At 41.5% G+C, this 272,889-nt stretch overlaps 5 protein-coding genes, 1 long non-coding RNA gene and 1 pseudogene across 15 annotated transcripts; 2 read left to right on the top strand and 5 right to left on the bottom strand.

Moving 5' to 3' along the window:
* The first annotated feature begins 4,306 nt into the window (after positions 1-4,306).
* On the top strand, positions 4,307-81,748 carry SMAD9 (SMAD family member 9). Of its 7 annotated transcripts, none has more exons than XM_070578026.1 (9): positions 4,307-4,516; positions 12,858-12,938; positions 14,250-14,449; positions 49,795-49,916; positions 54,234-54,868; positions 60,500-60,757; positions 65,947-66,168; positions 72,981-73,237; positions 77,933-81,748. In XM_070578026.1, exons 5-9 carry the CDS (start codon positions 54,457-54,459, stop codon positions 78,074-78,076), a joined length of 1,293 nt encoding a protein of 430 aa, XP_070434127.1. In that variant the 5' UTR covers positions 4,307-4,516; positions 12,858-12,938; positions 14,250-14,449; positions 49,795-49,916; positions 54,234-54,456; the 3' UTR covers positions 78,077-81,748. The 7 variants fall into 7 exon arrangements, with proteins under 7 accessions (XP_070434127.1, XP_070434126.1, XP_070434129.1 ...); XM_070578031.1 differs by lacking the exon at positions 12,858-12,938 and adding an exon at positions 64,323-64,433 and having other exon boundaries at positions 4,359-4,516; positions 77,933-81,639; XM_070578027.1 differs by having other exon boundaries at positions 4,480-4,612.
* A 9,661-nt stretch (positions 81,749-91,409) lies between these two features.
* RFXAP (regulatory factor X associated protein) lies at positions 91,410-97,558 on the bottom strand. Its single transcript, XM_070578024.1, has 4 exons — positions 96,884-97,558; positions 96,141-96,266; positions 95,176-95,283; positions 91,410-93,080 (listed from the first exon to the last, which is right to left on the bottom strand). The coding sequence occupies exons 1-2, from the start codon at positions 97,364-97,366 to the stop codon at positions 96,258-96,260; spliced, it is 492 nt and encodes a 163-aa protein (XP_070434125.1). The 5' UTR covers positions 97,367-97,558; the 3' UTR covers positions 91,410-93,080; positions 95,176-95,283; positions 96,141-96,257.
* Positions 97,559-97,700: 142 nt separating this feature from the next.
* On the top strand, positions 97,701-196,338 carry LOC139076323 (uncharacterized). Of its 4 annotated transcripts, none has more exons than XR_011527778.1 (5): positions 97,701-97,905; positions 98,332-98,419; positions 151,579-151,685; positions 163,813-163,971; positions 190,040-191,017. It is a non-coding gene; the product is annotated as an uncharacterized lncRNA (long non-coding RNA). The 4 variants fall into 4 exon arrangements; XR_011527779.1 differs by lacking the exon at positions 163,813-163,971 and adding an exon at positions 196,168-196,338 and having other exon boundaries at positions 97,714-97,905; positions 190,040-190,316; XR_011527780.1 differs by lacking the exon at positions 190,040-191,017 and having other exon boundaries at positions 97,714-97,905; positions 151,579-151,815; positions 163,813-164,761.
* LOC103559384 (spermatogenesis-associated protein 31E1-like) lies at positions 109,223-111,853 on the bottom strand. The gene is made up of 3 exons (XM_070578766.1): positions 111,748-111,853; positions 111,222-111,282; positions 109,223-110,489 (listed from the first exon to the last, which is right to left on the bottom strand). The coding sequence occupies exon 3, from the start codon at positions 110,483-110,485 to the stop codon at positions 109,364-109,366; it is 1,122 nt and encodes a 373-aa protein (XP_070434867.1). The 5' UTR covers positions 110,486-110,489; positions 111,222-111,282; positions 111,748-111,853; the 3' UTR covers positions 109,223-109,363.
* Positions 196,339-206,823: 10,485 nt separating the features above from the next.
* On the bottom strand, positions 206,824-207,470 carry LOC139076560 (glyceraldehyde-3-phosphate dehydrogenase pseudogene; annotated as a pseudogene).
* Positions 207,471-248,455: 40,985 nt separating this feature from the next.
* SERTM1 (serine rich and transmembrane domain containing 1) lies at positions 248,456-251,307 on the bottom strand. Its single transcript, XM_008532933.2, has one exon. It carries the CDS (start codon positions 251,167-251,169, stop codon positions 250,846-250,848), a length of 324 nt encoding a protein of 107 aa, XP_008531155.1. The 5' UTR covers positions 251,170-251,307; the 3' UTR covers positions 248,456-250,845.
* Positions 248,456-272,424, bottom strand: LOC139076559 (uncharacterized). Its single transcript, XM_070579457.1, has 3 exons — positions 272,380-272,424; positions 271,194-271,646; positions 248,456-250,654 (listed from the first exon to the last, which is right to left on the bottom strand). The coding sequence occupies exons 1-3, from the start codon at positions 272,422-272,424 to the stop codon at positions 250,535-250,537; spliced, it is 618 nt and encodes a 205-aa protein (XP_070435558.1). The 3' UTR covers positions 248,456-250,534.
* Between the last annotated feature and the right edge of the window lie 465 nt (positions 272,425-272,889).

Here is a 272,889-nt window from a genome sequence, read left to right as displayed (position 1 = left end):
TTTGCACACTGATCTTTTTTTTTGAGGAAGATTAGCCCTGAGCTAACATCTGCTGCCAATCCTCCTCTTTTTGCTAAGGAAGACTGGCCCTGAGCTAACATCCGTGCCCATCTTCCTCTACTTTATATATGTGGGACACCTGCCAGAGCATGGCTTGACAAGCGGTGTGCAGGTCCGCACCCGGTATCCAAACCAGTGAACCCCAGTACCCGAAGCAGAACATGCAAACTTAACCACTGTGCCACCAGGCCGGCCCCTGCACACTGATCTTCATTGCAGCATTATTCATAATAACTAAGAGGTGGAATTTAACTAAAATAATAAAGACATATTTCAAAAAATTGTTTAAAATGGAGATTAAGACAGTTCACTGAATTATTAATTGAAAGGTCACTGGTGGCCTCTAAGAATGTTGGAATAGCACTGAAATCAAACTGTGGGGATGGAAGGCAGAAGCCAGAGTTGGGGAAATTAAGAAGGGACGGGTAGGACGGAGAGACAAATATCAATCATGCATTGTGAAGTTTGACAGTGGAGTAAAGGACAAATACTGGGTGGACTGGGGGAAGAGTTTTGTTCCCAAGAGAAGCTATGACTTGACTGAAGTAATGACCTGAGTTATCCTTTCTCTCTCATAGAAAAAAGAGAGATGCTGAAATGGACTGGAGAGAGGGCAAAATTCAGAGGTTGCAAATTGCTAGTCAAATTTGGCTCAAATATGTTTTCTTTGGCTTGTGTCTTTAAAAAACAAATTGGGTTTGTTATCAAAACTTTTTAATTTATAAGATTTTCCATAAAATTCTGTATGTCTGTTATCCCTTGAAATTATGTCCTCATTCTCACATGGCGCCAACTGGCTGGAGCTGCGTACCAGGAGCTCCCTTCAGAAGGAAATGTGCTCTCCAGTCCCTACTCCTCACTATGCTATCTCACCTGGCCGACTGCATATTGACAGTCCCAGCCTGGTCCAGGCTGGCACTGTTTGCAATCCCAGTTACAGAGTAAGGTGAAACTGTGAGGAACCGTAGGAGTGGCGGAAAGAGGAAAGGTAAGCAACAGAATTGTGAGTTCTCTTTTTACCTCTGGGACCATTCCTTGGTCTTTCTTTAAGGCTCCAATTTTTCCTCCCACTTCCTCAATGAGCGTGTTCTCACTCCTCTGTTCTTTCTCCATAATTTCTTCATCAGGGATCTCATTCCTTCTAGTGGCTTCTGCTGTCACCTCTACAGGTACATTCCAAATCTACATCTCTCCTCTAATCACCTTCCCGATATTTTTAACCACATGCTAAACATTTCATTCATTCAACAAATATTAATCGGGCATCTACATGTGCCGGGCTTTGTTTCAGGCTGTGGGGATACAGTAGTGGGCAAAAAGAGCGTTCTTATAGAGAGACAGTCAAAACACACAAATGAATGGTTTATATGAGTTCATGTAGTGATGATGCTATGAAGAAAAAAACAATAAATAAATGAGATTTGGGGAACAACTGTACATGAAGGTGATTTCTTGTTTTTTTCCTCTCATCTTTTTCCCCTCAACAGTCCCAGGAGGGAGAATCCCACAACAGGAGATAGCCGTCACTCTTCATGACTAAATCAAGATGTTCTGTTAGTCGAGTACCTTGTCACAATCCCAGAGCATTTATTTGGTGATGTCCTACCTCGTAACATTATTTTTCTTATTTATCCAACTAGTTTGACAGTTCTCTTAGGAACAACGAGGTTTTCATGCTCAAAATGTCCAGGAATTCTGCACATAGTAGGCATTCTGGGCTGCCTTTACAGTTGTACAAGTTGTGTCTGCATCAGAGTGCCTGGCCCAGGGGGCTGAAATCCAGGCTGCACTGTGCCTCAAAGCTGGTACTCACAGAGCTGTGTCCACTGAGACTTGGGGGGGGGGGTGGGGGGCTTCTTTAGCTACTGAGGGGGTAGGCATTCATACTCATTTCTCAAGGTGTAGCTAAAATTTCACCTCTGTGGAGACCTCCCTGACACCTCCCCTGTGCCCACACCCCAAAGTGACACACAAAGCTGTATGACAATCGTTGGTGTGTGTGTCTCTCCTAGTGAGCCTGAGTTGACTGAGGGCCAGTGCCGTGTTCATATGCTTAGTCCAGGCACCTGGTACTCAGGACAGTGTTCAATAATGGTTATGGAATGAATGATGGCTCTTGATGGAAAGTTCAAGGGGGAGGCAGAATAACGGAGAGCTAGGACAGAGTTACAGATGAAATGTAGGAAGGAGACTAGAAGCGGGAGGGGTGTGTGAGCAACAATTCCTAGTTGAGGCTCTGAGCGGAACCATTATAATGCTAGATCAAACGTAAGGGACAAGAGATGAACAAAGCAGAACCTGCACATCTATGAGTACTATAGACTTTGTCATCATCTCATCCTATGCTGGGCATAGAACAAGTGAAGAGAACTCAGCCTCTTACGGGAAAGGAAGCTGCCCTTCCTACCGCTGTTTTATAGGCTGTAGGAGCTCATGTTGCGCCAAGTCCTTCTAATTCAGAAAATGGGAAGCTCAGTTTCACTGCGGTTTTCAGATCTTGAACCAAAATTTTACTGGAGGTTCCACCAAATCACAACCTGTGACTGAGTCTCACCGCTCATATGATTCCCATTATGTAGTTTTTTGGTGGAAGTTCTAACAAGCAGTAAACTTGCAGCCAATGAAGAAATCAAGAGGAAAAATAAAGCAGAGAGTCTGGATTTCCTATCACAGGGCTAGTCAGCTCCTGAAAAATGGAGTGTCAACGCTGAGCCTCCTTTCCCAGAGTGGGCAGTTTCTTATAACTCACCAGATCTTACTGCTCTTGGGTGAAATGGATTAACTTTCTATACTAGGCTTGAGGAATAAATGATAAGAATCGTATATGTGACAGGCTAACTTTTAGGTGCCAAAATGTCTTGGTATGTAAATGAGAATGTACAGAAAAAGCAGACTACACACACTCAAAGAATCTGCAAATCCAAGTCCTGCCAAGAGCCAGGAGCCTTCCGTGAACTTACAAAGACTCCACACCAGAAGCATGAGCCAGCACAGCAGTGGTTCTAACTTCTTGCTCTGCATCGCGTCCTCTGCACTGTCTAATGCCATAAGAGAAGGAAACTGAGTGACTGAGCCATTTCTTCTCTTAACAACATTTTTAAAATACGTGAGCCACATGGTATCAATCCTGAGGACCTAATTAGTTTACTTGCAATAAAGTACACAACAGGTGCCATGGGTAGCTTTCAGCAGTCTAAATGTTTCCTGGTGTTTCACACCCAGAGCAATCTCAAACATAACACCTGGCCTGGAGCAGAGGTAAACGGGCCAGGGGTAGAAAAAGGACTTCAATTCGAGTTTTAGGTTCTACTACAAATGCTGTTTTAAATAAGGGCATTGCTCCACTACAACAGTGTGATAATACAGAAACGGCATCTGCCATGGGAAGAAAGCCCAGTGCTTTAAGAACTCGAAAAAGCAGTTAAATTCTCACGTTTACAGTTCAGGGAGAATCCTTTTGGGGGAGTGATTTTCCTATACACAGGAACAAACTGAATACTGTCCTGAGTGGCTTTATTTTACTTTCACCTCTGCAGTAAATGCCTTTTCTTTGAAGAGCTACTGGCTGATGGGGAATCAAAGGCCATCAGTACTGGGTGGCATTTCCTAAGCGTATTCTGAGTGGATTCCAGGAGTCCACGGTGACCTCAAAAGGCAGGCTACCTAGTGGGCAGGCAGGCCATGAACAAGAAGGTTGTACATTAACATTGCTCAGTGCCCACGAGGTTGTACCTTTATTAGATTAGATAATATATATTATACGCTAGGCTGTTCAACAAATACACGTAGGGAAATGACAATCCACATAATTATATAACTAGTTTTAACCCCACTCACCACTCAGGGTGATTAGGTTTCCTTCTGCCTATGCCTGTGCAAACCAGTTACTCTGGCGCTGCGGACGGGTGTAATGATCCCTTTACTCTGAAAGGAGTAAGGAACCATCAGGGCTTAGAAACGTGTCCGAAAGAGCGGCTCGGAGGGGTTTCCAAACCGGTTTGTTGGTCCTGCATCTGTTCTGGTAAGAACCCTCCTTCGGCCTCAGGCTCCAGGTGGAGACGAGAGTGGCGGGGGAGCGAGGGACGCGAGGTGCCCCACGCTGCCGGGAGCGGGGCTGGGGCGCGGACCGAGGCGACCCTGGGCTCGCGCGGCAGGACCGAGGGGCAGCCCTGGCCGGGGTCCCGCGTGGCCGGCGCCCCCGCCGCAGGTTTCCGCGCACGTGGCCGCCCCCTCCCGGCGGGCTCCCGAGCGGCCGGGCGCGCGGCGGCGGCGGGGGCGGGCCGGGGAACAGGGCTGCTGGCCGCTTTCCAGGTCGGCGCACTAATACGGGCGATGAGGCTGCGCGGCTCCAGTCTGACTGACGCCGGCTGGGCCGCCGCCGCCGCAGCCGCTGTCTCGGTCCCCGCCGCCGCCGCCGCCGCCGGGCCCTGCAGCCCCTGGGCGCGCGAGCCAGGCAGTGAGTGCGCGGCGCTCGGAGCGGGCGGCCGGGACCCCCGGGGGCGGGGGGAGCCAGACCTGGGTGGGGGAGGGATGAGTGGCACCGTGGGGACAGGTAAGAGATGCCCTCTGCGGCGCGCGCTGGGCCGGTGCGTGCGTATGTGGCTAAGTTTTTCTTCCGCAAGGGAAGTCTTGGAGGCTCTTGGGCGTGTGGCTTGGTTCTTTGTATTCTCGTCCGCGTATTTCTTGGCAGAGCCTGTTTGGGGTGGGCTGGGTGGGAGAGGAGCCGGAGGGGACAGCCCCGGGGAGTTGGCCGCACCCGCCGGGGCTGCCGGCACCGGGGACCTGCCGGAGGATGCTTGTCCCGCGGCGGGGGCGCGGGCCGCGCGGGGCTGTGGCCCAGGGCGTGGGCAGGGATGCGCGCCCGCTCTCCGCGGGGGAGGCCGGGCACCGCGCACCGAGGACCGGGGCCTTGGAGCCCCAAACTCGGAGCTGAGTAACCATTTGCTGTGCCGGGGGGTGCGGGGTGGGGGGTGGAGGACAGTGGAGAAATCAGGGTGAGGGGTAGTAATTGTGACTCAGCTGGCCTCCCTGGCCTTCGATCACACAGGCTTTTCACTCTCCTTACCTTTGAGGCACGCGAAGTGAGAAAAGGAAAAAAAGTTAGGAATGTTGTTCAAGTGTCTCTGGGCTAGCGCTTGGATTGTCTTGGGAGCTGGGATGTTTGTCTTTTCCTTCGCCTGCCATTCGGTGCCAGCTCTCCGCAGAGGGGAGGGGGGCGAGGTGGGGAACAGATACAGGAGACTAACTGACGCCAGCATTGTGATCGGAAGGAGGAGCGCGGGGGAAACATTTTTATGGATGGCTAATCGCTGACGAGTCTTCCCGTTACTATTCCTTCCTCCTCCCACTCTTGACAGTGGAAATTTGAAATGATAGTTTAGAAATAACTCCGTTGACTTGTTTCTGGGCTGGAACTGGTACTCCTGAGAAATAACCTACAACTGATGTACATCTAGTTTTGGAATAAAATTGCATGTAAATTCTTTACCCAGTAACTCACAGTGGGATACACATCCACAGGACACTGTGGATTGCTTTTAATGGATGCAGTTTACGAGTACCATTTCCGTGGCTTGCCAGCTTTCTCGGATGATCTTCTGAAAGTGTGGCTTAGCAGGAATAATAGAGGATAACTGTAAAGGCATACGGCACTTAGTAGTGCTGCCTCCTTGGCCATAAGTAAGCGGAGGATTTGGGGCATCCTTCTGGGTGTGTGAAATATTCTGTTTCAGACAGATCTTCCGCTTTAGGAGTCCTGTCGGTGTGAGGGAATGCCATTGAGTACTTGCATTTTAAAAATAGTCATATATATTTAAAAAGGAAGTAAAAGTAAAACCCAGCACATTCTCCTAATTTCAAATAGACAATTGAATAAGTGAGTTTCCCTATGCTTGTAGGAAACCATAAACAACAAGATTTTGGACCGATTTCAAGTTTGTGGTTGTCCAAGAAGGACACTGCAGATAAGAAAATGATGTAATAGTTTATAAATAAGGAGCATTTTAGATATAATATGACGGAAGTTTCAAATAATATATCAGAAGAATAACTTTTAGTGATGATAATTGCCTTCATTGATGGCAAGACAACTGTCTTTAGCAGACAGTCTTCAGCCTCTTAATCTATTCTGACACAACCAACTCCCATTTTTATGCTTGACTGGCTATCTTTGTCAGAGTTGTTTTATGCTTCAGCTCTGTGGTTTCAAGCTATGTTTAAGGGAATGTCAACATACTCTTAATCTGAGCTAACTAATTTTTATTAGTATAGTGTTTACTAAAAAATCAAAGATATAAACAAATTTTAGGTTAAACCACTAAATACTTTACAGTTCTTACATCTCTGTCATCAATCTTTTAAAGTCAGCATGAGCTCTTTGACTTTTCTCCTTTTAAAATCTTTTTCTTTTACTTTTATATCCCAAGTTAATGAGTAATCAGAAAATATTCACAGATGTCAACCACTGCGTCTCTGATTGCCCAAGACATGTAATGAGAAAGAAGAGTTTTGTTTTGTTTTTTTAAACGAAGCATTGCCAAGGATATCAATAAGTAATAAGCAACTGGTAAATTTGTTTATCCTTTCTGATTGTGTGGTCAGTTGGAGGAGAAAAAAAATCTGTTAAATTATTTCATAAGGATTAAAATTTCAATTTCAGTTTTACAAATAGTTTAATTGTGATTAATGAGAGTGCAATTTCCCTACCAAATTGGAGTGTTTAATAAGTGGTCACTGTAGCACTTAGACAACTAACTAGTTTATGTCTGACATTCTGCAATAAATAAAACAGCAATTTCATCTTTTTCTGCTTTAATGTGTCAGAAATAATACTCATCCACAGAATGTGTTCTGATTTAAGGAAAGGTACAGGTTAAGGAAAATAAAGAAGTTTTTTCTTTTTAATTTGCAAAACATACTACATTAAATTTTAAAGCTCTAATGAAGCTTAGTGCAGATTTTCTGTTTATTGTTTCTAGCATTTAGAGGGGAATTCGGAAACACGGAAGTGTCCAGAATGAAACAGTAAATACAGCAGTACATTGAAAGCATGAATCTCTTCAAATAGTTGTAATTCTAGGCCTCTGGCTTTATATTTCCTTGGTTACAGTTGCCAGTGAGTTGAAAAGTTATTCTAAAGAAAAAAAAAAGCAAACAGTAAATTCGCACGTAGTTACAACAGTGTGAACACTTTAGTGATGTTTTTTGTTAACCTAGTGAATGTCCATGTCATGACTAGGGGTATAACAAAAAATAAACAAATATCCCTTGGCAGAAAACTAACCTTTTAAAATAAATAGTCTTATAAATTGTGTCTCTTAAGAAATGTGTGCTAACCAAAGTTGTTAAGATTTCAAGATGACTGTTAGCATTAGAAGCTGTCATACCCCTGAAAGCTGAGTGTTAATCTTGCCGGTGGACTGCATCCTGGCACTTCCACCCCAAACCATCCTTAACGCCACATACTGCTCTCCTTTGGTGTCAGCCGCAGGCTGACCCTGGACCTTTTTTCCAGGCTTATCTTCCCACCCCGTCCGTATTTTATGCTGCAATTAAAATAATGAATTATAATTTCCCATGCATAGCTCTCCTGTCCTCTCCTCTGCACCTTTACTCCTGCTAAGGCCTAGAATGCCTTCTCCTGCATCCCCACCCCTCACCAGATCTTCAGATTTATCAACATCGTCCTCATCTTTTATGGCCCTGTCCAGGTGCTGCCTTCACAGAACTTCCTCTGCTGACCCTGGTTGCAGGCATGTCCTCCTTTGAGCTCCTATGGCTCTTTGCATTTTCTGCTCTTGCCACATCTTGTATTAAGTTACTCATATGATAATTTATTTCTTTTCCTCAGTCAATCCTTTCAAGATCTGTGAAGGAACAGACCATGTTTCATCTATCTTTTTCATTCCGTTAATGCTAACCGTGGTGCCCTGCATAGTGCTCAGTCAATAAATATTAATTAAATGACACGTCTTTCACTGAACCCATGATCTCTTCTGAAATAAAATCTGAAAAGGATTTTCCCCCATACAGTAGGTTTTAACGGTCCATTTTTCAAGAAGTCAATGTTGAACTTGAGCTGAGGACTTGTTAAGAGGCTGTGGAGAGCCAGCCCTGAAATCCCTCCAGTCCCCTTGAGCCTCTTTCTCCTGAATATTGTGGCTGAGCATTACAGTCAGGAAAGCTTATGTGATACTCCTATTGCATTAGCAATTTTCCATATCAGATTCACCAAATACACAATGGAAGCCATTTAGCAAAAAACAGATTTTAATGTGATATGGCTACCACAATGAAGCTCTAATGTGATTCCACAGAAAATTGCTAACACGATATGCTGACCCTCCACCCCCCCCACTAAAGCCACGTAAAAATTGATACTGTTTTTAGTGTATATGTTTCAAACTATGCTCACAAAAGGAAAAGCAGACTGCTACTGAGATGAGCTTATGTTTTGGTCACGTTGGATGTAGAAAGGGTCTTGTTATCAGCCTTGTCAACTGAACCCCCCTTTGTTCCTTGCTCATTATATTACCAAGCAATACTAGATCACGTGTTAAAATGCATCATATTTTGTCAAGTGATTCAGAATTAGCAGTTAGTATAATGTAAAAAATGTAATTTGTGTATAAATATCATACCTATATAATGTATTCTATTCAGTTTTAGTTGGGAAGCCTAATCAACTAGAAATCAGTTTTCTAAGAATTAAAGAGACTATGACATAAAAATTAAATTCAAAACTTAAAGTGAAATTCATAAGTATTAAGAAACATTATAAATGTGTATACGCAGCTGTGTCATTTTAAGAAGTCATAAACACTGAAAGGATTTTAGTTCTTTTCCTGCATTTCCTAACCCATATTTAATTCAAAGACAAAAATTTAACCCATAAAATAAATGTAAAGGAGTCCTACAACGTTCTGATTTTTCTCTTGAAGGCAATTTTTATTTTCTTTTTTTGAAGGAAATACTAAATATCAAAATCTTTCTCTCTTTTGGTATTCTGATTAACATCACTGGTCAGGATTATTTTTATATATGAAATTCCCCTTGGGGAAATTAAATATTAATGTCTGATCACTTCCTTTTCCCCCTTTTCAAATTTAACTTTGAGGGACTATAAATTGGAAACGTGTATTGTTCAATCATGAAATGGATCGATTTAGTGCTGCGTTGTGAAACTCAGTCTGGTTTACAAACACTGGGATTACCAGGGATGACCATTCATTCAAGAACTCCAGTTTCCAGTTTTCTACCACTGGACAAATCATCTGGAAAGTGCACATGTGCTCTTGGGGCCACCCAGCTGTGTTGATGACATAGGGGATTGGTTCTGAAACAACTTAGGGTTTGGAAGCAGTGAAAATGTGAACACTGAGGTAGCAGCTGCTTAAACTCGCTGATCCTGAGAGCACATCCCTAGGTAGAGCGGGCTGTGTGCCTTCACAAACCCCGCTTTAACCCAGGGATGTCTTCTTCCATATAGCCTATTATTTTTCACTTTTAATCTGTTAAACTGTTTGGAAGCTGATCAATGTAGATTTGCTTTAGTTAGTGTGTGTGTGTGTGTGTGTGTGTGTGCGCGCACTCGCGCACGCGTGCGCACATGCACATATGTGTGTCTGTATGTTTCAATTTGTTTTTGCAAAATGCAGTAATTGTGAGATGGGTAAGGTAGGAGACAGACCTGGAACCGTAGATTGGGGCAGTTTATCAAAAGCCTTGAAGGATTTTGTTTTAAGTACTTGCGGGCTGTGGAAGGTTTAGAGCAGATTTGCAAATATTTTTACAGGAGAGTTTGATGGATGGTAGAGTTCAGCTGAAGTGCTAGGAGTTACTTTCTGAATTCTTGTATCTAAATTTAACTGACTTGGTGGTAACACTTTTCAGAAAATAACTCGGAAAAGGATTCACAGATTCCATCAGTTTTCCATCCCATGGTAGAATATTTGACTACTTCTGTTATTCACACTTCATTATAAATCCATTCATTCATCTTGCTTTTTACTTTGCTAAGAATCGCACGGGAGAGATTGGAGTTTGGTTGGAGGAGGAAGGAGAAAGAGTAGGCAGTTTAAAAGTTTGTGCATTAAGGGCAGTTGTGAAGATTTGAGGCCCCTAAGCCTGGGCCCTGGGGTGCTGCAGAAAGCAGGTGGGCAGATGGTGGGTAGACATCACCTGTTTGGGCTAGTGTGAGCAGATTAGAGACCACCGGGATTAGGAGCTAAGTGGGCTGGCCAGGGACTATATCAGCACTCAGAACATTGTTTCTATGAGAAATTCCAATTTCCAAACGACCGCACAGAAATGAGCACAATTTGTTCATAAAGCGGGACTACCAGTGATTAATGATATGAGTGATTATCATTAGTAATATGAGTAATTATTAGAAGCCAATGAATGTGGAAGATGAGAAAATGTATTCAACTAAAAAGATTTTAGGTCTCGTGATTTTCTTTCACTTGCTGAGGCATTTATATAATTCTTTCCCTATTTGCTAGTGGTAGCAGAATTTTGTTTTTAGGAGCAGAAGTTGGGTCAGATGTTTGTCAAAGGCAAACCTTTGTGTACAAAAATGCTTCCCTTAGGGCTTATTGGTTGATTGTGTGTTTACACAAAGCTGTCATTAGGTGTTTGCTCTATGTGCAAACAATGGCAAGTTGGTGCCTAGGTGTTGTTTCAAAGGAGTGGCACCTCCTTTCTATTGTTATTGGTCTAGATTTATTGCAAATACCCACTTTTAACTTTTTTCAAAATATTGATTATGTTTTGGGGTTTTAAAATATTGTGACGTTGTGGATGTAGTAATTGCTCTATAAAGTAGGATTTATAAATTTTGGGGGTTTATGTAGGTGTTTTATTCAATCAATATATACTCTGTGCCGGTTGTACCTATGCTGCTTATGAGGCCCCAAACCAGGCCCTTGGGACCACATAACAAAATAAAGTAACAGAACAAAATAAAATCCTGTTCTCCAGGATTTCATAGCCTAATTAGAGAGAGAAAAGTCATGAAAGCAAATATCAAAATGTTTATCCAATAGTAAGATTCCTTATGTAAAAAAATTGACATCTATTTGGATTTCTGTATATTTTTCCTGGTTAGAATTCCATTTTTACTGTGTATGAATTTTGAGTCACCCTTGACAAAAGTACAGTTTTCTCCCATTATCCAAAAGTAGAGTGTTCCTCTGGAAACTTTTGTAAGCAGAAATGGTGTAAAGTGGAAACATTTTTCGCCTTTCTTGATAAAAGCGAAAATCCTCTTCAGATTTCTTTAAGTTAGTGAAAACAGGTGCTAATGTAGGAGTTTCATAAAATTGAAGTGGCATAAAGGGAACTTTCGAAAAGCAGGGATACCTGTAATTAGAATGGTCCCATTTGGGGATTGGGACTCTAAATAGAGGTGAAGTAGAAGGCATAATGGGAATAGAAACTCTTGCAATAAGTCCTTGTGAGAACTTAAGGATGCTGAAGATGTCCTTAGCTATCAGGAGGGAGAGCCGCTGCTTCTCTGATTTTCCCCTTCTCCTCTACTGTTCGAGAGTGAGTTTGCATGGCCCCTCCCACAGGGAACCTCCCCTGACCCCCCCCCCTTTTTTTTCCCTGAGGAAGATTAGCCCTGAGCTAACATATGCTGCCAATCCTCCTCTTTTTGCTGGGGAAGACTGGCCCTGAGCTAACATCCATGCCCATCTTCCTCTGCTTTATATGTGGGACGCCTACCACAGCATGGCTTGCCAAGCGGTGCCATGTCCACACCTAGGATCCGAACCGGTGAATCCCGGGCTGCTGAAGTGGAACGTGTGCACTTAACTGCTACGCCACCAGGCCAGCCCCTCCCCTGACCCTTTTAATAGCGGTTATAATAATGCATCTGTCACCTATCTGATAACGATGTCTTTAGATTTGCGTCTCCCTCTGTGGACTGTAATATGGTAGAGAGAAGAGACCATGTCTTATCTTGAAATACCCAGCACCTAGCAGAGCGCTTCATCATTGATACTTGATCAATTTAGTTTCTTCCTTCAACCACCCCTTTCTCTTCCCTAAGATGGGTGGGTGTTTTCTACGGTAAGGTGGAAGGAAGGACAAGCCATTTGGATTTTAATCTGTAGGCAAAAGAGAACTATTAAATTTTAACCTGCGGTCAAAAGAGGAATATTAAAGAGTTTGAACAGGAGACTCACATAATCGAAGGGGTATTTGAAGGAGAGTGAAGACACATTGAAGTGGTGTAGTACTGCTAAATGCCACATTAACACCTGGCGAAGCTGGGGAGACGGTGCGGAGACAGTGCTTGACACATCAGCTCCACTGCTTTGGGAGTATGTTTGGCAATTAAAAATCTGAGCTTCTCCAAACAGCAGAGCACAACACAGTTTATGACTGATTCTTCTCCACCAGTCTGTAGTCGCCATCCCTCAGGCAGCCTTTGGCCAGGAAACTCAACCTCCCACAACATACACACATCAATAAAACCTTAAAAATTGCCCACACGTCATTTTAAAAAACATTTATAGTGTTGTTTATAGCCATTTAACACTTTGCAGTATTCCAGTACAGGTTTGTGTTCTATATAACATCACCTTAAGTGGGCAGACTATTAAATGCACAGGAAGGAGGGAATGCATTATATGATTCTGCCTTTCAGAGGAATTTGTTGTATCACATGAGCAAAGCTGTGGGCTTTAGGTCAGAAGTTAGACTAATTGCGTAAGGTTTAATAATACAATAGTTAATGTTATTGATAACTGGATTTTACTTTCATTCATGCCACGTTTATTGTGCGCCAGACCTGGTGTGAGGTGGAACAGACCACTCTGTGGCCTGGCCTGTGGCCTTTGGAAGGATCTCAGCATCTCTGTGGAAAACAGGTAACAAACATGAGTCCACTGTGATCCGTGCTATTGTGAAGGTGGGCACTGTGGAAGCCCAGAGGAGCTGAGGAGAGCTGATTAATGCTGCTGCCTGGGGGCCTCAGGGAAGGTTCCAGGAAGCTGGCTTCCAGCTCTGTCCTGAAGGAGGAGCAGGGTGTAACTGCACACGGGCCTTCCGGGCAGAGGGGAGGGAATGAAGGGCAAAGGGAGCGAGAAGTGATTGGGCGGGGAATGTAGTTTGAAGAGGCCGCATTGTGAAGAGCCTGGTTTGAATTGATGTTAAAAGCATCAAATCATACTCACCCATGATATTTACTGGGGCTTTTTCCTGTAGAATATATAAATACATACTCATAGTAGAAATTTGGAGAAAAAATTGTAAAGCACAAAGTGCTTTTAATCCCAAACCCTGAAAGTAGTACTGTCCCACTCGGCTGCAGTGTCACAGCAAGGTGTGTCACTCAGGAGTGTGACAGGATCAGCTCTAGACTTGGAATGACATTGCGTGAGGAGCCCAAGAGGCAGAGTGCTTTCTGGGAGGTGGGCTGGTGAGGGGAGGCACAGTAGCCTACGGCTGCCTGGGGTGGAACAGACTCATTGGGAACGTCTGGGATGGGACATAGCTAAGAAGTGTGTGGCAGGGCCCATCCTCAGGATTTAGTGACCTATTGAATGTGGGATTGAGGAAGAGCAAGGAATAGAATTTTCATGAGATGGTTCTGAGTCAAGGGTGGCCCATGGTTTCTAGCTTAGCCACGTGGTTAGAGTGGTGCTGCCACGAATAGGGAATGCAGGAAGAAAAATGGCGTTTTCAGAAAGCTAGTAGGTTCCCTTTCTTTCTCTTTTTTTAAAAATTAATAAACTTTATTTTTGAGAGCAATTTTAGATTCAAAGCAAAAGTTGAGCTAAAGGTGAGAGTGCCCACATATTGCCTGCCCCGATACGTGCACAGCCTTTGCTACTGTGGACATCCTCACCAGAGTGGTTCATTTGTTACAGTCAATGAACCTGCGTTGACACATCATTATTACCCAAAGTCCAGAGTTCACATTAGGGCTCCCTCTTGGTGTTTTCTGTTCTGTGGGTTTGTACAAATGTATAATGACGTGTGTCTGTCATTGTAGTATCAGATAGAATAGTTTCACTGCTCTGAATGTCCTCTGTGCTCTCGCTCTTCCTCCCGCCCTCTCCCCAGCTTCTGGTGTAGATTCTGCTTCTACATTGGAACGTGTTGCATTTAAGGATCCTGGAGGGTGGAAGTCAGAGGTAGTCAAATTTTAATTAAAAAATTTTTTTTTTTACCCACAGGGCCCTTTCATCAAGGAAGCCACAGTAAGTAAAGCCGAACGAAGAAAGGCTGCCTTGGTGAAAGGTGGCCTTTGCAGAGGGACAGAGCCTCGTGCTTTGCCTTCTGCCTGCTGGCCGCCTCCCCGCTGCTCTCTCGTTGCTGTGTCTGAGGCTCTCTGCCATCTCCAGAGTTCTGAAGGACACGGTTTGCAAGCTGCACGGTAAGCAAGTCTGGAGCTCAGAGGAAGGGCTGGTAGATCCTGGATGCAGTGACCTCAAACTCTTGTGCTTTTTGAGCTCTGGTGTTTGTTTTTTAATAGGTTGTTTTCTCTTGTTTGTTTGTTGTGGTCCCTTTTCTTGGGGTCAGGCTGCCAGCTTTGATTTCCCTTTGCTGTCGCTGCACCTGCTGGTGGCATCTCCTTTTCCCTCTCCCGGTTTGCTTGGAAATCCTAGAAACATACTTGTTTAAACTGAGTTGAAAGTAGTTGCAAATAGGTCCTGTGTGATCTTCTCTGTACAGACTTGGTGACATCTGTTTTGGCAGGTAGAACCCTTTCTTGCTTCTTGCTTGTTCTCAATTACGTTTTGAACAGATGCACTTGCTGGAAAGTCAAATTTTGCACAGTGAGTGCTGCATCTCTGCCAGGGTCTGTTTGTTGTCTCACCTTCTCCCTCTTTCTGTCTGATCCTGGAATTACAGAGAAAGTGTAGATTATGGGCTCCGAAATTTCTGTCCGATAACTCTCCTGGGTGAATAGTGGCAGTTAATGCTGATTAGGAAGAAAATGATGTCATAATTTTAATTCCTAATAAGATGCTAATATGTTGAGATCCTGTTTTTTTTTTTATTGAGTTATTGATAGGTTACAATCTTGTGAAATTTCAGTTGTACATTAATGTTTGTCAGTCATGTTGTGGGTACACCACTTCACCCTTTGTGCCCAGCCCCCACCCCACCTTTCCCCTGGTATCCACTAAACCGTTCTTAGTCCATAATTTTAAATTCCTCATATGAGTGGAGTCATACACAGATTATCCTTCTCTCGCTGGCTTATTTCACTTAACATAATTCTCTCAAGGTCCATCCATGTTATTGCAAATGGAAGGATTTTGTTCTGTTTTGCAGCTGAGTAGTATTCCATTGTATATATGTAGCACATCTTCTTTATCCATTCGTCTGTTGCTGGACCCTTAGGTTGCTTCCACGTCTTGGCTATTGTAAACAGTGCTGCAATAAACATTGGGGTGCATAGGACTTTTGGGATTGCTGACTTCAAGCTCTTTGGATAAATACCCAGTAGTGGGATGGCTGGATCATATGGTAGATCTATTTTTAATTTTTTGAGGAATCTCCATACTGTTTTCCATAGTGGCTGCACCAGTTTGCATTCCCACCAGCAGTGTATGAGGGTTCCTTTTTCTCCGCAGCCTCTCCAACATTTGTTGCTATTAGTTTTAGATATTTTTGCCATTCTAACGGGTGTAAGGTGATATCTTAGTGTAGTTTTGATTTGCATTTCCCTGATGATCAGCGATGGTGAGCATCTTTTCATGTGCCTATTGGCCATCAGTATATCTTCTTTGGAGAAATGTCTGTTCATGTCTCCAGCCCATTTTTTGATTGGGTTGTTTGATGTTTTGTTGTTGAGTTGCGAGAGTTCTTTATATATTATGGATATTAAGCCTTTGTCAGATATATGACTTGCAAATATTTTTTCCCAGTTAGTGGGTTGTTTTTTTGTTTCATTCCTGTTTTCATTTGTCTTGAAGAAGCTCTTCAGTCTGATGAAGTCCCATTTGTTTATTCTTTCTATTGTTTCCCTTCTCTGAGAAGGCATGGTGTCCGAAAAGATCCTTTTAATACTGATGTCAAAGAGTGTACTGCCTACGTTTTCTTCCAGAAGCCTTATGGTTTCAGGTCTCACCTTTAGGTCTTTGATCCATTTTGAGTTTATTTTGGTGAATGGTGAAAAAGAATGGTCAATTTTCATTCTTTTACATGTGGCTTTCCAGTTTTCCCAGCACCATTTGTTGAAAAGACTTTCTTTTCTCCATTGTATGCCCTCAGCTCCTTTGTCAAAGATAAGCTGTCCATAGATGTGTGGTTTATTTCTGGGCTTTCAATTCTGTTCCATTGATCTGTGCACCTGTTTTTGTACCAGTACCATGCTGTTTTGATTACTGTAGCTTTGTAGTATGTTTTGAAGTCAGGGATTGTGATGCCTCCTGTTTTGTTCTTTTTTCTCAGGATTGCTTTAGAAATTCGGGGTCTTTTGTTGCCCCATATGAATTTTAGGATTGTTTGTTCTAATTCTGTAAAGAATGTCATTGGGATTCTGATTGGGATGGCGTTGAATCTGTAGATTGCTTTAGGTAGAACGGACATTTTAACTATGTTTATTCTTCCAATCCACGTACATGGAATGTCTTTCCATCTCCTTATGTCGTCATCCAGTTCTCTCAGAAAGGCCTTGTAATTTTCATTATATAGGTCCTTCACTTCCTTAGTTAAATTTACCCCAAGGTATTTTATTCTTTTTGTTGCAATTGTGAATGGTATTGTATTCTTGAGTTCTTTTTCTGTTGGTTCATTACTGGAGTATAGAAATGCTACTGATTTATGCAAATTGATTTTATACCCTGCAACTTTGCTGTAGTTGTTGATTGCTTCTAACAGTTTTCCAATGGATTCTTTGGGGTTTTCTATATATAAGATCATGTTGTCTGCAAACAGCGAGAGTTTCACTTCTTCCCTCCCTATTTGGATTCCTTTTATTCCTTTTTCTTGCCTGATTGCTCTGGCCAGGACCTCCAGTACTATGTTAAATAAGAATGGTGATAGAGGGCATCCTTGTCTCGTTCCTGTTTTCAGGGGAATGGCGTTCAGTTTTTGCCCATTGAGTATGATGTTGGCTATGGGTTTGTCGTATGTGGCCTTTATTATGTTGAGGTAGTTTCCTTCTATGCCCATTTTGTTCAGAGTTTTTATCATAAATGGCTGTTGGATCTTGTCAAATGCCTTCTCTGCATCTATTGAGATGATCATGTGGTTTTTATTCCTCAGTTTGTTGATATGGTGTTATCACGTTGATTGATTTGCGGATGTTGAACCATCCCTGTGTCCCTGGTATGAATCCCACCTGATCATGATGTATGATTCTTTTGATGAATTGCTGAATTCTGGTTGCCAAAATTTTGTTTAGAATTTTTGCATCCATGTTCATCAGCGATATTGGCCTGTAGTTCTCTTTTTTCATGGTGTCCTTGTCAGGTTTTGGTATCAGCATGATGTTGGCCTCATAGAATGTGTTAGGAAGTGTTCCATCTTCCCTAATTTTTTGGAATAGCTTGAAAAGGATAGGTATTAAATCCTCTCTGAAAGTTTGGTAGAATTCCCCAGGAAAGCCATCTGGTCCTGGGGTTTTATTCTTTGGGATGTTTTTGATTGCTGTTTCAATCTCTTTCCTTGTGATTGGTCTGTTCAGATTGTCTGCCTCTTCTTGAGTGAGCTTTGGGAGATTGTAGGAGTCCAAGAATTTATCCATTTCCTCTAGGTTATCCATTCTGTTGGCATATAGTTTTTTGTAGTATTCTCTTATAATCTGTTGTATTTCTGCAGAGTCTGTTGTTATTTCTCCTCGCTCATTTCTGATTTTGTTTATTTGAGCTTTCTCCCTTTTTTTCTTTGTAAGTCTGGCTAGTGGTTTGTCAATTTTATTTATCTTCTCAAAAAACCAGCTCTTTGTCTCATTGATCCTTTCTACTGCCTTTTTCGTTTCAATAGTATTTATTTCCGCTGTGATTTTTATTATTTCTCTCCTTCTGCTGACTTTGGGCTTCATTTGTTCTTTTTTCTGTAGTTCAGTTAGGTGTGCTTTAAGGTTGCTTATTTGGGATTTTTCTTGTTTGTTAAGATGTGCCTGTATTGGGATGAATTTTCCTCTTAATACAGCTTTTGCTGTATCCCATATGAGTTGGTATGGCATGCTATCATTTTCATTTGTTTCCAGGTATTTTTTAATTTCTTCTTTAATTTCTTCAATGATCCATTGCTTGTTCAGTAATGTGTTATTTAGTCTCCACATCTTTGTGCCTTTCTCAGCTTTTTTCTTGTAATTAATTTCTAGCCTTATAGCACTATGATCTGAGAAGATGCTTGTTATTATTTCAATTTTTTTAAATTTGTAGAGGCTTGCCTTGTTTCCCAACATATGGTCTATCCTAGAGAATGTTCCATGTGCACTTGAGAAGAATGTGTATTCAGCTCCTTCAGGGTGGAGTGATCTATATATGTCTATTAAGTCCAATTGTTTTAGTTTTTCATTTAGCTCCACTATTTCCTTGTTGATTTTCTGTCTGGGTGATCTGTCCATTGATGTGAGTGGCGTGTTGAGGTCCCCTACTATTATTGTGTTGTTTTTAACATCTTCCTTTAGGTCTGTTAATAGTTGCTTTATGAATCTTGGTGCTCCTGTGTTGGGTGCATAGATATTTATAAGCGTTATTTCTTCTTGATGAAGTGTCCCTTTGATCATTATGTATTGTCCCTCTGTGTCTCTCTTTACCTGTCTTATTTTGAAATCCACTTGGTCTGATATGAGAATTGCAACACCTGCCTTTTTTTCCTTGCTATTTGCTTGAAGTATTGTCCTCCACCCCTTCACCGAGTCTGTGTTTGTCCTTGGGGCTGAGGTATTTTTCCTGGAGGCAACAAATTGTTGGATCGTGTTCTTTAATCCATTTTGCCACTCTGTGTCTTCTTATTGGAGAGTTCAATCCATTCACATTGAGAGTGATTATTGATGCATGTGGACTTAATGCTGTTAATCTGTTGCTCATTATCTTGTTTTCCTGTGTTTCTTTTCCTGTTTGCTTTAGACTACCCATTTAATACTGCAGTTTCTTATGCTGGGTTTCTTAGATTTTTCCTTATTTATGATTTGTGACTCTGTTCTGTACTTTATTTTAGTGTCTACCTTGAAGTTTGTATTTAGAATCTCGTGTATAATATAGTCTATTCTCTGGTAGTCTCTTACCTACTTGACCAATACTGATTTAGACCCTTTGCTCTTCCCCTCCTAAATAATTATTTTCATTTTTTATTCCAACTCGTCTTATTAATTTGTAGTTAGAGTGCTAAGATCGTCCTTGTTTTGGTAGTTTCTTACCTTTACCCTAATACTATAATTGAATATTTGCTATCCTGTTCTGGTTCTATCCATCAGTCTCCCTAGTCTGTGGATTGTGTCCCCTTTCTCCCTTTTTTCTTTTTTCAGGTATGAGAGCCTTCTTGAGGATTTCTTGTAATGGAGGGCTTTTAGTTACAAATTCCCTTAACTTTTGTTTGTCTGGAAAAGATTTAATTTCTCCCTCATATCTGAAGGAAATTCTTGCTGGATAGAGTATTCTTGGCTGAAGGTTTTTATCCTTTAAAGCTTTGACTATATCACTCCATTCTCTCCTAGCTTGTAGGGTTTCTGTAGAGAAATCCGTGACAGTCTGATAGGGGCTCCTTCATAGGTTATTCTCTTTTTTTCCCTTACTTCCCTGAGTATTCTCTCCTTATCATTCCTATTTGCCAACTTTACTATTATGTGCCTTGCGGTGGGTCTTTTTACATTGACAAATCTAGGAGATCTAAAACCCTCCTCTACACACATTTCTCCGTTGATCCCTAGATTTGGGAAGTTCTCTTCAATAATTTCGTTAAGCACACTTTCTGCTCCATTTTCCTTTTCCATATTCTCGGGAATTCCTATGATCCTTATGTTCTTACTCCTCATTGAATCCATTATCTCTCGGAGATTTTCCTCATTTTTTTAAATTCTTAGTTCTCTTTCTTCCTCTGTCTGGCGCCATTCAGCCTGTCTATCTTCGATTATGCTAATTTTCTCCTCTATGTTGTCTACACAGGCATTCAGGGAATCCGTATTCTGTTGTATCTGGTCCATTGTGTTTTTCATCTCAAGTAATTCTGTTTGATTCTTCTTTATGATTTCAATCTCTTTTGTGAAGTAACTCCAGAACTCGGCTTGTTTCTTTATCTTTCTCTCTACCTCATTGAGTTTTTTGATTATAGCTGCTCTGAATTCATTATCGCTTAGTTTACCTAATTCAAAGTCCTCAGGACTTAATTCTGTGTTTTATTGTTTTCCTTCTGGTCTGGGGCTTTTATAAATTGTTGGATGGTAGAGGAGCGGTTTTGTCGCATGGTGGGAGAATTCAGTTGCAGTTACAGCCTGTTGACACTAGATGGGGGTTGAGAGCCGCGTGTTATGAGCTCTCCGCCTTGGGGCAAGATGGCTGCGCCCACTGGCTTTGCCTGGGGGGAGGGGCTGTTACTCACACGCGCTGGTCTGGGTTCAGATCAGTTCTGTTCTCTGGTCTCCCAAGGCCCTTGATTTATGGGGTCCCCGCAGACGGAAGCTTTCCCCCAGTCAGCGGGTCTCCACTGAACCAGGGCAGGAGTCCTGGATGATCCCCCGGTGGCGTGGCCCCTTCCCCGCTCCTTCCCGACCCCTGCCCCAGGGATGGCAGACTCTAGCGGAGGGAGCGATGTTCTCTCCTACTGTTCCAGCGCCTCCGAGGGTGTAAGCAAGGTTTATGAGCTCTGCCTTCTTGGTATTGTAGGTCTCTAACGAGCTGGCATTATGTTTATTCTCTGAAATTCAGTTCTTCCAATCTTTTGTTGTATTTTGGAGGGGAGAGAACCCTGGGTCAGCTCACCCCACCATTTTGCTCCGCCCACTTCGAGATCCTGGTTTTTTGATGTGAGATACTGGATTTTTTATCCTTTTTTTCCCCTTCTTTGCCTCTGATCTGTTTCTGAGATGGTTTTTCTTTCTTTATTTCTTGGCACCTTTTACTTCTACAATGAGGCATGCAGGAGGAATAAGCAGAAATACAACTACTTGTTAAGAATAAAAAATAATATCCTCACATTAGTTTACAGTTTTCAGACTGCTTTTGTGCACATCCACTCAGTGTGAAGGGTGGTGGTTATTGTTTGTTTCACAAAGGAGGAAACAGGATCGAGGTGGTTAACTGCTTGAAAGTCACAGATAGTGATGGAGCTGGCCTTCAGACTCAAGTCCTCGTCCTCTACATCCTGTGTTCTAGCCAATACATCAGGTTGCCTCTTATTCATGGAAGCACCAGTTTAATTGTGGGCCCTTCCAAACTTGAATAATAAAATGTCACTGTTGTGGAGTGTTGTACAGTATTTCCAAGCATATGCTGACAACGTAAAGAATATAGGTTGAAATGCTAGAAATTTATGCCATAATCTTTCCAAGATTGATGTCTCTTGAATTGCTTATCTGTAAAATGTTTAATCATGCTTTTAATTTTCGGAATAGTACATGGAAAAGATATCTAGCATTCTAAGTCTACTTTAAAAGTGACTCAAATGGTTAGCCATGTTCTTTAGATTCCCTCTTCGATGCTGTAATGCCTGTTTGACTTCCCTTTTAGTAGATTTGGCATAAATAAAAATATCAAACAGGCAACAGAATAATAGTTCCATCTCCAAAAGAAGTGGTACTGAGCAACAATAAAAAACGTATCTCGTCTTTTTATTTTAAAAAATAATTCTAACTCTCTGCTAAAACTTAAGAAATGATGTCTACTCAACGTCAGCATTCTAGCTGAGAAGACAAACTATCTGAGCGGCCAAGAGAATTGTATCCAGGGATTTAAATGAACATACATCAAGACTTCCCCAATACCTATTACGTGTAAACTCCAGTGACACCAGTTTACCGTAGCACCTCCTATCAGGAGTACAAGGACGCCTGGTATAACCAAGTCTTTCTTTGGACAAAATATACCACTTTGAAGCAGGGCGTTTTGTTTCATGTGAAATTCAGTACTAGTATAAAAAGAAGCCAAGCCGTTGTTGGAGGAGTTCTATTTTGAAGGTGTGTGTGCGCTGTGCACTGTGAGGATTTTGATATATTTGTGGGCTTCTATCAGATGAGACACAAGTCATCGTTATGTTACTTCCTCTGGGCCACAGTGTACCCAAATCCAGGAATGGTGATAACAAGGTGTATTTCAAAATGAACTTCAAATATTCTTGTACTTAGTTGTGTATTATAAGATAGATTTAACACAATAATATTTTCATGCAGTAGATGCTATTATATTACTTTCTAGGAGGGATCATAAGGTTAACTTTATGAAAGATTGAATTTCAAATTGTGTGGACCTTCCAATGGGTTTGAAGTCATAGAGATTCTGGAGTATTAGTAGGTATTAACACAATTGTAAATATCAGATATGTCAGTGCATGATAAGAAATTTATATTTCTGCTTTCTTTTAGAATGCTCAGAGTTGTTGAATCTATGGATATTTGTTGAATTTAATTATTTGCTTTGACTGAAGGCATTTTATAGTTTGCAGTATAAGAATACTTGATTCCAAGAAAATAAAGCTCAAAATATTGATTAATGGTATATAAAATTGCTATTGAGTGATTCTGAGATAGATAATAGATGTCATTTAAAAAAATAATCTTTCTAGAGATTGTTTCATATTTTTTCCTTGTTCTTAGTGTAGAAGCTAATGTTATTTTTAAAACAATAATTCCCTTCTCCCCCCAAACTACCATCATCAGAGAAAATTGATAGGTTATCATGAATCATCATTGAGTGGAAGAAAGGATCTGAAAGGCAGGCAGAATGCCAGGAATTGAACAAAACTATGACTGCCTGTTGAAAGGAGATTAACCTACCTAATTGGGCCTGGAGTGTGTGTGAAGATTTCCCAGCATTTTATATTATCAGGGATTCTAATTTCTTTCAAAGCTTCCACGTACCGATGGTACATTATTTTCCATCTCAAAATTAGAGTTTAGAGAAAACCTCTAATTTTGGCAGAGGGAGATTTTATTTGTAAAATCTTAAAGGTGGTGATGAAGCAAATTATTGTAACATTTGGCATGTGATTTTTCTTTATTGTGATAAAAGATACGTAATATTTACTATTTTAACCATCTTTAAGTGTTCAATTCAGTGGTATTAAGTGCCTTCACATTGTTGTGCAACCACCACCGATATCCATCTCCAGAAGTTTTTCATCCTCCCAACCTGTAACTCTGTACCCATTGACCAAAAACTCCCCATCCCCCCTCCTCCCACTTCCTGGCAACCTCCATTCTATTGTCTGTCCCTATGAATTTGCCTGTTCTAGTTACCTCATGTAAGTGCAATCATACCAAATTTGCTTTTTGTGTCTAGCTCATTTCATTAGTATAACATCTTCAGGTTTCATCCATGTTGTGCATGTGTCAGAATTTCCTTCCTTTTTTAAAGCTGAATAATATTCCATTGTATGTATATACCACATTTTGTTTATCCATTCATCTGTTGATGGACACTTAGATTGTTTCTGCCTTTTGGCTATTGATAAATAATGTTGCTGTGAACATTTCTGTACGTGTGTGTGAGGATCTATTTTCAGTTCCTTTGTGTATTTTTTGAATGCAATTACTAGGAGTGCAATTACTGAGTCGTGTGGTAATTCTGCATTTAATTTTTGAGGAGCTGCCAAACTGTTTTCCATGGCAGCCAAGCCGGTTTACATTCCCACCAACAGTGCGCAAAGGTTCTGATTTTTTCACATCCTTGCCAACATTTGTTAGTTTCTCTTTTATTGTTAATAGCCATCCTAATAGGTGTGAAGTGATATCTCATTGTAGTTTTGACTTGCATTTCCCTAATGACAAATGATGTTGAGCATCTTAGCTTGTGCTTATTGGCTATTTGTATATCTTCTTTGGAGAAATGTCTATTCAACTGCTTTGCCCACTTTAGAATTGGGTTGTTTCTTTTTGTGTTGTTGAGTTGTAGGAGTTCTTTATATATTCTGGATCAGAATTCCTTATCAGATATATGATTTTCATGGAATGTGACTTTTAATGGACCGTTTCTAAAAACTTCATACTTTTATCACCTATTTGTATATATTACTTTTCACATTTAAGAATTAATTCTGTGGAATTTCGTAACATATGGTCATATAAATAAAAGGAATCAAATGTTTAAAAAATTCTTTGTTTCTAAAAACCACCAATCTGAGGTCACATTAATTTCAAGCAAATCATGGTTTGATTAGAGGCTATCTAGCCAGCATAAGAGATAACAGTCCATGGGTGATATAACATTCAATGACACAGCATTTATTCTGCAAATGAAATTAGAAGGCCATTTGGCCTTTGTAGCTCTAGAAATTTGGATCACTGAAGAAGATTAGCTGCCATCCCCTAGAGTCTGTTTTTTTCCCCTCAGTTTCCTCCTTATTTAAAAGCTTTCATTTGAGTTAAGAGAGTTGTAAAGCAGGTAGATTAGAAATAAGAATTTTAAAACTTTGTTCCAGTTCTGCTTTTGAAATACTGATTATTGACAATGTTATTGAAATCCAGTGGCAACTCTTAACTAAAAAACAAAGATATTAAAAAAAAGTTTAAGACCTTTTGAAGGACGACAAAGATTTTTAGTCTCATATGTGGAATCTAATTTGAAAAAACAAAGCTCATAGATACAGAGAATAGATTGGTGGTTGCCAGAGGCAGAGAGGAGGGCGGGGGTAGGCGAAGTGGGTAAAGGGGTCACGGGGTACAAGCTTCCAGTTATAAAATAAATGTCATGGAGGTGTAACCTACAGCATGGTGACTATCGTTGACAGTACTGTATTGTATATTTGAAAGTTACTAAGAGAATAGATATTAAAAGATCTCATCACAAGAAAAAAAATTTGTAACTGTATAAGGTCACAGATGTTAACTAGACTTATTGTGGTGATCATTTTGCAATTTATACAAATATTGAATCATTATGTTGTACACCTGAAACTAATATAGTGTTATATGTCAATTATACTTCAATTGAAAAAAAAGATCTTTACAAAGAAAGATTAGGGGAGAGAAAGAGCAGGAATAGGGTAGAATGACAAGGAGTTAATTTCAAGAAATGAAAGTGTAGGTTGGGATTTCTCAACCTTAACTGTGCTGACATTTGGGACCAGATAATTCTTTGCTGTGAGGTGCTGTCCTCTGTGTTGTAGGGTGTTTGGTACTATCACTGGCCTTTACCCACTAGATTCCTGTGGCACCCACTCCCTCCAGCCTAGTTGTAGCCATCAAAAATGTCTCCAAACATTGCCAAATGACCCGGGGGGGCAAAATCACCCCTTCTTCCCTCATTGAGAACCACTGGTCTAGGCTGATAAGAGCCTGAGCTGAATTCTAACAGCAGAATGGTGATTAAAAAAGGAAAGCAAGTGAAATTTTGAGGAAAGGAAAGGAAAAAAATTCTCATAATTAATATGTATTAAGTATCTACTATTTTCTGGGCACCAGCACTCAGTGACATAGTCATTTAACATAAATAATGACAAATGATTATTAAATGTCTATTTTATGAGAGAGATTAAAGCTACAGAGATGAATAAGACAGTCACTGCCCTTAATGACTTTGTCATTTAATAGAGGAGAGACATATGAACAAATAAATTACAAGCCAAAGTGAAAATAGTAATGTGTGTAAGCGGCTTACTGCGAAGAGAATTCCGTCTGGGGAAGTCACAGGAGGCCTGTGATACCTGAGCTGGATTTGAAGGATGAAGAGCAATGTTGTCTCCTGGAGTGGGTTTTGCAGATGAGGTGGTGAATCATAATTAAACCTGGGATGACTGCCCGGGGCAATTGTATATTTTCCCTGAGGCTTGAGTAGAGCGATTAGCACCTGGCAAATCCCGGAGCTATGCAATTTTAGTGGCAGTTTATATACCTCCCATATTGTTTTAAATCCAAGGGGACGAGGAGATGCAGAGCTAACTCCCATGATACATCAGACGCCCTGACAAGTTATATACACAAAATCTTGTTGATTTTGAGAAAGTTAAATAAGAGGCATATTTGCATCCTCTGGTTAACCGTTTCTTTATTAACCAGTAGGTGTACTGTAATGGAAACTAGAAATAGATGGGACCATATGGCTTAACTTGTGGAGTGGCAATATGTTGCTTAATCTCATAGCATCAGTATTTGCTGTTATCTAAGAAAAATATGGTGATTCAGTGGCAGCTTACATAATATATAATCAGCAGTAGTGGCGCTCTTCATCTTCCTTAATTATTTACATTTTTAGAATTTTATATTGAAAAAGAAAGTAATGAGCATCAAAGAAAGTTGCCACTGCATTTCTCTTAAACCGCGCCACATCTCCCGCTCTGAGCTTTCTTCACTGGCTTCTGTCCCATTAGTAACAATAGTGTTCAGACTTGCCTATGTCACTGCCCAGTTATTTAATTTGACTAAATGTGATAAATGTGTTTATTTAAGATTTTGTTCAGAATTTTTTTAAAAGGTCACTATGGTACTTTTGCATTGCAGGGTATGTTTTCTGATATGATTGTAAAATTACATCAACTTATCAAGGATAATTATTTACATATACTAAAAGCTATGGGGACTCTCAAGATAAGATGCAAAAGCTATTTTCCCTCTCAGTTCAGAGAAAACAATTCATTGTTATTCAATCTATTTCATCTTATCTGATGTTTTATTTTTGAAAAATAGAAAATGTTCAATGTGATAGTAACTAAATGATTTTTAGTTTTAGTACATATGAATTAGTAAAGGCTGACTCACACTCCAGAATGGCTGCTGCCGCTTGTGCCTCCCTGACAATATGGTTTTGAAAAGATCCCTTTGGCACTGGAGCCCAAGGCCTAAACCACCCCTCCTTCCTGCCTTTTCAACTCTTCTCTGACAGGAGTTTCTTAATCCTGGTATTCTCTTCCTCTCCTCTTGCCCTCCCACCCCGACCGTTTTCTCTGGACTGTGCATGACTCTTATCTTCTCAGGAGCCCATTCATTCATTTAGTAAATATTAAGCACCTAGTATATGCTAAGCCCTATTCTAGGTGCTGGGGTACAGCGGTGAGAAAAATGGACAAAAATCCCATTTTGTGGTGGGAAAAGGAGACAGTAAACAATAAAAATTAGCAAAATGTAAAACATTCTTGAAAAGGGAGAACGAAATTGGAAGGCTCACGCTTCCCAGTTTCAAAACTAACTACAAAGCTACAGTAATCAAAACAGTGTGGTATTGGCATAAGGATAGTCATAGAGATCAATGGAATAGAATTGAAAGTCCAGAAATAAACCCAATTGGCTATGCATCTGTGGCCAATTGATTTTTGACAAAGGTGTTAAAACCATTCAATGGGGAAAGAATAGTCTCTTCAACAAATGGTGCTGGGACAACTGGATAGCCACATGCGAAAGAATGAAGTGAGGTCCCTACTTCACATTATATACAAAAATTAACTGAAAATGAACAATGATCTAAATATAAGAGCTAAAACCATAAAACTCTTAGAAGAAAACATAGGGGTAAATCTTTATAATCTTGGATTTGGCAATGAATTCTTAGATATGACACCAAAAGCACGAGTAACAAAAGAAAAAGGAAATAAATTGGATGTCATCAAAATTTAAAACTTTTGGACATCAAAGGGCATTATCATGAAAGTAAAAAGACAGCATACAGAAAAGGGGAAGATATTTGCAAATCATATATCTCAGTGTCTGTATATCCAAAATATGTAAAGAACTCTTAACATGTACTCAAAAAGACTAACAATACAGTTAAAAATGGTCAAAGGACTGGAATAGACATTTTTCCAGAGAAGATAAACAAATGACCAACAAACATATGAAAAGATGCTCAATACCATTAGTCATTGGGGAAATGTAAATCAAAACCACAATGAGATAACTTTATACCTACTAGGGTGACTATAATAAACAAGACGGAAAATAACAAGTGTTAGTAAGGATATGGAGAAATTGGAACTTGTACACATATCTGTTGGGAATGTAAAATGTTTCAGCTGTTGTGGAAAACAGCTTGGCAGTTTCTCAAAATGTTAAACATAAAATTACCGTGTGACCCAACAATTCATTCAAAGGAATTGAAAACAGGAACTCAAACAAGCGCTTATACATAAATGTTCCTAGTAGCACTATCCACTATAGCCTGAAGGTGGAAACAACCCAAAGGTCCGTCAAAGGTTGAACTGATGAACAAATTGTTTTGTGTATGTGTGTGTGTGTGTGTGTATGTGTGTGTATGTATATGATGAAATATTAGTCAGCCATAAAAAGGAATGAAATACCGACACATGCTACAATGGGCATGAACCTCAAAAACATTATGCTAAGTGGAAGAAGCCAGACACAAAAGGTCACATATTATATTCTTCCGTTTATATGCAATATCCAGAATATAAATCCATCCCAATGGAATGCATATTGATGGTTGCCAGGGGCTAAGGAGTGGGGGCAGCAGGAGCAGGGACTAGGGAGAAATTGTTAATGGGTATAGGGTTTTGTTTTGGAGTGGTGGAAATGTTTTGGAACTAGAGGTGATAGTTGTACAACATTGAGAATGTACTAAACGCCACTGAACTGTTCAATTTAAAATGGATGATTTCATGTAATGTGAATTTCATGTTAGTAAAATTTTAAAAAATAAGTAAAATTTATGGTAAGTTAATGATAAGTCCGCTAGGGAAAAATAAAGCAGGAAAGGGTGATAGGAAGATGGGGGTGTGGTGGGTTGCAATTTCAAATAAGATGGTCAGGGAAGGCTTCACTGATAAGACACTTGAGTAGAGTTCTGAAGAGAATGAGGGAGACAGCCATGTGCATACCTGCGAGAAGAGCATTGAAGAAACAGAAATGCCCTGAGGAAGTTGCATGCCTGGCACATTCAAGGGAAAGTAAGGAGGCAATTGTGGTAGGAGTAGAGAGAGCAAGGTAGAGAGGAGAAGGAAAAGAGGTCAGGGAAGTAACAGGGGTGGATGCTCAAGTACGTGTCATTCTGATGTGCCACCAGGGCTAGGAAGTAGTGGTGTGGGGCCTCATAGATCATGGAAATAACTTTGGCTTTTACTTAGAGTGAGTAAAACCATTGCAGGATTTTGAGCAGAGAGGGATCATGAAATTGACTTATGTTTTCATAGAGTCAACCAGGCTTTTGTGTTAAGAAGAGACAGAGAGGAGCAAGTGCAAAAGCAGGGAGACCAGTGAGAAGTCTATTATATTAACTCATGAAAATGTTGTTTTTCTTCTGTTTTTTGCATACTATACAATCTCATCCAAACTATAGTTTCCTTTCCCCCTTAAGTGTTGATAAATTTGGGACTCCCTCCGTTTAGTTCTGCCCTGTCCCCTGAGCTCCAGATCCTGTATCTAACTGCCTACTGAATTTCACTTTAATATCATGCTTCCCCCAACCCTCTACCCACCTCACCACTTCAGACTCAGTATATCCAAAATAGACTTCATTGCTTCTTTCTTGCCCCCAACTTCAATTCCTTCTTCAATTCCTTTGATGAATGACATACCATCACCATTGCCCAAGAAATCTGGATTCTTCCCAGTCTCTTGGTCTTAACAGTTAAGATTTTTTGATATTCTAACTTCCTTACTTTTTCATATAAATTTCAAAATCATCCCGCCAATTTATACAAAACTTACTGCTGGGAATTTAGTCAAAATGGCATGGAATCTATAGATTGATTTGGGGAGAACTGAATTCTTAACCGTATTGAGTCTCCAAATCCATGAATGTGATATAACTCTCCATTAATTTCTTGCTGCAGTGTTTTGCAGTTTTCATCATAGAGTTCTTGTCCATTTGTTGTTGTTGTTAAATATATTCCTAAGAGTTATATGGCTTTTGATAGTATTGTAAATATTTTTATTTATTTTATTTTCAACTTGTTTGCTGCTAGACTATATAATTGTTTTTGTACATTTATCTTGTGTCCTGCAACTTGCTAAATTCACTAATTAGTTTCAGTAGTTTTTTCTTTTTTTTGAAGAATCTTGAGGATTTCCTTTGTTGTTCTTTCTGTTGTCTATGAGTATAATTTTGCATCTTCCTTTCTAAGCTAGCCAGTATAATGATGAATACAAGTGGTGCGAGTGGATTTTCTTGCTTTGTTTCTAATCTTAGTGGAAAGTATTCAGTATTTCATCACTAAGTCTGATGTTAGCTATAGGTTTTTGTAGTTGCCCTTTAAAGATTGTGGAAATTTCCTTCTATTTCTAGTTTGTTGAGAGTTAATAATTTTTAAAAACTCATGAATGGGTGGTGACTTTTGTCAGATGCTTTTCCTGCATCTATTAAGATGATAATATGGCATTCTCCTTTATTCTGTTAATATGGTGAAACGTTGATTTATTTTCGAAAGTAATATGAGTCTTGCATTTCTGTGATAAATGGTACTTGTTCATGAGGTATTAACCCTTTTTATGATGCTGGAAGTGATTTGCCAATATTTGTTAAGGTTATTTACATCTATGTTTCTGAGTAATATTTGTGTTTTCTTATGATATTCTTGTCAGATTTTTGTATCAGGATTATGCTGGCCTCATAAAATGAGTTGGGAAGTTCTCTCTCCTTGATATTCTGAAGAGTTTGTGTATTATTTCTTCTTTAAGTGTTTGATAGAATTTGCCAGTGAAGCCATCTAGTCTTGGTGATCTCTTCCAGGGAAAGTTTTTGATTTTGAATTTAGTTTCCTTAACAGATATAAGGCCATTCAAATTTTCAACTTCTTTCTCTGTAGACCAAAAATCAACTTCTGTGTTGCATACGTCTGTGTAACCCACACCCTTATGAAGCCATAGGACATTTCCATCACCTCAGAATGTTCCCCCTAGTGAACTTTGGATAAAGAACTCTTTGTAAGTTGGAGTTTGTATGAGCAATTATCACTGAAAATGCATATGTAATATATCTCTTTGAACCATTTATTAGTTTTGTTTTGTTGATATTTATCAAAAATAGAAATATCCTGTGTTCTATTTTTATTAAAAGCAGGTTATCAAATTCTGCATTTTCTTTTTTGTTATTTAGGAAAAAGTTTATTTTAGAATTTCCTCTGAAGATATCCCACGTTCCTTAAGTTCATGCCAGTTTTCAAACAGACTTGAATATATTTTAGATTTCCTACATTGTGGTAGACTCTTCGAATGGCAGTTTGAGCTTAAGTAGAAATGGGCTTTATATAATGTGGAATACTACACAGCAGTTAAAAAGAATGAAGTAGATTTATGTAATACTAGCATAGAAAATACCCTCAAGCAAGTTGCAGAATGATTATTTTAAAAAATTCAAACATAATATATATATGTGTATATACGGATATATACACACAAATATATTTTGTGTGGGAGGACCTATCTGTGTATGAATATGCAGAGCAAAATATCTAAAACTAATCCCAAACTTGTAACAGTGCTTATAGCAGGAAGTACATGAGGATTTGGGAATAGTGATTGATGATCACGTTAAATTTAACCTCATTTATAATGTTTTAATTTTTGTAAGAATAATAGCTTAATGTAGAATTTATGTATTTAGAACTGTAAAGTACTCTGACAGATTTATATGTAACGAGAGGCAAAATGCCTCTAGGTTTTTTGTTTTGTTTTTGTTTTAGCAATTACTCTGAAACTATTGAAAACCAACTTATAAAATCTGTACAAGGAGTGCTCTAAATCTGTTTTTTTTCAAATTATAGCACAAGAAAGTATTGCAAGTGAAGTAAAAATGCTACTTAGAATTAAAATTAAAAGTTGCATATTGTTCTGACTACCACAGAACTTTAAGAACATAAAATATTTATTAATGTGAAAATGGTTATACTATATTGTTCATTGAAAGAAGCAGAATATTAGCTGTATCTATATGGATTCCTATTTTAAAATATATGTTTATTTAGAAAAAATTTAAAAATTCACAAAAATGTTAATAGTGATTATTATATCTGTGTGAATCAACAGTGGTTGTTAGAACCTTCTTTTTTAAGGAACTTTTCCATATTTTCCTAGTTTTTCTTCTTCATGAACACGAATTGCTTTTAAAATCAAGGGGAGAAAATCCCCTCCCTATCCCAATTAAAGTAAAAAGGAAGGAAAGGAGGAAAGACTGGGCAGGGCAGGGAAAGGAAGAGAAAATAAACAGTTCTGAGCATTTGTAAACGTGCTGCACGGAGTTCTGGTACATTTTTAAATGAGAATGTTAGATCTGTGTTTTAGAAACCTGGCAATTCGTAGAAGAGATTTGGGAGAAATGGAGGGAGGTGAAGGGGATGGGGAGGAAGAGGTGGTTTTGAAAGATGTTTGAAAAGTAAAAAATCCACAGGAGTGGATCCACAGGGTGGGTAGGAGCGGACTGAGAGAATGAGGGAAAGGGTTTTTTTCCCTCCCATTTATATTTGTCAATTTGAACCCAAGTCATTTCAAGTCTATTTTGTAACTGTGTTACTCTTCAATTTAGGTACCTGATTCTTCTCGTTCTGTGATCATAACTGAAGTCTGAACCCTTTGGCTTTTGCTAAGGTAGTTCAAAATAACACTACATCCCAAAGTTTCAAGCTGCCCAGGAAAATGCTATTGCTTTGAAGTGGATTAATATCTGAGTATAGAAACCACGATCCAGACCCTTCTGTAATCTTCAGCCTAAACAACTGCGCTGGGTAACATTCGCTAGGATAACCTTTTAAAAAAGCACTATATTTTCTATGCCTAGAATTCAAAACTTACTCTCTGTGCAGCCATTAGCAGAGCAAGTTTTCTTCCATTTTCTTTTTTTTTTTTTAAGGATTGGCACCTGGGCTAACAACTGTTGCCAATCTTTTTTTTTTTTTTTTCCCTGCTTTATCTCCCCAAACCGCCCCCCTGTACACAGTTGTATATCTTAGTTGCAGGTCCTTCTAGTTGTGGGATGTGGGACGCCGCCTCAACGTGGCCTGACGAGTGGTGCCATGTCCATGCCCAGGATCTGAACCCTGGGCCGCTGCAGCGGAGCACTCGAACTTAACCACTCGGCCACGGAGCTGGCCCCTCTTCCGTTTTTTAAATCCACATTGAACACACCTTTCTCTGGAATTCTGTTTCATTTTTATTTAACAATAATCTAAATCTTAAATTATCAAGATCTTGTGATTATTGAGCAGAATGATGATTTATGTTAAACCAGTGATTTTTGACAGAGGGCAATTTTTGCCCCACACAGGACATTTGACAATATCTAGAGACATTGTTAGTTGTCACGACTTAGTGAGGGTGTGCTACTGGTATGTAGTGGATAGAGGCCAGGGAGGCTGCTAAACATCCTGGAATGCACAGGACACAGGACAGCCCCTCCCCGCCCCGCTCCCCAAGTATCCGGCTCCAAATGTCAATAGTGCTGAGAGGGAGAAACCTGTATTAGACCCTTTGATCTATTCAGAGATGCATGAGACTTCACATTTCAGTAAAGGATATATATCCAGATAATTACAGTATCGTTTACAGTAGGCGAATAGTTGTTACATATGGGTGTAGAGAGCTGGGAAAATTGAAGACGTAGATTTGAGGGTTTAAGGTTGGTGGAATGGTAGACGATCTAGCTGGTTAATCTGACCTGAGGCTAACGTGTGCTGGCTGTAGGAGATGGGGTGAGTGGCGCTAGGCAGTTTGGAGCCCCTCACTACCAGACCATTCAGAGAAAACTGATAGGCATCATTGCCATGGGAGTGAAAGAGAGAGTGTGACATAAAAGAGCCAATCATACATCATAACGAGTGATTTGGGGTGGTACATGTATCAACGAGGGCTTAGATCCCTGTCATCTTCTTAATGACTTGGCTCAGGATTCCCAGGGAGACTTCACATGAGGGTAAGGGGACCCTTAGAGGAGGTGGGGTTCTCTACCAGGACCCAAATCAGTGTGAGGCCACCTGAGATAGTTGACGTATGAGAAGTATAAAGCATCAGCAGCGAAGATAGAGATAACATTCAAGTAGGGGATCAGGAGGAGTCTATGGAGGGGACTGGACTTGAAGAGGGGAGTTTAGAAGATCAGGAGACGGAAAGGCATGCATGAAAACACGGAGGCAGGAAGGGCTAATAGTTCATAGCAGAGAAGTTAACCCCTGGGGTGCTCTCTAAATGTTTTGTGTGTTAGTTTTGTAACTTTATAACTTGTGTATGGTGCATGCTCAAGAAGTTATTGTTCTTAACCTTCTTAGTCATTGTTCTAAGGCTCTTCTAGTTGTTGCTTAGGATTCTCACTTTTTCTTAATCTTTGATTAAATTTTGATTCTCGAATTTCCATCTGCTGAGAAATATCATTGTTAGTTACAATGGGGACCATGTTATACGTGTCCTCTGAGATTTTGTTTTAAAGTAATTGAAATATTTTATTATGTAGTATTTGATACTTTCAAAAGAATATGTGGCACATGTATAAAAATTATGATGGAACATTATAATAATTAATATATGATAATATAATAAGATGCGGCATTCCTAATGCCACATCTTCCTGTTGTGCTACTCCTCTGCCTCAAGTATTAATATCTGGAATTTTGTGTTTTCCTTGCCTTGATGTTTAAAATGTAATTTAATCACATATGTGTGTATCTCAATGAAATTTAGTTTTTATTTGTTTTTAAACTTTATAAAAGTGATTTCATACTCTGCTTAGTCTTCTAGGCTCTACTTTGTTTCTCATTTAACATTGTCTTTAAGATTAATCCTTGCTTGTGGGTATAGTTAACATATTTTTATTATTATATAACATTCCACTGAGATTATTCCTTCATTTTTTATTCATTCTCCAGTCGATGGGTATTTGGGTTATTTCCAGATTTTCGCTATTTTGGATAATGCTGCTATGAATATTATAGTATGTGCAATAGTGTCATTAGGGCAGTGGCTTTCAGGTAGTTTTGTTTTTAACTATAACCTGACAGGACATATACACAAATCTCTGTCTCTCTTTGTGTAACTATTGATCACTTCAAAAAGTTCAAGATATAAGACTGTTTCCTATTCTGAGCAATGACTGTGATAACATCCAGTCTATTTTTTAAAATGCTGATGGAGACCCAATAAATTTATTACATTAATCATTTCTGCCTGAGGTTTGAATGCCAGTCTAGGATATATACCAGGTTGTGGAATTGCTAGGTCTTGTGATATGCAAATTTCAACTTAACAAGATGATGACAGATTGTTTCCAACGTACATGATATACCCACTCCTGCCAATTCTTGTTAATCACATTCTTCTCAACACTTGGTATTTCAGACAAAATTAGGTTTTCAACAAGAAGTCTATTAACTTAGTAAATAAAATGAGGACAAATTAATTTTACTTATGTGCTGATTTTATAACTAAAAATTTCTAGCCAAATAAAGTGCCAGGGTTTCTAAAAGGGTGAAGAACACTGAGTTCTGTATTCTGTTTGAGATCTTGCTTAGGAACGTCTTCTCATTTTCTTTGCTTAAAAGTCCATCTTGCTCATTATTATTCTGTTTGCTTTGCTGCTCAAGAGTGCAACTATTGATCTATCTCAGTTGCGGCTTTGTGCTTGATTATTTTAAAGTTAAACATCACCAAGAAATTATTTGCTAAGTAAAACTTAAACCTGCAGAGAAAACGGCTATGTTGTCCCTGATGCTGTATGTCACATTTCATTTTAAAAAGACTCGAATTTTTATGGAGAGTGGTGATGTCAATTTTAAAGCTCAGAGGATTGGTTAAGTGTATCAGCAGGCTGTTTGATGGAGAGTTTTGCTTGATTTTGTCAAAATGTGGTCTTTTGTAGACCTAGCCTTACATCCTAGCTTCATAGTGAGAAGTTAGTTTAGCTAGTTTGTGGACCTTGTCATTATTTTTAAGGTTGAGAATGTCTTCCCTGATATTTTCTTTACACTTGCTAGGGTAATGATTCTGGATGCTACTGTATGTCCTCTTGGCATTTGCTGTGTTTCATGACTCCTTAGCATGTAAAAATCTATGTGTTAGTCTAGATTCAGTGACTAAATCTACATAGGAAGAATTTTTGCTCTGCACAATGACCGACTTCATTATTAATGGATATCCTCCTGGTTAACTGGTGATCAACCGTAACCTTTTAAGGCACTTTCCTATGTCCGTCTGACTTGGGTCATTCCAACAGGAGGTGAACTTCTCTCCAGGTTAATCTTTCGAGTCAGTGGGACAATCAAGCCTAGCCACCCAATAATGCCACTTTATATGTATTTCAACAATATTATCATCATCGTTACCAAAATATTTCCAACATGATTTTATACTTTGTCATTCTTCTGGATGTGTGTTTTTCTGGCTTGGGAATGTACATAGCTCATTACAATCGATGAGCTCACTTTTACTCCTATAGAGATTCAGTTTTTGTTTTGTTTTGTTTTGTTTTTTTAGTTTCTGGAATTCCATCTCAACAGTGAGGATTCAAACTGTGGGTCTAAAAAAGCACTTGCTTGCCTTGTGGGAAAGTAGTGGTAAACAGAGGGCAAATGGAGTGGAAGGAATAGATGAATTCACAGCGCTGAAGTAGTCTAATGACATCTAATTGATGTCATTTCTTCAGTTACACCATATCTACATTTTCAGAGTTCCACCTGGAGAAAAATATAACAGGTTGGGGCAGCTCAAGTTCATGCCCCAGAGTCCACCCAGCTCTGGTCTAGGGAACAGGGAGAAGTATGCTGAGTGCCAGTTACAGACCGTGGGGCTCACCGGGCCTGGTACAGCGAAGAAAGTACATTGCGTCTGGGCTGGCCCAGAGTCTCCGACTCTCTGTGATGAAGTCACTCTGTTGTCACCTTTGTTTAAAATAAAAATAAAACAGAGCAATACACACCCCCATAAACTATTTAGTAAAGCCAAAAATAGCCCCCCAAATATCCTTATTACATTTTTAAGTCTCTAAATATTTTGAAGCAGTTTAATGGTATTGCATCCTGACTCAGATTCTTTTGATTCCTTGGGTAATGAAGATTTTGAATCTGGAAAGCTGTTGTACAATTTTAGCACACAGTGCAGCACACAACGCATGGTAGAAACTCAATAAATATTTGTTGACTGAATCAAAGAGTGAATGAAAATGAGAATTACTTCAGGATGGCTTCCCAGAAGATATTTTTTTTTTATTATTATTGAGGTCATAATAGTTTATAACATTGTGAAATTTCGGTTGTACATTCTTATTTGTCAGTCACCATGTAAATGTACCCCTTTACCCCTTTGCTAACCCCCAACCCCTTTCCCCGCTGGTAACCACTAATCTGTTCTTTGTCTGTGTATTTATCTTCCACATATGAGTGAAATCATATGGTGTTTGTCTTCCCCAGAGGATATTTTTAAGGGCTTTTTAGAAATAATCCCTGATCCTTGTAGTGCATCTAAGCACAAGGGAAGATAGTAAAATGCTTTAGGTAATACCAGGTAATGGCCATTCATTCTTCTGTAGATTTGCATTTCTCAGAGGACCAAAGTGGGAAAGAGAAAAAGTGAAAGGTCGTTTGTTGTGTTTACCATAATTACAGGCTGGAAGTTACAGAAATTAATTAAAACAATTTTTTTTTTAGTAAGTCCCATATACGTTACTTGTGTGTTGACATCTGAGAGGTTTGGAATGAAAAATAGGAAAAGTTTTAAAACACATGTTTCTGTCCTCTGTGTGGTGTGGCTGTGATGCACTGTTATTGCTGTGCCACCAGCTAACATGTCCCTGTTTGGGGCTGAAAGGCATTTATTTTGAGGTGGTGACGCGATGATGTATATATTGGAGGGAAGCTCATTTCTGTTGTTCCTGAACACTCACCAGGGTAAAAAAAGACATCCAAACTGACCTGAGGTGACATTACAACAATGAGAAGGTGGAAATAGACCTACTCACCTGTAAAACCAATTTAAAAACATCTGTTTTTTAAAAAGGGAAATATCCCTTTTCCAAATTTGAGCTAAGCTATTCTACACGGGTATTATCTGACATGTAGAATAATACAGCTTATCTGTTTTCTCAAGGACATGCTGGGAACATTTTTAAAAAGTGGCTTATTGACTATATCAGTAAAATAATACTGTATTGCTTACAAAAAAGCTGGAACAGTTGTAAAATTCTTAAAGTTTTAAGGATGTTTGGTGTTTTGATGGGCAAAGAGTTTATAAGATAAAGTGTCCTCAAAGCTAATTTGATTTCTTCTGCAGTTTGCTAACAATGGTATTCTTTAGTGCCCCACGAAAACATTTAGGTGATAACATGGCCTAAATAAAAAAATACATTTTTTAAGTTAGGATTATATTTTAGAAGTAGGAATGGAAAGTGAGATCTCTTCGTTCTACTGACGAGTCTAGATTGTTTCTGACTAAAGAAAGAGATATACCTTTAAAAGCAAAATCTGTCAAGTTTGGCAGTTAACTCTAGGAATTGCAACATAAAGAACCTGGTAAATATTTATTAAATGAAAGGATATTTATTCCTGAAAAAGCTGTACATGAATGTTTTTTGTAAATGAATCTTACTTTTACATTTATTGATTCATTTTGTAAGACAAATAATCTATCCCAAATTTATATTTGTGGTAAGCCCAGATTTTCATAGTTCAGAATTGCTTGGAATAAGGACACCTTTAAAGTGCGTTGTGTTGTGTAACTTCTGGTTTATGCTTTTTGAGGTTGCTAAGGTGCAGAAAGTTTGATATTTTTTTTAAGAGCAACAGTTATTCACCAGTTTATAAACAATTCAGTAAAAATAGATTTCTATCTAAGGATCTTCACTTTGTTATTGATAAATTGTTCATGCTGAAATACTTGGCCTTGATTCTTATTCTCCTTGAGAATGTGGAGTGTTTTATAAACACCTTGAGTTACAAATATAGGAGGAAGAAAGAAAAAATTGCATCATAACATGATGACGTGCAGCTGTGCATACATGAAATGTCAGTCAAAGCACTCTAATGCAAATAAGAGAGATGTTCGATTTGGGTCTAAATTAAGAATAGGCTCTAAGTAACAGGTAGTCTCCTTTGTTGCAATCCTATTTGGGTCCTACTGTGAGTTAAAGACCTATTTTGTCTCTGCTCTCTTGTTTCTTTCCTGAGTTCTGGCGATGGAGTTAAAGTTTTAGGACGAGTAAAAGCTCCCGATGAATGGATTGTGTCTGTAAGGTATTCCCTACCTACTCTCTAACTGGGAATGCAAAGCTTCTCTTGGGGGTGAAAAAAACATGGAGCCACATTTTAGAGTAAACACCCTACTCTTTTCTGAATGGATACTGGAAATCCAGTCTTCTTGTAGTTTTAACAAGAGCTGAACCAAGATCTGTGAACACTTCAGAGAGACTAATCATACATATGGTACTGCTTCAACTTGTGCTGAGGAAAGGTGGGGAAAAATCAATCTTTGTTAAGGAAAAGTTTATCCAGAAAGAAATTCAAGTATGAAGCAGAATCAATGCCGGGAAAAATAATGGGCAAAATATTCCCCACTTCTTTGCAGTTCTTCTCTTCTCAGTTTTCTGTTGTGATTTTTCTGACTTGAGAGGGGTTTTTCAGTTGATACAAAATTCAAAAAGAACAGAAGTAACGTGTCTTCCACCCTTTTCTCTGGCCACCATTTTCTTTCCAAAAGCAGCTAATATTGTCAGTTTCTTGTGCATCCTTTCAGAGTTCTGAAAGTATTTATCTCCAGGCCCTTCCTCTAAGCTATTATATTAAAAGCTTCCAAAGCCAGGTTAATCACTTCTTTCTGTAAGGAATGTAAATACTCTGTATTACCACTTCATAGTTTCTTCTGACTTCCTAACTTCCGAGCACTGAGTGGCATGCTCATCACAAACAATATTTAGAAGTATTAGGTTTTTTTCCTACTTGAGGGCACTGCCTACGTTGGTAGGAATGTGACCCATGTATATTTTGTGAGTTTCTTGTAGTGATGTTTTTGCGACTCTTACAGGCAAGTGCCTGAGTACCTGCTTGGCTGTCCTGCTTCTTTATCCCGCTCTGATCACCTCCTTGTGTCATAAAGGGGAAAAGAGCCCAGTGGTCGAGGACCCAGGTTTTGGTCTGAGCAGCAAGCAATGCTCATTTTCTGAGAGTAGAGCTACTTTTTCTGGAGCTCCTCGGTGGGCCCTCCCAAGGCCTCACTCTCAGCCTTGCTGAGGGGCCCCTGTAGGAGCGTGCCTTTTGTTTTCTGTCCAGCGTTTCAGAACACGCTCCTGCTTTCCCGTTCTCTCCCTACTTCCCGCCTTTGCCTTGCCCCTCAAATCTCTCACCCCTCCTCCTCCTAGTCTTACTTGAATATCATTGAGAATTAGAATCTTTCAGAGGGAGTGCTCTCATTTTCCCGTGACCAGATGGACAAACCTACCTGCATCTGCCCTCATTCTCTCCTCTTCCCTTCTGTGGTCCCGCTTCCTCTCCCTATCTTTTGCAACATGAATCTCTCCTTTGTACTGATTAATTCCTCTTGATAAATAAGGTGCTTTCTGGAAGCCCCCATTTTAAAACAAAACAAAACAAAATAACACTCCACTGATCCCACCTTCCCCAGTAGCTCCCACCCTGTTGGGTGTCTATGGTCTCTCACCTGTACTTTATGATATCCTCCAGTTGGTCTACCTGCTTTCTCTCCCATCTGATTATATTCCACATAGGCAGCCAGTGTGAGCATTTAAAAATACATCATATCATTGAACTTCTTTGCTTTTTAGACCCATTCACAGACTCCCCTTTGCACTTAACATAAATCCATTTTCCATATATTGCCTTCAAGGTCCAGCATGAGCTGCCTCCAGCCCACCCCTCCCGCCTCACCTCCAGCTCCGCACCTCCTTGTCCACTCCTCCTGGGCCACCCAAAGGCACCACATTCTTCCTACCCCTTAGCCACTGTCTTAGAACTTTCGTCTGAAATTCTCATTCCACAGCTTCTGGAGAGACTGGCACTTTCTCCTCCTCTCGGTTTAATTGTTACCCCCTCAGGAGATCTTCCTCAGGAGGTCCCAGGGGATGCTTTGCCCTTGCTTTTCTCTATTCCAGCGCCATGTTTGTTTCCTGCATAGTACTTCATGGTTTGTTAATATTTGCTTGTTTAATATCCAGACAAGACTCTAAGCTCTTTGAGGGCAAGGATCATGTCTGCTTGGTCACCACCAGGCGGCGCCTGACACATAGTAAGTATTCTTGGTAGCTGTATTTGTTGAAATAGATGAGTGAGTGAATGCTGGCTAACAAATGAGGTTTGGCTCTGGTTTATCCTTTTCTTGAGAACAGAGAGCCAACCCTTCAGTTGTGCTACATGCCCTTTTAGAATCACGACATTTTGGAGATGGAAGAAACCCTGGAGGGTTTGTATTTACCTTCCTGCCATGTGTGCCCCTTCCCTCAGCATCGTCCTCCATTTCATACAGCTCAGACCCAGCCTTGGGTTCAGGTGCTCTGTTGCTCTCAGTCTGAGCATGACAGGGGAGACACCCATTGTTGCTTTCCTCTCATCTCCTTTGGGAGGAGGGTTATGGTGCAGTGGCTCAGGGTGTGAGTCTGGAGCCAGACTGCCGGGGTCTGAATCCTATCACTATCACTTACTAGTTGTGTGATCTTGGGCAAGGTATTTAATTTCAATGTGCCTCAGTTACCTCATATATAAAGGGGAGGGAGCTTATAACCACACATAGCTACTGCACTGATTCAGTGAGTAAATGAATGTAGAACACCATGATAATGCTCAGTATGTGTTAGCCATAAGCCTTTTTTACCTGTCCTGTTTTCATTATCTCCATTTACTCTAGTCTTTTAAAAAAATTTATTGTAATAAAAATCACATCATAAAATTTACCTTCTTAACCATTTTTGTGTACAGTTCAGCAGTGTTAAATATATTTGTAATGTGCATCATCGTAATCTTGATAACATTCATAATGTGTACCATCACCACTATCCATCTCCATAAGTCTTTTCTTCTTATAAAACTAAAATTCTACACCCATTAAACAATAACCTGTCATCCCTCTCCCCTCCCAGCCTCTGGCAACCAAATGCTACTTTCTGTCTCTGAATTTGACTACTCTAGGTACCTTAAATAAGTGGAATCATATATTATTTGTTCTTTTTTGTCTGGCTTACTGCACTTTGCATAACGTCTTCAAAGTTCATTGACACTGTAGCACATTTCAGAATTTCATTCCTTTTTAAGGCTGAATAATATTCCATTGCATGTATATACCACATTTGTTTATCCATTCATCCTTGATGGACATTTGGGTTATTTCCACTTTTTGGCTATTATGAATAATGCTGCTCTGAACATTGGTGTACAAGTAACTGTTAAGTCTCTGTTTTCAGTTTTTTTGGGTATATGTCCAGAAGTAGAATTGCTGGATCATATGGTACTTCTATTTTTAATCTTTTGAGGAACCACCATACCATTTCCACATTGGCTCTACCATTTTACGTTCCCACCAACAGTGCACAAGGGTTCCAGATTCTCTACAACTTCACCAACATCTCTTCTTTTCTTTTTTTTTTTTGATAGCCATCCTAATGGGTGTAAGGTGGTATCTCATTGTAGTTATTATTTGCATTTCCCTAATGATTAGTGATGTTGAGCATCTTTTCATGTGCTTATTGGCCATTTATATATCTTCTTTGGAGAAATGTCTATTTAAGTCCTATGCCCATTTTTTGATCAGGTTGTTTAGATTTTTGAGGTTGAGTTTTGAGATGTCTCTGTATATTCTGAATATTAATCCCTTCTCAGACATATGATTTGCAAATATTTTCTCCCATTCTGTGAGTTGCCTTTTTACTCTGTTGATAATGTCTTTTGATGCACAAATTTTAAAAATTTTCATGAAGTCCAATTTGTGTATTTTTTCTTTTGTTGCCTGTGCCTTTGGTGTTCTATCCAATAAATTTTTACCAAATCTAATGTCATGAAGCTTTTGCCCTATGTTTTCTTCTAAAAGTTTTATAGTTTTAGGTCTTACATTTAAGTCTTTGATCCATTTTGAGATGATTTTTGTATATGGTGTTAGATAAAGGTCTAGTTTCATTCTTTTGCATGTATATGTTCTTTTGCATGATATCCAATTTTCCTAGCATCATGGGTTGAAAAGATTATTTTTTCCCCACTGAATGCTTGTGGTACCCTTGTCAAAAATCATTTGGCCATATATGCAAAGGTTTATTCCTAGACTCTCTATTCTATTCCATTGGTCTGTATATCTGTCTTTATTCCAGTACCACACTGTTTTGATTGCTGTAGCTTTGTAGTAAGTTTTGAAATCAGGAAGTGTGAGTCTTTCAGCTTTGTTCTTCGTTTTCAAGATTGTTTTCGCTATTCAGGGTCCCTTGGGATTCCATATGAATTTTAGGAGAAGTTTTTCAATTTCTGCAAAAAACTTCATTGAGATTTTGTTTAAGATTGCACTGAATTTGGAAATAACTTTGGGTAGTATTGATATGTTAACAATATTAGGTCTTCCGCTCTGTGAAGGTGGGGCGTGTTTCCATTTATTTATGTCTTCTTTCATTTCTTTCAGCAGTGGTTTGTAGGTTTCATGGTACAAGTCTTTCTGCAAAAATTATCTGCAAAAAGACATAATTTTACTTCTTCCTTTCCAATTTGGATGCCTTTCATTTCTCTTTCTTGCCTAATTGTTCTGGCTAGAACTTCCTCTTATGTTGAATAGAAGTGACAAAAGTGAACATCCTTACCTTGTTCCTAATCTTAGAGGAAAAGCTTTCAGTCTTTTACCGTGGAGTGTGATGTTTGCTGTAGGTTTTTCATATACGGCTTTTATTATGTTGGAATAGTTTCCTTCTTTTCCTAGTTTGTTGAGTGTTTTTATCATGAAAGCACGTTGAATGTTGTCAAATGCTTTTTCTGTATCAATTGAGATGATCACATGGGTTTTTTCCCTTCATTCTGTTACTGTGGTGTATTACATTGATTTTTTATTGAGTCACCCTTGCATTCTAGGAATAAATCCCACTTGGTCATGGTGTATAATCCTTTTAATATGCTGCTGAATTCAGTTTGTTGGTATTTTGTTGAGAATTTTTGCATCAATGTTCATAAGAGATATTAGTCTATAGTTTTCTTTTCTTGTAGTGCCTTTGTTTGGCTTTGGTTTCAGGGTAATACTGGCTTTATAGAATGCGATAGGAAATGTTCTCTCTTCTTTCGTTTTTCAGAGAAGTTTGAGAAGGATTGGTATTAGTTCTTCTTTAAATGTTTCGTAGAATTCCCCAGTGAAGCCATCAGGTCCTGGGCTTTTCTTCATCAGGAGATTTTTGATTACTAATTCAGTCTCCTTACTAGTTATGGATCTATTCATATTTATAATTTCTTCATTATTTAGTCTTAGTAGCTTTGTGTTTCTAGGAATTTGTCCATTTCATCTAGGTTATCCAATTGGCATACAGTTATTCATAGTACTCTCTTATAACCTTTTTATTTCTGTGGAATCAGCAGTCATGTCTCCACTTTCATTTATGATTTTAGTAATTTGAGTTTCTCTCTTTTTTTCTTTAGTCCATCCAGCTAAAGGTTTGTCGATTTTGTTGATCTTTTCAGAGAACCAACTCTTAGTTTCATTTATTTTTCTAATGATTTTCTGTTCTCTGTTTGATTTATCTCTGCTCTAATCTTTATTATTTCCTTCTTTCTGCTAGTTTTGGGTTTAGTTTGTTGATTTCAGATCTTTCTTATTTTTTAATGTAAGTATTTATGATTTATAGCTATAAGTTTCACACTTAACACTGGTTTTGCTGCATCCGATAAGTTTTGGTATGTTGTTTTTATTTTTGTTTTCATTTATCTCTAAGTATTTTCTAATTTCCCTTGTAATTTCTTCTCTGATCCATGGGTTGTTTGAGTGTGTTGTTTAATTTCTACAAACTTGGGAATTTTCCAGTTTTATTTCTGTTGTTGATTGCTAACTTTATCTTGTTGTGATTGGAGAAGACAGTTTGTGTGAAATCTGTCTTTTTAAATCTCTTGAGACTTAATTTGTGGCCTAATGTATGGTCTGCCCTGGAAAATGTCCCATGTTCTCTTGAGAAGAATAGGTACGCTGTTGTTACTGGGTAGAGTGTTCTGTCTATGTCTGTTAGATCTAGCTGATTTATCGTGTTAAGTTCTCTCTTTCCTTACTTATCTACTGTGTGGTTGTTCTCTCCATTATTGAGAGTGGAATAGTGAAGTCTCCAATTCTTATTGTAGCACTGTCTCATTCTCCCTTCAGTTCTGTCAATTTTTGCTTCACATGTTTTGCTCGTCTGCCATTAGTTGTGTAGAAGTTTATCATTGTTATATCTTCTTGCTGTATTGAGCCTTTTATCAATATATAATATCCTTATTTATCTCTTGTAACCTTCTTTGAATTACCCCTACTCTCTTTTGGTTGCTATTTGCATGGAATATCTTTTTCCATCCTTTCACTTTCAATCTATTTGTGTCTTTGGATCTAAAGTGAGTCTCTTGTAGACAAAAGAGAGTTGGATCATGTGTTTTTATCTATTCTACCAAACTCTGTCTTTTGGTTGGAGAGTTTAATCCACCTACATGTAATGTAATTAATGATAAGTAATTACTTATCATTAATTACTTCTGCCCCTTTGCTATTTGTTTTATATATGCCTGATAGTTGGTTATCCCTCATTTTCTGCCTTACTGTCTTCTTTTGTGTTACATTAATTTTTGTGTTAAGTGAAATGTTTAAATTCCTTTTTCAGTTCCTTTTGTGTACATTCTTTAGCTATTTTCTTTGTGGTTACCATGGGGATTACATTTAACATCTTGAAGTTATAACACTCTAATTTGAATTTATACCAGTTTAACTTCAATAATATACAAAACTCTGATTTTTTACAGCCCCATCCCCATCACTTTGTGTCACAAAATTACATTTTTATACATTGCATGCCTCAAAACGTAAACTAATAATTCTTTTAAATGCATGTCTCTTGAGTTATGTAGAAAACTGCATATGGAATTACAAACCAGAGTTACAATTGCACTACCTTTTAGACTAATAACTTAAAAAATACATTATTCTCTTAAATTATATGGAAAATTAAAGGTGAAGTTACAAACCTTTGTTACAGTAATACTAGCTTTTATAATTGCCCATGTGTTTACCTTTATTGAGATCTTTATTCTTTATATGGCTTTGAGTTACTGCCTGGTGTCCTTTCATTTCACCCTGCAGGGCTCCCTTGAGCATTTCTTCCAGGGCAGTTCTCGTGATAATGAACCCCGTCTTTTGTTTATCTGAGAATGTCTTAATTTCTCCCTCACTCTTGGAGGACAGTTTGCCAGATATTCGATTGATTGACAATTTTTTTTCTTTAGGCACTTTGAATATATTGCTCCACTTTCTTCTGGCCTCCCATGTTTCTGATGAGAAATCTGATAATTTTATTGAGGATCCCTTGTATCTGGTGAGTTGCTTCTTTCTTGCTAATTTCAAGATTCTTTATCTTCAGCTTTTGGAAGTTTGATCATACTATGTCTCAGTGTGTCTCTCTTTGAGTTCTCTTTCTTGGAATTCGCTTAGATTCTTAGATGTTTATATTCATGTTTTTCATCAAATTTGGGAAGTTTGCTTTCTTTTTTTATTTTATTTTATTTTATTTTTTCCAAAGATTTTATTTTTTTCCTTTTTCTCCCCAGAGCCCCCTGGTGCATAGTTGTATATTCTTTGTTGTGGGTCCTTCTACTTGTGGCATGTGGGACGCTGCCTCAGCGTGGTTTGATGAGCAGTGCCATGTCCGTGCCCAGGATTCGAACCAACGAAACACTGGGCCACCTGCAGCGGAGCGTGTGAACTTAACCACTCGGCCACGAAGCCAGCCCCCTCTTTTTTTATTTTTAGAGGAGGATTGGCCCTGAGTTAACATCTGTGCCACTCTTCCTCTATTTTATGTGGAATGCCACCACAGCATGGCTTGATGAGCCGTGCTAGATCCACGCCCAGGATCCGAACCTGTGAACCCTGGGCTGCTGAAGCGGAGAGCATGAACTTAACCACTATGCCACTGGGCTGGCCCCCAAGTTTGGGAAGTTTTAAGTCATTATTTCATTAAATATTCTCTGATCCTTTCTCTCTTTTCCTTGTGAGACTTCCACAGTGTGTATATTGGTCCTCCGTTGATGGTGTACCACATGCTGTGTTCACTTTTCTTCAATCTTTTTTCTTTCTGTTCCTCAACTTGGTAATTTCCATTGTCCTGTATATAAGTTCACTGACTCTTTCTTCTGCCTGCTCACATCTGCCTTTGAATCCCTCTAGTGAATTTTTCATTTCAGTTATTGTACTTTTCAGCTCCAGAATTTCTTTTTGGTTTCTTTTTAGGTTTTCTGTCTCTTTATTGATATTTTCATTTTGTTCATACATCATTTTCTTGAATTTCTCTACATCTTCCTTTAGTTCTTTGACATCTCTAAGATGATTGTTTTGACATCTTTGTCTAGTAGAACTGCCATCAGGTCTTTTTCAGGAACAGTTTCTGTGGATGTAATTTGAATGGGCCATACATTCTTGTTTCTTTGTATGTCTCTGATTTTGTTGTCGTTGTTGAAACCTGAAAATAGGAATCTTATAATTAGTGACTCTGGAAATCAGATTCTCTTCCTTTGCTGGGGTTTGCCGGTTTTTGTTACTGCTTTTGTTTTTTTATTGTAGTAGGCTGTCTCTGCACAAAGGCTCAGCCTGAGGTGTAAATTGAAGGTCTTCTCAGGTCTTTTTTGAGCCTGCACCTTTCCCTAGTGTGCACAGTCACTTTCTAAGTTTCGCCATATATGCAGTTGCTTTTGAATGTCCTAGTCTTGAATGTCTGGCTCCCAAAAGGAGAAAAAGAGAAAAATAAAAGATGTGGGGAGAGGGAAAGAGTGCTGGCCCTTTAAATCCCCTGGAAGTCACTTCAGCCAGAGGGGAAGGAGCTTGCAACAGTAGAGGGGGGTGGAACAACAATGGCCACCCTCCTGTTTGTCTGCACCTCTGTGATTAGAAACAGCAATCCGTGATTAGAGCACAGATCCCTGATGTTTGGAGGACAGGGTCCTTTTTGCCTGCCCTGGCTCTCCCAAACTGTGTGCAAGCTTCTGCAGGAACACTTACTTGCACAGCTACCTGCCAAGGGCTAAAGGATGGGTAACTGCTACTGTGCTAAGAACTGAAATGGACTGAAATTAACCACAATTTACCATCTAAGCCTTCCCCTGGAAGTTCCAAGCCTTCTATTGACTTCAGAGTTCCATAATATTAAATTAGATAGATTCTGCTGGTGTAATTGTTGTCTAGGTAGGGAGACAGATTTCTGGTGCTTCATATTCTGCCATCTTCCCAGAATCCGCTGACTCAAGTCTTTTTTAAGCCTCTTTCCAGCACCCACTTTAGTCAGGTAGAGTAGTCAGCTATTCTCTTCCATCTCTTCAACATATTCCCCTTCTCTCTCTTACCTTCTCCATTTCTTTTTTCTTCTAATTCAGTGAACTTTTTTTTTTTTAACCTTTTGGAGGTCATGGGTTCTTTTAAGAATTTGAAGAAAAATTCCTATGGACTGTCTCCCTAGAAAAATCCATATAGAAAATCCATATAGAAAAATCACTGAAAATAAGCAGACAATTCAGGGGTCTATAGATGCCTTGAAATCCCACCATGGCCCTCTTGAGTAGAGTCCCTACTATACGGATGTGTCTCTGTCATCTTCCATTGGCACTGTGGGCAGAAGATGTTCTACCCTGCAACCAGATGCTTACTAGGAGACTGGTGAATGGGAAGTGCCCTCTCACAGATTTGTAGGAAATCTCTGAATACAGCTAGAAAAGCCTCTCCCCCAGAATATGACATCATGATACCATTTCCATGTTTATCCAACTGACATGTTTATCCAGTGACACTAAACGTATACATGTATGAGGTAGTTATTTGTATCTTACAGTACAAACTTGTGATTGCCACTCATTTGGAGCATATACAGATGACAGGCTAGTTTAAGTGAAGACACATTTGAATTAATCAAACATACATCTGTGTATTTGTGTGTGTTTGTGTGTGTTTTAAACCTGGTTTCTCTTCAAGTGTGTACAGTAGTAAGACATGATGTATATGTGCCACTAGTGATAATAACAGCCAGCTATTTTCTAGATAGACCTTCTTTTGGATCTGTTTTTACACTTTAAAAGCACTTATTATTGCCGTATTAATTACTGGTGTACAGAAGGTGCTGTAAAAGGAGTCAAGAGAACAGTCTGTTCCTTTAAGGTTAAGTGTTCCTTTGGCAAGTGTGTTGAAATTCTAAATCTGGTTAGTAAGCTGTTATATAGAGGAGATACCAAGGTGTACTTAATGCTGACTATGGATTAGAGCATCCAGCTTGATAGGGTTAAAAAGTTTAAAAACAAAGCAAATAATGAAACAGTGTTCTGTCATGGGTAATGTTTCTGGAGTGGCCCTTGCAGAAGGACAAGCACTTCCTGATCCCCTGGACTGACTGTGGTGTACAGCCTGGTAGGTGGTGTAGACTTTTCTTGGCCACATGGACCCAGAAGCAGTGCCTATGAAGGATTGTTCCAGAGGTTCCTTATGTCCAGGGTTTAGGCATGCTCCAGAGCAGACAACCAACAAATCCATCTTAAATGATATTTTTTGAATTTTATTTTCTTTGCAATTAAAATCACCAGTTGAATCTTCCAAGGAGGCCGTGTAGGTGGAAATCATCTTGAGTAACTGCTAACAGGAGTTGGATTTAAACTGACAACTTAAAAATAAAAGGCTCATATCTGCCGAACTTCTCTCCAGCCTGGTAAGTTGGATTTCAGTGTGAAATCACGTATGGTTAAATCATGGTGCGTGCATGTGGTCAGTGCTGCTTTTCTTTTACGTGGTCCTGTTTATTTAAAAACTTGAAAACGAGAAGTTGTTTTGCTCACTCACTTGGGGTTTATTATAAAGCTCAGATGCCAGAAAAAGAAAGGACTGTTTTTGTGCTGCGAGTGCGTGAAGTGGACCACGGGTGAACCGGAGGAGGCATGGTCATGGTGCTTTTTTCCTTCTGCCCAAAGAAGGAAAGCCCTAATGGTCAACAGATGGCGTTTGGAGACGTCTGGGGTTTTGAAGGCCTTGGTGAAGGTGCCACAAATGGTGTCAGATGCAGTAATGCCAAGCATACGTTTTCGCTCTTATTCCTTGGCAGTAATAAAAATAAGGCTAGAGAGAAGGAAAAAGCTGGAGAGAAAGGTGGAAATTGTGTTGTGTTGGTAGATGACCATTTGTTATAAAAAGGGTCAATTTGACAACCGTGGAAAAAAAAGTGTTGCTTTGCCCTGCTCTATGCAGTATGGCTTCGTGAGTGAAGACCTCATTCTCAGACTACCCAGGGAGTAGCAATGTAGCATCGACAGCAGCTGAGCGGGCCACACAGTCACACAGCCAACACCCGTGGAGTCATGGAACCATCGCCCAGACAGACACTTCCAGGGAGGCTGAGTCCCTCTTGATCTGCAGATGAGGAAATGAGGGGGCCCAGAGAGAACACGTGACTTGCCGAAGATCATACAGTTGATCTGTGACAGGGATATGTAATTTTCTTACAAAAGGGAGAATTTAACCACAAAAAAAATTATTACAAAATTGTCCTAATCTGCCAAGTTCATTTATTTTTTAACTGAGACTTAAATCCTTCTAAGTGCAGTTCGGTTATCTCCAGAATCCTCCAGAACTCCCCAGACTGGGCCAAGGGCTCTTCCTCCTACAGTACCCCCTGCATCTCTCTTCCTTAACTCTTGTATTTTGTAGAAATTATCTGGTCATGTTTTTGTTTATAAATCCTTCAGGCATATTCATCTTTATGGTTTATTTCGTTTGATTCTTCTTTGTACTTTATAGGCATGGAGTAACTACAAGCAGTATTAACAACTCCCGCCCCATTGTTGTGACAGCTTTTTAATGACCCTCTGAGAGCACTCTATGTTAATTATTATGGTGGGCCTGGGCGGTGGTATCTGCAAGGAGGTTGTCGCAGGTCAGAGCATATAGTCTGTGGGCATTTCAATGATCTGACAGTGGAGAGCTGTTCTGAGCCAGGTTGACACTATCAAACAAACTTGGGTGGGGTCGGGGGGCCCACACTGTTGATATTAGTGTGATGGCCAGCTGGAGATAAACAAAGGACCCTTTGTTCTACTAGTGGCTAAAACATTATAGGAATGAGAATGGAATAACCTTTATGAACCTTAAATTGCACCGCTGGACAAATAGGAGCTGTTAACATAGACAAGAACCTGAAGCCTTAGTGTTAGTGAGTTTCCAAGTTTGATTCATTGCATTAAATTTACTTTTTCTCTTAAAAAATACATCAAATATACAAACAAGTATAGAGAATGGTATTTTGAACATCTGTGTACCCACCAGTCAGCTTTATTAAACCTTAACTTTTTGATATTTTCTATTCTCTTCCTTTCCTATCCAGAGGCAGCTATTACAAATTTTGTGTTTATTACTCTGAGATTCTAAATTTGGTTCTTTGGGCCCCCCCCTCAATGCGAGGGCTTCTGTGTAATGGGATAGGAGCTGTGTCTTGTAGCAGTAAAATCATAGTTTTGGATCCACTGTGAGACTATGATAAAGATTTGAAATGCACCAATGAGATCAGTCAGCAGAGCCAAGATCCCTCAGACCCTGGATTCTTGACCAGTTGGGATTTCCCCAAGGGACGAGGAGGGATGGTGATCCCTGAAAGTCACTCATCAAGAAACAATTTGAGGAAATGTATGGTTTAGAGGTAGTGCTTTTCAGACATTTTTGATTGTAACCCACAAGAACAAATAAATTTTGCATTGTGACCCTTGACATCTACACATGTACACATACACATAAACCTCTGAATGAAAAGTTTTAATGAAATAATACTTATTCTTTCTCTGTTAGCTGCACTACACTGTAGTTTATTTTATTGTTTTTGCAACCACTGTTTTGTTCTAATAAATTGAATTCACATGCTGTTCATAGATAGGAACCCACAGTTAAAATAACAACAAACCCTGGTTTAGAGAACTGTTATTTGTTTCATGGAGCAAAAGTTTTTTTAAAAAGTATATTTAATTTAACTTTGCTGAATATTTTTATGAAAAGCCTTTTTCTACCACTGACCTAAGCTTAAAGATTTATGCCACAATTTACAAATAGCAGATCCAATGTAAAAGTAAGCAGAATCAAAGCTCTTGGGGGTTCAGATTATTCTGTATGGTGTTGCTTCTCCCAACCCTCTTCAGCCATTGCCTTAAGGTAGCCTGTCTCGATTAAGTAAACAGAACTTGAACACAGTGACTTAACTATACTTTATAAGTTCATGATCGTTAAGCCACAAAATCAACCTTTCCAAATAAAACTGAGTGTAAGTCAAACTGCCAAGTGAAAAAGAACAGCTATCAAGCTCTCAGCTCTCCTTTTCTTCAGAGTTTACCCCTATACAATGCTAAGTAAAGTCTATATGAGGAATAAAGTGATATGTGTTGCTTTATATTTATTAAATGTCGTCAATTTTTGTGTAACCGGGCTGTCCTCCTCCTCACGTGAGGTGCCTGATAATTATCACAATAGCAGGGGTTTATACGGCACTTTCGTTCAAAGAAGTTTATATAATTGGGCTCAGAAAAGTGAAGCTTTCCTGCCAGGGAAGCAAAAGAGAAAATTACATTGAATGCATATGAAACAAGCAGTTGTTGGAGATTATAAGCAAGATGGATTCCAAGATAGTAAATGAGTCAGCTTGCTCCAAAATGTTACCAACAGCCACTTTAAACATTAATAAGGTAGCTGGTTTCTAAAATCTGGAACAAGGAGAGGGTTTTGTTTAAGCCAGCTGCTTCAGAGAAGAGGAAATGCAGTGCTACCTCAGGAAACTTAAATGGGACTGTTGAATAACTGGGAAAGAACCTCTCCTTTGGATGAGTGGGCAAGGAAGAATTCAACTGATTTTCCGGCAGAATAACAAAGGTGACAGCAGTACTTTTTTCGTGTACGCATTTATGTGTGCGACCACGTGTGACTTCTAGAAAAGCAGTTCTCAAGCTTTTTGGTCTCATCACCCATTTCTACTTTTAAGAATTATTGAGAACTCCAGAGAACCCTTTCTTATGTGGCTTACATCTATCAATTTTTACCATTTTAGGAATCAAAACTGGGAAACTTAAAAATATTTGTGGATTCATTAGAAGACAGTAATAAACCCATTATATATTAGCATAAACATTCTTATTTAAAAAACTGTATTTTCCCGAAAAATTAGTGAAAAGAGTGTTATTGTTTTATATCTTTGCAAATCTCTTTAATGCCTCTTTAAATAGATGACTTGGATTCTCATATCCTCTTCTGCATACAGTCTGTCATGATATGTTGTTTGGGTTGAAGTACATGAAGAAAATCTAGTGTACACAGATATGTAGTTGGAAAAGAAAGGACCTTGCAGCTCCCCGTTAGGGACTCTGAGACTTAGAGGGTCCTTGGGTCACACTTTAAGAGCCCCTGTCCTATAAAGTATTGTGGAAGAACATGTGAGTGGTGACAGTATTAGTGATGCTAATTTCTTTCTTTGTCATTTATGTTGTTGTATTATATTATATTACCATGTTTTCTACAATAAAGGTAGATTACTTGTACAAACAATACATGAGAAAGGAGGAAGCATGAGCATGTTGAGGAAAGATTATAGAGGCCCTAAAAACCCAGGCAGAGAAGTTTATACTTGGGAAACCAAGGAGCCACTGTAATTTCTTAAACAGGAAAATGACTTGTTAGAATTCGTATGTGGGAGTGAAAAGATTCCAACTGGAAGAAAGGGGCCGCTTCAGAGGTGGCTGCAGTAATGTAGGGGAGTCATGAGGTGGCCTTGGCCTCAGGCATTGTTGGAAATGGAGAGACACGTTCAAAACCTGAGAGAAATTTTGAAGGCAGAAATACTAAGACTTGGATATGGGGAATAAGGGAGTGGGAGGAATCAAAGATGACTAGGAGTTTTCCAGTCTAAAATATTTGAAGAACATTTTCTCTCTCATATCCAACTTTAACCTTTTCTGAAAATTATCCTGATTAAACTAAGGAAGTCTTGTCTTGTTTTTCACAGTTGGCCAGCCCGTTGCAGGGCTTAGGAGAAAGTCAACACACGTCCCAACCTGAATTGTTCAGTTACTTCCAGAAGAAAAGGAAGACCTATGACACCCCTGAAGAGTTCGTACCTATGACATCCCTGGAGAGTTACTTGCTGCTTCCTTCCCTCAGGCCCCACAGGCAGTGAAGGGCTGTCTGTCCAGTTCCTGTTTGCACTGGACGCCGGTGGTTCACCTCTTATGCACTCCAGCACCCCCATCAGCTCCCTCTTCTCCTTCACCAGCCCGGCAGTGAAGAGACTGCTAGGCTGGAAGCAAGGAGATGAAGAGGAAAAGTGGGCGGAGAAGGCGGTAGACTCCTTAGTGAAGAAATTAAAGAAGAAGAAAGGAGCCATGGACGAGCTGGAAAGGGCCCTCAGCTGTCCGGGGCAGCCCAGCAAATGTGTTACGATTCCCCGGTCCCTGGATGGCCGGCTGCAGGTGTCCCACCGCAAGGGGTTGCCACATGTTATTTATTGTCGAGTGTGGCGCTGGCCCGACCTCCAGTCTCACCACGAGCTGAAGCCGCTGGAGTGCTGTGAGTTCCCGTTTGGCTCCAAGCAGAAAGAGGTGTGCATTAATCCCTATCACTACCGCCGGGTGGAGACTCCAGGTGAGCTTCCTTCATGATGTCATGGTTTATTTTAGAAGTTAAGGAGGTACGTCCCAGTTGATGGAGAGTGATGGGGCACCAGCAAGACAAGGACCGCCCCCCCACCCCCCACCCCTTAGCAAAAAAGAGAGTGAGAGAGAGAAGAAGAGAAGAGAGGGAGGCTCAGTTTTGAGGAACTAATGCAAAATTTTGTAGTCAGAAAAATCTGGAAGGCAGAATTCTCATTTCAGTGTACATGTAAGCTCTGTGTGATTTTGAAAAATGCTGTTTTATGTTGATGTATTTTGGAGTCATCATCATAAGGTTTTTCCAGTTCTTGGGGCCTCTGAAGGTTTTAATATGGCCTTGATATGATTAACTGTAAAAATGAACATCCCCCTGCCTGGCCACTCTTCCTCAGCTTAGCTGAACTGCACTAAACTAAAGAAGGTTTCTTAGCTGCCGTGTTCCCCAAGCTCAGGGAAGTGGAGGTATCTCGTATTTGTGTCTGAAAAGAGCCAATGAAAGAGTTGCCAGAAATCCTTCTAGGACTGAAAACAATGGGGGTTGGGAGAGATTGGCAGTTGTTCTTAAATATGGCTTTAAATATGAGAAAGCGTTGTTCTAAAGCTCTCACACACCCGTATGTGTATGTGTTTATACATATATTTTACCCCCTTTTGAAGAAGTCTAGTGGATGTCCTTGTTCCTTTGCACTGGCTGTGACAGGTTGACTGCATTTCTCTTTGGGTTGTGTTTTCCTGTGGCTGTAGGGATGCAGTTTTATGAGAGCTTCTTCTCCCTGAATGGCCATCTGCCTCTTTCCAGGAGACCAATGGCCCGTGTCCATTAGGAACTGGCTCCGTCTTGTTAGGCGGGCTGTGGTGGGAGTGCAGCCTGCCTCCCGTCTCTAGAGTTCGGTTAACCTTCCAGCAGGACCCGTGAGTGATTCCTGCCCAGCCTGTAGCAGTCTTAGCTAGACAACCTTTCAGGTTTCCAAATCTTGCCATCATGTTGTAAAACTGTTACCAAGGAAGTCACCTGCCTGGATGTGGATGCCTCTCGAAGTCACTTCCTCCCGGGATCGAGTCCCTGCATGAGACTGTGATGAGAAAGTCCCACGGTCCTGGCGAATCTGATGCATTTTCCCTCAGTCAAATGGGTCTTTGCTTTCTTCCCTTCTTTCCCTCTTCTCTCTGGGCTCTCTTTGCATACTTTAAAAAAAAGTCGTTAATGTCTGAGTTTATGACAGAAAGGACTTGATTCCTTTTTTTGTTTCAAAGATTTGAGTTCTATTAAACATTCAAACAAAAACCTAATTTTAAAGGATCATTGATAGTTTGGTTTTTCATATTATTTAAGGTTCTTTTAGGAAGGATAGTGTGAATGTTTTTATATATGGCACATAGATTTCATATCATCATATTTTAGGTTTGAGTTTCCAAAATGAAAGGTAAAAATTTTAAGGTAATATTTAAGCTATACAGGTTTTCTTATTCCTAACTTTGATTTTTTTTAATAGAAAAAGGAGATTTATGGCCCTGTTTAAAGTAAATATTTTGAGAACAATGAAGATGTTAATATCAAGCAAGTTTGCTGGGTCGCTAGTTATCATAAAGCTTACGTTTTGCCTTTGAAATCTCCCATTTTTTGACTGCCCATGGAACATTAGGAACATTGAAGCTGCATTCTGATGTTCTTTTCACTCACACAACCTCTTAAGTAACCTATTTCAGTGCTTCTCAAACTATCTGTAGTGAAAGACCAGTTTTTGTTTTTTAAATCTCCGATTGTTCAAAAACCAGTAAAAACAAATTACTAGGCAACTGAAATTTTAAAAAGACTTGCAAAATACAAGCCCAATTTTCTTTATTATTCATTTCAATAGACATAAAATTACTTTGTCAAACTTCTATTAAAGTTTCCAAACACTGTCAGTTTCCATGTTTTTATCTTCATGGGCTGGTACCCAGCAGCTGGTAAAGTGTCATCTGTCCTCAGACCACAGTTTGGGAGGGTCAGGTCTGGTAGAAGCTGTACAAAAATGTGTTCCTGTCACATAATGATTGTAGTCTATGCGACTAGAGGTTATTTCATGAGTGTAATTTCTGCTTTACATAAAATACCCATACTCCATCAAAGAATGACTGTTGAAAAAGATACAAAAGCTTTTTTCAGCTCTCGTTTGCACCCCCATATACTCAGTAATTCCTTCCCCTATTTTCCCCTGTGTAACACTTAGATGGTAAGATAGTGTAGTATTTAAAAGGCAGCATAACATTGAAACCAGGGTCTTTGAGCTTACCCGATCGTATGTGCATGGAGCAGTTGCAATGCGAAACAGAATTTCATAATTAGGAATAGCTATTGCTATAGATTGAATGTTTGTGTCCCCCCAAAATTCATATGTGAAAACCTACTGCCCAAGGTGATGGTATTAGGAGGTGGGGCCCTTGGGAGGTGATTAGGCCATGAGGACAGACCCTCATGAATGGGATTAGTGCCCTTATAAAAGGGGACCCCAGAGAGATCCCTGGGCCCTTTCCACCTTGTGAGGACATAGTGGCAAGACGGCTGTCTGCACCTGGAAGAGGACTTTCACCCGGACCCAGCCGTGCTGCCCCCTGGTCTCAGACTGCCCAGCCTCCAGCTCTGTGAGAATAAATGTCTGTTGTTTATCAGCTACCCAGTCTATGGTATGTCTGTCATAGCAGCCCAAATGGACTCGGACAGCTATGTTTAGAGTGAAAGTATTTAAAAATATGAACAGTGCAGATCTAGGGTAACTGAGCCAGTCGGGCCGAATAACAGCAGGATGATACCATTGGTTTTCTTTACAAATAGTCGCTGCCTTTGGTTTTACACAGATGGTAAAAATATTTTATCAAGATATTTGTCTCAATAAAGAAAAGCAGACCCTTTCTTTTCTTTTGGTGCCTAAGGTTTCCAGGCCTGAAGAAATAGAAGTCTGTGCATTCAGAAGAGCGCAAGGCCTTATGTGTAACAATTTTAGGAATATACCATAGAGATAATTACATTAAAGCTGAAGTCACAGACATTATTCAAATTCTTCTTCATCTAAAAAAGAAAAATGAGTGTTTATTTGAACAGTGTTAACATTGAGATGAGGAAGCATCATTGAAAAAGAAGCCATATGTTCTTTGCTGTGTTGGTCCTTCACTTTCAGACTATTCATGAGGCAAGCCATCTTTTCTGCTTGCACATTCAGGAAGGGGTACATAAGAGGAAGGGTAAGGGCTTACCATCCAGGTCGTTTTTGCATGGTGATGTTGAGTGCTCTGTAATGTGCTAAGGCAGTGTATACAAATCCTGGCTTTTAAAGGGGGAGGAAGTCATTTGTTTCCCTGCCACCCTCACCTCTCGTGGTTTAGTTTAAAACTTTTCGTTTACCTTTTTGAGTTTATTTTTTTGCCTGTAGAACAGAAAATGATTGCTCGTTAAGAAAGAGATAAATGTGTTATGGTAGATAAATGGTAGACTTTGTGACTGATGTGTTTGTTATTGTATTGCTATCATTATCTGTTTATCTCAAAACGTTTACTTTTTATGGAAGTTTTATCAGTATTTTAGTGTGGCAACAAATCAACAGTGTGACTAAAAATAAGAGCTACCAGGCCAGCCCTCATGGCCTAGTGGTTAAAGTTAGACGTCCTCGACTTTGGGGCAGTCTGGGTTCGGTTCCCAGGCACAGAACCACACCACTCATCTGTCATAGCCATGCTATGGTGGCAGCTCACATAAAAAGAGGAAGATTGGCAACAGATGTTAGCTCAGGGAAAGTCTTTCCCAGCCAAAATAAAAAGAACTCTATGAGATAGAGTTAAAAAAAAAAACAAAAAAACCACAAGTGCTACCACATCCATCTCTGGGAACAACCTCTTTTAATCATTCTTGCTAATTTCTTTTGCTAGTTTCCTCCATTATTACTAAAAATTATGGAGGTAACTCTAGATAATATGCTTAAATATCTGTTTCCAAATTTATCACCATTAGATAACTTCATAAAAGATGAGAATTAGCTAATTTATAATAGCCTCTTCCTTTCTTTCTTTTCTCAATCACTGATATCTGTGTTTTGGTTTATAGTTTATATTATTTTGGGATGTTCTGTTGGTTTTCATTGTGGGATTTGGGACTAAGAATTATTTTCCCTTAGAAGAGCATTGGTGCATTGCCTTCTAGTGTCCAGCGTTGGTGATGAGGAGTTAGATATGAGTTGGATTCTCATTTTTTTCTAGGTGACTTTGAGATGATCCCCTGGGAGCTTTTAGAATACTATTCCGTTTGTCCTTAGATGTTTGAAATTCAAGACGGTTTGACTAGGTTGGGATCTTTTTTCATTAATTGGGCTGTACACCCTGTAGTCTTTTCAGTCTGATGACATGGATCCATTTGTAGCTCTGGAAAATTTCCTTCTGTTATTTCCTTCCTTTCTCTGCTTCTCTGTCTGGATCTATCCTTGGTCACAGGTTGCACCTCAACATTTATGGAGTCCCTTCTTTCTGCCAGCAATTGTGACACTTTACAAGTAAACAGGAGCTAGGAATGCCTGGACAGAGCTTGCCCTTGAGAACTGCATCCATTCCTGAGGTGTTGTATAGAAACAGGGTCAAGAACACTTGTGTTCTTTTTAAAATATGGAACCCAGAAGGAACATACTAAAATGAACGGGCTTTATTTATAAGTTCTCTTATTGCTGTTTATCTTTTACTTGGTCACTTTTATTACTCACTGTTTATCTTTTGCTTAATAACTTTTGTAACCTTCAAATCTTTCTGGTAAAGACAAGTAGAATGTTTTTACTTTAGGAGCACTACTGAGCCTTAAATTTAGGCTGGTCATCTAAATGATTCAGCATGGGCACTGAAGGAAGAATATTCTGGGCACCACTCAGAGTTTCAATGCAAGCAAGAGAAACTGATATCACCTTAAAAAACACCAAAACCCTTTATTGGCAGAATCGAAGGAAGATGTGAACAATTAGGTGTCTAGAAGGCCGGGTAATAGGGCAGCTCTGGTCATTTCCGTGGCAGGAATGAACAGGCTGTCTCTTTAGAGTGCTGACATCAGAATGATTCTCCTCTAAACTTCCTGTTGGGAGAGTCTGCGTGATGTACAGGCTGCAAGGAGAGAAGCCATTGGTTTAGCTTGCTTCACCAGCTCACTTTTGGTAAGAGATGGGACCTCAATTGACATTTCACAATGAGCACAAAGAATGGTGGAGGGATAGTTCCCAAAGGAAAAACTGAGTTTTATCATAAAAAAATGTGGACTGAAAACAGCAAGTGTTGGGGTCGGCCTGGTGGTGTAGAGGTTAAGTTCACGCGCTCTGCTTTGGCGGCCCAGGATTTGCGGCTTCAGTCCTGGACACAGACCTACACACCACTCATCAACCCATATTGTGGCAGCATCCCATATACAAAATAGAGGAAGATTGGCACAGATGTTAGCTCAGGGACAGTCTTCCTCAAGCGGAAAAAAAAAGAGAGAGAGAGAAAGATTGTTCCTGAGCTAACATCTGTTGCCAGTCTTCCTCACCAAAAAAAAACAACAAACAAGCAAGTGTTCACTCTATTTTGTGCCAACAAGCCAATATTCAGTTCTAACCCACTGGTTCCTTTCTTATCCTAGTGCTGCCTCCTGTACTTGTGCCAAGACACAGCGAATATAACCCCCAGCTCAGCCTGCTGGCCAAGTTCCGCAGTGCCTCCCTCCACAGTGAGCCGCTCATGCCACACAACGCCACCTATCCGGACTCTTTCCAGCAGCCTCCGTGCTCTGCATTCCCTCCCTCACCTGGGCACGTGTTCTCTCAGTCCCCGTGCACAGCCAGCTACCCTCACTCCCCGGGAAGCCCTTCCGAGCCGGAGAGTCCCTATCAACACTCAGGTCAGTAAAAGCTGCTGGGGATGTGAAATATGACCTAAGGCAATTATTTATGGTGGGACCATCATCATTCCAATCACTGTAACTAACATTTATCTAGAGCTTTACAGTTCTCACAGGGATCTCCTGTGGGCCGTTGGGCCCTGCCCACCCTCAAAGATGATCCGGGCTATTCCCATTTGGAGCAGTTACCCTGGAGCAACAACATGTCTTTGCTCTGGTTTCTGGTCCTAATCGTCTGGAAGCTCAGAAACTGAATGGATTAGAGCAGCATCCCTGGGAATTTCCAGGGATTTTCTTTAAAAGGCAGTAGAAAGAAGATTATAAAATCCTTCTCTAACGCAAGCAGGAAGACTTGGCCTGAGGGCAGGCAGTGTGAGGGCTCAGCGCTTGGCCTTTCTCTGACTGCCTCTTTCCACAATTAAAGGGAGTCCCTGCCTGCAAAAGATGTCTGTGCAGCTTCAGGGGGCAGAGAGTGAGGCCCCAGCTCTAGCCGGGGGCATTCTCCCTTCTTGCTATGGGAAGCCAGCACAGTGTCTTGAAGACAGAGCTAGTCAGTAAGTATTTGCTGAACTGAAAAAGCATACGGAAGAGAGAGGGAATGTGCATGCCCCCATGTGAAAGGCAGAATGTGGGCTGAATGATGGCCTGGGCTGACAAGTTCCCAGAGGCATGCATTTGGTGCCGGATGTTGTGATCTGCCTCATTCATTTCCTCATACGTTCAGTTATTTAACAGATAGTTACTGAACTCTTACTATATGCAAGCATTGCCTTAGAGTGCTCAAAAGAGAATTAAAAGATTAGTAAAAATTGTCCCTGTCCTCAAAGAACTTATAAAATGTGGGAAAATAAAGGAGTTGCCTCCTCCCTTCCGAGTTATTCAGTTCTTCCCTTTCCCCCTCAGCAGCCCATCTCCTGTTTTACATATACATCTACCATTACATTTATCACACTATATTCTGTGATTCCTTTGGTGTCTACTTCCCACATTCAGCTGGCAGTTGTCTTCCCTTGTGTATGTCTAGTACAGAGCCTGAAAGGCAGTAGTTGCTCATTAGTTGATTACCGACTAAATGAATTACCACGTAGGCGTTTGGAACTAGGACTGGAGCGCAGGGTTGTAGATAGAGATTATATTGAGCCAGTAAGTCATGAGTGAGCACCTGCTAAGTGCCAGGCACTGTACTAGAGGTACAGCGATGATTGATTAGACAATGGTCTCTGACCTTCAGGAGGCAGTGACCATTGAGAACAATCGTGTAATGAGTAACAGAGTGTGGGGCGGGCTGTAGCAGTCCAGGCAAGTAATTCTAAGGACTTGGAGTAGAGAAAGGACGTGGGGATGGAAAGAAGGCAGTGAAGTGGAAGAGGTAGAATCAGTAGGACTTGATGTGGAGGGAAGGCTGAGGTTAGGAAGGAAGGCCAGGAGTCGTTCACACAGAGTGGAGGAGGTGGCTGAAGTCTTGCAAGTGGCTGGATTCCCTGAGAAAGGGACACAACACAAAGAGAAGTCATTTGAGGACAGAACCATGGCTAAAGAACAGGAGGATAATTACGTCACAAAATGTGTGTTTACATAAAACATATCTGTGCTATAAAGATTTCCTGTACTGACTTTGCATTCCTGCCCTGATTAAACTAACAGGTTGATTTTCTTTCCTCTTCCCACCTGGGAAGTAGAGACCCCAACATCTATGCAGAAGCTGGTTAGTTTCTCACAGAGGGAATAGCCTTTTAATTTGAAAGAAAATAATTCTTTTCTGAATGTTTAATGGCAAAATGCTGACCTGAATATCATATCCATAGATAAATAAGACTAAAAGGAACTTTGAGATTAACTGGTTCAGCTCCTTAAATTTTGTTAACAGCTTTATTGAGATATAATTCACGTGCTATACAGTTCACCCATTTAAAGTATGCAGTTCAGTGGTTTTTCATATATCACATAAAATTTGCCATTTTAACCATTTTTAAGTGTACAATCCAGTGGCATTAAATACATTGACAATGTTGTACAACCATCACCATTATCCATTTCCAAAACGTTTTCATCACCCCAAAGAGAAACTTACCTATTAAGCAATAGCTTCCCAATCCCCTTTTCCTCCAGCCCCTGGTAACCTCTAATCTACTTCCTGTCTCCATGAATTTGCCTATTCCAGGCACCTCATATAAATGGAATCCTATAATGTTTCGTCCTTTTGTTTCTGGCTTATTTCGCTTAGCATAGTGTTTTCATACTTCATCCTAGTTGTAGTATGTATCAGTTACTTCCTTTCTGTGACTGAACAATATTCCATTGTATGGATATGTCAAATTTTAAAAAATCCATTCATTGGTTGATGGATATTTGGGTTGTTTCCACCTTTTGGCTATTGTGAATAATGCTGCTATGAGCATTGGCATGCAAGTATCTGTTCAAGACCCTGCTTTTAGTTCCTGTGGGTGTGTACCCAGGAGTGGAACTGCTAGGTCATATGGTGAGTCTACGTTTAGCCCTTAAATTTTATATTTAAATTTACTCAAGGACCTGCAAAAGGATCACCTCACTTTATAACTTCTTCACCAGGGTCATAGTTCATTTTCTCACAAGGAAATCCTTATGCGTGGTTTTGCAGAGTGGTCCACGGACCACCTGCGTTAGAACCGCCAGCAGTGCCTGTTAAAATATACCTGGCTACATCCAACCGCTAAGCTATATCAGAATTTCTCCAGGTGAAGCCAGAAATCTGCATTTGTAACAGGTTCCACTGGCGATTTTTGTGTGTCCCTGTGTGTGAGATCTACTTGAATGGACAGTTCAGTTCAGCAAAGGCAGACTGACCCCACCTTCTATGCCATTGAACTCCACCGCTGATGTCACAGGACCATTCTGAACAGAGACTAGGAATGTATACAGAAGGAATCAGTTGTTCTGAGGTCCTCACTGAAGAGTTTTCCCTCTGCCTTGGGAGTTTGGATTGTTATGAATTAATTTCTAATGAGAAATTATCTACTCAATGCCTACCATTTCCCTCATCACTGTCCAATCACAGAACAGATATTTGGGGAGAAGAGCCCTTCTCAGCATGCCTTGAACACAAGGTTACAGTCAGGTTTCAGCTGTTTTGTGTTTGGGGGCATATTTTGAACTGTCTCAGAGACAGAGCATCCGTGTGGCCATTGTACAATCCATGGCAACAGAGAAACTGAAAATTAAGCTCACTTCAAAGAAGGGTTAGCTTTCTCTGTTTTCAAAGCCAGATAACAGACTATTCTGCTATTAAGAAAAGCTAAGAGAATAGCCCTTAGATTTGAAACTCTTATCCTGAAGTCATTTGAACTCAATGATAACTCGTAAGTCGGAGGGAAAACTAATCAGCCCTTTAGTGAGGAGCTCAGGCCACCCGATTTCTCCTGTAGGACACGCCCAGTGTCAATACAGAATAGCCTTATTACATTACTGGTCTCTCTTTAGCAATAGCACTGTCCACCAAGCCCAGGAGTTTAATGGCAAAAAACGTTGTATCAAGCTGTCTTTGTGTAGCTTACCAGGTTGACATTCCTGTTTTACTGCTTTCTTTTCTTTGACACCCCACCCCCGCCTTATCATGCCGCAGAAGCCCCAGGGACCCAGAATGGCCAACCTGTAGATGCCACAGTTGATAGTCATTTAGTGCTGTCAATGCCTAATGGAGGTAAATTTGCAGATGAACAGCTAAAGGTAGCTATTTTCCGAGAGTATTTCCTATTACCCCCAAACAAAGCAAATCAAAGACCAAAACAAAACAAAATGTGCTGGCCTGCCATTTCCCGCGTGTGTTAAGGGGCAGATGGCGTGGCTTTGCGTTTTAACTTTGACATTCCTCAGTACTGTGGAGTGACTATTTTACTTATCACCCCGGTTACTGGAATAAATTCATTTCTTATTTTAACCTAACGTTTAGAAGTTGGTAGTTCTTGATGTGTTGTATGGAATTGGGTATTTAAGAAGTTAGTGATTTTATCCCACTGTGTCTCTACTACAGGTTGTAGTGGTATCTTTCATTTATCTTAGAGGGATGCATCTAGAAATATATGTAAGTAAGGTTTTACAAAATTTTATTTGTGTCTTATAATAGGCCAGATAGATGTTGCTCAATTTTAGTGTTCATACAAGCCACCTGGCCGTTCTTATAAGCGCAGATTTGATTCTCTAGATGTGAGGTGGGCTCCGAGGCTCGTCATTCCTATCACACTCCCAGGTGATGTAGGTTCTAGGAACCACGCTGAGCAGGGAGAGTCTAAAGGAGTTAACTATTTAAAGTATCCAAGAGTGAATTCTTGTATATTTGAAGGTCTTCTTGTAAGTCAAATAATCACCCCCTAATTTATCTGTTTCATAAGTTTATATTGTAGTGCATATAAGAACACACTCTAGATAAAAGAATTATGAGGATGTTCAAAGAAAAGAAAGATAATATAATGACTAGAAAGGCAGAGAGAGAATGTGAGTGGCAAAGAAAGACAGGACTCTGAGCTTTGGTTGGTTACTGACAACTTACTTAACTTGGAAAAATTTGAGGTAATAGTATACCATTCATGGATTTCCTATTGAAGTATACCGCTCTTGAAATATTTTTATGCTATAAATAATTATGTGTTCCATATGTACACAAAGGAGAATGTGAGTCTATATGGAAGTGTTTTTCCTTTCTTAAAGTCCTATCTGGTGTTTACAGTTTGGTGTTTATCATATCTAAACTATTATTTTTCATCTTTAGTTTGTTAGAAAAGGATGCTCTTGGCCACAGGGATTCAGTTTGGCACAGTAACAGTCGTCTGCTTTCTTTCATATGTAAAGACGAGGTGACCTGCCAACTTCCTTCTAGCTGTGTTTCCTTTGGGGTGATGAAGTTTGCATGGATCTGTTCATATTGTTGTTTGCCTGGCCCCCTCAGTACTAATGAATATGTTTACAAATGCTCTAACCGTGGGAGAGTCACGGGACCCTGGCCTTTGTGCCACAGGTACGTTACCCAGATGAGCTGATCACAAACGGCTTCCGTTAAAGTGATGGGTTTGAAAAGATTGCAAAGATTGCAAAGAGCGTCCTTGGTCTTGCAGCCAACATTCTAGTTAACAGCATCAATTTAAGTTTTCCGGTGGATCAGGAGATGGGAAGCCCAGGTGTGAGGGTAGTGATTCGCTGTCTGATCTATTTTCTTTCAGACTTTCGGCCAGTTTGCTACGAGGAGCCACAGCACTGGTGCTCGGTCGCCTACTATGAACTAAACAACCGAGTTGGGGAGACATTCCAGGCTTCCTCCCGAAGCGTGCTTATAGATGGATTCACAGACCCTTCAAATAACAGGAACAGATTCTGTCTTGGACTTCTTTCTAATGTCAACAGAAACTCAACAATAGAAAATACCAGGAGACACATAGGAAAGGGTAAAAACAAATGTGTAATTCCTTTATATATTCTTCTGAACTGAACGTGGAAGTAGGAACAAGCCGTGTATTGGCCACATAACGCAGTGGATGATCCCAGGGCTGGTGCGCTGGGAGACCGTCCTAGGGTTATCGTTGGAAAAAGTGCATGGGCCTTCAGGATCTTATTTTCTCTGCCTCCAAAGTTGGCATGGCATCTTCCGAGGGGTGGCATAGGGCGGGTATTATGGAGACAAACAAGTTGATGAGTATGAAAAACAGGATGAAATTGTTGAATGGAAGTATTATGAGTTATTTTTGAGTTGCCTAAAGATACTAAGTAGGATAACTTCCAAAGAAGAGGATTCTAGCTGGATGATTACTTAGATCAGGTAAAGTTACCTGTGGAGACTTAGAAGCTAGGTAGTTAAAAAGCATTACTTATTTATGTTTGGAAGCTTTTGGTAGGTAATTGGGGTTCTCCTGTCTGGGCTGTGTTCTTACAGCTGAACGGGCCCAGGCCTCACTGGGATCTGGCTGGCGATGCTTTTGGAGGCTCTCTCATCAGTGTGCTCGATGGTAACAATTCCCAGCAGAGTGGGAGGTGTCATGGAGGATCTTTAAATCATTTTCTTTTATATAGAATCACTGCTAGTGCCTGAGTGATCCCTGGTTGTCCACTGTTATGTCAGATTTCTCTGGAATCACAAGTGTCATTTGATCTTTTCTGTCCCCAGACAGCACTTAGACACCTCGGGAAGGTAGCCACAAGCCTTTTTTTTCCATTTCCTGGGGAGATTCATTATTTCACTTGGTGGTCCATTTTAATATTCTTCCTAACATACCTCCTAAATGTCTCCTGTTGTCATAAACCTACAAGCTATTGATTAGAAGCAGATTGAATCCATTCTTTGGTGTTGACTCTTAGTGGTGACAGTTACTTTATGTTTGTTCACATCCTGTATCTCTGCATCGTGGCTTTGAAGTAGCTTGCAAGAAACCTTTGCAGTGAAATGATAAATGAAAAATAGAAAATCAGAACCTGGAGGTGAGGGGTGGGGGAGAAGACGAATACAACTCTGTCATCCCTTAGGGTCAGCAGTGGGATTGGGATTGTGGTTCAAGTTTTGCTTTGGTTTTCCTGACTGGGAGGCCAGAAAAGGGAAACTCGGTCTGTGATGTAATCTTCATCCCGAAGGAGGAAACATAGCTGTTCCTCAAAGGAAATAATACTTTCACTTTAACTGACTTCTTAAACAAATTTCTCAGGTATGGTTTTACTTTCAGATGATTTTTAAAGAATCTTCAGGTGAAATCTAAAGGCAGAACATTAAAACACAGTGTTGTAGAGCTGTTTGCTGACAGGCTTTACAGACTGGTCTGTGTATTAGACTTCTGCTGTTGCCACTGGATCCAAAGATAGAATTAAAACATTAAGGAGTATTGAATACCTTCTGGGAGCCTTTCTGCAGGTAGTTGTTCGAGGTGCTGCTGATGTGGACATGGAGTTGGTGTTCTGTGTTATTGACTGAGAGCTAATCCACAGGATTAAGAAGCCCTAGGAGCAAGAGCCAGTACTGATGGCCTGTACAAAAACCAGAAAGCGTCAAGTGCTCACCTGGATAGAAGGCACTCCAGCCTCAGGTGGTCCCCAAGCCAAAGTCACAGTTTTCTCGGAAGACTGCTTTGGAACTGCTTTAATGTGAAACGTTTTTGTAAAGCCAGGCCACAAAACATGGCAGAAGAAAAATGTTGGCTTGGAATATTTTTAAAGCAAGAGCTGTGAGTCTTCTCTGAGGTTGGGGACTGTTTCTCAGGTGCTGCCCTGGATCGTCTGGTTCCCAGCAGCGGGGCTTCCTGGCGCTCCAGCCTGACTCAGTTTGCAGCAAAATGCCCTCCTAGATTAGTGAATAAGTTAGCTTGTTCCATGGAGTTAATTAATAGAGACATTTAGATTTTAGAGATGTGCATTCATCTCATAAATATTTATTGAGCACCTACTTTTAGCCAGACTGTTCTGCTCCTAGGGATAGAGCAGCGGGAAACAGTACAAACAAAAAAGCCATCAGGAAAAAAATCCTGCCTTCATGGACTATATTCTATTAAAGACAGACAGACAAGAAATGATATATATTTGTCAAATGATATGTGTCTAGAGAAAAACAAAGGAAGGGAAGAGAGTAGGGTGGTGCCATGTTATAATTTAGAACAGGGGAGCCTGGGAAGGCCTTCCTAAGAGGTGACATTGGAGCAGAGAGCTAACGAGGGAATCAGCTGTGTGGATGTCTGGGAGGAAAGCTTTCTAAGCAAAGGGAACAGTAGGTGCAAAGGCCCTGAAGCCTGCTTGGTATACTGTGAGGAACAGCATGGAAGCCAGTGTGAGTGGAACAGAATGAGCAAAGGGGTAAAGAAGTCTTGCAAGAGGAGGGGACAGGACCAGGTCGCCGGGGGCTTGGAGCCCTTTAGCATGTTTTAGCTTTGACTCTGTGAAATAGTAGGTTGGAGTTAAGATGAGTTTACATGATCTGTTTTCACTTTAAAAGGATCCCCTGGCTGCTATATTCAGATTAGACTGTAGGGGGCAAGGGAGGACGGTAGCTACAAAGAAATAATTCTTTTTATTATAGTCAGTGATGAGCCATTTCTCCCCTCAGCAATTATCAGTTAGCTTTGAGGCCAGTTCTGGTTTGAGTTCCTTGCCACTAAAGCTAACTAAGATGGCTGGTCCTCTTGAGGGCCGTTTGTGCGGCCGCCCTGTGAGCAGTGCAGGTGCTTTGAGTTGTGTTTTCTCCGGTGGGGATGGCTTGTGCTGACTCACCTGTGCTCTCACCCTGCTTTGCATCCAGTGGGACACACTGTGCGGCGCCAGGGTTGGTACAAAGCATCAGTTTGCAGCCTCGCAACAATCAACTGCTGTAAAGGGAATTGAACCTTTTCCTTTGACCTCACTAACTAAACAAAGTACTTTAAATAGCCCTTGGCAAGTTAGCTCTGGCATACCAGGGGCAACAGGTTAAGTATCAGAGGCCATACCTCGAAGAACCTGGAACGCTGCATTCTAATGTAAAGTCTATCCATATCTTCCTTGAAAACTGGGAAACCACTTGAACTCTTTTAAATGACTGACAACTACCCCCATTGATGACCTAATCCGTGTCAGGCACCCTGGCACGCACTTACCCATGTTGATTTTATAGTACCCTACACGCAAGGTTTTCTTAGGCCCATTTTGCAGATGAGACAGCTGCAGCTTAGAGAGTTCAGTAGCTCACCCATGGTCACACAAGGGATGCCAGGCATTTGCGCCCATGACTGTCTCAGGCCGGCTGCTCCCCTCAACTGGAGGGGAGGGACCCCCCTGCCTTTTTATCTTTGACCCTTCTTAGTGCCTTGTTTGTAGAACTGAATCTTTCGATGTGGGATGAAAATACCTATCATACGCTGCAGCTGTGATGTCATCATCAACTTGGAGATGTTGTAATAATTCCCTACTAATACTCAAATGATGGGCCCAAACCTTGCTTGTTCACCATATTATCCAGAGAGACTTAAAGTCTTCAAGTACAGATTTGGGGGACCAACCCTGCTACCAGGCCAGAGGCTGCTTTATGTGAATTAGGAGCCCCTTTCTCAAGAGAAGTTACTACCATCTGCTGGAGAAGTCTTGTAATAATTATGAGGCAACCTGGAGTTGTGCAGTGCACAACTGCAGGCACGGTCCTGTGGAGGGCCCATGTGCATCCTCTGAACCAAAGGCCTGGTGTAGATCTGGAAATCTTTACTTTTATCTTATTATTTTTTGATCATCCATTAAAACATTTTTTATTTTGGAAAGTTTCGAACACACAAAAGTAGAGAGAGTGGTGTAATGAATCTTCATATTAACATGTCCACCTTCAATAATGAGTCACACCCTGTGCCATTCTTTTCCTCCATCCCTCTACAATATTTTTGCAAGAGTATTTTAAAGCAAATCTGACTTCACATCCTTTCTCCCATATATTTGAGTGTATACCAACTATGCAAGGAATTTCTGAAACTGCCGTTACTATACTCAGAAATATGCACTTTCTTAAAGCTCCAGATGATCCTGATAATCAGCCAGCTTTTAAGATAACTGTTCAGAAGAGAGGACAACAGTGGCCAGGAGAAGATCGATTACAAGCTCCAGGGAAGGTGTTGAGCTTGTGCTCAGAAGTTGAGTAAGGCATCAGAGGTCTCTGAGCAGGGCGGTGGGGTAATGAGATCTGCTTTCTGTGGTGGTATCTTCCCTCCCTCCCAGTCGAGAGGGGACCCATGCACATTCCTTCCACTTTGGGACACTGACTTTCTCTTCTGACTATTAGATTCCAGAGCATTGGAACCCTCTCACCAACCTAACTCACCCATCCTCCTCCCAATCTTTCCTCCGTCATTTCTCTGTCACTCAAGACTACAGAAGAGGACTCAAAGGGAGCACACTTACAGTCTGACTCAGCAGACCCAAGTCAAACCCAAAGTGTCTCTGGTCCTAATTAACCGCAACACAGGACTCCAGACTCCCTAATCTCATAAAAGGTGGCTGCAACCACACACAAGTGGAAAGCTCAGATAAAGAAAGACGCCACCGTAGAAGAAATGTAGTCCAAGATGTGGGTTGAACTTGCTGGAGGACCACATTGCCTGGGTTCTCTTTGTCGTTTCAGGAAGCACTTTCTTTGGGCATTTGTCCTTCTTGCTCACTGCTCTCTTTGGCGATTTTGAATCTAGTACATGTGGTTTATAGCCACTATTCTGGCCTATCAAATGGATGCAAATCATTTGCCTACTTGACTCTTCTTTAGGTGCTGCTGTCTCGAGCTAAAACTGAGGCTCCTTCAGCTTGGGGTTGAGCTCCATCCTTGTCCTCTTGTTCAGAGCCGGCTCGGGCCTCCAGGCGCTCTTCCTGTTGGCTCTGCTCCCTCTTCTCACTCAGGATGCTAAACCACTGCCCGCCTGCCCAGGCTCTTCTCTGCTTTCCTTACTCTGCCAACATGTCTGTGGTTGCGGATAAGACTTTAACAGGATTGAAAATCATCCCCTAAATAAAGACCAGAGTCAGATAACAAAAATCTTATCTATTCTACTTAATGGGTTCTGGGAGGATTATATATTTGAAGGTCATTCAATTCAAACACATACTGAACGCTTAGCAGCCCCACTCTCTGCTCTCTTTTTAAACTCTCGTTTAAAAAAAGCCACCCCAGGGCCAGGCCTTCTCCCCGAAAGGTCACAGGGGTCTTTAGAGAAAGGCTGCTCTGATTTGCCCCTGCCTCACCTCCCGCAAGTCAGCCCAGCGAAGTAACTGTGTCCCAGCCGATTAGCACTGTCTTTCTGCCTACTGCTCATCGCCTGCGTCATGGGTGTCAGACCCAAGGCCGTTCAGGGAGAGTGAATAGTGGAGATGAGAAAGAAAGGGAGAGGAAGGCTGAGGAGAGGGGAGCCAGTCTGATCTGGGTGGTGAGAGGGGACCTTGGCCTGAATATCCAGAGCTGTGCTTTATCTTTGTGACTCTGGATCCGTTTCCTCAGAGTGACGTGGTTGGAATACGTCCTACTGAACAACGTTCTTTTCGAAAATTGTATTAAGGGAAAGGAGATTGGAAAAGGAAACAATAATTCTGGCGGGTGGTAGTCCCATTAAGTGCCCAATGGCCTCAAGTGCCCCTTAGAACCTGACGGAGAAGCTGAGCAGCTCTCTCATCATGTCTCCTAAACGCAGTTATGCGAACCGGGCCTGAGAACCCCTGCAGGTCTGTAAGTTCTATTATTTAAAAGTTTTGTATTTTCATTTTGAGGAGATCCAAAATATATCACTGTAAGTATATCAGGCTCATTTCTACAAACACCATGTCACTGCATGGTGACTGTTTCGACCCTATTGACATCTAGTGCTGGCGAATTTTGTTTCTGCTAAAAGGTTGGAGAAAAATTGGTCTGGTGTTTAATATTTGCTAGACTAGAACTTGTTTATTTTATCTAACCCCAGTCCCTTGCTATAAATTTATGCTTAATCTAAAACCCAGACGTTTAGAAGGAAAGACTCAAGTAAAATTTAATTTGGAATAAAAATTAGTGTGAGCAGCAGCGTGCTCAGGATGTTTTCTGCCTTTTGACTGCAAGAATGTGAGCTAAGAGAACGTGAGCCACATTTTGATTGGGAGTCTTTATATCCTAAACTGTGGCAAGAATTTCGTTGTTCATAAGTAAAAAATAGGCATTATTTCTGTGATCTATAATAGCAAGTGATAAGCTTTAAAATGAAATAGGTCTCTTTGAAGGATTTATTAAGAGAAATGGATTTCTAATTGTTGGTAAAATAAAATTTAAACTTCATTTCTTGTTCCCTCTGAAATGGGTGTAGTGGATGCACTTAAGTAACATTTTCCGTGATATTCTTTGTGCCCAATTTTTTTTTTTTTTATTTATCTATGGACCCAAAGGACTCTGTGATGTTCTGCATTATGTATTTATTTTGTATCTGCTGTTATGGGCTCTGCCTTTTAGAACGCATCAGCGTGAGATGGAGAGTGATGGGGGTGGTATGTGAGAGCCTGCTTATTTGGTCTCGGCAATGATTGTAAACATGGGTTGCCGTCTGCTTTTGAATGGGTTTATGGAAAAAACACAGATTATCATTAAAGCCAGTGGGTACTTTGGTCACACATTTTACTAATCTGTAATCGGTGATATCAGAATGAACCTCACAGGAGACAGTCCCATCTCTAGAGGTGACAGAGGTCAGTGAGAAGGGAGCGGTGTTTCACCTGAAGTAAATACGGTGCTGGTGTTTGAAGGCTGTGTTTTTGCCCGTAGGCGTGCATTTGTACTATGTCGGGGGAGAGGTCTACGCCGAGTGCGTGAGTGACAGCAGCATCTTTGTACAGAGCCGGAACTGCAACTATCAGCACGGCTTCCACCCAGCCACTGTCTGCAAGATCCCCAGTGGCTGCAGCCTCAAGATCTTCAACAACCAGCTCTTTGCCCAGTTGCTGGCTCAGTCAGTCCACCATGGCTTTGAAGTCGTCTATGAGCTCACCAAGATGTGCACTATCCGGATGAGTTTTGTTAAGGTAAGGAGTGCTTGCTGCCAGATTACAAGATGGAAAGTGAAAAACAAAACAAAACCAAAAGCGCTCTTTGGTTGATATGGTAGTTATACAGCCAGTTCGAGTAGACAGCCTTTTTTTGGAACTGTATTTAATTGTTTTTAGGAAGAGCTCCTCTATGAGTATGACCTCTCTTTTTAAGCAATTATAAGAAGATTCTTAAGCATATTACTTTTGGAGGAAAAACAAGGTAAGGTAGTTATCTGATTTTTTTAAAGGCAAAAGATAAAGTGACAATAATTTTATAGAACTTAATGCTACAGAGATTTTTCCATCCCTCAAATTGCTGGGTACTATTGTCACTCAGTAAATGATGATGAATGTACCTGAATTAAATAAGACGTTCTCCGTACTCTTAGAAAGCATACAGGCAAACAGAGGAGATAATATTTATAAATAAGCTACAAAATAGACAGTACTGGCTCTAATTCAAGATAGTGTAAATTAAGTGCTGTATAAAGGCATGAACAAATTGGGATAGAAACATTAAGCTGAGTATGATTAATTCTGAGATAGCAGTAGATATTCTATTTATGAATATTTGATGAATTTCTCAAATTAGATTTTATTAAGGTTGATGTGAAGGTTGGAGAACCAACAAGTTATTTAGTGGGAAGGAAAAATAACTGGATTTTCACATTAAAGCTAAAGCCCTCTCTTTCACCATCTGCTGTTTCGGCTCTTGCAAAGCACTTACAAATAATTCTAATATTTCAAAATCTGAGCTTCTTTATCAAACTATTTGGGTACACGTGACACAGTTTCTGCATTGTCACATATCCATCCAAGGAATCAGTATGGCTTGTACTAGGTTTTTTTCAAAGTGAATTTTGTTAATCCTTTAAAGTTATCATAAAAAATAATTGTCCTATGTTCTATACTCAAATTATACTTTATTGTATTTGTAATTCTAGTAATTATTTTAAAAATAAGAATCAAGACTATAGTTTCCAATTTAAAAAATGGCTTCTTGAAACCATTTCTATTTCATGATGACAAAGCAGTTTTATTCAAATTTACTGTTAAGTTTTAAAAGCATTTTTACATTGTAAAGCAATTAACAAATGCTTAGAAATCTTTTCAAACGTTCTGATGCTTTAGAGCCAGCAGAGGGCATTAAATTGCCATTAGTGAACAATCATTTGAATCATATGGTTATTCTTTCCAGGTCTCTGTTTTTAAAATTAGGATGAAATGCCAATACCCCAGAGGTAATTATTTCACTGTAACATAAGCTTACAAAGAAATCTGATTTTCCCAGGATCAACTAGATGTAGTTCTCAGATACGCAACATTTAAATTCATAAAGCTACACAATTCACAGAAAACAAACTGTTACTAATAGTACAGAAACTTTTAAAGAAAATAAATCCTTAGCAGATATAACTATAGATGATCAGTTTAAAAGAGATTTAGAAGTTCTCATCACAAGAAAAAAAACTGTAACCCAGTGAGGTGATGGATGTCAACTGAACTTACTGTGGTGGTGATTTTGCAGTATACACATATATCAAATCATTATGTTGTACAGTACACCTAAAAGCAATGCAATTCATATGTCAATTATATCTCAGTAAAACTGGAAAAAAATACAGTACAAATAAAAAGAATATAAAATATCTCAATAATTTCATATTGATTACATATTGATATAATATTTTGGGTATATTGGGTTAAATAAAACATTATTAGAATTTTAAAAAATTATGGATGACTAAACACTGGTGACTTCTACTGGGGGGTGATAGCCCAGATCATCTTTAAGGTCTCTTTCTGCTCTGATTTTTACTGGTTCCAGGACTCTTTCAGTCAGTCAACAAATAGTTATTGAGTGCCTACCATGTGCCAGGCACCATTCTAGGTGTTGGGACACATCAATGATGACTCAAAGATCTCTGCCCTCACGGCATCAATATTCTAGTAGGGAGAGATGGACAATAAACATCAGCTATGATAAAGAAGTTGAGTGGACAGAGAATGTAGAGCAGGGCGTGGAGAATTGGAGTGCTGGGGTAGAGGGAGGTTGCAAGTTTTAAAAGGTGGTCAGTGTAGGCCTCATTGAAAAGGTGACACATCAGCGAAGACTTGAAGAAGACATCGAGTTAGTCATAAACGTGTCTGGAGAAGAGCAATAGATGCAGATGGAAGGGCAAGCCTCACGGCAAGAGCATGCCTGGGAATTTGGAGGAGTGAGGAGGCCAGTGTGACTGGGGCGTGATGAGTGAGCCGGAGGTGAGGGTGATTGGAGCAGTAGCAGGGAACCAGATCCCAGTGCTCTGTAAGCCACTGCCGGGATTTTGGCTTTTCCTGTAGAGAGATGGGACGCCATTGTGGGGGTTTGAGCAGAGGATTTTCATGAACTGACTTAACGTTTTTAAAGGATCGCTCTGGCTGCTGTGTGGAGAACAGGTATGCTACAGACAGGGGTGGAAGTCGGGAGACCAGTCAGGAAGCTGTGGCAATATTCAGATGAGAGGTGAGGGTTGCTCCCACGAGGAGAGTTCCCGTAGAAGTTGTGAGAAGGAGAAGGATTCTGAATTGTGAAGGTGGATTTGATGCAGGATATGATAAAAAGAGAGGAGTTAGGTGACGTTGCCTTCAGCCGAGATGGAGATGATACAGGTAGATCAGGTTTAGATACAAGATTAAGAGTTCAGTTTGAGGGAAAATAACTTTGAGATGTCTAGTCACACGTCCAAGTGGGGATGCCGAGTAGGCAGTCTGGTCTGGATTTGGGGAGAGAGGGCTGTTGGGGATGTAAATTTAGGAATTGTCACTACAGGGACAGCTTTTAACTCCATGAGCCTGGATGAAATCACCAACAGTTTGAGTTTAAACAGAGAAGATAAGGGGTTCTAGGATGGAGCCCTGGGACATTTCAGCATTAAAAGATGGGGAAGAAGAGAGAACCAGCAAAGAAAACCGAGAAAGAGCAACTAGCGAAGTAGTAGTAAGAGCAAGAGAGGAGGGTGCTTTGTAGGTCATTGAGGAGGAGGGTGAACTGACTCAGATGCTGCCCGAGCGGCACGAAGACTGAGGGCGCTGTTCATTCTAGCGATTTAAAGGGTTTTTTTGATCTTGTTGAAGGCTAGGGTGAAATGCTACTTAGATTGGATTTAAGACAGAATGGAAGGAGAGGAATTGAGACAGCCAGACTGGGCAATTTTTTTTAGGATTTTTGCTAGAAAGGGGATCAAAAACATAGGGCAGTAACTGGTGGAGGTGGCAGGGCCAAGAGAAGTATTTTGAAGATGGGAAATATTTGAGTATGTTTGTATATTGATAAGGACGATCCAGGATAAAGCAAAAGATTGTAGGAGACAGTGGAGAGTTTGCTGGAACAAAGGCCCTGGGAAGGCGAGTGAGTCTTAATGCACAACGGGACGGACTGGCTTATGTGGAAACACAGAGAATTAATCTCTGGAAAGAGGTAGAAAGGCCGAGTCTGTGGGTGCAGGTGCTGTGGAAATTCTCTTCTGATGGCTTCATTTCTCTCACTAAAGTAACAAAGAAGATCATCTGTTGCAAGCAGGCTGTGGAGTAGGTGTTTGAGGTTTTAGGGGAGAGGAGTAGGAGTGAAGTCATTTGCGGCATGCAGCAGGGATCGGGGGTTGGGAGAACGAAGGGACTCGGGGAGTGTGGTACAATTGCCGGGGGGCATCAGAGGTCCTCTTGAGGTTCGTGGTCATCACTGTAAAGTGTGAGGAGGCAACATGGTTGTGTTGAAATCCAATTTTTAAAAAACTCTACAGAGAATCACTGTTGCCAGTAACAAAACTAATTTGCTTGACTGTGAGCCCTCTTTTTTTATTTTCCCCTGAGGAAGATTACCCCTGAGCTAACCACTGCTACTCCTCCTCTTTTTGCTGAGGAAGCGTGGCCCTGAGCTGACATCCGTGCCCATCTTCCTCTACTTTATACGTGGGACGCCTACCACAGTATAGCGTGCCAAGCGGTGCTGTGTCCACACCCGGGGTCCGAACCGGCAAACCCTGGGCCGCTGAGAAGCGGAACATGTGCACTTAACCTCTGCACCATGGGCCGGCCCCTGAGCCCTCTTTTAAAAATAACTTTTCATTGATGTATAACATATAGAGAAAAATACACCAATTAATTAATTAATTAATGTTTATACTCTCTCTCCTGTGAATGGTAATAAATAAGGAAAGGCCAGAGATGAACCAGAGAGAGAGAGAGAGAGAGAGATAGGAGAAACAAGCTTTGTTCGTCAACCCTGAATAATCAAGAGCACCCTCCAGTTCTCTCTTTACCACGTTCAAAGCCAGTCACAGGTCTGTAGAGAGTAATCATTTTGTGCAAAACATTGTCTTCAGCATGAAGGGGGTGAACATAAGGTCAAGTTTCTTCCCTTGTGGAAGGGAAAATGATATGCCAGTGTTTACAGCATGACTAGAGCCCAGGCCATCTCTAGGGCTGTGTATTTGGTTGTGAACCCAGAGGGCAGGGCTTGATTAGGCTGTCTGGTTGGTGTAAAAGCTGGCCTGTGCTTACGGGAAGGTAGAGGCCACACTCTCTCCCCCAGGTCTCTGGAGCTGCGCTGGGGCGTGGGCTCCGAGTCCACTGAGCTCTGTCTCATGCCTCTCGAAGCCGACTGTAAAGTCTGGCACAGTCACTCTTGGCTTCCACTCTTCCTTTCAGGGTTGGGGAGCCGAGTATCATCGCCAGGATGTCACGAGCACCCCCTGCTGGATTGAGATTCATCTTCACGGACCGCTGCAGTGGTTGGACAAAGTTCTGACTCAAATGGGCTCTCCACATAACCCGATTTCTTCAGTGTCGTAACAGTCAGGTCTCAGTCTACATTTCTATAGAATAGATGCTATTGCAGGCAGTGGCTTATATCATTTCAGATTTGCAACTAATTGAAGTTTTAAGTACACGTGTAAATACATATAATATATACTATTCATATTTTTTATCACCATTTGTTTTGTGCTTTCTGGTTAACCTGATGCCAGTGCAATGTGATTAGAAAAGCAGGTTTTTTTGTCCCTAGGCTATAAAAAGCAGCTTCTTTTGTGGGAGGAAACAAACAAAAGGCAACTGTATCAATAGTATTTGAAGGGCGTTGGCAGAATAAAAGGCAGCTTTAGTCAGCCATGTCATTGTATGGCATGTTGTGTGGCCACCAGAAAAATATTAAAACTGTTTATACGGCAAAAGTCAGGTACTAGCAGCACTAGAGCAAGTAACACTTTGAGACAAAACAAAGCAATCAAACCCATGTGATTTAAGTGATCTCACTTTTAGTGCTATTGGCAAGAAAAAAACCCAAGCTTATACAATCAATTATGTAAGATCGGACACATAAACTTTATTTTATTTCTGAAGTTGAAATACCTATAGCTGGACTATTGTGCTGATATTAAGGGTACATTTTAAACAAATTTTAACTGTGATTAGAAAAGAAAAAACTGTGAAGCTGAGAGTCCTGTTGCCTCATAATCTACTACTGTAAAGAAAAAAAATGAATCTAATATGGCAAGAAAAACATGAAAATAGCATGAACTGAGCTATATCCCTAAATTGCAAGGTAAGACCAGAACATAGTCCAAGAATCAACCAGGGAGACTCCTGTTTTCCACATAGGAAATCAGGTTCCTGTTTCCTGGTTATTTGTGTCGGGCAGTCCGTCAGACGTCCACGTCTGCATGGTGAGCTGTGAGGCCATGTGTGGTCCTGTGTGGAGAAGCAGCAGGTAGAATAAGAGAGTTGGACAAAAGCATCCTCTGTGTTTACTTATGCCTTCCCACATTCCCACAGTAAAAGCCTCTAGGTGAGGGCCCTCCTTTTGTCATATTTCCTTGCCTGTTAGAAAATTTTAACTATTTACAGATTACTAAAACAATGGTGAAGACTTTGAGAAAATCCCATTACTGGGGTCAAATTTATAAGTTATTTGACTCAGTGTCTCTGTTGATTAAATTATCTACTGGTCAAATCTAGTAGTCTCTTATAAAGCTAAAGTCTCATACTTGGAAATAACTTCCCAGGTAAAATGATAATAGTTTCATAATTCCTGTAATTTCTGGGGAACAGTGGTACTGAATGACAGGACACTTAAAAAAATACACAATATTAAAAACCTATTCTTATTTACCCTTGGGTGATAAAGAGAGGAAAATTCCCCAAATTTCTAGGTACTTTCATATATATAATTTCCACCCACTAAACACTGCATTGCTTGGAAAAATATTTCACACCCTCTTAAAAATGTATAATTTAAGAAGGTAATTATGCTTGTAACAGACGGTACTTCAGTAATCCAAGAGGTTTCTTCATTTATACATTCTGTCTCAACTCTTTCTAGCATTAGTGCACACGGTAGTTGTTTCTCATTAAATTGTATTCAAGGTAGAAATGATCATGTGACAAAGATATATGAGTGAGCTACTACTGTCACTGCTTGTAATGACTAGTATTATCTAATAGGAACTTTCATATATACAATAGAAAATAAATATTACATTTTACATTAAAACTAGGTGGCCCATTTAGTGTTAAGAAAACCCCGTAGTTTCTTGGTTCATCAACTATGTATTGTGCACCTGTATGTGCAGGTACCATGTTAAGTACTGTGGAATCAAGTATAAACAAGAGACAGTCCCTCTGGGGCTGAGAGTCTAATAGTAAATCTGTTTGTATGGACATCTTCATGTTTCAGAACTTGTAAAACAAAACACAACACACAGTTTTTGTTTTGCTTGAAAGAAAATGTGATTGATATCTTAATTATCTCTATTTCAAAACTCATTTCCCTTCTCTTCTGAGCAATCAGGTAATGGATGAAGATGTCTTTGGATAAATGCCACTTTTCTTCTATGTCTCAAAGTTGGTTTTTTTTCTCCCCTTGCTTCCCTGTTTTCCAATAATTCTCCATCTCCCTTTTTCTTGGGAAAGGCATTAATATGGTGAGTCTTCCTCATATGAGTATCATTCCATGAGAGAGTAGCAAGTACACATGGTTTCTGCTCCAGAGACCAAACCTGGCTTTCTTTTCTTTTCGTTTTTTTTTTTTTGCTGGGAAAGATTCACCCTGAGCTAACATCTGTTGCCAGTCTTCCACTCTCTCTTTTTTTTGTTCTCTTTCCCAAAGCCCCAGTACATGGTTATATATTCTCATTGTAAGTCCTTCTAGTTCTTCTGTGTGAGCTGCTGCCACAGCATGGCTGCTGACAGATGAGTGGTGTGGTTCTGCGTCCAGGAGGCGAACCTGGGCCACTGAAGCAGAGGGCGCCGAACTTTAACTGCTGGGCCATCAGGGATCGCTCCAAACATGGCTTTCTTGATCAAACTCACCCTCTGGTGATCTTATACCTTTACAGAATTAATCAGAACTGGTTGCTTACACATGACATTAAAAAAACCAAATCTTGAATTTTCATGCAGCTTTGGGAAACCAGGACAAAATTATTCCAGTGAACCTGAATTATTTCTTCAAAAATAAATGATTAAAGTGGTACATATGCATCATCACCAGTCATGTCTCACCAAAAGCCGTCATTAGGATATATGTGAAATTCAGAGAATTTAGAATTGATGAGAAATTAACCCTTCAGTCATTGTAACACAGTCACATTTTAATCAGCCTTTTTTTATTTTTGCTGGCAAGAATTGTCCAATGTTGTACTGCAGTATTTGATTTCAGACTTCTAAATGTGCTCATTTAGCATTCATTCCTTGAGGTAGACAATCTGAAAAATGTAATAGCATTTTTTTTACAGCAAAGTGAACATACTAAGCCATTAAATGCATCAGCAATGCCAAACATGTCTAAGGTTGCCATGGACAAGGGTTGTGCAATAGAGAATAATAACATTTTGGCCTGCTCACAAGACCCAGAACACTTATCCTGTTGTTCAAGCCTGTTTTCTGGTTTTTTTCCTGTTAAAAAATGGAGATGTGGAAAGTTTGTTTTACTTAGATGGTATTTTAATATCTGCCAGTGCTTTGGAACTATAAAGATGTCACTGTTCAACACATTCACTTTATGTTGTGTTATGTTTTTTTTTTTTGCACTCAGTGTAAATCAGGAAACGGGCAACAACCTAGCATTTAGAATCCCTTTTCATTGTCTTCCAAGGAACTGAATACCCCCATGACAACAGCAAAAGCATTTTACACAGATCGCTTGCTAGGCTTTAAGCGCCTGCTTAACTTTGAATGTGTCCTGAATATTTGGTATATGTATTCAGTAAATAAAGCAAAATGTAACAAGCATTCCAAATTTTGTCTTTTCCTGTTATGATTTAACAGCTGAACTGTATGACAAGATTAGGTGATGCTAGCATATGTTAAGGATAAGTTCAAATTAATGTCAAACAAACCAACAAAAAAAGAAACCATTTCTTTTTAAGTAATGCTTTTGATTATAATATCTGGGCTTCAGCCATCCTTCAGATGCACACCTATACTGTTATCTGATTGTTTATAATAAAGAATACTGTACCTATATGTCTTTTGGCTTATTTTTCCCTACGCACCTCATAGAAGGATTCACTGCATATGAGTCCTTAAGATGATCTTAAACCATCCTATTTTGAAAATGTGATGTTCTTAAAAACCAACATGATATGCATAGAGGCTTTTTTTCTGAACAGTAGGAAATATTAAGTGATATTGCAGTATATAGGAAAGAACGAACCATTTTATTATTGTAAACATCTGTATGTTGTTGTATATTACCTATCAAAAAGGTGCTAACGAAGGCTGGTGAAGAAAAACTAAGATGAAATCCAGGAGGAATATGAACATCTCTGAAAATGTAAATTCTCAGTTCCCTCCATTAAAGTTTCTTTCCAGTCTTAAAATGGAGGGAGAAAAATATGCAAATATTTCAAGAAAATTTAGCCTTCCTATTACCTTGATCCAGGTTTTCCTTTTTAATGTTTTTTGGAAATGGAAACCTTTATTCAAAAGAAATATTTTGTGGAATTCCAAAATATAAGCAAATGAAAGACAAGCTATTTGAATTATAGGTGGGGATCATGAAACCTCCAGTTTAAGCTGTGAGTTTTTGGCTAGCGGTGATTGTGCTTGTTTGTTCTTGCCCCTCCCATGGTTCGCCACCCTGTTCTTGCATCTAATATCTGGTATTGGCATTTCAAACACTAACTAGTACAGATTTTTTAATATATCACGGTATGGGCATAAAATATTGTCTTTAAACATTAGCCCATATTAGAGAAGGAATATTTTCATCAATCCAGAAACTTCCACATATTCATTTATCAGATGGTTCTCATGCATCAGCTACCTTCAGGCAGTCACTGTAGATCGAATGCCAACACAGTTCCTGCCTTAAAGGGATTACCAGGTTGTAGTGGAAGAGGAACAAGTAAACCAATAAAGATCAGTGGCTATCAGTTATGACAGGCTGCGGGGGACCAAGCAGTGACATCTCCATCAGGCCCTGGGTGGGTTCCTGGGGAGGCTTCTGGGCTGGTCCCACTTGCCTTCCTTCCCGTCAGTTCCCTTAGCAAGTCATCCCAGACATTCCTAAGCCAGGTCAGGTGCCTGTTTTCTGTGCTCCCATCATAATTTGGGGTCATCAATGGTCAGTTTTCAGTTCCTGCATCACATTGTTTATTTGTCTCTACCAGGCTGGGAGCTCTTTAAGGGCAAGGATTGTATCTATTCATGTCCAGCATTTTCCAGCTATTGTTTAAAAAGACATTTGGGGTTTACATCGAAAAGGCAGAAATGCTATTTGTTTCCAATTCTCCTTTTTAAAAATCAGCGAGTATTTAATTTCTCCCCTTCTAAATAAAAATAATGGCAAGCCTCTAAGTGCCTGTCCAGTGACCATGCTGCAGCTGGTGGGGATGAGGGAAGGATGCTCATGGTTTAGTTTGGAAATAGATATTCAGCTGCACAGCAGTAGCAAAGAAAGGTAACTTTGACAGTTAAGCAGTTAAAATTGCTTTTAGTCTAAGCACTTAATTTATTTCCAAAATGTGAATTTGAGTAGAGATAAGAAGCACAAGGAATTCTGGTGTTGCAGCACCAAGTTAACAAGGAGGATGAAAAAGACGCCAATTCTGAAAGTTTCTCTCTGCGTGATCGTTGATGGTTCCGTTATTTGTATGCATCTGATAATGTTAGGTATGGCCTCAGAATTAGTCCATTAGTCTGAAAAATGATGTTAAATAGAGTAAATATAATGAAAATTATACTCAATTTGGCTCTTAAGCCAAAAATTACTCACACCTGCGACATGTTATTTGGTGATAATTCTTGCAAGTGGCAGGCTAACTTCTCTCTAATATCATTATTTAAAAAGAAAAAACTCTGAAAATTCTAAAAATAACCCACTGAGGTTTAATGAAGAGATGTCTGTGGAGAGAGGTACAGTAGCAGGGGTCAGAAGACTTTTTCTATGAAGGGCCGGATAGAAAATATTTTTACCTGTGTAAGCCATGTGGCCTTTGTTGACTGTTGCAAGTGCTCAACTCTCTCATTGCAGAGCACAAGCAGCCATAAGCACTGTGTCAGCGGATGAGCCTGGCCATGTGTCCATAAAAGGTTACAGACACCAAAATTTGAATTTCATGTAATTTGCACGTGTCACAAAAAACTTTTCTTTTGATTTTTTCCCCCAGCCATTTAAAGAGGTAAGAACTATTCCTAGCCTGCAGCAGTAGAGAGCAGACTGTTGGTCAGATTTGGCCTGGGGTTGGGTGTCCTAGTTTGCCAACCCTCTGGAGGATGAGAGGCCATCTCGAACATTCCAGTCATAGCCACGCTCCCATCTGAATGCAGCCTCGTGGGACACCCCAAGCCTGACCACCAGAACCCCTCAGCTAAGTTCAGCCAACCCACAACACTTTGAGCCAAGAAAGTAAAAGGTGGTTATTTGAAGCCACTATACTTTGGGGTGGTGTGATAGACAACTGAAACAGTGGTCCTAACCATCATCCACGCGTTTGGAATGTTGATGAAACTTTGTTCATCAAGAGGCCTCAGCAAATCACTTCTTGTTACAAAGGGCAGGCATGCCTGTGTGAGAGCACCTGCGATGTATCATATGGCTGCCACCCTGGTCCTGATCAGTCTCCTGGCTCGATGTGCTTTGCCAGTATGTCAGCTGTTTAAGACATCTCTGTTCAAAATACTTACTTCCCTCTCCCAGCGTATGTGGGAAGGCTTGCCATTTTGGTTGCTAGAAATAAAACAATCAATTCTCGCCTCCTATTATTAACACCAGAGGTGAGCTATTACATTGCCCAGCAAGTGTACAGTGCAGGCAGTAAGGCAGTACCAGCCTCTGAGGACACTGCTGGTCTGGCCTCTGCAGCACTTGGCACAGTTACTGCACTGAGCCCAGTTCTGGCCTTAGTTTGCAGCTCGAGAAGAGTTCACGGCCCAGTGCTCTCCTGGTCAGAAAGCACTCAGGCTGCCTCTCCAAACAGGGCACTTGAGCGTTGCTCTGTGTGTCTCAGTTTTAAGTTCTTGTTGCCCTTTGGAATGGGTAACGCCTGGCTTGGGCAGGGGCTGCAGTCACTTTCCAGTTGCTAACCAAGCAGGAAGTGTTCAAGAAAGTGAGACATTAGATGGACTGTGTGTCTCATTTAAAGGTAGCAAGTGTCTGGGACCAGTGAGCAGAGGGCAATTTTGATTGTTGCTGGCTCTAAAGGAGAGAATAAGAAATAGAAGAGACACAGGAAACATGGGAACACATTGTTTGGACACAAGGAAGAGAGAAGGGTACCCAGGTGAGAGAGGATGCTTGGCTTTTCTTGCACAGGCATCTCCCTGGCAAGAAGAGTCCACCTACTAGCACAGAAGTCATGGAGGCTTTGCAAGTACCGTAGGAGCCTGCGAACAAGGCTCTCTGGGCACTGTCCTGCTGAAAGCAAACCTGAGCTCCCACACTAGCAGACAACTTTTTGTGATCTTAGAAAAATATTGACCTAAGACTCAGATTCCCTCATTTTTTGAAAGGAAATAATGCTGTCACAATTACCCGCATCATCCCCCCCACAGATGATTCTAATCAACATGATGACTTGCAGGTATATCTGTGTATTTTAACATGATATAATTATATTACCATAACAAATAGTAATAAATTTTTGTGCAAATATTTAATATTAATATAATGCTATTAATATATCTTCCTTCTTATTAGATTTTCAAAGGCAACCGGTATAAAATCTTATTAGTGCTGACAATGGTCTCCAATTTGAGGACAGTAAATGATAAAAAGTGCAATTATAAGAAAGGAAAACAAATAGAAGATCTCACTAATCATAACTTCTTTTCTGGTTGTTTTGCTCAGCTCTGTTTTCATTTTCCTGCTGCATGTACTCCTGGGTCCTCTTAAGCCCAAACTACAAATAGCTCATGAAAATCAGCGTCTGTGCTTGGTGAATATATCTTAAGAGAGGCTGCATGCATTTCTATATTACTAGGCTAAAGCCATGAAGAGGAAAGATTTATTTATTTTGCTGCGGTAGATGATAACAAAAGTTCACCTCCAATGCTTTAGAAGAATACAAATGATTACTTGGAAGGTGAAGTCATATGTGTTGAGGATAGTAGGGAAGGTCACCCATGTCCTGATTAGAAGATGAGATCAAATCACCTAATTATTAATCATGTCACATTTTCACTAAAATGTTTTAAAAACATTGGTTAACTTTAAACTCAATAAAAGCAGTATTTTAATCAGACTTTTTTCTATAGTGAGACAAGTCTGCTACACAAATGACGGTTCAGCTCTTTTTCAAATAAATTGCTAACCAAACACAGGTTCTAATGTCTGTACCATTTAATAGCATCTGTTGTCATGATTGTAATATTCATTATCGTAGCTAGAGGAAGTCAGAAACTGAGGGAGTAATGATAAAACAATACTAAATTTTCCATGTCAATTAGTTACGCAAAAGAAATCAGGGCTAATTGACAATATCTGTATTAGTTATAATTTCTAATTCTAGAAAGAGAAACAGGAAATTATAAATTAACAGTCATTTGAAAGATCCCAAATCGAGGCCTTTTAAACCGAGACTAGAAACCCTGAATCCACAAAAGAAATGTCAGATATGTTGAAATATACAAAAATTAAAAGCTGTATGGCAAAGATACCATTAAAAAAAGTTTATAGAACAATTCTAGATTTGGGGAAAGTGAATAAAAATGGCATAGGGTTAATTTTTATAATATTCACCAGACTTCTGCACATTGAGTAGGAAAAGGAAACCTAATGGAAAAATAGACAAAACATATAACAAGGCAATTCACAAAAGAGCAGATCTAAATAACCAACAGGCTTATGAAAAGGTGCTTGAATTTACCAGTATTCAAAAATGCTAATAAATTTAACAACTAGCAGTATATATCTATCAAAAAGACAGGAGTTAAAAAAGAACAATAATTCCAACTGCTAGCAAAGATGTTGGGAAAAGAAACTCTTGTTGCTGGTGGACGTGTGAAGTGGTATAGCCTTTTTGGGGGAAAGGAATATAACAATATCTATTTAAAGGATACGTGTAGCTATATATCTCCCTCCACCAAGCAATCTCGTTTCTGAGAATCTATCCCAAGGCCACAGAACCATCAGTACATAATGGTACATAAGGACACGTGACAAGGATGTTTGCTGCAGCATTGTTCATAGTGGCAGAAAATTGGACACCAACAGTGGAACGATTGAATGTGACAGTACATTCATGTCATGAGATGCTCTACAGCCATCTAAAAGAATGAACCAGAGCTATGTAAGTGACTCCAGGGGTCTTCTACACAGTCCTGGTGCATAAAAAATCAATATATTGATGTGTGTATAATACACTCACATTTTTATGTAACAATGACAGTTGCCAGTGTGTATATATGTGTGTTTATATAAAGTTGTAAGCATGGAAAAAATAAGGAAGAATACATGCCCAGTTGCTGACATAGGTTACCTGGAAATTGGCAGTGCATGGAAGACAGAAGTTTGGACAACCAACAAAAGGATTGAAGGGGCAACCTAAACAAAAACCCCTCAGTATATACAAATGATTACGTTGAGTTATTTATATAAATTATATGTGTGTGCATACAGAAAGTTAAAAAAATAAGCATTTATCGAAATGCCTACTGTGTTCAAAACCATGCACTTAGAAATGTCAGCTCCTACTTTAGCAACGATATCTACTCTGAAAAGAGCATCATTTTTGGAGACAGAGGATTTAGGTTCAAATCTTGGCTCTGCCTCTAACCAACTGTAAGACCTGTTTTATAAGTCACTTAACTTCCCCGAGTTTCTTTCCTCATCCAAAAACAGGGACAGGAATACTTGCCTTGCCATGTTTTGAGGTTCAGATGAATTAGCACATAGGAAAGTAGTTTCTAAAGTAACATAATTAGGCTTAGTTTAAATAAAATTTGTCTTTTAACACATTCCAAAACCCAAGGCTTAATATACAAAGGCTTTATTCTCATGGCCCAATGATAGTGTATTCATTGTCAAATGCAAAGAACATGTTCCAATTGCACTGGCCTCACCATGATTACTCACACAGGTCACACTGCTTACAGCAGAGTGCGCTAAGTAACTTGGAATCAGAAGTCCTGGGTTTAAGTCCAATAGCTGTGTGATCCTGAGCAAATAAGCTCTGCAAGTCTGCTTCTGCATCGATGAAATCATAACTGTTGTGCATACATTATGGGATTATTGTGAACAGCAAGGATGGAGGCAGGATTGTTTTGAAAATTATAAAGTGCTAGAAAATTGGAATCATTTTGTCATATTGTCCATAGGTGATGCTTTCTTCATGCACTTCCGGTAGAGAAGTTTACATTTTTAGGCCTCAGAATGGATGGTAAGAAACTCTGGGGAGAAAACAGCACTATAAGTAAGTGCTATGTATATGGAAATAAAGATTCATTAGTAAAACCACATTTCTTCCTACAAACTGAGATAGAAAGCCAAGGAAAAAGCATAAATTGCCTACTTTTCTCAATTTGTAACAAGATTTCAGTTTGTAATAAGAAAAACATTTTTGAAAAGCTCATACATCCATAGTAAAAACTCAAGAAGTACAAAGGATTATTTTTATAAGAGATGGTCTCCCAACCACTGAACCCCCATTCTCCTAGCCCACGCCACCAGTGCCCCAATTTTCCTTTATGGAAGCAACTCTCAATTTTGTATACAAGCATGTATGTCTGTGTGAATATATTTTTCTATGTAATTGTTGGTAACATTAGTTACGACCCTTTGTATTTGCCTATTCATAATTAAGTCCTTAAGTATATAGTCCACTTTAATTTTTGGCCAACATTGCCTTTGAAGGACACTTCATTTGGGCCCTCTGGTTAGTTGTCTCCTTTTTCTCCATGGTAGTTTGGATTAATAACTCCTGAAGCAAAACACCTATTTTATAGTTTTCTTTCCTTTTCCTTTTATTATCACTTTTTAGCAAGTTTCTGCAATACTCTAGAGCTGCTGGTTGATGAGCTGAAGCAAATCACGCTGGGCTTCTCACTGAAGTGAGCCCTCCCCGAGTGATTTTCCTGTCATTACATCCTACAGGCTTGTTTATTCAGTCCCTCCAAACCACGCTCTTCAAGTAGAAGCCTGGGAATGGTCTAATAACTGAGGATTTCAAAGAGCTTGAATTATTGATATACACGCTGTTATGGAGTATCAAGATTGGGGCCGTCGCTAATTCATTGTAATGAGTACTCTTAGTTTCCTAGCTTAAATATCTTGTGCTCTCTCATTCTTCCTACACTGGCTCTGCAATATCATAGGAAACTCCACTGTCTGTTGGCCTCACTTCTCTGCTCACCCAGAACTCTATCTTCTTTTACTGAAATTATCAAAAGCATCCTAACTTCCTCACCCTCTTCTTCCATTAAATGAACCCAAGATCAAGCTTGCAATCTATCCTTCCTATTACTATGGCTGGTTGAGCCCTGTGAAATACTGTCACGTAACTGCAGATTTCCATTACAGATTCCTGGTTGCCAGGAGGCCAAATCTGTAATGTCACATCAATCTCTTTATCTATAGTATTATTTAGGATATAAGTTTGGCTAGATGTATCATGATAACCATGGCAGACACAAGATATTCCATCTTTCACATGGTAGTCCAAAAACAGAGGGTCCCAGGCTCGGATGGTGCCTCTGCTCCCCAAGGCCATCCAGAGACACAGGTTCCTTCTATCTTGTTCCACCTTCCCCAGTGAATTACCCTCATTTGGCCTAGGTGATCTGCTGCTCTGTCCACGTTCGAAGCAGCAGGACGGAGGAAGAGGGGAAATGGGCCGCCTTCCTTTTTCAGGGCACCATCTGGAAGTTGCACACATCATTTCCATTCATAGCCCATTGGTCATAACTTAGTCACATGGCCACACCCAGCTGCAAGGGCAGCTGACACATAGTCTTAGAAAAAAACTTTTAAAAATTGAAAAAAAATACTGAAAAGTGCAAAAATGATAAATGTATAGCTTGCTGAACTTTTGTTAACAGAACACACATGCATAACCAGCATCCAGGACAAGAAGAGTATTACCAGACCCCCAGAAGCCTCTTCGTGCCTCCTTCTAGGCTCCACCTTGTCCCATGTGTAACCACTCCTCTGTGTTCTAACGATGGTTTTACTTGCATTTGTACTTTATATAAATGGAATCATCCACACATCATTTGTGTCCAGATCCTTTGGCATGATATCATGTGCTAATCAGCCATATTGTTGTGTGGCTATGTTCCCAAACAAAAATTCCATTACTATGAAAGAAGGGGAAAAAATGTATCGGGGAACTATTAGCAGGCTACTAGCCTGTCATTGACTTCAATGTATCTTCCTAATTTTCCTCTTTTTCCTAAAGCCTCTGATCAACTCCCTCAGTCCATGTAAACAGATGACTTCTCTTCTGACTGCTGGAAAACGGAAGCTGTGAATTCCTTTATGTTCTTATTGCTACAGATATACCACATCTATATACATTATCTCCTTTCCTCTAGCCTCAAACGAACTGCCACAGCATCACTTCTGCCATATTCTGTTAAAGCAGTCACAGGGCCTGCTCAGATTCAAGGGGGTGAAAAAACAAAATCCAGTGCTTAACGGGTTCATGGCATAAGAGCATGTGGGATGGGACATTTTGCTGCAGCCCCCTTTGAAGTCTGCCATGCCTAGCTTGAAAGCACTTGCACAGCTAATTAAAACCATAGTAATCAAACACAGAACTGTGAGAAATAGTAATAAATTGTTGTTTTAAGCTACTAAATTTTCAGGTGATTTGTTACATAGCAATAACTATTCAGTTAGGTGGTGTATCAGTTACCTACTCTCTCAAGAATGCTGCATAACCAACCACCCCAAAACTCTGGCTTACAATCCTAATTATTTATTATTGCTCACAGTCTACTGGTCAGCTGGGTAGTTCTGCCAGTCTGGGCCAGGCTTGGCCGACATGTTGGGATCCAGTGTATGTGAAGTCGGCTGGCAGGCTGGCAGGGGATAGCTAGTCTAGCATAGCCTCACTCACGTCTGGCTGTTTACCAGCTATTGGCAGCTCTTGGCTGGTACACCACAGGTGACTGGGCCACGTGTCTCATTATCTAGCAGGCTGGGCTGGGCTGGACTCGTTACCATGATAGCTGGGTAGGGTTGTAAAAGAATAAGTGGAAGTATTACAAATCTTTGGAAGTCTACTCAGGACTGGGATAATGCTATTTCCTCTGCATTCTATTGGCCAAAACAAGTTACGAGGCCAATCCTTCAGATTTAAAGGGTAGGTAAACAAACTCAATCTCTTGGTGGGAGGAACAGCAAAGTTACATTGTAAAAGTCATGAATACATGAAGGGATAAAAAATTGGGGACACACTGCAACAAATCTATATCAAATAAGTAAAAACCTTATGATTTTATTGATATATATCCCTTTTCCTTTCATTCAGCCCTCACGGGCCTATTACTTTCCCATTCCTCCTATTCCACTTGAAGAAGGATAAGCTGATCTTTTCGCCATCAAAGTTAACTTACATTCCAGGGCTTCAATAAAGCTTCCAACACCATAAGAGAACAAACTAACAGTTAATAACAAATGTGAATCAATTCCTCTGCATCCAGTGTGAGGCAACTAAAGAACAGAATAAGTGAATCAGACAACTCAAAGGTCAGCAACTGGACTTTAATGAATAATTTCAGTAAAAGCGTTTTTGCACAGATATGCAGGTATAAAACACACATTAAAAAATGAGTAAGATTTTTTCCCTCCTTAAATACTTCTTAGAACAGCTGTGACTAAATTTAATATGACATATTTCAGAGCTTAAAACCCAAGAAACTAACAAATTTTTGCATTATTAAACTTCAGACACGTGCATTTATTGTCCTAACATTGGAAATACTCTCTTGACATTTGATTTGTTACTGTTTTTGGTAAGTTTGCCTTTTAAAAGTTTTCCTAGGGGAAAAATACAAGAAAGTACCTATCCAGATTACCAGTCATTCTTTGAACATTACTTAGGAATAATACGGTCTGAAAATAGCTCACTTTTGAGAAACACTGACAAAATGCTGAGGTGTTCTTATTTTCAGGATCTCTTTTTGAAAAAGAAATAGTAAGGCTGGCCTGGTGGTGTAGTGGTTAAGTTTGCATGCTCCGCTTCAGAGGCCCGGGGTCATGGGTTCAGATCCCGGGTGTGGACCTATACACCACTCATCAAGCCATGCTGTGGCAGCATCCCACATAAAATAGAGGAAAACTGGCACAGCTGTTAGCTCAGGGCCTATCATCCTCACGAAAAAAAGAAAAACAAAAAAATGAAAAAAGAAATGAGCATAAAAAGAGTAATTTTGACCTGGCATTTGTGGGATGAGATATATCTATACTGTTCACAAATTCAAAACACAAGATTGTCCTCTTTAACAGAGATCAACACTAACAGGTAACAAGAAGTAGGGAAGCCAACTTCAGGAGATGCCTTCATTGCAGTGTACTTAGTCCCTCTCTTAGGTTTTACCAGCATATCTCTGAAAAGAGATACACATCCTAATTTCAGATATTTAACAATGATCCCTTTTCTTATACATATAAAATATGCTTCCTCTTTGACAGCTCTAGTCTTAACTGCAAAGAAAAGGTTATCATGAGAACCTAACTCTGGGTGCCCAGCTACATTTTATCATTACAAGTAGCTATCAGTGTTTCTTAAGTGGAGTATTATTGGCATTGTAAGACAATTCTTAGTTGTGTGGACCATTCCAGACACTGCAGAACATTTAGCATTCCTGACCCATTCACTAAAAAGCAGCAGTTTTCAAGGTCACTGTGACAATCAAAAAACATACCACAGAGTTCCAACTGCCCCTGGATGAGAACCACTGAGCTAGATGACCCAAGATTAATATCTATTAACTTCATGACTTCCACAGAAAGTAACTGCTTCATTACCTTCAGTAACAATGACTGAAGAGGAACACTTTGTTTAAAAAACCTTGTAATTAAATGTTATTTTTGGAAGATAAGCTGATCTCTTCAAATTCATGGTGATCTGAGAGGATTATATGCACAAAGTGCAATACGTATTTATCCCCAAATGCACGCGTACATTTACAGGAAAATGATTATGTTGTACCAGCATGTCTTCCCCCACTTATCTTTAGTATAAAAATATGTTCATCTATTACAATAAGATAAAAAACATGTAGATCTTCATAAATTCCCTCACAGCGACGTTCCTGAAAATTGCTGCTGTCTTTGCTCCAAAACTTGCTGATTTAATAGTTGTTGCTGTTTCTGTAAAAACTGCACCACTTCTGGACTTCTTAGTAATGACTTAAAAAGAAAAAATATATTTATTAATATCATTATTCTTATGAGATTAGATTGCATTTATGCAATGAACTTATTCTGATATGTCCCCACACAAGATACAATGTGCTTACAAAACAAAACACTCCTGAACTGAATTCACATTTGCATCTGATGCACTGCGATTAAACTGCAAACTAATAGTAATAAAACTTGATGTCACACGTCAAAATACTAAAACCTAAAAATAATGGGTGAAGCGTGATCTTACTGGCAACTTTGCACATCAAGGAAATGCTTTCTATGACATGCCAGCATATATACTCTCTATGAAACATAGGAGCAAACAGCTAGAGCACTGGCCCAGGATTCCAGCAAGAAAAAATGGAAAATGAAAAGGGGCCACATGTGAAAACGGCAGTTAAATATCAGTTTGGAAATACATTTAAGGCTAGTACTGGAACTCAAGTTTCTCCCACTAGCCTACTAAGTCTTTCTAAAGAAATTAAAAATTGTGTGTGTATGTCTGCATAGGTACAGGTGTATAAACTGTATATAGGTATACATATATTAATAAAAGTAGTATTAGCACATTACCAAAATTTCAGAAAAGAATACCACTGCTGTAAAACAACCAATACAGTTTTGCACACTTAACATTTTTAAGTATAGTTATAATCATATAACAAATGTAATAGACTAGGGTTAATATGTTTTTATTATAATACAATACTTATTTAAATCGATGAAGAAGAATACTTTGGCCTCAGTAAAATGAAAAAGATAAACTAAATAAAGTGGAAATACTACTGTTAAATACTGATTCTAAAATTTAACATTATAAGCGTAGGACATTTTCTATTTATTAAATAGTTTTCTTTAAAAGTTAATCTGTAAAGACTGCTCAACCCTCTATTAAGGAAATGTACAACAATCTACTTAGCTGCTATAAGACTGTTCAACACAGGCTTCTTAAACCACTATATTACTCTCTGTGACAAATACATTTCTCGCAACATCCTTATGTTTAATTTTATCCATATTTAGGATGTACTTCCTGTGAATGTCTTCACAGTAAGTATGACTTCTGAGTCAAAGGGATGACCTTTGTAAAGACTCCTGATACATACAGTCCAGCTGCTTTCCACAAAGTGTTGCAACCGATATATGACGCTGTCAACAGAATGAGAGTGCTCATTTCATGGAACCCTCAGCATCCTTGTGTGTTATCATTTTAACGCTTCTCATTTATTGTGTAGTTTATCGTATGATTTTTACTGATATTGAATACCTTTCCATATCACTTAATGGTAGTATTTCTGTTTTCTTCTTTTTTCTGTTTTTACTTTTTGTATAGACAGAATGTATTGAGGCCAAAATTTTCCATCAATTTATATGAATATTTTATACAATACAAATAGCAACCATATTAACCATAGTCTTTTATATTTGTTGCAAACGTTTTTCCTATGTTATTGTGAAGTTTTTGTTTTTACCACCATTTTGACTACAGTATTCATTTGTATGTAGTCAAATTTATAATCTTGTCTTTGTAATTTTGTCTATTTCTTTGAAGCTAGAAAATTCTCATTCCAGATTTTTGAGATCAAGTCCCAATTCTATTTTTTTTAATTTAGAAAATTTTTAATTTATCAGGAATTAATTTGATGTACCGTGATGTGACGAGCTAAATTCTATTTTGTCCTCAAATTATTATCTAATTACTTCAGTATTTATTGAATAATCTCTCCTGACTGAATTCTGATGCCTTCTACCAAATTTATAATAGAGATCCTTATTCAATATTGGTCTAATTATACCTCAATACTACTAAAGCATTATTCCATAAACCCCAAAATTCAGTACAAGGAAAGTCCACTTTAAAATCTCATCTTGCTCAGATATCAAGGTTTAGTCAATGAAGACAGAGGATTAAAAGTGTTCCTGCTCAGATAGTCCTGGGAGAGCATTATGAGATTCCAGGGTGTACTGGCAGAGGCACAATTCAATCCTGATGACCAGTTTAACAAGTTTTAAAATCTCAAAAATCTAAATAGTTTCATTTATAACAAACAACTTAGTTAATAGATTTGTAACTACTATACAAACAGATATTTACCAGTCTTTTTTGATTTAACACTTGTTCTAAAAGAGTAGGTCTTGCAGGACGATCCCCAAAGGATCCCGTTCTTTGTTTAACAACGGAGAGTATGTTGTCTGCATTTTCCTGGGGTAAATGACAAAAATGCAAATAGGATTAACAGTTAACATAATAACCCATGATTACAGGCATTTCAATGATGTAACGAACAGGTCTTTGCTTCTCTTCCTTCTTGCTCAGTCCCTGTGGGACTTGGGGAAAGTCCCTCATTAAGTCATAGGCAAAGTGTTGGCAGTTAATTTTATACAACTCTCCTCAATCCCTCTCCCTCCAGGATTTCCAACCTGGGCTCTTCAGTCTCCTGAAGGTCTCAAAATCAACAGTGGGGCAAAGGTGGGGGAGGGGAGCAAAGAGTTACTTGTAAGCTATTTTCAATACTACAAAAAATGCCAAGTGGAAACTGAACGTTCTCTTTAGATAAAGCTGTCCAGCCCAAAACAAAGTTTGCCTGCCTTTGGATGGGATATATGAACTCAAAAGCAATTTATATATTGCTAATGAAACACTGATAGTTTTTTGCCCAATTAACAACAAAAAATGGAGGGGGGGCAAAAAAATATTACTTAGGGAAGCAACTGATAGATAATACTTTCAAAATTTGGAAGTCCTTAGGAGAAAAACGACAAACTGGCTTTGAAAAGACTGGAAAGTAGTGATATAAATAATCTCCTGCCACTGGTATGGACAAAATAGGTAAGCCCTAAAACACACAAGATGAATTATCTGCTTACCTGTAACAACTTCAAAGTACACCCCTACTGAGGAGAACAATGGCTAAGGTTAATGACTTACTATCTGCTGGACACTGTGTCAACACTCAACATGGAACATCTCACATATTCGCAGCAACATTATGAACTAGGTACTATTTTAACACTCATTTTACAGATGAAGAAGCTGAAAGGCTCAAAGAGTTTAATAACCTGTTCAAGGCCAGAAGTCCAACTCCACAGCACGGGCTTTAACCTTCAACATAGTTCAAATCAAACAATCCAAAAATCTTCTGAGATTTACATTCCATTATCATTCAATTTTTTTCCTTAGGTGTACTAAGAAAAAACAGGGTAGTAAGAACACGGATACTGAGAACAAGGTATTAATTATAGGGGTACTGAGAACAGGGTTCTAAGAACAGGGTATTAAGTATAAGGGAACTAAGAATAGAGGTACTACGGACAGGATACGGAGAACAGAGTACTAAGAATATGGTTAACTGAAAATAGGATACTAAGTATAGAGTACTGAGAATTGGGGTACTAAGAACAGGTGCTAAAAATAGGATTCCAAGAACAGGACCTTTTCCAAAGCACCAACTTCATCTAGGTTCCTAAGTCTCTTTGCCTGCTCCTTTGGTGATGAACCAGAACAATCATTTCCTATCTGTCCTTCCAGCCCGTATCTCAGATCTTTGAAATGACAGCTCTGATGAGGTGTCACATCATTTTCACCGAAATTGATTCATCTATCACAAAGATGCAACAGAACTGTTAAGGCTTGGCACATGTCTGTATAAACTTTATTTACGGCAAGCACTCACTAACTCTCAGCCACAGCAACCCGGCCCATTTGGAAGCCGGTGGGCAGGCGCTGGAAATGCGGTGTGCGGCAGCAGTGGGGTTTCTTCTTTCACCTCCCACTCCCCAAGACCCCAGCTAGGGTCTGATACCTCCTGTTTGACGTTTCCCCCGCTGCCAGTCGGGGCGGCCGCACCGCAGTTCAAGGCCTGGTCGCTCTTCTTCTTTTTGTACTTGTCCTTGTACATCTTGTTGCGGTGTTTCTTGCACATCCACGGCTTGCGCTGCTTGGCCACCTGGCTGGTGGTCTCGCTGCAGCCCTCGTAGGTGCAGGTCTTGCTCAGGCTGCCCCCGCCGCTGCCCCGTCTCCGGGCTCCCCCGCTGCCGCCCTCGCCCCCGGAGTGGGTTTCCTCGTCCTCCAGATCCTCCAAACTAGCCGTGCTCTCCCCTCCCCCCGGGGGGTCCGAAGTGTCCAGCAGGTCGGCTTCGTCCTCGCCCGCCTCCTCCTCGGCATCCCCAGCCACTTCACACAGGTACCTAACAGGCTGGCCCGCCCCGGCGCTGCCCCCCAGGGCCGGAGCCTGCCTCAGGACGCCCTCGGCCGCAGCCTCGTCCTGCCCTCCACAGGGGCGCATCACCAGAAGGGTGAACTGCGAGGCCGGGGCCGGGCCGGGGGGTGGAGCCAGCGCCTGGCCAGGAGCCGGGGCCGGGGCCCCGGGGCGGAGCACGCCGCTGGCGGCGCCCGGCCCCGCGCCCTCGGCGACACCCTCCACCTCCGTGCTGCTGCGACCTGACAGGGGTCCACGACCCCGGCCTTTCAGCACTTGCTGGGCTCACCGGCGCTTCACAAACCGACAACCAGGCCAAGAGAGGAGAAAATGCGCCTGCCCCACGAAGACACCCGACTGCGCCTGCGCGGCCGTTGCTCGCGCGTGAGCGTCGCTACGCCGGGCGCCTTTCGGAGAACCCGGCGCCCCCTTGAGGGGCGGGGCTGAGCGGCCACCGGAGTGGCTGACTGCGCAAGCGCTGCTTCATCCCCGAGCTGGTGGGGGCCGGTCGTCTGCGCTGGAGACGGCCGCGGTAGAAGCTTGTGGCGCTCGAAAAGCAGCGTTTTCTGCTGGAACGTTCTCTGTCGGAGACGCTTCGAAGCACTTTTGTACAAGAATTCCACAATGTAAATTAAGATGGCTCCTGAGCGACCTTACGACTTGTGGCGTTAGGACGCTGATTATAGTGATATGTCGCCGCACACTTCCTGGAAAGCGAGATGTGACCCTGGATTGTGGTAGCATCACGACAGGGCGCCGCCAGTGAGCAGTCGCTGAAGGCAGAGGCGGCAGATTTGAAAATGCTGTGGTAGAGGAGGGCTGGGTCAGACCTGGGGCCAAGTTGTATCTGTGTTGAGAGCTGAACGACTTACTGTTGATAAATTTGTTTTTCTCTCTTGGAAACTTTAGTTGATTTTTAATACTTGGCGTTTTCTATGACCTCTAAGATAAGTCTTAAATAACGTTTTCGTTAAGTACGGTGAAAATGTGTGAAAAGGAACATTGAATACAGATGTTGTAAAAAACGATGAATGATCTATTATTTCTTCCAGTTGTTACCCAATTGCTGGTTGTTGAATCTTGACTTAGCCAGATCTCTGGAGGGACCACATCCTGCCAGATCCTGAACCAGGCTGTCAGGTACGTGTTCACTTTCCGTTTATTCTTTCCTCCTCGCCTGGTCAGGTTTCCCATCCACCTATTGGAAAAGAAAGCAATGACTGTCCAACAAATGATAAATCCATTCACGTTAAGGTGTTTGGGTGTTGCTGTGTGGGAAGATCACCAGCTACATTTTAAAGAGGCACAGTGAAAGGGAGGAGGTTTGGAATTAGACAGCCCTGTGTGGCTCTGTCCTGTGTGACCAGGGCTAGTTAGTGACAATCTCTCTGAGCTTTAGTTTTCTTATTGGTAAAATGGGCAGTCAGTGATGTGCTGGAGCTGGTTGATGAGAGCCGGTTGTTAAAATTTCAGGACTTTAATGAGCTGGAAATGAAACACTGCTGTTATTAAAATGAGCTGGAAATGAAACACTGCTGTTATTAAAAATTAAATTACACAAATTTATAATTAAATTATATTAAAAACAAAGGTGAAAAAACTCAAAACTCATCACTGTCTTCTTTTTTTCTTAAGATTGGCACCTGAGTTAACATCTGTTGCCAGTCTTCTCTTTTTTCCCCCTCTTCTTCTTCTCCCCAAAGCCCCTCAGTACATAGTTGTAGATTCTAGTTGTAGGTCCCTCTGGTTGTGCTGTGTTGGATGCCGCCTCAGCAAGGCCTGATAAGCGGTGCCATGTCCCCACCTAGGATCCAAACCCACGAAACCCTGGCCTACTGAAGCAGAGCGCACAAACTTAATGGTTCGGCCATGTGGCTGGCCCCTCATCACTTTCTAGTTACTATTAGCAATGCTTATAAGATTACTTATGTCTATTGTATCCATATGTGGAAATACTGTTTAATGGTGTAATGGGGCACATTTTTTCCCAACTCTGCATTCCGTCTTGTTACCTTGGTGTCTTGAAACCAGCCGTGATGGGAATATTTACACCATAGAAATTGTCCAGTGCTACCAAGCAGGGCTTGATTTATTGTTGATTATCTCCAGACTCAGAAAATGATAGTAAAAATGTTAAGGAAGATTAAACTTAAAATGTTTCATGTCTGTGGCTGGCACATGTCTGTGGCTGGCACAAAATTGAGGAAATATTCTTTCAGTATTTGAAAATGTTCATGATTTCAGCAAAGAAGTTGCTTTGCTTACATCGTTGAAGAACAAATGGCATATGTCTTCATTATTTCACTTTTGTCTTACTCCTTAAATGTAAACAAAAATACCAGCCAACATTCATGTCAGAACTACGCTCTAATAATGTGAGCAACTTCTTTGCTGAACTGGCTAGAAATCAAGCATTTATTTATAGTTTGAATATGTGACACTATTGTTGGTGGACTAATTATAAAAACTGATAGTGGATTTTTCAAGAAACAGCAAGTCACGGTGAAGAGTATGGGTGTATGGAATTTGAAATAAAAAGTCTTGTGTATTTTATCGTTGTTTTGTAAATTGTGTGCTAAACATTCTTTGTATCAATTGACTGTTTTTTAAAAATTTTACCAGCATACCAGCGAGGGCCATGCTATTTAACTCGTAGTACAGATTCCTATTAGGGTATTCGATAAATGACAGCAGGTTCTTTTGTTTGTTTGTTCTGTTGAGATATAATTTACTTCCCGTAAAATCTACCCACTGTAAGTGTATAATTTACTGATCTTTAGTAAATTTCTAGAGTTGTGTAACCATCACCACAATCTAGTTTTAGAAGAGATCTAAAGATCCTTCCTGTCCATTCTCAGTCAATCCCTGCTCCTATTACCAGCCCCAGGAAGCTGCTAATGTACTTTCTGTCACTGCAGGTCTGCCTTTTGTGGGCATCTCATATAAATATAATCATATAATATGTGGTCTTTTGCACCTGGCTTCTTTCAGTTAGCATAATGTTTTTAAGATTCATCCACTTTGTTGATTGTATCAGTAGGTTGTTCCTTTTTGTTGCTGAATATTATTTCATTGTATTGTTTATCACTTCTCCAGTTGATGGACAATTGGATTATTTTCGACGATGTTCCATAATAGCAGCAGGTGGTATTATCTAGTGCTTAGCACCAGGACCAGGACTCTCTGGGCTTTAGTTTCTTAACCATAAAATGATCAAGTTGGTCTAAATTATCTGCAAGCTCTTTCCTAAATTTAGAGTATAGTTTAGAATATAGAATGCTGTAATGACCTTTTACTGTGCTTGGGCCCACTCCTTGGGATTTTGATTGTATTGGTCTGGTGTGGGGCATAATTTTTACAGGATCTCTAGCTAATTTTATTATATAATCAGGGTTGAGAACCACTAAATTCTCACTGATAGCCAAAATGTAATCTAGTAGACTTATATATGCAAATAGTCTACCTCAGGGATTCATGAACATAGTGTATTTGTTACCAACCAATAAGATTTGACGTATATGGTAGAAACTCAGATTATAGTCACAACAAAATTTTGGCATTATTACTGTTGTCATTGTTTCATGTAGATTCCATTCATTTAAATCTTCCTTGAAAGCATACTACTCAAGACAAGGCATTTTCTAAGTTCTGGGTAGGCTTCCTCACCTAGTATATTTATCTCTTTAGTATTTCCCTATACCCATGCACATTCCTCCTTCTGTGTTTTTAATAATAAGGCTTATTTATTATCAAAAGAGTCCCTTTAAATGAGACTTTTTTCCCTGATGGTGTTTGGTTTATAGGGGCTTTTTGGATGCAAGGATGAGAGGCCTGTTAAAGGGGACTCAGGCTCTCGGGGCTGGGTTGGGGTACTGCCGCGAGTGAGTGGATGGAACCAGAACCAGAAAGGCATCAGAATCAAGGCAGCACTAGGGACTGACTACTCTCCCCATCTTTTTTCTCTCAAGTCATTTGCTTCTCTCTTTCTACCAGCTGTCTACAGATCCTTCGTGACGTTGGCCTGGATGTGGCTCTTTGGTTGGTCTCTGTTTGATCCCCAGATGTACCCACTTTCCTTGTCTCTTCTCTGTCCTCTGGAGGGCTGAACCACACCAGAACTCCCGTGGTGGCAGTCTTTCCATTGGAATTGGCTAAGGAGTGGGTCACCAGATGACAAGAGGAGAGTGAGAGGTCAGGGGATTTCTTCCCCCTCCCTCCCTGGCCCACTTCTCATCTCTGGCATTATCTGTATCCCTCCAAGGCTGCTGCACCCCCTGAGGGGCCCTCTCCACATTTCCAGGCCTCACTGAGCTCCAGTAATACTATTTCTGCCTCCTGTCCTGTCAGGCCCAGGGTAGTAATGGCTTCTTACTATTACTCTGGGTGACCTTACCATCCTTTGTTTGTTCTCTTAACCCTGCCTGTAGTTCTTCAAATAGTCGTTGATTAAAGTCTCTTCCTTTGAACCATCTGTGTCTTCTGTTTCCTGCTGGGTCTCTGAATGATATAGTGGCTGACAGTGGATTTCATGTTCCGCAGTTCCTCAGGACCCTTAGGTTTCAATTCCCGCTGCTCACTAGTTGCATTTCTCCAGGGTTTCCAATCAGATTCTTGAGGTTTGTTTCACCTAGCTTGTTCCTATTACTGGGCTGGTGAGAGATCACCTGGAAGGCCAATGGATGGTCTGCATTTGGGTAAGCTGCTCATTCCTGATCCAGTCAGTGGTTGGAAGTGGAATCTCTTCATACAGAACATGGTTGCCACGGGAGCTGTGGCCAGCACAGTTTCCCTTAAAAGGGGATGTAGGTGGGCAGGGAGCAATCGACTCCTGCAGTGTTGCTTTAATTCTCCTTTCTCAATATTAAGGTAACTTAACTCTGACTTAGTCTTCTGCCTTTGCTCAAGAAAATGATGTATGGTTAATTTTTATGTGATTCTTAACTCAAATAAAATTATTTTATACCTAGAACCAGAGTTTCACACCTGTTTTTATTTATTTCAAACTCTGTAGACGAGTTCACCTTCTCTAGTTTATTTTTGTCTTCCTTTCTTACTCTCAGACAATTGTATTATGCTTCCCCTAGAAGTAATATATGCTGTGTGTTGGGGGCTGAGGGAAAGAACCATTCTAATTTCCCTTTGTCAGTCCCCCTAGGTGTTCTTTCAAACTATGAAACTTGGTGTTCACAGAGGACCAATTCTCACCAAAACAGAACTTTACCATTATGATGACAGCATAATAGAATGCTCTTAAAACCAGTTATAACTTTCATTTATATCTAAAAAGACTCATATGGAAATAAATCTTTGGGTCTTGGATTTCATTTTATTATTTCAGAAGAAAATAAAATTCTTATCTGCATTATATATCATAAATATGTTATGTGATATTGATTGATTGATAATTCTTGCCTGAATGAATCTTTATTATAATCATTGCAAAATGATAATTTTCAACTCTACCACTTCCTCTCTATTTTGAGTTGGCATTTTACTATAAGGAGAGTCCTCGCTTTTACTTTGTATATTTATTTATCATTTATTTATTTACTGTGAGTATGGACTCATGGTTTTCTATTTTATTTAGTGGATTATAATTTATTACTTATTGATGTTGCTGCTCAAATTGTTCTGGATTTGGCTGGTACTAGTCCTTCAAGCTGGCCCCTCTGTCCTTTTGAGCACTTAATTACTTTCTGGTACAAGAAGATGTTCCAGACTCGTCTTATACCTTCCCAACTCCAGTTCTGGAATCACTCATTTCTCATTTCTTCTAGAATCTTTGGTTCCCTTTAATGGGGAATGATATCTAGAAACCAAGATCTGGGTGCTAGATGTGCTCGTGGCTGCTAGGTGCTTTCAGTAGATAGAGATAAAGGGAAAAAATATATATGCAAATATGTACATATCTATATATATATCTATGTCTGTATCTCTAATCATGAATTCATACTGCTTACTGATAACTCCAGTTCCAATGCTACCCCCTAGGAGTCTCCCTTGCCTGCCCCCACTCCACATTCCTTCCAGTAGCTTCGAGTAGTGGTCCTTGACCCTATGTATTAGTCAGGGTTCTCTAGAAAAACAGAACCAATAGGACATATATAGATAGACATAAGAGGAGACTTATTATAGAAATTGACTCACACAGTTATGGAGGCTGAGAAGTCCCACAATCTACTGTCTGCAAGCTGAAGAACCAGGAAAGCTTGTGGTGTAACTCAGTCTAAGCCTGAAGATAAAGAACCAGGAGCACCAGTGTCCTAGAACAAAAGATGGATGTCCCAGCTCAAGCAGAGGGAACACATTCACTTTCTCAGCCTTTTTGTTCTATTCAGGCCTTCAATGGATTGGATGATGCCCACCCACGTCGTTAAGGCAATCTTCTTTACTCAGTCTCCTGATTCAAATGCCAATCTCTTCTAGAAACACCCTCACAGACACACCCAGAAATAATATTTTACCAGCTATCTGGGCATCCCAGTCAAGTTGATACATAAAATTATCACAACCTAAGGCCCAAAAGTCCCTCTTTTTTTAAACAAATATTTTGTAAAATTCCTTCTCTATCCCAAAATGAAATCCACATTTAATATAATGTACTTATGCACATGCATAATTTAAAAATCAACATTGTCCTCAGAGAGGAATGGGGGAGTTGTTTAATGGATATAGAGCTTCAGTTTTGTAGGATGGAAATGTTCTGGAAATTGATTGAAAAACAATGTAAATATATTTGACACTACTAAACTACATTTAAAAACAGTCAAGATGGAAAATTTTATGTTATGTGTATTTTACCATAATTAAAAAAAATCGTCATTGTCCTAAATGTAATATAAAGGAGATATAAAAAGAAAGTAACTTATAATCAAATAATGTATGTATCCAGCAGGTTAACTTTTAGGCACACTTAAGGCTGGAAAGAAATGTAGTCAGATGCCTTCATCTACTAAAATGAGTAAGAAAATTACAAGTCTTTCCTTATAAGGGTTACAGGACAAGGAAAGAGCAAAGCACAGAGGACACCAGAATAGAAATAGTTTAGGATAAGCTAAAACAAAGCAGACTAGTTTGCATATGATAAGAAAGAGGGGGAAACATTTAACTGAATTAGGGAAAACGCTCGAAGACCAATTATGGACTGTCAAAGAGAAAAAATGGTGAAGAATGAGTTGGGCATTATTTATAAATGAAAGGTGAAATAATTTTCTGTATTATGACATGGGATACCAATAAGAGTATCTCAGATGATATTTCTTCTATCTAAAGATCTCATGATTTATTTAGTTATACATCCAACCTCTAGAAATTGAAAATAGATATGTCAAAGACCATTCTTTAATAAGCAACAATGAATAGAGAATAGATTGGAAAAAAGACACTCATACAAAAGGATACAGAGAGATTGTGCTAGACCTTTGGGGACTCTGAGTATGATAATTAAATAGAAAAAAACAAGAAAACAAATAATAAATAACTAGTTTCAAAATGTAAGTTTCATAACATATATATCTTATCATAGTACTTTAAAAATTTAAAATATATATGAAGATGAAATGTTTGAAAATAATATGTTTCATTGAAATTCAATGAGATGTCTGTTTCCTATGTCTATGTTTTAGTATTTTCTGCTAAGTCTATTAAAGTTAGTTTAAAATGTTGCCTCACATGTTTGCAATTGGTTTTTCATAACTTTTGTAGTAAGCACACTGACTGAAAGCATTCTCGACTATGCATGTAGTAGGAAATGCTGCCATAACTTACCTTCTTTTCAAGCAGGTGGAAGTGAAAGTCTTAGCTGGAGCCCAAGCCTTTTTAATCATTGCTGGCCCCTTATACTTCTTTAATTTTCAATATTTAAGTTGTTATTGTTTCCATCAACCTTTGCCATCTTCACTCAAAACCAATGACACAAAAGTTCAAACTAATGATTTATCATTTAAAATAAGTAGGATAAAAATATAAATAATTAAACCTCGAAAGGATGTGTTTGATGTTAGTAGCATTGATACTTCTGAAATTAGAAAAGCTTCAAGAAGACTTATGGGACATGATGTACATACAAACAGACACACACACCCCCCTACACACATTTTCACAGACTAATTCAGTATTTTCAATCCCAAGAGTAAAGTATTTTCTCATTTTCTTTGAATCTTTTATATGTCATCTTGACCCTATTTCTTCTTACTCTGTCTAAAATAGTCTTCACTCTCCAGAGCGTGGACACATGTGTGGCCCACCCAGAAGCCAGGCCTAGGTCAGCTGAGCTAAAGTTCTGATCTTTAGCGGGGATGTTGGGACTGGGCCCACGGTCTGGGTTTGAGTCTAGTCTTTCAGCAGCCCTTTCAGGGCTCCAAGTCTGCCGTGCACATAGCTTTTTCACGGAGTAGGTCTAACCTTCCCCCTCCAGGCCCACGTGGCCTCAAGTCTTGCCTGTACCCTCTAGAGAGGGTGTTTTGAGTCCGAAAGGAATTACCTTATTACATCCTTGGACATGTTTTGACAGTGGGAACTGAGGATTCCCTTACGGATTGTACTTTTTGATGACTGTGGTTAATTTTTCTGACTCCTTGGAATGTGGGCTTGAACAGAATGTCTGTTCTCTGTTGATCACAGAGTTTCACACAGCTTTCATGGGAATAAGAGCATTTGAGTTCATTTGCGTGTACTGTCCCAGTGCACATGTTCAAGAGCACACCTTTGGGTGTCAGCCCCGTGGCCGTGTGGTTAAGTTCGCGTGCTCCACTTCAGCGGCCCAGAGTTTCCGTGGTTTGGATCCTGGGCGTGGACATGGCACCTCTCATCAGGCCACGCTGCGGCGGAGTCCCACATGCTACAATTAGTAGGACCCACAACTAAAATATACAGCTAGGTACTGGGGGGATTTGGAGAGAAAAAGCAAAAAATAAAAATAAAAGATGGCAACAGGTGTTAGCTCAGGGCCTCCCCACCCCTTAGGATATTTTCCCTGTGCATGACAGTCCTCAGTGTGAACAAGTAAGGTAGCTGGGGAGCATGGAGAGTGCCAGTGTGAACAACTCTAGCCAGAGGCAGCGTAGTGGGTCCTGATGTCTCCTTCTTTTGCAGAGAGACTTGGGAGGTGGGTCCCCTGTTGACATAGAAAAGCAGGCTTGGGTCTGCAAGGGGTCACTTTCCCGTATGACTCTGCGAGATCATATGTATTGGTGTCTGCCCCAGTTCCTAGCACAGAGCTCCTGAAACCCTTGGAGTTTCCTGAGAAGTCAAAGCACTAGGAGCATCCTTTGTTCTCCTACTTGGTTTTGGACCCCGGTTCATGACACAATGCTCCTGAAACCCTTGTCATTTCCCAGGGGACAGGACTGTCTTGTGTTCTAATGAGGGCTCCTGGATAGCTCCTGAATGAGGGCTGGTCACCAGAAAGACCAAATCATGAGAGAAGACTGGAAGTGTTAGTCCCCCCCCCCCCGCCACCCCCATGCTCTTGAGAAGGGAGAAGGGCTGAAAATGGAGTTAGTATGGATCCGGCGTCCATAAGGAAGCCTCCATAAAACCTCAGTAGTACCTGGTTCAGGGAGCTTCCGGGTGGGTGAACACATCTGTGTTCCAGGGGGGGATACACCCCAAGACCATGGGAGCAGAAGCTCCTGCCCTCAGGACCCTTCCAGACCTGGCGCACTGGATGTCTTGATCTGGATGTTCATTTGTACCCTTCCACATATCCTTGAAGAAACTGGTCAACGGAAGGAAGTGTTTCCTTGAATTCTGCAAGCAGCTCTAGCTAGTCAATGGAACCTGAGCAGGGGTCTTGGAAACTCCAATTTGTAGCAAAGTCAGATGGAAGTTGTTGGAACCTGGGGACCTGTTCTGTGTGATTTGCATCTGAAGTGGGGTGGGAACAGTCTCGTGAGACTGAGCCCTTAACTTGTGCGTTCTGATGCTGGAGTGTCAGAATCGAGTGAAACTGGAGGACAGCCAGCTGGTGTGGTGGACAATTGCTTGGGGTGGGGAAATGTCTCCCTTACCCCCACCCCCCATTTGGAGACAGTAAGTGTCAGAAGTGAAGTGTTCTGTGTGAAGTCAAGGAGAAGCACACAGTAGGTGGAGAAGTGAGTTCTTCCCTACTCAGGAGGGGACGACCACGTTTTTCTGACACAGATAACCCAGCCTGGATTTAGTGGGCAAGAAACCAGCCGTCACTATGCGTGGATCCTGCTTTGGGCTTGATCATCTAGAAATCCACCTGAAGAACAGAGGCATCGTTTCCCGACCACAAATGATGGATTCTGGGAAGCCTTTGTTACACAAGCGCGCTTCGATGTCCCATTTGATAGTCATTGCACAATTATACATACACACACCTCTGGACAGGTCGTCTTAGTTATACCAAAACAGGGATTGTCTAAATTGTGCTTACTCCCTTAAGCTGATAAATATACTTCCAATGGAGGACTATGTTTGATCACAGAATAACTTGCTGCAGAGTTAATTCTCTCAGCAGTCACCCAAATGATCTTTAACGTCTTTCTCGACAGAGAAAACCACTTGATTCTTTACACATCCAACAAAGACCTTTTCCTTGAGCTGGGACTGAAATTCAAGGCTGCTCCTTTATGGTCTCCTATCATCAAAAGATGCAGGGACAAATGAAGAGACAGATAGAAGCATCTCAAGAACAGGAGGGGGCATAGTGTTCTCTGGAGAGGAAGAGGAACAGAGCTGTTGACAGTGGCACTGCCTTTGGTCTCCTGTGGGAATCGTTTGATGGTGTTCTATTGTAGGTGACGGCCAGTTACTGGCCACTTCCTCAGCAGCTCTCTAGGGCATTAGAGAATGGATGTTTCCTTGGGAAATTGCTCCCAATCTATGCCAGGGGAGGAGGTTTACTCTCTCTGGCCTGTTTCAACCTTTCAACCACTTTGAGTCCTATGTGCATGTGTCATTTCTTTCTAAGATCCTGGGAGGTGTGCCCATTGGCAAACCTTCCTTTTCCATTGCAGGTGATGGTTCCCATCCAGAAATAAAAATTTATGTTCACGCGAAAAATTTTCACAGGCAGTTCCTAGCAGCTCTCTTTCTCGTAGTGAAACTCTGTGCCCCCCCCCAAATGTCCTTCAGTAGGTCAATGGGAAAGTGTGGTGCCACTTTGCCTCCTTCCTCCACATCGCACCCTAGGCGCACAGTGTCCCACCATCAGATGGTGACCACACCACAGTCCCAACCCAGCTGCTTTCCCCAGGAGGAGAAGGCAGGTGCAGGAGAGCAGGGCCCTTCGCTCCTCTGGGGCAGAGGGGACAGCCCCCGAATCAGCCTCCGTGCTCCCCACGCGCCCGCCCTCAGAGCCTGAGCACAGTCCTCCTCCTCGGTGCTGCTGCTCCAGAGTGGGACAGGGACCGAGGGAGGGCAACGCTGAGCTGAGAGGGGTCCACAGGCCCTTCTCCATCCAGCTCCACCCGGGAGAGAAGAAGCTCCTGGGGCAGGCGTCATTCTTGTCCCACCACGAGCTGGGGGTGAGCGGCCAGGTGTCTCCCCTCTCTGGACTAGGGGCTGGCACTGCCCCCAGACTCCCCTCCGGACCCTGGGACGTGTGAATGTGTCTCTGACACTTCCCGGAGCCTCAGGGGGAATTTCAGCCTGTGCAAACGCCTTCCCCACAGCCCCACAAGTTCAAGGGAGAGAGAACACAGGAGAGGACAGGCTGAGCCCCATCCTGGGCTGGGTGTTTAAAGCTTTTGCTTGTCTTCAAGGATCCTAAAGGCTTCCATTTGTCTTTGTCATGAGGGCATGATGGAAACTTCCGGCGCAATGAGGGAATCAGGGTGAGAGTGGGTAGGCCACGCTGTGATCCGCCTCCCTCCACAGCCCCGCCCCTTCTGGAAGCCAAAGCAGACCCTCAGGCAGGGCAGACCCAGGTCCTGTCCCTTCCCCGAGAAGGGCACAGACAGAGGCCACCACCTGTCCCAAAAAGACACGTTTATTGTGGGAAAGTCCGCGGCTCCCTGGGTGGCAAGGTCCAGTTGCCATGCCAGCGTCTCCTCTAATCACTCTTGTTAGGACAGCCGTGGCCCCTGCGGGTGGCTTGCTGACTGTCATGGATCCTCACTCTCGTTGGTGTGGGAGGCAGGGAACCCCGTGGGAGCAGGAGAGCCCAGCTAGCCAGGCCAGAAATCGGCCTTTGCGTTGCCTTGACAGGGAGGCACGAAGTCTTCGGCCAAGGCCCAGTCTCTCTCGCAGGGCCCGTCCAAAGGACGTCCCCGACTGCTGAGCTTCCAGAGCCCTGCCATCCACGGCCGAGCTGTTTCTGCCAGGTTCCTGGCTGTGGGGCGTGGCTGCCGCAGGCTTGCCTTCTGGAAGGGGATCTGCCGGTTCTTGGTCTTCCTTGCTGGGCCTTAGGCATGGCAGAAAGCGGCTCAGGCCTTTAGTGAAGCGGCCTTCTGGCAAGACCGGTGCCTTGTGTGGCAGAAGCTGGAGGCATTTGCTCCCAAGGGTGTCTCCTAGTCCCCCGACCTGGGGAGGGTGGCTCGTCCTGCTGGCTTGGGAAGCCCTCGGTCCTGCGAGTCTTTCTTCATCCCCTCCCGGTCTGGGACTCATCTCCTCCTCCATCTCCTCAATCGGGGGAAGCTGACTCTTCCACGGGGCCTTCCGTTTTGGTCTCCTGGGCTGCTGCTGCCCCTGGCTCCTCCGTGCCCTTGATGGGAGGGCATGTGGCACCTGGCCTGGAGACCACGTGGCATGGAGACCATGAGTAGGAGGGTCTTGAAGGAGCATGCCGGCAGCACGGCCTTGAGGCTGCTTCTGGGCCGGGAGCTTCCCTGGCAGCTCCAGCTGGCTCGCGAGCTTTGTTGGAAGGCGCAGCTCCTTAGGCTCTTGGGCAGCTGCGGCCGAATGTGTGGGTGGAGAGGTGCTTTTCCGGGACCCTGGAGACACTGGATCTCTCCCAGGCACATTACGGGTTCTGGAGGGGGCCGGCAGTGTGGATCTCCAGGTGAGGTACCAGAGAAGGGCTTCCTTGGCCTGCACAAGAGCCCCGGCCCCTTGAGCTGTGGGAGACTGGGAGGCTGAGCTCCCCTCCAGGCCTGCTACCCCACAGCAGGGGTCTGGGGAGGTCCCTGCCCGACTCTCCTTCTTTGGCTCAGTCCTGGCCGTGGAGGAACCTGCTTTCCAGCCTCGACGGCCTCGCTCAGCCCCGACTCCGGTGCCGCTCTGCCAGCTTCCGCCCATGAGCCTGCGTGTGATGGTCAGAAGAGGCGGCCTGCCCACCTGTCCAGTCGGAGGGGCCCCGGAGGGTCCCTGGCCGCCCACAGTTAGGGACCCTCCCAGGTCCTTCTGGATTTTCTCCCAGGCTGGTGACGGAGCAGGGAGGGGAAGGGCCAGGCTAGGAAGGGACTCTGGAGTTTGGAGCCTGTTTTGTTTCTCCCCCGCTGGGGGCTGAGGAGGTTTTCGTAAGACGGTGACAGAGGTGGCTTTTGAGTGGGCCCCTCCAGAGGTGCAGCCCGGTGGAGGGGGAGGGTGCTCGGTCAGAGGAGCCGGGGAAAGCGCTGGAGACGCGGCGTGAACAGCGTCTTCCAGGGGCTCCATGCATGGCTGCTGGGCTCTGGCGGACGCTGGTTTCCACACGTCCCCAGGGGAGTGTGGACAGGACAGCCGATGACAGGCACCGTTGGAAGGCAGCCTGCCCGGGTCGCCGCGGGAGACAGGAGGTACAAGCTGCAGCCAGGGTCTGAGGGGCCTGCCAGGCTGGGCAGGCCAGGCAGGGGGCCACTGAGGCCCAGGGCCCTCCCCGGGCCCCACTCTCACTTCACAAAGTTCTGCCGCCCGCCCTCCCCCCAGGCCCTTAGCCAGCCCCTGTGGCCATGGTCCCCCTCCCAGCTCAGCCCCGCAGCTGCCTGCAGCCCTGGGGCCACCTCCGAGGCTCTGGGAGGAAGAAGCAGCCAGGAGAGAAGGGGAAGATTCTCACCTTTGCAGAAGGGAAGTCAGCCCGCAAGCTTCTGCCAGTGCTTTCAGGCCTTGTCTGTAAGCTAGAAACCAGGAGACCGGGTCACGGTGCTGAAGACAGGGGCCCAGGGCTCTTACCCGAGGCTGCCTGCGATGTCCCTTTAGGGGCGACCATAGGGAGGGCCGACTCTGGAGCCCAGGCAGCATAGTCCAAGGCTACGTGATCCCCGAGGCGGACGGCAAGGCGCACGATGGGCTGAGGTTTGTCATTGACCAAGTGCCTCCACGTCCGCTACAGCCCACAGGCCCCTGCTACTCATCCTCCATTGCCCGGTCCCTGCGGGCTTGGGGCTTCCTTCCCGGCACAGGCACAGACACTGGCAAGTGTCTGAGATCTCCTCTCCTTCCCGGGAGCCTCCCAGAGGTCTCTGCCTTCTGAGGGACATGCTCTGGCCCCCGCTTCCTGGGAGGCCGCGAAGCTGGGCGCTCAGGGACAGGAGAGATGGCGGCCAGCTTTCGGGGCACAGGGCTGAATGGCAGAGGCTTACCTTGCAGAGCTCCACTTTTCTTCCGACTCCTGCTGCCCCTCCCCCTTGGCTCCACTTGAGGCTGAGAGGTGAGAACAAACAAACAACTCCAGGGGCTCAGAGCCAAGGCTCCCTGTGCTCTCTCTAGACCAGGGGCAGAAGCTCAGCGATCAGGAGCAAGGTGACTTTCTACCTTGAACTCCTGGAGCTCTGTGGTGGTTCTTTCTTTCGACTCCTTTTGAAAGTGGATAACTGAACCTAGAATGGGTGTTTTGTGTGTTCCTTCTTTGAGGAACATCAGGAAGGATGTTCCAGGTGAAACCCCACCATGGATTGCTCCCACCACTGTTCCTCTGTTCAAGAACACGCACGCTGTCTGACCTACACATGCCTCTGAGCTTTCTCAGGGAGGACTCTGCTGCCCGAGGCCGGAGCCCCACTCCAGCCCCTGCCTGGAGGCTCTCGGGGCTCAGCACCACCCTCACATCTGCCCCGACAGAGGATGGCTCGCCCGTGATCTCCTCCAGGGGAATGGGGCTGGGGAAGCAGTCCTCAGGGCCTGTGCTCGCACACAGATCCAACCCAGTGTCCAGTCCTCTGCCTGCGGTCGCTGCTTTGGGGCCTGTGCCCTGGACTCCTGCTCTGAGACCTCGGGATGGACATCCTTGTGCCCACTCTAATTCCTGCCTGCCAGGCCTGGCTCGTCCCTAGAAGGATGCTGTTCTATTCTTTCCCATCCACAGAGCCCCTCGAATTGATTCATAAAAGTGGAAACCCTAGTAGAGAGGAAGAGAGAATGATCTTCTATTGGGTCTCAGCCAAGGCTTTCTTACCTTCCTGACGTTTCTCCGTTTCAGCAGGGGTCATAAGGATGGATTCCTGCGGAGGGAGGGAAGGAAAATGAGGACGAGCCCCAGTCCACACAAGAAGGCGAGGATGGTATCCATCGCCCAGGAAGTGGAAGTGGAGCTCAGCCAGGTGGCGAGAGTGCTTTTCAGAAACCAGAGAGGATTCTCCATGTCTGGAGTGCAGTGCTGCCCTGAGGCAACTGAGCTCTGGGAGTGGCCCGGAGATGATTACCCCAGGCACCCATGACAGACCTGTGGCCCTGTCACAAAGGGCTCTTGAGGGCTGGGGAGGGGACCGAAGGGGAGCGGGCTGGACCACAGCCCCTCCCCCACCATCCAGCCTACAACTCCAGGCCTCTGTCCTAAGCCTTCTAGACCTTAGTTGACTTTCTATTCTTTCCCCCTGGAAGCCGGGTATCACCTGGTTCCCTGGATCTCCTGGAGATCGTGGTTTGAACCCACCAATTTCTTAGCCTTTCAAGTGGGAAGTTCTCCCAGGAATTTGGGTATTGCCCAGGGATTTCTCCTCTCACGTTCTCCTCTGTCCTCCAGTCCCATTGTTGTTTTCACCTGCCATCTTGACTCTGTGTGTGTGTGTGGGGGGGGGGGGACAGTTCTGGGCTGGCGTCTCAGCTGATTCCAGGGACTCCATTCAGTGTTATCAACTGCAGTCACCGTTTCATATTGTAGATGCTCAGACCTTCTTCGTCTCCGAGCTGAGAGTTTGTAGCCTTTCACCAGCCTCTCCCTATTTATCCTCCACAGCCAGCTCCTGGCCACCACTTTTCTACTCTGTTTCTATGAGGTTAACCTTTTTTTTTCTTTATTTTATAATTCGCACATGATTGATCCCATGCAGTATTTGTCTTTCTCTGTGTAGCTTCTTTCATTGAGCATAACGTCCTTCAGCTTCTTCCATGTTGTTCCAATCACAGCTCCGTTTTTCCACAGAACAAGTTCTTTGGTGTCGTCAATCCAGAAGTTGAACTTTATTTTATACTTCTTTAATTTTGAGTATTTAAGTTGTTATCGTTTCCATCAACCTTTGCAATCTTCACTCAAAAGCAACGACACAAAAATTCAAACAAATGATTTATTATTTAAAATAAGCATGTTAAAAATGTAAGTCATTAAATCTCCAAATGCTGTATTTTATGTTGGTAGCATTTACACTTCTAAAGTCAGCAAAGCTTCACCAAGCCTAATGGGACTTGCTGTACGTAAACACACACACACACACACACACACACACACACACACGTACTGATACCCACAAATCTTTTCACAGACCAATTTAGTACTTTCAAACTTAGGAACTAAGCACATTCTCATTTTCTTTGAATGTTTCATATGCTGTCTTGACCAAATTACTTCTCACTCTGCCTAAATTAGACAGTCTTCACTCTCTAGATCTTGGACCCATGTGTGGCCCAGCCAGAAGCCAGGCCTGGGTCAGGTGAGCTAAAGTTCTGATCTTTAGAGTGGACGTTTGGGCCAAGTCCACGGTCCGGGTTTGAGTCCAGTGTTCAGCAGCCATTTCCAGGCTCCATGGTGTGCCCTACAAATATTCTCCTTCTTGGAGTAGGCCTTACCTTCCCCCTCCTACCCCGTCCAGGCCCTTGAAGCCTCACGTCTTACCTGTACCTTTTAGAGAGGGCACTTTGAGTCCTAGAGGAATTCCCTGGTGACACCCTTGGACATGTTTTGGCAGGGGGAACTGAAGTGGGGATTCCCTTAGGGATTGTCCTTTCTGATGACTAAGTGGTTAATTTTTCTGACTCCTTGGAATAGGGGCTTGAACAGAATGTCTGTTCTCTGTAAGTCACAGAGTTTCACACGGCATTCACGGGAATGAGAGCATTTCAGTGCATTCGCCTATATTCTCGTCAAGGCACATGTGCAAGAGCATGCCTATGGTATCTGCTGTTGTTTTCATCTGTCTACAGCCTCTTCACCCTTCGGGATAATTTCCGTGGTGCACGACAGTCCCCAGTGTGAACAGCTACAGTAGCTGGGGGACATGGAGAATGCCAGTGTGGACAACTAGGACCAGCAGGGAGCTTGATGAGTCCTGATTTTCTGCTTTGTTTGCCGAGGGACTGAGTGGTGGGTGTCATGTTGACGTAGAAAATCAGGCTTTGGAATGCAAGGAGTCACCTTCCAGTATGGCTCTGTGAGATCATATGCATTGGTCACTGGCCCCTCTGTGGCAGTTCTGGGCACAGAGCTCCTGAAACCCTTGGAATTTCCTCAGAAGTAACAGCACTAGGGGCATCGTTGGTTCTAGTATTTGGTTTTTGACCCTGGTTCCTGACACACTCCTCCTGAAACCGTTGTCACTTCCTGGGTGAAAGAACTGTCTTTTGTTCTCATGAGGAGACTCTAGGTGGGCTCCTGGATAGCTCCTGGATGATAGCTGGTCACCAGAAAGACCAAGCCGTGAGTAGAAGCTTGGAATTTTTAGTCTCACCTCCTCCATTCTCTTGATAAGGGAGAAGGGCTGAAAATGGAGTTCATATGGAGCATGCCTACATAAGGAAGCCTTCATAAAATGTCAGTAGTACATGGGTCAGGGAGCTTCCAGGTGGGTGAACATATCTGTGTTCCAGGCGGGTGACACACCCTAAGACCATGGGAGCAGAAGCTCCTGCACTCAAGACCCTCCCAGACGTGGCCCACTGGATCTCTTCATCTGGATGTTCATCTATACCCTTTCTCATATCCTTTCATAAACTGGTCAGTGGAAGGAAGGGTTTCGTTGAATTCTTTTATCCCTCTAGCAAGTCAGTGGAACCCGAGGAGGAGTTGTGGCTACCTCGGATTTGTAGCAAATCCGATCTAAGTTGTGGGGAATGTCGGGGCCTGCTCTTTGTGATTTGCATCTGAAGTGGGGTGGGAGCAGTCTCGTGAGACTGAGCCCTTAACTTGTGGGTTCTGCCACCGGAGTGTCAGAATCGAGTGAAACTGGAGGACAGCCAGCTGGTATCGTGGAGAATTGCTTGGGGTGGGGAAACTTCCCCCCCACCACATCTGGGGAGCATTTAAGTGTCAGCAGTGAAGTGTTCTGTGTGAAAGTCAGGGAGAAGCACAGGGAGAAGGGAGTTGGAGAGGTGTGTTTTTCCCTACTCAGGAGGAGAAGACTGCATTTTCTTTTCACAGACTCCCAGCAGGCCACTGATCTGCCAGGAAGTGAGCTCTGGCTGAAAGAACAGGAACTGGGGAGCAGAGAGAAGTGGCCACATTTGCTCCATAGTGAGGTCAAAGATTTCTTTGAGGAGCCACGCCTCTCCAAACCTGCGCTCCCTTTTCTGGAGAAGCCAGAGGACAGCAAGGCTCTGCTGGGGTTCTCTGAGATACTGGTGCTCCGTTTGTGTGTTTTCATCAGTATACGTCTCCATCACAGACTTGACTCTACTGACACAAGTGTTAAGTGCTGTTCATCCACCTGCTCATCCTATGTGTCTACTACAAAGACGATGACTCTTTCCTGGGCCTGCCCCTGGCTCATTGGTCTTAGAGATGAAACACACACTTCCCCACGCTACTCAGCCCATCCTTGCTCCCTGGGGGCTGTTACAGGCTGCAACACCCTGTTTGGGTGAGCTCTGCACCTCACCCTAGGTGGGCAGAACTGGGTGCGTTTTGGCTTAATTGGTCTTGTCACTCCAGAGTTTACTCTAATTCATGGCCAACTCTCATTTAACAAGCCCCTGGTCCTCGGGCATCTCTAGGGTCTTAGAAGTCTCCTGGACTCTGGCATGGGCTTGAGTCACAACTCTGCTCTCCCACATATTTCAATTGCTGCGAAGGAGAAGAATGGAAACAGTCTCAGAAAGGGAAAGTGAATTTCTATGGGGCAGAGTAGCTTTTTTTCTTGAATTCTTTGATCATCCTGCATTATATAAAACAAAGAAATATACCCACACAGGCACTTCATATTGGGAAATATAACTTCCTTCCAGTTAACCCCGCCATTGCATATACAAGACATTCATGACACCTCAGTCAGCAGCATAGCCACCTCAGAGTAAATGTGTGTCCGTCTCATTAGAGACCTTGAGTTCCATTTCATAGTATGTTTTGGTTGTAAGCCTTTCTGAACCCGCTGCCCGTCCTCCTTTCCTAATGTGTGTGGAACGAAGGTGAGTGGGATAATGTGGGCTGATGGGAGAGTGCCGGGAGCCTGGATTTAGTGGGCAAGAAACCAGCTGTCGCTAGGTGTGGCTCCTCCTTTGGGCTTGATCATCTAGAAATCCACCTGAAGAACAGAGGCATTGTTTCCCGACCACAAATGATGGATTCTGGGAATGATTTGGTATAAAAGCACGCTTAGATATCCGATTGTGTAGTTATTGCACAATTACACCTAGAAACACCCGTGGAAAGACAATCTTTTAGTTGATAAAAAGATAGTCTTAGTTATATGAAAACAGGTATTGCATAAGTTCTTCTTATTATCTTAAGCTGACAAATATACTTTCAGTGGATGACTATATTTGATCACAGAATAATTTGCAGCAGAGTTAACTCACTTAACAGTCACCCAAATGATGTTTAACGTCTTTCTCAACAGATAAAACCATTTGATTCTTTATAAGTCAAACAAAGATCTTTCTCTTGAGCTGGGACTGACATTCAAGTCTGCTACTTTACGTTCTCCTATCGTCAAACGACATAGTAGAAATTAAGAGACACATCAAAGAATGTCAAGAAGGCGAGTGCGAATATTGGAAAGTTCTTTTATTTACTTTCTATTTAAGAAAACTTATATAGAACTTATGAAGTACCAGGCATGGTTCCACTTAAAATACTGACTGTTGAGTAGTTTAATAGTTCAAGTGTGGCAGAAACAATATCTATCTGTAGAATCTGATACAAAACAGAGCATTGTGACCACGTCTTAACATGGAATTACTGTGAGCTATGGGTCAACCCATACTCTGCCTTTTGTCCAGGCATTCTCACCAGCACATTCCCAGTGGATTACATATCACCAATACAGTTTGTGCGCTCACCACTTCTGAAGTTGCTATATATTACAACCCCACTTTGCTGTTCTGGTCAAGGTTTTCCTTCCCTCTGCACTTTCCCAACAGTTCTATAACATCTGAACCATGACTCAAAGTCCAACTCTGTAAATGCCTCCTTTTAGAGAATTTCAGAGAATCTTGCAAAGTCATTTTCTCCACATGCATCATTCCACTTCTATGAAACCACCATGGGCATTTGCTTGGTAGCAGAATGGTCCATGGATATGTCTGACTTTTCTCCTGGATAGCAAACTTTTGGAGGGCAGGAACTAGTTTGGACAGGTTCAAGGAATATAGGGGAACCTGGAGATTGTGTGGGCCCAGGCACGCCTCTTGTTGGCCAGGCAGGCAAGAGTTTGAAGCCAGGTGACTTACTTGTCCAGGGTCATGTGTCTAGTTTGCGTCAGTGGTAGGCCTATCACACAGTCCCTTGATTCTCAGTCCTGTGTTCTTGACACCACACAGCTCAACACAATTTGTACCTGATTGCCCTTGTATCATAAGGATGGCCTTCCAATAAGCCGATAGGAGATACTGGGCACTCAAATGTGTGTAGCAGAGCAACATTGGACAAAGAGAAAAAGGGAAAACTGAAAAAATCACATGTATTTATTAATAGTCTACCAAATAGAAATTTTTAGACTTCATACCTAGAATAAAGTACCATTTTGAAGAAATCTGCTACTGCTTTTCCCCATTTATGAACTGCAAATGATCCGAGTTGTTATTGGATCTGAACACAGTGTATGTGTTCACTTTAGTATCACAAATCTTCTCTTTCCACTGTGCTACATTTTGCTTATGGTTTGTCTCTGAGTTTTGCTGCTGTGTTCAACAAGGAGATTGTGGCTTTTCTGGAAATGTAAGGTTCCCGGTCTTGTTAACACTAATGCAGAACCTTGACCACAGTCTTCCAGTTTGCCCGTTTCTTTGGTCCAAGCCTTCCCTGATAGGAAGTGCAATGCTGACGTCTGCATTGTAACATGTGGTCAATTCCAGCAAGGAGGAAGTCATGAAACAGGATGACAGAAATGCACCAGTGCTACAGATAAAGAAATGAAAATTCTGGAGGAAATGCAACACGAAAAGCTTTATGAGAGTTAAGTTCATGAAGGCAAGATTGTTTTCACATTCCAGAACAATTAATCATTATTGCATATCACATGAATAGAAGGAAGGATAGAAATCCAATGATTGCCTTAGTCAATGAAGAAAGAGTTGTTGCAATTCACTATCTTAAATGACTTAGTTTCCCATTGGGTCATATTTTTGCCTATCCCCATTTGTCTTTCTTATACTTTACGAAGTTTAGAACCTAATCCTTTTCGGTACTTGTCCTAGACCTCCATGTCCATTTCTTATGGAGCCCTTTGGCCTCTTTTTAAAGACACCCCATAATAGATTCCCTGAAGATTCTCTTGGCGACTACATAGAAGTCACTCTTTTATAGGAAAGGGTTTTAGGAACTGGGGCCTCAAGTCAGGGCATTACCAGGGATGCCAGCTCTTGGAATGTCTCTCTGAGGCAGCATGGGACCTTGAGTCAATGCTGAGGAAGCAGAAAAGAAAGGAACGCCACTCTGGTGGCTGGCAGCTGCTCAGAGGAAGGCTCAGCTCTGCTGGTGGCTGGTGGGCTCATCCCACAGGTGGAACAGCACACAAGGAAGCAGCTGTCTCCTGGGATTCGCAGCCTGGAGGGCGAGCCCTTCCTCCATCGGGAAGGACCGATGACAGTGATCAGTGAGTCCCAGAGTCAGGCTCTCCTGCACACGAGTTCTGGGACTGTCAGGTCCTCCTCACAGCTCGGCCACTCAGTGCAGCGACTGACCTGACTCAGGCCTCATGCATGTTCCCTGAATGGCCTGACCTCCTACCTCAGAGACAGTCTGAGGGGTGCATGTGTTTTAAAATAGAAATCAAAGAAAACTCTTCAAGAACACCTTATCCAACTAGAACAGTGTGAAAAGTAGAGAGGATCCCCTGGGATTAAAGAAAGACACCCTCTCCCAAAATTTAGCAATGAGACATGGGACTATTTCGCTGACATACATGATGGTTTCTACCTCTCATAACAGAAGACAGCAGTACAGGAAGTGCCTGCTGCTCACATATGAAGACAAGTTTCTGAAAGATCCCCTTTTCCCTTCCATTGAAGATTCTTGATTTCCATAGGACCTGCAGAGCTATAGGAAGGCCACGAATACAATGCACATTTTATTGCTTCCCTTTCCAATTCTAGAGATTCTGGTGTCATCGTTTAATCTAGTGATCGAGAGCTGATATTCACCGGAGAGACTTAAGTTCTCTGTCTTTGACAGATAATTTGAGTCCTCAGCAACAATCATTTCCTTGGTAGTTCAAGGGGATGACAGGTCCTCCAGTTCATCCAGGTGACCTGCTCCACAGTGCGGATCTCTTTCTAACCAACGTTCTCTGGGGAGGAAGCTTCACAGAGCTGTTGACAGTTGAACTGTCATTGGTCTCCTGTCGGAATACTTTTGGATAGTGTTTGATCATACATGACGGCACAGCTCCCGAGAACCTTGTCAGCTCCTATCTAGGGCGTTAGGTACTAGATTTTTCCTCAGGAAACTGGTCACATCTATGATATGGTATTAGGTTTACTCTCTGTGACCTGTTTCAACCTTTCAACCTTTTTGATCCTAAAAGCATATTGCGTTTCTTTCTAAGATCCTGGGCAGTGTGCCCATTTTCAAACTGGCATCTTTCATTGCCGTTGATAATTACTGTACAGAAAAAACATTTGTGTTCACACAGAAAGCTGCACATGAACTGAAAGCAGCTTTCTTTGTAATAGCGAAACTCTGGACAAAGGAAAAACTATGCTTAGAAGGTCAATGGGAAAGTGTGGTGCCACTTTGCCTCCTTCCTCCACATCGCACCCTAGGCGCACAGTGTCCCACCATCAGATGGCGACCACCACACAGTCCCAATCCAGATCCTTTCTCCAGGAGGAGATGGCGGGTGCAGGAGAGCAGGGCCATTCGCTCCTCTGAGGCTGAGGGGACAGGCCCTCAGAGTCATCTGTGATGCCCATCCACCCGCCCTCAGAGCCTCAGCACAGTCCTTCTCCTCGGTGCTGCTGCTCCAGAGTGGAACAGGGACCGAGGGAGGGCAACGCTGAGCTGAGAGGGGTCCACAGGCCCTTCTCCATCCAGCTCCACCCAGGAGAGAAGAAGCTCCTGGGGCAGGCAGGAAACTTCCGGCGCAGTGAGGGAATCAGGGTGAGAGTGGGTAGGCCATGCTGTGATCCGCCTCCCTCCACAGCCCCGCCCCTTCTGGAAGCCAAAGCAGACCCTCAGGCAGGGCAGACCCAGATCCTGTCCCTTCCCCTAGAAGGGTACAGAGAGAGGCCACCACCTCTCATGGGAAAATACATTTATTTTGGGAAACACCGCGGCTGCCTAGGTGGCAAGGTCCACTTGCAATCCTCGTGTCTGGTCTACTCACTCTTGTTAGGACAGCTGTGGCCCCTGCGGGTGGCTTGGTGACTCTCATCTGTCATCACTCTTGTTGGCTCTGGGGAGGTGGGAACCCCGTGGGAGCAGGAATGTTCACGTACCCAGGCCTGAAATCAGTTTGCATTGCCTTAACTGGGAGGCATGATGTCTTGAACAAAGCCCCAGTTTCTCTCCCAGGGCTTGTCCAAAATATGTCACTGTCGGCCGAGCTTCAAGAACCCTGCCATCCACAGCGGAGCAGTTTCTGCCGGGTCCCTGGTTCTGGGCTGTGGCTGCTGCAGGCTTGCCTTCTGGAAGGGGATCTGCTGGTGCTGGGTCTTCCTTGCTGGGCTTCAGACAGGGCAGAAAGCGTCTCACCCCTTTTCTGTAGTGACCTTCTGGCAAAACTTATTCCTTTTCTGGCATGAGCTGGAGGCATTTGCTCCCAAGAATGTCTCCTAGTCCCCTGACCTGAGGAGGGTGGCTTGTCCTGCTGGCTTGAAAGCTCTCAGTCCCAGGAGTCTTTCTTCATCCCCTCCAGGCCAGGACTTATATCCTCCTCTGTCTCCTTAATCGGGGGAAGCTGACTCTTCCACGGGGCCTTCCGTTTTGGTCTCCTGGACTGCTGTTACCCCTGGCTCCTCCATGCCCTTGATGGGAGGGCATGTGGCATTTGGCCACTGGGCACATCCCCACAGGTCTGTTCACCCTGGGAACTGGAGAGTGACGTGTGAGATGCCCAGATGTGTGTGTCATGGTGCACATGAGTGTGAGGGTCTTGAAGGAGCATGCCGGCAGCACGGCCTTGAGGCTGCTTCTGGGACAGGAGCTTCCCTGGCAGCTCCAGCTCCCTCGCAAGCTTTGTTGGAAGGCGAAGCTCCTTAAGATCTTGCGCAGCTGCAGCTGAATGTGTGGGTGGAGAGGGGCTTTTCCCGGACCCTGGAGATGCTGGATCTCTCCCAGGCACATTGCCGGTTCTAGAGGGGGCCGGCAGTGTGGATCTCCAGGTGACGCACCACAGAAGGGCCTCTTAAGCCTGCACAAGTGCCCTGGCCCCTTGAGCCATTGAAGACTGGGACCCTGATTTCCTCTCCAGGCGTGCTACCCCAGGGCAGATGTCTTGAGAGGTCCCTGTCCGACTCTCCTCCTTGGGCTCAGTCAGGCCATTGATGAACCTGCTTTTGACTCTAGATGGCCTTGCTCAGCCCCCATGCTGGTCCTGCTCTGCCAGATTCTGCCCGTGAGGCTGAGTGTGATGGTCTGAGGAGACAGCCTGCCCTTTTGTCTAGTCAGAGGGGCCCCTCAAGTCACCCTGGCCATCCCATAGTAGGGTCCCTCCCAGGGCCTTCTGGATTTCCTCACAGGCAGGTGAGGGAGAAGGGAGGGGACTGGCCAGGGTGGGAAGCGACTCTTTCGTTATCAAACACTTATGTTTCTCCTCCGCATGGGGCTGAAGAGGTTTTCCCAAGACATTGACAGTGTTGGTTTTTGAGTGGGCCCCAGAGTCATAGGAGGCTGAGGGGGGGAGCAGTGGACGCCAATATAGGCAGAAGGTGCTCAGTCAGAGTAGCTGGGGAAAGAGCTGGAGACCTGGTGTGAACAAAATCTTCCTTGGGCTCCACGCATGGCTGCTGGGCTCCGGCGGACACTGGTTTCCACACCTCCCCAGGGGAGTGTGGACAGGACAGCCGATGAAAGGCACCATTGGAAGGCAGCCTGCCAGTGTCGCTGCGGGAGACAGGAGGCGCAAGCTGCAGCCAGGGGCTGAGGGGCCTGCCAGGCTGGGCAGGCCAGGCAGGGGGCCACTGAGGCCCAGGGCCCTCCCCGGGCCCCACTCTCACTTCACAAAGTTCTGCTGCCCGCCCTGCCCCCAGGCCCTTAGCCAGCCCCTGTGGCCATGGTCCCCCTCCCAGCTTAGCCCCGCAGCTGCCTGCAGCCCTGGGGCCACCTCCGAGGCTCTGGGAGGAAGAAGCAGCCAGGAGAGAAGGGGAAGATTCTCACCTTTGCAGAAGGGAAGTCAGCCCGCAAGCTTCTGCCAGTGCTTTCAGGCCTTGTCTGTAAGCTAGAAACCAGGAGACCGGGTCACGGCGCTGAAGGCAGTGGCCCAGGGTTCTTACCGGAGGCTGCCTGCGATGTCCCTTTAGGGGCGATCATAGGGAGGGCAGAATCTGGAGTTCAGGCATCAGTGTCCAAGGCTACGTGATCCCCGAGGAGGATTGCAAGGCACATGATGGGTTGACGTTTATCATTGACCAAGTGCCTCCATGTCCACTACAGCCCACAGGCCCCTGCTACTCATCACCCATCCCCAGGCCCCTCCCAGCTTGGGGCTTCCTTCCCGGCACAAACTCTGGCAAGGATCTGGGTTGTCATCTCCTTCCTTGGAGCCTCCCAAGAGCTCTGCTTCCTGAGGGACACACTCTGCCCCTGGTATCCTCGGAGCCCATGGAGGTGGGTGCTCAGGGACCAGAGAGATGGTGGCTAGCTTGCGGGGCAAAGGACCCAATGGCAGAAGCTTACCTTGCAGAGCTGCACTTGTCTTCGGACTCCTGCTGTTCCTCCCCCTTGGCTCCACTTGAGGCTGAGAGGCGAGAACAAACAAACAACTCCAGGGGCTCAGAGCTAAGGCTCCCTGCGCTCTCTCTAGACCAGGGGCAGAAGCTCAGCGTTCAGGAGCAAGATGACTTTCTACATTGAACTCCTGGAGCTCTGTGGTGGTTCTTTCTTTCGACTCCTTTTGAAAGTGGATAATTGAACCTAAATCGGGTGTTTTTCTGTCTTACTTCATTGAGGAACATCAAGAAGGATGTACTAGGTGAGACCCCACCATGGATTGCTCCCACCACCGTTCCTCAGTTCAATAACACGCATGCTGTCTGACCTACAGATGCCTCTGAGCTTCCTCAGGGAGGACTTTGCTGCCCGAGGCCAGAGCCCCCCTCCAGCCCTTGCCCAGAGACTCTTGGGGCTTAGCACCGCCCTCACATCTGCCCCGACAGAGGATGGCTCGCCCGTGATCTCCTCCAGGGGAAGGTGGCTGGGGAAGCAGTCCTCAGGGCCTGTGCTCTCACACAGATCCAACCCAGTGTTCAGTCCTCTGCCTATGGTCGCTGTGTTGGGGACTGTACCCTGGAGCCCTCTACCACACCTGGACTCCTGCTCTGAGACCTTGGGATGGACATCCTTGTGCCCACTCTAACCCCTCCCTGACCAGCCCAGCTCGTCCCTAGAAGGATGCTGTTCTATTCTCTCCTGTCCTCAGAGTGCCTCCAGTTGATTCTGAAAAAGTGGGAATCCCGGTTGCCAAGTAGAGAGAAGCATCTTCTGTTGGGTCTCGGCCAAGGGTTTCTTTCCTTCCTGACGTTTCTCCGTTTCACTGGGGGTCGTAAGAATGGATTCCAGTGGAGGGAGGGCAGCAGCACGAGGAAGAGCCCCAGTCCACACAAGAAAGTGAGGATGGGCTCCATCGCCCAGGAAGTGGAAGTGGAGCTCAGCCAGGTGGCAAGAAAGCTTTTCAGAAACCAGAGAGGATTCTCCATGTCTGAAATGCAGTGCTGCCCTGAGGCAACTGAGCTCTGGGAGTGGCCCGGAGACGATTACCCCAGGCCCCCATGACAGATCTGTGGCCCTGTCACAAAGGGCTCCTGAGGGCTGGGGAGGGGACCGAAGGGGAGCGGGCTGGACCACAGCCCCTCCCCCACCATCCAGCCTACAACTCCTGGCCTCTGTCCTGAGCCTTCTTGACCTTAATTGATTTTCTATTCCTTCCCCCTGGAAGCCAGGTATCACCTGGTTCCCTGGATCTCTTGGAAATCTTTGTTTGAACCCACCAATTTCTTAGCCTCCAAAGTCCGACCTCTCCCAGGAATTTGGGTATTTCCCAGGGGTTTCTCCTCTCACAATCTCCTCTGTTCTCCTGTCCAATTGTTGTTTTCACCTTCCATCTTGACTCTGTATGTGTGTGAGAACATTTCAGTGCTGGTCTCTTAGCCAAATTCAATGGCTCATTTCAGTGTTATCAACTGCAGTCTCCATGTCATACCGTGGATCTTCAGACCTTCTTTGTCTTTGCTGAAAGTTTGTAGCCTTTTACTGGCCTCTCCCTACATCCCCTACTCCCCAGCTCCTGGCCACCACTTTTCTAACCTGTGTTTCTATAAGGCTGACCTCTTTGTGTTGCTGTTAGATTTCACACATGAGTGATGTCATGCAGTATTTGTCTGTCTCTGTCTGGCCTCTTTCATTGAGCATAATCTCCTCTAGCTTTATCCATGTTGTGAAATCTCAATTCTGTTTTTTGCACATGACAAGTTCTTTAGTGTTGTCAATTCAGAAGGTGAACTCTGTTTTCTCCTTCTTTAATTTTGAATATTTAAGTTGTTATTCTTTCCATTAACCTTTGCCATCTGTACTCAGAATGGCTGACAGAAAAATTCAAACTAATGATTTATCATTTAAATTCAGTGTAATGAAAATATGAATGATTATACCTCCAAACGATGTGTTTTATGTTAGTAGCATTTACATTTCTGAAGTTAGAAAAGCTTCACCAAGAGTTATGGGACATGCTATATGGACACACACACATCCACATACATAAACACACATGCACATACCTACACATGTTTACACAGACCAATTCAATATTTTCAAACTCAGGAATGAAGCATTTTCTCATTTTCTTTAAATCTTTTATATGTTGTCTTGGCTCTATTTCTTCTTAGTCTGCCTAAAATAGACAGTCTTCACTCGCCAGACCTTGGACCCATGTGTGGCCCACTCAGAAGACAGGCCTGGGTCAGGTGGGCTAAAGTTCTCTTTAGAGGGGATGTTGGGACTGAGTCCACGGTCCGGGTTTGAGTCCAGTATTCAACAACCCTCTCTGGGCTCCATCCTGTACCCTACACCGACGCTGTTTTTCTGAGTAGGCCTCGCCTTTCCCCTTCTCGCCCCTCCAGGCCCCTGGAGCCTCAGTCTTAACTGTACCTTCTAGTTAGGGTCCCTTGAGTCCTAGAGGAATTCCCTCGCAACATCCTTGGATATCTTTGGCAGTTGGAACTAGGGATTCCCTTAGGAACTGTTCTTTTTGATGACTACTTGGTTAATTTTTCTGACTGTTTGCAATATGGACTTGAGCAGAATGTCTATTTTCTGTTGGTCACAGAGTTTCACTTGGCATTCATGGGAATGAGGGCATTTCAGTTCATTTGCACGTATTGTCATCAATGACGTGTGCAAGAGCACGCCTTTGGCATCTACTGTTGTTTTTATCTGTCTTCAGCCCCTTCACCCCTTATCATATTTTCCCTGGGGCATGACAGTCCCCAGTGTGAACCACTAAGGTACCCAGGGAGCATGGAGAGTGCCAGCGTGGAAAACTAGGGCTAAAGGAAGCATGGTGAGTCCTGATTCTGCTTCGTTTGCAGTGGGACTGAGAGGTGGGTCTCCTGTTGACATAGAAAAGCAGGCTTGGGCATGCAAGGAGTCACCTTCCAATATGACTCTGTGAGATCCTATGTATTGGTGTCTGTCCCCAGGTCCTGGTACAGAGCTCCTGAAATCCTTGCTATTTCCTCAGAATTCAGAGCACTAGGAGCATCATTTGTTCTACTGTTTGATTTTGGACCCCTGTTACAGACTCATTGCTCCTGAAACCCTTGTCATTTTCTAGGTGACAGGACTGTTTTTGTTCTAAGGCGGAGACTCTAGGTGGGCTCCTGGATAGCTCCTGGACGAGTGCTGGTCACTGGAAAGACCAAGCCATGAGTAGAAGCTTGGAATTTTTAGTATTCACCCTCCCATTCTCTGGACAAGGGAGAAGGGCTCAAAATGCAGTTCATATGGAGCATGGCTACATAAGGAAGCCTCCGTAAAATCTCAGTAGTACCTGGTTCAGGGAGCTTCCAGGTGGGTGAACATATCTGTGTTCCAGGTGGGTGACGCTCCCCAACATCATGGGAGCAGAAGCTCCTACACTCAGGGCCCTCCCAGCCGTGGCCCACTGGATCTCTTCATCTGGATGTCCATCTATACCCTTTCTCATATCCTTTAATAAACTGGTCAATGGAAAGAAATGTTTCCCTGAATTCTGTGAGTCGCTCTAACAAGTCAATGGAACCCGAGGAGGGGTCGGTACCTATTTGTAGCGAAGTCGATGGAAGTTGTGGGGAACCTGGGGACCTACTCTTTGTGATGTGCGTCTGAAGTTGGATGGGAGTCCTATTGTGAGACTGAGCCCTTAACTTGTGGGGTGTCACAATCTAGTGAAACAGGAGTACACCCAGCTGGTGTTGTGGAGAATTGCTTGGTGGGGGGAAAAATACCCCCACATGTTTAGTAACTGTAAGTGTCAGAAGTGAAGTTTTCTGTGTAAAAGTCAAGGAGAAGCACAGGGAGGTGGAGAAGTGAGTTTCTCTCTCCTCAGGAAGGGAAGACTGCGCTTTTCTGACGCAGACTCCTACCAGGTCACTTCTCTGCTGGGAGTTGAGCTCTGGGCAAGAGAAGAGGAACTGTAGAGCAGACAGAGATGGCCACATTCACTCCACAGTCAGGTCAAAGATTTGTTTGAGGAGACACGCATCTTCAAAACCTACACTCCCTTTTCTGGAGAACCCAGAGGACCGTGTGGCTCTGGTGGGGTTCTCCAAGACGCTAGTTTTATGTGTGTTTTTTTCTCAATTCGTGTTTCCATCGCCAGCTTGACTCTGCTGACGCAAATCTTAAGTGCTGTCCACCCACCTGCTCAACCCTGTGTGTCTTCTACAATGACAGGGACTCTTCCCTGGGTCAGTCCCTCCACTACTGGTGCTGCAGATGAAATGGACACTTCCTCACACTGCTGGGCCCCTCCTAGATCCCTCGGGGCTGTGAGGCTGTGACACGCTCTTTGGGAGAGCTCTGTATCTCGTCCTAGGTGGGCAGACCTGGGTGCCTTTTAGCTTCCTCGCTCTTGTCACTCCCAATTGTACTCTTAATTCATTGTTAATCGTCATAGTGCCAGAACGACCCTTCTTCCTGCATTTGACAAGCCCCTGGTCCTTGGGCATCTCTAGGGTCTTGGAACTTCTCCTGGGCTCTGTTATGGGCTTGAGTCAAAGCTATGCTCTCTCACATAATTCCATTGCCGCAAGGGAGAAGTAAACCATCTCAGCAAAGGAGAGGGAATTTCTATGGGGCAGAGGAACCTTTTTTGTCTTCTTTGATCATCCTGCGTTATATAAAACAAACAAATATACCCACACAGACATCACATTATGAAGTTGAAGTTCCTGCAATTAACTCTCCTACTGCATATGCAAGAAATTCGCACCACCTCAGTCAGTAGCATAGCCTCCTCAGAGTAAATGTGTGTCTGTCTCATTAGAGACCTTGAGTTCCATTTCACAGTGCATTTTGGTTGTGAGCCTTTCTGAACCTGCTGCCCATCCTCCTTTCCTCATGTGTGTGGAAGGAAGGTGAGTGGGAAAATGTGGGCTGCTGGGAGAGTGCTGGGAGCCTGGATTTAGTGGGCAAGAAACCAGCCGTCGCTAGGTGTGGCTCCTCCTTTGGGCTTGATCATCTAGAAATCCACCTGAAGAACAGAGCATCGTTTCCTGACTACAAATCATTGATTGTAGGAACCTGTTGGTACACACGAGTGCTTAGATATCCCATTTTATAGTTATTGAACAATTATACCTAGAAACATCCATGGAAAGATAATCTTTTAGTTGATAAAAAGATAATCTTAGTTGTACTAAAACAGATATTGAACAAGTTGTTATTATCTTAAGCTGACAAATATACTTCCATTTTATGAATATGTTTGATCACAGAATAATTTGCGGCAGAGTTAACTCTCTTAGCAGTCACCCAAATGATCTTTACTGTCTTTTTCAACAGATAAAACCACTTGAGTCTTCCTAAGTCAAACAAAGACTTTTTCTTCATCTGGGACTGAAATTCAAGCCTGCCACTTTATGGACTCCCATCATCAAACGATATAGGAGAAATTAAGAGACATATAAAAGCATGTCAAGAAAGGGAGTTGGTATAGTGGGAAGTTATTTTATGTCCTTTCTATTTAAAAACACTTTGATAGAAATAATGAAGTGTCAGGCATGGTTCCACTTAAAATAATGACCATTGAATAGTTTAATAGTTCAAGTGTGGCAGAAATAATATCGATTTGTAGGATCTGATAGAAAACAGAGCATTGCGACCATGTCTGAACATGGAAATACTGTGAGCGATGGGTCAACCCATACTCTGCCTTTTGTCCAGGCATTCTCACCAGCACATTCCCAGTGGATCAATATCACCAATACAGTTTGTGCGCTCACCACTTCTGAAGATGCTGTCCTTTCTACCCTACTTTGCTGTTCTGATCAAGGTTTTCCTTCCTTCTGCACCTTCCCAACAGTTCTGTAATATCTTAACCATGACTCAAAGTCCAACTCCATAAATGCCTCCTTTAAGAGAATTTCTGAGAACCTTGCAATAATTTTCTCCACATGCATCCTTCCACCTCTATGACCACTGTGAGCATTTGCTTGGTAGCAGAATGGTCCATGGATATGTCTGACTTTTCTCCTGGATAGCAAATTTTTGGAGGGCAGGAACTAGTTTGGACAGGTTCAAGCAATATGGGGGAGCCTGGAGATTGCGTGGGCCCAGGCACGCCTCTTGTTGGCAAGGCATGGCTAGAGTTTGAACCAGGTGACTTACTTGTCCAGGGTCATGTGTCTAGTTTGTGTCAGTGGTAGGCCTATCACACAGTCCCTTGACTCTCAGTCCTGTGTTCTTGACACCACACAGCTCAACACAGTTTGCACCTGATTGCCCTTGTATCATAAGGATGGCCTTCCAACAAGCCTGTTAGGTGATACTGGGTACTCAAATGTGCCTAGCAGAGCAACATAGGACGAAGGGAAAACAGAAAAAACCATCATGTATTTATTAAGAGTCCACCAAATAGAAATTTTAAGCCTTCATACTTAGAATAAAGTACCGTTTTCAAGAAATCTGCTACTACTTTTCCCCATTTATGAACTGCAAATGATCCGAATTGTCATTGGATCTGAACACAGCGTATGTGTTCACTTTAGTATCACAAATCTTCTCTTTCCACTGCGCTACATTTTGCTTATGGTTTGTCTCTGAGTTGTGCCTCTATGTTCATCAAGGAGATTGTGGCTTTTCTGGAAATGTAAGGTTCCCGGTCTTGTTAACACTAATCCAGGACCTTCACCACAGTCTTCCAGTTTGACCATTTCTTTGGTCCGATCCTTCCCTGCTAGGAAGTGCAATGCTGACATCTGCATTGTAACACATGGTCAATTCCTGAAAGGTGGAAGTCGCAAAAGAGGATGAGAGAAATGCACAAGTGCTACAGATAAAGAAATGAAGATTTTTTGGGGAAATGCAAATGGACACAAAACCTTTATGAGAGTTTAGTTCACGAAGCTCAGGTTGTGTTCTCATTCCAGAACAATTAATCATTATTGCATATCACATAAATAGAAGGAAGGATAGAAATACAATGATTGCCTTAGTCAATGAAGAAAGAGTTGGTGCAATTCACTATCTTAAATGACTTAGTTTCCCATTGGGTGATATTTTTGACTATCCTTATTAGGCTTTCTTATATTTCACAAACTTTAAAACCTAATCCTCTTTGGGACTTTTCCTAGACCTCCATGGCCATTTCTTATGAAGCCCTTTCGCCTCTATTTAAAGACATCCCTTAATAGATTCCCTGAAGATTTTCTTGCTGACTACATAGAAGTCACAATTTTCTAGGGAAGGGTTTTAGGAACTGGAGCCTCAAGTCAGGGCATTTCCAGGGATGCCAGGTGTTCAAAGGTCTCTCAGAGGCGGCATGGGACCTCGCATCACTGCTGAGGAAAGCAGAAATGAAAGGAACGCCACTCTGGTGGCCCCAGCTGCTCAGAGGAAGGGTCAGCTCTGCTGGCTGGCTCGTGGGCTCATCCCACAGGTTGGAACTGCACAAAAGGAAGTAGCTGCCTCCTGGGATTCGCAGCCCAGAGGGGGAGCCCTTCCTCCATCAGGAAGGATGGATAACTGTGATCAGTAAGTCCCAGTGTCAGGCTCTCCTGCACACGCGTTCTGGGACTGTCAGGGCCTCCTCACAGTCGGCCACTCAGTGCAGCGACTGACCTCACTCAGGCCTCACGCATGTTCCCTGAATGGCCTGACCTCCTACCTCAGAGACAGTCTGAGGGGGGCATGTGTTTTAAAATAGAAATCAGTAAGAAAACTCTTCAAGAACACCTTATCCAACTAGAACAGTGTGAAAAGTAGAGAGGATCCCCTGGGATTAAACAAAGACACCCTCTCCCAAAATTTAGCAATGAGACATGGGACTATTTCGCTGACATACATGATGGTTTCTACCTCTCATAACAGAAGACAGCAGTACAGGAAGTGCCTGCTGCTCACATATGAAGACAAGTTTCTGAAAGATCCCCTTTTCCCTTCCATTGAAGATTCTTGATTTCCATAGGACCTGCAGAGCTATAGGAAGGCCACGAATACAATGCACATTTTATTGCTTCCCTTTCCAATTCTAGAGATTCTGGTGTCATCGTTTAATCTAGTGATCGAGAGCTGATATTCACCGGAGAGACTTAAGTTCTCTGTCTTTGACAGATAATTTGAGTCCTCAGCAACAATCATTTCCTTGGTAGTTCAAGGGGATGACAGGTCCTCCAGTTCATCCAGGTGACCTGCTCCACAGTGCGGATCTCTTTCTAACCAACGTTCTCTGGGGAGGAAGCTTCACAGAGCTGTTGACAGTTGAACTGTCATTGGTCTCCTGTCGGAATACTTTTGGATAGTGTTTGATCATACATGACGGCACAGCTCCCGAGAACCTTGTCAGCTCCTATCTAGCCCATTAGGTAATGGACTTTCCCTCAGGAAACTGGTGACATCTATAATATGGTATCAGATTTACTTGCTGTGACATGTTTCAACCTTTCAACCTCTTCGTGTCCTAAATGCACGTTGCATTTCGTTCGAAGATCCTGGGAGGTGTGTCCATTTGCAAACCTTCCTTTTTCATTGCCGTTGATAATTACTGTATAGAAATAAAAATTTATGTTCACACAAAACTTCCTGGGAAGTTCATAGCAGCTCAGTTTCCAATAGTGAAAATCTGTATCAACCAAAAAATATCCCCAGTAGGTCAATGGGAAAGTGTGGTGCCACTTTGCCTCCTTCCACCATATCATACCCTAGGCACCCAGAGTCCCACTATCAGATGGTGACTACCACACAGTCCCAATCCAGCTCCTTTCCCCAGGAGGAGAAGGCAGGTGCAGGAGAGTAGGGCCCTTCACTCCCCATGGGCAGAGGTTACAGGCCCTCAGCAGCCTCCGTGCTCTCCACACGCCCGCCCTTAGAGCCTGAGCACAGTCCTCCTCCACAGTGCTGCTGCTCCAGAGTGGGACAGGGACCGAGGGAGGGCAACGCTGAGCTGAGAGGGGTCCACAGGCCCTTCTCCATCCAGCTTCCCCCCAGGGGAGAAGAAGCTCCTGAGGCAATCATCATCTTGTCCCACCACGAGCACGGGATGAGCAGCCAGGTCTCTGCCCTCTGTAGACTCGGGCCGGCACTGCCCTAGACTCCCCTCCCGACCCTGAGACCTGTGAACTTGTCTCTGGCACTTCCTGGAGCCTGAGGGGAATTTTAGCTTGTGCAAACGCCTTCCCCACAGCCCCACAAGTTCAAGCAGAAGAGGACAGACTGAGCCCCATCCTGGGCTGGGGTTTTAGAGCTTTTGCTTGTCTTCAAGGATCCTAAAGGCTTCCATTTGTTTTTGTAATGATGGCATGATGCAGTGAGGGAATCAGGGTGAGAGGGTGTATGTCACGCTGCGGTCTGCCTCCCTCCATGGCCCTGTCCCTTCTGGAAGCAAAAGCAGACCCTCAGGAAGGGCAGACCCGGAACTCATACCTTCTCTCAAGCAGGGCACAGACAGAGGTCACCACCTCTCACGAGAAAACGCGTTTATTTTGGGAAAGATTGTGGCTCCCTGGGTGGCAATGTCCACTTGCTATCCCATGTCTGGCCTACTCACTCTTCTTAGGACAGCTGTGGCCCCTGTGGCGACTTGGTGACTTTCATCTGTCATCATCCTTGTTGGCTCTGGGGAGGTTGGAAGCCCATGAGAGCAGGCGCGCCCAGCTAGCCAGGCCAGAAATCGGCCTTTGTGTCGCCTTGACGGGAGGCATGAAGTCTTCGGCACAGGCCCAGTATCTCTGCCAGGGCCTGTACAAAGGATGTCACCAACTGCTGAGCTTCCAGAGCCCTGCCATCCATGGCCCAGCTGTTTCTGCCGAGTCCCTGGCTGTGGGCCGTGGTTGCCGCAGGCTTGCCTTCTGGAAGGGGATCTGCTGGTTCTTGGTCTTCCTTGTTGGGCTTCCGACATGGCAGAAAGTGGCTCATGCCTTTAGTGAAGTAGCCTGCTGGCAAGACTGGTGCCTTCTGTGGCAAGAGCTGGAGGCATTTGCTCCCCAGGGTGTCTCCTAGTCCCCCGACCTGGGGAGGGTGGCTCGTCCCGCTGGCTTGGGAAGCCCTCAGTCCTGCGAGTCTTTCTTCATCCCCTCCTGCCCCGGGACTCATCTCCTCCTCTGTCTCCTCAATCGGGGGAAGCTGACTCTTCCACGGGGCCTTCCGTTTTGGTCTCCTGGGCTGCTCCTGCCCCTGGCTCCTCCGTGCCCTTGATGGGAGGGCATGTGGCATCTGGCGACTGGGCACGTCCTCAGGAGTATGTTCTCTCCGCGAAGTGGACAGTGCCCAGTGGGAAGCCCAGAGGTGTGTGGCATGGAGACCACGAGTGGGAGGGTCTTGAAGGGGCATGCCAGCAGCACGGCCTTGAGGCTGCTTCTGGGCCAGGAGCTTCCCTGGCAGCTCCAACTCCCTGGCGAGCTTTGTTGGAAGGCACAGCTCCTTAGGATCTTGGGTAGCTGCAGCCAAATGTGTGGGTGGAGAGGGGCTTTTCCCGGACCCTGGAGACACTGGATCTCTCCCAGGCACATTACGGGTTCTGGAGGGGGCCGGCAGTGTGGATCTCCAGGTGAGGTACCAGAGAAGGGCTTCCTCGGCCTGCACAAGAGCCCTGACCCCTTGAGCTGTGGGAGACTGGGAGGCTGAGCTCCCCTCCAGGCCTGCTACCTCACAGCAGGAGTCTGGGGAGGTCCCTGCCCGACTCTCCTTCTTTGGCTCAGTCCTGGCCGTGGAGGAACCTGCTTTCCAGCCTCGACGGCCTCGCTCGTCCCCCGGCCCCTACGCTGGTGGCTCTCTGCCAGCTTCTGCCCATGGGGCTGTGTATGATGGTCTGAGGAGGCGACCTGCCCACCCGTCCAGTTGGAGGGGCCCCTGAGGGCCCCCAGCCATCCCCAGGTAGGGACCCTCCCTGATGCTTCTGGACTTTTCTCCCAGGCAGCTGAGGGAGCAGGGAGGGCACCAGCCAGGCTAGGAACCCACTCTGGATTTTGGAGCCTCTTTTCTTTCTCCCCTGCAGGGGGCTGAAGAGGTTTTCCCAAGACCTTGGCAGAGGTGGCTTTTGAGTGGGCCCCAGCTTCCCAGGAGGCTGAGGTGGAGCCTGGTGGAAGGTGCTTGGTCAGAGGAGGTGGGGAAAGGGCTGGAGATGTGGCGTGAGCGGCCTCTTCCAGAGGCTCCGCGCATGGCTGCTGGACTCCGGCAGACGCTGGTTTGCACACCTCCCCAGGGGAGTGTGGACAGGACAGCCCATGAAAGACCACCTTGGAAGGCAGCCTGCCAGTGTCGCTGCGGGAGACAGGAGGCACAAGCTGCAGCCAGGGGCTGAGGGGCCTGCCAGGCTGGGCAGGCCAGGCAGGGGGCCACGGAGGCCCAGGGCCCTCCCCGGGCCCCACTCTCACTTCACAAAGTCCTGCCGCCCGCCCTGCCCCCAGGCCCTTAGCCAGCCCCTGTGGCCATGGTCCCCCTCCCAGCTCAGCCCCGCAGCTGCCTGCAGCCCTGGGGCCACCTCCGAGGCTCTGGGAGGAAGAAGCAGCCAGGAGAGAAGGGGAAGATTCTCACCTTTGCAGAAGGGAAGTCAGCCCGCAAGCTTCTGCCAGTGCTTTCAGGCCTTGTCTGTAAGCTAGAAACCAGGAGACCGGGTCACGGTGCTGAAGGCAGTGGCCCAGGGTTCTTACCGGAGGCTGCCTGCGATGTCCCTTTAGGGGCGATCATAGGGAGGGCAGAATCTGGAGTTCAGGCATCAGTGTCCAAGGCTACGTGATCCCCGAGGCGGATTGCAAGGCACATGATGGGTTGACGTTTGTCATTGACCAAGTGCCTCCACGTCCACTACAGCCTCAGGCCCCTGCTACTCATCACCCATCCCCAGGTTCCTTCGGGCTTGGGGCTTCCTTCCCGGCACAGGCACAGACTCTGGCAAGTGTCTGGGTTCTCTTCTCCTTCCTGGGAGCCTCCCAGAGGTCTCTGCTTCCTGAGGGACATGCTCTACCCCTGGCTTCCTGGGAGGCTGGGGAGCTGGGCGCTCAGGGACAGGAGAGATAGCGGCCAGCTTTCGGGGCACAGGGCTGAATGGTAGAGGTTTCCCTTTCCTCTGACTCCTGCTGCTCCTCCCCCTTGGCTCCACTTGAGGCTGAGAGGTGAGAACAAACAAACAACTCCAGGGGCTCAGACCCAATTCTCCCTGTCCTCTCTCTAGACCAGGGGCGGAAACTCAGCGTTCAGGAGCAAGATGACTTTCTACATTGAACTCCTGGAGCTCTGTGGTGGTTCTTTCTTTTGCTTCCTTTTGAAAGTGGATAATTGAACCTAAACTGGGTATTTTTCTGTCTTCCTTCTTTGAGGAACATCAAGAAGGATGTTCTAGTTGAGACCCCATCATGGATTGCTTCTGTCACTGTTCGTCTGTTCAAGAAACACTCACAGTCTCAGATGTAAGATGCCTCTGAGCTTCCTCAGGGGGAACTCTGTTTGCCAAGGCCAGAGTCCCACTCTAGACCAAGCCTGGTGGCTCTCTGGGCTCAGCACCACCCTCAGATCAGCCCGGAGAGAAGAAGTCTCTCCTGTGACACCAGCTGTGGGAAGGCCTGTGGGGAAAAAGTGCTCAGGGCCTGTGATCCCACCCAGCTCCAACCCAGTATCCTATCCTCTGCATATGGTCCCTATGTTGGGGACTGTGCCCTGGAGCCCTCTACCACACCCAGACTCCTGCTCTGAGACCTTGGGATGGACATCCTTTTGCCCACTCTAACCCCTCCCTGCCCAGCCTGGTGCATCCCTAGAAGGATGCTGTTCTATTCTTTCCCATCTCCAAAGTCCCTGGAGTGGATTCAGGAAAGTGCGAATCCTAGTTGCCAAGTAGAGAGAATCATCTTCTGTTGGGTCTCGGCCAAGGGTTTCTTACCTTCCTGACGTTTCTCCGTTTCACTGGGGGTCATAAGGATGGATTCCTGTGGAGGGAGGGCAGGAGCACGAGGAAGAGTCCCAGTCCACACAAGAAAGTGAGGATGGTATCCGTTGTCCAGGAAGTGGAAGTGGAGCTCAACCAGGTGGCAAGAAAGCTTTTCAGAAACCAGAGAGGATTCTCCATGTCTGGAGTGCAGTGCTGCCCTGAGGCAACTGAGCTCTGGGAGTGGCCCGGAGATGATTACCCCAGGCCCCCATGACAGACCTGTGGCCCTGTCACAAAGGGCTCCTGAGGGCTGGGGAGGGGACCGAAGGGGAGCGGGCTGGACCACAGCCCCTCCCCCACCATCCAGCCTACAACTCCAGGCCTCTGTCCTGAGCCTTCTAGACCTTAGCTGATTTTCTATTCCTTCCCCCCAGAAGCCAGGTATCACCTGGTTCCCTAGATCTCTTGGAGATCTTTGTTTGAACCCACAAATTTCTCAGCCTCCAAAGTCCGAGCTCTCCCAGGACTTTGGGTATTTCCCAGGGATTTCTCCTCTCACGATCTCCTCTGTCCTCGATTCCCATTGTTGTTTTCACATGCCATGTTGACTCTGTGTGTGTCGGGGGGACAGTTCTGGGCTCGCGTCTCAGCTGATTCCAGGGAGTCCATTCAGTGTTATCAACTGCAGTCACCATGTCATATTGTAGATGCTCAGACCTTCTTCGTCTCTGAGCTGAAAGTTTGTAGCCTTTTGCCAGCCTCTCCCTTTATTCCCAACCCCTAGCCCCTGGCCACCACTTTTCTACTCTGTGTTTCTATGAGGTTGACCTTTATTTTTGTTTTTAGATTTCACATGTGAGTGGTCTCATGCAGTATTTGCCTTTCTCTGTCTGGCTTCTTTCATTGAGCATAATGCCCCCCAGGTTCATCCATGTTGTTCAAATCTCAACTCTGTTTTAGCAGATAACTTGTAATTTAGTTTCATCAATCCAGATGTCAAAGTTTATTTTATCCTTCTTTAATTTTGAATATTTAGATTGTTATTGTTTCCATCAGCCTTTGCAATCTTCACTCATAAGGGCTGACACAAAAATTCAAACTAATGATTATTTAAAATAGGTATAGCGGCCGGCTCCGTGGCTGAGTGGTTAAGTTCGCGCGCTCCGCTGTGGCGGCCCAGGGTTCGGATCCTGGGCGTGGACATGGCCCCGCTCGTCAGGCCATGTTGAGGCGGCCTCCCACATCCCACAACTAGAAGGACCTGCAACTAAGATATACAACTGTGTATGGGGGGGTTTGGGGAAATAAAGCAGAAAAAAAAAAAAAAGATTGGCAGCAGTTGTTAGCCCAGGTGCCAATCTATAAAAAAAATAAAATAAAATAAAATAGGTATAAAAAAATTGAATAATTAAACCTCCAAATGATTTGTTTTAGGTTAGTAGCATTTATACTTCTGAAGTTAGCAAAGCTTTACCAAGCCTAATGAGACATGCTGTAAACACACACACACACACACACACACACACACACATGCTGATACCTACAAACATTTTCACAGGTCAATTTAGTTTTTTCAATCGTAGGAATTAAGCACTTTCTCACTGCCTTTCAATGTGTCATATGCTGTCTTGACCAAATTTCTTCTTAGTCTGACTGAGATAGACAGTCTTCACTCTCTAGAGTTGTGTACGTGTGTGGCTCGCCCAGAAGCCAGGCCGAGTCAGGTGAGCTAAAGTTCTGATCTTTAGAGGGGATGTTGCGTCCGGTCCATGGTCTGGATTCGAGTCCAGTCTTCAGCAGCCCTTTCAGGGCTCCATTGTGAGCCCTACACAGATGCCATTTCTCTGAGTAGGACTTGCCTTTCCCCTCCTGCCCACTCCAGGCCGCTGGAGCCTCAAGTCTTGCTTGTACCTTCTAGTTAGGGCACTTTGAGTCCTAGAGGAATTCCCTCATGACATCCTTGATGTGTTTTGGAGGTGGGAGCTGGGGATTCCCTTAGGGATTGTCCTTTCTGATGACTATGTGGCTACTTTTTCTGATGATGTGGAAGGTAGGCTTGAAAGGAATTCTATTCTCTGTAGGTCATAGAGTTTCACACAGCTTTCATGGGAATGAGAGCATTTGAGTTCCCTTGCCTGTATTGTCATCACGGCACATGTTCAAGAGCACGCCTATGGTATCTACTGTTGTTTTTATCTGTATACAGCCTCTTCACTATTTAGGATAATTTCCCTGGGGCATGACAGTCCTCAGTGTGAACAACTAAGGTAGCTGGAGGGCATGGAGAGTGCCAACGTGGACAACTAGGACCAGCAGGGAGACTGATGAGTCCTGATTCTGCTTCGTTTGCAGAGGGACTGAGAGGTGGGTCTCATGTTGACATAGAAAAGCAGGCTTGCGCGTGCAAGAAGTCACTTTCCAATATGACTCTGTGAGATCGTATATATTGGTCTCTGCCCCCAGTTCCAGGCACAGAGCTCCTGAAAGCCTTGGAATTTCCTCAGAATTAAGAGCACTAGGAGCATCTTTGGTTCTACTATTTGGTTTTTGAGCCCGGTTTCTGACACAGTGCTCCTGAGACACTTGTCATCTCCTGGGTGAAAGGATTGTCTTTGGTTCTCATGAGGAGACTCTAGGTGGGCTCCTGGATAGCTCCCAGATGATAGCTGGTCACCAGAAAGACCAAGCTGTGAGGAGAAGCTTGGAATTTTTAGTCCCACCCCCATTCTCTTGAGAAGGCAGAAGGGCTGAAAATGGAGTTAGTATGCATCAGGCGTCCATAAGGAAGCCTCCATAAAATCTCAGCAGTACCTGGTTCAGGGAGCTTCCAGGTGGGTGAACACATCTGTGTTCCAGGAGGATGACGCACGCCAACACCGTGGGAGCAAAAGCTCCTGCACTCAGGACCCTCCCAGACGTGGCCCACGGGATTTCTTCATCTGGATATACATCTGTACCCTTTCTCTTATCCTTTAATATACTGGTCAATGTGAGAAAGTGTTTCTCCGAATTCTGTGAGCCGCTCTAGCAAGTCAGTGGAGCCCGAGGAAGGGTTGTGGGACGTTTTGATTTGTAGCAAAATCGGATGGAAGTTGTTGGAACTTGGGGACCTACTCTTTGTGATTTTTGTCTGAAGTGGGGTGGCAGCAGTCTTGTGAGACAGAGCACTCAATTTGTGGCATCTTACACTGGAGTTTCAGAATCGAGTGAAACTGGGGGACACCTAGCTTGTGTCGTGGAGAATTGCTTGGGGTGGGGAAACCTCCCCTGCCACCCCACATTTGGTAACTGTAAGTGTCAAAGTGAAGTGTTCTGTTTAAAAGTCAAGGAGAAGCACACAGGAGGTGGAGAAGTGAGTTCTTCCCTACTCAGGAGGGGAAGACTGTGTTTTTCTGATGCAGTCTCCCACCAGGCCCCTGCTCTGCCAGGAGGTGAGCTTTGGGCGAGAGAACAGGAACTGGAGAGCAGAGAGAAGTGGCCATGTGGTCCATCATCAGGTCAAAGATTTGTTTGAGGAGCCACACCTCTTCAAAACCTGCGCTTCCTTTGCTGGAGAACCCAGAGGACCACATGGCTCTGCTGGGATTCTCTGAGACACTGTTTTTCTGTTTGTGCATTTTCATCAATATACGTCTCCATCATAGACTTGACTCTGCCAACACAAATTTTAAGTGCTGTCCATTCAACTGCTCATCCTGTGTGTCTACACAAAGGCAATGATTCTTCCCTGGGTCATCCCCTCCCCCATTGGTGCTACAGATGAAATGGACACTTCCTTACACTGCTGGGCCCATCCTAGCTCCCTGGGGGCTGTGACAGGCTGTGACACCCTCTTGGGGAGAGCTGTGCACCTCGTCCTAGATGGGCAGACCTGGGTGCCTTTTGGCTTCCTCGCTCTTGTTTCTCTGGATTTCACTCTACTTCATTCCTAATCGTCACAGTGCCAGAAGGACCCTTCTTCCTGCATTTAACAAGCCCCTGATCCTTGGACATCTCTAGGGTCTTGGAACTTTTCCTGGCCTCTGCTATGGGCTTGAGTCAAAGCTCTGCTCTCCCACATATTTCCATTGCTGTGAAGGAGAAGAATGAAAGCAGCCTCAGAACAGGAGAGGGAATTTCTAAGGGGCAGAGTAGCTTTTTTCCCTTGTATTCTTAGATCATTCTGAATTATATAAAACAAACAAATACACCCACACAGACATTTCACATTAGGAAATATAAGTTCCTTTCAATGCACGCTTCCATTGAATACACAAGAACTTCACAACACATCAGTCAGTAGCATAGCCTCTTCAGATTAAATGTGTGTCTGTCTCAAGAGAGACCTTGATTTCCATTTCATAGTATCTTTTTGTTGTCAGCCGTTATAAACTGTCTGCCCACCCTCCTTTTGTATTTTCTGTAGAATGAAAGTAGGTGAGATAATGTAGGCTGATGGGAGAGTGCCGTGAGCATGGATTCAGTGGGCAACAAAGGAGCCATCACTTTGCATGGTTCCTTCTTTGGAGTTAATCATCTAGAAATCCACCTGAAGAGCATTTCCAAACTACAAATGATTGATTCTATGAACGCTTTGGTACACATGTGTGCTTAGATATCCAATTTTATAGTTATTACGGGATTATACATACATACAACGATGGACAGATACTCTTTCACTTGATAAATGGATAATCTTATTTATACAAAAACAGATATTGTATGAATTGTTCTTATTACCTTAAGCTGATAAATATACTTCCAACTTATGACTATGTGTGCTCACAGAATAATTTGCTGCAGAGTTAATTCTCTTGGCAGTCACCAAAATGATCTTTAATGTCTTTCTCAACAGACAAAATGACTTAATTCTTCTTGAGTGAGACAAAGACCTTTTTCTTGAGTTGGGACTGAAATTCAAGTCTGCTGCTTTATGATCTCCTATCATCCAATGATGTAGGGACAAATTATGAGACACATAGAAGCATGTCAAGAAAGAGAGTGGGCAGTTGGGAAGTTATTTTATTTACTTTCTGTTTAAAAACACTTTGATAGCACTTATGATGTGATAGGCATTGTTCCACTTAAAATACTGACCATCTAATAGTTTAATCGTTCAAAGGTGGTAGAAATAATATCTCTCTGTAGGATCTGCTACAAAAAGAGCATTTCAAGCACGTCTGAAAGTGGAATTACTGAGCAATGAATCAACGCAAAGCTTTACCTTTTGTCCAGGCATTCTCACCAGCACATTCCCAGTGGATCACTTTTCACCAATACAGTTTGTACGCTCACCACTTCTGAAGATGCTATGCATTTCAACCCCACTTTGCTGTCTGGTCAAGGTTTTCCTTCTCTCTGTACCTTTCCAACAGTTCTGTAACAGCTGAACCATGACTCAAAGTCCAATTCCATAAATGCCTCCTTTAAGAGAATTTCAGAGAACCTTGAAGTCATTTTCTCCACGTGTATCATTCCACTTCATTTAAACCACTTTGAGCATTTGCTTGGTAGTAGAATCATCTGTGGACATGTCTGACTTTTCTCCTGGATAGCAAACTTTTAGAGAGCAGGAACTGGTCTGAACAGCTTCAAGCAATATGGAGGAACCTTAAGATTGTGTGGGCCCAGGCACAGCTCTTGAAGGCAAGCCTTAGGGAGGGTTTGAGTCAGGTGATTGACTTTTCCAAGGTCAGATGTCTAGTCTGTGGCAGTGGTAGGCCTATCATACAGTCCCTTGATTCTCATGCCTGTGTTCTTGACACCACACGGCTCAGCACAATTTGTACCTGATAGTCCTTATATCATAGGGATTGCCTTCCAATAAGCCAATAAGGAGATATTAGACACTCAAATGTGCCTAGTGTAGCAACATAGGACTAAGGAGGAAATAAGGGAAAACCACAAGGAACCATCATGTATTTATTAATAAGGTACCAGATGGAAATTTTTAGCCTTTATCCTTAGAATAAAGTACCACTTTGAAAAAATCTTCTACTACTTCCCCCATTTAGGAACTGCAAATGATACGGTCTCTCATTGGATCTGAATACAACGTATTTGTTCACTTTAGTATCACAAATCTCATCTTCACTGTGCTGTATTTTGTTTATGATTTGTTTACGTGCTGCGCATCTATGTTCATGAAGGAGACTGGCTTTTCTTGAAATGCAAGTTTCCTGGTCTCATTAACCCCTGTGCCATGAGCTCCACCACAGTCTTCCAGTTTGCCCGTTTCTTTGTCCCAGTCTTCTTTGCTAGGAAGCACGATGCCGATGTCTGCATTGGAACGCGTGGTCAATTCTAGCAAGGTGGAAGTAATGAAAGAGGATGAGAGATATCTACCAGAGCTACACATAAAGAAATAAAGATTCTGGGGGAAATGCAAATGGACACAAAAACCTTTATGAGAGTTCAGTTCATGAAGACAAGCTTGTTTTCACATTAAAAATAATTAATCATTACTACATATCACATTAACAGAATGAAGGAGAAAAATCCAATGATCGCCTTAGTCAATGAAGAAAAAGTTGGTGCAATTCAATGTTTTAAGTGACTTATTTCCCATTGCCTCATATTTTTGACAAACCTAATTTGGCTTTCTTATATTTCACAAACTTTAGTATCTAATCTTGTTTGGTACTTGTCCTAGACCTCCATGTCCATTTTTTGTGAAGCTCTTAGGTATCTTTGAAGAGACACCCCATTATAGATTCCCGGAAGATTCTCTTGGTGACTATATACAAATCACTAATTTCTAGGGAAGGGTTTTAGGAACTGGGGCCTCAAGTCAGGGCATTACCAGGGATGCCAGCTCTTGGAATGTCTCTCTGAGGCAGCATGGGACCTTGAGTCAATGCTGAGGAAGCAGAAAAGAAAGGAACGCCACTCTGGTGGCTGGCAGCTGCTCAGAGGAAGGCTCAGTTCTGCTGGCGGCCTGGTGGGCTCATCCCACAGGTTGGAACTGCACGCAAAGCAGCAGCTGCCTCCTGGGATTCTTAGCCTGGAGGGGGAGCCCTTCCTCCATCAGGAAGGACCGATGACAGTGATCAGTGAGTCCCAGTGTCAGGCTCTCCTGCACAAGAGTTCTGGGACTGTCAGGGCCTCCTCACAGCCGGCCACTCACAGCAGACACTGACCTGACTCAGGCCTCACGCATGTTCCCTGAATGGCCTGACCTCCTACCTCAGAGACAATCTGAGGGGGGCATGCGTTTTAAAATAGAAATCAGTAAGAAAACTCTTCAAGAACACCTTATCCAACTAGAACAGTATGAAAAGTAGAGAGGATCCCCTGGGATTAAACAAAGACACCCTCTCCCAAAATTTAGCAATGAGACATGGGACTATTTCGCTGACATACATGATGGTTTCTACCTCTCATAACAGAAGACAGCAGTACAGGAAGTGCCTGCTGCTCACATATGAAGACAAGTTTCTGAAAGATCCCCTTTTCCCTTCCATTGAAGATTCTTGATTTCCATAGGACCTGCAGAGCTATAGGAAGGCCACGAATACAATGCACATTTTATTGCTTCCCTTTCCAATTCTAGAGATTCTGGTCTCATCTTTTAATGATCACTAGTGATTGAGTGCTAACATTCAATGGAGAAACTTAAATTCTCTGTTCTTGACAGATAATTTGAGTCCTCAGCAACCATCAGTTTCTTATTAATTCAAGTGGATGACAGGTCATCCAGTTCATTCAGGTGACCTGCTCCATAGGTGTGGATCTCTTTCTAACTGACCTTCTCTGGAGTTGAAGAGGACCAGAGCTGTTGACAGTTGGACTTTTGTTGATCTTCTGTAGGAATATGTCTTTTTTAAAGATTGGCACCTGAGCTGCCATTCTTCTGGATTTTTTTCTTCTTCTTCTTCTCCCCGAGGACCCCCAGTACATCATTGTATATTCTAGTTGTAGGTCCTTCTGGTTGTGCTACGTGGGACGCCACCTCAGCATGGCCCAATGAGTGGTGCCATGTCGGGCCCGGGAACCGAACCGGTGAAACCCCGGGCCGCTGATGCAGAGAATGTGAACTTAACCACTCAGGTACAGGGCTGGCCCTGGAATACATTTTGATAGTGTTTGATCATATGTGATGGTATAGCTCCTGACCACTTCATCATCATCTATCTAGGGCATTAGGTATTGGATTTTTCCTCAAGAAACTGCTCAAATCTATGCTAAGGTGTTAGGTTTACTCTCTCTGACCTGTTTCAACCTTTCAACCTCTTTGAGTCCAAATGCATGTTGCATTTCTTCCCAAGATCCTGGGAAGTGTGCCTATTTTCAAACTTTCATTTTCATAACTTTTGTAGTAAGCACACTCGATTATATAGGTAGTAGGAAATGCTGCCATAACTTACCTTCTTTCCAAGCAAGTGGATGTGAAAGTCTGAGCTGGAGCCCAAGCCTTTTTAATCACACTGATTAAATCATGCTTTGTCCTCAAAATCCTTTTGAAACTCAATTCATTTTTCTTGAAAATGCTGGCTAACTTGTTCCTCGACTGTTTGAAACCACTCAATCTGGTGCTGTAAGATGTTAACTGATCTTTAATCATGATAGCATACAAATGAGAGTAACATATTTCTGAGCTAGTGTCTTATCATCTATCCTTATGTTAGATTATACTGCAAAGCTGAATATAAATCCTCAGTGAGCAAGGTTATTTTCAAATATTTGACTTATTGAAAAAGGCATAATGATTCCTTTCACTATAATGAGATTGGTCCCCTTTCTTTAAAGTTCAAGAAGGACCTCATTCACACTATAAATGTATGTTTACAATGGGGAGATCTGACTGGGCTTCCTTATCCACAGGATGGCATTAGAAATAGAGGGGGGAGTCCACCTCTCCCCGTCCCAGGTGAGGGAATATCAAGTACAAGCATCACATGTGACACATTCTTGCCAAAAATGTTTAACATGAATCTAATTAAGACTATAGAACTAATTTCCTGTTTATATGGAGACAGAGAAGAATAAATTAAAAACATATCATGAGGAGACAATCAGAAACATCTAGAATGTGGAGATTTAAAAAGACAACTGGCCTGGTGGAAAAAAGTTAACGTTATAATTTTTTTTTTTTAAAAGATGGGGTCAAAAAATTTTATAAATTAAGGGCCAGCCCAGTGGCACAGCGTTAAGTTCACATGTTCTGCTTCTGTGGCCCGGGGTTCACCGGTTCGGATCCCGGATGCGGACATGGCACCGCTTGGCAAAAGCCATGCTGTGGTAGGCGTCCCACATATAAAGTAGAGGAAGATGGACAAGGATGTTAGCTCAGGGCCAGTCTTCCACAGCAAAAAGAGGAAGATTGGCAGTAGTTAGCTCAGGGCTAATCTTCCTCAAAAAAAAAAAATTTTATAAATTAAGAGACTGAAGAGTTGTAAAACAAATGCTATGCATGAAACTTGATTAGATCCCCATTAGAAACAAAAAAGATCAATTATATAAGCTATTTTGTGGACAATTGGAGACATTTGAAAATAGGCTAAGTAGTAGATGACATTAGATAGTTATTCTGGATTCTTTTAGATGTGATATTGATGTAGCAATCATGTGAGATAACATCATTCTATTTAGGAGATATATATGCGAGAATTTAGGGGTGTAGTAGCATGATAAGATATCATAGACTTTCAAAGTAAAGTGTAGACATTTTACCCTCAAAGCTTTCAGCCAAAATATACATACATGTATGAAGCCATTGTGGCAAAATACTTAAAATTATTGAATCTAGGTAGTGTGGATGTGGGTGTTTATTGTATTAGTCTTTCAATTTTTCTGTATATTTAAAAATATGCATATTAATATACAAAATAAAAATAATTATAAATTGAATAAAGAGATCTTTCCAAATATGGGTTGAGAGACATACCAAATTATTTTGCAATATTTCAAATTTGATATTAGTTTTTTCATTGATTACATGAAATATTCCAGAAAAGTCCATACGGTGAGGCAAGTCTTTAACAAAAATTCCTTGGAGAACCATCTTATTTGGACAAGACATCAAACTTTTCACTGAAATTTGATAGATTATGGGTAAGACATCTTTGAAGGGATTACATTTAAACATCCATTGATCTGTGGCCTCTTTAAGAGTTTTGGTAATTAAGTGAGCTGATGAATAATAAAGGGACTTTTTAAAACATTTGGTGCTTCTTTTTAAAATTGGCGCTAAACTAACATTACTGATGCTCCATGTGTTAAATAAGCAATGGTGTTGGAAAAGAGTTTTTTTTCTTTTAAGTAATTTTGAGGGTTTTAAATATTGACCTTTTTTGGGTAGTCATTGTCAGTAATTTTGAAAATAACATTTTCTTTCCAATTTTTTCTGGCCTTGCAAACTTTACGTATGCAAATGGTAATCCTTCTCTATCATACAGGGTGCTTTCACCTACTTGTAAGAAAGATTTATTTACATTATGCAGTTGATTTCAACATCTTTTGTAACCTTCTTAAAGCAACATTGCAATGGAATAGAGGAAATTAATATGATCTCTTTCTGTCATCTTTGTAGTTATCTCTTATACAGCTAAGATTAATTTTTCTTGAATATTGTATGGCATACCATATTTTGTGACCATTTACGTTGTTTGTTAAGAAACAATAAGACCTATCTCCTTCTGCATAGAACATTGCCGAACATTCTAGGGACAGTATTGCAGTTTCCAGAATACTTTAAATATCAGAAATATATATGTATCTATTCCAATTTGATCAACATGTCCCTTTTTAAAATAGTCCCTTAATCTTGCTGAGTTCATTGGTTTAATTAGATAAAAACATTGGCAGAGTAGGCACGTTGGTGATGTTCATTTGTACAAAAAACTATAAAACCCAATTTCAAATATTTAACTGAATATTTGCCCACATTTTAAATTTATGTTTGACATTTTGAAATAAGAGCTAAATGAGCAAATTTGTACATTTCCTTAGAATCACCCTGATTCTACAGCCACAAACACAGATTGATACAGTTGTGCTGTTTTGGTGACTTAAATACCACCCGCAGTGCTGCTTTTGGTGACCTGACGTTCTGAAACTGGAAGAACTTAGTAAAGTTCTGAACAAAAGCCAAGTACATTCTTTCCTCAAATTGTGTAATAGTTGTATTCCTGTGAATTCAAGATATATTAATACCATGCAATTATACTTTTGGTTATATAAGCCAGAATTTGAATCTCAACTCAGTTAATTATGAATAAGTTTTTTATCTACATGAAAGTCCAGCAGAACAGTAAGAAGTTGGACATGATGCCTCCAGTTCTCTTTTGTACAGGCCTGTCTGCACGTGGCAAGGTGGCCAGCATCCCTGGCCTAGTCTCCAAATGTTTACAGTGCTCCTCTGACCCCCAATCTCATGAGAATCAAAAATGCCCCTTATATTTTCAAAATATGTCCTAGGAGCTATATCACATCTTTTGAGGACCACTGGATTAGAATTTGATAAGAGGTGAAAACATTTAAGAAAATAAAATGTTCTAGGTGCTACGAATGCATGAGTAATTCTACTTGGACGACAAGAAGAGCTTCATAGAAGTGGTACTTAGGTTGAGCTTTGCAAGATCCATATGGACTAGGATAAAAGGGTGTGTCAGACAGAAGGAACATGTGATAAAGTTTATAATGCTCAGAGGCCTGCAAATGTTTTGGTACAACTGGAACCCAAGATGCAGGGATCAAGAAACAAGTCAGGGAGGTACATAGAAACCAGATATTGGAAAGGCTTGTCTTCCAGGCTAAGGAGTTTGGGCTTGTGTGCATGGGAGCTTTGAGTAAGGGACTGACACAATCAGATTTGCTTCTTGGAAATGAATGGATTAGAGGGGTATAGGATGAGAGGCAAGAAAATCAATTGCTTTTACTATAGACTTTCTATCAGCAATTTTAAGAATCTACCTTTTAATAGTTTCTTGGATCCTAGTGATACTGAACCTGAAGTGAGTTCGCTCACCCATTGCGCAGCAAGCCAATCTCTGACACTGGTTGTGGTGGAATAAAGCAGGAATTTTATTTTTGCACAGTGCTGAGCAAGGAGAGAGGGCAGCTAATGCTGAAATCCCACACTCCCCAAAAAGCTAAAAGGAAGGGTTTTTATTTGGGGTTTTAGGTAGGGGAGGGGAAGCATATGGCCTTGCTGGTCAGAGCTGTCCCACCAGCCTGTCTTTGCCCTTGAGACTGTTTGCAGAGAGGAGAGAGCCTGTGACCTTGCTGGTCAGCAGCTTTCCCACCAGTCTGTATCTCTTTGCGGGGAGGAGATAATGAATCCAGGTGCTTGTCCTTGGTGGTGTCTGTCTCCATGGAGGACAGTGGATTCTGGAGCCAGGAAGCCAGAGAGTAAGGAGGGAAAGAGTGTTTTGGTTTTAACCCCATATATGCTGGGTTTAATGTGGGGAAACTGACATCAGGGTCAGTATCACTAGCCCTCTCAAGAATGTTATTTCAGTGTACTCCTTTTTCTCTCAGATTTTGTATTACTCTGCTAATGTTACCGCAACAAAATATCACAGATTGGGTGGCTTCTACAACAGAAATTTATTTCTCCCAGTTTTGGAGGCTGGGAAGTCCAAGATCAAGGTGCCAGTAAGGTAGACTTAGTTCGGAGATTTTGTTCTTTTCTCTTGGCTTGTAGGCGGCCCCTGTGAGCCCACATGACCTATTCTCTGTGCCCACTTTCCTTGTGACTCTTTCTCTTCTTAGAAGGACACCAGCCCTGTTGGATTAGGAACCATCCCTTATGACTTCATTTAACCATCGTTCCCCCTTAAAGACCTTCTCTCCAAGTACAGTCCCATTGGAGGTTAGGGCTTCAATATGTAAATTTTAGGGGGACACAGTTCAGTCCATAGCAGATTTGGGAGGATAATTTTGAAACTTTTTGACTCACTGTTTCTGATCTAGTAATAACTAAACACCTTCCCTGTATCTAACATCCTCGTTGACACCAGTTAGACTTTATCGTGTTTGTCCTTTTCCTTTTATATCTAAAGGCCTTTGAGATCTCATTTTTCAGTTTAATTTCTCTTTAATATGTTCCCTAAGATTTCAGCCTTACTCCTAAGGAAATATTCTTCCTTTAGCTTCACTTGTCTTTCCCTTTTCCTTTAGTTTTTCCTCTGCTTATGGTCCAATATTAATATTACATGTTTTTCAAACCACTCCACTTTTTCTGGACGTTTTGAGCAATCATGTTCTGTAGAGACAGTATTTTAAAGCTATCAACCTTTTTATTTCCTTTGGGTTGGCAATACTTGCTATTATTTCTCTAGTGTAATCTAAGAAGATGGTATATTTTTCAATAAAGATATCCATTTGTTCCTATTGTTTTATTAATAAAATCAACCACCCTTTTATGACTGAATCCATAATTTCTGTGTGAAATCTAAAGCCTTAGTTTAAAGCCTTGGAATTAACAAATTCAGGGCCAACTTGAGTTTGCATAGTTCGGGTTACTCAAGACTGTTGACAAGTCACATGAACTTGAGATTAATCCCTCTAAAGTATTCTACTTTGCTCTCAACGTAGGCTAGAATTTGGGCAGTATGATCTGCTACTACCTATTTAAGCCTAAGAGTAACAATTTAAAGCTGGAATCTCATATGCTATTGCTCTGTGACTCCATGGTACTTCACTATTTTTGCTGACTTGGGTGAAAACCACAGGAGAAGCAGGAAAATATGCTATGGAAACTCTGCCTCTTTCAAGACAAGACTCAGCTGCCACTCTAAAGGCTCTCTCCTGGTGGTTTCATCCCCGTCTCAGCCCTGTCTGCAACCACAGACCTACCTGTGCATGTGAGACTAATACAGACCAAGACTCATACATTGTGGGAGGAGTCCACACAAGGGCCTAAATACCAGGAGGCAGGGATCATTGAGTGGGCTATCTTGAAGTCTGGCTACCATAGCCAATTCCCAAAAATAAATAATATCTCTTCTGGTTCTGCTTCTTTGGTCATACCCTGATGGATACAGGAGCTATAATAGCATAAACTTTAATTGCTAAAAAATTAACTTGGAAAAATGGTTCATTACGGTTCAAGTAAATTCTAAATTAATTCTCATACCCATACTAGACATGGCTGGTCAAAAAAAAGTTAAAAAGTAGAGAATATTTATAAAATCCTGCAAATATCCAATTAGGGAGGAGGAAAAGCAGCTTTCCTTAAAAGGGACCCAAATTAAGTTGCTTTCCTCAGACTTGTTTGCAATGCTGAGTTCCTAAAGATGATGGAAAATATGTAAAGATTTTGAGAATGTAATTAAGAATCCCATTCCTAGCCAGAGTATGTTCTTGTGCAAAGAGTTAGAAAATAAACTACTCATAGATACCCTGCTGACTAAGAGGATTCAAAATTAAGAACTAAAGAACAGACGGGGCCAGCCTGGTGGGTAGTGGTTGGGTTCACTCACTCTGCTTCAGTGGCCTGGGGTTCTCAGGTTCAGATCCCGGGTGCAGAGCTACACACCGCTCATCAGACCATGCTGTGGTGGCATCCCACATACAAAGCAGAGGAAGATTGGCACAGGTGTTAGTTCAGGGACAAGCTTCCTCACCAAAAACAAAAACAAAAAGAATAGAAAAACCAAAATCAATGAAGTACAGGGACTTAGGCATAAATAACTGCTGTAAATATAATCACAAGATTCAATATAAAACACAGCTATTGAAAACAAAGAAACACAGGGTTAGGAGAATGAATAATTATATGTCAGTAAAATGGGTCCACTCCTCTCATCAACCATGGGAAGCCTGGGAAGTAGGGGAAGGAAGGAATGGAAGTAAAGGCAGATGAAATTCTGCCTCTTGCACAGGCAGGATAAAAATGCTGACGTCTTCACTGAGGCCTGAAAGAACAGTAGGAGTTGGCCAGGAGAACGGTGGCTTTTCTGGTGACAACAGTAGAAGCTCACTCTGGCTAAGGTAAACAGAAAACAGTTTATGGAAAAGATGTCAGGATTTCATAGAAGCCCTGAAAGGGCAGGAGTGCTAGATTCAGAGAGACCAAAATAGGCAAGACTGGAGGTGGAGGCAGCAAGGTCATCCCCGCGCCCTTGTCGGAGCACTGCCCCCAGGGAACAGGAGCTCTAACCTTGTTTCTGCCTTTGTGTCATTCCTCCCTAGATTCAAGTTCCTGAAGAGAGAGCCAGGTTGAAGCAACCTGCTGCTGGCTGGAGGAAGGTGGGACTTGCCTTGATAGCTCCATAGAGACAGCTCACCATCCAGAAGAGGTAAAGGAAACTGAAGACTCATTACCAACAGGAGAAGCCTAGGCATCCGGTGGTTCAAAAACAGCAAATGTTCACTCCAGTGGGAATGATGAGGCTAGTGAGGGAGCAGAAGCCACATCTCAAAGAGCCTGTAAGTCATGCTAGGAAGTGTGGGAATTTCCCCGATGAAATGGGGAATAAATGAAAGGTTTGGAGCAGGAAAGTCACAGATTCCATTTCCATTTTAGAAAGATAGCTCTGGCTGCTGAGAACATCCAAGCCCCTGCACTAAGAGACTAAACTCTAGCATGGCTTCTAGCAGCCTAAGCTCAGGGCACTGGAACAATCAAGCCCCTTTGAGTTCCTGACAGGAAAAGCTCGAGGCTGCCAAAAGAATTTACCCTTGTTCCAGCCAACATCTTGAGAGAGACTCCCTTTTCTTAGAGCATTTTTTAAAAAAGCCTACAATTGTAAATTCTTCTTCTGTCCCTTTGAGATGTCTCTGTATCTCCCATAGCCCAAGAGTGTCTTTCTTAAGGCTGGCTGAGCCATTCCTTTGAAGTGTAATCATAAGGCTAGGGCCCCCTTCTCCCAGTTTCTGAGGGAGGGTAGAAGCCTAACTTCAGTAAATGCCAGTTAGCAGACACAGATTGGCTAACCACACTGACACTGACTACTTACCATTTTTTGTAAATTTTTACTTCCTTGACTCTGCTTGAGCTTCCACTCACACCTCCCCACCTCCCTCATTCTCCTTTTAAAACAGTAGGTCGCCTCAGAGCTAAACTCCTATACACTGGGATTTCTGCTCTATTGCAATAGGCTCAAATAAAATCCATCTTTACCTAGTGTCCAGTTTTGTTTATGTTGATACTGCAGTGTGGAGAGGAAATTGGAGGGGCTAACTGGAGACTGTTGCAGTAATCCATGCATAACAGGGTGCGACTGGAACCAAAGTAATAGCTCTGGGTTGTGGAGAAACATGTGAAGGCTCGAGGGAATAAAACAATTTAGGATCAACAGATTTTGGTAACTGACTTTAGGTTGAGCCAAGAGAGCCAAAGTATGGTAATAGCAAAAAACAATTTGATACTGGAAGAGCTTTGCTCCCCACCCTTCCAAATAATGGACACACTCTATGCTATCCACTAATGAGAACAAAGTCACTGACCATTTGGCTGAGAGCCAACTTTGAATCTCATTCACAGCAATAATGTGCATTCCTGCCATTTGTGGCCTCCTTTTCCTTGATCCTGACTTTTACCGTTTATATTTGTTTCACTCTTACAACATGTGTATCCTTTTTTGTTAAGGTGCTTACAGCACCTTAAAATTGCAAAATGAACAAATAAGAAGCCAGCATCCTCATATCCTCCATCAAAACCGTTTTCCTATCTTCCTCGCTTGCTAATGGCTCCATCATTTCCCCTGTAACCCTAGCTCTGAAACCTCATCAATTATCAGCGACTCTCCCTCTTGCTTTTCCTTCGTTGTTCACATTTAGATCTTCTGGGAGTGAAGAAATTTTTAAATCAGTCTCCTCCTTTTCTTTCTTTTTTGCTCCAAGTTTAATGTTTCTTTTCCTCTTGCTTAAACATTCCATCATCCTCCTAACCAGTTTCTCGACACCTTCTCACCATGTACTCCTGCCACATTAAATTCCAATTATTTGCTTTTCTGCTTTAAAATTCCAGTGATTCATCAGTGCTAATAAATTAGGTACAAACCCTTCATTCTGGCATTAAACATCTCCTTTTACTATATTATAATATAAAAAAAACTATGAACACTTTTAGAGTCTCCTAAATTGAGCACACATATGTGTGTCTACTTTTCTTTGCTTCATATTTCTTTCCAGGTCCCAAGACATACCTGTCGATGAAAATAATCCATAACCAATCTATAAATGAAAATTTCGGTGAGTTTATTCTGAGCCAAAATGTGAGAACCATGGCCCGGGGCCTTCCTTCCCAAAGGAAGGAAAGGCACCAAAGAAGTGGTATATACAGAGTGCTTATATACCCTCAAAAGGGATGTTTCACATATGATTGAAATGTCCTTTTTACAATAGTCATGAGACTGCTCTGTCAGCACAGAGATTGATGGACACAGCAGGTAGTAGGTCTGCTGTCTTGGTGGACACAGCAGGGTGGCAGTTCTGTTGTCTCAAGCTGGGTGGTCACAGGTGAGCATAGCAATCAGTTCCTAGCCTAGGGAAAGATGCCTATCCTTAAGGAAATGCCACTGTTGGGGGGAAGTTGCACCTTTATCTTAAGGGCCTTTGTTCTTGTCTTTGGGACATAGCAAACGTTTAAGCAGATATACAATGCGTGCTCGATGGCCATGTCAGGCCCTTTTGGAAAAACAAAGTGAGGCCAAATTAGGTTTACACCAAATGGCTTCCTCATATACTCCAATATATCCTATTGCTTGCCATTTCTATTTGTCATTTTCCCCTTTTGATCTATAATCTTTCAATAGAAAGCATTGATGATCAAAATATCGTCCCTTGGCTCCAGGGTGGTTGCTGCCTGCCCTGGGTCCATCATGTCCCTCTGTGCTAGGCTTTTATCTCATTTATTTGCCCAGTTGTCCATGTTGGGGGGAAACAGTGGACAAGCATAGAGGTATATGTATTAATGGAGGAAGCATTTCATATGTTATATAATTGTCAATTAATTTTAGATTGATGCACAAACATTGTATGTGTGCTTTTCTATGAGTCTTCACATTTACATTGTTTATGATCATAGAACAAGTACAGTAACATTGATAATAATTCAACATATTTGAAAACATTAGTTTAAAATGAGTTCTTAGGCATAGTTGACTACACCAAGATACCCCTGGCCTCTCATGCATGGAGGAAGAGGAGTGAATAATCCAAGAGGCAGGTTTAGGAGCTGTAGCTCAGCTGTCCCTGTGCCCTTTCTCTCCTGGGTCTGCCTACTTTCTGAAAACAAGCTCTGTGGGACCTCTGTTAGCTTTTGCATAAGTTTACTGTAGAGGCCCTGCCCCCTGGGAGAGGGAGTGTCTAGGGGAGTCCTGGGATTATTCAGAATGAGCAAACCAATCTAGTTCTGGGGTTTGTTATCAGGAATTTGTTCCGACACACCTGAATGAATTTGGAGACCCAAACTAGGAAAAATGGAGATTGAGGCTTAATTATGCTTTGTGTCTTATGTTCAAGTCTTTAATCCGTTTTTTGAGTTGTTTTTTTGTGTGTTGTAAGATAGTGATCAAATATCATTCTTTTGCATGTGGCTGTCCAATTTTCCCAACACCATTTATTGAAGAGACTATCTCTTTCTCCTCGTATAGTCTTGGCTCTTTCGTCATAATTAATTGACCATATATATTCGTAGGTTTATTTCTGGGCTCTCTATTTTGTTCCATTGACATATGTGTTTGTTTTTGTACCGATACTATACTGTTTTGATTACCATAGCTTTGTAATACAGTTTGAAATCAGGAAGTGTGATGTCTCTGGCTTTGTTTCATTTCTCAAGATTGCTTTGGCTATTGGAGGTCTTTTGTGGTTCCATTAGAATTTTAGGATTGTTTGTTCTAGCTATATGAAAAATGTCATTGGAATTTTGATAAGGATTGCATTGAATCTTTAGATTTCTTTGGGTAGTATGGACATTTTAACAATATTAATTCTTCCAATCCATGAGCATGGAATATCTTTCATTTATTTGTGTCTTCTTCAATTTCTTTCATTAATGTCTTGTAGTTTTCAGTGTACAGGTCTTTCACCTTGTTGGTTAAATTTATGCCTAGGTATCTTATTCTTTTTGATGCAATTATAAATGGGATTGTATTCTTAATTTCTCTTTCTGATAGTTTATTTTTAGTGTATAGAAATTTAACTGATTTTTGTGTATTAATTTTTTATCCTGAAACTTTACTGAATTCATTTGTTATCTGTGGGGTAGGTAGTTGGGAAGGGAAGATGGATGTGAATTGGAACCTATGAGGCTGAAATGAAGCCCAGGAGGAAGGACTAGAATTCACATTGGTCACTTACTGCTTCCAAGCCTCTTCCCTCGATGATGGGGATGTCCTGTTGGAGGTGCTGGTGCCCTTTGTCAGGGTGCTAAACATGCATCTGACTCAGAAGTTGCAAAAGCTGATGAAGGATCCTGTAGGAGCTAGATAGTTGTGGACCCAGCTATTGCCCCCATCAACCAGATGGGATCATGTGCCTGAGTGTCTTGTGCCCTGCCCCAACATTTTGAGCATAAAAAGATGGCCCCCTACTTCACTTCTGCCTTGTAAATCCCTAAGAAAATGTCTCTTTTTGCCCATGCGAACACAAAACAAGGCAGGGAATCTAAGAAATAAAGTTCCAGCTTACCTATCCGCCATACTTTCTTACACTCAAAGGGCCAAGCACTTTTATTTAATTAGCATCATTATTAGGTGATGTATCTCCAATTACAAATAGTTTGAGGCATCGTACCTAATAGGTCTGACTAGTCTGCAATTCTCGAAGGGCTGCATAGAGCTTAACACACAGTCCACTACTCAGTGGCTCTGCATTACTACGTGAGGGCCTTATGTGTTGAGAGACTGAAATGTTTTCAATATTGCTCGGGTGTCTCTACCCTTATAGAATGGAGGAGAAAACACTAGAGGCAGCTGTGTGCCAAAATCTTTGGTCCAAATCTTGCAGAACTCTAGGTATCTAAGCCAAGACCATGGGATCTATGTAGCATAAGGTAGTAGAGTGTTGCAGCAACGACCCTCAAATGTTCACACCTCCCTTTATTGACACCCTTGGATAGTCTCCTCCCACGCTGACTCTAAGGCCGCACAACCTGCTATGCCCATTGGGACAGTAGCAAACTTGACACAATTGTAGACTTGAAAAATGCTTGCGAATTAGCTATGAAAATATTACCAGGCTATAATGTTAAATAAACGAGACAAAGTGAAGATGAGTAGTATGCTACTAGTTGTGAAATAAGGAGACTAAATACTACATTAATTTGTATACACATCAACATAAAAAGATACACAAGTAAATTTAAAAAATCAAATATTTCTCAAATCATTTCTTCTTGCATCTCATATTCCTTCTTCTTTTTTTTTTAACTTCTGTTGCCAATCTTCTCTTTTTTTTTAAAGATTGTCACCTGAGCTAACAATTTGCCAATCTTTTCTTTTCTCCCCAAATCCCCCCCAGTAGATAGTTGTGTACTTTTAGTTGTGGGTCCTTCTAGTTGTGGCATGTGGGATGCAGCCTCAACATGGCCTGATGAGTGGTGCCATGTCTGCGCCCAGGATCTGAACTGGCAAAAACCTTGGGCCGCCAAAGCACAGTGAGCGAATTTAACCACTCAGCCACGGGGTCTGCCCCCTCATATTCTTTCTTTTTGAAGTATACTCTTTTTAAGTTCTTAGTGAGAATAAGTTGAAAACTTTCTTGGTGGTTGTTTTTCTGAAAAGGTCTTTGTTTGATTCTCATTCTTAAAACATAATTTAGCTAGGTGTATGTTTTAGATTAGCAATCATTTTCTCTCAGAACTTTGAGGATATTATTCCACTCTTTTCTTGATTCTGTTATTGCTGTCGAGAAGTCCTTTGTCAACCTACCCATTCTTTTGTAACTAATTTGTCTTTTCTCTCCAGCTGCTTTCCAAGTTTTCTCTTTGCCTTCCATGTTCTGCAGTTTCCCCATGAAATGTCCAGGTATAGATTTTGCTGATTTGTCTCGCCTGAGGATCATTGTGCTTCTTGAACCTAAGGATTTATATCTTTCATCAATTCTGAAAAAGTGTGAATTATAAACCTTCAAATACATGCCACACATAATGTCTGCTCAGTTAATAATTTTTGCCTTAATAATGTCTGAAAAATTATACCACTTTTCAGACAATTGCTCTCTTTTTTACGGCATAATATCTTTTTGACCCAGTAATACACTAAATAAATACATTATAAGAAGTTATATTTTAAATTTCTGTATCAAGTGAAAACACTGATCAATTGACTTGACACAACTGTTCCTAGTCGAGAATGTCATATGAACAGATTTGAACTGCACACTTCAGATGAATCCAAACCTGTCCTCTGCAAGAGAACTGAATTGAAAGGCTCTTCTATGACAGTCCAGTTTGTTTTACATGTGACTATTTTCACATTTAAAGTACTACAAGATTTAGCCGTAATTTTGTACTGCAGGTGTTTTTCTGTGCTATATTCAGTGAGACAATCATGAAATTTCCCAAAGGCAGAGAAAATGATGCAGAAAGAATAATGCATCATCCAAAGTATGACTTTCCTGCACCCATCTACCCATCTCAAGTCTTCTCCCATTAGCAAATACAATAAAACTTTCATTACATTAAAGTTTATGTATAAATTGTTTTTGTGTACTTTTAAATTACAGTTTATCATGTATATAAACTTGTTTTCACTGGTCAACTGATTTAAGGTACTGTGTGAAAGCTTCTTTGGATATCTTGGTGTAGGGTGGAATGTATCATAATTTTTCCCATCAAAATTAGTAAAATATTTTTCATTTAGTGACTGCAGTAAACATCAGCTTTTTCAGTAATAAGTTGACTTTATTAAGTGAGAAATAAAAGAGCCCTCCATTCTCTCTATCCTTTCCTAGTTTCAATTAGATTCACATTCTGTATTCCACATATAAATCAACTTATTTTATTATCTATCTCTGTCTCTCTGTGCTGCTTTCTGGATAATTTACTGAATTTTATCTTCTAGTTCACTAATTCTTTTTTCAGTTTCATGTACTCTGGTATTCTCTCTTATTCATTACGTTTTTGAAATTTAATAATTATATTTTTGATTTCTAGATATTCTCTATGATTCTTTGAAAATTTTTTTTTTTTTTTAAAGATTTTATTTTTTCCTTCCTCTCCCCAAAGCCCCCCGGTACATAGTTGTGTATTCTTCGTTGTGGGTTCCTCTAGTTGTGGCATGTGGGACGCTGCCTCAGCGTGGTCTGACGAGCAGTGCCATGTCCGCGCCCAGGATTCGAACCGACGAAACACTGGGCCGCCTGCAGCGGAGTGCGCGAACTTAACCACTCGGCCACGGGGCCAGCCCCTCTTTGAAAATTTTTTTGATTTTTTTCTTGGTAATGTTTCTTCTTCACGTTTTCAATTTTATATTTCTTTCCTTTAGCATCTATTCTAAAACTCATAATTCTTTTGGCTGAAGTTTCTGGGGGTTATTCCATTACTGGTGGTTATTTCTGCTTGTCACTCAGAAATTCTAGTTTCCTATGTCTTTGAATTATGAATTCACCTTTGAAGAGCCAGGCTTTATCTTTGGAAATCTTGGATCTGTCTTTCAAGAGGACCTAATCTTGTTTTGCCCGGTGTTCTGATGTCCTACCCATCTAGGACCACTTCAAGTCTTGTCTTGTGGGCTCCCAGATCATTCAGGTACTACATATTTGAACCATAAATCCTCATGAGGGTATGTTTAAGAGTATGACTTCACAACAAAGGCATTTTCCCCCTTTCAGAGCTTAGACTAAGACATGCAAATTTCTGTGTCATCTTCCATTGCTGATGGGCAGTCTTCTCCCCCTCTTTCAAAATATCATATGACCCTTTGATATCTCTGGGATTTCCGTGAAATCTCAATTCTATTTCTCACATTCCACGATGCAATATGTGGGCCTGAAGGCTGGTCTTCTGCTGCCTGCACTGGCACAACCCAAAACTTTGGTTACTGAGACGAGTAACACTTCAAGGGAACTGTGGCCTCTGCTTCATTTTGGGGGTCTTTGAGGGTTTCTCTTACTTTCTTTCAGTTATGCATTTAAAAGAGTAATAGTTGTTTTATCTAGCATATCCAGATGTTTTGTACTGAAGTTTTTAAAAAGGGAATCTAGTCCATCATGTTGCTGAAAATAGAGGTCAAATAATCTTTTTTATTATGTTCGATCACTTCTGACTTTTGTCAATGTCTTCCAGTTGTAAGTTCATCTCTATTCTCGCTCACCTTGCCCATATCTATAATCTTCTCTTATCATTGTTATCTTGTCCTTTTCCTCTGTATCCTGAGAGACCTTCTTGAGTCTGTTTTTTACATAAGTTTTAAAATTTTCTTCAGTGTAAATGCCAAACGATGTTATCCTGAAAGTGAATCTAATTGGAAGACTTTACTCCAGTCTTCTGATCTTTCCCCATGGTTCACTGCTCCATTTTCAGAGACGGTGTGTTCTCTATATGTTGAGAACACCAAGCAGACCTGGAGCTAATTTGTGTTTCCTCTGCTAGAGAGTCTTTTCTAGGAGTGTACTCTTTCCTTAAGTTTTCTGGACATTAGTCCCTTTCCCTTCAGCACTAGAATATTTTTATAGGCATATTTGTTTATGTTTTTATTTATCCCTGATTTAGGAAATATTCATCCAGCCACAGTGTTTGTCAACAGACTATGTGGATTGTCTTTAGGTCTTTTCTTGGGCACTTAGTCATTGACAGATTTCCTCTCACAAATCTATACCTGATGGTCATGTTGACATATACAACTCCTGGTGCCTGTCAGGCATCTATCTATGTGATATGAGGAATTCAAATGGGTTTTTTCCTGGGCCACTTTCTGTTTTCTAGAACCGTGCTAGAATGTCAGAAGCAGGACCTTACTAGAGTTTTTACTTGATAAACATTTGCCTACACAGTGGTTCCCAAAGTGTGATCCCTGTACCAGCAGCACCCACTCACTGGGGAACATGTTAGAATTTCAAATTATCTGGAGAATTAATGAACAGCTATGGGAGTAGGACCCAGCAATCTATGCTTTAATCAGCTCTCCCGGGAATTATTATGCATGCTGAAGTTTGAGAACCATTGGCCTGTATCACTCTTCCTGAGACAACTAAACCCAGGATGGAACCCTGAGGCTATCCGCCCACACTCCCTGACTGGGCCACTGCTGGTTTCACATACAAAAGCAGGCCCAAACAAAGGTTTGGGGACTGGAGGTGGGGGCTGGAGGCTGACTTAGAAGGTGCACTATGGAGGTTGCTGCATATTTTTGTAGTGAGTGAGACCCTTGTATCCCAGAATTGTGCATAGGTGAAGGAGATAATCCAGTCTTTTCTTGCCATTCTGTATCTGCCTTTGATGTTCTGTTGAAGAGTACTGAGCACATTTGGAAATTCATTAATTCACTCGTTAGGTATTTTTTTATCATTTCTTTTTTTTTTTTTAACATTGGCCCTGAGTTAACATCTGTTGCCAATCTTTTTTTTTCTCCTTCTTCTTCTCTCCAAAGCCCCCCAGTAGATAATTGTATATTCTAGTTGTAGGTCCTTCTACTTCTGCTATGTGGGACGCCGCCTCAGCATGGCTTAATGAGTGGTGCCATGTCCACGCCCAGGATCCAAAACAGCAAACCCTGAGTCGACGAAGCGGAGCGTGTGAACTTAACCACTCGGCCACAGGGCTGGCTCCTATTCACAAGTATTTATTGAGTATCTATTGTATGCCAAGCACTGTGGGGCATTATGGTGCAACAGTAAACAACAAATATGTCATCATAGAACTTAAATTTTAGCAACAGAGAGGCATAGATGTGACAGAGGACCTGTGTGAAGAATATATAAAGAACTTTCCAACCAAATAATTAAAAAACCAATAATCCCGTTAAAAATGGATAAAATATTTGAACAGATACTTTCTAAAAGAAGATAAACAAGTGACCATTAAGCACATGAAAAGATGCTCTATGTCACCAGTTATCAGAGAAATGCAACTTAAAATCTCAGGAGACAGCACTCACAGCCATTAGGACGGCTAAAGTTAAACAGACAGAGCATACCAAGTATTAGCAAGGATGTGAAGTAACTACAGCATTCACTCATTCCTGGTGGGAATGCAAAATGATAGACACTTTGGAAAATAGTTTTGTCATTTCTTATAAAGTTAAACATACACTTACCATACAACTCATCAAATCCACTCCTGTGTGTCTACCCAAGAGAAATGAAAACATATGGCCGCACAAATACTAGTAGGTGAATGTTCATAGTGGCATCATTCATGCTAGCCCCGCACTGATAACAACCTGAATGTCTATTACCTGGTGAATGGATAAACAGATTATGGTATATCCATACAATAAAATAATACTTAGCAATAAAAAGGAATGAAGTGCCAATACATGCAACAACGTGGATGAATCTCAAAAATACCATGCTAAGTAAAAGAAGCCTGACACAAAAACTGTATACTGTATGGCTTCATTTGTATAAAATTGTAGAATAGGCAAAACTATAATGACAAAAAGAAGATCAGTGGTTGTCTGGAGTCAGAGATAGGGGAAGAGGATTGGATGCAAAGGGACCTGAAAGATTTTGGAGGAATGATGGAAATGTTCTCTATTTTTAATGTAGTAGTGGTTACACAACTATGTGTTGCCAAAAGTCAATAAATTGTACTCTTGAAATGGGGGTATTTTATTTTATGTAAATTAAACCCTAGTGAAACTAATTATGCATATATTTGTATATATCTCTATCTATAATTATTATGCATATTTACTAATTTAAAAAAACAAATGGGTAAGTGAGAATTTTGGAAAATGCCAACATTTATGAGGCATGACAAAGAAGTAAGATAGATAGAATAGAGAGGGGAGAACAAAGATAATGCAGAGCAGAAATTAAGGGAGAAAAGACTCTGCAGAACGAGAAGGGAGTCAAATATCTCAAGTGGTACAGAGAGGTCACCAGAAAGGAGTTTAACAGTGTGGATGCCAGACAAGAGAAAGCTGTGTCCTTTCCTCTGAAATCTCTGCCTATAAGGACTATGTAAGTAGAGAGTAGATGGTGACCATTCCTAGAATATCTGGAAAGCCTGTCTGAGGATGAAGCTACACGCAGAGGAAGGCAGGGTGAGGAGACAGAGTCACGGTCCAGATACCCTTGTTTGAACTCCTGAATCCAACCTGCCATATGTGCCTCTTGACTTTTCATTTTTGTGAGCCAATAAAGTCTGTTTTTGCTTAAGCTAGTTTGAGTCAGATTTCTATCCAGTGGAGTCCTGAAGAGAACATAATTTGACTTCCTTCCTGATGTCAGTCATGTGTTTCTGTGAAGGCCCACAGTGTGCACATAGAGGGCTAGGAATTGGGAATAAAGTGGATAGGGGCTTTTCTGTCCATTTCTCTGACAATTTCCCAAGTTTTTCTAATTTCCTAAACCCAAACTGTGTGATAGCAATATCTGTTCTTAAGAGGGAGGCCATCTTCAATCTTTGGACAAACTCTCCATGCTAATATTTATATGGTTTTAACCAGATCTTTAAAAAAATTACCTTTTCAAAAAAAGTTAATGGGCCAAATTTTGAGAGTATCAAAATATAAATAATCTCTGAAAAAACATGGGTTTGCACTACACGAAGCAAATCACCACAATAATTTCAAGCATCTAGAAGTTCTAAATATAAAACAAGTCAAAAAATCAGGAAGTTGCAGTATGCAAGCTTTATTCTTTTGAGGGGTAGAGAATCTTGTAGTTTTCTCACAATCATTTTCCTTCCTATCTTGATTGTTGCTATCTCCTGGTCCTTCCAAGAGGAGAAATGAAATGATTCTTTCAAGGATCTGAGGGCTTTCTTACGACTTGAATCCGGTGTACATGACTGCTGTGGGGTTTTGATAGAAATTTTGGATCTGAGCAGGCGAGTGCAGGTGGGGAGAGCTGAAAGATGCTGAGCACAGTTTCTTCTGATCCAGGTGCTGAAGTCCCAGAACAGCGATCTATTCTCTGGAGAGGAGAGAGGGGAGAGTATGCTTGAAAATTCAGGCTATTAGTTGCAGAGACAATCTTCTTCTAAGAAGTGTGACACTAGAAAACACAAGAACATTGAACATTTGGTTCTTTTTGATGGCATGTGTCAATAAAAAGATGGCATAAGTGGAAGATGACGTGGGCTCCCGCATCATGTCAGGGGTTCATCCACATATGAGGCATAAGGTTTGGGGCTATGCCATCCTCATTTTCAGCAGGTTTTCAGTCATTTAGAATATGATTCCCAAGTGGCAGAGAAGAATAGGCTAAAACTAAATTAAAATGTCTGAAAGAAAACTGCCTGATTGAAAGTGTATGATTTATAGCTACGGGCAGCATGAATATTCCTATTTTTATTGTATTTTCTAGTTGCCTTCTCCGGAGCCAGAAGCATCCATCTTAATGAGCAGATCATTAGGCTTTTGCATTTTACAATGGTGGAGTAAGGATGCAACCTCTCAGCAACTTTTATGTATGTGTTTATTCTAGAACACAAGATTGTTCCTCCTTCTCCTGTAGACCATTCAGGTATGTCTGTGTTATATCAGAATTAGCAGATTTATGCTCCATACTCTCAGCAAACTGAGAGGCCTCAACTTGTCCTGAGGGCATTTTTGAAAGTCAGATATTTTGCTGAATATTAAAATGAAACGTATTAGAAATAGAACTAGAAAATCATCATACTCTAACCACTAGAGTAATGATTGATTCAGGCAGGAATCATCACTGGATGCTAAAACTACTGGAAAAAAGTTGTTGGAAACCGAGATAGTCACGGTCTCAAAATATCAACCCACAAATAGTGGGATTTTTAAAAACCACTTTATTGGGGCATGATTGACATACAAAATGCTGTACATATTTAATATATACAACTAGATGAATTTGGAGATAAGTACCCACCCCTGAAACCATCATCACAATCTATGCCATAAACATATTCATCGCCTCCAAAACTTGCCTCCTGCCCTCTTTACTTATTGTTATTTTCATATATGTGTATGATAATAACACTTAACATAAGATTTACCCTCTGAGCAAATTTTTAAGTATCCAATACAGTACTGTTAACTGTAGGCACTATGTGGTACAGTAGGTCTCTAGGACTTACTCATCTTGTACAAGTGAAGCTTTGTGCCCTTTGACTAATATTTCCCTGTACCCTCCCCCTCCTCTCAGCCTCTGGCAACCACCATTCAACTCTGCTTCTGTGAGTTTCACAATTTCATATTTTCTTTCTGAGGTAATTTTTTAACTTAATGTGTTACTGCAAAGATTTGCTGATCTTTAATAAAGCACTATGTTAATAATGTAATATCAAAAGATTGTGTTGCATTATTTAAAAATTTCAAATTGAATACATTCAAAGGAAGTTAAAAAATATGGTATGGTCGCTTTGGAAAACAGTTTGGTGGTTTCTCAAACCCATAGGGCTTTTGTGAGGATTAAATGAATTAATAACAGTATCATATCTTTTATTTAAATAAATGCAAGTCCTACGTAAGCTGCTATAAGAGTAATGTCTGCTGATGCTATCTATGCAATTTATTTTTACTTCATGCCTCACCATCTTATGTTAATGATTTCTCACATAAAGGTGTTATTAAAGACATTCACATTTTCTGACAGTTTTTGTGTCTGTGTTTTTGCACCCATAATTCACAAGTATGAATAAGGAGTGCTCTAAGCAAGTCAGATAAAATGCCTTTCTTGGACTGGAATCAGTATTCCTTTGCAATTTTGTTCAGATTATAAAATAGTAATGGAGTTGGCTTTTACTCACAGTGTGAAAGCTTGCTGAAATTTGAAAATTATTCATGTATTCAGATTTTGGGGTTGGAAGGAACTTTAGAATGGTAAAAGGGGTTTAGGATAGCAATACACGAAAAAAGTTCAACTCTCACTCCCAATGACATTTATATGGTCACCATCAAAAGTTCCTTGAGGCTAAATATATACAAGATTTTCCTACCTTTATGGGAAGTTTTCTATCCCATGATTCAAAAAATAAAATTATTTATTTTAATCTTGCCGTAAGCCCTTACTAGGCGTAAGGAGTAAGTATTTGTGACTTATAATTTTAACTTACAAAGTACCACTGAGCAGACTGTTGGCGTACTTTACCTGAGAAGAAATTCCGGGGCTGTTTGCATGGAGCTATGATTTATATCTGTTATAAATAGTAAAAGTAGAAGGAAAGTATCAGCTGTAACACGCGGTGGGAGTGTGCGCTCTTCTGTGAACGTCCAAATCACTCCACTTGGACCTTTCTTCCTCTACTTACCATATTCCATAATAGGGGTTTTATAATTTCAAGAACACTTTGACAGATCTCATTTAATTGTCATAAAATCCTTCTGAAGTGAATATTATTATCTCCATTGGATAGGTGAGAAAATTGAGGTAATCAGTTAGATATCTTGCCCCAAACCACAAAAATTACTAAGTGGAATAGCTCGGGCCTTCTTACTCCCTCTCCAGGGCCCTGCCTGTTTCCCCATTGCCTCTCTGCTGTCACTCCCCCTTTACACTAAGGACTTTTCGATATGTTCCTTTCAGAATCAAGATTGCTCAGTGCTTTGCCCAGGAAAATAGACCCAATGAGTGTGAAGGTGAGTGTGAAGGAAGGGAGATGGTGGAGGAGGCTGTTGAGGATTCTGGAAGAAGGCAGCTCGACGAGAAAGACCAAATGGGACTCTAAGAGTAGTGAGAACTCTTTCTTGATTTTTGTTGCACTGTTGCGAATAAGAAAAATTTGGAATGAAGGAAAAAAGCAGGCACCTCCTCTAATGATGACATCTCCCCACCTGGGACGTCCTCTCAGGCATCCACTGACCTCCTGCCCTCCCTCTCCACCCCTTCAATTATTGCTTCTTGGCTTCTGGGCATAAAGATGGGATACCCGATATATCTTCCACAGGCTTCAAAGGAGCCAAGTTGGCAAATGAAAACTAGTTTTATAAAAAGATGTCATGATAGTGATCCAAGGGGGAAAAATAGTAACCCTAAAGGGGTAGAAAGGATGTGCCGATGCTAAGACAGATTCAGTCTCTATTTACACCATTCTTGATTTAACATTCCTAAGGACAAAACTCTCAATTGCTAAGTCACACTTTTCCTTCTAACTGTTTTCTCTGAGGAAGCGTTGAAACTCAGCCAAGAGAGTAGGAGGTGCAACCCATTCCTCCCACCCTATTCAGGTCCAACAGCCATGTGGGATGCCCAAGAAACCTGTGCTTGAGTTGGGATATTGAGGCCTAGCAGTTCCATCTCTGCTCCTGTCAAGTTCCTCCGCATCTTGTCCCCATCTCCTGTCATCTCATCTACCTGTGCCTTCTGCTCTCAGCCCAGTGCCCTGTCCCTCCAACTCTCACTTTAATGACCCAGGAGCCTTCTGACTAGGTACTCGGGAATCACGTTCTCTTTTAAGGGGCACTCTCTGTTTCTTTAACATCTTCGTAGAACAGTCTCTTCAACTTGCCTTTCTACAAGATACCATATATTTTTCAGCTCTCTCCAATGGTTGGACTTGTTCTCCACACCCAAGACACTTCAGGCCTGCTGGTGGTGGTGGAGGGAGGGATTATTCAGCAACAACTAGGCTACCCATTAGCTGATTCCATTATTTTACCCATCCCTTCATGTCAGGGGCTGTCCTCTTATAACACTTAGGCAACGTGACCCTCATTACCCTCTATCCCTCCCTCCTAACTCTTTTAATAGTTGGGCCACTTATCTACAATGTCGACTGGAGACTTTGTTACCTATTCATCCTCTCCCAAATACACAAATATCCCATCCTGGGATATTTTAACAATACGTTTAGTTTTATATTCTTTGAACTTAACCCTATGGATCTTTTGTTTACATTTCAGTACCCTACTCCTTAGGCATACCCCTCTTCCCACTGGATTTTATCATCATTTGATTTTTGCATTTCACATTTCTTGAACTCCAACATTCCACACACTAAGTCAATTTTCCCTCAGTTTCTCAATGACTTCTTTTTTTAAAAGAATTGTATTGGGGCCAGCCGGTGGTGCAGTGGTTAAGTTTGCATGTTCTGCTTCGGCAGCCCGGGGTTCACTGGTTCAGGTCTCGGGTGCGGACATGCCATGGCTTGGCAAGCCATGCTGTGGCAGGCATCCCACATATAAAGTAGAGGAAGTTGGGCATGGATGTTAGCTCAGGGCCAGTCTTCCTCAGCAAAAAGAGGAGGATTGGCAGCAGATGTTAGCTCAGGGATAATCTTCCTCATAAAAAAAAAAAGAATGTTATTGAGGTAATAATAGTTTATAACATTGTGAAATTTCAGTTGTACATTATTATTTTTCAGTCACCATATAAATGTGTCCCTTTACCCCTTATGTCCATCCCCCAATCCCCTTTCCTTCTGGTAATCATTAATCTGTTCTCTTTTTACATGTGTTTCTTTATCTTCCACATATGAGTGAAATCATATGGTGTTTGTCTTTCTCTGTCAGGCTAATTTCACTTAACATAATACCCTCAAGGTCCATCCATGTTGTTGCAATGGCATGATTTTGTCTTTTTTATGGCTGAGTAGTATTCCATTGTATATATATATATATACACCACATCTTCTTTATCCAATCATCAGTCAGTGGGCACTTAGGTTGCTTCCACTTCTTGGTTATTGTGAATAATATTGCAATGAACATAGGGGTGCATAAGTCTTTTTGAAGTGTTGATTTCAAGTTTTTTGGTTAAATACCCAGTAGTGGAATAGCTGGGTTGTGTGGTAATTCTACTTCTAACTTTTTGAGAAACCTTCATACTCTTTTCCATAGTGGCTGCACCAGTTTGCATTCCCACCAGCAGTGAATGAGGGTTCCCTTTTCTATTCATCCTCTCTAACGTTTGTTATTTTTTGTCTTGTTGATTAGATAGCATTCTAATAGATGTAAGGTGATATCTTAGTGTATTTTGACTTGCATTTCCCTCCTGATTAGTGATGTTGAGCATCTTTTCATGTGCCTATTGGCCATCTCTATATCTTCTTTGGAAAAATGTCTATTCATATCTTCTGCCCATTTGTTGGTTGGGTCGTTTTGTTGTTGTTGAGTTGTGTGAGTTCTTTATGTATTTTGGAGTTAATCCTTTGTTGGATATATGATTTGCAAATATTTTCTCCCAGTTGGTGGATTGTCTTTTCGTTTTGTTCCTGGTTTCCTTTGCCTTGCAGAAGCTCTTTAGTGTGATGAAGTCCCACTTGTTTCTTTTTTCTTTTGTTTCCCTTGCCTGAGTAGGCATGGTATTTGAAAAGATCCTTCTAAGACTGATGTCAAAGAGTGTACTGCCTATATTTTCTTCCAGGAATTTTATGGTTTCAACTCTTACCTTCAAGTCTTTGATCCATTTTGAATTAATTTTTGCATATGATCAAAGATAATGATCTACTTTCATTCTTTTGCATGTGGCTGTCCAGTTTTCCCAACATCATTTATTGAAGAGACTTTCCTTTCTCCATTGTATGTTCTTAGCTCATTGGTCAAAGATTAGCTGTCCATAGATGTGTGGCTTTATTTCTGGGCTTTCAATTCTGTTCCTTTGATCTGTGTGTCTGTTTTTGTACCAGTACCATGCTGTTTTGATTACTATAGCTTTGTAGTATATTTTGAGGTCAGAGGTTGTGATGCCTCCAGCTTTATTCTGTTTTTCTCAGGATTGCTTTAGCTATTTGGGGTCTTTTGTTTCCCCATATGAATTTTAGGATTCTTTGTTCTATTTCCGTGAAGAATGTCATTGGGATTCTGATTGGGATTGCACTGAATCTGTAGATTGCTTTAGGTAGTATGGACATTTTAACTATGTTTATTCTTCCAATCCATGTGCATGGAATATCTTTCCATTTCTTTATGTCATCATCAATTTCTTTCAATAATATCTTATAGTTTTCATTGCATAGGTCTTTCACCTCTTTGGATAAATTTATTCCTAGATATTTTATTCTTTTTGTTATGATTGTAAATGGGATTGCATTCTTGAATTCTCTTTCTGTTAGTTATTAGAGTATAGAAATGAAACTGATTTTTGCAAGTTGACTTTGTACCCTGCAAATTTGCTGTAGTTGTTGATTATTTCTAATAGTTTTCCAATGGACTCTTTAGGATTTTCTAGATATAAAATCATGTTGTCTACAAGCAGTGAGAGTTTCACTTCTTCAGTGCCTATTTGGATTCCTTTTGTTTCTTTTTCTTGCCTGATTGCTCTGGCCAAAACCTACAGTACTATTTTGAATAAGAGTGATGACAGTAGGCACCCTTGTCTCGTTCCCATTCTCAGAGGAATGGCATTCAGTTTTTCCCCATGGAGGATGATGTTGGCTGTGGGTTTGTCATATATGACCTTTATTATGTTGAGGTACTTTCCTTCTATACCCATTTTATTCAGTGTTTTTATCATAAATGGATGTTGGATCTTGTCAAATGCTTTCTCTGCACATATTGATATGATCGTGGGTTTTTATTCGTCATTTTGTTAATGTGGTGCATCATATTGATTGATTTGCGGATGTTGAACCATTCCTGCATCCCTGGTATAAATCCCACTTGATCATGATGTATCTTTTTAATGTATTGCTGTATTCAGTTTGCCAATATTTTGTTGAGGATTTTTGCATCTATGGCCTGTAATTTTCCTCCTTTGTGTTGTCCTTTTCTGGCTTTGGGATCAGGGTGATGTTGGCCTCATAAAATGTGTTAGGACGTGTTCCATCTTCTTAAACTTTTTGGAAGAGTTTGAGAAGGATAGGTATCAATCTTCTATGAATGTTTGGTATAATTCTCCAGAGAAGCCATGTGGTCCTGGACTTTTATTTTGAGGGAGGTTTTCGATTACTGTTTCAATCTCTTTACTTGTGATTGGTCTATTCAGATAGAGCAATTGACAATTTCTTGTCAATTTTGTTTATCTTCTCAAAGCATCAGCTCTTAGTTTTAGTGATCCTTTTTACTATTTTTTGGGGGTTTCAAATTTATTTATTTCTGCTCTAATTTTTATTATTTCCCTTCTTCGGCTGACTTTGGGCTTTGTTGATTTCTATTTTTCTAATTCTGTTAGGTGTAGTTGAATATTGCTCATTTGAGATTTTTCCTGTTTGTTAAGGTGGGCCTATATGAATTTCCCTCTTAGGACTGCTTTTGCTGCATCCCATATGAGTTGATATGGTGTATTTTCATTTTTATTTGTCTCCAGATATTTTTTGATTTCTCCTTTAATTTCTTCAGTAATCCATTGGTTGTTCAGTAGCACGTTGTTTGGTCTCCACATATTTGTCACTTTCTCTGCTTTTTTCTTGTAGTTGATTTCTACTTTTATAGCATTATGGTCAGAAAAGATGCTTGATATGATTTCAATCTTCTTAAATTTATTGAGACTTGCCTTATTTCCCAACGTATACTCTATCCTCGAGAATGTTCCATGTGCACTTGAGAAGAATGTGTATTCTGCTGTTTTTGGATGGAGTGTTCTGTACATATCTATTAAGTCTATCTGGTCTAGTTTTTCATTTAAATGCACTATTTCTTTGTTGACTTTCTGTCTGGATGATCTATCCTTTGATGTAAATGGGGTGTTAAGGTCCGCTACTATTATTGTATTGTTGTTAACATCTCCTTTTAGGTTTGTTAATAGTTGCTTTATGTACTTTGGTGATCCTGTGTTGTGTGCATATATATTTGTAAGTGTTATGTCTTCTTGGTGGAGTGTCCCTTTTAGCATTATATACTGCCTCTCATTGCCTTTTTTATCTTGAAGTCTACTTTGTCTGATATAAGTATGGAAATAGCTGCTTTCTTTTGTTTGCCATTAACTTGGAGTATTGTCCTCCATCCCTTCATTCTGAGCCTGTGTTGTCTTTAGAGCTGAGACAAGTTTCCTAGAGGCAGCATATCATTGATTCTTGTTTTTAATCTGTCTGTCATTCTGTGTCTTTTGATTGGAGAATTCAATCCATTTACATTTAGAGTGATTATTTTTTTAAAGATTTTATTTTATTTTTCCTTTTTCTCCCCAAAGCCCCCCAGTACTTAGTTGTATATTCTTCGTTGTGGGTCCTTCTAGTTGTGGCATGTGGGATGCTGCCTCAGTGTGGCTTGATGAGCAGTGCCATGTCCGCGCCCAGGCTTCGAACCAATGAAACCCTGGGCTGCCTGCAGCAGAGCGTGCAAACTTAACCACTCGGCCACGGGGCCAGCCCCTAGAGTGATTATCGATATGTGAGGGCTTAATGCTGCCATTTTATCACTTGTTTTCCAGTTGTTCTGTATTTCTCTTGTTTCTTGTCCTATGTATTTCAGACTATCAGTTCAGTTTGGTAGTTCTCCATGATGATTTTCTCAGTTTTCTCTTTATTTATCATTTGTGTCTCTGTTCTGATTATTTGTATAACAGTTGCCATGATATTTGTATAAAAATATCTGGTAGATGAGATAGTTCATTTTCTGATAGCCTCTTATTTCCTTAGTCTAAGCTGATTCCATCCCTTTCTTCTTCCCTGTCTAAGTTATTGTTGTCACAACTTATTCCATCTTGTGTTGTGAGTTTGTGGTTAAAATGACAAGATTATATTTATTTTTGATGTTTTCCTTCCCTTTATCTTTAACGTTATAATTAGGTGTTAGCTAACCTGTTCGGATAGAGACCTGTAATTTTCTGATTTTGTCTGCCTATTTATCTCCTTGCTCAAGGCTTTGTAAACCCTTTCTTTTTGTTTTTCAGGTATGAAAGCCTTCTTGATCATTTCTTGTAGGCAGCACCTTGTGATGAACTCTCTTCAGTTTTGTTTATCTGGGAAAGTTTTTATTTCTCCATCATATCTGAAGGATATTATCACTGGATAGAGTATTCTTGGCTGAAAGTTTTTGTCTTTCAGAATTTTGAATATAGCATTCCACTCTCTCCTAGCCTGTAAGGTTTCTGCTGAGAAATCCACCAAAAGCCTGATAGAGGCTCCTTTGTAAGTTATTTGCATCTACCTTGCCTCTCTTAAGATTTTTTCTTTGTCATTGACTTTTGCCAGTTTTACTACTATATGCCTTGGAGAAGCTCTTTTCATATTGATATAATTAGGAGTTCTATTAGCTTCTTTTACTTGTATTTCCAGCTCCTTCCCCAGGTTTGGGAAGTTCTCAGCTATTATTTCTTTGAACAAGCTTTCTGCTCCATTTTCCGTCTTTTCTCCCTCTTGAATACCTATAATCCTCATGTTTTATTTCCTAATTGAATTGGATATTTCTCAGAGAATTTCTTCATGTCTTTTTAGTCTTAGTTCTCTCTCTCCATCTGAAGCATTTCTATATTTCTGTCCTCCAGATTGCTGATTCTGTGCTCCATAATATCAGCTCTGTTATTCAGGGAGTCCAGATTTTTCTTTATCTCATCCATTGTGTTTTCCATCTCCAACGTTTCTGATTGGTTTTTCTTTATAGTTCAATCTCTTTTGTAAAGAGTTCCCTCTGTTCATTAATTTTATTCCTCACTTCATTGAACTACCTGAATTTTCCTGTAACTCATTGAGTTTTTTTATGATAGCTGTTTTGAATTCTCTGTCATTTAGGTTGTAAATTTCTGTGCCTTCAGGATTGATTTCTGGGTGCTTGTCATTTTCCTTCTGGTCTGGAGTATTAATACATTTCTTCATATTGTTTGATGGCATGTATTTGTGCTTTCACATAGTGATAGTATCTGGTCACAGATTCCATTTCCTGCCAATAATACAGAAGCTGTATTATTCTGAGCCGGCCACAATTCCTGGTATCTGTGCCTGTCCTTTGGAATCTATGCTGATAGGGCCCATCTGCGATTGCTGGCTTGCTCACTCACAACTGCTGCTTTTCTAACATATGCACAGGCAATCTGGCCAAGTAGCTGAGCTGGAGTGCTGTGCCAGGGGAGGGTTGCTTTCTTTCACATGTGTGATCTTGGAGGTGTTCTTGCTCTGCCTTCACTATCTGCTTTCTTGGGGTGCTGGTTTGATGAAGATGCCCCCACAATAGCTTAACCTACTCTGTATGGAGCTTTCCCACAAGCTGTGAGAGAAACTGGAGAAAGAAGGTGTTCCCATGGGGAGCTGCCCCTCCCTCCCTTTCTCAGAGCCATGCATTATCCCGCATCCTGGGTCACTGATGCTGAGGGAGAAGAGATTCCCCTACCTCCTTCCACGTCCTCCCAGGGGGTCCAGCACCTCCCCCTTCAGACATATGGCTGTGTGAGTCTCTCAGACATCTTTCGTGTTGTGTGAATGTCCTCTGTTGTTTATGAGTGTCTTTTTCATTGTATCTTACAGGAGAGAGTCTGAGAGAAGAGCTCACTCCACCATGATGCTGATGTCACTCCCCAATGACTTCTTAATTACTAAATTCAAAGGATATTTTCCAGTCCTTCAGTTGCTAGTTCTCTCTGCTGAATGTGAATTTCTTCTTCAAATTCCCTTTTCCCTCATTCCACTTAGTTGGTTTGTCTTCCATCTCTTCAGCTTCCCTATTACCATTTCTATTGTGGGTCTTTCCATGGAACCCCCCAGAATTCTGCCTACAATCTTCCTCTCTTCTCACATTACGTACTCTCTGTTTGCTCTTTTCTGGTCTCATAGCTCTACATACACTTGGATGCTGGTGACACCCAAATATCGTCAGCTCAGATAGATCTTTCCTTCAAATATCAGACTCATACACTACACCCTATTGTCAGATCTACATCTCTCCATGGATATCCCACAGCTGCTGAAATTAAGCATATCCCAAACTAAATTCTTCATCTTCCCCTACAAACTCACTTCTACGGTGTATTCCCTGCCTCAGTTGTTGGCATATACCCAGCCATGGACCTAAAACCCTGGAAATCATCATTCTATTCCTTTCTCCTTCCTTCTCATTCCCATAAATGGTAAATCACAAAGCCATTCTGTTTTACTTCCTCATATATTTCTGTATTTTTTCTTTTCTTCAATTCTCTTCCTTCTCAACACTTCTCTACACTGCTTTCCCAACTTCCCTATTCCTCCACTCCCAGCCTGAGTGTTACCTCACTTCTCCCTCTTTTCCTTAACCCATGTGCGGTTTTTGTTCCATGGCTGCCTTCTGTTTGCTTGGTCTGCTTTGTGTAAGAAAGAGAGCTGAGTTCTTCTTTGTAATCTATCCCATTACTTCAGCACCCACTATCCCCAGGGGCCAGGGTCAATCTTGCTCTTTGGATTTGTTTTATCTCCTCTTGTTCTTTACTCTAAATTCAGGAGTCTTACCAAGCAAGGGGCCTAACTTCTTTTAATCTGGGTTTTTATGATAAAATTTTATACAGTTTTTATATCATAGGTTTAATATTTCACCCAAATGCTTACACACCTTTTTTTACATTATAATATGTATTTATTTTACAGTAAACAATAAACGCTATATGGAATAAAGAAGAAATAAATATATTAAGAAACATTTAATATAACTAAATTGAGCCCTTTATTCAAGCAGAATCACAAACCTAACATGTAAATCCAAGAAACAAGAGGCTACCCCGGATGAAACCCAAATCCTCAGTTTCCGCACCCCACGGGTCCCCAAAGGATTCTCAGAGGGCAGGTGGAAGGCTGACCTGGTGGAGAGAGTGCTAAGCCAGAGGGCAAGAGTTTTAGTCTTGACTCTGCAACTTAACTCCCTGCTCTCCTGTTGCTTGACCTATGAAGTATAAGTAACACCACTTTGCTCACCTGCTTCTTAGGGTATTGGAGGATTTAAAAGGCATATTTGAATAAATACTTTAAGAAGAAAAATAATTAGGTAAACATACAGCTAAAAGTAATGCTTTATTAACTAGAAATTTTGATATGAAAAATTTTTTTCCTGTATGTCACCCTTTGTAAAAATAGAAAAATAAGGAAATAAATTAGTTTTTACACATTTAGTAAATAAAGGAACTTCAAGAGTTAAGAACACATGACCTAGGTCCCATGGACAGCCTCAGGGGGGATTATATGCGAAGTTTCATCTGTGTGTACAATTTGGCAGGGAAGGGATTGGTATTTTATTTCATTATTTAAGGAGTCTGTGGCCATGAAAAGGTTAAGGTCCACTATTTTAGAAACATAGAGACCCTCCCTCTCTCCTTCTCCCTGCACCCTCACCTCCTTTGAGTCTGATGGTCACTCTCTGCTTCGAGTCTGCTCTCCCATAACACTGTGGATAGTACTCATTCTGGGTGCTGTCTCCCTGATCCTCCTGTGAACTGTGGGAACTTGTCAGAGAGCAGTTTTACTATGCCATACTTATTAATATAGGAAAAAAACTAACACAGTGTAGAAATATGCATAACAACAAGCACCTATACAGCTTTTCTGCCGAATCTTCAATTAGCCAGAAAATACAATAACCAAAACAATTCCTCGCCTCAGCAGTTTTTTAAAAAATTTGCTGTATTAGGTCATTGCATATTTTACACTTGTTTCTGTTAAAAATTATATGACAAACTCTGATTTTGACCTATAAAAATAAATATTCACAATTTTGAGAAGCAGTATTAATTTTTTAAGAATAAGGAATGAACCAGTATTAAGCATGATGTCAATTCCTTTTTTTTTTTTGTGGGAAGAAGACTCCATATGGAAGCAGGGATCAATTTTAGACTAGCCTTTGTCCTTTCACTCATTTGCCACAGGGCGGCACATACCCAGTCTGGGAAGCTGCCAGAGAGACTCGCAGTTGGAGAATACATAAGTCTGTGGTTCCCATGCATTCTCCCCGCACACCAATCCCCTTAGAGGAACACTGAAAGTGTGTCCATAGCCCAAGGCTTTGTGGTCCTCAGGGAAGCTTCACATGGAAATGAGCATGGAGGTATGTAATGCTTCTCTGTATTTTACTGGGGCAGGGTGAGTGGGATGAAGGATACATTTTTTATAAGTTCTTTGACAAAATTAGGAAATCATACATTTCTACTGTTGAATGCCTTTAATATCAACCACAGTGATAATAATGGCACAACATATCTGTTCCACTGCATTGCAGTGGATCTAATTTGTTTGGTGACTGGTTATAAGGAAAATCAAGGTCACAGTTAGGGCTTTATTAATATCCCATTTGACCCATTGTGTTTCATATCCCTCACTCTGATGATGGTCCCTTCATTCTCAGGTGGTACTGGTAAATGTCTCAGGAATTGGCTGTGAGTCTTAATCGTCACTCTGAGTCTATAAATGTGTGTAGTAAAAACCTGAGAATTGATCTCAGCATCTTATTGGTTTAAAAAATGAATATCCCACACATAGGTTGTTGATTTTCTTTCCTTTCAAAGGGTAAAATCTTATCTACTTTTTAATGCCAGTCAGTAAACGGGGCATGCTTGAAGTTATGTTCTTCAGGGTGTAATCTTATCAGGTAATGCAGTGCTATCTGGCTTTTCCTGACTTTAGTCCAGGAGAAAATGGGTCATTATTTTGTGAAAGAAATGTAATGGGGGGGTAAGAATGTACCCTTTTCCACTTCGGTGTTTGCTTAGAGCTTGCTTTGTGATTATACTTAAAATACTATGGAAAAGGGCTAAAACCTGGACTTTCTGCCCTCTCTAGTGGCCATTCTATTCCTTGTCATGCTTTATACTCTGTTCTTTCTCTGTCGACTATTATAATATTATAGCCTGAGGCCTAGCAATAGCTTGATAAGAGTCTTCTCAATTGAAGCCTTCGTATTTTTGAAGAAACTTTGCTCTGTGGTAAGGAGAATGAAGTCTCTTTATTCCCTGATTGCTGTATTTTTCTTCCTATACTAGATCTTACAGAAAAAGGATGTACAATCTGTATAACATATCTGGCTGATTTCTAAAGCAATTGTTGCCAAATTACATTCCCCCCTACTCCCCCCGAGCCCACAACTGCATGGCTCCTGTGATCTGCTAGGATTCCCGACAATGAGAAAAGCTCCAGGACTGGAACAAGGCAACAGTCTGTTTTGAAATGTAAGATTTCAACCTTCTTTGGAGCATATCCAAGAAAGAGAGAAAGACAAGAGAATTTCTAGTTTCTAATCATAATAAACACCATTTCAGTACATTTCCTTGGAAGTAACATTTTCCACATTTGCTTGAACAAAGTGTAATCAGGTACTTGTAAATCTATTTTAGATGTGACAATTAGCTTAAACTTTTCTAGTGTTAGCAAGAGCGGAGGGCATATATACAGTGGAAAGAGCAGTGGACCAAAGTTGTAGGCTCAAGTCAGATCCTTCTAGCTATTCAGGTTTGGGCAAATCACTTACTATTCATTGATTGACTCATTCATTCATTCAGAAGATACCTATTTTGCACCAACATTGTGCTATGAGCTGGATTCCTCAACTGCAAAATAGGGACAGTAATCTGAGAATCAAATGAGACAATGCATGTGACAATACTGTTTACAATTGAATGCCATTTATTTTGAATTATATGGTGAAAATGAAATTGAGAGAGATAAAAATACCTTTTAAGAGAAGTAATTGGCTACTGTAATGTAGCATCATAAAATGTCTCATTATTTATAAGAAGAGATTAATATAGAAGAATTTTTTATTAAAAACCATTGATTTCTGAGGTGACAGCTCTTTCTTTGGAAGTCAGACATCTTCACAGCAGAGCCATTCACACTGCTCTTTTCTGAAGTTGTGACAGTTCAACTTCTTTTCCTCCAGTGATACATTCCCAGTCAGAATTGATCTTGACTAACACAGGAAACTGATGTCTACCCCTGGGATCCTAATTTGACTAAAGGGATAACTATGTGGTTCCAGAAAATTGAAAAATTTACCTCAGGAGTTTTAATTAAGGTTAATCAGGTTATATAGAGGTAATAACAGTGAACTTTTCAGAGAAAAAATTTCCAGAACATACTCTGTCCTGCTCCACTAGTCTTGGACTGTGTTTGGCTTCATATCTGATCTCCAAATGGGATGGAGTTGTGCACTGACTTAATAAGTACACTGGACAGAAACAGGAGTCCTTTGATCATTTGGGGAGCTATTTAAACCTCATATTTTTGTTTGATCTGAACACCAATGATTCCTTGTTGAACAGTGTCTGTTTTGTTACGTGAAGGATAAAAATCTGTTTAAAGTGACTGCTGTTCTGACCTGCGTAATTCTGAAAAACAAGGTTCCAGAACAGAGATTTGAAACTACCCCAAAAAACCAACCCAAGTGCCAGAGAGCCTCACCCTGAGAAATCAGAATGTAAAGACAGGTTTGTAGGACTCAGGGCTGGCACGTGGATCCATTCACCCCCAAAGCGTGTTCTCACAGGGTCTTGCTCAAAGTGGGAGCGCAATCCAGGCAGAGGGGCAGTTGCGAAGGCTCCTGGTTTCCTGCAGAACCAGATCAGGAGGAAAGGTCTCTCTTGTTTGGGGGGACAGTGCTCAGATTACTCGCCTTTGCCATCTCCCCACAGCTAGTCAAGTTATACAGTGGATTATAAAATGCTCTCATGTCAACTATTTCCTCTTCTTCTTCATAGCAACCCCATGTTGTAGATCAGGCAGGTTTTATTAATCTTTCTTTTACAGAGGAATAAATCGAACTTCTGATTAAGTAATTGCTAAATGTTACACAGCTAATAAGTAGCAGAGGAAAGGCTTGCAATCAGGTCTTCTGAGCTCTAAATTCTGCAGTCATTTGGCTGCCCAACTGCCTCTCCCTCCACCGTCAGGCGTTGGAAGTGAAAGAAGGAAGCCACTCCATGCCCTGAGGGAAGAGCTTGGAGATGTTAGACCTAGCAACAGGGGCTTTGGGGAGGAGAAGAGGTAGGTGGCCACAAACTAATTTCCCACGATAGAGAATTAGTTATTGATGGTGGGTGATTTCTCTTGATGATGATGGATTGAAATGGTGTAGACACACCTCTGGAATTAATAATCCAGACTCCTTCTCACATACCTCTTCTTCTACAAAGAGCTTAATTGGTAGCACTTTCAATCTAATCAGAGCTATGCTAATGATCCCTTTTGGGAAAAGGAGATCTGCAGTATATTCGAAAGGAGTGACAGGATACCAAGGACTTGGAACTGAACAAATTAACCATGTGAGCATTTCTATGGAGATTAAAGCAATAGAAATGTCCTCCTTCTCATACTGCATTATTTAGAGTATGGGAAGATGCTTGTCAATGTTTCTAAGCTTTGTGGTGGGAGGTGTAAAATAGACAGACAACTAGTAATTCTGAATAGGATAGAACAAAATAGCGTATTATAATGAACATGTTGATGGGAAGATGTATCAGACAACATAATACATTTTTTATATCAAGTTTCTACAGTCTTCATTGTGTGTGCTTACGTTTTCTGTTCCTTCAGATCAGGAGTTGGCAGAATCTATTTTGTCTTAAAAAATATAACATGTGCAATCACAACTTTCCATCTAGTGTGTTGTGTTAAACATCCCACGGGACAGGCTCAGAATATATCCATAGTATTCACATTAATACCCAATCTGCTTGTTTAGTAAGACCCCTAAATTGTGGCTCATTCTTTTCTCAGATTCTCCATCTTGAGAAATAACTTTATTAGGTGGTCAAAGGTCTTGAACTTTTCAGTCCAAGTTTGACATTGAGGAATTTTAAAAATCATGCCAGAAGTTGTCATACTTTCCCCCTTGAAATATAACTTTCAATGTTTTTCCCCTGACAGCTGGCCTTGACTTAGGAAGGAACACTCCAAGATGACTTTTTACTAGAAATTGTTTGCTTTTCTATTTTACTAGAAATTCAGGCGACGATGCCCTTGAGGGCGCAATCCCTGCCTCTTATTGCATCTTTATAGTTCATGCTGTGGCAAACCCTGTGCCTTGTACACAGTAGATAAATACTGTAAGTGTTGGATATGACTGTAGTCATCATTTTATCCAACTGTTTCATTTTGGGGAAATAAGTCCCCGAAAGATGCCTCACTTATGAAGAGCTAATTAGGTGAAGAGCTAAATCTAGAATCCCGGACTTCTGTCTCAGGACTTCCAGTCTGGTGCTTTATTCACCAATAGGATAAATAGCTGTTGGCTAAACGAAGCACTAAAAGTATCCTTGCAAAGGTCACAAATGACCTTCCAAGTGCCAAGACCAATAACTTCTTTCATTTCTAATACACCTCAGTCCATATCCTTGGGAAACAGAGAGAAGAAAGCCCAGGCAGAGCCACGTCAGCTTCCTAATTTCTGACTGCTAAAATTACTTGCCCCATCCTTGCCTGCCTTCTTTTGAGCCAGTGGACATCTGTCCAACATCAATTCTTTTACCTGGGCTCAATCTCATCCCTTCCAGCTCCTTCAGGAATTTTCTCTATTGAGTGTATGCCTTCATCCGCAGTTACAAATCTCTACATCTTTAAATTCTCCTCTGGGCTGGCTATTTACCTTTTAAGATAGAAACACACTCAAGTCTGACATCTCACAAAGGGCCTCCTGGTCCTTGGTCCCCTTCTCTGCACCATTTTTCTCTCATTACCATCAAAAAATGATAAGCTTTTTAAAAGAGCAGTTTATTCTTTCTGTCTGCATCTTGTCTCCTCCTGCTCACACCTCAACTCTCTGTTGTGTGGCTTTTTCACGTCAGTCCCCTGGCACTGATCTTGCCAGCAGTTCTAGTGATTTCTAATTATCAGATCCAGTGGATACCTCAAAAGGTCTTTATTTCACTTTTTGGTGACATTTGACACTGTTGACCTGTCATGGACAATTATCATCTACTTTGGCAGCCCAGCATCTAAACCCACTTCCTTTGGGGTAATCTTCCACATTTTGAGGTGGAGCCTGTCTCCCAAATGCCAGATACCTGCTCTTTCTGTGTCTTTTCTTCACCGCCCCCTCTCCTACAATGTAGATATTCCACGAGGATCTGATTTTAGCCTCTTATCTCTCTATATCAGTGCTTCTCAACCATTTTTTACATCATAGCACACACAGAAAAAGGATAGTATGGCACATTGGGGGTAAACGGGAAAGGTCTTGGGGGTGACTATATGGGAGGCTTAGTGGAAAACAACTTACGTTTTCCTTATACTATATAACTACGATAAGAAAAATAGAATGAAAAACTTTCTTCAAAATTTTGTTGAGAAACTGCCAAGTTTGCTTCTGTGAATTTAACTTCTTTATAGTAGGTTTTATGCTTGAATGACTGCACGCAATTTCTAACCAAAACTTTTAAAATGGTCATCTCTTCAAATTCTTGATGGCCACCGTGGAACAGTGAGGGTTCCACAGGCACATCATCAGATCCCACTCTGCTTTGGCCACCCTTAAAAGAGTTTTAGATTGAAGCTGCTCATGGTTGGAGGTGACTAGGGAACTCTCACCACTCAAGAATCTACCAGCCTTGCTGAGGCTGCAAGGACCAGCTTCTTGCAGCAGACCTGAGCTGGCACAGTGCTGTGGGCATCTGGTTGGGAAACTCCGTCTATGCTACTTCCTCTCAGCTTTGTTCCTCCTGAAACACACCTGAGGGATGCATCAGTAACATGGTGAGTCATAACCCTCCCTCCTTGAGAATGGGTGTCTACACTCTGTCCCTTATAAATTTTACCCAGTCTCCTGGCTGTAACAATCACATCTGTGGATGGCCCCCACACCTGTACGTCTATCCCTGACCTCTCTCCTGATGCCACCACACATTTCCTGCTTCCTGAATCTCATTATCATGTAGATATCTTGCCAACATTTCACATTCAGTATGTTGCAAACTGAGCTCATCTACCTTTCCCAAACCTCTTCTTCCTCCTGTGTTCTTTATTTCTGTTTCCACCACCATCGTCTTTCATGACACATAAATCCTGGCACTATCTTTGACTTTTCCCTCTGCCAGCTAATTAGTTGCCACGCCCAGTCAAGTATATGTCACTATGAGCTCTTGGCATCTGTCCCATCTTCTTCATTTTTAAAGTTAAGCATTGATTTAGTTAGTTGGTTTAGGCACTTATCTAGTATGGTGCAATAAAACCACACTCTTCTAAGAGATCTTCCTACCACTGTTAGTTTCTTCTCCATCTTACACATTTCTACAAAAGTAGCTTCCAGGTATAGCCCTAATTGTGTCACTCTCCTAATCAATAAGCTTTGATGGTTCCCAGAGGCCTATAAGTAAAGCCCAAAGCCATTAGGCAGTTTTCAGATCTGTTCATGACCTGGCCTCAGTCTACCTTTCCAACCTTATTTCTCACCTTATCTTACCCCTAACAAACCCAATGTGTTTCTCAGCTCTGCACCTCTGTTATTGTTATTTCTTTCCTTCTGTCCTCCCACCCTCTCACCATCTCTGAACATGCTTCCAGACCCAGCTCAGATGTTCTTCCTTCCAAAACTCTCTCCGATCCTTTTGGAACCTCCCTCCCTCTCTCGTCCATACTCATAGTCCTTTGCACCTTTCTTGGGGGACTCATGATTTGCTACCTTATACTATTGTCACTTATGAAGGAGTTATATATATATAACCTATGAACCTACATATAATCTTCCTAGTTTGTAATTTCTTGGAGGGAAAACTATACCATGGTCTTCTGTGACCGCTGTAACAATTGCCACAAACTTGGTAGCTTAAAACAACAGAAATTCATTCTTTCTCAGTTCTGGAGGCTAGAAGTCTGAAATCAAAGTGTTGGCAAGGCCACACTCCCTCTGGAGGCTCTAGGGGAGAGTCCTTTCCTGCCTCTTCTGGCTTCTAGTGGCCACCGGCATTCCTTGGCTTATGACTGCATCACTCTAGTCTCTGCTCTATCTTTACATTACTTTCTCCTCCATGTATCTGTCTCTGATCTCTCTCTTGTAAGGATACATGTGACGGCATTTAGTGTCTACCCAAATAACCCAGGATAACCTCCCCATGTGAAGATCCATAACTCAATCACATCTGCAAAGACCGTTTCCAAATAAGGTAACGTTCACAGATTCCAGGGATGAGGATGTGGATGAGGACATGGCTTTTGGGAGGCCACTTTTCAACTTACCACAACATCTTTGAGTAAGAACTCTTAAGAGCCATGAGTGATGTTTTCAACCAGGAGTATTTTGGTTTGTCTCAGGATTGGTGATATAGAAAGAGAGAACTAGTGTTAAATCAACGTATACAAAGCAAAGATCATACCTACTTCAGCGTTCTGTTCGGTAACTAGCATAGAGATCCGGTGTCAGACAACCCAGCCCAGGCACTGCCTACGTGTTCAGAGCAGAATCAAACCCACTCTCCTTTTTCCAGTGCAGTTTGTCTGCACCATCCCAGGATCAGGACGTACTCATCACATAACTCTGGGGGCCAACTTTCTAAGATGCGTGAATCAACATTTCTGACACATTGAACACCAATTAATTCTTTTTTGTAAAAACTGTTATGATTTTGCTTTGTTTTGTTTTAAATCTTTTAAAAAAATCCTGTCGGTGTTAGGAATATTGATTTGTTCAATTCACCAAATATTTATGGAGTGCTCAGCACTGTGATATATTAAATCAGCAGATATTATATATTATATATATTTATATTTCAAACTAGTTCTATCACTAAGCAAAACTGTGAAGTAGATGAAGTCTTTAAAGGTACAGTCTTATTTTTCCAAAACAATTTAATCCTTTAGATACACAGTAAGGTATCTACAAGCCTTCATACTTACATTACTGCACATATAAACAGGGGAGTGCGGATCAAATGTAATTTTAATATAAAGCATTATAATGCACAAGGCATAACCCGACAGACTTATTTTAGACTGCAGCTCTCAAGTTTTCAGGCTTTCAGCATAGGTGGGACTGGTATTATTTTTGAGAAGGGAAGCAGGTCATATAGGTGGTTACACTGAAGAGATGGTTACCTTCTCCAGGCATCAATACAGCCGTGATTCTGGTGACCATAGTCTATATAAATAATAAGTTAGGACATGTCTTAAATTAGACTTTGCGACTGTATTAAACTGAAGGGGAAACAAAAGCAACCGGATGAGGAAGCAAGACGATTTCAGTTTTACGATTTCAGAAAATCATTGCCGTTCGTTTTTCTTCCCTCTTACTAATTGGAAGTTTTAGCACACAGTCTTTCCGTTGTACTTGAGCAGAGAAGCAGGAAAATCCATTAACAGTTCGGTCGTGGTGCTGGCAGCCCCCTGCGGCGGCAACATTTAGCGTCGGCCTGAGCTCGGTGATGGAGCCCGTGAGGGTTCGGAGGCTTCGCGCAGGCGCGGAGACCCGCATGGTTGGCGATAGTAGTTCATTTGCATAGAGCAAAATCCCAGTTCCTAAATCCTGAGCCCGAATGCCCACTCGGACCTGCATGTCCCGCTTCATAAGGCATAGATGTACCACTCCACAATGGTCTGATGCTTATTCGAATCATTATTTTTCCTTCCTCTTAGAAAACATTTCTACAATACTGAAAAAAAATCAGCTTCTCAATAGGGTCCTCAGGTGTTAAGAAAGGGAATCTAGCAGTAATAGCAAAGTAGAATCACAAGGTGACTCAGCAGCGGGTGGAAGAATGTGTGTGTACATTTTATGCTGTAAGATGGTTACATGTCTAATATAGTCAAAAATAAAAGTGAAATTGTCTCTTTACCGTAAACGGTAGGGTTTGGGCCAGTTCCTCGGTGATTTAAATAGGCTGCATAATATATCACATGGAAAACCAAGAGTTTAATGGCAGAGTGTTCTTTAACATTCTGTTGGCATTCAACTCTTCCCTTCCCCACCCTCATCACTTCTCTTAGGTGCATACGCTTCATTCATCATCCATTTCTTCAGCAGACATTTATACAGCACCTGCTGTGCAGAAGGCCTGTGAGAGACGGAAGTGAACGGTCGCGAGATCTGTGGGCGGGTGGACGTGCAGGCACGAGGGAGCCTGACCAGACTGGGGCGAAGTGCTGTCAGCCAGGTCAGGGTACCCAGAGGGGCCGTCCCCAGGCTGGCAGGCGGCTGTGTAGGTGGTGGAATGACTGTGTACAAAGGCCCAGAGAGAGCCTGGCGCCTCCTAGGGGCTTAATTAGGGGGAATTAAGGCAAGAAGCTGCAGATTCAGGCAGGAGCCAGATTTACAAACCCAAATTAGGGATTTTGTGCTATATCCTTAAAAATACCCTAAAGTATTTTAAGCTGCTGACATATTTTAAATAGGGAAGTAATATGAGAATGGATTTCCACTAAGGAGTCAGAGCTAAGAAGGGCTTAAGGTGCCTTTTCTGATACAGAGGCAGAGGGAGGTACATTCTCACCCCCGCTCAATGTGCTTTGAAAAAAAGGTGCCAAAAAATTCTGGAAAACACTTCTTATTAGATCCCCTTCTTGGAGATTCTCTAGTCATATGGGCATATTAATGGAGTATGAAAAGCTGGTAGCCAACAAACCATTCTAATTTTCTTTCAGCCAGAGTCTTTCAAACTTTTTAATTATGGATTTTGTTTTGCTTGTAGCATTTATTAACATTCTTTGTAATTCTCAAGAGAGAGATTCTGGAAAAAATTGGCCAGTATAAGAGTTTCTGCTGAATTGAAGGAGAATCAGAACCATCTACCCAGGGAAGGAAAATATCAGCACACGTTTGTGGAGTGTATGTTGGGAGAGGGCCCTTTGTTTTTTTTCGAGTATGTTGAAAGGCATTTATTTCCTTGGAAACAACTCTCATTTCCACTCACAACCCTCCCCACCCCCATAAAGATTACTATGAAAACTAATTGCAATATATTGCAATATACAAGAAGAGGGAAATATCACTGTATTCGTCCCTTATACCTGAACTCTATACTGCTTCCCAGGACTGAGTTAGCAAATCCTTCAGATATGTTTGGGTAATGTGCTGATGAGAAATCTCAGCCTTAGCTCTACTAAATCTAAAGAGTTGGCGGAAGGACACATATTGCTTTTCTGCCATATACACCGACCAGTGCTTTCTAACTAGAGCCTCTCTTTTTATAGCTTATTTAAAAATGAATGCAATGTTGTTATTTTCTTTAGGATCTAAACATTATTTGTGTTTTACAAGTGGTTTTCCTTCCCTCTGACATGTTTTTGAATATTCGTGGAGACTTTCATTTAATTTTTTATTTCAGTACAGTCAAAATTGTTTAGTCTTGTAAGTTTAGTAATTGTAAGTCTTGGAATGTAACTGCATATTACCCAAAAAGTATGTAGTTGGGAAAAAAATCCTAATTTTATGAAACATTATTTTTGGCTTGGTATGTAGCAATGCATCTTCTTTAGCCTCAATAATATGGTGTAGAAAAAAATATTTAGGATTTTATTCAGTTCTTTGACCTTGAAAGTCCTGGAAAGAATCCCAGAGAACATTAATTTAGAGCGAAAGAAGCGAGTTGTGAAACTGGTGGTGAATCCTCAGATCAAGTAAGGCTGATTGTTCCTCCCGTCCTCTTCTTTGCTCTTTGCACATCTGCTCACTTCTGTTGAGGTTTTGCCCTCTTCCATTCTTCCTAGCAGGTTGAAGGAAGCTGGGGCACTCATCCTTCACTTTCCTATTTCCTACCTCAGCTGTTGGGGAAGAGCTTGTACAGCAATGTAACCGGACAGTAGCCTCTGTTCTTGTAAGCTTACATGATTCTAATGCAAATTTCAGGGGAGAGGAATAAAGGGACTAGTCTAAGTTTAACTACCACTAACCAGTCATGTGCCCAGCACATCATTCTAGTGAGATGGAGTTTCAGTTGTGTGACTAAACAATTTTGTGGCCTGCTTTTCGTTAATTTCCCTTTGAAATAAATTTAACAGATGCCTAACTTTGTTCTTTTAATTATCCATTTAACAAATATTTATGAAATGCCTACTATGTGCCTGGCATTGTAGAAAAGTTCTGGAGATATATAAATGAGCAAAAATGATATGGTCCTTGCCCTCATAGAGTTACTTTCTAATGAGGAGACTAAAATAATGGCAAAACAAGGGTTCTTCCACCCTGGATTCCCGCTACATTTCTTCCTTGTGATTTTAACTTTTTGTCCTGGCAAGCAGAGCTGTTGACATAAATTTTTTTGGTAAATGAAAATGTGTTAATATTAATCCAAGAATACTGTCAGACTATCCTTTTCCTTTTTTAAAGAAACAATTTCTGTAACTTCCTTATCTGGAGATTAGCATGCTTGCTTTAAATATGAAATGACATTTCATTGGTTTCTCAGTGTTTAAACACTGGGATATCAACAGATTCTAACAGCAGCCTTTCGATGTTCCTTTTTCTTTGTGGATTTATCATCACACACATTAAATATTATCTGTCTTCCAGGTGATCTTTAATAAAAGGAGACTGTTCTCTTCGACGTTTGCCCTAGGCATAGAATGATGTCTTAAGTGGAAAACATTACAGGATTATAAATTTAATTATCGTGTACAAAAATTACCCCATATTCTATGTATCACTGTTAATAACATTTAATTCCAAAGATTTTTATTAAAACAAGGTCCCAAACATAGACATTTAGGGGAAGAAAACTGGGCAGACAAGATTTACTTACTGTAATTCATCATAATTAGGCTCTGGATCAGGGCTCAGAAAACTCGAAGACTCTTATTTCATTGAGCATGATTGTCATTCCTGAGTAGTGGTAGGCATGTGGGTAGACATTCCTTCTCATCTACACATAAATATCGAGGTAGACTTTTGCCCAAATGTAGCTCCTTTTGCATACTTAGGAAAGGAGCCATAGATTCTCCTACTGCATTCACTGAAATGTGTTTATCAGTTATCAGAAATTCCACTTAGCATTTGCAAATCTGGCAGCTGCTGTGAAGCTGAAAGTACTGTGGGGACAGAATTTGGGAAGATGGGGAAGGGCAGGATAGATGTTGAGAAAACTTTCCATGTTCTAGGAGAATATATCGAGGGACCCAATATTTGTGTCCTTCAGAGACACACAGGAAATAAGGCCTCCATGTCTTAATTCCAATATACGCTTCCTTTCCTCCCTCCTTTCTTCCTTCCACAAGCATTAATTGAACATGTGTTGTTGTGCTGAGGATGAAGAAGGCTCCATCATCTGCCCTTACTGTTTGTCTGTCTGTCATTCAGATATACCTTCATTTTACTCATGTACTCTTTTTTAGTTTATTATTTTATTTTATTTTATTTTATTTTTTGAGGAAGATTAGCCCTGAGCTAACATCTGCTGCCAATCCTCCTCTTTTTGCTGAGGAAGACTGGCCCTGAGCTAACATCCGTTCCCATCTTCCTCTACTTTATATGTGGGACGCCTGCCACAGCATGGTGTGCCAAGCGGTGCCATGTCCGAACCCGGGATCCAAACCGGCAAACCCCAGGCCACCGAAGTGGAACATGCAAACTTAACTGCTGCACCACTGGGCTGGCCCCCAGTTTATTTTTTATTGTGGTAAAATATACATAGCATAAAAGTTATCATTATAACCTGCACAGTTCAGTGGCAGTAAGTACATCCACATTGTTGTGCAGCGATCTCCAGAACTTTCATCTTCTCAGACTGAAACTCTACACCCATTAAATAATAACTTCCCATTCTCCCCTCCCCTGAGCTCCTGGAAACCACCATTCTACTTTCTGTCTCTATGAATTTGACTATTCTAGGTACCACAAATAAGTGGAATCATACAATATTTGTCCTTCTGTGTATGGCTAATTTCACTTTGCATAATGTCTTCAAGTTTCATTCATATTGTAGCATGTCTCAGAATTTCCTTCCTTTTCAAGGCTGAATAATATCCCATTGTATGTATGTATCACATTTGTTTCTGCATTCATCTGTTGATGGACATTTGAATTGTTTCCACTTTTTGGCTATTGTGAATAATGCTGCTGTGAACATTGGTGTACAAGTATCTGTTCAGTTTCTTGCTTTCAATCTTAGGATACGTACCTAGAAGTGGAATTGCTCAATCATATAGCAATTCTATTTAACTTTTTGAGGAACCGTCATATTGTTTTCCACAGTGGCTGCACCATTTTACATTCCCGCCAACAATGTATGAGGGTTCCAATGTTCCCACATTCTCACCAACATCTGCTTTTTTTTTTTTATTAAAGAACTCATCCTAATGGATATGAAGTAGTATCTCTTTGTGACTATTGATGTTGAGCATCAATGCTTTTCATGTGCTTATTGACCATTTATGTATCTTCTTTGCAGAAATGTTTATACAAGTCCTTTGCTCATTTTTAAATTGGGTTGTTTGTTTTTGTTGAGTGGCAGGAGTTTTTTAGAATGTATATATTCTGAATATTATCAGATATATGATTTGGAAATAATTTTTCCCTTCTGTATGTTGCCTTTCCACTCTGTTAATAGTGTCCTTTGATGTATGAATATTTGTACTTTTCGTGAAGTCCAATTTATCTATTTTGTCTTTTGCTACCTGTGCTTTTGGTTTCATATCCAAGAAATTATTGCCAAATAGTCACGTACTCTTAATTGATACATTGTTTTATAAATTATATACATATATTGTGTACCAAGCAGAAACAAATTCAAATTTAAAAAGGATGAGACAAAGACAAAATAAGCAATTACATTATTTTCTTTATCATTGTTATTGCAAATATGTGACTGAAAATGCTACATTGTTTTTGAAAAACTTGGTTTTAAGTTCTGGTTCTAAATTCAGTTTCTTTCCCTATTTTGTTCTCAGGTTGTCATAGTGGAAAAGATACCTCACTAAGACACATATCTCCAAATGGAAGATGTGCATTGTTTGTTGTGCCTGATGAATCGTGATGCTGGTTTTTCAATTCCACTCATCAATTATTCGAAGATTTTAGTTGAAAATCACCCGCCAGATTTCCATCTTCTCTGATATCAGTCAGTTGTTTGCACAACTCAAGTCATCAAAACGTCTTGAATTTTATGTATTTTCATAAATAGGTGTCGATTCACTGAAATTCCACATGTGGATGATTTTAAAACAGGTTTGAAATATTTATTTTCAACTTTTAAAAAGTGAGCACATAAGAGAGTTGTTACAGGTGGCATACATTGTTTTCAGTTGTATGATCATATAATGATGGAAATAATTTCAGACATCTATTTTTGAAAATATTCTCCTTAGAGTATGTTTCTTTTAAGAAGCAGTTATTTCCTCACTCACTATCAAAATGGCAGCTTCACCTAATAGGAAGTGATTAAGGGTGTTTATGTCTTTGAAAATATCTTTCAAACAGTAGGGCAGCCACTTGTCACCCCAGAAAAAGACAGCAAATTTGGAGCATGGTGTTTTGTACAATAAAAATGTATAATACTTTATATTCAACAAATCATTTATGTATTTTGCCACAGATAGTCAAAAAAACCCTCTATGTCTTTCAAAAGATTACAACGGTTATTCCCCATGTCATTACAAAGTATTGTAAAAGAGTCCACTATATTTTCAGGGTCTTGTCTTCATGGAAAGGAACTACATTTTGACATCTCTAGCTCTTGGCACACTTTTGGCCTCAACTTCTTTGCCTTAACATCTTGACTGTGAATGCTGCAGTGCAGAATTTCATATGTGGAAATATCTCTGGGACTTTATCCCAGAATTTTTTTTTCCATTTAAAGTAGTCATTCCATTAAACATAATTTTTTCATAATTCATTGTTTTTATTAAAGAAGTTACTGTTGAAACATATCTTCTTTGGTACATGGTTTCCTTTAGGTATTCACAAGAAAATGAGTTATGTTTGTATTGCTTTTTTGAACCAAAAGAGTGATATCATAAGCTGACTTGGTAGCAATATCTTCACTCTTTTCTATCCATACAGAAAACCTCCTGTACTGTATAATTTACTTTAATATTTGTTTCTTTACATCTTCAGCAATGTTTGCTGAGAAGCTTTCAATTAGATTTGCTGATAAATGAAGGCATTTCCGTTTGTCTCTTATAGATTTCCTTGTATTTCAAAAATTTTTACCATGAATAGGAAGAATAAGTGTTTATCCAGTCATATGAGGATTTTTGTATTTTTAATCTTTCAGCATTAAGCAAGGAGACTCAAAAAAAGGCTTCTAAACATTTCCATTAATTTTAGTGAAATTTGTGAAGCACTGGCTTGATTATTGCCCGACTGCACTCAAGACATGGTTGGTAGTTCACCAAAACTATTGGGTAGGGGCTTGCTCTCTTGGCAGAAGAAACAGCAGGTGCAGACACATGATGCTGTGAAAAAAGTAGGCAGCTCAGAGACCTGTCAGTAAGTCTGCTTGGTTTACCAAAAGATGAGTGTAAGGAACCATCAGGCGATGAGATTGAAAATGTCGGCAGGAGCCAGATCTGAGGTTTTCTTTAGGTAGAGTAAGCAATGAAATGAGACTTAGCCCAGGTTCTTTACCAAACAGAACCCGAGGCAAGGATTAAATGCTAATGCTTTCCTGGGAAGGGTAATCTCAGGGCAGTGAGACAGAGGGAAAGCGAAATGAGTCGAGGAAGGATGGGAGATAACACAAGGTCTTACATTGTGGAGCTGGCCATTGCTTCGTGAAGAAACAGCCAGTTTCTCAGCCACGTGAAACATCTTCAGATAGGCTGGACAGACACACTGTGCCTCGAAGCAGTCCATTAGAGGGTGTATGGAGAGGGAATTCGTCTGCTAACACCCTCCCTTCTCTTGTCTCTCATTGAACAAAGTCTACCCATGGAGTGTTAACTCCTTTGTACTTCTGGATTGCATCACGTGGCACCTTCTGGAGAGCCAGATTCCGTGCCTTGTGGTGTGGTGCTTCACCAGACTCTGGGAGTACGAGGAAGAGCCAGAGACTCCAGGTATCTGCTCAAGCAGCAGGACTGCAAGGGTCCACATGGACTCGGTCGTTGTGGTAGTGATTGATGCAGAACAATGGCCAAGGGCCAATTGGCAGGTAAGGCTGAGATAATCTGAGGCAGTAGATAAGATGTGCCCAATATAGATGACCAGTTGTGCTCCTCAGATCTGTTTGTGACCTTCCATCATCTGTGGCTCCCTTAATACAATATAGGGCCTCCATTGTTGTGAGAACAAGTTGCCCTCACTGCTTCTCCAAAAGGAAGGAACAAGTTAATCAGCCACCACGTCCCCTTCAGGATGGGAACTAGTTGTAATTTTCAGAAACACTTAAGGCAAACGGGTTAGTGTAACAAGCTACGATCTTTGTACTGGGGCTGGTCCTGAGGCTCTAATTGATATTTATCATCTCTCTCTTCTTTCACACATTTTATATTTCTTTTGTCCTTGGCCAACTTTTGGCTGGTCTAAGTGGCTTTCCTGATGAAGTGACCCAGAACTTCAAGTGGTCTGATCCTATATTTGCCCTGTATTTTTTAGGTCACAGCTATAATTTTAATTTTCCCATTACCCATTATTAGTGGGCACGGCAGTACTGAGAGAGACCTAGTGAATCCCCAGGGTTTCATCATTATCTTCTATGACCCTATCTTGCAGAGGGTCAACACCAACTCTTTAATTACTTCAAACGGACAATAAATCATTCCTTTGCCTGTTGGACTATTGGCATGGAAGCGCAAAGTGGTTGAGTGGTAGTCATAGGTTTAAGTTCAATGGAACTCTTATTATATACACTGGCAGAAGTGTTCCTTCCCTGGGAACCAGGACCTTAGACTGTGGGGAATAAAAGCACAAATACTGTAAATGGACCCCTGTGTTCGATGGTGAGGGGACCACTTCTACTTCGCTTGTTTCCTGGACCCATATATTCTTGCTGTTTGAGGCATAGTACTATATGTCAGCTGTTGATTTGGCCCATATGTCACGTCTTGGAAGGTAGCAACCAAACCCCTTAAGATGTTGGACCCATAGCTGAACCTTCAACAAGCTGCTTATCATTCTGTTGGTCCTGCTGCTTCTAGATGGTGGGGTACCTAGTATTACCAGTGAGTCTTCTGGTGACAAGCTCATTTTTGCACCTTCTTTGCTGTAGAAAGCTCCCAGGTTGGAGCAAACATTTTGTAGAAAACATGTTGAAAGTTCAAGCATTCTGTACACGCTTTGGTGGTGATGCTGATAGAGGCACTGCAGGTGGGAAAGGCAACCCTATATTTAGTTTGTATCAATTTAGAATAGGTTAATAATTACCATCCCCTCCAATGTGGAAAAGGTCTGATATGATTGACTTGCCACTAGGTTGGTTGTTGGATGCCACCTCAAGGGATGGTGAAGTGTTGAGGCAAAGCTTCTGTCTTTGCTGCTGGTACATTGGCCACTCAGAAGTGGCTGTAGCTAGATTGGCCATGATGGCAAGAAGCCTGTGTTATTAGTCCGATGCATGCTCTTCATCCCTGCTACACTAACCACTCTGTTCATGGGCCCATTGCACAAGCACTGGGCTGGTCAAGGAGACAATTCAAGGTCACGCACTACTGGGGCCATGATGTGGCAAGTGTCCATTTCCAGCCACACCAACATAGCATCTGTGAGCCAGTCCTGTCTTTTCTTCCTCTGAGAATTTGTCAGTGGAAATCCATGGATTGAAGGAGAAGCATTGATGCTGTAGAAGTAGATGGCATGGCAGTCTGGGCTAGCAGTTAATGATAATTTACTCATAATTCTAGACCTGCTCCAGCACCATCTCAAATGTGCCACTTCCATCATGCAGTGGATTGCTGCTATGTCTGTTCAATAGTATGATCTGGTGGATCTGAGAACACGGCTGTGCTATACAGAGGCCACACTTTCTTCTGTCTGTCCCGGTGATGATCAAAGCAGAGATATTAAGGCAGATCTATTCCTAGGAGAGAGAGAGGACTCCTCTAACAGGAGATTTTAGTTTGAGGACTCCCCAGTGGCCTTGCCAAAGTTTCCTTAGAACTGCACTGCAGTCTAAGATGCTTCCATCTGAACTTTCTTTCATCCTTCTCTGCTTCAACCAGAATCAGATCTGCTGCATGTCTGATAACAACTTGGCATTTGCTTCTCAGAGGATCTGGACTAACTTGTGGTGCTTCCTCCGAGTCTGGAAGTGCTGGAGGGGAGTTACAAGTTCCAGGCCTTGCCTTCAGGCAGAAGATCTCCCTAGGCATGCATCAAGATGTTTGAAGTGCCATGGTTGAGGCAGAGGCCTGGGAGATAGGCAGGCTGAAAGATCTAAGGTGGTGTATAAGATATGTCCAGTAAAGAGAGTTTTCAACAATGGATTGAAACTGACAACTTCAGCAGATCACTCTGGCAGTAGTAAAACGAACGTACTGGAAGGGAGCAAACATAATGACAGGTAGACTGGTTAGGAGAGAATATTCAGGCAAGGGATAATGAGTATATGAACTACAGCAATGACATTGAGAATGGAGAGAAGGGACCAGGGAAAATGGGGAAAATCCACAGGACTTAGTGATACTGAGGTTGGACACCGAAGAGAGAGAGGAGACAAAGCTGATTTCTTGGTTACTATTTAGAATAACTGAGAAGACAAGAAATACAGAAGGAAAATTTTTCTTTTTTTTTTCTAAAGCTTTCTGGTCACATTGAGTTTGAAGTGTCCGTGGAACATCCGTGTGAGCTGTGGGATGTATAGATTTGGAACTCAGGAGCTGAGGGGAAAGTTTGAATAGCAGATACAGATTTTGGAATTCTCAGCCTTGAGGAGAGGCTGTGAGCAAGAATGAAATTGCCTAGGCAGAGTTGAAGAGAGGGGGCATCAAGACGGAAGACTGGGGCTCACCCCTGTTTAATGGGAGGATCGATGAAGAGGAGCCCAGGGAGAGAGTGGAACTGAGATGCAGCAGGAGAACTGGAGTCCTAGAGGCCAAGGGAGCAAAGAACCTCAAGAAGAGAGGGAGGTATCAATGGTGTTGGGTGCACTGCAGCGGTCAGACAAGATAAGGACTGAAATATGGCCACTTTGTTGCTGTTAGTGATCTTAGCCAGAGGAATTTCTTAGCTGGATGCAGGCGGAAGCCAGGTTATAATGGGTTTGAGAATGAAAGGGAAGTATAAAAGTGAAGATGTGGAAATGCACTACTCTTTCAGTGAGTTGAGTGTGAGAAACTGAGAAACTTGTCACCAAATGGATAAGCAGAGTTCAAAGAGGACTTTCTTTGTTTTCTGTTCATTCCCTTTTTAAGACGGCGGGGACGTGGGCACATTTCTAGGCTGATGGGAAACAGCCAGCAGAAGGGGAGATGTGAAAGTTACAGAGAGAAGAGAGTGATGCAAAGGAAGGCTCATATCACAACAGTTTCTGCCTTGTTTTCGAGGGTTTCCAAATGGAGAGAAGAAGAGGAATTTCTTCTGAATGAGCTTCTTGATGTAAACAAACTGATACATGTCAGTTTACTGATACGTGTCAGGTACCAGTCCTCAGCTCCCAGAGGATCCTCTGCCTCTATGCAGATAATGACAGTGGCTGACTCAGATGGAGCATGCACAGCCTCTGCTGAGCATAAATGAACCGATCAGGTTGAAACTGCATAACTCATCCGTAGAAACTTCCTGCCACAATCGGATCCCATTTCCATCCAAGTCTCAGTGCAAGCATCTCAAAGAATTGGACATTTTATTAATCAGAAAAAAAGTTTATCTGAAAACTCACTATAAGGAAAGCTTTAGTCTAATCTCCCCTGTGTCACATTTCATTATGACAGATGTGTCTCATTCCGGGTTCTTATTTACGTAGCGCACAGACATATTGTCTTTACAGATAATTAGTCTTAAACGCATTAGCTTTTAAAACACTCAAGTTTTAAATTTCCCATTCATCCATCAGCATAAGGAAAAATATGCCCCTCCCCCATTAGGTTCTGTGTCTGATTTTATTTCTGCTCAAGCTCTTTGTCTTTCTCATGTTTTCCAGTGGAGGGAGAGCACTGAGGGGCTCAGATGAAGCTTTTGCTCCAGCGTTCGAAAACTGCTGACATTCCTTTCTGTGAAGATAACTGAATCATCAAATTTGATGAAAGGTTCCTGAAATATCAGGAAACAGATTTTCTGTGGAGTCCATGAATACAACTATTAACAAAACGAATTTTAAAGTCAAAGGGAAATATCTTGTTTTTTTTTTCAGCTTGGCTGTTTCTTCACTGAGAAGCATTTAAAAAATAAATGATTGCATATTGACAAAAAAACATAATACGTAGGGGTCTTTCTGTAAAAGAATACATTACAATATGAAAATCTAAGTAACATAAACTTGCCTTGAACATTGTCTATGAGATTTTGCTTAACAAATATACATTGTAAGGGTCTCAGTCATTCCATTTTTATAATATGTCTTTGGTGATGCTCTTTTGCTAAGGCTTTAAGGAATTGCAATTACAGTAAAATGCTCTACTATTTTACTGGAAAGTTCTTTCCCAATTCTGGGATTGGAAATGTGTATAGGTCATTGAATTTTTGTTGGATAAGTTGTTGAATTGAATTAAATTTCTGCAGATGTACTCATTTACAGGTACTCCTATTAAAAAATTTTTCGTCCTATGAAGACACTGTTAGGAATATTAATGAATAGGGATCTACATTAAAAGCTACAGGAAGAGAAAAATGAAAATGTTTAAAACACATGTTATTGGAGTTACAGATGAAGAATATGTAGGAAGGGTAATATTTGATGAGATAATGGGTGATGATTTCCCACAATTATTGAAAGACATGAATCTTCAGATGTAAGAATAATAAAAATTCCCGAGCACAATAAATAAGTCAGTCTACAGCTAGACATATCATAGTGTCTTGAAGATCTTAAAAGTAGGAAGAGATAAAAAGAAAGTTGCCTATACATGAATCACTCTTGAGAAACTTCTCAACTTCTAATGAGCCCCAGAATCACCTGGAAAGTTAGTAAACAAATTTGTAGATGTGGCCCTACCACTTCAAGGTTCTGATTCAATTGATGTAGGGTGGTGTCTGAGATCTACATCTCTAACAAGCTCCTTAGCCCACACTTTTGGGTGGCACTATTTATTAGTGTGAGAGCTGACTTCTCAACATCAGCAATGGAGGCCTTAAGATGGAGAATAATGTTTCCAAAATGCTGAAAGAAGAGAATTGTCTATCTGGTAATATATATCTGGTTAAAATTGCATTCTAGAATAAGGGCAAAATAAAGACGTTTTCAGGGGCCAGCCCTGTGGCTGAGTAGTTAAGTTCATGTGCTCCGCTTCAGAAGCCCAGGGTTTTGCCGGTTCAGATCTTGGGTGCGGACATGGCACCACTCATCAGGCCATGCTGAGGGTGCATCCCACATAGCACAACTAGAAGGACCTACAACTAGAATATACAACTATGTACTGGGGGTCTCTGGGGAGAAGAAGAAGAAGAAAAAAAGAAGATTGGCAACAGATGTTAGCTCAGGTGCCAATCTTTAAAAAGAAAAAGGCATTTTCAACAAACAAATATTGAGAGTTCTTTATCAACAGACCCTCATTAAGGGAGCTTCTGAGGGACTTACTTTAGTACTGTAGGAGGAAGAAAAAAGAAACCAAAGATATGTCTGAGATGCAAGTAGGAATGATGAGCAGAGGTTAACATATGGGTAAATCTAAAATGTTGAGTCTATGACAAAAATATTTAATTTTGCAGGTAAAAAATTAAGATAGAATAAGAAATGGGGTAAGAATATCTGAAAAGTTGAGTGGTTTTAGTTAAAGCTTTCTAAGATCTTTTACAGTGGTCCCCCCTTATCCATGGTTTTCTTTTCTGCAATTTCAGTTACCCACAGTCTACTGTGGTTCAAAAATATTAAATGAAACATTCCAGAAATAAACAATTCCTAAGTTTTAAATTTTGTGCCATTCTGAAGCGTGTGATGAAATCTCTCCCATCCTGCTCTGTCCTGCCTGGGACAGGAACCAGGCCTTTGACCAGCATGTCCACATCTTATTCACACTGTACATACAGTACAATGAGATATTTTGAGAGAAAGACTACATTCAAATAACTTTTATTATAGTATATTGTTCTATTTTATTATTAGTTTTATTGTTGTTAATCTCTTACTGTGCTGAATTTGTAAATTTAACTTTATCATAGGCATGTATGCCTTGGGAAAACTGTAGCATATATAGAGCTCAGTACTATCTGTGGTTTCAGGCAGATCTTGGAATGTATCCCTTATGGATAAAGGGGGACTACTCTACTTAAAAAAAAAAGTGGAGGGGCTGGCCTGGTGGTATAGTGGTTAAGTTTGTATGCACTGCTTCAGCAGCTGGGGCTCACTGGTTCAGATCCCAGGTGCAGATCTACACTGTTCATCAAGCCATGCTGTGGCAGCATCCCATATACAAAATGGAGGAGGATTGGCATAGATGTTAGCTCAGTGACAATCTCCCTCAAGCAAAAAGAGAGGAAGATTGGCAACAGGTGTTTGCTCAGGGCCAATTTTCTTCACCAAAAAAAAAAAAAAAAAAAAAAATTAGGAATATAGACACTGGGATCCATCTCCAGAGATTTGGATTCAACTGGGCTGGAGTGGGGCCTGGTCAATAAGTGTGTTTTGAATAGCTTTTTAGGTGATGCTGATGGAAATCCAGAGTAGAGACTATAGCTCTAAAGAGTAGGAAAAAAAATAGAATCAATCAAAAGACAAAAAGGAAGGGAGAGAAAAAGCATAATAATAGCAGGACATACAGAAAACACAAAATAGAACAATAGAAATATTTTTAAGTATATTGCAGTAACAATAGATATAAATGGACCAAACTTGCCAGTTAAAGGAGAGTGTCAAATTAGATTGCAAAATAAATCAGGTTTCTCACTAGAGGCTGCATCTGGGATGGACTCTGCAGGGCTAGATGGTAGCGGCCATGGTGAGAAGAACAGCCCCGACTCCTGCAGGGGGCCTGTCATTGGGGGCCAGCTGTTACTTTGCTCACAATAGAAAGGTGTTCCAGGTCTGCATATCCTTCCAGAAAGACTTCTGCTTCCATGGAGATTGATGAAGCTATAAGCACCCACAGCTCCTGGTCACCTGGAGTGGAGCCCCCACCATTTGGAGTCACTTGTCGCCCTGCCAGGGCCCCACTTGGGGCTGACCCATGAGGGCTTGGCACTTACTTACCTGCCGTCTGCGGCTATGGGTTAGAGCTGGGCTGGGGCCTGCCAGGGCATGGAGCCTGGCCTGGAGGAGCTGGCCAGCAAGGGCGAGGAGGTTGGTGGCAGTTCCTGGAAGTCCCTGTCTCCATCATCTGCTGACGCTGATCACAGCTATTTCCAGGAGTCTCAGCCTAAGTCAGATCCTGCTCAGCTGCTCATGGCCCACCTTGAGAGCTTGGACCTTGGTGGGGAGCAGGACAGTTGGGAGATCATATGTGGCATCTGCATGGACAAGGTAAGGGACAAGCCAGAGGCCAAGAGGATCTTCAGCATCCTGTCCAACTGCACCCATGCCCACTGCCTGGGCTGCCTGTGCACCTGGCAGAAGAGCCCACAGGACTTCCTGCTGGATGTCATGAAGGTCTGTCCCCAGTGCCGCATCCATTCCACTACATCATCCCTCACAAACTCCAGGTGAGCAAGGGGCCTGAGGAGTATCTCATCAAGAACTTCAAGGCTCAGACTAGCTAGATTCAATGCCAATTCTTCTGCAGGGGAGTGGCCGCTGTCCCTTCAAGTTTGACTGTGTGTACCTGCACCAGCTCTCAGCTAAGCCTCTGAGCTCCGGTTCTGCCTTGCCTGTGAGCGTGCAGCTGGCCTTCGCGGGTGAGGTGCTGGGCCCAGCAGTGTTATTAGGGGGTGCTGAGCAGGAGGACAAAGTGTTCTTCACAGACTGTGCCCTGGCCATGGCCTTCTGGGGTTCAGAACTCCTACTGGATCCCAACAGAACTTATCACAGCCTCTTGTAACCAGGCTCCATGTGTCGGGGAGAGGGCTGAGGGACAGGGGTTGCTGCATGCCTTTTGGGGCCTGGTGGGGGATGAAAGTAGCAAGCCCTCTAACCCCATGAAATGCAGCAGTGACACAGCTAGGGGACATGAAGAGAGGAGGAGGGCTCTCAAGAAAGAGGAAGGGTTCTCACCCTCTTTCCAGGGCCTTGGTTTTTAACTTTTCTCTTTTGTAGAAGGATTGTGAAAGAAAACAAATAAAATGCATGGAAGCCATCAAAATAAACAAATAGATAAATAAATAAATAAATGGGTTTTATGCTGTTTATCAGAGGCACATCTGGAAAAACAGGAACACAGATGATAAAAGAATGGAAAAACATACTAAGTATATTAGTTTCGTAGGGCTGCTGTAACAAATTACCACAAACAAAGTGACTTAAAACAACAGAAATTTATTGTCTCACAGTTCTGGGGGCCAGAATTCCAAAATCAAATGCGGGCAGGAGTGGTTCCTTCTGGAGGCTTCGAGAGGGAGTCTGTTCCATGCCCCTCTCCTAGCTTCTGGCAACTGCCAGCAATTCTTGGCATTCCTCAGCTTGTAGAGGCAACTCTCCAATCTCTGCCTCCAGTTTCACGTTGTCTTCCTCTGGGTCTCTGTGTCCAACCTCCCTCTCCTTCCTCTTCTACTCTAAACCAGGATGATCTCCTCCTGAGATCCTTAACTTAACTATGGTGGCAGAGACCATATTTCCAAATCAGGTCACAGTTACAAGCACTAGGGATTAGGGCTTGGACATATCTTTTGGGGGAACACTATTCAATCAGCTAAAGTCCATTCTCTGGTCCCCTAAAGTTCATCTCTATTCCATGTGCAAAATATATTCATCCTATACCAACATCCCCTCAAGTCTTAACTCATCCCTGCATCAACGCTAAATCCCAAATCTCATCTAAATATCAACTCAAAAAGTCCAAAATCTCATCATCTAAATTATCCAAATCAGGTATGGGTAAGACTCAGGATACGATCCATCATAAGTCAAAATTTCTGTCTATCTGTTGACCTATGAACGAGAAAACATACTATCTGCTTCTAAAACACAGTGGTGGGACAGACATAGGCTATTTCCCCAATTTAAGTGGAGAAATTGGAAGGAATAAAGAGGTTACTGGTCCCAAGAAAGTTCAAAACCCAAGAGGGCAATTTCCATTAGGTTTCAAGGCCTGAGAATATTCTTTGTGGCTCAAGGTTCCACCTTCTGGGCCCACAGAGTTTCTGTGGGTCCCTGCTTCTCTGGTTTCTGTGTCTTTATTTGCAGATCTGCCCTTGGAGTCATTCTTTTTTTCTTAAGTAGTAGCACATGTTTGTAGCTGTGTAGCTACTTTTCCTGTTTGTAGAATTTTGGGAGTCTGACAACCTTCTTTCATTTCATCCAGTCTCTTTCCCTCTTAGTTGGCAATACTTCTGCTAGTATAACAGTCTTAAAAATCATGTGGACCTTTGGTGTATGTCATGAGGAGTCACACTATTAGACAAGAAGGTGCACTAGAGATCTTTCCTGGGTAATCCCATCTCTAGTCCTGGCTTCTGTTGAGATGGTTGAGTGGATCCATAAATCACATGTCTACTCTCTTCAGCAAAAGATTGTCTGTCCACCCATTGGCCCCCCTCACCACACTTGCATTCAACTGATAACATGTCTTTATAATACAGAAAACAAAAACTTGACAGAATTACCAAGAGATATGAACCAATCTGCCCTTAGAGTGGGGGATCTTAACATACTTCTTACAATAATTTATAGATAAATCAGAAAAAAGTCATAAAGATAAAGAATATCTTAACAAAATTAACAAGCCAGATTTAATAAATAGATATGAACTCCTGAACACAACAGTTAAAAGACATTTTTTTTTTCTTAAATGGAACAGGGATGAATATTGACCACATAATCAAAATATGTGAAATTTAAATGAAATTGAGAAATAATTTCTAGTATATTATATAATTTTGTAATGTATATTATATCTATTAGAATTTTAAAAATTATTTGTCATAGCTAATTCAAGAAATGGAAACCTTTACTATGCCTATAACCATTCAAGAAATAGTTAACATTTTACCCACCAAATAAATATTAGGCCCAGAGAGTTTTAAAGTGAAATTTTTCACCATATTCAGGAAATAGATAATTCAAGGAATAGACAACTTCTCCAGAGTATAGAAAAAGAGGAGAAATTCTTCAAATACTTTATGGAGCTAGTAAAACCTTGATACTCAACCCAGCAATTATAAAAGTTACAGACTAATCATATACATGAAAATAAATGTGAAAATTCTAAATAAAATATTATCAAATAGAATCATGCAATGTGTATAAAAGCGATACCTAGTAATTAAGTTTATGTCATCTTTGCAGAAATTTATACCTATCCATAAGAAAATGTATCACTTTAATTCACTGTATTAAGATTGATGAAGAAAACATATGACCTTCTCAATAGATTAAAAAAATGCATAAAGTTCAACATATTTTCAAGCTAAATCTCTTAGCAAAGTGGGAATAGAAGGGAACTTCATCAACCTGTCAAGATGTATCTACCAAAAACCTACAGAAAATATTCTTCCTGGTGAATCATTAGAAACATCCCCTTTAAAATCAGGGGAGGCGTGGATGCCTGCCGTCACAGTGTCTTTTCAACATTGAATTGGAGGTCCAAGTCAATAAATAAGAAAAGAGAAAATGTTATAAAAGATGTAAAGATAAGAAAGACTGAAGTTGTAATTACTCATAGATAATGGTTGTCTACCTTAAAAAAGAGAAAACAAAGGCATATGATTATAATTAATAAGAGAAATCAGCAAGCTCACTAGAGACACATAATATATATAATGAACACATGTATTCAATATAAAAAGTAAATTGCATTCTATACACTAGAAATAATATTTTTAAAATATGGTTAAACAAAATTTGCCATTTAAAATAGCAACAAAACACGAAAAATTAGAAGTAAATCAGACAAAAACATGACCATGACCTTAGAATGTTTGTACTAAGTCCTAGTGTACTTGCTTATGTTAAGATTTCTAATATATAATTCATAATTGTGTAATTATCTCCTGATCGTTTACTTAAGATTGGTTGTCTATCCAAATAAAAACTTTCTCCGCATCAGGAATTGTGCTTCTACTTGTCACACTATCTTATTCAGTAATGTGCAATAGTAAGACATTAAAAAAATGAAGTTATTATTTTGAGAAGTTTTGAATATGTTAGCCCAATTGAGTTGGTGTATGTATTGTGAAAAATAGTGGAACAAAAATGAACTATCCAATGTTTGGGGAACAAAACATTATTTTGTTATATTTTACAAAAATTGTTTGGAAAGATAGCCACACCTCTGCACATCACTCAAAGATACCTAGAAAAAAAAAAAAGGTGAATACGGATACAGTGGTTAACATGGTAGAGTATCCAAGATCAGCAAACAGATCGAGCACTTGCCCAGACGTGCAAACAAATGCTGTTTGGAACCCACCTGGATTGTAGAGCAATGACAAACACCCCCACTGTCCCATATATAACCTTTAGTAGTAGGCTTTTTTGATTATTTCTCCACTTTTTATGAGGTCCAGAGCCTTGCTTATGAGGATAGATGTCTTTAGTACTTTAGTTTCTTATTAAACAGAGTTTTGGGGAGAAAGGTTATATTAAAAATGAAGTTCCTTCAACTGATAATGGGCAAATAGTGGTTTTGGTTTTTGATTGTTTGATTTTTACTAGGCTGTTTTCCAGTCATCTCAAGTAGAATTAAAAATTTCATGAAGGTGACAAGTGAGATAACTAATCACTTTAGTTTGGTGTGAATGCTGTAGATTGTAATTGGAAATGTAAAAATTATTAGTCTAGGGAAAAAGAATGAGATTTACTGTCCTCTTGTGGTCCTCTCCTCTTGGTTTCTATGAGATTTTGAGATTTTCTTGGAAAGGATGGTTCAGGTGTTTTTGGGTTCTCTCCCAGACCTGTGGTGTTCAACGCTTCTCTTCTGTTGTTGGGCCTGAACTAAAAGCCACAATGATGTTGAATACATTTGACTGCTACCCCGTGAAAGTGGATGAAAGGGCGTCTTTGCTTGAAGTTAGTTATATCTGTGGCCCTTCGTTAGAACAGTTGGTCCTGGAGACCTGCAGCAGACCCTTGATGACAGTAGGTCCTTGCCAGCTTGGGGACAGAGAGAAGCAGATGGACTTTGAAGGCACAGCGACCTTAAAACTGCAGAGTTCCTGGCTGGAATTCTCCCGGGAAGAGGTCACTGTGAAGGGGGCAGAAGGGCCTGGGCAGTTACTCCCGATCAACAAATCCTTGGCCTTTTTTCCTTTCTCAACCTCCACTGCAACATGAACTTTCGAATTGCTTTTCATTCCTACTTATTTCATAGAACAAAAATAACATAGCTTACGTTTCTTTTGCTCAACATCTAAGGCTATTTGGAAAGCAAATAAATAGTTTGAGTAGCCTTCTGGGTAATTTGAATAAAACTCAGTGCCTGAGAGGTTCTTTTAAATGGAAATGGAAAATTGTTATTCACTCGATCAATTTCCATTTTCATTTTCACTTTAATTACTGAGCTTCCTTTCTCTGAAATCAAGTCTCTAAAACAGACCTTAATTATCCATTTTTAACTGTAGGAAGATTTATTATTCAAAGAGCAGCTAGCAATCCAGAATAGATGTTATTTTGTTCATATTTTAAAGAGTTAATGAAAAATATTTCTTCTAATGGGAATATTTTGTACAAAAAGCCTCTAGACCAAAAGGTAGACAGCTGAAGGAATAAAGATTTGAAGTAAATCTATAACAGAAGATGATGACCAAATCTTTTGAAATCTTTAGTGGCATGATCCCCATGGAGTGAATGAATTAACATGATGAGATAAGAACAATCTTTGCATTCATACGGCATCTTATTTTTCTAAGATCTCTTTTTGCCTTATATCTTAAATGAATGATTCCTCTAAGGTAAGTACTCTTAAGCCTCTCTTGTCTTTTAAGAATCCTTCTAACCCTCTTTACGTGCCTCCCTAGAAGTCATTTTCTTTGTAAAATGAGGCTTTTTTGATCTGTAACTTTAAGTTACACAAGTGTATCTACTTTAAGGTGTAAAAGCATCATCATTTTCCCTTTAGTTCTCTGTAGGCTGGTTTATAAAGTTTGTTTGCCAAAGAAGTTTAGAGAATTGTCACTTCTGGAAGCCTTTAAAAGTAAGAGAGATCTTTATCTCTTGTTCATGTTTTTAATGTAGTTCTGCGGGAATGGAAATGTAAGATAGACACAAAGGTATCTTCAGAAAACAGATGATGAAAATTAGTTGTCAAGATGTCATGCCAAGTCTTGGTGGTATCTGTAAGTGGAAACATCCCATAAGCTGACAGAAATCATAACCAGAGCTTGGTAGAGAGGTCAAGACTTACACGTGGGACTAGCACAGGAATGATGGTTAAAATTGTAAAAGTGAAACATCTAATAAAAGACAAGAGAATCGAGTACGTGTCTAGGGTGAAGGCGGAGGAGAGGAGCAATCCAGGCGAGAATCTGAAAGGGTGTGTTTGGAAAGGTAGGAGGGAAACCAGGGAGTTGTGCTGTCCTGAATGGCCATGAGGAGAGCGCTTCAAGAACTAGGATAGATGACCTGCATTGAATGGAAACTGAAAATAAGGCCACTGCGCTTGGTAGCTTGATTTTTTTTTTTTTTTTTGAGTTAGATAAGCTTGAGAGATAAGCTTGTAATAGTGAAGAAGGTGAAGAAAGCAGCTAAAAGGGGCTGTGGAGAAATGCCTTAACAGCAAAATGGAGGCAAAATGAGTATATTGCTCACTGGAATCGCTGGGTGTGAAAAGTTAGAAACATGATGTTAGCTAGAAAGGCTCTAAGGTCAAGTGATTTAGGGTAGGGCATCTGTGCGTGGTTGTGGATAGACTGAAGGACCTCAATACAGAGGGAAAGGGTGAGTATAATCTTACAGGAAGGACTCAGAGAACAGACTGGAAGAAATGGGATCCTTCTAAATAAACCTTAGAAATAACCTCAGAAATGATGAAACTTCATTTCTTCATTAGAACCTTAGAAATGAAGGAACTCATAAATGACAGGCTTGATTTTTTCATTAAAGTAGAGGAGGAAATAATTCTAGCAGGCTGGTATTTTATTGGAGGTGGGAAGCGGGGCTAAGGAAAGCAATGGAGAAGAGGTGACATTTGGGTCCTGCCTCTCAGGTAGCATCGTATGTCTAGCTATTTCACAACCAACAATTCATCAGTGATTTGCTTATCAGTGAGTAATAATGTACTGCAAACAAGAGTTATCAAGACCTTTCTCCACAGCCCCTTCTGACGTCCTTCTTTGATACTCTGTTACACCGGTTACATCAGGATTATCTATCATTTGTCAGGTAGACAAGGACAAGAGAAAGAATATTCAAGAAAAGGAAACAGTATTCACTAAAACAGAATTGATAAAATGCAGCAAATAGGCCAGTATGGCTGAAGTATAGGATGTTAGATTGGATGAATGGTTAGAGGTGAGTGCAAAAAAGTAATCTGAGAGCTCAATGAGGAAGGGAAAGCCCATACCAAAGAGTTTGGATGTGATTCTCAATGGGGAACTCATGTAGATTGCCTTCCTCTGGTTACAGTGTATGATATTGATTGTGCTGATGGTACATGACAAGGTAGGGTTCTTCTGGGGCTTGGAATGGGAACTGTGTCAGGGATGGGAGTTCCTCAGTGTGTAGGGGGCTAGAGGTGAGGCAAGAACTTCCCAGCTGCTGGGAATAATAAATAATTAAATAATAAATAATTAAAAAACAATAAATAAGCTTAACAAAGTGGCCATTGAGGGTAATGCCAGGCCCTGCATCAGGTAGAGGAGTGGGTGACTCTAGTAAAGTCATGAGAGACAGTCTAGTCTTCAGTGTCGCCCAGGATGCTCTTTAGGGGCCCTCCAGTACCTCTACCACCTTCTTGATATCATCAAATTTAGCAGCTTTCCCTAGATGGCAGGTCAGATCCGTGACAGACTCTTCACAGTGCCATTGGTTGCAAGCGCGATACTCTGGGCAGCACTATGACCTTCATGCCCTTGTTTGCTAGAGGGGACACCCACAGTCTCTGGGTGGCGTTGATGGCATGGACTGTGATTACAAGTTTCTCCATTATGTGAAAGTTTCATGGATGATCTTGGGCAGAATGGCCAAGTGGTTGGTGGTTCAGACGGCATTGCTGACAATCTTGAGAAGTTCTCATGTTTCTCATAGTTCACTCCCATTGCACATATGGGGGATCAGCAGAAGGGGTAAAGATGAGGACTTTTGTGGCTTCACCTTCTCGTGACTTCAGTTTTCTCAAAGACAGTGAAGACACCAAGGGACTCCATAGTGACATCTCCCCATTTGATGTTGGTGGGTTGTGGCCTAATAGAGATTTTTAACTTAGTATGCATAGGATATAACTAGTATGTTCCATGAATTTACTCCTGATGATGACTTCATTGGTATGTGACAGATGGAGAGGAGAGTTTACCTAGAGGGCAGTATGGAGTTGGGCACATGGCTGAGGCATGGAAGTACAAAGATATCACTTGGGAAGATGTGCCTGGCCAAGCTTCTTTTAAGTGTTCTTGCATAGTTCAAGGGCCAAACAAGAAGCTCAAGTTTACATCAGGATAGGCCTGTGGAAATTCTGAGAGCACCAGCCAGAGCCAGGTCACCATTCCAACTCTACTGACTTGCAACTCTTTCTTCTGCCTGGTCCCATTACTCCCCAAACCTGCCCATCCCCGACCAAAGTGCCTGACTTGATACAAGGGGGTTCACTCCCTTCTTCTTGTGCCTCACACACTTGGAATTGTAGCTGTATGTCTTGATCTTTCCTGCTTAGTTGGTCATTGCTTAGCTGAGAACAAACTATTCTCAATAGTAATCTCATTATTATTTAGGTAAGTTAAGCAATATTCTTGAGAATTTAAAGGCACGTAAATGATAGAGGTGACAGCCCCCTCCATTGGCTCTCTCACAGAGTAGAGATCACTTATAATGAGGTTCTAACCATTAGATCATACTTCCTTATACATTTGATGAAGAAATAAAGATTTATGTCTAGCATTTAACATTATCACTTTGAGTTCTCATACCATTCTTTTGTTTTAAGTTTAAAAAACTGTATGACATTTTCTCAGTTTTGAAATCAACTCTGATTCTCAAGGAGCTTTATAATGTTGTAATAAGATTTGTACTTTATATTCTACTTGGACTTTATATTCTAAGTGATGCAGAAAGAGAACATCCTCACATCTAGTCACTAAAAAATTTAATCTTGGGCTTAATCCTTATAAACAGGTTTCCCAGTACCATTTAAATGCGACCCAAAGCATAGATAAAACAAAATATGTTTTGATCAGGCATAATTCACTAGCAAAATGACAGTTTTTTGTTATTTTTAAATGAGATAAGAGATGAATGATGGCTGGTAAATTGTCTCTTGTTAAAAAGTCACAGAATAAAACTATAACTCCTTCCTAAGTATTCATTTCTGATTTTGTATACTTTTGATGTACTTATCAACCACACTTATGCTTTCTGAGTTATTAAATAGGAAAGATAAGCAGCTTCATTGAATGAAACAAGCAATAAACCAATTAAACTTTACATATAGGCAGATTTCCCTATTGCATTTTTCTGATAGCTCTTCTTTGAGTTTCATGGCCATGTGCCTCTACCCCTCTCCCGTCCATGAGCCTTCATTTATTGAAGATTTTAGCACCTAACTCACAGGAGTCATGACTTCCAGAACTCCTGCCATAGTTACAGACAACATTAACATTCTGGTGAACAACTCGTCAAGCTTCAACTTGACATCCTTAACTTACAAAACTTTTGCTTCCATTCGACGTGAGCAACCCATCTTCAACCTTATTCTCACCAAGAACTGCTTCATTTTGAAGTTAGAAACTCCAGTATAAAAATAATCTTGGACCACGGCTTCTTAGTCATCCAGCTTTCGCCCACCATGCCCCACTGAGCCCTCTAGTTCCTCAAGGTCCCATTCCCCTCATTGCTTCCCTCACTTCCCTGGCTAGAAGCTTCTCTCCAATTGTTCTCCTGCCTGGGCCTTATTTTCCTCCAGTGGTACCAGGCTTCCGAGTCCTGACCTTGCCCAAATGTAAAATTGCCATTTTCTTCCTCTATGCCTAGCTACTGAATATTGCTGGAGGAAATCACAGGTTGTTGTCACCACATATTTTTGGTCCCCAAACCTCATTGAGACCCTCAAAGCAGTCCTTTGGTGCTTCTCTAGGGGGCAGCCTCTCACTGTCTTCACAGGATTAGTCACTTTTCCTTAAGTCCAAACCCCCCTGCCACCCTCTCCTTTCTCAGCAGATGACACTGCCTCATGTTTCACAGTTGAAACGCTGAAGTTGTCAGACATGAACATCTCCACTCTTATTCCTCAGGGGCCATGTTTTTCCCACTATACCACTTGGCTGACACACACAATTAGAACTCAATTAGACATAAGGGGATTATGTTAAACTAAGGCAGAACCAGGATCATTATATTAGGATATTGGGAAACATCTTTTTGCAGTTACTGTTTTTGGTTTCATAGCAGCAAGTTTCCATCTCACAGAGAGTGTGACGTAGCCCTGTACTAGGCACAGTGAACCCAATGACGTCATCAACAGTCTCACTCATGTTTCAAAGATGTTCAGTGAGTGAGCAAATGTGGTGAACCACTCCTGAAGTGAATGGATAAATGAAGAAGTATAAGAAACATTTCTGCCCAGAATGAGTTTATCATCTAATTTAGAAACATCTGAACAAGAGATTATATAATAAAGTTTTGAACCGTGTGGAATGGAAAATTAAAGACAAGGTAATATATAAGAAGATGCTAATTATATACCCTAGGTAGAGTAATTCGAACAGGAGTTTTTCTGATTTTTTTGTTTTCTAATACAAGAGAGATCACAGCCCCCAGCACTGCATGTTCTAGATTCTCAATATATCTCAGACAAGAAAGAAAGAATGATTATTCTTCAGATTGATAGAAAGTAGGCGTGTTGGACCATGAGATTTAAGACAATATAGAAAGAAAAAGGGAATCCCTTCTAGGCAGTAGGGCCAAAGAAATCCATAGATAAAGGCCATTGGGTGGACAGAGGAAATTACCTCTGGGGAATGACAAGAAGAGCAGTTTAACTGGACCATTAGATGTGATAGATAGGGGGTGTGTGGGGGGTGATGGGGGAGGGAGGTGCTTGAAAAAGCTGGGCACAGAAATTTCAACTTAGGGACTAGTTTATTCAAAATTTATTAATACTGTTGGTAACAGTGTTGAAGCAAATCCTATGATGGTGCACTCATATTGGAATAAAAACCCTTTTGCTTATGATTCTGTGCTAGGAGCTTGCAAGAATAAGTCTTGTCTGATTGTTAGTAAAGACTCAATGTCCTTAATAGTTATTCAACAAACATGCGTATTGTCTGCCAGATGCAGGCTAATGCCCTAGAGGTGTGGGAGATATAAAGATCTATTAAAAAATTTCATGGTAGGAGGGGGAAGGAATGCATAAGCATTTTGTAATACACAAACACCTATTTATGCATATTTCACGCTTATATGTGATCACCACCAGGGGGCGATTTCCCTTCTGCTTGTAAAATTAGCTGCCAGAGTCAAGGAAAAAGTGCTTCCACCAAAACCAGTCAAAAGAGAAATCCCTGATCTATTTTCCAGAGTCGCAGAAGACAGTAAAAGTTTCTCCTTTTGCCAGTGATAGATTTAAATAGGTTTCTAACATTAATTGTATTCCCCCATGGTAATAGTGCCATAAATAATAGTTAGGTTTTGCAGGATGATTCCAAAAGCATATATTTGAACTAATCTTGATATAGTTAGAAAAAACAAAGCCATTATATATATATATATATATATATAGGAAATATTATTTATAATTTTTATGGAAAATTTTCCCAAGTACAAACTTTCAGAACTTAACCCATTTATATCAGCGACAGCCTATTACTTCAAGGCATTAAATAAATGCCAAATGAACAGAGATATGTATTCATGCTGAGTACTTTCCTATCTTCTGAAACGTAGGATTACTTATTAAAGAAACAATAAGGATTTACCAATACAGTTCAAGATACCCTATTTTCCCTTTTATGAAAGAATAAATGTTTAGCTTTTCTTTTGCAGGTTGATAGAGACAAGCCTCCCCTCCTACACCACCACCCCCAAGCATGTCATCGCCGTTGTCCAGTAATAAATTACAAAAATTCCAAGTCAGGTTAAAAATGAGCTGTGCTGTGCTTATCAAACAGCTTCAGGCTCTTCAAATACCCTCTGTACTGCAAACACAAAGGCACGTTCATTGTCCATCAATTTTTTTCAGCCTGATTTGCTCCCAAAGCTATCACAGGTAGAAATTCCTGTGATTAACATTATCTTCAAATGGGAAAGACAGACACTATTAGCAAGGTCCTTTCCTCGTTTTGGAGCAGTGCTCTGACATTATAGCCAAATGTGACCAAGGTCCATGGTGCTCCTTCCACCTTGAGACCCAGCCTCTTTCAAGGTTCAAGATCAGTTCAGTGCCTGCTATTTCCTCTGCTAAAAGGCAGTTGGGATTATAAACCACTAATGAGCATTTTGTCCCTAGTTAAATCAATAGAAGAAACGCAGTTCTTATCTATCAAACATTTAAGATCCAATTTTTTCTTCAGTGTATCTTTAGTAGAAAATATTATACATACAAAACCCTGTTCCCATAAGGTGGACTAGTTTACTGCCAAGAATGACTCATCCAATTTGGGACTCTAGATGACGGATTATAAAATTGGATGCAGGCAGGGCCTTCAAAGGGTCATGCAGCCTCCTGAAATTATATCAGTGTTGTGTAGAAGTGTATTTTTGTGGAAGAGGGAAGAAAGTGTCATCAGATTCTCAGGTTGGTGACTCCAAAAAGTTTAACACCCACTGATCTAGATCCCGTTTCTCTTTTTTTTGTTTTTGTCCTTGCTTTGACATCTGATTGCCAAGAGTATCGACTCTAGGATTAGAAACACAGGAGTTGAAAGTCTGATTTTTTTGCCACTTCATAGCTTTGCAATTGGGGAAAATTTTTATTTATTTATATTTATATTTTGTTGAGGTAACATCAGTTTATAACATTATATAAATTTCAGGTGTACATCATTATATTTCAGTTGCTACATAGATTACATCATGTTTACCACCCAGAAACTAACTACCATCCATCACCATACACTTGTGCCCAGTCATCTCTTTTGCACTCCTTCCTCCCCGTTTCCCCTCTGGTAGCCACCAATCTCTGTATCTGTGTATGTGTTTGTTGTTGTTTTTATCTTCTACTTATGCGCGAGATCATATGGTATGTGACTTTCTCCCTCTGACTTATTTCGCTTAGCATAATACCCTCACGGTCCATCCATTTGTCACAAATGGCAAGATTTCATCTTTTTTTATGGCTGAGCAGTACTGCATTGTGTATATATACCACATCTTCTTTATCCATTTGTCCCTTCTTGGGCACCTAGGTTGCCTCCAAGTCTTGGTTATTGTGAATAAGGCTGCAATGAACATAGGGGTGCATGTATCTTTATGCATTTGTGTTTTCATGTTCTTTGGATAAATACCCAGCAGTGAAAAGGCTGGATCGTAGGGTAGTTCTGTTCTTAATTTTTTGAGGAATCTCCATACTTGTTTTCCATAGTGGTTGCACCAGTTTGGATTCCCACCAGCACTGTATGAGAGTTTCTTCTTCTCTACATCCTCTCCAACACTTGTTATTTATTGTCTTGTTAATTATAGCCATTCTGATGGGCACGAAGTGATATCTCATTGTAGTTTTGATTTGCATTTCCCTGATAATTAGTGATGTTGAGCATCTTTTCATGTGCCTCTTGGCTATCTGTATATCTTACTTGGAAAAATGTCCGTTCAGATCTTTTACCCATTTTTTAATTGGGTTGTTAGTTTTTTTGTTGTTGAGGTGTATGTGTTCTTTATATATTTTGGATACCAACCGCTTATCAGATATTTGGTTTGCAAATATCTTCTCCCAATTGTTAGGTTGTCTTTTCGTTTTGTTGATGGTTTCCTTTCTTATACAGAAGGTTTTCATTTGGTGTAGTTCCATTTGTTTGTTTTTTCTATTATTTTCCTTGCCTACTCAGATATGGTATTTGAAAATATGCTATTAAGAGTGATGTCAAGGGGCTGGCCCCGTGGCCGAGTGGTTAAGTTCGCGCGCTCCGCTGCAGGTGGCCCAGTGTTTCGTTGGTTCGAATCCTGGGCGCGGACATGGCACTGCTCATCAAACCATGCTGAGGCAGCATCCCACATGCCACAACTAGAAGAATCCACAACGAAGAATATACAACTATGTACCGGGGGGTGTTGGGGAGAAAAAGGAAATAATAAAATCTTTAAAAAAAAAAAAAAAGAGTGATGTCAGAGTGTATTGCTTATGTTTTCTTCTAGAAGTTCTAAGATTTCAGGTCTTACATTCAAGTCTCTAATCCATTTTGAGTTAATTTTTGTGTATGGTATAAGATAATAGTCTACTTTCATTCTTTTGCACGTGGCTGTCTAGTTTTCCCAACGCTATTTAGTGAGGAGATTTTCCTTTCTCCATTGTATGTTCTTGGCTCCATTGTTGAAAATTAGCTGTCCATAAATGTGTGGGTTTATTTCTGGGTTCTCCACTCTGTTCCACTGATCTATGTGTCTATTTTGTGCCAGTACCATGCTTTTTTGGTTACTATGGTTTTGTAGAATATTTTGAAATAAGGGAGTGTGATGCCTCCAGCTTTGTTCTTTTTTCTCAGGAATCCTTTGGCTATTTGGGATCTTTTCTTGTTCCATATAAATTTTAGGATTCTTTGTTCTATTTTTGTGAAGAATGTTGTTGTAACTTTTATAGGAATTGCATTGAATCTATAGATTGCTTTAGGAAGTATGGACATTTTAACTATGTTAATTCTTCCAATCCAAGAGCACAGAATGTCTTTCCATTTCTTTCTGTCTTCTTCAACTTATTTCAACAATGTTTTATAGTTTTTAGTGTACAGGTTGTTCACCTCTTTGGTTAAATTTATTCCTAAGTATTTTATTCTTTTTGTTGCAATCGTAAGTGGGATTGTATTCTTAATTTCTCTTTCTGCTACTTCATGGTTAGTGTATAGAAATGCAGCTGAATTTAGATGTTGATTTTGTATCCTGTAAATTTACTATATCCATTTATTATTTCTAAAAGTTTTTTAGAGGATTCTTTAGGGTTTTCTATATATGAAATCATGTAGTCTGCAAATAGGGACAATTTTACTTCTTCCTTTCCAATTTGGATCCCTTTTATTTCTTTTTCTTGTCTGATTGCTCTGGCTGGGACTTCCAATACTATCTAAATAAAAGTGGCAAAAGTGGGCATCCTTGTCTGGTTCCTGTTCTTAGAGGGATAGCTTTCAGTTTTTCTCAATTTAGTATGATATTAGCTGTGGATTTGTCATATATGGCCTTTATCATGTTGAGGTATTTTCCTTCTATGCCTGTTTTATTTAGAGTTTTTATCATAAATGGTTGCTGCATCCTGTCAAATGATTTCTCTATTTGATCTTTCATCTATTGAGATGATTATGTCATTTTTATTCCTCATTTTGTCAATGTGTATTACATTGATTGATTTGTGGATGTTGAACCACCCCTGCATCCCTGGACTATATCCCGCTTGATCATGCTGTATGATCTTTTAAATGTATTGTTGTATTCAATTTGCTAGTATTTTGTTGGAGATTTTTGCATCAATGTTCATCAGTGATATTGGCCTGTAATTTTATTTTTTTGTCTTGTCCTTGTCTGGTTTTGGTATCAGGGTAATGTTGGCCTCCTGGAATGAGTTAGGAAGATTCCCCTCCTCTTTAATTTTTTGCAAAAGTTTGAGAAGGATAGGTGTTAAGTGTTTGAATGTTTGGTAGAGTTCACCAGGGAAGCCATCTGGTCCTAGACTTTTATTTTTGGGAGGTTTTTTATTACTGTTTTGATCTCCTTATTGGGGATTTGTCTATCAAATTCTCTATTTCTTCTTGATTCATCTTTGGAGGGTTGTATGATTCTAAGAATTTATCCATTTCTTCTAGATTATCCAATTTGTTGGCATGTAGGTTTTCATAGTATTCTCATATAATCTTTTGTATTTCTGAGGTGTCTGTTGTAATTTCTCCTCTTTCACTTCTAATTTTTTTTTTAAAGATTGGCACCTGAGCTAACAACTGTTGCCAATCTTCTTTTTTTTTCCTGCTTTTTTCTCTGCAAATCTGCCCAGTACATAGTTGTATATTTTAGTTGTGGGTCCTTCCAGTTGTGCTATGTGGGACACCACCTAACATGGCCTAATGAGTGGTACCATGTCCGCGCCCAGGATCTGGACCCTGGGTCACCAAAGCAGAGCACGTGAACTTAACCACTCGGCCACGGGGCCAGCCCCTCTAATTTTATTTATTTGAGCCTTGTCTCTTTCGTTCTTGGTGAGTCTGGCTAAAGGTTTGTCAATTTTGTTTATCTTTTCAAAGAACCAGTGCTTGATTTCATTGATTTTTTCTATTGTTTTTTGGTTTCTATTTCATTTATTTCTGCTCTGATTTTTATTATTTCCTTCCTTCTATTTATTTTGGGCTTGTTTCTTCCTCTTTTTCCAATTCCCTTAGATACCCTGTTATATCATTTATTTGAGATTTTTCTTGCTTGTTCAGGTAGGCCTGTATTGCTATAAACTTCCCTCTTAGAACTGCTTTTGCTGTATCCCATAAATGTTGGCATGTTGTATTTTCATTTTCGTTTGTCTTCAGGTATTTTTTGATTACTTCTTTGATTTCTTTGTTGACCCAATCTTTGTTGAGTAGCATTTTGTTTAATCTCCCCATATTTGTGGCTTTTCAAGTTTTCTTCCTTTAGTTGATTTCTAGTTTCCTGCCAGTGTGGTCAGAAAAGATGCTTGGTATTATTTCAGTCTTCTTAAATTTATTTAGACCTGTTTTGTGGCCTAATATGCGACTTATCCTGGAGAATGTTCCATGTGCATTCGAAAAGAATGTGTATTCTGTGATTTTTGGATGGAATGTTCTGTATATATCTACTAAGTCCATCTGGTCTAATGTGTCCTTTAAGGTCAGTGTTTCCTTATTGATCTTCTGTTTGGATGATCCATACATTGGTGTAAATGGATTGTTAAAGTCCCCTACTATTATTGTGTTTCTGTCTATCTCTCCTTTTATGTCTGTTAATAATTGCTTTATATATTTAGGTGCTCCTATGTTGGATGCGTTGAAATTTACAAGTGTTGTATCCTCTTGTTGGATTGTTCCCTCTATCATTATGTACTGCCCTTCTTTGTCTCTTGTTACAGTTTTTGTTTTAAAATCTGTTTTTTCTGATATAAGTATTACTACTCCAGCTTTCTTTTCATTGCCATTTGTGTGGAGTATCTTTTTCCATCCTTTCACTTTCACTTTGTGAGTGTCTTTAGGTCTGAAGTGTGTCTGTTATATGCAACATTTTTATGGGTCTTGTTTTTTCATCCAGTTGGCCACCCTATGCCTTTTGATTGGAGAACTTAGTCCATTGACATTTAGAGTAACTATTGATAAGTATGTACTTATTGCCATTTTCTTACTTTTTTTCTGGATGTTTTAGTACTAAGTTCTTCTCTTTCCCTTTCTTCTTCTCTTGCTCTCTTCCTTTATTGTTTGATGGCTTTACTTAGCATTAAGTTTGGATTTATTTTTCTTAATTTTGTGTGTATTTATTATCAGTTTCTGGTTCATGATTACCATGATGTTCATATACAATAACCTATGCATATAGCAATCTACATTAAGTCGATGATCTCTTAAGTTTGACCTCTTGCTAAAAGCTCTACTCTTTTACTCTCCTCCTCCCACTTCCTATGTTTTGATATCATATTTAATCTCTTTTCTTGTTTATGTTTATCTGTTACCCTCTTGTCATGGAAACAGATAATTTTAGTACTTTTGTCTTTTGGCCTTCATATTATTTTCATAGGTGGTTGTTCTACTTACCTTTACAGTATACTTGCCTTTACCAGTGATTTTGTTAGTTTTTTTCCCAATAATTTTCTTATTCCTACTTGTGGTCTTCTCTTTTCCACTTAAATAAGTCCATTTAGCATTTCCTGTAAGGCTTGTTTCTTGTTGATAAACTCCTTTAGTTTTTGCTTGTCTGGGAAACTCTTTATCTCCCCTTCCATTCTGAATGATAACCTTGCCAGTTAGATTCTTGGCTGTAGGTTTTTTCCTTTCAGCATTTTAAAGATATCATGCCACTCCCTTCTAGCCTGTAAGGTTTCTGCTGAGAAGTCAGCCGATAGCCTTATGGGGTTTCCTTTGTATGTAACTTGTTGTCTTTCTCTTGCAGCTCTTAGGATTCTCTGTTTATCTTTGATTCTTGACATTTTAATCATAATGTGTCTTGGTGTGGGCCTCTTTGGGTTTATCTTGTTTCATGCTCCTTACTTGGGTGGCTCTTTCCTTCCTTAGGTTAGGAATGTTTTCAGCTACTATTTCTTTGAATAGATTTTCTGTCTCTTTGGCTCTCTCTTCTCCTTTTGGGACACCTGTAATACGGTGTTAGTGTGCTTGATATTGTCCCAGAGGTCCCTTAGACTGTCCTTGCTCTTTTTAATTATTTTTTCTTTTATCTGTTCAGCTTGGGTGATTTCCTCTAGTCTTTCATTCAGCTCACTGATCCATTCTTCTGTTTCATCTACTCTGCTATTGATTCCCTCTAGTGAATTTTTCATTTCCATTATTGTATTCTTCAGTCATGATTGTTTTTTTTAATATTTTCCAGTTCTTTCTTGAAGATCTCACTGAGTTCATCCATTCTTCTCAAAGATCAGTGAGCATCCTTATGCCTATTAGTTTGTACTCTTTATCAGGTAGATTGTTTACCTCTGTTTCATTTAGTTCTTTTTTGGAGGATTTGCCCTGTTCCCTTATTTGGACTGTATTCCTTTGTCTCCTCATTTTGCCTCTTTCTCTCTGCTTATATCTATGTATTAGGTAGGTCAGCTACATCTCACAATCTTGGAGAAGTGGCCTTATGTAAGAGATGCCTTATGAGGTGCAGCAGTGTGCTTCCCTCTTGTCACAAGTTCCAAATGTTCTAGGAGTGACCCCTATTTGGACTTCCTGTGTCCTTCTGTTGTGGCAGGGTTGCTCTTACAGCAGGTGCCTGAGGAGGCTAGGCTGTCCCCCTGGCTGGCTGGCTGGCAGTAATGCTCAGCTACATGTGGCTACTATAGATCCTTCAGACACTTTGTCAGGTGTGGGAAACCCCAGAACAGTTGGCTGCAAGGTCTAATAGCACATTCCTGCTCAGCTTTTCTATTAAGTGAGTAGGCCCCCAGTGTGGCTGATTGCTAGGCTCAGGGGCTTCCAATTGCTGTAGGCTTCTGGCCTGCAAGGCTGTTGTCAGCTCTCTCAGGATTGCAGCAGAGTGAGGCCATCCCTAGGCATAGGGGAACCCAATTATTTCAAATTTTGGAAGGTGGGGCTGATCCCCTATGTGGTTGTTTGAGAATCACAAGTCTGCTGCAGCTGATAAGCCCCACTGCCTGCAGGCCCACACACCCTGTCAATGCAGTTCTGCCCTGTGTGCATGCCCCACCCACTGAAGTACATCCACTCTGCCAACGTAAGCTCACCCCTTGCACATAACCATCATGACAGATGCAGACCCACTTGCCCTGCTGCAGAGGTCCCACACACCTGGCCTATGCAGGTGTACAAGTTGCCCAAGGTCTTGCTGTTCAATGGGGCCATTCCCTGTCATGGCCTGTCTGCCCTGGCTGGCCTGATTAAATCAGTGCTCTAGTGGGTGGGGCAGACCCCTGGGCTATCAGGCCAGGGGAAGAACTCCAATGGCATCTGCCAGCATCTGTGGCAGCATGCCTGTACTTGGTCATAGTAATGGCTGCCACCAATGTCTCAGTCCCTGGGGAGGTCTCAGCTCTCACTGAGATGCATCCAGAGACTACTAGGTGAGTCTCTTGTCACCAAACTATGGTGCAGCTTTCTTTCTAGTGATTTTGGGTTGCTTTCCACAAAGAGTGAATTGTGCATGGGCTTTTTAAGAGCAGGCTTTTCTTTCTCTTATGTTTGATAGATTTTCTGGGGATATTCCCCATTGTAGTTAGTAGCCAGCAAAACCAGATATTATGACACTTATTTCTGTTGTGCTGAGTTCAAAAGCTGCTTATTATGGCAAAGCTCTCCTGCTTAGATCCTCAGCTCCTCCAGGGAAAGCTTTGCACCTTAAGATTGCTCCTGGCTGTGAAGTGCCACAGCTAGAATGTGGCTTTTTCCTCTCCAGAAAGGAATTCTGCCTCTTCCACCCCATTCAGCACTGTCCCTTGTTGTGGAAGTTCTTTTTATCCAGTTTCTGGTTCTCTCTCAGGGGTAATTTTTCCAAGGGTAGTTGTAGATTTGTTGTGTCCATGGGAGGAGGTGAGTTCAGAGTCCTCTTATGCTGTCATCTTGCCAGCAGTCCTTGGGGAAAATATCTTAATTTCTTTATCTCATAGTTTCTTTTCTTGTTAAATAGAATGATAACTAATTCCAACCCACAGGGTGGGTGGGATGTTAAATGAGATACAACAGTTGTTCTAAATTTCAGAGTGCATCAGAATCACATGGGAGGGCTCATTAAAACAGAAGTTACTGGTTCTCACCGTCAGAGTTTCTGATCAGTAGGTCAAGCATGGGGACTGAGGATTTGCCTGTCTAACAGGTTCCCAGGTGATGATGATGCGCTGGTCTGAGGACCACACTTTGAGAACCACAGCTTCCCTCCTGAAACATCCGTGGAAACCTGACCCTTGTGACTTATTTGCCTGTTTCTTTGCCCATCACCTTGCTTACTACGGTAAATCCTTCTATTGCTCTATTATGCAAACCTTCATCCAGGATCTAAGGTTCCAGCTCAGGCCTTCAAAGCCGGCATGCCTGCTGGGTTTGGTCCAACTCTAGTAGTTAGAAAGAGGATAGATCTTCGTAGTTTTAGAGGAACACTATATAGTAGAAATACAATGCATGACACATATATAATTTTAAACTTTCTAATGGCTACATAAAGAAAAGAAACAGGAGCTGGCCCGGTGGTATAGTGGTTAAGTTCACATGCTCTGCTTCCGTGGCCCAGGGTTCATGGGTTTGGATCTGAGGCATGGACCTACACACTGCTCATCAAGCCATGCTGTGGCAGCATCCCACATACAAAATAGAGGAAGATTGGCACAAATGGTAGCTCAGCAATAGTCTTCCTCAAGCAAAAAGAAGAAGATTGGCAACTGATGTTAGCTCGGAGCCAATCTTCCTCACCAAAAAAAAAAAAGAGAGAAAGAAATAGGTAAAACTAATTTTACCAATATATTTCATTTGATCTAATATGTCGTATGATAGGATATTATCATATTAACATGTAACTGATGTAAACAGTTATTAATGAGATATTTTACATTTGGGGGGAATACTAAGTCTCAGGAACCTGGTATGTATTTTACATTTCCAGAACATCTCAATTCAGACTAACCCCATTCCAGGTGCTCAGTAGCCACATGTGGCTAGTGGCTACTACCTTGGATGACACAGTGTTAGACTGTTTGTGAGTGGGAGAGAACTGGACTGTTCTGCATGTGTTCTCAGAGTGAAACCCCCACCAGAGAGCACTGGGTTCTTCATGCAACGGATGCTTTTGTCACGAGAGTGGCACAACCTCTCAAAAGGCCAGGTGTTCTTTTGTGAGAAAGCGGAAGGCCTGGATCTGGGATATTTTTATAGAAAGTTGCATGTTTCACCAGGCAAAGAAAACATCCTTAGATATCTGTTATGATGCTCCGAAAATATTCACATTTCCAAAATTAGGTTTTTCTTCCTCGAAATTAAACTCACAGCATACCCATTGATTCTGACATTCTGGTCAAATCTAGGAGTGGTGAATTAGCTGCTTTTAATTTTTCCTGGGAGGGAGTCTGGGAGACAATTTTGAATGGAAATCTCCAGGCAAAATTGCCACATAAGTAAATTAGAGTCACCATCTTCCAATTCAGCTTCCCCCAGATGGCGGCCTCTGGTGCTCCTACCTAGGAAGATAGTGCTCGGGATGAGAAAACCCACCCACCCCAGAGAATTTCCACAGCGGATGTGGTCGAGTACTTCATTAATGAAAATGCTCAGTTTAAATTCATGTTTTCTCTTTAGAAAACATTGAAACTTCGCCAATTATTCTCATTTCTGCTCAAGTCGTCGTTAATTCATGGTATGTTACCTTTGTAACATCTCAAGTTGAAGATCATTTTCATTTTGTCTCTCCACAGCTCAGTTTTCAAGGTTCATAGCAGAATAATTGTACTTTCGAAGTTTTTCAGTCTCGCCGAAATGCCTTTTGAAAATGTGACTGTATTTCAGAGATCTAGTTCATAGATTACATAGACTATATTTCAATGTCAGATATTTTAGATTTGCTGCAAGATCACTGAAGTTGTGCCATTAGTTGAGAATAGACATGAGCTGTGATGTGTCTCTAATTTTTTCTGCCTGAACTTCTGACTATAGCTAGGCATTTTTTAAACTCATGGTTTATCAGGGAAGGATAGTATTAGACTGAAACATATGAAACTACTGTTTTTGTAGATAAAAAAATGGTTGAATATTGGCAGTTTCATGTAAGTAATCATAACTAGAGAGGGTGGTATTTTTCTTTTCTGTTTGTCTCCCATGCCATTTAAAATTGAGCAGTAAGGGAAAAAAAAAAATAAAAGCTATGAATTCCAAATGTGTACTATTTCCAGAGGAAAAGAAATAGAGCAGAATGTTTTAGAGCTCGGGTTCTCAATCTTGGCTGCCCATTAAAGTCAACTGTGTAGTGGACACAACCTACAGTGACCCCCACTGAGTCATGTCCAATAGAACACGGCAAATGTGATTGGGCCACCACTCCCTTGATCAGATTATGTTTTATGGCAAGGGTGATCTATCACTTCCACTTACATCATGTTATGTAAGATGGAAGCAGAGATTTTTTCCTTGAAGACACAAGCTGCCATATTGTGACAGGGCGGATGGAAGGGGCCAAATGACAACAAACTGTGCGTGGCTTCTAGGACCTGAGACCAGTCCCTGGCTGACAGCCAGCAAGAAAATGGAGACAGACATTTTCCCTGTCAGGCCCCTGATGAGACCACAGCCATGGCTGACCCTTGAGTACAGCCTTGTGAGACCTTGAGTTGAAGGCCCAAATTCCTGGGACAGTTAGATAATAAAGGTGTGTTATTTTAACTCACTAAGTTTGTGGTAATTTCCTATGCAGCGATAGATAATTGATAGCTTTTAAAAGCTGAGGGGCTTTAAAAAATCTGGATGCTCAGGCCATACTCCAAACTAATGACCCTGGGCTATCTGGGGCTGGGAGTCAGGCGTCATCATTTTTTAAGTCTCCCTGGTGATTCCCATGTGCAGACAGAGCCGAGAGCCACTGCTGAGAGAGCAGGGCTCTGGGGTCAGACCTGGCTTGAATTCTGGCTTCCTTCACTACTTCCTAACCAGGTGACCTTGAGCAAGTGACTGATGGTAACCTTTCTTTGCCTCTGTTTCCTCACCTGTAAAGATAGTAATGTTGCTTCCTAAGGCTTTATAAGGAAGAAATTTGATGAGGTCTGGTAAATGTCCAACATTCCCTGGATCATAGGAAAGCCTCCATAAAATGTAACCTTTCACTATAACTCCTGGAGGTTGAGAACAGCACCTGTCCAACAAGGCATTTGGACTGGACCCTCTCCTAGCCTGCTTGGGCCACCATAACAAAATACCGCTGACTGCGTGACTTAACAGATATTTATTTTTTCACTGTTCTGGAGGCTCAAAGTCCAAGATCAAGATGTCAGCAGGTTTGGTTTCTCCGGAGGCATCTCTCCTTGCTCGTAGCTGGCTGTCTTCTGCTGCTTCTTCACATGCTCTTTCTCCTGTGCACGCGGAGGGAGAGAGAGATCTCTGGTGTCTCTCCCTCTTCTTATAAGGACATCAGTCCTATTGGATTAGGGCCCCACCCTTATGGACTCATTTAACCTTAATTGCCTCCCAATACTCTGTCTCCAAATACAGTCACATTGGCGTTTAGGGCTTCAACATATGGGTTTTGGGGGAACACAATTCAGTCCATAACAGACCCATATACAAGCATACCTTCAAAGTTTCAGCAGGACATTTTACAACTAAGGGGACAGTAAAGAGGTCTAAGGGGACTTCATTTGTCCGTTGTTTTGTCTGTGATTCTAGCAAAGTTCTCAACATGATTTCATGGACTTCATGAAATTCTGCATTTTTGCAGACCTAAAAATCTTCAATTTGCATTGTATTTCCAGATATTTGCAATATCTGCTAATCAGTGAGAGGCTGATCTGCAAATGAAGGCATATGTTCTAGTGTAATGAAAAAAGGCTATTTGTGTAGGGACTCGTTTTATAAGTGGTAGGTTCATTAGCGAATTCCTTAATGATTATTTACATACTATGAAAGATCAGCTTTGGCTGGTCTTACCAGTACCCCCAGGGTGTTATTCTGATCTAGCCTAAATAACTGAAACTTGAGGAAATATGCTTGTGGGAGTCAGTGCAGTCTGTGAGCAAGGGATGGGGTTTCTCCAGTGGTGGGCGGAGACATGTTCTGTGGAGGTGGAAAGGGGGAACTGCTCTTCAGGGGGAATTGATCTGAGAATCAAGAGCATCTTTAGGAGCTGCTGTGTCTGTGCAAGGAATTTCATCAAGAGTTTAATATTGGGGGCTGGCCCCGTGGCCGAGTGGTTAAGTTCACACGCTCTGCTTCCGTGGCCCGGGGTTTCACTGGTCCTCATCCTGGGCGTGGACATGGCACCACTCATCAGGCCATGCTGGGGCGGCATCCCACGTAGCACAGCCAGAGGCACTCACAACTAGAAGATACAACTATGTACTGGGGGGCTTTGGGGAGAAGAAGAAGGGGAAAAAAAAGATTGGCAGCAGATTCAGCAGTTGTTAGCTCAGCTGCCAATCTTTAAAAAAAAAAAAAAGAGTTTAATATTGGGTACTTTTCCCTTAGGCAATTTGAATGTCAGGTTTGGTGGATGTTAATAATTTCTTTCCTTCACACATTTTCACTTATTTTATATCCATCAGCCCTTAAATATCGTTGACCGCATGATTTATATTTGGGGAAATGCAGTATTTTAAAGAATGGACAGCTCTGTAAGACAATAAGAGATGCTCAAGAGAGAAATCACTAGGTAAAAGCCATGCTCCTTCATTGCCAGGTAAATTGGAAGGGAACTAGATGTCTTACTATCAATTGTCTTTGAAGGGCAAGGTATCTCAACTGACATCTGAGCTGGGGGTGTTTCTATTATTCTATTATTAGTGAGTAACTAATTGACTATATTTTTGAAAATAAAGATATTCTGGAAACTTCTAAAAGTGGTATTTTAGAATCTGAAAGACACTTTGCCAAATGTAGTAGATGTGGTCCTGAATAGTTTTACATAAATTAAAATTTTATAAACTAAATCACAAATATCAATTTTTATCTATCAGAATTATAGTATTTTATTTTAACTTTTAAATGATCTTTAATTAGCAGTAGCTACTAACTTAGACACTCTGCTTATTAGCAACTTCTTATTTTCTTGTTCCTTCTTAATAAATCTCTTTAATTAAAAGATAATCAACTATTTTAGTTGTTAAACAAGTATTTGAATCTACTCAAAGTGATATTTTCTAAAATAATTCTTCCATAATCTACTAGTAAAGCTAACAGATTTTTATAATGGGAGTTAAACTCTTTATTTCCTCTGCTTTGCAGTTTGGATGTCAAAATATCAGGTTTGTATACATGATCACTTTGCTCAAAAACCTTTAATGGGACCTAGAGAAAAAAGTTACATTCCTTTGCCTAGATTAAACCTAGTTGATCCCACTATTTTCCTATGGACCTTTCCATTCAACCATACCAGTGTTCTCGTGTACCCCCAATTTGCTATGCACACTATTCTATTCCTCCAGCCAAAAATACTTTCTTTCCCCATCTTCTCTGGAGCAAATCCTATTCTTCTTTCTAGATCCATCTCCACCTCAGCTCTTCTCCTCTTGATACTCAGAGTGACCGTTTCAACTCCAGGTTCATTTTTCCCTCCTTTCATCACACAAGCAGCTATCATCTGGTCCTTAGCTATGCCACCTTGAAGTGCTTTTTGGCAATTTGTGCTCATGTCATTAATTAAGTTACTCCACAAATATTTGCTGAGACCCTATTATGTACCAGGCGCTATGTTAGGGCTGAGGGTCTAGTCGTGAACAAGATCATTTGCCCTCATGGAATTGGCAGTCTAGTTGAGGAGAGAGTCATTCAATAACATCAGCTCCCCCAAATCTCACAATAGCTGTATGATAATTTTGCTAGATGCAATGAAGGAATGCGCAGGGTGCTAGATGCAATGAAGGAATACACAGGGTGCTAGAAATGAGAGATCTAATCTTAGAAAGATGGGAAATAAACCTTTGGGGCTCCATCCTCTCTGATAAAGTGGTATTTAAGCTGAGGATCAATGATAGGTTGGAGTTTGCCAGGTCAGAGGGCTGGGAAAACTATTGAAGGTAAAAACAGTGGCCAGGGCAAAGGCCCTGAGGCAGGAAGGAGCTCAGTGGGCAGAAGTGGCAGGAAAAAGTTGTAAACTCCTTGAGGGCACAGTTCATCCCTTCCATCTCTGCACCCCACTACCATGCCATCCCTGCTCATGGTGGGTAGACACTTGCTACTAACACAGTGATGTTGGTGAGTTACTCTAGTATTTCTTGATCTGAGAATTAAGATATACTTTTCTATTCTGGTCATTTCTCAACCACGGGAACAAGAAGACATATGACAATTTTTTTTAAACTCACCCCTTTGTTTCTTTACCAGCAACCATTTGGCTTAAAGCATAGCGATGAAATTTCTTGAGAATTCAAGCCCAAAGTAACTGCGTCATTGTGTGAAAGCCTAACTATGGTATATAAATAGATTTTATTTAACAGTTTCGAGAGAAAAAAGTACACTATTTTTAAGTGGTTAACAAATAGGATCTATTTTCTCCATTCACCAAACTTTAGCAACAGCATTGTTTTAAAAGGAAGTGGGGAAAAAATACTTCTGAGGTTACTTTTGGAGATGCACCATATGTGCTACTGATAGTGATTATGCTAGAAAAAGAATCCATATTTACTGTGAATATTTTCCAAGGCTGTCTATAGAAATAGGTGGTGTTCATGACAAAAACCGTGAAGTGTCAAAGTCCTACTACTGTAGTCTTACTGCCATTAGAATTTATTTATGCTTTGAGGAGATTACTTAAATGCTTTTACATTGAGTTGGCTCAGAGAAAGAAATTATGCCCAGTTTTACAATCAGAATTCTCACTTAGTCACTCATATTGCACTGGACTTCTTGACATGTTTCTTAAACCCTTTGATAACTGCTCTGGGCAGTCAAATAAGAATCTTCCACTATTTCAAAGCAAGGCATCATTTTCTCTTGCCAGCGTCAATGAGGTTCACACAGACAAGAAATTTGTTTGATTTCTTTGTGCTTTTTCAGAAAGAATTCCCAATTTATGTTGAAAACGTTAAATGGATCTCTTAGATGGTTTTGCTCATAGAGAAGGAACCTTTTAATGGATTCTAACAAGAACTTTCTCTCAAGGCCTGTGAGGTCTGAGAAACTCAAGAAGGCTTCAGGAGTCACAGCCAAGAGTGCTAATGAATGGGCTGTGAAGTTCCCTCTTTCTTTTTGACACGTTGGAGTCATCTTTGATTCTCTGCCCAACCCCCCTCCTTAGCCCATACATACCATTTATCAGCAGGTTCTGTAAAATATATCTCATGTCTATCCATGGCTTCCACTTAAGTCCAGGCCACCATCATCTCTTGCTTCTCAGTTTGTCTCTCTGTGGCCACTCTAATCCACCTACAATCCATTTTCTAGAGTAGCAAGAGTTTCTTAAAAGCATACCAAAGCATAATCCCTATTTAACATATTCAATGCATTTTCATTTCACTTTGAATAAACTCCAAGGCTGTAAATCTTAATAAAACTTAGCTATCAACCTGCTCTGGCTCCTGCTTCTCTCTCTAACCTCATTTTGTGTCACTCTCCCCTGTCAGCAAGCTCCAGCCTCGTTGGCCTTCTTTCTACTCCTTGAGTATGCTAAGCTCTTTCAACACTCATCACAGCCTCTTCCTTCTGCCTGGAACACTGTTCCCCTCTCTGCCTGCCTGGCTCCTTTCAGTTTTGAGACAGCCTAAATGTTTCCTCCTCAAAGAAGACTTTCTTGACATTCTGTCTAAAACGCAGCTCCAACAGTTTTACAGATTTGTCTGTTCACATTTATTTTTGGTTTATCTCCCCATTAGAATGTAAGCTCCATGTGGGCAGAGGCATGTCTGTTTTGTTTACCTTTATATTTCTATAGCACAGGGCCTCACAGAACAGGCCTTTCATTGATATTTGTTGGATGACTGTGTGAGTAAGTAAGTGAATGGTGCAGAATTCTTCTGTAAGCTTTCCACACATAGGCAGGGCATCAGAGGAAACTCTGAGGAACTGCAAGGACCTGCCCTATCTTATACCTTATATCTTATACCTGCCTAAAAGCATCTATCCCATTAAATCTTTTATGCTCCGTTGTCCTTTTGCACAACTGGCAATATTTCTCCATCAGCATTACTTCCCTTCTAAAGCATTGCCTCTAGGAGGTCATTGTTACAAAGCAAAGTGATCTCCGAAGAGGCATGGTCTTTCAGGAGTTCCTTTAGCTCCCTCCATTTGTCTATTCTCAGAGGTTAAGTTAATTTACTGCGTTAGCTAACTTCTCTCCTTGGGAAGTCCAGAGCATCTATGCCAAAAATATAGCTGCAGCATAGGTAAGATCCATGAGAGCAGGTGGAAGAACAGGCCCGGGCCCAGGTGGCATGAGAAGCCTGCCCAGGGAGTTTGTGAGGACTAACATACCAATGAGGAAGCACAAGCTTCTCCAGATTCACGTTTTGACCTTGGGACAGCCCTCTTCACCAATCCACCCATCCATGATTGGAATGTGACTAGGAAACACCCTTTGACAGTTCAGAAATGGCTTAAGCTTCAATCTGCCTCTACTGAGAGGAATCCCCAGACCAGGGAACCCTCAAGTTCTTTCTCCTGGGGAGACAAAGAACCAACACATACTTAGCCTTACCTGACTGTCCTCCAGGAACCTCTTTTAATGACTGGCCATGCTAAAAAAAGATGATACAAAGGGTATTTTAACCTAGGTTTATGGTTTTCCTGCTTTGGACTAGAAAATGAGGTTTCAAAAGCAGGAGTCTTGGGGCTGGCCCAGTGGCCCTGAGGTTGGGTTCATGCGCTCTGCTTCGGCAGCCCAGGGTTTCACCGGTTTGAATCCTGGGCGCAAACATGACACCACTCATCAGGCCATGCCGAGGCAGCATCCGACATGCCACAGCTAGAAGGACCCACAACTAAAATATACAACTATGTACTGGGGGGATTGGGGAGAAAAAGCAGAAAAAAAAAATAAGATTGGTAACAGTTGTTAGCTCACGTGCCAATCTTTAAACAAAAAAAAAAAAGCAGGAGTCTTCCTTCATTACTTTTTGACTTTTAAGTGTTCATTGACCTCAGCCATTTTTGTCAGTGCTAATCTTTTCTACTCCTAGATGCACTTCCACTCTTCTACTGCCTTTCATCTCAGGAAGCCAAGAGAAAATAATCTCCTAAGAACCAAATTAGAGGAAGAAGGTTATAGTAGTGGGACTCATGAAGGAAAAATTCTAATGAAGGTTGGGCAGGATGAGTTTGCACACATGTCACCGAAGCTGTTTAAAGCTTGATTAGAATTTATTCACTGAAAGGTATAAAGTTTGCAAGTGGCTGGGGTGAGCCTGGAGGAAGAGTTAGAAGTTAAGGGCCTCAACTTTTGGCACTCTAATTGGCAACACTCTACCAGATATTTCAACCTTGAGGTCTCCTACCAGCGAAGCTGCCCTTAAGAAGTTCCTCTGTAACGGCCCCAGCCTTAACATTTCAAGGGCACAGGGCATTTGATATTTCTGCCCTCAGGTGCGTCAAATCTGGTGTAGTGCCTTTAATGAGTCTCGCTTTTGTACACCAGAGACCAGATGATTCTTGGAGGACAGGGTACCTGCAAGGTAACCACTAGTGCATAATGTCTAGTACAAAGCCTTGTGGCTTTCCATTCTCCAATTTATACCATTGAGCCTGCTGAAAACTGGAGGATGGACTTCTGGGCTCATCCCAGGTCTGTCATTTCCTGTTTCCCTCCTCTGTGAAAATCTATCCATCTGGCATTTTGTTCCTCCTTGCTAGGCTTGGAACAGCTAAAACCCTCCTTGGGTCATGGGTTCCCCTGAGACTGGAGAAACGTCAAGGAAGTGGAGCTGTAGTAGGCCCCCTGAGGCTGGGATGGCCAGCTCTACAGAGGTCCACCCCCACCTAGGCTGTGGCCTGGAGGTCCGTGCCTAGAAGCAGTGCCCCATCTCAAGCACACCCACAGAAGTTCCACAAAGTTCCACCAAGGAAACCTAGAGAAACCTTGGCCTTGCCCTGACTAGCATGCTACCTTAAGTACACAGATAGTGACAAATTTGGTGTGGTGCCTTCAAGGAATGTGCCCTGATAGGGTCTTGGAACATGGAGTAATCATGACTTAAATTCCTGAACAGCAAAGTCTCACCTGCTCTACTCTGTGCTTTCTTTTCTTGACGCTTCAAGTCACCATCCTCATTGCCTATCAGTGTCCTTGTCTTGCCCTTTTGCCCCAATACCCCATTCCGTCTTTTCTGTGTTCAATCTCTGTTTCCCTCCTGAATATAATTTTGTCTTTTTCCTTGAGTCTGCATTCACAGACAGCTCTTGGGATAATACTCAATCTAATTCTACTTTGCTTAATATTATCAATTCCCTTTTGGTAAATTATCTTTAAGCTAATTGTATGTTTTATTGCTTTATTTTCCATTTTGCATTTTAAGCAGGAAGAAGAGGTAATAACTGCTGCAGGGACTGCCAAAAGTATAATTTATGTCATCAACTAAGGCGAGGGTGGGGGATAACTCTCCATCTTAGTATCAGCTTATGAGGACAGGCTCAGAGGCTTCTAAAAACCCCTAAGCTGGCCTTCCTGTAATTTAGAAAAAACTCACACTCAAATTCTTGCCTTTCCCTTAAGGATAACAGTGACCCCAGCCCCAGTGACAATTAGGGAGAATTGCTAGAGCCTTAATATTACTGTGTAGAATGAATCTGGCAGTAAATGAGGAACGTTTTTCTGGTTTCAAATCTACAAAACAACCTGTCTTTCTTCAAGTTGTGTGAACCCTGTATAATACAGAAGGAGAAAAACGTGGGTGAAAAGGTCTGCCTAGAAAAGGCCTCCTAAGTATAAAAACATAAGGTGTAACAGAAGAAAATCCTGAAAAAACCTTGATCTATGGCATGAAACTCACAGAGGAAGGGTCAACTAAGAATCCACAATCGTCCCTAGAATTTGAAACGTGCCAGATGGACTTCATAAAGACTCAAAATTTGGCTAATTTCCACAAAGCAGGACTTTGATATATTTAGCTTAGTGTATAAGTCTTTATAGTAAAAAAATATTTATTGTGCCTTTACTGGATGCCAACCAAGGAGTTGAGCTCTGGGTATACAGAGAGATATAACATAGTCCTCAGGGGAAGACAGACACATAGCAAATGAAGACAATATGCAGAGTGATGAGTACTTTGGGAGGAGTAGGAAGGAGCCGCAAATTTTACTTGGGGGTTAAAGAGGACTTGAGGGAGGACGTGACATTTATGATAAATTTTGGAAGATAAATAAAAGTGCATCAGGTCTTTAAAGTAGATGAGGGCTTTTCTAAGGAAAGAGAACAGGAGCACAGAAATGTGAAAGAGAAGTGCGTAAAGAATGGAAACAGTTTGGAATGGCAATGGTGCAGAGCACACATTGGGTAGGGTAGAGGCAGAGTAGAGCAGAAAGTGAGGACGGAAAGGGGCCAGGTCATGAAGGGACTTACTGTTCTTGCAAAGGAATCTAAACTTGATCCCTGAGACAATGGGGTTCACCAACCAGGAGTGATACTCCTAGACACATTGTAGGAACGTCACTAAGAGTAGGGTCAGTTGGAGGAGAGCAAGACTGAAGGCATGGAAACTAGCTAGAAAACTATTGTAAAAGTCCAGGATAGAGATTATAGGGACGTAAATTAGGTAGTGGAAGTGGCAGGAAAAGAAAACAAAATGTCAGGGAAATTTTAAAGAAGTGAAGCGACAACTTGGTGATTGATTAGATATAGAACAGGAGAAAGAAGGAGTCTAGAATGGCAGTTTTATCTATTTTTTTCTTGATGTGATGTCACATCTCTGTTTCTTCCAATTCTTTGTTAGTTTATTCAATTAATATGTATTGAGGGTCTATTATGTCACAGGTGTCATACTAAACACCAAAGGCACAAATTCACTTATTCAACAAATATTTCATAGGCATCTGCTCTATGTCAGGCACTGTTCTGGACTCTCAGAATCCAGCAGTGGATGAAACAGACAAAATATGTTGAGATAAAAAAAAACCCACAGGAAAAAACAAGTGGAGGAATAAAAGGTTTCTCTTTATTAATTTGGCGGGCAGCAGAAAAGACAGCTTCTAAAGCAGCTGCTTTGAGAAGGAGTCAGTCTGAGAACAGGTAACAGAAATCCTGGCAATAGAAACCAAAGCGAAGTTTCAAGCATTCTAGTGTTCAAGTTTTAGCAAAACAGGATATTGTTGATACAAGTGGGCATGAGCAAGAACAAAAGGACTCCAGCTGTTTCCCTAAGAAAGGTACAAGTGGTTATTTCTTAGCAACTCAATCTTACCTTAGGGCCAGTAGAATGGAAAAGTCATTATGAGACCAGGAAAATTCAAGATCGTTAAAAAATATACAGGCTTTCAAATTCCTGACCTCATGCAGTTTACCTCTAGTGGAGAAATCAACGAGTAAACAAAATAAGTAAGTAAGTAAATTATATAGTGTATTAGAAGGTGACAAGTGTTATAGAGAGAAATATAAAGCAGGGAATGGAATAGGGAACACAGCGTGTGTGTGTGTGTGTGTGTGTGTGTGTGTGTGTGTGGTGTCACACATATACGCGCATGTTGTTTTCCGTGGGATGATCAGGAGAAGACCCACTGAGACAACAGATGCAAAGAAGAAAGTGTGCCTATCTTCAAGGAGCTCAGTCTCCCAGAAGAGTCAGACAAGTGCAGTACCATTCCAGAGACATTGCAAGTTAGGGGAATGCGTGGGATGGTATGAGAGCTCATGCATTGGGTACCTAACCCAGGAGGGAAGTGGGGGACGATTAACGAAACATCTCAGATGAGGTGGCACATTGGCTATCACCCAAAAGTTGAGTTAGAGTAAGTTGAGTAAGACAAAGGATATGAAAGGTTTTGTTCCGGGAAAAAAAGAGCATCATATGGTATGCTCCAAGACATAAAGCTATGATGGTTTGGAAATTTCAGGGAACTTCCAGTAGCTTAGTATAACTGGAGAGCATGGTGTGTGTGGAGGGGTAACAGTGACAAGAAAGGAAAGGCTGGATCACGGATAGACTTGAACATCACAACAAGGAATATGGATTTCAGACTGAAGGCAATGTGTGTGTGCATATGCTTATGTGTGTGCATGCACGTGTGTGATCACAGAAAGATTGTAAGTACTTAAAAAGATTTTAAGCAAATAAATATTGGATTTGTTTTTATAAAGGTCAGGCGAATGGTCAAGTTAAAGATGGATTAGAGGAGAGGAAGGGGAAAAGAATCCTATAATAGAGTCAGGGAGACCAATTTAGAGGTTATGAGTAAATTCAGGCAAGAAATGAGGAATGCCTGAAAAAGTCAGAGGCAGTGGTAATCAAGAGGTAACAGGAGGCAAATTCAGGAGGTATTTAGATGGTTTCTGTTGACAGCTCAAATTCTCAGGCCTTCAACCCCATTTCCCCATCCACTCCCTTAGTTGTACGTGGCTAGAAGCCCAAACAAACTCTTCCACTTCAAAATCTCAGCCCAGATGCATCAATCTGCCCATCTTTGATGTTACTCAAGCAGCTGCTCAGGAACCATTGCCTCCTGTAGTTTATGATGTAAATCATTCCAGTGAGCATCTGCTATGCTGGGCGTCGTGCGGGGGATACAAAAATGAATAAAACATAGTACTCACCCTCTGGAAGTTGAGTGAGAGAGGAAGACAGACTGATAAACTCCATAAAGTACGTTATGGCAAGAGCATAAAAGACTCAGTAATAAGTAGGTGCTCAATAAATGTTTGTGACTTCAAGGAATCAAAAAAGTGCTGTTGGAATACGAAGAAGAGATGCCAACTCTGCTTGGGGCGGCTAGAGAAAGCGTCACAGAGGGACAGACATTTGAACTGGGTCTTGATGGATGAATATGTGGTTTCCAGGGAGTGCAGAGACAGCATTCAATTAAGACAAACCGGTAATGGCAATAGAGACAAGCATAGTCAGCTGTGAAATTATTTTTCTGTTTTGAAATCTAGCTTAGGGCCACAGCTATATTCTGTTACCTAAATTCAGCCTTCTGATTAGGCAGGAAGGAAATGATTTCATTCTGAAGGCAGAGACATAAATAATCACAGAAAACCAAAAATATAAGTGCTATTTGTTTCTGGTTCTTCTGTTAATGTATAATTAACATTTAGCATAAAAACCTAGGGGGGAGCTAATTCTAATACTTGAAATGATTGAAGAAACAGATTGAGGAGAGTCTAGGAAAGGCCTGGATCTTCTGCAAGCATCTGAGGAACAGGACTTTAGGAGTTAAACTAAGAATCCCAAGTTTCATTTCTCTCCCCATCCGCCACGTCCCTCCTAAATGAGTCAAAAGTATTAAAACAGGCACTAAATCTAAGTAGCCCTGAAATGCTGCCATTTGAAGTCATGGGAAGGACTTCAGACAACATGAGCACATGAAGTTAGCCCAGGCCTGCAGATGACAGAAAGGAGCTGGAGATGACGAAGCTGGAAATGTCCACAGCCATAAGCTCCCCCATTATTTCTTCTCTTTAGCTGCCTATCACACTCAAAATAAGGCACCGATTTCAAACCAACTGCACATATCTGAGAAAGCAGTGAAAACCACCAGAGGCAAATGTGAAATTTAGGTTAACACTGAAGGAAGTTATAGAAGCTTCTCTCTGACTCAAACAGTGATGGATTTGCATTTGCTAAAGATGTAATGTGAGAATTGGGTTTGTGGTAAGAATGCTAGTACCTGGTCCTCTAGCTGCTGACGTTCAACCAGAGATAAACCACTGTGGCCTCAGAGCTAAAGGATGGTACATACTCTACAATCAAAGGTTCAGTAAGTATTTATGTCTTTGCCCTAGGTTATGTAGGGAATATGGAAAGAAATTTAAGATATATTTCCAAAAGGGCTTCAACAAACAAAGAAGAGTTAAGTACACCATCTCCCTCCCAAGGATTACCTAGTTTTGACTTTGCCACTGGCAGGAAGAGTGGCCAACAGGGACTGGAAGTGAGAATTCTCTGGAAGGAGTAGAGCTTCCCCTGGCCCTGGAGGCAGGAGAAGGAGTTGGGAGGGTATTGGAGTGGGGAGGAAGGCGTTCCAGGTGGTAGGGGAATGGGGCCAGGACAGGATAGGCATGGGGCAGAGATGACACTGGCCCTGTACAGAAAGGACATGGTTCCATCCGTGAGGACAGTGCTTTGGAGTACAGGCGTATAAATAGGTAGAAATGGAGCCAAATTCTGAAGGGCTTAAAAGCTGCACAAAGGAATTAAGACTTGGTGTAGAAGGCAGTAGGAACCATGGTAGGTTCTTGAACAGGCGCCTCAAAATGGTAAATGATGGATGTGTTTGGAAGATTTATCTGGCCGTGTAGCAGAGAGTGGATTAGACATGGGAGAAAGCAGTTTGGGAATTGTAGCAGTTTTCCAATTTATTGCAGTTATTCAATTCCGCTTGACCATATCGTGACAATGGGAATGGGGAGGAAAGGACATTATTTTATCATCTCTTATTATCCAAATATCACTCCTTGAGGAAAACATTGATGGGGGCGGTGATTGGAGAAAATTGGTGTCTGATTAGGAATCTAGGAAAATAACTAATCCAGTTTACCCACTGAACAATTTGGGAAAATGCCATGATTCTCCACTGTTTCATAACCTGTGGGAGCAGAGCATCATTTGAAAATGGCCGGCTTTGCATTTCTGGCAGTGGAAGCGTAGATGGGGACCAACATGGTATTTCAACTAGATTATAGAAGCCAGTGTGTGTGGAAATGCAGACTTTCCAAGTCAAAGAAAATTCAAATCTAGAGGGAAATGTGATGGCCCGTGTTGCTGTGACAGAGAGCCCTGTGGTGCAGAAGCTGCTCTTATCTGGGGCCAGGGTAACAGAGCTGCCTCGGACGGCACTTGGAGGACACAAATGGAAAAGATAAACCCTCCTAAGAGAAATCTAAATTCACTACACATTTACATTTCTTTTGATGTAGCCATAGGATGATAGGACTGTATGATTATATTTTTAAAAGTGTTTCTTAGCCTTTTCTCTCTTTTTCTATGATCTCTATCCTCACCCATTGGATTAACACCAAGCAAATTTCCACATTTCATTCTTATTTTTATGCATCTCACCTTTTATTTATCCATGAATGCATCCTATATTATATCAGTATGAGAATCCTTATCATATTTGAAAACAACCTAATTTCTACAATGCTCAATAACCAATTTCCTTTTTCAAGCATAATAGTAAACTATCAACAGTGCAAAGCTTACGCTATTCATGGTGAAAAATCAAGAAAATTTTAACATGTCTACTACAAAATCATTGTTGATGACCAAAGTTCAACTTATTTTCCTAGACTTGTTCTTTTCTTTTTGAGGAAGATTAGCCCTGAGCTAACATCTGCTGCCAATCCTCCTCTTTTTGCTGAGGAAGACTGGCCCTGAGCTAACATCCGTTCCCATCTTCCTCCACTTTATATGTGGGGCACCTACCACAGCATGACTTGGCAAGCAGTGCCATGTCCGCACCCGGGATCTGAACTGGCGAACCCCAGGCCGCCAAAGTGGAACGTGCAAACTTAACCACTGTGCCACCGGGCCAGCCCGCTAGACTTATTATTTTCTTAAATACAAAGTTCTGTGAAATTAAGGAACACTGATAAGCTATATTTTGATAACGTCCTTAATATAATTCCATTCATTTCATCCACAAACATTTGAGTGTCTCCTTTATTCTGAGCAACATGTTCAGTGTTTGTGATTCTAGTTTCAAAGGAAGAAGTGACCCTCCTCTTGTCCAGGGCTGATCTCAACCATCTGCTCTCTGGATCTCATTTCCTCCCATCTTCTCCAGGATCCTTTAAGTATTAATTAAATCATCCATTCAGTCATTCAACAAATATTTCTGAGACTGTATACACAGCCTTCTGCTAGCTCTGGAGGTAATGGGGGAAAAAGACAAACCTGAGCCTGCTGTGCTAGATGGAGTCTACCATCCACTGGGGAAAAGCTCTCCCCTTTCTGGCTCATCTTTCACCTCTTCCCTCCATTAGACGTCTCCTCAGCCCACAGCACAATCCAGGCCTTCTCATACTAAAGGGAAAATCGGTGCGTCCCTCCTTCGATGCCCTGCTTCCACTTTGCAGTCTTTACTTCTTGCATTTCAGGCAACTCCTTCTGTGTCTTTTTGGTGGATTCCTCTTCTTTCATGTGCCTCTTAAGCACAGGTTTGTTTTTTGCTTTTTTTTTTCAAAGTTCAGTCCTCAGCCTTTTCTCTTCTGGATTTGTACATATTCCTTAGGGATCTCCTTCACCCTTTCAGCCCTGGCCTTGCCGTGAACTGCAGACCCATATTGCCAGGTGTCTACAGAATTTCTTCTTGGGAATGGCTTACGCAGATATCAAAATCAGGATCTCCAAATTTATTAAGTGTAACCATGCAAACCTCCTTCCCACCTTCTATTTCTTATGTTAGCTGACGGTGTCATCCACTCAGTCACATGGGCCTCCTCCTTCTTTGGCTTATACAGCTCTTGCCACATTGCTTCACAGCAGGTCACCAGCAGCATCATCCTGGGGAACGATCGCCCAGAACCTCTCTCTCTGACAGACAGCGTTAATGTTCCCACCACATGGAGTTATGAGGGAGAGCAAATGGAATTGTACATAACGTCTTACAGAGTGCCGGACGCCTAGCAGATGCTCAGCACGTGTTCATTTCTTCTTTTTCTTTTGTCCTTCTTCTTCTTCTCCTCCCTTCACCAGATTGTGCACAACCTGAGGACTGGGTCTGTGCCTTCCTTATTTTCAGTGCAGATTGTTTGATGAATCACAGAACCTTTGAAACTGGGACCTAAAATATGCAGACTCTCTAAATTGGCCTCAAAGCTGCCAATCTGAGCTTTCTATATTCATTTCATGGGGATGTACAAAGTACATGTTTAGGCTAAACTCTATAAGTTGATTGCAGTAAATATTCATTAAAGGTTTTACATAAGATGTGTTTGTACATGTATTAGGAACAGACAACCTCTACAACCTATATCAGTGCGTTCAGAACACAATCTGCAGCCCACATTTCTAAAATTCACCGAAGTTCTCAATCTACACATTGTGGAGACAAAGGATTTCATGTCCTTGATTTTAATGGAGTCTTATATTTTCATTAAACTTTTATTACATTGGATACCAAGGTAAAATTACTTTTGGTAAAATATCATCTTTAGCCTGTGGGGAAAAATCAGAGCACTGAGTACTAATAGCGCACTTCCTTCACGAGGAATTGTTTGTTGTAATGGAGCATTCCCTATGACAACGCGGCCAAGCACGGCTGAACTGTGATCTCACCCTGAAAAAAATAATCATTCTAGATACCTGCAGCTCATAGCAGATACCTTCAGATTATGCAGAGATCTGTCCAATGTTTTTCTAACTTAACTGTTGTGTGGTGTGTAGTGGTTAATTGTGTTCTATCTGCTTTGAGCAAAAAGGTTTATTTGTTTAAGAAGGCACACTGTAAGCTGCTGAGTCACAGAACAACTTCGACAAAGAGAAAGTGGGTCCAAAAGAGAATTAGTGACAGCTGGGGGCACACACGGTACATAGCAAGGGCATGGAGTGGAGTGTATAATAGTTGTCCTCTAGCCATAAAAGAGCTTAAAGGGAACCTTGGGCAGCCTACAGACTGGGAGGTGCAAACTCTGAAAGAGGGTACAGTGAGCTCTAGGCTGTTAAATGACTTGGAAAAACCATTTAAACTAAGATTTTTTTTTCTGTTTTCATTTGTTTTATGAGGTATTGTATGGCTTATAAACAAACATTTACAAGTGAATTTTATTTGGTTTGCTACTCTAAATGAATTCTCTATGGAAATATTGATGCTCACAGCAAAATTTAGTTCTTTTTTTCTTAGATTATCACTCACTCATTTTTGGACCCTTACTCAGGGTGCCTTACGTGCCGGGCTCTGGGCTGTGAGCATAACCTGCAGGCTTGCCTGCAAAGAGCTCAGAGTTTCATGTGTGAGGGGAGACAGATGAATCAGCACAGTGATGAGTGCTGTGTATCCCACCAAGAGGGGAGGTATGAAACCCACAGGAGACACTTGACCTTGCCTGGGAGGGTCAGGAAGACGTGGAAGAACCAACCTCTAAGTGAAAAGGGAGGATACATATGATTTTGTCAGACATTAAGGATGGGGCGAGGATGGTGTTTCCAGACAAAAGAAGCAGTATGTACAAAGATCTGGGGGAGAGAAAGAGAGACAGAGAGACATATTGCAAGTCCTTCCTTCCGTGTTGGGGTGGGTGGAGCATGTGGGCAGGACTGAGAGGGGGGACAGGGAGAGAAGGCTGGGACAGCGGTAAGAGAGATAAGGAACAGAGGAGCAGTCCCTACAGGACATATAACCACTGGAGAACTTTTATCTTCATTCGAGTTCAATGGGAAGCCAATGAAGGATGGGAAATGGTGGATCAGATCTGCATTTCTTAAGGTTACTTTGGCTGTAGATTACAGAATGGATTGGAGGAGAATGAGAGTGGAAGCCGGAAGATCAGTTAAGAATTGGAACTAAGTGGCCCGAAATAAAACAATGGTATTAGGGAGAAGTGGGTGAATTCAAGAGATCTTTGGAGGTCTGATGGTCAGGATTTTCTCACTGAAATGTAGGCAAGGCAGTGGGAGGAGTCAAGCATGGTAGATACAATAGAGGGAGAGGTTAGGGGGCATAGGGGAGGAAAATGAGGAGTTTAGTTTTGGATGTGCTGAGTTTGGGGCAGGAGGTAGCTGGGTTATAGGTTGGCTGAGAGTCATGAGCAAGAAGACACAAATAACTCCATGGGGAGTGGATGTGACATGTAGAATGAAAAGAAAAGAAGACCAATGACAAATATCTGAGGAACACTAACGTTTAAAAGGAGAGTCAAGAAAAACGATTCAGAGAAAGGGATTGGAAAGCAGTAGCAAGAGGAATGCCAGGGAAGCATGGAATCTTAAAAGCAGAGGGCAAAGAGTTTTGAGGAGGGGATGTTCAACAGTGTGTCAGATGCTTCATGGAGTTCAGACAAGGGAAAGACTGAGATGTGTCCACTGGATTTAATGAAAAAGTTATTGGCGGCCATCAAAGAGCACAGTGATTTCATTCAAGAATGTGTGTGTGTGTGTGTGAGCAGAAATCAGACTACAGTAAGTTAAGGAATGAATGGAAGCAGAAGAAGTCTAGATGACAAGTTGGGGGAGAGTGAAAGCTGAGATCCCCCATTACTGCTTTGGACAATTTGCCTTGGCTCAATCAAGTGCCCCCTAAGGACCACCTATTACAGACTAGGTAATTTCCCTCCACAGCTGCTCTTGCCGTTCCTAGCAACCCTGGTCTCCTCACTTCCTGAGCCACGTTCCCAAGGTCTTGACATCCTTCCTGCTTGTTCTCTCCCTCCCAATTTAAGTTAGGACCATGGAGGCCCAGCCAAAGAATAACAGAGTGTATTACAAGAAAATGAATAGAGGAGCCCACCCCGTGGCCGAGTGGTTAAGTTTGTGCGCTCCTTCTCGGCAGCCCAGGGTTTTGCCAGTTCGGATCCTGGATGCGGACATGGCACAGCTCATCAGGCCACGCTGAAGCAGCATCCCACATGCCACAACTAGAAGGACTCACAACTAAAATATACAACTATGTACTGGGGGGATTGGGGGAGAAAAAGCAGGGGAAAAAAAAAGAAAGATTGGGAACACTTGTTAGCTCAGGCGCCAATTTTTAAAAAAAAAAAAAGAATAGCTTTAAAAATGCTACTCTTCATGTATGATGACATTCCTGGACTAAATTATTGCATCAAATATGAGATACTGAATGTGACATTAATGTAGAAGAAAGAGTGGTATCAAGATTAGAGTGAAATATTACCACATATTTTAGTTGTATCTTGGAACAGAGGTAGTACTAAGAGTAAGAAAACGCCATTCCATCACCAAAGCAAATCTGATCATTCTAAATGTTATTTGAAAAATTTATACCAAATAGTGAGCTCTGTCACAAATGATTGGACCATGCATATTGATTTCACAAATGGATTTCCTCCTTCAATTCCTTCTCATGGCAATATAATTGAAAATCAAATCCAACGGAGAAACGTTTGTAGACAGGAGGAGAAACTTCTCCAGGACCTTCACTTTGCTGGGATTACAGTTCAAGACAGTTTGAAGTAGCCCAGCGTACAGAAGAACAAGCCAGCAGGTGTTGCTGATGCTGAGCACAGAGTAGACAAGACCTTAAGTGAGAGGGCTGCTTGTTCCTGGGAAAAGTTGAAGAAGCCAACGGAATCCCCGGAGAAGAGGAGCTTTTGGGGTTCATGAAGGATGGCATCAGAAGGAAGGGGGAGGGAGCACATGGTGGAACATTACTCTCACAAATTGGAGTGAACCCAAGCCAGGAGGCAGCAAAATCTCTAAAGGGGAAACAGAATTCAGGCAGAATTGTGGATTTCATTCGGCTTTGTCAACAGTCCAGGATAAATTGTCTGCAGGGTCACTGAAGCAAAGAGTACAAATAAGCTTGACAGACTTCAATATTTATATGGAACAGCTGATTGAGAGCTGCACTAGCACAGACAGAAGAGAGTTTAAAGTCTCAAAGACTCCAGTTTACTGAAGCAAGACCCTTTTTCCTGTTCAGCAATTTATTGGGTTCTTTGGCTTATCACTACTTTCCTCATGTCCCATGAATGTTTTCATGGTGTGTGGTATGCCCTGCTTTCTCAAACTACTTCTCAATTCAAAAGCTCGGTGGTCCAAGCTGGGCTACATATCTTCCAGTCTGATTTCTTTCCACTCACTTTTCTAAACAAAAGAATCTTTGTTATAGTTTCCGTGATGAAATAGACACATAAGGAGAGATCCTTAGAGAGTCTCTGATTCCAGTCATTTCCACGCATTTTTTAGATGGTTTGTGAAATCATTGTGGATCAGTTCTCTTCACAGATTTAGGTTCTAATGCTGTCCTTTTTTTTTTTTTTAAGGAAGATTAGCCCTGAGCTAACATCTGCTACCAATTCTCTTCTTTTTGCTGATGAAGACTGGCCCTGAGCACACATCCGTGCCCATCTTCCTCTATTTTATATGTGGGACGCCTACCACAGCATGACTTGACAAGTGGTACATAGTTCAGCACCCAGGATCCAAACCAGTGAACCCTAGGCCGCCGAAGCAGAACATGCTAATTCAACTGCTGCACCACCCGGCCAGCCCCTAATGCTATCCTTCTTTTGGGAATAGAGGGAATTTGTTCTGGCATGACTGGTCTGTCTGTCGCTTTCTCATTCATGCTACAAACATTACTAAGCCATCTTATGTCCCAAGAACTGGAAAAAAATACGACTAAAATTTGCACAGCATTTTTTTATATATTACTATCCCAACTTTAAAATAAACTCATGAAGCATATGATCATGTCATTCTCCTTCTTAGGAGGGCTCAGCAGCAATTCCCAGGTACAGGATAATGCCTGAACACGTGCCATACAAGGGCTGATGGTTTAAGTCCTGGCTGGCTGGGACCATCTCCCACCAGTGCCTGGAAGAGCGCTAACTAGCAATTTTATCATCCTGGGGTCCAGCAGGAAGTTCATCCTCAGCTCCTCAGAAATGGAGGTACATGAGGTAAGGTGGAGAGAAGGAGTGGCCTCGTCATGCAGGGCCACTTGTCCTTGATCTTGGATTTCAGGTTCCCTCCCTCCACCCTGTAAAAACGCTGCAGAGGATATTAAGCTACAGTCTCTGAGGTGCTGTTCAGACACCTGGACATCAGGAATTAAGATGCTGCGCCAGGAATGGAGGGCCGAGACACTCTGGAGGGTGGTCCCGTGCTGATCCGCCTTCCCACCTGTCGGTTGTGTGCTGATGACGTGGAATGCTCTGTGCCTTTGGACTTGAAGTCGCTCCTGGAACTCCTTCTTCAGCGCCCAGCCACATGGCAAACGACTGGCTCAAGCGTCTTCCATTTGGGAACAGGCTTCTTCCTCTGTGTGTCTGCTGTACCTTCTACTTCCTTTCCTTAGAGCTAATTTTATAGCTAGTCCATTCTAAGGGCAGTTTGTTCCCACTTCTAGCCATTTAGCTGAGGCTGGGTTGGCATGACACCAAAATCTACATTTATTTCTATTAAGTGAAAAAAATTACAAAATCATTTGGAATTGGATAGCAAAAGCAAATGGTTAATATCATTTTTAACTTGCCAGCCAGTTGGTTTCATACAGATATCGTCTGTGTGAATAAGCAGGGCTTGTAGACCACGTCAGGAGATGGAAGGCAGAGCAAGATGAGGTCAATTCAATGTGAGGAATCATTTTTTCCTGCTCCTTTTTTTCCCCCCAGTAAATCTGTGAAAGCTGTGTTTTGATTTCTGGTTTTATGCTGGCTGACTTTGAGTGATTGAAATAATGGAGGTTCAATAACCATTTTTACATTATAATCTTCAGATGATCATTCTTTGCGATGTAATTTCATTTTGGGGAAGGAGGACATAAAAAAGATACTCTTTGCAACTCAAAGAGCATCCTCTCCCTTTCCATTCATCTAAACTTTCAGTTACACTCAATTCTTTCTACCCCCTTTCCCTACTGTATTTATTCTCCTATGCACTTAAATCATTCAACCTACTGTACATTGTACTTATTTGTCTTATTAGCTGTCTCCTCCAGTAGCATGTAAACTTGTTGAAGGATTTTTGTCTGCTTTGCTTACTGTTCAGTCTCAAGAGCAAAGAGCAATGCCTGGCATATAATAGGTGGTCAACAAATATTTACTAAATGAATGAACAATACTTCTTTCCATCAGAAATGAATCTGCCCCAAGGAGGGGCTCCATGTGTATCTTCCATGTGTGTCCCCATACTCCCAGGCTGCCTGTGGAGCTGAGATGTCTCCGTGTCTACATTCTGGAAGGAGGGCCCTTGCTCAGTATTTACAGCTTCAGCCTCAGGCATGTCGATGAGGAATGAGGCTGTGTGGGACCTGTATCCACAGTTAGATGAGAGAGCAATAGCGTATGCTCGTTTCTTCATTTCGGCAAGTCCATGTTTATACTGGCCTGGGACGTATTACCAAGTTTAATATTGGGTTATGTATTTATTACTTAACCTACCTTTGTAAGCATTGTCCCAAATATATCTACTAAAAATGACTATTTCTTAATGAAAGGAAGGGAGGAGTAAAGCATAACAGTTAAGTGGCAGAACTTAAAGCCGGGTTTTGGGGGTTGGAGCTCTGATTCTGCCACTCACTAGCTTTGTGACCATCCCCAGTTTCCTCATCTGTAAAATGGGGATAACGATAGGACCAACCTCATGGAGAGTTATGAGCGTGTATGTAAAGTGCTTTAAAAGAGTATCTGACACAATAACAACTATAGAAGTGTTGGCAATTAATATTATTTATCATTATTATTATTTTTTCTTGAATAATGGTCTTGAGCTAAACCAGTTTGCTTTTATTACTTGCAGTAAGTATGCTTTTAATGTTATTACAACTCATGTTATAGTAAATTAATTTGGTGTTTTAGTAACCAGAACTCCCTCTGGATTGACATTTATGCATATAAAGGAAAAAATGATGTTGATAATGATAAGTCTGGGTCACTGGGAGATCTTGAATTAGCTTCTGAATTATCAAAGTTACCACAATTCTGGGGTTGAGTGGATTTTGTTATAAAGAAACTACAAACTACTTTTTTGAAATGTGGTAATCTGTAAGTAGCAATGTGCAACAACCTGTCAATCAGTTTACATTCTTGAATGCCAGAGATGAGCAATGCAAGGACTACTCTAAATATAAGGCAGTGAAGACAGTTTGGGAATGAACATCATGCTGTGCAGCTGAACAGCACATCCTGGTGGTGCAGAGGTGCTGGCTACTTGGGCCAGCTCTGGATGCTCTGGGCCAATACCCAGAGGCCTCGATGTTGCCTGTCTTCTCCAGGCACCGTCTCATCCCTGGGATGATTTCAAGTTGGACTGTAACTCCAAATCCTTCCAGCATGGTCGTTATGCTTCATCAGTCAGAGGGTGCTCACAGCAGTCTGTTCTTGACCTGTCTTTCTACCATTACTGCTTGCATTATGCTAAGGGACTCTGTTCCCAACACCCACAGTCCCTGGGAAGGAGCTGGGCTGGAATAACCCTTCCCTGGGCGCTGCACGAGTTCTCCCCGTCATGCGTCTTCGCTGAGGCCATGGGGAGACTTCCACAGGGAATAGGAAGAGAGCAAGAAGTCCACACCAGAACAGGTAGGGCCATCTCTCAGGCCATACCTGAGAGATGAAGTTAGGGGTGTGGAAAAAAGAATGGAGGAGGAATTAAATTCATGATGGCAAGGAGAGTAAATAGTAGGCAGAAAAAATGGGAAAATTTGAACCTTCAGAAGCCAAAAGTTCTAAATGATGTCTGCTGGATACTTGCATAGACACCGCTCCTCACCACATATTAAGCTATGTGGCTTTAGACAGTTTACACACAATTTCTACTTGATCCTCACAACCTGTAAGGAAGTTACTACCCTCTTCAGGTTACTCAGATCTGGAGGCTCAGAGAGGTTGCCTAAGGTCACAGGGGTAAGATTTAGGGCCTTGGGATTTGAACCTCGCTCTGTTTGAACCCAAATCCTGTGTTCTGTGGATGGAGAGTGAGTTCAACAGGGCAGCAGATAACTGAGGTGAAACTACTGCAAAATCTCAACCCTTCACAGGAAGCTAGGATCATAAGGAAAAGGCCATATAGTGTATAAAGAATGATAGCTTTTTCGGGAATGGAATTATCAAAGGAGTAAAATTTAAAGGCTTCAACTTTACGGCAGTATTAGAGTTTGATTGGAACATTAGTCACACATTATGTCAAAAATGCTGGAGTAAGAGTTACATGGACCGAAAATGATCAAAAGACTTTAAACAGCGCCCAAATAATCTGAGGTGAGTAGAGTGTGTGTGTGTGTGTGTGTGTGTGTGTGTGTGTGTGGAGAGAGAGAGAGAGACAGAGAGAGAAAGAGAGGGAGGGAGGGAGGGAGGTGAGTGTGTGGTAGAAACGGTGGAGGAGGGAGTCGTGTGGTAACGCTCATTCTAAGCTAAGACCGTTTCCATGGCTAGAAGATGAGCAGATATTTGCAGCAGGGAGAACAACTCTCCACCCACTCCCATGCCCCACCCAGGGTGGATCTGAATAGGACTTTTTGTCCATCTCTGGTCTGTTTTCCACAAAGCACTTAGAGCAATCTCTCTTAAACATAAATTCAATTATTTTAACTTCTCTGCTGAAGATTTTTCAACAGATTCTCATTGCACTCAGAATAAAACCCAAACTGCTATTGAAACCTCCCAGGCCCTACACAGTCTTCCCCTGCCCACCTCTCCAACTTCAGGCTCTGCACCCCAGCACTCTGAATTTTCTGCTCACGCAAGCTGAGACCTTTCTTGCCGCAGGGCCTTTGTACATGGTGTTCCGTTTAAGAGAATACTCTTCCCGATATGCTTCAATACTTACATAATAATCTAATCAAAAAGGCCTTCTCCGACCACTGTATCTTATGTGAGTTTCCCTTGTTGTCTATCATTTCACCATTTTCTTCTCTTTATAGCACTAATTGCGAATTGTAATTATATGTATCGTTTGTTTAATTTTGTGGGTATCTTCTTTACTAGCTCATAAGCTTCACATGGGCAGGAACTATATCTGTTTACTATATCTGGTGACATGAGACTTATTTATTTAGTAAATGCCTGATGACAATAACACCTACTTAGAGTGTGCAGGGTGGCACACACCGTCCCTCAGAATGGATCTCATCTAAGATAAAGAAAAGCAGTCAGCACTGGCAATGGTTTGCTGTGGTCTCTGGATAGTCAGATGTGACTAAGGGATCGGTGAGCTCTGTTGCAATAAAAAAGGAGTATTAGAATGAATTGTCTCTTACAAATTGGAGATATTTAGGCAGGTTTTGAATACTAGAAGAATGAGCAACGGCGACTAGTGTGCTCTGCTCACCATTGAAGGCAGGGTTACATTGAGCTAAGTGACCTTTGAAAATTGAGGAGTTGTCTTTGAACACCGAGAATTGTTGTTTGTTCTTGGGAGATGCATGTGTGTGTGAAAGAGGGTGTATGCTTGCAGGTTTTTGTGTGTCTGTGTGTGTGCACACATACACAGACACATGTGGGATTACACGAGCCGCCCACTGGATACCTGGGAAGAAAGAGAAGCACAGCTGTCCTCTCATGCGTGGAGAAGCTCTGCAGAGAGCTGGCCCTGGGAGGCCCGGAGATTCCCTTGGACTCTTCCACTACAGCCTCCCCTCAGCACCCACCCAAACGCCCGACTTTGCACACCCCCCCTCTATCCTGAGTCACTCAGGCTCTGGGAAATGCTGCACTGAAGGCTTGGGTTCTGGGTGTTGTACCAATTGGGATGGGTCCTAGAGGACTTTCTAAAGGAGAGCGGGACCTGGCATTGGTTTGAAGTGGGAGCCTTTCGAACAAAGAAAGGCAGACCTCAGGCAGGGCGGCAAGTCTAGAAACTGGCGTTTCTCCTTGAGAATGTTTCATTTTCTAGTTGTGCTATTGTTTTCCTTTGGATTGTGAGACTAGTCTTATTGGTACACAGCGTAAATTATTTTCTCTCATTTTACAATCCCACCAGTGACTCCCAATCCTCTAACTCTAACCTTCGTTATATCCGCCTGATCTTGTGAAAGTGGTGTGGCGGGGGATGAGAGACATGAAAGGAAAGAGATGTGACCTTCCTCACATCCCTGTTACGCTGATCCCAGTGTGACGACAGCTACTTCCACTGAGGAGGGAGTCTTGGAGTTCAGACCCGAGCAGGAAAATGAGTAGGTTGGGGTGGGGGAGAGGGCGGGGGCTCTGAGCTGTGTGTAGGGGGGACACTCAGTTTGGAGAAACAGCAGTTACTTAGGCAGTGGAGGAAAGGTAAGACTCCCTGTCCTCCACAAATACACTTTGAGCAACACAGTCACGCATCACCTAACGACAGGGTCATGTTCTGAGAAATACATCATTAGGTGATTTCGTCACTGTGCGAACATCACAGAGTGAACTTCCACAAACCTAGACGAAAGCAGCCTACTATACACCTAGGCTAAATGGTACTAATCTTATGAGACCGCCATTGTATACGCAGTCCGCTGTTAACTGAAACGTCGTTATGCGGTGCATGCCTGTATATGAGACCCTTCCTCTGCCACAGGGTGTCCCCTTGATCATGAGAATCACCTGGGGTTCTTATTAAACATCCTGGTTCCTGGCTTCACTCCTGAGGTCTGCCTGTGGCCTAGGAATCTGCATATTTTCCAAGCATCCTGGAGACTCTTCTGATCAGGAAAGTGTGGGACTCATTGCCCTAGAGGGAGATGACCCTTACAGGGGTGGGGAGAGTCTGACATTTGGACCACAAATTATTGACCCTGCTTCAGAGAGGACACACAGGAAAAGAGCAGTGGAAAATCCTCCCTAGGAGAGAAGATTGTGGACCAGTCACGAAAACAACAGAGAAGAACCAGTCTTTCAGTAGGTTCTACTTCTTTATTTATAAGCCAGTCTTCCAACCTTTCTGAACTCCTTAAACAACGCAAATGCATCTCAAGTTGTACAATCTGTTATCTTGGCAAGCTTGCGATGACAAATCCCGTTTTACATCTTGGAATGTTGCTACTAATTACTCTGCTGAACCTTGACAGCAAGAACGACTGTGGCAGGCAGGGGAGGGGATGTGCCAGCAGACTCTTAAAAAAATAATTTTACTTCCCGAAGCCTTTATATCTCTTCCAGAAGGAAAGCGTATAAAGTCGCCTCTTAGAACAGACCCTACAGACTGTCCTGTTGTGTGGCAAACTTGTTCTTTTAGTTTTTAAAGTCACCTCCTCCATGCCCTCTCTTCCTCAGTAACCAAAATAGCACAAGATGAATCAAAAAGCAAAAGCGATAACATAGATGCCTCTGTACTCCTGTGTAGCTTTCACACAACTTTTCATTGGGAGTGTGTGAATGTATACATATATTCTGAGAATGTGTGTGTGTGTGTGTATGTACAAACACATTCAGAGAATGCTAATAATGATCTAAAACAGGAGAGCTCTTCTAGTCCAGGATTTATACTGCACGGTAACTAACAGTCCCCTGATAACACTGCCACTCTTTAATGGCAGCAGAGGCAAATTTTTCACTAATTATCCATTTTAGGGCAGCAACTCTGTGCAGGTCTATGGTGTTTGCGGACATTTTTGATATATAAATAGTCCAGTGTGGTGTGATTTAAGTGAGACTTATGGATTAACAAAAAGAAACCTTCTGATCCTCATTACCAGTCCTCATCTCTCTCAGTAGTTTAGAATGACAAAGATATACCCTGTAAGATGGTGGATTGTTTACCCCATTCCAGTTACTGGATAATGTGGCCACATGATCGAACCAGAGGGTGTACTGCAGCTCCACCACCTAAGTTTAGGAAATGTTTGGAAGAGGAGAGAGCCGGTTGCCATGGGAAGACAGGGGCATGTCGGTGGAGTGGGCTCCAGAGGCTGAATAAGTTCAGTGTTTATGCTATGGGCCATTTACTTTTAAAATTAAATTAAAATTCTTAGTCTTAAGAAGCCTTAGTTTGCTTGCTTTGTTTTGTTTTTAGAGGCAGCTTGATTTCCTCCACATTCCATGTCTGTGCTCACTGCCTGCCTCATTTCATGGACAAAGGCCCTGAATTCGGAGGTGCGTGGCTGACCACAGTAGGGTGGCTCCCAGCAGCCACACAACTTGAGTGTCTACAATTTTTAATATAAACGCGTGTCCTGGAGTCCTTATGCAGAGTATTATGTTAACATACAACAACTAATTATCAGCGACATGTAACATTCATGGAGTATATAACAACACGTATATTAACAATTTAGTCTCTAAGTTTTGCAACCTAATGTGAGTGAACAAACATCTAACATCTCAGAGTTAATATAATTCTGCACTAAAATTATAAAGACTATGAAACTGAATAACGGAACATACTTGCATGACTGCTAGGAGTTATTACTGTATAAAACACAACTGAATGAATATTTTCCATATGCTTAATTCCTGCTGATGGAAAGTATAGCTATAAAATAAAAATATCTCGGTGTCCCTTCTGGTGCTTCTCTTAGTAATAGTAACAGCAATTATCACAAAGAATTCCACAACTGTGGGGCCTTATGACTACAACATAAGTAGGAAAAAAACCCCAAGAGGCAGAAATACATTACAAACTGCATCATAATACATATTTGCCTAGCTATGAAAAATTAAACTCTTCCAAAACCTTTCCAAATATGACTTAATTCATCAATAAATGTGATTTCCACTTAAGGTGAAAATAAATAAACATTTAGCATATTTTCCTTCCAGTTTTAAAAATGTTACACATTAAATCTAAATTGACTCTTTTTTTAATTCGGTGTTTCCACTTTATCTTTTAAATACGGAAAATATCTTCTAAATAGTTTAGACTTAATTTTGCCAGGTTCTGCTGGCTGAGTCGGTTTCACGGTTTTGTAAGAGAAATGAAGTATAGAGTCCATATCCATCATCCACTGCGAGGTCCCCTCAGGTGACTTCTGCCTCAGGTGTCCAACAGAGTGGAATGAACCGACCGAGCTTGAAGAAGCCAGCTCCGGATTCCAGTGGTTTGTGTGAAATTCTGCAGCTCGAGGTTTGCAGGCATTTCTGTCAGCATCAGCTTCTACATTCACAAATGAAAAGCATCATGAGCAACAACAACAAAAAAATCAGGGGTGAAGGAGAAGGAGAAACAGGCCTAATTAGTTGACAAAAACAAAAGGCTCATTTCTTTCATGAGGCAAAGGCTTCATGTGACATTTCCTGTGAGGGAAAACCTAAGCTCTGCAGCCTGCAGGGACTCTTCCATTTTCTTCACGATGAAAGGTTTGAGAAAGTGGACCTTTGAGAGGAAATACTACAGACTTCCAAATTGGTGAAAGAACTTCCGGCGTCGCTTGGGTACTCCGGGTAGGAGGAACTGGAGGAGATGATATTTTTGAGCCTCTGGAGGGCAATGATTAAAAGCAGAAGCAGAAACGCTAGAAGGCTGAGGAAAATGGACACATAGATGTAGACATTTGACAGGTGGCCTGAGGACGGGTCCACCGATGTGGACAGGGATGTGGGAAACAGCTCAAGGAAAGTTCCATTTTCCACATTGCCCGAAAACACAGATGAAGAGTCAGGTTCAGACATCTTTATGGAGGGTAAAAGAATGAACAAGTGTATGAAAAGTCAAAGTTTCACACGGGGGTCAAAAAGGACAGAATCAGCATTTTTTTTCATGAGAGCATCAGCAAAAATTGCAGGTAGTTAAATCAGCACAACAAAACTTCTTGGTTTTCAAACAAAGGCAGCAGGGGATCAGATGTCCATTGACACTGTGAAAACAAAACAAAACAACGGAGGGCATTATTCAGAAAAGATCACATTTAAATCTCATTTCTAGTTATCACTTCAGGAAGGCTTAATTATGAAATCCACCAGGGAGGGAGAAGAATGAAATACCTTCCCCAGGAACAAATCGTGTTTGTCTTTATATTACAAATGATGATAGAAAAACGAACTTTTATTTTATCTCCACAGCACCCTAGGTGCCAGGTTTCTCCAAGGAACTCAGGATAAAATAAAAAAGAAAATACATTTCTGATGCGCTCCATCTGCTGCGATTTCGACAGATGCTCCAAGTGGATGCTCAGAGAATAGGATCAAGAGAGTGAGCTCCAAACCGCCCTCCTTCAGAAAATTAATTCCCAGCATTCCGCAGCCCACCAGCACAATTCCCGACCCATATTTCCCTCTTGCACACTTTGGGGAATCACCGCACATGCACGTTTGCTTTCTTTGAACGTTTACAATTTGCTGATTTACTTATAAAAAGTTACCTCGAGATCAGAGGCCATTTCTTTGTATTTCTTTCCTCTTCGATCTACCTCCTTACATTGTTCCACATATTTTAAACCTTGAATACAAACCTTCAGATTTACTTAGAAGAACAAAGGTTGGATTCCCTCTGAAGGGTAGAAAGAGGACCAGGTTTGCTGTCAAGAGACTTAGGTTTGAGGCCGAATTCCCCTTTATCTTTCAGAAGTTGGGCAAATTGCCTACATTTTCTGAGCTTCAATTTTTTCATCTGGGAAATGGATGGCATCTATCCCATCTCCTCACTGTGTTATGGAGGGATCAAGATAACAGACATGGGAGCACGCTGTGAATTGTAAAGGGTTGGGCCAAAATGAGTTTATTCTGTGTGTGTGTGTGTGTGTGTGTGTGTGTGTGTGTGTGTGGTGTGTTAACAGGTGCAGAGAAGGAATTATTTTCTCCAGCCAGGAGCAAAGACATGCTCTTCGCCATGTTCGCTCTCCTACTATGGTCCCTGTGAGGAAACTAGAGACAAAGTGGACTGAGGCGGGCAGGTGGCCATTGGGACACAGTGTGTTTCTCCAAGCTCCAGGTATGGGTGCAGTGTGTCCCAGACTTCATCTCCTCTGTGACTGGAGAAGTCCCAGCTTGTTTCTGCCTAGGCCCCTAGCCCACTAAGTCCATGTTGGGGCGAGGGAAGCAGCCTGAGGGAACATGATCCATCCCTCCCGGTAGATGACTCTCTTTCTTCAAGTCCAGAAAAGACGCTTTTCCTAGCTCTTTATGGGATTAGACCATTTTGTTGTAAATTTGTAAATCTCCTTGCCAGGTTGCAGTGAAATGCTCATGCGAAAACATCCACTCTGCCCTGGCTTTCCTTTTTCCTAAACTCTGCCCTGCCTTTTACCTTGGAAACTCGCCTTTCCCTTCTGTTCTCCAAATCTAATTAAGCAGCTGATTCTTTGAGGGGCTGACACTGGCTGCTGTGGCTGTAGCTGAATGGCACTAATGATCTCTGGGAAGGAGGGGACACTTCTGAGAGAGCTGTCCCTGTCCGGTGTCACACAGGCTAATGATCTTAGTGAGAGCCTCTGAGAAGGCCACGGGCAGTGTCCTAGTAGCTCCTAAAATAATTTGACTCCTGTTCTTCATTATGCTCTGCCTGGTGACTTTAATTCCATTAGACTACTACGGGCTCCTAACAATCCTTAAAAAAAGAATCATAGTAGGACCGCAAATGTGTTACACTGATTTGGCAAAACCTTGCCTTCTTACAGCATGTAAATGTCTAACTGTTCATCTTTACGGAAAATAGCAGCTTCAGAGGTAGCATGATGTACAGGAAAGAAAACTAGGACAGAAATCTCAGAGAATGAATCGGAGGATACATTCAAGACGTTCTGGTAAGACCTGCTAAATCTAGCTGCGGAAATTGAGAAACAAAGAAGCTAATTGATTTGACAAAAGAAACATATCTAATTAGAAGATAAGCGAGGACTTCAGGCCTCTGCCCGTCCTCACTCCTTCTACCACGTGGTCTCAATTTTCCTGCCCTTTGGTAGTAAGGATTTTACATCCTCTTTTTCTAGCATGGGCAAAGAAGGTAGGCACTATGCATTCTGTGTGTTCCTCACACAAACTACTTTGTAGGCAGGTAGGGCAGAAATCATTCTTCTCATTTTGTAGATGAGGAAACTGAGCTGCAGAGACGTTGTAATTTACTCAGGGTACACAACTATACAGTGACAGAGAAGTGACTGGAACCCAGGCCTGAACTGTGCTCTTAGTTTTTGCAACTATGGAAGGAAGAGAAAAATGACGAGAGTTGGGGAATTTTTGTCTGCTGCTTACCTTAGACAAGCTCACAGTTTAGTCTTGATATTTCAGTTTTCTTATTTGTATGATGATATTCACCTTTCCTACCTCTCCAGGAGGTCCTGAGGTAAGATGTGATAACATTCTCATAGTCATACTTAGAAAATTGTAAAAGACCATCCCACGTAAAGTGTCAGTAGACTGACAGCTCCTTCTGAATGCCTAGAAAGGCCAGAGGGACTTCCAGGTCTCTGTTGGTCCCACCGTCCGACACGTGCAGGTCATAGATTCAGCTGGAATTGGCTGATTTTTCTAGAGCCGCCGTCACTACTCAAATCTGTATCATTTTGGGGGGGTGGGACTGGAGGCACAGACAATGCCACCGGAGTATCGGCAATTCAGCAGCAGAGATCACAACTGGCTACCCGACCGCTCATTAAAACAAAGGTATCTCTTTACAGCGCAAATGTTCCAAGAGTACTTGTCACATCCTGAGGATTGCCATCTTTCAGACAAAAAGCCCACTGTGAGCTTCAATTGTCTATGGAGTATCTGGGACTAAGAAGATTTGGAGATAACATCTGATCTTCCAAGTGGCCTTGGAAGAACGGTAGAAATGAACAAATGAAACCTTGTGTCCTTATTTGACATTTTACAATTAAATATCTTCTTTCAATATCCACCCCCCCACAATATTTTTAAATTTAATATCATTTTCAGAATACTGCTTAATTTAAAAAGACAGATACACAAATTTCATTTCACTGTTCTACTCTGGAACAACAGAATACATGTACTGTTAGAGATTATTTTAATTTGATGACATTAATTCTTATTTTCCTATTGAAGTTTTAAAAACTGATAAATCTTCTTTCTCTCTGGTGAATGTTTTGACAGTCTATGTATAATGCTCAGGATGAGCCAAATTGTATGTGTTGAGGCACTGTGACAGTGTGACTGAGGCTGAAGTTGACACTGTGGAAATGAAATCAAACCCACATGTTTCAGGATGATGCTTCTAGGGCTGTTTCTCACAGACAGCTTAGGTTTAAAGAAAAGAAGAAAGAGACTTCATCTGAAATGCATAGCCTTGACCTGTCCTGGGGGCAGCGCCAGCAGACTCTCATTTCAGGCGGCACATAAAGCCACATGGGGATTGTGATGCTTTTTTATTGAGCCATTCTCAGAAAGTGATTTTTGAGAAAGTAAAAAGAAACAGCTGGGTCACAATAGTATATTGAAGATCTGTGGGGATGTTTTGGCTCATGGTCAGCCACCTTTCCCCGTGTCTCTTGGAATAAAAACCTGTGCTGGGAAGAACTCTACAAAAGGCAGTCACCTACTGAAGTGAGGAAGGGCGACGGGAAATCTCACCACGAGCCCAGTGGGGTGGGGAGATGGAGAGACGGTGTAGAAAGGGCAGACCTGGGGGTCTCTGGTTCCATGTCACTCCACACCATACCTCTCGGACTCCTCTGAAAGAATGGAAGCTTTCCTTCCTGCGAGAATTGTAAAGTTTTGGAAGAACAAAAGCATACTCTCGAGCATGTACCTTCATGGCTGGTAAAACGAAGAGAAGCTAACCAGCTCTCATCTCAGTTCTCTCACATAAGTAAAATCCCTGGTGGCCAGCCCAGGGGCGGAGCCTCTGCCATGGCCTGGACTTCTCCAATGCAATGGTGTCTAAAACTCAGCCTACAGTGAGCCTCAAATCTGGCACAGCAATTTCTGAGTTTCAGACCTTTATTCAAATACCTTTCTATGTGAATAACAACTATTTGAAAGATTTTTTGTTGTGGAAAACTGGGACAAGCTGCTTTGTTCTCTTGCAGATGTTATTTAAGAGTGCCTTAGCTGTTAGGAGCTCGAATCAACACTTCATCATTATCAAGTCCTGCTTTGTCCTTCTCCAAAAGGTGGTCCTCCTAAACCATTAGTAACAATTTGATAAAGTATTAACCTGCCACGGGAAAATGTTTTTTCCAGTCTACAAAGGTAAAATTTGATATTATAATGTAATGAATAGTTTTAGATGACGTATTGGATCTCTTTCTCTGTAGAACACACAGAAACCACCATTACCAGAATCTAGAAGGGACCTTATCACATCTAGGCAAGGCTGTTTTTAATTTTACCTAACAAATAGGGTGTTTTATTTAAGACCTTGAGCCATTCCATTACAATTTGCATGATTATCTTCTCTCTTGATGCTTTCTCTTTGCCTAATGGCCTTTTGGGTCATGCGGGAGGAAAGGAGGTAGAAGGTTGGTGCTGATAATAACATATTTCCCACCCACGCTTCTCTACATGTAAATCTTCACTTGCAATCAATAGCCAACACCTACCCCTCAGCTTGCAATAATGAAAACACAGTTTATTATCTTATGTGCTAGCGTTATTCAAAGCTGATTCAGCTGTTCATCTATTTGCCTATTTGAGAACTGTGATTTCTTATCAATACAATATTTTGGGAGAGTAGAATTTTGTGTGAAAATGAGTAGAATCTCATTATGATTCTCTGTATCAGCCCAATAAAAAACAAAACCAAGTAAGGAAATAAACTGAGTCGATGTGCTATCAAATATTGAGTTTGAGAACCATCTTATGAGAAGAAATGTGGAGAGACAGAGATTCTGAATAATGCACTGGGATTTGTGGATCTGGACTGGATAGTGTAAGATAAAAAATTAAAATTAACAGTCCTCTTTACCCACTTTTCAAATGAATGATCAGAAAATATAATTAGAATTTTTTCATATTAAAGAAATGACAAAGTAACAGCTTGGTATCAGTGATTGATTGATTGATTCAACTTATTTTTGGTGAGGACGATTCGCCCTGAGCTAACATCTGTGTCAGTCTTCCTCCATTTTCTATGTGGGATGCTTCCACAGCACGGCTGATGAGTGGAGTGGGTCTGTGCCTGGAATCTGAACCTGTGAACCCATGAACCTGGGCTGCCGAAGTGGAGAGCGTGGAACTTTAACCATTTGGCCACAGGGCGGCCCCCTATGTTAAAAATCAATTCTAGGGCAGGCGCTTGGGTTGCTTTGGATTCAGTCCAACCTCCTACATCTCTTTACGTTGGTGATGACTTTTATCTACCTGGATTGGCCTCAGGCCCAGTAAATTACTTCCTCAGCAAATCATTAAATTATACTCAGAATACTTTTGTTAGACAAATTATTTTGTCCTAATTCATTAAAAATTAGTTATTCACATCAGCTATAATTCACAGAATATTCAGAATATATCTTTCTTGATATACAAAACAGTGTAGATTGAGTGAAGTCAAAAAAAAGCACACAGAAGTCTTTCAAAAGGGAATATGAACATAACTGTTTTGACCATCTATCCTGTAGAGCCTCAAAAGTAATTATAGATATGAGTTGCCTTGCATTTATATAGCACTATTTTCCTGGAGAAATCAAAATATTATTATTAATCTATTTATTTTGGTGAGGGAGATTGGCCCTGAGCTAACATCTGTGCCAATCTTCCTCTATTTTATGTCGGATGCTGCTACAGAACGGCTTGATGAGCACTGTGTAGGTCCACGCCCAGGATCGGAACCTGTGAACCTCGGCCGCTGAAGCAGAGTGCGCAAACTTAACCACTACACCACTGGGCTGGCCCCAAACTACTATTCTTAATAAGCTTTTGCTATATTTACATTCCATGTGAAGCCTTTATTTCCAAATCACTGTCTTAGCAAGAATAATTATTTTAAAGTGCTACTTGCTCAGAATAAGATAGTTTAAATGCGTCATTTTATAGCTAAAAAGAAGGTTAAATATAAAAACCAGTTCTAGGCATAGCTTTTTCATGATCATTTTGTGATACTTAGAAAAGACCAAAGAGGACTCTCTCCTGCACTTTGGAGACATTGGACCCAACTTGGCTAACACGATTAGTTTAAATCAAAATGAGAAAAGTAGCAACTTAAAGGTGAAAGGAAGCATGAACTGGTGAAGAAGTAGCAGAAAAATGAAAGCCACTTTTAGGAAGTGGAAGAAAAGGTCATTGGCTAAATACTTGATGTAAAGAAAAAAACAAACACCCAGAGAAATAATGACTTGAAGATCATAGCCAAGGTTGAAATGAATCAGTGGGAAGAAGGAAGGTAAGAACCAAGAATGGCCTTTCAAGATGTTACAGCATTTTTAACGAGGGCTTTCAGCTTCAATTCACTACCTCCACCCAGCTCGGATCATTTCCAATATTTTAGAAGTGTATCAAGAAAAACATTTTTTATTCTTGGAGCAGCTATTATTGGTTAAATCGTAGCATTAGTATACAAAAACACTTGCTTATTTTTAATAAGACTAGACACGTTTTTAAAACCTCTCATTAAACCATGTTCTAGTAGAAGAATGGACGGTGTTTTCTCCTTTCCTGTTGTCTCTCGTCTGTCTCTATAGTTAATTTGTATATAATATATTTTTTGTCCAATCAGGAAATACTCATAACAGTCTCCTTACAGACTAGGATATCTTGAAAGATTTCGTTCTTGTAAACTTCATTTTGTGACTGTCGTAAATCTTTTTTTTTTTTCCAAACCTTTACAGGTTAGACCACGGGGTATCCCTAGTCTACTCTCTCAGGCTCCAGGGACCTGTGGGTGCCTCTAAAACTGCTCTAAGGGAATGAGAAAGAGCATGGAAATTTGGTTTCACCATCACCACCTGATGAAGTCCATCCTAAATTTAAACAGCTTCCTCAGAAGTGGGCAGTCATGGGCCATTCGTGCCACTCAGTATATTAAAAGGAAAATGTGAGATTGTACCACTCCCTACCAATGCCATTCTTTCTCTTTTTTGTTTCTACTGCTACTTCCCTCTTTAAATACATATATTCCTCAGTTCATGGCTTATTGTCATCATTGATCCCATTCCTCATTCCTTTCTCTCCATTCCTCATTCCTCCACCTCCCATAGGCATCCAGGCTAATGTGTTTAATGAAGACCTTTCTGCTTGTATATGTTTCTGTAAATGCCTATTGTTGCTCTGTGTGCATTTTCTTGTAAATTTTCACTTGTCTTAGAAATGTTCAATTTATAAGAATAGATATACAGTAAATATTGCATTCACTCCATAACTTAAACCCCAAACTTCATTTCCACTTAAAATATCTTGATAATTGAGGCACAGGGAAGAGAGGAATATAAATTATCTAATATATCCAATTCTGTAATTTCATACATAAGAATACGCCAAAAACTAATAACCATTCTTTACGCATAAAATCATATGTACAGATACAATTAGAAAAAAAAGTGATGACACAGGTTGTCTGAAATGAACTTCAGTATTAGCAAATTAATTAAGCAGGCCACTATTTATACTATGCATCTCTATTGACAACTATAGTCATGTATTTGTTTAAACTAAAGTGGTTTATAGCCTATTCCTTAAAAATTTATTGGACTATCACAAGTAAAATGTTTAACAATTTTTCCCATCAGGGATTCAAGCTCACAGAGTCTTCCACATGATGATATTTTTAACAAGGCATATCAGTTACTTGAATTAATGAACCACTGTCCCTCATAATACAACCTCAAATAGAACCTTAATTGATTACACAGTGTGTAAATTGCCCATCTCTTCTGGATATTAGCCCAACGTTCAGCATAACATATACATATGAATTTTGCTAAATAAGTTCTGTCATTCTTCCAGTCCTCCATGGCTGACAGTCAAAGTATGATGACACTTTCCACAGTTAAATGGGTATTTAAAAAGAATAATGCTTAATAATTGGCAGCTTAGGCAGGCTAAGTTTTGGATACATCCAGTTTTGGCCATATTACATCGTTCAGTAGTCAGTTGAATACCCAGAGGAAAAAAAGCAGGAAGCAGATTTCAAAATTTATCTAATGCAATGCAAGATCCTTGGACCAATTAAAAGAAATAACAGCTTTGTTATAAAGGACACTAGTAGGACAACTGGGGAAATCTGAATATAGACTGTACATTAGATAATTGTATTATATCAATATGTTCTAAGTTGATAAAGGATAATATTCTTGTTATTAGGAAATATATATTTAAGTATGTAGTTGTAAGGTGTCACAACAACGGCAACTAACTCTCAAATGGTTCAACGAAAATAAAAAAATAAGTACATACACATACAGAAAGAAAGGCGATAAAGCAAATGTGTCAAAATGTTAACAACTGGTTAGTCTAGTTAAAGAATATATAGGTGTCTATTATAATTATTCTTGCAACTTTTCAGTAGTTTTGGAATTTTTCAACATACAAGTTGAGGAAAAAATTATTTATCCCGAAGGATATTAAGAAAATAAGCTTGGTATAATATGCAGTAAGTCAGCCAAAATGTTAAAAGCTTCTAAAGAAATACAATGATAGAAGCCTGATTCTTCAATGGGCATTGGAAAAGTTCAAATATTTGCTGTTACCATCATCTCATGATGCCCATAATCCACAGGTACTGGAGGTGAAGCATCAGAGGATGAGTTAGAGGAAGTTTAATATGCCCAAGAAACCGGATCCTGGGAGATAATGTTGGTGGGAGATAATGCCTGAAGACCAGGAATGGTGACTTGCCAGCCAGTTTATTCATGACTTCACTCCGGCCACCACCCACTGGTCTTAATCTCAATCCGGCCTCCAGGATCATGGAATCCAGTTAGGTTCATCTTACATCATCAGTCATCTTCAGAGGCAGCCAAGAACATCTCTCCTGCAGTTTAAATACCCAGGCAAAGGTTGGGGCTTTGCAGGCATCTCAAGTCAAGCGACATTAGTTTTCTTTCTTTTTTTTTTTTTAATTGAGATATAATTAAGATGTAACATTATATTAGTTTCAGGTGTATAATATAATGATTTGATATTTGTATATACAGCAAAATGATCACCACGATAAGTCTAGTTAACGTCCTTCGCCATACATAGCTATAAATTTTTTCTTGTGATGAGAACTTTTAAGATCTACTCTCAGCAACTTTCAAATATACAAGACAGTCCTATTAACTATAGTCACCATGTTATACATTATATCTTCATGACTTATTTCTTTTATAACTGGAAGTTTGTACCTTTTGACCACCTTCACCCATTTCACTCCCCCATCCCCCACCTCTGGCAGCCACCAAGGTGTCCTTTGTATCTATGAGCTTGTTTTTTGTTGTTGTTGTTCTACAAGTAAGTGAGATCATATGGTATTTGTCTTTCTCTGTCTGACTTATTTCACTTAGCATAATGCCCCCAAGGGCCAAGAGAGAGTAGCTTTTTAATGAGGACTAATGAGTAGGTGGACTCTTGGGAAGCTCACCGACAGTTCACAAAAGCCAATGAGGTCCAGGTTCCACATGGGGACTGTAGGAGACGGCAGCAGCAAATAAACCAAGCACAAGCGGGAGATTTTATTTAGACAGCAAGTGTCAAACAGCAAGTTCCGCAGATCGAAGAACTCACACTCCTCACAACTCTTAAACTAGCAACCACCTCCCTGATCACCCTGGTTTGGGTGAGTCCTCTAGTGTGGCAAGAGGCTAAACTCGAGCACACGAACTCTCCTATAGTCCAGGGTCAGTATCTTTTGAAAAAGGGGCGAATAAACAATTTAGAAATTGAATCTAGTCATTGCAAAATGCAGTTGCAAATGAAAAAGTAGAGAGCATTGATATCAATCGTGCTTTTCCCCAGTCATCACCAACTATATGACTGAGGATTTGGGTAGGTACCCTAAAATGACGAGAACCAGATGAGGCAGATTTTAGACCGAAAAGAGGACATCACGTCCTTCATCAGGAATGCACGTTCCCATGTGGGATTTCCCGAGGTCCTGCTAATCCTTGGTGTGAAGGGAGCAGCAGAGCTTACCTTAACGTGAGCACTCTCTCTCTCTCACTCTCTCCCTCAGGTAGCACAGTGAACTCAAAAGTCTGGCAAACAAAGAGAATGTCTACATGTTCTTTGTAACATGGAACAAAATGATATGGCAGGCTATCAAGTGTGGAAGGAAATCAAGTCCTCAGCAGCCTGTTGTCATTTTAGATAATGACTCAAGCTAGAATCTGTCAAAGACAATAAGGAAGCAATGGACAAGTAAGGACTCAAATTCTCCCAGAATGTATCTCAATTTAAAAAGGTAAGGAGGCAAAATTGAAAAATAATTAGGAACTAGGAACTACTTGTAGGAAACAGTCTACCACACTGGTGACCTATATAAAATAGTTATACATTCTTTTAAAAATATAATTAAATATGGTTTTATTCAAGGAAATGGTGAGTATTTTTTATAGAAGATTTAACTGACTTTGCCTTTGTCGTTTTCCAGGGTCGAGCTCTTCACCGTACTCTTTAAGAGTGTGTGCCTTATGCTTTTTAATTCAGTTGTAGGGATAGCCTTGGTCAAACACATTCACACGTCACTCGCTACTCATATCTGGGCTTAGTTCTCTTTTATTTCAATGGTGTGTACTGGGATGTAGGGGGCACCTCAAGCCAGGAAGTGGTGGGAAGTAGAGGGGAGGGAAAGAGGGTGGTGGGACATCCCCAAGTCATTGTGGAATGGGAACATGTCTTCAGAACATGATAGGCAGAGGACAGTAAACCCAGGATGCTTGTGTAGGAGACAGAACGTCCAGACAAACCAGTCTGGGAAAATAACAACAACATGAACGATAGTAGTCAATATTTATTAAAAGCAGAAGCTAGTTTTGTATGTGTGTTTGTGTGCGCGTGTGCATGTACATGGTACATGTGTATTTTCTCTAATCTTCACAACTCTTTAAGGTAGTTATTATTATCCCTCACCTTTCTTTAACGATGAGGAAAATAAGAAACAGAGAATTTAAAAGCTTGCCCAAGGTCACCCAGCCACTTAGAGGCAGGGCTGGAATTCAAATCTATATCCTTATGTCTCCAAATTCCACGTTCATTACATTCCTTCTCTCCAGGGAGACCGAAGGTAAAAGAGGGATAAATTCAAGACTTGTGGTCATTAGTGCTGTTCACACAACGTCGCTGCCATTCCTTCCTCCTTTCAGGCATGTTGCAGGACTCCATGTTCCCACCCTCTCTGAATTTAGGGTAGCCATATGACTTGTTTTGGCCAGTGAAAGCTGGGAAAAGTGACTCGTGTCACTTCTGGGTAGAAAATGTTAGACCCAGTGTGAGATGTGCCACACCCCTTCCCTCTGCTGCAGTAACTGTGTAAGCACAGGGCAGCTTCTGCCAGTCTGGGTTCCTGGGTGACCACGGTGAGTGCCTTCACCCCTTGTTGGCCTGATTAATACTTAGTGTGAACAATGACTAAACTCCTGTCATTTTAAGTCACTGAGATTTTTGGCTTATTTGCTATTGTGGCATAATCTACCTTCTACTGACGGACATAAGATCTTACTGTATTATGGCAGCAGAGGTTATGATGGGTATTCAAGAAATCGACTGCAAAGAAGTCAAATTGTGAATAACTTAGAGTTGTAAGAATTGTACATGTAAACTATTAAAACTCCCTTTGGCACTGGCGAGAAAGAAGGTCGTAAAGGCTGTTTTGATTAGTTTTAATTTCGTACAAGAGTGAGGTCTAATGGGATGAGAATTATATTGGTTTGGCCAAAAACACTTTCCATAACAAGCTGGAGCATGATGATATGCTACTGTATAAGGCGAGTTCTGACCAGCTGTCACTTAAACATGCAAATGGTTTCAAGTGGGGATAGGTGAGTGAAAAGCAATATATTAAGACTGACACTTGACCCCAAATGGAAAAAACAACTCATTATACAAGTAATATGCCAGTGGTATCACCTTCAGTTAAGAAAAACTATATTCTTTGATGCATTCAATTATTCATTCAACTACTTGTTAACTATGTACTACATAAAGGAAGGTGATAAAATATTATCACTATGTGTGTGAGTTTAATGCACAGTTTTTGTAATGACCATCTTGAGTAAGAAATCTAAAAGGCCTCTCCTACGTTATTGTCCAAATCATACGTTCCATACTATCTGACCAGAGGTTACTTTTCCAGTCTCATTTTTCCCATTGTCCTTAAGAGTGGTGGTTTAGGCATATCAAACTGTCCTCGATTTCTCAAAGTTTTTTTAAAATACTTATGTTTAATCCTTGCATTTACAAGTCTTCTCCCTAAATCCAGCCAAAATCCAATTTGTTCATTCTTCAAGACTCTACTCAAGCCTTCCCTCCTGTGTCATCCAGTTATTCATTCATATATCTCTACCTACTTTCTCTATACAAATTTCTGTCTCCTTCCTCTGCATTCTTATGATATTCTCTATAATTTTCTACACTAGCATTTCTCATATTTTATTATAACTATTATATTTCTTTACCTGTTGGTCTGCCTTTATAGACTGAACTCCTGGAATAGAGGACTAATGTTTCATTTATCTCTGTATCCAAGAACCAGCACGGTGTCTGGTATAAAGGTTCTCAATAAGTATTTGTTGGATGGTTGCATGAATGAAAGAACAAGGGAATAAAGAAACTTGAAGCTTCTTGGAGAGGTAGTCCATATTTGTTCTATTTTCTTTTTTTTTTTTGAGGAAGATTAGTCCTGAGCTAACATCTGCCACCAATCCTCCTCTTTATGCTGAGGAAGATTGGCCCTGAGCTAATATTCATCCCCATCTTCCTCTACTTTATATATGGGATACCTGCCACAGTGTGGCTTGACAAGCAGTGCCAAGGTCCACACCCAGGATCTGAACAGGTGAACCCTGGGCAGCCAAAGTGGAACTTGCAAACTTAACTGCTGCACCATTAGGGGGCCCCTATGTTTTCTATTTTTAGATGCACAATAATATTTGTTGAATGAATGAATAAATGATCTTGTATAAAATCATACTGGTTAGTTAAATGGTAAGTACTCAAGAGTAAAGAATAATGATGAACACTCACTAAATTTTATAAATATCTTAGCTATGGCAATAAAATTAATAATTTCAGAGCAAACTGTGACCATACTTTTTATCAAGAAATTGTGTCTTTAACAATATTTAACAAAGATTTCATCTAGTCAAGTGTCCATCAGGATAAAAGAAGAAAGGATGGAGGAATCTGCTGTAAATATTGAAACACATTAGGGTGAACATAGATGGGGGGTTGTAAGAAATGTATTCTGAAGAGCATGATAAAAATCAAAAGAGAGTTTATGATACTGAGTCAATGAAGATATGACTGAATGTGAAACAGGATGTATTGTTTTTAATTTAAAGTGTCCTTTAAGTTAAACTCCATGATAATCTTATCCTTTGAAAATTACCAGGTCTTTTATAATCACAACCCTTGTCACTGTGGAAATAAAAAAGGTCAAGGACAATATTCACTTTCTGATCATTTAGGGGGAAGGGCTATTATAATTCACTACATTCAGGAAATCATACACTATGGTACTCTTAATCACTCCATCTCAAGGATAAACTCCCTCTACCAAAAAAACCCTCCCAAACTTCAATAAAGAATTAGCACAGAAAAATATAATATTTACACTTTTATACATTTCTCAATTTGACTACAAAGTCCCACATTGGAGATCAATGCTACTCAAAGTAGCCACTTGGCTCCCTCAGGGATATGTTGGTTAGAAGTCCTTGTGAGACCAGAAGCTTGCAAAGCACTGCTTCCGTCATCAAGAAAGTCTTGCTACAAAAAGAAAAAAAGAAAAAAAATCCAGCTAAATTAAAAAGTGTGCTTAGAGCCTCATTTGATTTATATTATGGCTCAAGTTCCATGTCTCATGCTGAATGAGCAACGAACAATTCAAGGGCTGGCCCTGGTGCACGGACCGTACTTTGAGAATGGAGCAGCATCCTGTCCAGATCACAGCCATGGTGATGGGGGCAGTGACATCCTAAGCTGTATCATGTTAGGAAACTAATCCAGACCTCAGCTTCTTAGAAAAAGAATGAAAGGAATGAAAATATGAGCACAAAAGAAGCAAACGTTTTCTCTTCTCATCCATTGTAGAACTAACTTGTAACATTTATCATGTATCTAATTTATTCCTTCTTTCCTTATGGTCCCTGTCAATAGTAACTTTCCTCTATTAAAAACAAAAAACAACAAATCAAACAATACCAAAATAAAAACCAAATAAGTAACAATAACAACAACAAACGGAAAATATTTTTCATAAAATTGCAGAGCTGGAGGTCCTTAAAAATCAGGAAAGTGAAGTCTCCAAAAATTAAGTAAATTTTGAAAGTCATTGTTTATACTCCTTCAGAAAAGGATGGCAGAAGGAGACAGCTGGTGACAGAAACCACAAATTGGGAGCCCAGGACTCCTTTTCCAACTCTAAATCCACCCATAATCAGAGCTGAGCTGGGTGGCCAACAAGAGGAAATCAGATGAAAAACAAGTTACTCAGTTTCTTTTGTTATCCAAAGGGTAATTCATCATATGATTCAAAATATGTGCCATGCAAGGTCCAATGGACAAATTTGAGACCAAAATTGATGGGGGTAATAAAGAGATAAGGGGACAGAATAAAGAATCTTGGAAATTGATTCTGTTGAATCAGTCCAACTTTGTTGGCAAGGCGTCTTTTTGAAGGTCTGAGATCCATCCATCAGTATTCCAACGTCAATCTAAAATGCATAATGCCCTTAATCTAGCAGTTGACTCATGAAAACTGAGGTCAACAAGGTCACCAAGGACTCTCATGAGGAACTGTTAAATGATTGGCTGCCAAGGCATATGAGGGGCGTGAAGGAGGGTATTGGCAAACACTGGGTTCCGTTCACATGGGTGTGTACAAATTAAACACATAAATCATAAATTATATACTCATGCCCTGTGTACTTTTCTATATTAATATTAAATAAAAATGGTTTTTTAAGGGCAAAAAAAGTATCACCTGCCAGGCGTATATAAGATACTCTGGGTCACAGTAGGGAATGTCTAGTACTTGTTGGATGAATTATTTGAGTGCTTTCCTTTTTACCCAAAAATGTATGGCATTTGTAGGCTAACACTATAAATAATAAATTCTGAGAATTTACCCTATGGGAAAAAAATCAAACAAATTTAAAAGGCACATGCACAAAGATGTATTGTGTAGCTAAATACTGGAGCTACCAAGATGTCCATGAGTCGAGGATTGGTTGAGTGAACGATAGAAGAGTCATACAATGGAGGATTCTGATGTACTACTATATTTTCTAACGTGGAAAGATGCTGGTCATGCATGGCTAAGTAAAAAAGCAAGCTTCAGAATAGCACATAGTAGGATTCCACTTTTGTAAAACAGCAGTTACTAGCACTGCTGCTACTACTATGCACGCATACACAATTTTAGGGGCGTGCAAAAGCACAACAAAATAAAACCAAATTAAGCTAAACTAAACTAAACAAGAGGTTATGCACCAAGCTGTTAATACATGTTTTTGTTAGTCGGTGATTATGAGCATGTTCATATTCTATTTTGTGCTTGTCTATATTTGAATTTTGATACAAAGCACATGCGTTGTTTCACAACCAGCAAAAACAGTAAAGGTATTTTCACTAAGAAATAGAAATAAAACTTAATTATAGAATATGCAGTGAAAATACAACTGGTTTTTAAGCCCAGAACTCTCCCTCTTCCTCCTCCTGTTTTTGTACTGTATACACTTAACACACATCTTTGAAATGGTTCATATGTATCTTTTCTTTCAAAGTTTAAGACTCTCAGGCTGAGGCCAGAAGGTCAATCTGCCCAATAGGGTTTAATTGTACTTTGTGTTATAGTGACATTTTACAGAAGGTGGTTAATGTTCTATTTAAGAAATGGGAAGAGTAGATCCCTCTGCTGTAATCTTGGCCACAGAGAAATTGAAAGTGACTAAGAACCAAACCAGTTTAATTGGCAACAGTTGATAGATTACCAGGTCCTTCTAATCAGTACCAGACTATTGTAGCAAATTAATCAGGAAAACTGCCATTTTGGCTTCCTCTTGGGAGCAAGTCTGTACGTTGAATGTTCCCTGAATGAATTGTCTGTGTTTTAACGGTGCTTTCTTTGAGTCATCTTCCCGTCTTTTTGAAATTGAAACAAGTTCTTACAGCCACCTATCCTTCTGTTTCCCATCAAAAATTGTATTTGTGTCTGTTACCTTCTTAAGTTACCCTTTTTTATTTATTTTATTTATAATACCCAACTACTACAGGTTTGCAATTTCCAGATTGTTTCACTATTGTCTATAACCATATCAGCATCAACAATCAAGCCCGTAATACAAATTGTACATCTGGACTGACTGATTTCTCATCTTAATGTAACTTAATAGATGAGAACTTAAATGTTAGGAACTCAAGAAAAATTAATAACAGTCTATCCTGTTCCTGATATGTATTCAGAGCTTTGAAACAGTATTGGCACTGTTTTGGCTAGATCGTGCCATCTCTTGCTTACAGTTCCTGTTAAATTGTATGTGGTTACTTGACTACTCAGAATCTCCATCTTTTGTTGTTGTTGCCAAAACTTAGTATAGGCTAATGACTATTTCCTGGTTTGAAATGTGAACATGAGCAAGGACCCTATTCACAAGCAATTCTTGAAGGAGGTATTCTGTGTCACGAGACCAAGCATCTCAGAAGGCTATATCCCATGGACACATTTACCGCAAATCAGAATCACAACATGAAAGGGCCCCATAAGTCAGTTTAGTAGTCCACCACCCTGCATCTGAAATGGCCACTGAATACACAGATGGACTTCCTGACTCTACATCAAAGGCTGGGCCCCATGCGCGTATCCCGGGCACTTCCGTCTTAAGCTTCTGGCAGGATTTCTCTAGGTACATCTGTTGGCTGAAAGGAATACTGACCACTCACGCACTGAGTTTGAGCTTCCTCGTTGTTGGGTTCCCTATTCTATTAACTAACTTAAAGGCTTTCCTATTTTTTAGCTGTCATTATGAATAATAATGAAAGTCTATAAGCCTGTGATGCTTTATATTAGCATAGTAATATAACAATACAATATGCTCCACACATATCTATTTGAGGAAAATGGCATTCTTCTGCAACACTATTTTTGGCTTCTAGTTTCATTTAACATATGTTTACTGAATGGCTCATGGGTGCCAGGAGCCAGGTAAGTGGGACCTACACAGTGCCTGATGTCAAGGGCCTTTCAGAAATGTATTTTTCCAGGTCCTTAAATTACTATTTTAAAAACCCAAATGAGCAAAACACAAACAATGAGCCATAATTTTATTTTTTGCTTCTCTCTAATAACCAATTAAATATGAAAATGCTTATACAAACTCTACAAACTTAAAAAAAAGCAAAAGAAAAAAAATTAGGATATTAAGTACAAGTGCAGAGAGAAGAGTGAGCCCAGAGAAGAAGGGATGTTATCAAATGGGCTCAGAGTTGATCTAGAATAGAAGTCAAGCCAGAGCATTCTGCCTGTGATGGGTTAATTCATCATTCTTAGAACAAATGTATGACTCCAACTTTACTAAATGATTAGTATTATTAATCATTCTCACCAATCAGCTCTGTCAGCCTTTATCTGTCCTCGTTAAAAAAGAAAAAAAAGGAAAGAAACTTAGAAAACCTGCAAACACACCCTCTGCTGGATCTGACACCACACGCCATCACCCCATTCTTTTCCTCTGCATCCCTGACATCCTTGTGAACATCACAGACATCCAGTAAAATCTGTTGACTCCAACTAACCCAGAGCAGGGAAAATAAAATAGATCTTACCTTACGTGAGGCTTCCTTAATGAGAACCATGAACAAATGTATGTTGAGCTCTTCATAGCACTTTGCCTTATGTAGAGGATCAAAAATAGTAAAGAGTAAGCCAAATAAATAATACGCCTCAAATCCAAAACACAAAAATGGAATACCCCACCCATTTTCTGGAACTTAGTATTCCCAGAATACTCCTGAGGTTGGCAGATGGTTCTCCATCTCCACAATGCCCAGCATTCGAAGAGGACTGGGACATGCCCTGTGGGAGTGGTGTCAATGCAACTCAGTTACAAGGCATTCTCACCAACGAACACTTCAAAAAGCCATTTGCATTACGGATCAACTACGTGGCGATTACAAAGGCTGCAGGTGTGTGGTGGTGAGTGGGGACAAGATGCCTTTATATTCAGCAAAATGAAGCATTTCAGTCACAAAACGTATTTAAGAATCACAAATATACTATAACACTAGACTACTTGCATAATTTAAGCTAATTAAAGATCATCCTTTTTTTTTTAAGGAGGGTACATTGGGCTACAAAACTGCATTAAAAGGTAGACCTTCTAAGAAAAGAGTGTCACTTATCTTGCCTCTTTTTCTATTGATAAACTGTTCTCTGACAATGAATCTGGAAAATCTAAAGAGAAAAGCACCAAAAAGAAACAGCTTGGGGAGTGGTCCCTCGGATCTGCCCCAGGACATAATCGCCGCCCATTTCCCGCCCTTTACACCTGAAGTACGGACCGAACTAGATGCAATGGTTTTGAGACGTCTGGAGCCATTGGATCCCATTATCCACAACAAAGAAAGCCCTAAGTACTCACAAAATTCTCCGAAGGAAATTTAACGTGCAAAGGAAATAAAGGACATCAAGAAATAGACGCTGTCTCTGGAGTCTGACACCAAACCCAAGCCCGGCGGGGACCCAGGCATCTGGCAGTGGAAAGCACGCAGGTACAGTCACTAAACCTGGTCCTCAACAAGATGTTTTTGTGAATGAATAGGTCCTTCTGCCACGCCGAGGAGGGCACATCACACACCTCTTTCCTAAATCGGAACTCAAACAATTTGCCCATAATCCACGCACCTCGACAGGGAAACGCAGGATTCCAGCGTCTCAGCAGATCCGGGAAAAGGGGAAGGTGGCCGGTGCGGTTTCCTACAAGGCTTTCTGGGAACTCGGGAAATCACCGCTGGGAAACGCAAGTGTCGGGCGCCAAGTAAAACTTCCCCGGGTTTGGAGCCACCCAAAACGAGTGAAAAGGTTCACGCGAGCACCAAAAGGTGCAAAGCAGGCAGTCGTGCGCGGGGCGAGTCCCCAGGAAGGGACGAATGACCCTAGAAATCCAGGTAGGCGTAAAACAAACACAAGAATGACTGCACACACCACAAAGGCAGCAACAAACAGAATGCACCTAGAAACACTCTGCAAAGTGTCGAACTGCAAAGTGTCTACACTTGCACGGAGAATCAATCTTTGCAGCGGCGGACGAGAGGGCAGATCTTCCCGGTTCCCTGTGTCCGGGACAGAAGCGGGTCATCCCGAGGCCAAGGACACTGCATAGCCCCGCGAAGTCTTCCCGAGAATCGGGAGAGCCAGGATGCGGAGGCTGCTGGGGGCCGTAAGAGGGCGGCCGGTCGCAAAGGGGATAGATTCGGGGGTGTCCAGGGAAGCAGCCAAACCTCTGCGAGCCGGGGAGAGTCTGGGAGGCGGCTCCCGAGGGAGCGGAGCCTCCGAGATCGAGGCGGCCCCAGGCGAGGAGTCAGGCGCCCCTCGCAGAGAGCGAGCCCACTCCCAGCGCTCGGCACCCCGCGCGCCCCCGGCTCCCCACTCCTCTGCCTCCGTGACTGACCTGCGAGTCCGGACGCGCCGACCTCCCGGACTGCGCTCTGGAGCTCGGGTGGGACGGGGACCGCGCCGAGCTCCTCGAGGGCGTCCGCGTCTCGGCGATGCGCGCCCGCGGAGCCGTCCGCGGGAATGCCGGGCGCAGGGGCGGGCAGCGGGCGCAGCCCGAGTGAGCCTGTGGCCGCTGAGCCGGCCGCACCGCGCGTCCTCCCTCCGCCCCTCCGGTCCGCACAACCAATGGAGGCGGGCGGGCCCACTCCCCGCCGCCCCCCAGCCGCTGCTCGGGCGGGCGTTTGGCGCTAGGACAGCAACTCGGCTCCCGCGAGGGAGGAGCTTGCGCCGGCGTTGGAAAATCCTGGAGGATGAGGAGGCGTTTACGCAGGGAGCAGCATCTGGGGAAGGCAGGTGTGGCGCCGTTAACTTTTGGGGGGTGGGAGGGAATGGGGGGAAAGAGCAGCTTCTTTGGGGGCTAAAGGGCCTCTTTCTGCAGACGAAAGCAACTACTTTCTGCCAAGTTTCTTCCCCTCTTACATCTTTATGAGTCCCTCTCAGCCCCCAATGCGAACCACGAGCCCCGGTGCATCATAACTAGCCCAGCTCTGAGTTGCGTGAGGGCATCGCCCCATCCTATGACGAACTTCACCTCAGACATCTCTCCTTCAGCGCTTCTCTTCTTTCCCCTCTGAATCCTCTGCCAAATCATCAGATGAGTTGAATAGGTTTGCAGTTTCTATCACTGCCAGGGAGGCAATCATAAAAGTCCCTAGTAGGTAACTGGCTTAGAGAGAGCCAGAGATCATCAAAGAACTCTGGAAAGGGAGCCTTTAACAGATATGACTAACTTCGGTTACTAATCAGCCCTGTGACCTTCACCCAGTGACTCTCCATCTCTGAGTTCCTGTTTTCAAGTGGAATGGGAGGCATGGATCATTTGATGTCTGAGGTCTCTTCCACTCTGACATTCAACAATCCTATTGGCTCTCTGGCCTGTGCGGCACGCGAAGAGCTCAGCCCCTGTGAAGCATCGGTATAGCTCCCTTTTCCTCCAGCGCCTGCTTCTCTCCGCCCTGCCCTTCGGCTTTCACCGGGAGATCCCTCCACCAACGGCCGGGAAAGCAAATCATGCAAATCGATACAAAAGGATGCTGCCCAAGTCTGAGACCATTTAGACTTGCACAGATAATGCCACCCACCAGTGCCAGCTCCTGGGCTCCTGGGATCTTGTTAGTTGTGTTCATGTTCAGTGGTTCTCCAGGTAGGGACAGACGGGGGCATTTGGTTTAATTCTGAGGCCCCCTTGGTAAGTGAGCAAAGGCTCTCTGTCGCCCCCTTCCTTCTCCAGGGAATTGTGGGTGTGTGTTACTCATTTCTACGTGAATCTTTCTCTATCTGATCTCGAATACAGGACAGTAGAATGAGCTGCATTGTCAGGAGGGCGGATTCAGAGACCTGCTTCTCTCCCAACACTCATATTTGCATCCTAAACTTCACTGTTCACATGCCACTTTCGTGAGTTTTGTTACATCCGTCTACGCCTTCTGTATTGTGTACTGGATATTTTACCTTAGATTTTTACTTAGCCTCACCATAAGCAATAATATCCATGGAATCATTCATTTAATTATATATCAGTTGTATTTCAATACAAAATAAGTAATAAATAAGTAATCTATAAGGCTTTTCTTGACATTTCCTGAACTTTG

Source organism: Equus przewalskii, chromosome 16, assembly GCF_037783145.1.
Source record: "Equus przewalskii isolate Varuska chromosome 16, EquPr2, whole genome shotgun sequence".
Taxonomy (NCBI): Eukaryota; Metazoa; Chordata; class Mammalia; order Perissodactyla; family Equidae; genus Equus; species Equus przewalskii.
The sequence above is the reverse complement of the archived record's forward strand: the minus strand, read 5'-3'. Positions and strand labels throughout refer to the sequence as shown.

What these genes read in the sequence shown, in the direction of transcription:
- SMAD9 (XM_070578031.1), top strand. Translation starts at nt 54,457, where the DNA reads ATGCACTCCAGCACCCCCATCAGCTCCCTCTTCTCCTTCACCAGCCCG. An exon ending in CCGCCGGGTGGAGACTCCAG is followed by an intron (nt 54,869 to 60,499) that starts GTGAGCTTCCTT and finishes TTCTTATCCTAG; the next exon opens with TGCTGCCTCCTGTACTTGTG. An exon ending in TCCGGATGAGTTTTGTTAAG is followed by an intron (nt 73,238 to 77,932) that starts GTAAGGAGTGCT and finishes TCTTCCTTTCAG; the next exon opens with GGTTGGGGAGCCGAGTATCA.
- LOC103559384 (XM_070578766.1), bottom strand. Translation starts at nt 110,485, where the DNA reads ATGGGCGGAAGCTGGCAGAGCGGCACCGGAGTCGGGGCTGAGCGAGGC.
- SERTM1 (XM_008532933.2), bottom strand. Translation starts at nt 251,169, where the DNA reads ATGTCTGAACCTGACTCTTCATCTGTGTTTTCGGGCAATGTGGAAAAT.
- LOC139076559 (XM_070579457.1), bottom strand. Translation starts at nt 272,424, where the DNA reads ATGAACACAACTAACAAGATCCCAGGAGCCCAGGAGCTGGCACTG. An exon ending in GAGCCCAGGAGCTGGCACTG is followed by an intron (nt 271,647 to 272,379) that starts GTGGGTGGCATT and finishes TAGCCCCCAAAG; the next exon opens with AAGCTGCTCTTTCCCCCCAT. An exon ending in CGGCGCGTCCGGACTCGCAG is followed by an intron (nt 250,655 to 271,193) that starts GTCAGTCACGGA and finishes TTGTGAATGTAG; the next exon opens with AAGCTGATGCTGACAGAAAT.
- RFXAP (XM_070578024.1), bottom strand. Translation starts at nt 97,366, where the DNA reads ATGCGCCCCTGTGGAGGGCAGGACGAGGCTGCGGCCGAGGGCGTCCTG.